Genomic DNA, 288358 nt, shown 5'->3' with positions numbered 1-288358 from the left:
ATGCAGGCTGAAATATTTTAGAAATTACGAGTAATGGCTTCAGCAGTGGAGGACCCAAACAGAGGACACAGGAGACCAATCAGACAGCCAGTCAGTGGTCAGTCAGTCAGCAGACAATGCAGGCAGGGGCAGACAAAAGGCAAAGTCTATAAAAAGGCACAAGGTCATTCATGAGGAGCACTAACAAGGAAACTAACAAAAATGCATGAGGAGAAATTAAAATAGAAACATAAGAGCAAAGTCAAAATGCAGACTATAGAAAGTAACAAGACCTTATAGAATAAAAAAAGAAAAAAATGATCAATAAAATTAATCTAGAGCTATGACATTATGCTTGGTGTTTATGCTGTAAGTCAAATAGAAATCTAAATTTCCAGTGTCCCTTATATAAACGTCCCTTATACAATATGTTAGACAGTTAAGGTGCAGAATACTGATAACACTCACGTGGTTTAAATGTCTAAAAACTTCACTGCTCTGTTTTTGTTTAGAGCTTGCTACTGACTTCTCGTTTTAAAGGCAAACATTATATTTGTAAGTATAATGAAGTACACTGAAACCTATACTGAAGCAGCATTCATAGAGTCACCAACAAACCTCTCAAAAGATCTTTTCTCTTGAAAAGGAAAAAGAAAATGTATCACTTTCTTCTTAAAATGTTCAGGGTGAGGAAAAACATGTCAGTGGTACTGCTCCTTGAGTTGTTTGTAGTGAATGATAAAATATCAATAGAGCGAATGCATGTGTTTTAATAATAAAAGATAGCAGGTACCTCTGCTCTTCTGCATCTTATCATCCGGGTCTCTGCTTATGAACCAACATAACATTTCCTTTTGTCCTCAATAAAAAACAAATGGAAGCTCATAAAACATGAGAAAACTCATAACCCAGAGAAAATAACACTAGACAAATTGTTTTCGTCAGCAAAAGGGGGTACATCCACAGTCTCCAAAAAAACTTGATCGTCCTGACAAGTCAAGAGAACAGTTACAGTGAACAACAAACAAATGAAATACTTCACAACATTTTTAGTTTAATATCCAACATGTAGCGAGACAAAACAATGGGCTCTGACATCTTCCAGCTTTAATAGTCAGTCATTGAAAGTACTCTTGTTATTAAGAGGAATCTACTACTGCTACATAAATGTCTATTTGTCAGGTACCTCTATGACTACCACATAAACATGAATTTCTGCATTAAGGAAGATAAACAGAAAGAAACTCTTTGAAACATGCAGTACAGTTTTGTTAGTATAAACATATAAACTTTGTAGTGCTAGCCTGTAAATACACTGACATTAATAAAACTTCAGACTACACATTTATTTCTATAGTGTCTGCATAGAAAATGAAGTAGAGGATAACACCTAGTCAATGTGTACGTCTCTGCAACAGAGAAATTCTTTCTGTGAAAATTGTTGACTATGTGGGCTCATAAAGCATAGCTATTCCAGTAAAGATAAGGAAGATGTTGTAGAAGACTAACTTGTCAAAGTGTTGCCTTGACTGCATTGATTTACACATATTTCTTGAATCTAAGCATTGTAGGAGCCGTCATTGAAAATAATAACTTGCGAGCAAGATATAAAAGGATTGACATTATCAAGATAAGAAGGGACTGACCACAACAACAAAAACCAAAAAAACAACAGATAAGAGGAAGACACAGAAATATTACTTTCATCTCACCTTCTTCTGTATTTGTGAAGACTATATATCAGTATTGCTATGTTTGCATGGGATATATTACTGCACTATGAAAAATAAATTCCTGTTTCATATTTCTTCAGGCTAAATACTAACTGATGAATACCATGATCGCAACTATTTTTTTCCATCTGTTTTTCTGCATTTGTTGCATTTCTATATCGATCACACTGTGTTAACAAGCAGATAGTTGGGTGTGCCCAGTTGCTGGGACAACAGAATATGTGTATGTCAGCATGTTGCTTGAATAGAACTGGACTCTGACTGTTGTGTCTCGGGCTTTGTGATTAAGTTGTGTACAACTAGCAAAGCCTTCTGTTGGAGGTCACATAAAAGAGCTTGTCACATCTAATGTTGCTACACTGTGTTTATTGGAATGGTTTTGCTGATTGAAGAAACTCAAACTCTGACAGAGGTTGTTGTATTGAGTCTGGGACAGCTTGCCTCTTAATGTAACAGAGAGGGAGTGAGATAGACGGTGGAATCACAGGAATATCTAAGAAGTGAAAAAAAAGCTGCTTAAATGTATAAAAAGTTCATGATGGTAAACTGTACAGTTATGAAATTGCCAGGAATTCTGCTTATAAAAGCAAAAATGAAAAGGTTTAGGCACTCAGTAGTTTTCCTTTACCGATAACTTAATCGGTTTCAGAAAATACCTAAAACCAGTCGATGTTTGTGTATGAATACCATTTGCCTTCAATAGCAGTGCCAGTTTGGACTTTGGACTAAATTTTGTCTGTATTTGGTGCATTGCTTCAAACATCTTGGAGATGTTGTATTGAAAAAAATTGAGACTGTCTCACTTGCTTTGCAGACTGACTTAATGACTCTGAGAAAAGGTTTTTGTATGGATTTTAGTTTGGGCCACATCATATGTTGCAGAACCTTTTCTTCTTCTCACTGCTGAAGATACTGTTCTTCGTTTTTCTGGCAACTGACTATGGACTAGTCAGACACCATTGGTTGGTTATCTTCAGTAATGCAACTTCCAGATTTTAATGCCCATTTTGGAAGTGGAACTGAAAATTTTTGTGAATTTATGGTCCAGCCAAATATTGAAGGCCCGTTTTCACACCCTTGAGTGGAAAATTGTTTCATCATAGTGTTTTAGTTGTCTTAACTCTCACATTTTTTGTGTTAAAAGCACAACTCCGAGACTCTCACAACACATTCAAGCAAGTGGGAAAACACAACTAAACTCCTAAGATAAATTAGCAAGTAAGACAAGAGGATACTTAACTAATTGAGCTAAAAATGAGATACCCTTGCCTCACTGCTCAAGTGAAGAGTAACTTTATACAGCTATTTTTATGTATGCTTGTTGTATTGGTAATGACTCATGATGATATAAGAAATATGCCTGTATGGACTTTGGGCTGTCTGTGCTCTTTCACCAGATTTTGCTGTGGTAGCTGTCAGTCTTGTGGTTGCTCTGCACCTATTGATTTTATTTCTGTATGTGGTGGTTCTCAAGCCCTTCTGTTGTAAAGTTGTTCCAAAAGGTCATACCCTCTTCAAGATATATAGAATCTGAACACATCACCCAGTCAGAAAACAAACCATTTCACTTTCAATACGGCTGGAAAGTTACAGACTTTTCACCCAAGCCTCTTTTTACCAGACATGCATAGATTTTACATTGTTTTGATGTGTATTTATCTCCACTATTTATTTGCACTTGTATTTGTTATGGTACTGACAGTCCCTCTAGCAACCTCGTCACTCTATTAATTGCTTGGCTGTTTATGTACAGTATGTTGCCTGCACTGACTCATCACTCTTTTGCAGACTTTATAGGTCAGAAAGAATTACATCAGGAGAAATGAGCCATGCATTTCTGTGCCATCTGCAGTACGGAATGACAAAGTTTGGGAGGGGTGATGGTAGTGCAAACAAGCATTATTTGATGCGAGACTCCAGAGGAAAATCAATATGCTCACTGGAACCCATGATTGACTTAATAGCACATGCAAACCAGAGAGCAAATGTCTGCGCAGTTTGTTATAGATGTTCTGTGCTGATATGATGTTGGTGCCCTGCTTTTTAGTTTAGCACATTGCCTGCTCATAGAATACTCACTCAACTCTCTCCCATTTGGGTTGGAATAATATTTTTGAGGTGAGATACTCCCCTATTCTTTTATACCTGTCAAGCTACAATAGGTGTCAAAGTAATAATTTTTACTGTATTTAATATTATTTTGTGTGTAACTGAATGTGGTTTCTTTTATACTGCATATGTTTTGTTTAGTCTGGAGAGAGGCATCGCAGTTTATATGATATGTATTTGTGTTTGTCCTTACTTAACCAAACATAAAGAAATGTCACACACTTAAATTTTGGCTTTATTCAACGGTTTTATAGCGTAATGAAGTTCTGCATTTTATTGCAGTTCCACTTAGTAAAGATTTTAATGTTTATGAGTAAATGTTTGGGTAAAATAAAATAAAATGTGCTGCACTTTCATTTAGACTCTTTAGTTAAACAAAAAGCAAGTGCTGAGAGAGAAGACCAAAATCTGCACACAGGTCACAACACCGACAAAACCTGTCTGTAGGGGGAAGTTTCCTCAGATGTTCTGTCTCTGCAGTGCAGTTAAATCACTCCCCAAATTAATATATTTTTAAATTTTCTTTTGGTAAAAATAATTAACTGACATTAGATTATCTGACATTTGAAAAAATAAAAAAGTAAAGCTGAAATAGGTCAACTGAAATAATAACAATTAAAAGATGTGGGTTACTGTTTTCCTTCCGTGAAAAATACAGAGTTCATTTTTCAAAGCGCTTCAGTTTGTGTTAAAAGCGAATATATTTAACTATAAACTCTGCAATGAGAAGGACCTGTCATTCTGCCCTTAACTGACAGCACTATGGGCATTCTGCTTCTATCTTTACAGAAATTAAAACCATGCCCAGACAAAGCAGCTTTACACCAAATGTGTGCTATAATTGCTTTTTAGGGATAAAATGAATGCAACTCTTTTTAATAAAATGAATCTCCTTAGTTATGGCTGCACTTTAGAAAATTTTAATGGATAATACAACCCTCCTGGGATGTTAACTCCAGGCAAGCAATTCAGCAAACCCACAAAGTCAGAGGAGAACAGACTTCAAGTGCATTTAAAGGTAAATTTAGGGGTCATTTCCTGCTCTGTATGGCCCTCTGTATGTGAAACTTGAGGCACAGAGGATGTTATGGCAAGTGATATATCCAATGGCAATTCTAGAGACTGCTGGGGCCCTAGGCAAAAGTTCATGGGAGGGCCTTCAACCATAGTTCATTCCTGTTATGTTATGAATAATAAAGTAAATAAATCATAATTTAAGTAATTTTTTTGTTATTGTTGGGTCAACTGAAACAATAAAAAGAAATATTTTAAAAGGAATATGTCGAGTGCAATACAAACCGGATTCCAAAAAAGTTGGGACACTAAACAAATTGTGAATAAAAACTGAATGCAGTGATGCGGAGATGGCAAATGTCAATATTCCATTCAGAATAGAACGTAGATGACAGATCAAAAGTTTAATCCGAGAAAATGTATCATTTTAAAGGAAAAATATGTTGATTCAAAATTTCACGGTGTCAACAAATCCCAAAAAAGTTGGGACAAGTAGCAATAAGAGGCTGGAAAAAGTAAATTTGAGCATAACGAAGAGCTGGAAGACCAATTAACACTAATTAGGTTAATTGGCAACATGATTGGGTATAAAAAGAGCTTCTCAGAGTGGCAGTGTCTCTCAGAAGCCAAGATGGGTAGAGGATCACCAATTCCCACAATGTTGCGCAGAAAGATAGTGGAGCAATATCAGAAAGGTGTTACCCAGCGAAAAATTGCAAAGACTTTGCAGTTATCATCATCAACTGTGCATAACATCATCCGAAGATTCAGAGAATCTGGAACAATCTCTGTGCGTAAGGGTCAAGGGCGTAAACCCATACTGGACGCCCGTGATCTCCGGGCCCTTAAATGACACTGCACCACAAACAGGAATGCTACTGTAAAGGAAATCACAGAATGGGCTCAGGAATACTTCCAGAAACCATTGTCAGTGAACACAATCCACCGTGCCATCCGCCGTTGCCAGCTGAAACTCTACAGTGCAAAGAAGAAGCCATTTCTAAGCATATCCACTAGCTTAGGCGTTTTCACTGGGCCAGGGATCATGTAAAATGGAGTGTGGCAAAATGGAAGACTGTTCTGTGGTCAGACGAGTCATGATTCGAAGTTCTTTTTGGAAATGTGGGACGCCATGTCATCCGGACCAAAGAGGACAAGGACAACCCAAGTTGTTATCAACGCTCAGTTCAGAAGCCTGCGTCTCTGATGGTATGGGGTTGCATGAGTGCGTGTGGCATGGGCAGCTTGCATGTCTGGAAAGGCACCATCAATGCAGAAAAATATATTCAGGTTCTAGAACAACATATGCTCCCATCCAGACGTCATCTCTTTCAGGGAAGACCCAGCATTTTTCAACAAGATAATGCCAGACCACATTCTGCATCAATCACAACATCATGGCTGAGTAGGAGAAGGATCCGGGTACTGAAATGGCCAGTCTGCAGTCCAGATCTTTCACCTATAGAGAACATTTGGCGCATCATAAAGAGGAAGGTGCGACAAAGAAGGCCCAAGACGATTGAACAGTTAGAGGCCTGTATTAGACACGAATGGGAGAGCATTCCTATTGCTAAACTTGAGAAACTGGTCTCTTCGGTCCCCAGACGTCTGTTGAGTGTTGTAAGAAGAAGGGGAGATGCCACACAGTGGTGAAAATGGCCTTGTCCCAACTTTTTTGGGATTTGTTGACACCATGACATTTTGAATCACCATATTTTTCCCTTCAGATGATAAATTTTCTCAGTTTCAACTTTTGTTCCGTGATTTATGTTCTATTCTGAATAAAATGTTGACATTTGCCATCTCCACATCATTGCATTCAGTTTTTATTCACAATTTGTTTAGTGTCCCAACTTTTTTGGAATCTGGTTTGTAGATATGCGTGTAATAAATTAAAAGTGTAATTCTCAACTTATAGTTAGCATTATTGGCATTTGGAGGATTTTCTACCATTTACCTGATGCCAGTTTGCAGGGGCACCATACTCAGCAGAGAAGTCAAGACCTCACTCTCCCCAGCTGTGAGCAGCTTTAGTGTGAGCTGGAGGACACCATCTGATGAAACCAAAGAATAACATAATGTGCAAACAGACGAGATCCACCAGCCACTTTGACACTTAGGTCCGCCTAGAATTCTGTCTTAAAAATTATGAACAGAATTAGGAAATGAAGGCAACTCACCAGGAATGAGTCCAAATTATTGCTGGTAATGCAGAATAAGCTCTTGCTGCAGTTGGTGCAGTGACCAAATGGCTCATTACAACAAGTCAGACCTTCTTGGGAAGGATGTGGAGTGTAATTGGAGTCCAGTTCCCCTTCTTAAAGATGAAAACCACTACCCCAGTCTGCCAGGCAAAAGCATTACCTTCATTATTGCAGAGATGTTTCAACTAAGACAGCTCAAAACATTCAGGAACTTCATCTTATCAACTCCAGGGGCCCTGCCACCAAGAACTTGTTTAGCTACCTCAGTGACTTCACCTTCACTGATGGATGAGATCCTCACAGTATTCTTTCCATCACTCTATTGAACTGACAGTGCCCCACTCACACTATACACAATGTGAGTCAAGCACCACTTTCCCCTCCAGAGTCTCTTGATGGGTTTTACAAGTTTTTACCTCAGCTACTGCCAGAATATGTGGTCTGCCGGTACCTGTCAGCTGCTCCTGCAGTGCCACAAGCTAACCAAGCCCAATAGAACTCCTCCTTTGGTTGACGACTTCCTTCACCTCTGGTGTCCATCATCTGGTTCGGGGATTAACACAAGGACAGGCACCAACCATCTTACAGCCGCAGCTTTGTGCAGCTCAACAATGGAGGCGTGGAACATGGTCCAACCTCCCTCGGAATGGTGTGAAAGATTTCCAGGGGACAACTTCAACAAACTCCCGCAAACTGGATTTCACCCTCCAAATCATTCCGTTACTGGTATCCTACTTATGTACTGGCATCAATAATTAAGTTAGTTTAAACAAAATTACAAATATTATTTACAATGCGAGTGAGTGGAGTGCAGTGGAGCCCCTTTAGGGAGGACAGGTTTCTCTGTCTGTCAATGCAAAAACTGTCAATCAAAAAGTAAAACTTAGACAAAAGTTTAATTAACTAAAAATTGAAAAATAAAATTGAAAAATAATAAAATATTACTGAATTTATCTAAACATTAACAATTTGATACCCTAAAAGACTGGCTGCTATTCTTTCATGTTGAATCTTTTTTTGTGTATAAGGGCAGGAACTACTGCACATGTGGATTTGTGTACGTTTGCAGGGTTATTTTTTTGTCTCTTTGGTCAGAATTTGTCAAAAAAAAAAAATCATGTTACAATCATGCAAGTTCCTGTGAATACTGAGTACTCATTTAAGAGTAATGCACACCCAATGCACAAAATGCCAGTGTGACTTTTGTTGTAGTTGGCAATAGTCTACAGAAATAGGTCAACTATCAATAATTAAAACAAACTAATTCATGTAATTTTTCAACCATTCTAAGCTGTACAGTAAGAGTTTAAACCTGACTACAATGTCAACATGACAATAAAGAATTTTTTTTTTTCAAATGCCATTCACATACAGTGCAGATTTAAGGCCATTATGTCATTGGCGGCATCTCCATTATTGCAAAAGGAAGAAAAGCAATTTGTTATCTATGATAAGATTTTTATCTAACACTGGTGTGACACTGAAGTGCAAATAAGATCTCTAACCACTAACCTGTAGTTGGTACAATCATTTAAACATCAGAGAAAGTGGCCATAAAACCAAAGAAATGAGCTGTATTCTTTTCTTACTGCACTTATGAGCTTTCATCTGCTTTCAGAGCGCATAGTTTGCACACTAGGTTCTCTTGTATCATGGAGAGGCTACCTCCACTTCCCCCTCATTACTACACTATTTGAGCAAATACTCAACTTTCTAAATTTAAGCAATCATTATGTTTTATAACGCAAAAAACAGCCCATCAACCGTTTTGCAGAAAATAGAATCCCCTGAGCTGTAGCTACATTTACTAATTGCTTAAGATTTAAGGCTAATGATGGGGATTTTTGCTCTGGAGCCCTGTCAGATCTATTTTCTTCACTTGCCGGTGGATTTTCTTTTTCTTGTGCTTGCAGTTAGTGTCGCACTGCACACAAAAAAAACAGGAGAAATACAACTCTGGGAAACTAGGCTACAAAACTGTTCACACAGCTGTTAAATGAATATATGTCTACTTTCCATCACACTTTTTTATTTATCTGTGGAACAAAAGACACAATATTATCTCCTTTGAATTTCATGACTAGGAAAGTTCTGCCTACATCTACCGTATTTAATTCAACAGCACAAGGTGTAACTCTAAACTGAACTGTTCTTTCCTTGAAATCGTTTGCTTCTCTCTATTTAGTTCTGCTCCCTAGCAAAACATTGCAAGTTAAAGCATGAATTCTTTTTCATCTTATCAGTATATGTGGAGATGCAGAGACAAACAAATAATAAAAAAAACCCACAAGATGTTTTATTTATGTGTGTAGTGTGTGTGAATGCAATTTATGCATTCTTGTAATAAAATCTGTTTAAGAATCTATTTTTAACTCTAGGCATTAACCTACCAAAAAACAAAACAAAAAACAGGGTAAAACAATATCTGCACACGCTGTCATGTAATTCTAGTGTGGAAAATCAAGCACTGAATATTGAAGTCTAATCAAGTAATTTCCATATTAAATGGAAATATTTACACTGAGCTGTTTAGGGTTCACTGGCTTCTGCTCTTCCCTTCTCTTAGCCACTTATCTGCTGCCAGCGAGTAAATGTGCTTCTGCCATCTGCCTCACTTCATGCCAGCAAACCTTACCTCAAATAACCAGTTTGCTGTGAACTAGTGAGAGGCAGCAAAGTAGCAGTGGTCTAAAAGAGCAAGATGAAGCACTCACTTTGATTTCTTGATAGGTCTGAGACAAGTAAGGGAAAGCATTTCTTTCTTCCTCCTCTATTCAATTTTTTGTTCAATTTAAGAAGGGTTCAGATATTGTTTTTTTTATTGGTAATAATTGGTAGTATTTTCCTTTCCTTTGTTTTTTTGTATTTTTAACATTTATTTTTTTCTGGCTTGTCAATTATTTTGGTAAAACAGCATTTATATAGCTAGCATATTTTAGAGGTTTCATGTTGTAATGGGAGATCAGAGTTTAACTCATGAACAAACAATGCTAAACAAAGCACTGTTTTGTTATACTATGACTTGTACGGAGATCTAAAACATATGTTTAAAGAAGTTACTCAAAAAGAAGGCGTTAGCACAGACTTTAAAACAGGCCTTGGAGTCAGACTGGTAGAATTATTTAAATATGTTTGGACCAGTTTGGACAATTAATGTTCTACCAATTAAAAAAAAAACATACATGGTATTTTTAAAATTAAATGTACACATGCTTTGCAATGTGCTTCGGATGCAGATGCTTGTAGAGAAAGAATCTAATTTTCCTGAGGTGTTAAACTTCAGTTTTGGATCATTTGCCTTCGATGTGCATTTTTCTGAAGCAACATTATCCATTGCCCATCTGTCCTGCATAACATAATCCTAATTTCTAAGAGGTTCATTTGGTTATAAATAGAACAAGTGTTTTACTGCAACAATGTATTTCCTTTATACCATCTGTTTCAGGTTGATTTTCTGTTTGTCTATACATGATTAGTCATTGAATGGCTGGATAAGTGTTTGATCACAGTGCCAAATGTTTGTCTGTATGAATGTTTGTTGCAGGCTTTGTTGTTTGCTAGCAGAGAAACAAAGAAAGAAAAACCGTCAAAGAGCAAAGAAAATATTTTCTTGCCACATGCATTCATAGCCACTGGATAAACGGTACAAATAAAATGCTGATTTGAGTTTTTGGTGTCTTTTTAGTTTCAGTCAGAGCCTCCAGCTTTTCTAACTGGACCTGGAAAGATTTAACAACCTTGTTGTAAACACAGCTTATTCTATCAAAAGTCTTTATTGTTTTCCAACTTGCAGATTTATTAAAATTTACATAGTTTGTGCTGAACAGACTTGTCTCAAAAAAGAAAAAAATAATCACATTTAGTTTTGGACTGACAATGTATTGTGCAGTATATGTGAAGTGTGGTTTAAAATCCATGCTTTGAGGGGAATAGACATAAATACTAATTTTGATGATATGGGATTCATCTTGGAAAATATATTTACACACATGGTATTGTCAGTTCATGCAGTCCTCAGTTAGTTTCTTAAACAATCAAACTCAAGATAGAAAACATTAAACAAACACCCAAACATTAAATGGACATTTACTTTATGAACATGTGCTTTTGAGCTTGCAACCATATCCCTGAAAAAAAAAGAAAAAAAGAAAAAAAAGAACACAGCCTTCTCCCATACCAGAGTGTCCACAAAGCCACCCTTTGGAAAGTGTTCATATATTGGCATATTGGATCTTCTCCTCCAGTTACTAGGCTAAAAATAACACATACCTGAATTGGACTGAGTTTTACTATTTAATTGTGTTATAAGTGAAGGAGAGCTATAATCCCTGTTATATGAAATGAGTGGAATGTGTGGAAGCAAAAAGCAGACTTGGAGTTGAATAAACAGAAAAACTTTATCAATCTTTATTACAATGAATGAAATGTCCAGCAAGTAAATGGACTGGTTCTTATATAGTGCTTTTCTACTCTCCTGGAGTACTCAAAGTTCTCTATACAACACGCCGCATTCACCCCATACACACCCATTCACACACGCACTATTATCTATACGGTGAGTGCTTTCTAACTATCATTCATACGCATTCATGCTCCGATGGATGCATCAGAGAGCAAGTCGGGGTTAGTATCTTGCCCAAGGATATTTGGCATGCAAACTGGGGGAGCCAGGGATTGAACCACCAACCTTCCAATCAGCAGCTGGCCTGCTCTACCTCCTGAGCTACAGCCACCTGTTATGTAGCAGAAACCACATATATATGAGGGACACGGAGGGAAAAGATAGATGAAGACTAAACTACACGGAGCCCAAGAAAAAAGGAAAACCCGAAACTCATGGAATAAACTATAAATAACAACCATCGGAAACTCAAAACACCATCAAATAAGTAAACAAGCTAAAATGTAAGAAAAAAATATTTAACAATACTTCAAGTCCAAAACTCAGAACACTGGGTCCAAGACCCGGACCCATGACACTACCTGGATCATTATTGGTGGTATGTGTCCAGAAAACACATCCCAAACTCTAAGGATACAAGAATTTAGCAAGTTCTTTGTTAATTTTAGATCCTTTTTGAAATGAAAGCCATTGTGGCTTGTCCATGCCCCACTTTTCACTGCTGATTGTGAAGTGCCCTCAATAATCTTTTCTTAATCATGTTAATCATTGAAAATTGCATAATAAATTGATTTTTTTTAAGGTCAGCAATTAGTAGTGATTAAATTCAACTTGGCATAACTACAATTTGCTCTTCATTCTTTCAGATTAAGTAGAGTAATTTCTGGGCAAGAACTTCAAAGGATGGCTTAAATTTAGATTTTTATGAAATGGATAAATAGAATGTGTTAGTTACTTTTGAATATATTAAAAAAAAGTCACCATAGTGAATTAGGAGTCTCAATTATACTTTCCATTAGTTGTCAGCAAATAAGTAAATAAAGAAATATGATTTTCAAAATGTCTTTTGTTCCTCAGCAAAATCAGCAGTCTTAAAACTCTTGTATAAATTGGCAGAATCAGTTTTAACTGTAAGACAACATGGCGCTGCAAAAAGACTTTTCTCTGCTAATAGTTCAGATTAATTTGAGACTAAATTGGTGATGTCAACCTCCTTCAATGATTTCACTCCATATATCTAATTCAGATACTTCTTTTCCCAGCCAAATGGTTTCCAAACCAACTCTAGTATGTAGCCCAACAAAGAGGACCAGGAGGTTGTTTTTTTCATATAGTTGACAAGCAGAGAAAGTTTCATTTGTTTTTAATAAAAAAGAAAATAGTTTCAACCCAAACAGGATTTTGGAAATGAGATCTGACTGGGTGAGTATTATGTTGACAGCTGTTAAAATGTCTCTCCTAACATTAAAACACTCAGGTTCCTTCAGCAAAAAAAGACGCACTGCTGGGCCTCTCACTATACTCAGAAAAAGCACAGGATTTTAGCAGTGACAGGCAAACAACCCATTAGAAACTGAGGGACAGCATTCAATATGACAGCGTGCTTGGCAAAATGTTGTGTGTTATTTGACAATCTGACTGTGACCGCTAATAGCCTCCAACCAAACAATGCAAAACAAAGCAATGCAATTTTAACATTTCTAAAGACTGACAGTCAAGTCAAAATTTTAAAGGTACAATAACAATAATCTAATTTACACCAGACTGGAAATAAATACATTAAAAATGCAATAAAATTAGACCAGCGTTTTGCGACATGTATATGCAAATATACCTTGGAATCGGCATCACAATTCAAAATCAGTCAGTTGAAGCCATGCAATGAGATTTGAATGTTCCATTAACTTCCTTCCCTTATTCATGTCACAACATCAGCTGTGGCTATTACATCTGTCAGGACATTACCAGTAAGGTGAGGTGGGGAGAAAAATAGATTTCATATGTGACAGGTCTTATCTGTCCTTCACTAAACACATTTGCAGCTAGGGAAGGGTACGCTAGATTAGTCAGTGCATCATGTGGAAGATGAGCGACAAGGGCAGGTGCCAATACCCCAATGCTAGATTGAAAATTGAGAATTTTTCTGCAAATGCAGTGAAGCCACACTGACCTGCAAACACACTATCCCCAACTGTAGGGGACCTTGGATGGTAAACAAAATAAAATTAATTGAAGGAAACCTAGTTGCATAGTTTCTCATCTTGTTTTACATTTTACTTTTGTTTGGTGTAGTTAATGTAATTTTTAAAGAGTTTTACTTGGATTTCAGTCACATTTAGTGCCACTCCTCTGTCCGACAATGCTGATGTCAACTGCCTCAAACTAGTACAAAAACTAACAAGGGCCTCAAATGAACTATTTGCGCATATTTCCACACACAGTAAATTTATTGCACTTTGTATTTTATCTGGCAAGCCCTTTAAGGAATATTCTTTGTCTTTCACATCAATAAAGGATAAATATATTTGATATAAATAAAAATTCAAAACTTTGTGCATTAAAGCAGAAAACCACATTATTAGGCTCTTAAAATGTGCAAATTAAAAGTTTAATTAAATTAACTCTGCAGGAAGTTTCTAATCTGAGCCCCATTTCCTACAGTGCCACATTTAGAGCTGGACTTTTAACACTGTAACCATAGGATTTATTCTACACTACACCTTCAGACCTTTCAGCCTGAAGGTGAAATTGCCTTATTTTAAACATGTAGTAATCATTTTTCATGGCCTTAATTGTTGTACAGCATATTCTTAATCATTTTTTATTCACCACCTGTACACAAGCAGACAAAGTGCTATTAGCAAAAATCCCACATTTCAATCATATTGTTCATATGACCTTTCCAACCAAATGTTTGACCTCGTGAGCTGCAATCATTTTTTTATTTCGTTTTTGCAAGGAGACATTAGAATACATGCTTAAGGCCTAAGATGGCAATAATGCACTGTGAGTTTATGTCACATGTGTTTTAAATTTAGTCTGTTTAATTAAAGCAATAAGCATTTCAAGACAAATTTATGCAGTAATTTGATATCAGGCAGTAATGATTTCAGCACTATTTTTGTGCATTATTAAACACACAGCAGTTAATTATCTCAATTACAAGCGTACTTCAGACAGAGTGGGCTATTATATGGTCAACTGTTTGGGATGCATCAGAAATTGACAAACAAAACTGGAGCGTGACCCCAGTTAGTTTTCTCGGTTTTCAATTGCACTGCTGCAACACTAACTAAATACCAAAGAAGCAAGATGATGTGCAGAGTTTGTTGTTTATGCTGGGCACCCATGCTGAGAGCACAAGAGGCACTTGGCTTCCTTCTCTAATTCTCTCCTGGACACAAACATTAGACTATCAGTGGGATACACATTACACTGCTTTTATAAATATTAATTCAACATGCAGATGAGTTTGTTTGGTGTTTTATGTGTACTCGCATAACATGTGTACTTGTGATTCACAAGGGGATAAATTCATATCTCACTGTGTTAATATCTCCAGCGTGTTTTGTTACTCAATCTGCTTGATTTACAATACTAAGATGTACATTAATATTTTACGAAATCATGATGTGCATGCTATTTTTATCAGTAAAAAGAAATGGTCATTACTGTATTTGACAGTAGCAGCATTCAAATTGAATGTGCAGGCACATTAGAGAGAAGAAGAACCAGACTTCACTAGAATGCCTGAGACTATTCTTGTATTCTATTCTTCTATTCCAGCTATTAGAATGAGTTTACCTGCCAGACAGAGACTGAGGCCGTAGGTCCGCCGTATCAAATATCCAGAGCCATCCTGCCTCCCTGGCATCTAATTACTGATACAAATCATCCACAGATAATGTATTCCCGTTTGTGATTTGCATATAATTAATGATAATGCTGTATATATTGTGGGCTGTTGGTGCTTTAAAACAATGTCTGCATTTGGCAATAATGATCTGAGGAGATTATAAACATAAATCAGGAGGGTGTCAGAAGCAAGGAACTGTTTGGCAGTGTATCAATTCAAAACATTCGTGACAGTTTTTTTTTTTTATTTATTTCTGATTCATGCGTTGTTTCAATGTGTTATATTAAAATTTTATTGAAAATTCATTATAAAAACTAACAGGTAACAGACTGTCTCAGAGATTCCTTGGCACATTTAACATGCATCAACCACATTTGAACTATTTGACCCTCATTCAGCCAGTATTGTTATAAACAGTGGCATGCAAAACATGGAATTCCATGAAGTAAGATAATGAACAAAATTATGAGCAATTTGCATTTATTAATAATTGAGGCACAGCTAATATTTAAATTGTGCTCTCAAACTTTTACAGAATAAGCATTTGCAACCTTAATGCAGTAGTTTTGCTAAAAATGGCTTTAATAGCTAAAATTTTATCAGGAGGCCTCAAGTTACTTCAGTTTTTCATTTTGAATGAAAAACAAAATGAAAAGTTCACCAGGTACAAACTCATATTTAGCTGAACAGTGTGTGTATCTGCTGAACAAGACAATTAACTGATAGTATGTGATCTCAACAGGGATTATGGATCCAGAAGGGTCTTTTTTTTCTTTTCTGGTAGCTGCAGATGCTACAGGATGCCAAAACTTCTTTTAGGATTAGGATCAGGGAGATGCACATTCATCATTGAGTCATTTTAGGTTCATATGTTGAGGGAAACTATGATAACCCCAACTTCTTCATCTTCATTTTACAATGGAAGTATTATTATTATTATTTTGGGAAAAACGGGATGTCAATAAAAATAGGATATTTAAGTGTAACAGTAGTAATAAATATAATGTCTAATAATAGGGTGACAAAGAAACTGCATTAATATATATTTGAAGTATTTGCCAGAACAGTACATGGCCACTTCTTTGCCAGAAAGTGCAATGCAGACTTCTAACTGTCATGATTTAGTACTGAAGCCTCTACCCAGCCATCTGGACCATTAAATTAAACACGATCTTCAGTCTGTATCTATTGCCGGTGTTACCATGGTGTTATAGTGTTTTATTCAGTTTGTGTTATCTTCTCAGAGCTTGGGAAAAATGTCGGGCAAACAGAGAGTAAGTAAGAACAGGTCAATTGCCATGCTCCAATTATTTAACAAGTTGCATTTATTTGTTTGCATGCTTTAGAAAACTCCAGAGATGAAAGATATACACCAAAAGAAAAAGAAATGAAACAATATTGAAGACAAAGAAAGGTACCTGTGTTGTTGCACAAGGACATTATGGGATAATAGGATCAGTATAAATTCGTACAGATTTAGAGATGATAGTGGTGTTTAATTTAGAATTCACAGTATGATTGGCACAATCGGTCCTGCTCTTTTGTTGTGCTGATTAGCAATTTTGTGTTCCACAATGAACTGGTATTGATCTTTTTTCAGGAGAGAAAAGGCAAACATAACTGATCTGCTTTAAAAACTTTAAAAATAAATGCAGAATTTCTTTTTCCATTTCATGGAACCCACAAGTCTTTTTTCCAACTTGAATGTCTTGGCAAATTATCCTTTTTTCAACCTTTGTCTTGGTTTTCTTGACAAAAACTTTCTAATTCCTTAGTGAATAATGCAAAATGGCTTGAAGTAGTCAGAATCAATACAGTAATTAGAAATCATAAAATTTAAACAAACAACTTCGCCTTCCAGGTTCTTCTTGATACACTGGCTTTTTAATGCTCGCTACAAACTGTTGTTTAAAAAAAATCTTTTGATTCTTTTTATTTATAACATGGACAGTAAAACCATTACACTTTATAGATTAGACAATAAAAGAACTGTCATTCAGTACATAAAAGAAAACTCTTCTTGAAACTAATGACATTTTAACTTAGTATCATCGCTACGTGCTATCTTATGGACATGTGCTTATTAGCAATTTAATTGGTAAACAAGCTCCAAACAGAGCTGTTGTACTGAGGTGCACATCTGACAAACACACATATACAACCACTGCTGTATACAACCACTTTGCCATCTTTAAAATGGTCATTAACTTCCAAATAATGAAGTTCAGCAAAGCTTAACAACACAAAATTATTATACTTATGTCCATGCTCTGATTCCACCTCAGCACAAGCAATGCCAGGTTGGCTCCCAGAAGGTGATGTTTCTCTCAATATGGGTGTTTCTGTTTTACAGCCCAATCCCATTTTATACACATCTATAAAAATCCTAAAATATTTTTTAGGATGTCCATGTGGACTATTCCCTCCCCCATATTCATCTTTACCAGCAATGTTTCCAGTCACTAGAAAGGCGGTAAACGAATTGATGAAAGCTCCTTGTTCTCTACACAAAGTGTGTTTAAAGTCCCTAATTTGAGCCAGTTTTATCTTATCTAATAACCCATTTTAGGGACGGTGAGAATGGAGTGAAGTTGCCACCTGAAAGGATGTTTTTACTCCATTGCAGCATAGTGAACCTCTTAATATAAATTAGGTCAAAAGCCTGGTCTTTACTCTGTTATATCATTCAACTACATTATTCAGGTTTGATTTATAAGCTTTGCTTTTATTTTTTTTGTTCAAACCAAAGAAAATTTTTTTGGGGGAAAAATCTCTCTTTGGAGGAGTTGTGTCATATATGTATGAGTCGCACAGCACACTCTGGAGAATTTTATAATTTGAAATGTGACTTTGTTTGACAAATTGGAAAGGTTAATTGATCCAGTGCCATTATTAACACACATAATCAGCTAATTCATGCTGAAATTCTATTTGCAGGAGAGTGTTGACCCTTAAACGCATAACATGAGATGCTGACTAAAATAGCAGAATAGCATTGTCTAAATGGTTTTGTACATTCACACAAAAAATCTATTTAAAGTGGTTTTGAAGTTTTGCACATGTTTTGCTCCAATGTGTTTACAAAAAGTGAAACAAAACAATAATTCTACTTTTTACTGTATAAAGTACTGATGAGTTATACAGTGGTACTGAAGGTGTTAGCCACCAGGTACTGACCCAGCAACAATAAGCAGCACAGCCAATTAACAGTGACATGTATGATCAGCACAGAATGTGAGATATCACATCTTAAAAATGTCACTGTCTTGTCGTGTCTACAAGTTCTCTAGCATCTTTCCACAGAACTTACACTGCTGAATTGATGGACTGATCATTACAGGAGCTAGGAAAAACTTGTATAAAAGGCAGAGAAAGTCACTAATGAGCTTTCATATCTAAGGCTGTCGTTTTTAAAGGGCAGGCTGTTTAACAAGAAACTGTTGTTTGTCTGACAAATATTGCTCTTTTGCAATCACTCCGGGGAACATATTGTAGATGGTTTATTCCAAGTGAGTGATTGTGCAAAGAGACTTGACTCGATCTTGGAAACATGTGCGTAAGCTGTGCCACAATATTGTATAGTAACCACAGAGTTAAGACACTTGTTAACCAGATAGCAGAAGCAGAGATTTTTGTGTCAGGTTGGCAGCGAAAGCCAAAAATCTTCCCAGAAGAACAATACGTTTCGAGAGAACTCAGTGGAGAGGGGGAAAAATGAAGAAAGGGAGTCATTAAAATCAGGAGTAAGATTAGCTATGTGCTGAGACGTGAAAAACTGCTGGTGTTCTTACACTTCTATTTGCAATTGAGCAATTCAAGCTGCAGCAGGATGTGAAATCTAAATTAAAATGGCAATTTTGAATGAAAATATGCTTCACCAAGAAAACTGCAGTTTTTGTGTGTTTTGTATTTGTGTTTTTAAGGCTAGTATAGTGCCTGGCCAACATTTACAATCTATCCATCCATCTATTCATTTTCTGTGGCTTACAGTTTGCACACCTGGTTTAACCAAAGATGTCCAGACCTCTTTGGTTCCTCTCCCCAGCCACATCCTTCTGCTCTTCTGGTAAGACATCAAGGTGTTCTCAAGCCTGAGAGATATCACATGCACCATATCTTGGGTCTGTGCTGGGGACTACTCACAGATGGGCATGCCCTAAAATATGGCTTCCTAGTGTAATACCTGAACCACCTTTACTAGCTTCTTTATGTGTAGCTGCTCTAATCTGAGCTCCTCCCTAATAACTGAGATACTAACAAGATTTCTAAGAGACAGTCCAGGCACCCTTCAGAGAAAGCTCATTTCCACCGCTTATATCCCTGAATTTATCCTTTTATTCATTATGCACAGCTTGTGGCCATAAGTGGGAATGTAGATCCACAGATAAATCAATAGCCTTGATTTGTCCATAAAAATTATGAACAGAATCAGTAACAAAGGGCAGCCGTGGCAGAATCCAGCACTTATTGGGAAAGAAACTGACTTATTGCCAGAAAACAAACCAAGCTCTCACTATAGTCGTACAGGGACCAAATGGACTGTAACAGCAGGCCTGATACCACAACATCCAACATGCCTTCTCCAGGCCCACAAAACACACACCCTAGAATATCTTCGGGAGGATAAAGAGCTGGTGCAGTGTTCCATGACCAGGACAGAAACAGCACAATTTCTCCAGATTTTTATATTAGAATTATATTATAATAATTCTTGATGGCTGCCTATTTTTAAAAAACATTTGACAGACAGTTATTTGGCATGAAACCTTTCAGCTTAGACCAGCTTATTTATTTTTAAAGCTCACTAATGAGAAAAAAAATGTCAGCACCCTCACTGACAATGTGTCAAACATCAGTGACAGGCTGCTTTAGGAGAACAATGTGTGTCAAGGGTCAGTGGCTCCTTGACATTTACAGTAACTGTTTAATTACAAGCTTCACCACAATCTAATTTCCTGGGTGGGCATTCTTTATGTTGAACTAAAACTATAAGCTCAGTCAGACCTGGGTAATTACTGCCTAAGGCAAGTATATCCCACCACTCTCCCACTGTACCATCACAAGAATGATTGGAGAAGTGAGGGGTTGGAGTGGGTTTGGGGAGGGGGGATCACAAATGTAACAGGCCATTACTCATAAAGGTCTGGACTGGCAATATAGAGTCAAACCTCTACAGAGTGGAAAAAAGCTCTTGCTTCAATAAAAGAACATGGATTGCTTATCTGAGATAGTGGCAAGCCCATGGATCATTGTGCTGTAGACTTCTTCAAGTAGTTTTAACTCATCAGTAGGTGGAAGGACTTCTTTGTCTGTAACCAGAAAACCCAACGTGGTTCATGGGAACTAAAACATTACTGTATAACATAAGCAGTTACATCTGGGCAACAAAACAAAACCCCTTGTATATCATTAACGAAAGCCTTAGGTTGAAACAAAATATGTACTATTTTTAGTGTAGAAGGACATTTTTATGTATGTATTTATTTGTATTTTATGGCAGCCAGCATGGTTATAAAAGTAATAGATTTCAGTTAAAAATTTGCTGTCATCTTTTTTAAACCCTGCACCTAAGTAATGTTGTTGCACACCAAATAGTATAGGCAATGAAAAGGTGAAAAATTGCAAAAACAGTAGTTATTGGCAATGAAACTGAGGTCTCTTAAATTAATTACAATGTTTCTGTCTTTTTGTTACCGTTTCATGGACTACCATAAGATTTTTATGGGCATTAATTATAAAATTTTGTTCAATGTTGATTAGTACTAGAAATAGCTAGCTGGAAAAAGCAACAAAGTTCAGTCTGTCTCTCTTGAAACGGACATGTAAAGTACAATATAATCTTACATGTGTATGGGCCTTTGAATTCTATATATAGGTATTTCCACCAACATATCAGCTATGATGGTACTTCAGAGGTTACTCAAGATGGCTTATGACCAAATAAAGAGCTAATGAAATGAGGAAATCCATCTGGAAATGGATAGATTGCACTGGATCCTGGCAGAAAGCATTAACATCTGGCAAAGCCATGTTGCAGTCCTATATCTGAGCCAAAGATATTTGGCATGAAGTGTCAATGCTCCACGAGTAAAAATAAGTGACATATAAAAACTATGTGTTAACACACCCACACCCTCCCTGTCCCTTGTTTAGTTTCAAGATGAAGGCAATACATGACTGTAACTTTGTAAAAGCTATACATGCAGTATAGACAATGCCTTTTTAGGAAACCATGTCTTATTGGTCTAACACTAGGGTGTCAAATATAAGGCCCTGGAGCCAGTGTTGGCCTGCAAAGACTTCAATCCAGCCTACTGGATGATTTTTGAAAATGTGAAGGAGAACAGCAATTTTGGACTTTTAATTGTAGTTTAATATGTTTTACAGTTTTTCCTGCTGATAACGACCTCCCCTGTGGTCATTCGTGCTACACCAAAGTAATTAAGTTAGATTTCAGTCATTTTAAACATTTACTACTTAAAATTTAAGGCTGCAGAGTCCCGTTGATGGATTGTTTTTCTGTTAAAATAGCACTTTATTTATTTTTTTTATATAAAATAGGTCAGGTATTAAATTTGTAGTTAAACCTCTGTACACTAGCAGAAAAGGCAGTTTTATTGGTCTGGTCCACACAAGATCAAAATGGGCTGGTATCGCCTGTGACGTAAAATGAGTTTGACATTCCTGCCGTAACGTGTTACATTTATTAGTTTTCAAAACTGATGAGCACTTTCAGCAATGCAAAGAAATAGTGGGACTTCAGTAAACATTCCATATCTCAAAAGCTCTTTCCCTCTTTTTAATCTCAGAAGTTAGAATTTAGAGCAAATTTGCTTTATTATCAATAAAGTCCAGCATAATAAGAAGGCTATTGTACAGTTGTCACAATGACTACCTCATTATTATTCATTGTGCTTAGTCTGCCCCTTTGTCCCTGTCTCCATCCACATCTCATTTCTCTCCAACCTTCAGGAACTTTCCAGATCTGCCACTCACAACCTGTCTACCATGACCTGTCCTACTTTTTCTGTTAACTAAGCTACACCTGCCAACAGATTCACTATTCATTTCCATCAAATAACAGCCTAATAATTAACACTGGCCCTTACTCCAATCAAATGCCACACTGCCACATGTTCAAGACACTGCTGCAGGTCCTTACAACAGAAAGTTCGCCTGCCTTCAAATTTTTCCCTTTAATCAGTTACAGGTTCACCCTGAAACTAGCTTTGTTCAGATTTGCTGTCTTTGCCTGTAACGCAGGTCTTGTCATCTTGTTAGTTTTTATTTGGGTTGTTTTCCTTCCTACACCACCCATGACAGTAATTATTAGCATATTTGTTGTTTCAAAGATCTTATAAACACTTTTTCCACATCATAAAGTGACATATTCCATTTTTTGGAGGGTTTTTTACATAAACTTTTTACATTCAGGTATTAAAATATTCTGCTGTGTTACTTTAAATGTAAAGCAATGTGATCTTCTCCCATACAAATAACGGTTTACAAATTAAAATGTATGATCGCAAAAGCCTCCACATAACATATTTATATAATGAAAATCTCTAATGTAAAAAGACAGAAGAAATGAAATAAACAAATCTAATTATGAGTTACCCTGTTAAAATATTTGTATTGTCTTGTGTCATAAATTAATCATATTACCTGTCACATTGTATCAAGGCATGAAGTCACACAGTCCATCAGCCATCTAGGTTATACACTGAACCTCCATCTGGATGATGATGAAAATGCTTGCAACCGTAACACGTGTAATTCATTTGCAAGATGTTCATTTTACACAATGTCATAACCCTTTGAAATTTTTTTATAGCACAATGGCTTTGAGATTCATAGCATTTTTCTATTTAATAACAAATTATATTATAAATAATATGAATATGTTGCATCCTCTCCTGTTATAGATTGGCACCCTGCACTTTGTGGTGTAATATTGGCCAAGCTTGTGTTTATGTGGTATGCACACTAGCATATACAGTGATCCTGCCGCCAAAAGACTGCTCTGACCTGCAGAACACTGACTTCTGGGGAACACCTGCAACAACTCCTTTGGGTTCTGTGAGTTATGGGGTGGGAGTTCCATTTATCAGACTAGTTCCAGGTCATTCTGTAGATGCTCCACTGCTCTGGGATCAGGGAACTTTGGCAGTGGGGTCAACAGCTTTTTGTTGTATTCTTCAAGCAACTCCTGAATAGTGTTTACATGATAATGATGCATACTTTTTGCTTGGGAAAACTAACAGGCAATGATGTCACGATGGGATAGGTGTTCTTCATCTGTTATTAGCCTGCCAAAGGGAGGATCAAAGTCAATAAATAATAAAAATAAAGTCACAGACAATGATAAAAAACTTGGATTACCATTTATAACTGGCTTTTGCTCAATGCAGACATAAAATTCAGTCAAGTATCGTCATTCAATTACTGTTATTGCCAGAAGGGGGAGACACTGCAGATCTTCCCCTTCTGCACTCTGTCTATCAATCTATCTATAACTGTGTGTGTGTTTATGTCTGTATATTCATACACACCAGTCAAAAGTTTGGACACACCTTCTCATTTGATGGTTTTTCTTTATTTTCATGATATATTGTAGATTCTCACTGAAGGCATCAAAACTATGAACGAACACATATGGAATCATGTTGTAAACAAAAAAGTGTGAAATAACTCAAAATATGTTTTATATTTTGGATTCTTCAAAGTACCCACCCGATGCGTTTATTACTTCTTTGCACACTCTTGGCATGAGCTTTGTGAGGTTGTTACCTGAAATGGTTTTCCAACAGTCTTGAAGGACTTCCCAGAGATGCTGAGCACTTGTTGGCTCTTTTGCCTTCATTCTGTGGTCCATCTCATCCCAAACCATCTTGATTGGGTTTAGGTCAGGTGACTGTGGAGGCCAGACCATCTGGGGCAGCACTCCATCACTCTACGTCTTGGTCAGACAGCCTTTACACAGCCCCGAGGTGTGTTTGGGGTCATTGTCCCTTTGAAAAATAAAAGATGGTCCAATGAAACGCAACCGAATGGGATGGCATGTTGCTGTAGGATGCTGTGGTAGCCATGCTGGTTCAGTGTGACTTTAATTTTGAATAAATCCCCAACAGTGTCACCAGCAAAGCACCCCAACATCATTACCTCCTCCGCCATGCTTCATGGTGGGAACCATGCATGTAGAAACCATCCCTGTACCTTTTCTGTGTCACACAAAGACTCAGCGGGTGGAACCAAAGATATTAAATTCAGGCAGGGCTCTAGACTAACTTTTTGACATGGGCGCACCGGTGCGCCTAACTTTAAAAATTTAGGTGCATCGGCACAAAAGTTAGGCGCACTCAAATTTTTCAACCGCATCGCTTAACACCGCAGTTTTACATGTGCACTTTTTTGGGGGGGAAGTTGCAGTCCATACAGACAATATTCATTTCTAAATTATTAACTAACAATCTTGTGCTTAAAGTGCTTTGTCAGTATTGTAGAAAATGTTAAACTTAATCATCATCTTGGCCTCCTCTGACAACCTGTTTGCTGTTGCATGCTGCTGAAAGGCAGTGGGGAGAGGGGACACTTGGGCAGTGCATTTATTGCAGCATATAAATGTTTTCTGGATACACTGTGCTTTTTCAGCATTCAAAGATTGATGGCACTGTGTCAGAGCACTGGAAATGAATTTCAGACGGATCAGGCCTTAACTTAACAAAAAAGTTATCAATAGTTCTTTCATCTTTTCTTATTACCCACAGCTACATCCACTTCTGTCGGGCCTAGGCTGCTCACTAGGGCTGGGTATCATTACTGATTTCTATAATCCATTCGATTCTGGTTCTCAAAGTCCCGATTCGATTCAATTTAGCCTCAGACAGTCAGAAATATTATAATTCTGATCATTTATCAGTACTGATACATGTGAGACTTCATCAGAATTGTGAACATCACAGCAGATGCCTTTGTGTGAAAGTAACTGAGAATAAAACACAGAAAAACATGAAGGAGATTTTCCTGGCCTGGCTTTTTATAGTAGATAACCTTAAAAATATTCTGCAATATTCTGTAATTTTGCACAATTTTAAAAAGTTTAAATTTCTTCAGTATTGAACAGCAGAAATTAGGCTTTCTTGTCCGAGGTCATTTAAGTGAAAAAAAAGAAAAAGAAAAGAAAAAGACAGCGGCCGACACCGCTGTAAACAACGGTAGACTGGTGGGTAATAAGCGAATCAATAATGCAGAAAACAGAAATTTGAGACGGGAAACTGTTCTTGAAGTACAGAGAGAGAGCTGTGCATGAAGTGTGATTTTTATCGTGGTGGAAGCAAAACAGCAAAACTCAGAGGGAATTCATGACGATGTTTATCAAATGTGAAGCGTAGTTTGCTGCTTCTTTTGCTGCTGGCTCGGCGAATTTTGGTTGGAGAGAGACAAAACCTGCAGCTCAGAATCAGCGCAAAAAGACATAAACACAGAGCGGACCCGACGCATCAGAATCGGTGAGCTCCGACAGCGTGTCCGTCTACGTGCCATCGGGTGAGAAAGCCGAGAAAGAGAAAGCTGATTCTGATGCGTCGGGTCTGTGTTTACGTCTTTGTGTGGAATCCGTGTACCTGCTCTCATTTGCTGTTTGGTGGTTGTTGAAATAGTTTTGTGAGCTTTAATCTGAGAATCTGGCGTTTCTGGCAAAACACAGTTATATTTAAAAGTCAATTCAGGATTTAATGAATCGATATCGCTTGCTTCAAGCTACTCACCTCCCTCTTCCTTTTTTTTTTTTTTTTTTTTTTGCCTGTCCCGTCTGGTTCTTTTGCCATCAGAATTGTTGTCTAAAGGCGAAGAAAGATGCCCAACGGATTTACTTTACCAAATTGACCATCCCAGCCTTGCCGTAATGGTCCATTTGATTCACCTTTTATTATTTATTTTATTTTCATTTGCTGAATCCGGGACAGACTTGATTGGGGGAAAGAAAGGGGAGAAAGAAAGAGGGAAAGAAAAACAACTGAGTAGAGGGAGGGGGAAAATGGGCAAAAAAACCAAAAACCAACAAAATAAGCAGACAAAAAATACATATATCGATCACCTGGATCACCTGTTGAGAAAGAAAAAAGAAAACAAGCAGAAGAAAAAAAAGAGCAACATAATAAACAACATCACAATGATATATGGGAATATGACAGTAAATACTAAATATTAAACATTATTGTGCAGCACGTAAGATCGACAGCGCACAGTGTGCTTTGAGGTAGGAGCCAAAAAGGGTGTAGTTTGTGTGTGTGAGCACCCGTGTGTACACCTGTGAGCATGGACGCGCTTGTTTTTTTAAAAGGTTCCTTCATGTAATGATCTGCTAGAGGATGTGGGGGGCCACTGCCCCGTCCTCCAGGGCATGAAGCAGGTATGGAGGAGATCAGAACTCCAGACATCCAGAGGCCCCCAGAACACAAGAGACCAAGGAAGACCAACAGAGGGGCAGCCGCGCCACTATCCCAAAAAGAGCTGAGGAGAGTCCCAGATGAGGGGTCACTCAGCAGCCGCGGAGCAGAAGCCAGGGGGGTTGCAGTGATGTGCCCGTGAGCTCCGCCGGCAGCCAGCTGTGCCTGAGTGACCGAGCTCCAGGCCGAGAGGCCGAGGGCACCCCCCCTCCGAAGTGGCCCGAGCGAGCCCCAGGCTCCAGGCCCCGATAAGCAGCCGCCAAGGAGTGAGCCGGTGTGTACCTGGGCGCCCATCCCCGGACACAAAGAACCGCCAACGCACCGATGTCCGAGGGCGTCCGCCACCGGCAGGGGAAGTGGTGGGGGGAGATAGGCCTTCAAACCTTGGAGGGCCTGAGATGTCCCCAGAGAGGTGGCGTCTGATACCCAACCTGACATATAGACACAGACATACAGGCACACACAGATACAAACATCCATTCCCACCCTCATGCTCTCATAAACAATTACTCCACACTCAACCAACGTGAAGACAGACATAAAGAGACGCTGTACACACAATCACACTCCCCAAGCGTACTCTAAGAACCGGGTCTAGGTACCCTTGCCCCTGGAGGGGGAAACTGCACCCAGACCCAGGTGGTGTTACCCTTTTCCCTGCGGTGGGGAGAAGCAGACCGCCCCGACTCCGCAGCAGCAGGGAGGCCCCACATTCCAGACCCCAGTCGGACGGCCAGCTCCTCCTCCTCCCTCTTCCAACTGCACTTTCAACTGGACCACGGCCAATCAGAGAGGTCCCGCCCCTGACTATCTCTGATTGGTTTAGTCCACGATAGGGGCGTAATGTGTGCCTGTTGTTGACCACACGGAGAGTTGCAGAGATTTATTTATTTATTTTGTGCCCGAACAGTTGGTCGCACCAGTGCGACCAAATATTTTTTTTTAGTTGCACCACTGAAAAATTTGGTCGCATTTGTGACCAAATTGGTCGCACTCTAGAGCCCTGTCAGGACTCATCAGACCAAAGCATTTCCACTGGTGTAATGTCCATTCCTTGTGTTTCTTGCCCCAAACAAATCTATTCTGCTTCTTGTTTTTGTTAGTGGTTTCTTAGCAGCTATTTGACCATAAAGGCATGATTCACGCAGTCTCCTCTGAACAGCTGATGTAGAGATGTGTTTGCTACTGGAACTCTGTGTGGCATTTATCTGGGCTCTAATCTGAGCTGCTGTTAACTTCCGATTTCTGATCCAAATACAAGAAGTAGAATCCTTCATTGCTCACATCAACTCAGTGGATAAAAGTCCACTAGAGAAGACACAAAGGAAAACAGTTTGCCATTTCTGGACTGTGCTGTGCATATTGAGGAGAATGGAAACTTCAACATCAGACCCTCAAATCAGGACCCTACAACACCATCCATCCATCCATCTTCTTCCGCTTTATCTGGGGTCAGGTCGCAGGGGCAGCAGCCTAAGCAGAGAAGCCCAGACCTCCCTCTCCCCAGCCACCTCCTCTAGCTTATCCGGGGGAACACCAAGGCGTTCCTAGGCCAGCCAAGAGATATAATCTCTCCAGCGTGTCCTGGGTCTGCCCCGGGGCCTCCTCCTTGTGGGACATGCCCGGAACACCTCACCCAGGAGGCGCCCAGGAGGCATCCTTGTCAGATGCCCGAACTACCTCAGCTGGCTCCTTTCGATGTGGAGGAGCAGCGGCTCTACTCTGAGCCCCTCCCGGATGGCTGAACTTCTCACCCTATCTCTAAGGGAGAGGCCAGCCACCCTTTGGAGGAAGCTCATTTCCGCCGCTTGTATCCGCGATCTCGTTCTTTCGGTCACTACCCACAGCTCGTGGCCATAGGTGAGGGTAGGGACGTAGATTGACCGGTAAATTGAGAGCTTCACTTTTACACTCAGCTCTCTCTTCACCACGACGGACCGGTGCAGCGTCCGCATCACTGCAGCCACAGCACCAATCCGTCTGTCGATCTCCGGCTCCCTTCTCACTCGCGAACAAGACCCCGAGATACTTGAACTCCTCCACTTGGGGCAGGAACTCATCCCCGACCCCGAGTGGGCACTCCACCCTTTTCCGGCTGAGAACCATGGCCTCAGATTTGGAGGTGCTGATCCTCCACCCTACAACACCAGGCAGAAAATGTTCCCTCTAAGCTAGAAGGGAAAAAGAGGGAACACACACAAAATAAAGCCCTTAAAACGTGTTTGTCCTAACTGGGCCTTCATCAAATCAGAGAAGAAAGTCAGACACCAACTAGGAAGAATCAGAAGGACAAACAGAACAATATTGTCATCCCTTATGTAGCAGGTTTTTTAGAGAAACTCAGGAGAGTCTTCTCCAAGCATGACATCCCAGTGTACTTCAGACCCAGCCACACACTCAGACAAAAACTGGTTTATCCCAACAACAAAACTTCCAAACACAAACTTATAAATGTAGTGTATCTTGTACAGCGCAGCGAGGAATGCTCAGACCTCTACATTGGAGAGACCAAACAGCCACTTCATAAACGCATGGCACAACATAGAAGAGCCACCTCCATGGGACAAGACTCGGCGGTCCATCTGCATCTAAAGGACAAGGGTCAGTCTTTCGAGGATGCCAATGTTCACATTTTGGACAGAGAAGACAGATGATTTGAAAGAGGAGTGAAAGAAGCCATCTATAGCCACTGTGAACGACCATCTTTGAACAGAGGCGATAGTTTATGACACCAACTGTCTGTCATCTATAATCCAGTTTTGAAATTCCTTCCCATACGCCTTAACGCCCACTCACATCTGATCATTTGTTCTCAGTAAATCACATAATAGGGTGGGGCAAGGTCTCACAATGGGTTCACCCAAAACCTTGGCTGATTGTGACCCACACCCATTTTCACACCTTGGCTCGTGTGATTAGGTAGAGGATCAATAGGGGGTCAATGACCCTCTTGGAGCCACTCCAATATGGTTTAAAATCTGGGACTCTCCACCAATTGCTCTTAAAACTGAAGTTTCTCAGGTGAGAGATGAAATGTCTTCAAGAAACTTAAAGAAGTCCAGATGCTTTTTTCTTTTCAAGCTCCTTAAAACAAACCTCAGATAATGTTGATGTTATTGAGGTTACAATTAGCATTCTAACCTCAATAATTTAGTTATATTGTCACTAATTATAACTATGTAGTTAAGAAACTGAGGGCAACAATAATTAAAAGTCACTAAGAGACAATGACTGTCTACAGTCGACAGGTTCTCAATAAATGATGTTACTTTGTCAAGTCTTGCCTGTTTGCGCTTTCATATAAAAGTGATCTTCATTCATTATTTTTAGTTGACATTTAAGAGTCATATATTGTTCCCATATCCCTATTAAATTGCCATGCAAACTGCTATTTTGACACTAAATTTAGCTTTAATTTAACTGTCAATGGACTTATTTAATGTTTTCTTTTATGGTTACATTACAAGCTTTAAAAAATCGCTCTGTAAAGGATCAGAGGACTATCAAAGTCTATTTATATCACAAGTGCACAATTTTATATTTTCAAAGGCGAACCTCTAGTAACTAATGAGAATGTTTAGGTAAATACTCTTTCCATTTTTTAAATTAAAATGTCCCTTTAACTGTTCACTGTATATCATAGTAACTCAGCTCCATTTTATATTAGTCTTCTTATTATTATTTGGAAACTTTTTGAGCAGTTTCTTTAAGCAGACCAGTTATGTTTGTTTCCTAGATATAAAAGGAAACATACAAAGGAAACATACAAATTTTTTATACAGATAGCAGATATACAGAGAGAGAGAGAGAGAGAGAGAGAGAGAGAGAGATGATGTGGGCAAATTGTGATCCATGCATTAGGTCACATACGAAGAAACTAACTTATAGCATAGAAGGTAATTAAGGAGGTGTTTTGTAAATGCTTGAAGTCAGATCTGATTCCAATTTGCCAGCAAGAACTAATAAATGTGTCACTTGTACTCTTTGAATGCGGCTTGGCTTCACTAATGACAGTTGCTACCGATTTAACCTCAGCTAGATCTATAATTAACTGGTTGATTTTCAGGTGCTCTGTAGCTGCATCAATGCAAAGACTGGGACTATCTTAATATGTGAGAGTGCAATAAAGCCGTGTCTCTTCAGTCAGCATGAGCACTAAAAGTGCTTGTTACGCACAAATTATAAGCTAGTTGTGTGGTCATTAACGACTCTTAATATGCACGTGTCTTGTTTATGATGCTGACTGCAATTAGCTCTAATTTAAGGGGTTTGATGTATGAGTAATGGTGAGTCACTGGGACCAGCAGTAGGGATAATGATAAAGGTTGCTTAATATGAGGCCATGTTTTGAGTTATGATGCATTTAGGAGGCTGTAACAATGTTATTTAACATTTACAAGTCTACCACTCCTAATAATCCATGAGGATGTCTTAAATTTATATGACTAAAGTATTATAATGGGATTTAAAAAAGCTCTCACCCCGTGCTTACTCAAAGCTTGTAATGACACAAGCTGAAAACTTCTTGACTTCATGTTAAGAGATTCACAGAAAGCTAAGGGTGAGCCACAGACAATCAACCGTCCTTTGTTACACTCAGGGAGGTTAAATACAGAATATCCTGGTTTTCTGTTGACAGGATGCTGTACCTTCTCCTCTAAGTGCTGTACACAGAGCGGCGCTGTTCAAGCTCATAAACAGCAGTTCCATTTAGCCAAGCACTGATGCCATGTTGTCCCACTTTCATGGATGGCCTTAATCTCTGCCCTTAGCTGAGGCAGATTAATCTCTACAGTGCTGACATTATCTCCTGTTCAACACTGTGACACTGGACACAGGAGGAACTCCTCACATCCTCACTTCTCTAAGCTGAAGCATCATGTCTAATGCCCCTGGATGTTGATCAGAAGCTAAAGTATAACTGTAACTGTGATTCATACTGTTCACATCTTAGATGCATTCCAGTAACACCATTTTATAAAAGTGTTAAAATACCAAGTCATAAAATATGCATAATAGCTTTCTGATACAAATGGATGAGATTTTTTGCCCTACACTATTTCTTTTATAGTGGGCTCATAGGTGATTAAAGACTGTAACCTCTAATTTTAACTTAAAAAATGTCATTCAGTTACTACTATAAACCTCATAGGATGTATTCAGTAAATGGAATGGAATGTGCTTTTTTGTGAGTTTTCTGCTCAGTACCTTGACATGTACACCTGGTATTTAAATCCCAAAGTACATGCCAAGCTGACTAATGAAAGGTACAGTATAGGGTGGCAAATACATACAACCCTGTGTGACTTCTGATGTTGGTAGATTGGCTAAATAACCATCAGGATCCTGCTGCTGCAGTCTGGCAAATATTTTCCATGCATAACCTTATTTATAGAAAATAGATATATCATAAAAGATTATCATAATAATGACGGAAGACAGTGAATGTTTGTTCCATTGGAAAACATGTTTTCTCATATGATGAAGGTTCTTTGTCTTTGTATATCCCATTGTTGCAGTCTTCACACTCTCCTATTCAAATGGATAAACAGTGACACGGCATTGTCTTCAGGCTTTGAACTGTGTTCATTTGAAGAAGGAGGAAATGGCACGAATTTGTGACAGGTGCTTGCTCCAGCACTCTTTGGCACTTCTTTCCAAGCTCCTCCATTACATTTAATCATTTCAATAAAAGATTCCTTTTTCATTTCAAAAACGGTCTCTTTAAAATGTAATTATTGCAAAAGATGTAATTTATAGAGAACGTAAAACATTAAATAATAATACAGCATCAAGTCTATTGTGGCGAGCTCAGACAAGGAGGAGACAGAGGTATCGTTTGGTCTTGCTTCCCGCAGAGTCAGCCAGGGAGCACAGTCGTTTATTAGCATTCAACAGACGAACACACAACGCTAACACAACCGCTCGGCGCAGCTCTAGCGTAACAACAAAAAAAGGCGCTCTCTCCACCCAGAAACACACAGTAGCAGAGAGAGAGCGTCACCTGTAACCATGGCAACATAACGCTGCCGCCTGGAACAACAGAACATATCTGTCAAAACAAAACCCCAAACAGCCCTGACCCACTACATAGCCCCCACCTAAGGGGTCAGTCATCCCCGACAACCCCATTACCCAACACAAAGTCCTGCAAATGTCCATGTGTCACCGACAGATCTTGACCGGCGGGGGAAGAGTCACTCGGATCAGAACATGGGGTGCCACCAGCATCCCCTGCCCCAGCGGCTGCTGGAGCGAGCGGTCGGTACGGTGAGAGTTTGTCCTGGTGCAACACCACCATGAGCCCCAGGCCCGACATGCGGACCCAGTACACCACTTCTGTTAGCCACTCCACAACCTCCGCCGGCCCTTGCCAGTGACTGCAGAGCTTGGGGGACATTCCTCTCTTGCGAACCGGGCAGTACACCCAAACCTTGTCGCCAGGCACGAAAGCTCCCCCTCGGCACCTGGTGTCGCAGGCTCCTTCCAGTCGAACTCCGGCGCTGGCCTGGGCCTGGTGGGTGTAGTCATGAACCACCCGTGGCCACTCCCTCCACCTCCTGTAGCAGTCCATGGCCACCAACACGCGCCGGTTCCCTGCCTCTGTGACGGGGAAAGGCCCTAGGACGTCTACTCCCACTCTCTCCATCGGGGCCCCCACCCGATGCTGTTGCAGGGGGGCAGTGGAGCGTTGAGTGGGGCCCTTCCGTGCCGTGCATGTGTCACAGCAGTGCACATGAAGTTCCACATCTCATCGACAACCAGGCCAGTAGAACCATCCCCTGAGACGGCGGAGAGTTTTGGCATTCCCATAGTGGCTGGCCCCCACCGAGCCGTGGACAAGCTCAAGCACCTGCGACCGAGGCACCAACAGCTGCAGGAGACCCTTGCCCTGACCGGGGGCCCGCCATCTCCGGTATAGGAGGCCGTCGTGGGTCTCCAGATTGTTGTACTGGGAGTAGTAGGCCTTCACTTCAGGCCCCTGTCCTGACACCCCTGTCCAGCCTGGGCGTCGTGCCACCTCCAGCCAGGCCCCCACCTGAACCAACGTCGCATCAGCCTCCTGCTTCTGCTTCAGCTGCTGCATGGTCAGCGAGAGCCATCCCCCTCCGCTAGCTGTGGCCCGAGCAGTAGCCACGCCCAGTGCCTCCCGGGCCAGCTCCCCCTGTCGTTTCGAGAAGGGCAGCTGGTGTGGGCGCAGACAGATGGGTTGAGCAGAGCCGGTGTCGATGGTGTGCTGAACCAGCCGCGTCTGCCTGCAGTCTCTGTCACTAGCGGCAATGATGTCCACATTCTCGTCCAGGAGGCACCTCAACCGCTGGCGCTGCCACAGGTCATCAACAGCTTGGGTTGTCTCGGTCGAGGGAGGTTTGTCAGGCCTGGAGACTGGGGATGAGGCGAGTAGAGATGGTCCAGAGCCACCGGTGTCCGAAGTCTGTTGAGCGGCAGTTGCCTGAAGCCCGGCTTGTCTGTTTCTGGTCCCCTCCGTTGCCTGCTTTTGACCGCACTGGAGGGCCAGAGCCTCTGTACCAAGAGTGATAGCCAGCTTCGCGGTGTCAGTGCAGCAGATCAAGGCCGATGATGCACTGGTCTTGGATGTCAGCAAGCCAGAAGTCGTGCACCAGCTCCAGATCCTTCACTCGGATCCGCAACGGTTTCTTCCCCCGCATGTCAGTTCTCTCCTCCATCACTGTCATCAGCTGGGTGTCGGTGGGCGACCAACCCATCACAAGTGGCCCGGACGTTCCAGGGAGCACACCAGGTCGTATTAGGGAAATGGTAGACCCCGTGTCCACCAGTGCCCGGCAGGGCTGGTCCTCAACACAGCAGCTCAGGTAGAGTCCCTTGAGGTGCCCGACTAGGCCCACCACCGTGCATCGTTCTTGCAGGGGGCAGGAAGCTGGAGCGATGGTCCCCTTGCTACACCGCTCCCCCTCTCGTTTCCCTGAGGCCACATAGTTGTGGTCTTTGGGGCGGGCGCCAGGCAGTCGCGTGCCACTTGGCCAGGCTCATCGCACCCGTAGCAGCAGTCGGTCGGTCGACAGGGACGCCTCCAGGGCACCGAGGGCTGCAGCTGGCATATCTCCGCGGCCTCCCCCTCCCTGTTGCAGTCTGCGGCTCTGATTTGGGGGTAGTTTGGGAGGGGTCACCTGCTGGTTAGGTCGCGAGGCGAGCACCAGCTCGGCCCTTTCAGACTCAAGGAGCGCCTCACGAAGAGTTCGAGGCATGGCCAGCCGGACGTGTTGGCGCAGTCGCTCTGGAAAGAGTCCTCGCAGAAAAGCATGCAGGCTAAGCTCCTCACGGGCTGCTGCTGGGAACTCCAGATAGCCACAATGAGCATATTGCAACACATCAGCTGCAAAGGTGCCCAGGCTCTCCCCTGCCCGACGGCTCCGGTTGGTCAACTGCTCCCTGCTCTGATCAGTGGAGTGCTGCTGCCCAAATCGCCTCTCGAGTGCCATGGTGAGGGCCTGGAGCTCATGCTGCTCTGCCGGGGCTAGGTCAAGCAGTACCTGCAGTGCATCTCCTTCCAATGCTAGCGCTAGGTGCGTAGCAGCCTCTTCGTCGCTCCAGCCACTATGCCTCGCTGCTAGCCATACTTGTGAGAGGTAGGGCTCTAGCGGGGTTAGCCCGTTGTATTTCGGTACCTTAGCTGGCGTTGTAGGCATCACTGCTCGCTGTCGGGGGCTCGGCGTATCGGTCGACAGAGGCAGCCCACGAAGCATTGTCCTAGCGTCTGTCACGACGGGCCGCTGCTCCTCGCCTCTGAATATCTCTCTCCGAATATCTCTCCCCATTCCGGCGAGGGTGAGCTATCCCACTTCTGACACCAATGTGGCAAACTCAGATAAGGAGGAGATAAAGGTATTGTTTGGTCTTGCTTCCCGCAGAGTCAGCCAGGGAGCACAGCCATTTATTAGCATTCAACAGACGAACACACCACGCTAACACAACCGCTCGGCGCAGCTCTAGCGTAACAACAAAAAAAGGTGCTCTCTCCACCCAGAAACACACAGTCGCAGAGAGAGAGCGTCACCTGTAACCATGGCAACATAACGCTGCCACCTGGAACAACAGAACATAGCTGTCAAAACAAAACCCCAAACAGCCCTGACCCACTACACTATGATCCATTCTGAGAAACAAAGACACCTATCTATCAAGTGAGACTATGAGCTGTTTTTGTGGCTCAAAATTCACTAAAGTAATATGTGGGAAATCATCATTACACAAAGGAGCAAACTTTGCTGAGAGTGGATAAGTTGTAATTAGTTAGAGAACCCTGGAAGTTATGAAGGTGGTGAATTGTTTTGGAATCAAAATGGTCAAATAAACATCTAATTAAAGTTTCAACTTCACAAACACTTGCCAAGTGTTTAAGGGTGCTTATTTAATGGCATAGCACTTTTCTTGTCTTTTTGACCACTCAAAGCACTTTGGATTACAAACTACATATAGCCAAGTTTTGTTTTTGGAAACATGCATTGTAAACGTATCAGTCTTTAAAGGACTTTGGGTCAGCTTCTGTTGTTTAAACGTGCTCAGGTTATAAACAAAATGGACGTGACAGTCAACACAAGAAGATTCAGACATTTTTCATGTTGCATGTTTGAGGTATTTTTTTTCCCACTTACAACACATGCAACACAGTTCAGTGGGCTACATATTACACTTAGAGGATAGAAACAAAGTATCAATCCTATCACACTAATATCACTCCAACATCAAGAATACCAGCATTGGCATCAATACTACCGATATTTGGCTACATCCCCCCACCGCTAACCACTGCACCAACATGCTGCCAATATCTGCGTTTAATGTGGAAAGTAGTAATAATAATATCATTAAGAATATTCTTCTTCATCATCATCATCATCATAATATTATAATAGACAACATATTTCCTCTAAAATATTATTTTCAGAATAAAAGTAATTTTTTAACTGCCTTGTTGTACAATAAATTCAAAGTTGTATCATATATATATTTTAAGTTTTACTAAAGAAAGTTATGTTTAAAAATGTAATTGCGGTACTCTTAGATCAATGGTCTAATTTAAAATACCCATAACTAGTTTGTTATTTATTCAGACTCAACTTATATCCTTCTTTGTTTTCAGAAACCTGGTAATAAAGATTTTCTGCTTTTTCCTGCTTTATTGTGAGTACCATTGTGAGTACCTAGGAACAGAAGCATTTGCCAATTACTGTCAAATTACTGCCATGCCTGTCATATCTTTTTGAGTAGTATTCATCGGTGTGTTTATTTTACCCAGACAGTTTTCATGGATTTCACAATTAAAAAAAAAAAAAGATTTATATACAAATATTTTACATTAAACTGACCACCAATGAAATAGACCTTTTCCACCTGGAGTAATGCTTTAAGTCTGAAAACCAGTGTGTCTGAATCTAGTAAACTGACACTGAGAATCAATTCAACAGCCGTGACTGCCTCAAGTTAATGAACACAAAATGATTAGAGAGGTAGACACTTTATTTCTTTGACTATGGTGTTCATCAAGTCTGCAGCATTCCCTCTCCAACTGATTTGAAGAAAACATTGTTAGATAGTGCTAAAGGAGTGGCCTGTTCTGTGTCAGTTTTGTGGGAATTGTGGTCTAAGTAACCCCCCCACCCCCCACCCCCATAAAAAAAAATAACAGTCAGTGAATGGACTGTCATAGACATTCACACTTTTTATGATATTTTGACTTTTTGTCTGCCACTTAATCTAACTTTAGAACTATAATTTGCCCAGTAGTTAATGACCAAGTACCAGAAAAAATTGTGAAATTTCCATCAGCTATATTTGTGATTTATGACTGATTATCTGAAAAACTGCATCTTTAGTTAGTATTTAAGTTTTTAATATTTGAGTTTTAACACCATTGTTAATAATGTGTTCATTTTATATGTTGTTTTTATAATGTGTGCTTTTTCATATCAGCTGTGGAAATATTTTAATTTTTAGTTGTAAGCAACCTTTACAGGGTTACATTGTGTATGAGTACAAATCTCTTGCAGTGCTTTTGACAACAATATTAATTGTTGCATTTAAATGTAGGTTTGAAATGCAAAAATACTACTGCATGTTTATTATATAGTGTGTCGTGATTTGTGTTATAATCATAAACGGTTTCATGTGTTCTATAAAATAGACCTGTGTTGAGTCAAAAAAACTTTTGTTTGTTTTAACGGAACAACTTTATTTTTTCTATTACATCAGACGCTACAAATATAACAATGGTTTTATTTTGTATTTTTTTTAAACTTGTCTGTTAGTACAAGCTGAAAATCTAAATAATATTTTATAAACACAATAAAAATTGAGTTGTAAAACCTTTATTTTACAACTCAGCTTTTCCAGAGTACCCCCCCCCCCTCCCCCTTGTGAGTCTGATATGGATATGTGGAGGACAATGGATAATTAAAACAATTTGATTTCTCTGAAAAATGTTGAATTTCAACATTAGCGAAGGAATGGGAAGCATTTGTTTTCAAAGGTGATGCAAATATTCCAATAACAGGGTGTCATATTCATTGCAGAGATATAAAGTCAGATTATTACAGTGAGCCACGCTTAACAATTTGTATTTACTGATAGTCATGTGGATAAACATTTTTCTGTGACTAGATGACCATTTCTTGACCATTTTGCATTTGCATCACTGTTACTCAATCAGGATTTTGTAAGTAACAGGATCATTTGCTCTAAAAAGCCTATTTTCACGACACAGAATGGTCTGCAGCATTTGAATTGACTACAATTGCTTTCACAGCTTCCCACGCTGTAGCATTTGCATCATTTTTAGATGAGGCACAAGCAAAGTATTTTTTTCACTGCTCTGTTCATGATTATGCATGCAGTGCCTAAAAAGCTTAAAAATTGAATGTGATCCTCAAGATGTTCCAAACGTTTTTGCATCTATATAAATTCAACTTTCTTAGTGAACAGCGTAAAGGTTACAATATAGAATTCATAGATGATGGATGTCAGTGTGTGACTGTAGAGCATTATATCAACTGTTATTTAAGAAGTTCTGAAGGAACATGGTACAGCTTAGAGTAAAACATATTTTTGGCAACTTTGATTAACGCAAATAAAAAAGGAGACTTTTTAAACTGCTGCCTGATTCCATTCATACCGCCTACATAATCTCTTTGGTGGTGGACCTTTTGGTGCCCATGTCAGGTATTTACATCTCCACACATTACAATTATTTCAAGAAATGTAAGTAGACAGGAGGGGAAAATCAAATTCCTCACTTAAAACAAAAGTGAGGCAAAAATGCTAACTACTGTAGGCCTTTCCACCCTAAGCACAACTGATATTTACTAATATACCATGACATGGAAGTGATTCACATTATGGCACTGCCGAAGTGTTACTGAAGCCTATAGGTTGCTTTGATAGCTGTCTGTCCTCTTTGTACTTGTTGGCACTAGTTTTGCCACAGTCAGCAGATGCCAAGCCCTCCTGAAAAATAGACTCAACGTCTCCACAACATTTATCAGCAGATGGAAGCATGAAATGCTCCAGTCTCTTGGTAATTTAGATGGTTGTGTTGATTTTGGATTTGATAAAACAAGTGGATCAGTCACCACTAACACCAACCACCAGTATTTAGGAGGCATGGGTCACTTTATCTCCAATCTGTGAGAACCAATTTACGGACCCAGAACACAGGTCTGCACTCTTTAATATTCAGAAAATCATTTCCTGTTGAGTTTGCTGCTCCTCCATTTAAAGATTCTTCATATGAATGTAACCTGTTCTCTTCATAATGATGTTAGTTAACATAAATGTCAATGAAATCTTGCTTATTGTTTTTCTTGATTTGAAGGGAACCACCATATGACATCCCATTATTTTTGTAATAAGTTGGTGCAAAAGCAATTTGGATATGGCAAACTGTCACCTTCTCTTCAAGTGCAGAAACAAAACACAAGCTTATAGTTTTTCTACAGTAAACTTATTTTCTCTCCACTAAACTCCTACTTTGAGGATTAGAATTTACACAAACAGCCTTCATCCAATAACTCTAGATGGGGAAAGATCCCCCACCCACAGTCTCATTACTTGGTAATGCCTTTAGTCATATTTGATTGCTTGCCTCCATCTCAGATCCTCATTGCAGATGGGCCTCTTTGTCTTAGCCTGTGCTAGGCACTAAGCGATGGCATTTCAGACCACAGTTCAGAATATTTCTTATTGTAAAAAACATATGTAGATACCAAAATGTGTTTTTACTGTTCCAGATAAATAAATAAATTTCAAAGTAAGCGAGATAATATTAGGCCATACACAATTAGCATAAACCTCATTTCCATGTTAAATGGGTACATACTGTGCTCATGCTGTGGCAAAATACATGCTAATTTGATCAAAACATAAATGAAACATAAATGAACCACATTAATGCAATCATTGTAGCTTAATAGCACAAAATCAAATTGGATTGCTCATAGTTGATACAGGTGGAAGATCCCTATGCATTTGAAAAAAACAACAGCGACAACAATAGCAAAAGCAATGTTTGTAGTCACTTTGGATTCTAACAAAATAACTAATTGGATTAGGTTTTAGATCTGTCTTTGCCTGACAGTTCTCTCATCTGTATGCTGCATGGTTATAATTCTCTCTGCAATTCTGTCTTTGCCTACCTTTGACAATGTATGTTAAAATACATGCAACAGTAAATACATGCTGATCATAATGCACTACTATCAATTAAGTGCCCAAAGTCAAACACATTAACGGTTTTATTTTGTGGCACTGTGGCAACATTATCATGCAGTGGTTAGAGCTGTCACTTCACAACAAACTCAAACTCTGACTGGGGCCAACTTAGGTGATGTTTACATTGACCTGGCCTACAGTAAATTCAATTATCTCACATGAAGCTATGTACCATTATTAATAACACTATTCAAAATTTAATATAAAATCTGGTAAGAGAAGAGAACAGCCCCTGAGCAGGTGAGACTTTTATTAATCAGCCGAGTTCCTTTGAGCAGATTCAAGCCTGCTGGTTCTTCTTTTCTGTCATTTTTTTAAACTTAATTTGAGTTCTTTATTTTCAGTTAGAGGAGCCGTAGTTTGTTTGGAAAACCTGAAAAATATCGAATAATAAATCTTGAACCTAATTAGAATTTTGACAATTTTGCAGCCAGTCATTTTCTCTTTAAACACTGCAACACTGTTAGGGGAGCATATGTTTTTGATGAAGCATGTTAAAAAAAATCCCTGTAGTTTACTTCTGTTTTATTCTACGTTACTCTCTGCCTCCTGAGTTTGAGACATTTTAATTTAAAGAGCACTGACCACAGATGGGAAGTGAAAACATCACTTCCTAAGGAAGATGGATAGCTCCTTCCTTAGGAACTAATTAGCCAGTGTCTTCCAGGGCTCATGTTCAAATGCCAAGTCCTGAAGTTCCATAACTGTAGGGGACAGCCAAATAAGGATCCACAGAACAGACAGATAAACAGATGATACTAATTGTCTATTATGAAAGCTCTGTAGAGATCATCTGACTATTTTGAGGCCATTAGTGCAAATCAACTTAATTTGGATTTTTTTTTTAACCAAAAAGTATGAAGCATTGGTCCAATTTTGCACTGCTAATACACTTTATGATGTGGTAGTGAAATTATAGGAATTCACAGTGTGTAACAGACTTTAGGTAAGCTTTTAAGAGAAAATTCCATGATGTAATCCGGTGAAATTTTTAATGATCAAATTCAGGTCAGAGTGAAAGGATGCTCACATCACCTATACTTTCACCCTTCATTTTGTTTCTTCATATAAATGTCTAAAATTTTACATTTACCCTCCACTTTGCCTTCCCTCATCATGCAGTGTGAGTATGCCTGATGATCCATGCACTGTAAGTGGATTTGCTGCTTTGCAGAATAGTGAGGTAGGCTGCAGCAATAAATGATAGTGTTTTCTGACACACTCCATTTTGATTTCACTCTAGCGAATTTGAATAGCACGCTGTGAGATACAATGGCTAATTGGCTGATCCATCTCAACATTAAAGGCAGTTTAAAGCACACTTAGTGTCTTTTCAATGGCGTTCAATGTTTCATTACAAGAATTCAATTCAAGGTAGAAAAAGTAATGGAAACGCAGAGAAATGAATAGTCATCAAGTACTGAAAATCATTCATATGCACTCTTTGACAACTGTCAGTGCAACAATAAGCATAATTTGTGTCTAAATTATCCACTTCTTATTGTGGAAAGCGTGTAATGATGCTCTTGTGTAAAATCCACATTTTTTTGCATAAATAGCTTGAAGTAAGCAGTTGGTGATCAAAGAGTAAATGTATACAAGTATACACATGCACACATGCACACACGCCAACACATGCATACACCCACACATATATGTAGTACATTTGTATGAATAAAGCATGGCAGTTATGTGAGTTAATATTTTACTGGTGCGTAACACATTACTTTAGTAGTGGTCATAGGAAGACTTTCATCAGCATCGACTCCATAGACAGACAAAATGTATGTTTAAGGAGGGAGATGAAACCTAACCTTGAGTATTTACCAGGTGCCTCTTTGCTTCCTTTGCACTCCTCTAGTCTGCAGCTCTCATTCATTTTGCCCTGAGGCCGTGTTGATACTGAAGGTGTATAGAGCCCCAGAGACAGTCACGGTACTTTTTCATTCATTTGTGGTCTGTGTACAGATTTTTATCCCCGAAGCTCTGACTTACAGAACAGACATCTAAAACTTGGCTGCTGAATATTCAGGAGGTTAAAATAAAAAATGGACAGAATGAATCTTTGTTGATATTTCTTAATGTTAAAATGTCCAGCAGAAGACTGTGTTTGCAAGCATGGCACAAGGAGTCTTTAAAAGTTCATTATTATTATTAGAGTGTCAGTATGGTAGATGATGATGATGACCATGGACTAAGAGGTGATCCCAATTTCTTTCTTGCAGATAAACAGAAATAGCTGTTATTTAGCGGCAGTTTTTGGATCTTGGTAACATATGATGTTTATGTGTGTTCTTCTGCAAAAGTTTATATGGTATGACAGCATGAATGGATGCCTGTATTTGCAAACATGCACACAAGCTTATGTATGCACAACGATGTGGGTGTGAGATGGATTAGTTTGAGTGAATACTGCTGTGCACGGTGTAGCTAAACCCTTAAATTGGATTAATTCAAGGTGGGCTCTTAAAATAAAAGACGGCATTACCTTAGGTTGGTGTTTCCACCCAACTTTGCTGCCTTCAACAAGCCCCTTTGTTAAAAGTGATCTATTTATATATTAAACAGTATGTATTTTCTTTTTACATACTAACCTTACTGTATTGTACACAATAGCCAAATTACAGTGGGGCAAATAATTATTTGGCCCCCTGCTGAATTTGTAAGTTTGCCCACTTACAAAGAAATTCTCAGTCTATCATTTTTGATAGTTTCATTTTAATGGAGAGAAACAGAATATCAACCAAAAATACCAAAAATACCAAAAAAAAACCCACATTACATAAAAATGATAAATTGATTTGCATGTGATTATGTAAAATACGTATTTGATCCCCAAACAAAATAGTACTTGGTACTTGGTGAAGAAATCCTTGATGACAAGCATTTCTTTTTAAACTTGTAGCTTTCCCCTATGGTTTCGTTTGTTTCCAAATCCAAGTGAACCAAAATGTGTCACTATAAACCACACGAGAAAGGGTCTCATTGTGATTGTTTTGGTCCGCACCAGAGTGCGCTTACGGTTTTGACACCTGCACAAAAGAACTGCAACCAGAGGGGAAAACGAATGAGAGTTTGATTTAAAAGGGATTAAACACCACAGGTGTGAAAACACCTTTCTTGTGCTTCTTAGTAAGCCATTTCTTTGTTGCCTTGGTAGTGTGTTTTGGGTCATTGTCATGCTGGAAGACCTATCCACGACTCATCTTCAGTCCTCTGGCTGAGAAAAAGAGGTTCCTTTCCAAGATTTTACGGTACATGACTCTGTCCTTTGTCCCCTCAATGCGGTGAAGTTGTTCTGTACCCTTATCAGAAAAGCAGCATTTGTTTCCACCTCTGTGTTTGACTGGGGAGATGGTGTAGATGTGTGGTGGTCTAATGGTTTCTTCTGACCACAGCACTGTCTCTCAGGCCTTCTCTAAATTATTTAGATGTTTGATTGGCAAACCTGTACATGCGCCGTCTTGAGCAGAGAGACCTTACAGGCACTGCAAGATTTCAATCGATTAGGCCATAGTTTGGTGTTAATAGTGTTCTTGGTGTATGTTGTCAATTTATATTTCTTCCATTTTCTTATAATTACACTAACAGCTGTCATCCTCACACTAAGCTTCTTTCTGATAGTCTTGTGCAGGTCTACATTTGTTTCCATGGTGTCATTTGACAGCTCTTTGTGGTGGAGAGGTTGGAATGGCAGAAATTGATTCTATGTACAGGTGTTTTTTATAAGTTCAGATCAGGAGTATCTGTAATTGATCGATTGATTGCCACATGGTCGCACAGCCAATCTGTGGGAGACAAAATTGAGGCAGAGTTGTAAGGGATCAAATAGTTATTTTACTCAGTGACATGCAAATCAATGTATAATTTTTATGTAATGTGTTTTTTCTTGATTTGTTTGGCTGTTTCTCTCCATTAAAATGAGATTACCACAAAAATTAGCAGTACGGGATCAAATAATTATTTTCCCCCACTGTATCTGTGTTTATGGTCTGATACTGCACCATACTGTGTGAACAAAAATCTCTATAAATAGCGGGGAAAAAAGTAAACTACAGTAAGCATTTAGTAGCATGTATTGCTTAGACAGTGCAAGGCAATAAACACTCTCAGTTTGATGTTTAAACACTGTCACACTGAATATAAATTCACACATACCTTAGAAATGACCTTCAGGGCCTGTTTTAAAATATTTATTGCCAGACAGAGGGGTCGGCTAGAGGCAGAGGTTTTAACAGCCCCACTTACCATGAATAAACTCTACCCCTTCAGAATGACTAATGTTATTATAATATTTGTGTCTCTTCTGCTCTCTTACTTGACCAGCTCCTTTAAACCTAGGGATGCCCTCAAAACTGACGAAATGACTGTGAGAACTGAAACCCAAGCCAAAGCTCAACCAATACTCGGATGATGTAAACCAGCTGCAGTGAAGTGTGAGTGCTCCCATTTACATCACCATTAATCCCCACGGCATGTTGTGAGCATGAATACAGATATTGGTATGGCCTGTGGACATGGATGTAGTTTTTTTTTTCCACTTGATTGAATGTTACTCATCTGTGATGTTCACAGTGGAATCCTTTCTCACAATATGGCTAAGTTAGCTTTTATATAAGCGCATTCAAGGGAATCAGAATGTGATTTTTGTCATTAGCTCTGTTATTCTTTTCCTTTCGTGAAGAAATATGGACAGCATATGGATAAACACGGACACTTTTGGTGGGAAGCTGCAGATTATATTTTATCAGAGTCAGTCTCTGCATGATTCCACTACAGGGAGTAATAGTTGTGCTACATCTGCAGTATACTGTAGCTTTTGATTACAGTGACAATGGAATTTCTTTCCACAAAAATGTGCATATCACCGAACTGTCTGATTAAGTATGACAGACTAACTTCTGGTGATGTGAGCTTGATGTATGCAATAAGTCATTTCCCCATGTAATTTATTGGCAGCTGATTGTGTAGAGGTTAAGCGATTAATTTCATCTACTGAAGTTTGACTTCATCTCTGGTGAGTGACTTGGCTGCACAAGGGAATGTAGATGAGGATGATACATACAGTGTCACTGCTCACAGAGCAATCTGAGTCAACATCAGCAACCTAATCTTAACATGAGAGGAGCTGTGAATATTAACAGGAATAAATGTAACTATTATAACTGCGAATGTAAGGCGAAACCTACAACTTAGATTTTGCAAAGTAAGGCATCTGCTTTTTTCTCCTGCTATATATAGCTTGTAAGATGAGTGAGGTAAGGAATATCATCACCACCTTTTCTGAAGCAGTTCTTCACTGAGAGAATGTTGGTTGTAGACTACAGTGCCTCATGTTGGTGCGCTGTGGCCCTTGCATGGACACTTTGACATTCACATAAAGGACACTCTAGGTAAAAAAGCTATTGCTTTGCCTTTGCCAGCAATGGTTGCATTGCTGGGATGGAGGATGTGTCCTTCAGCTGTGTTTGCGACTCACTTATACTGTAGACAGAACAAAGAAGTCTCCTCAGGGGATAGGTCTCTTCATAGAGTCTGCGACAGGTGAGGGATGGTTTAAAATCCACTCAATATGTCTAAACAGATAGATATGACAGATGAGCATATGTATCCTTCCCACTTTTTATGATGTCTAAATATAATGAATGTCAGACATTGCTTAGGTATTTGACCCTGACTGCTCTTTAAAACAGTAGTTGACTGTCTAGAAGATGCGGACATGAGTCAAATATACTGAGACCATACTAGAAAGAATTCATGTCTATAATTTTACTAGTACACAGTAAAAGTAGTTGGTGGTCTCCTGCTTATACTGCCCATGAAGTCATTCTTTTATAATGCATATGTCACCTGAAATTCATAATCCTTGATCTGTTCAGAAATAACTTTTAGTTTAGGAGAGTTTATATATAAGCTTAATCGACCCTGGAGACAACCTGTTCCAGCATGTCCGCCAGTGCAGTGCTGTTAGTTCGTAGTTTATAGACCATTGTCAGACACCTACTGACACGATGCATCTCACAAGCCTTCATGTTTTTTTAAAGATGACTGTCATTTCTCCTACAACCACACTAAATACAATGTTCAGCTGTTCTCTTGGAGTCTAAAATAGCCCAGACCTTTACATGTGCTTTTATTATTTGAAATTTGCTTCCTCCATAAGTAGCTATAATGTTTTGGCTCAAAGGTACAAAAAGTTCTTCAAGTTCCAGAGTGAACGCAGGAAGGAAAAAAAAAGTATTACCTACTTTACATTGTTTTAATGGTAAGTGTATTAATTACAACTACTGAATGCAACAGAGGACTTTTTTCCTAACTAGAACTAATATTTACATCATTGCAACTACTACAATTTGTACAATGTCTTTTTAAAATTCTTTTTATTTTAATATATCAAGATGTAAAGTCGTTTACTTTACATCCTTAACATTACAATCATTTTTCAAGAATGAAATATGTTCTGAAAGGAAACTTAATTGAATTGTAATTTATTATTGTCTTGTAATAAATAGCAATATATACTGGCATATGCGTAATATGAACAGGCTATAAGCGCTAATGCTTTCCTGTGCAAATGATGAAAAGAGTGCTTTTGTTGTCCAAGCCCTTGGCTTATGAGCCTGTGTACTGGATGACCGCTCAGAAAAGAAAAGAAAAGAAAAAAGAAAAGAGAGCAGACATTTTGCTATATATCTTCAAAGAAAAGGAAAGCTTGAAGTTTTGAAATGAATTCTGGGGAATTGAGAGACATTGCTGCAATGTTTTAAGGGAACTTAACTTCTCCTTTTAGTAGTACTGTAGTTTTCCTTGTGCGTGTGTGTTTAATATGTGTGAAAAAATGAGAAAGAAGCAAAGAGGAACAGAGGGAGAGATGGGGTGGGAGCATAATTACATGCTTTCAGGCATAAGCAAGCAAAGTACTTACAGTATGGCTTTGGTGGAACTGAATTAAAAATTCTCTCTTTATCCTCCATCAGCAACTTGACACACACAAAATGATTTCTTTTAAGATGTGAAGTGACCCAGATGTTGTGGCAGTAAGCAAAATCATTTAGACACTTGGAATGGAAGGCTGTCAGGCTGTACGATAAGTCTAAAATACTGAGATAAAATATTTGCCTCAATCAACAAATGTGGTTATATTTTCACTCATCTGTTTTGTGACTGCTAGCAAGATAACCCAGAAGTTAATCAGTGGATTTGGATGAAATGTGGTGACAGATGGCCAAATGCCCAAGGTTCAGTTGATCAGATTTTGGTGATTTCTGGGTTTGGGATGACTGCCACAGGGAAATGATCGTTTTTAACTCACACGTATTACAGCAAGTTAACCTGTTAGTTGACATAGTTTAAATCAAAGAGCTTTTGAAATGAATTTGATTTATACACTACAAGTATGTTCATATACAAATGCAAATTGATGACAAAATGACATTATTGGATAAAACTCAACCTTGCTTGGAACAGTTGAAATTATTTTTGATCAAAGTATGCCTACCAACAGGAGAAAACATGCAAGTCCTGTAAGTGATGTCACATGCATAGTAATTACAAAACATAAACATATGGAACATAAAACAGTATAAAACAGTGTGCAGAAGCAACTAGTGGCTTTTTAGAGGGAATAAGGTTTTAACCTGTGATTCACAGTAATACGTAATCAACTGATTAAGGAAAAAAAAAACACCACTTAATAATACATAGTTGTGATCAAACATTTACATACACTCATTATGGGTATGTATGTCATGCTAATTTTGGACTTTTAATTATTTCTTTTTCCTGGGTGTAATGATTGTACATTATACATCCTTAATAACTTTACAAAACAAGCATTTGGTGCGAATGTTTGAATCTATTTCAGATTTTCTCTAATCCAAAGAGGAACAAAAGTATACACATAGGCTCAAAAGTATACACTGATAAAAATAAATAAATAAATAATTAAACGAACACTTTGAAAATACATCTCAATGGAAAAACTCATGCTGACAAAAGTGGCTGACAAAAGTGGCTGACAACAAAAATCCCAACATTGTAAATGAAATGATGGAGCTGAAAAGGTAAAGGAGAAAAATAAAAAGAAACTAGAAATAGATGCAGCAAAATGTGTCAAATTTATCAACGTTTTTGCTGTCGGGGTTGCAGCAGTTTGCGCCATCAACAGTAGTACCAGCCACAACTAGTAATTATTGCTAGCACTAGGTTTGCAGTGCATTGCAGGAGGAGGGACAGCAGTCCAAAAACAGAGTAAGGAAGAGACGAAGGATTTCAATTCAGCTCAATGATATCAGAATCAGAATCAGAGAAACTTTATTGATCCCAGAGGGAAGCTGAGTTGTCATAGCAGCGTATGCTTTGTACATACAACAGAAAACAAAGCAATTGTATAAAATAAAGTGTAGAAATAGAGATTTAAATATTAACATAAATATATACATAAATATAAAAGCAACAAGTATTAACACTGATTCTGGGATACTACAGATATTATATTGTGTTATCACATAGTTGACTAGTATTTGGCCATATAAACATGAACTTTAAACTTTATTTCAGTTATCTCTCAATAATGGCTTGACATTTACACTATGGGAAAAAGGGATAAAGCAAAGTTTAGTTAAGCCATTTTGAGGGCATTTCTGCATATAGTTTTAATATGCAGATTTAATAATCTGCAAATACAGCACAAAACAAATCAAACCAAAATCCCACCTAACTAATCAGATGGGCCTCATAAGAAGTAATGTTATATTTTGCATATTCATAAATGCAAAAATAAATTAATAAAATTAAGCTAAAAATATAATATAATATAATAATAAAATTACAATTGATCTATTTAGGAATCGTCCTTCTGATTTACTTCAAACCTAAAGGGTGCACTCCTATAAAGTTGGATGACTTGTGATCTAGCTTTTGGGACCTTGTAAAGTCACAGACCTGTGTGACACCATGACTTTGATAGAGGATACGGCAGTAGTAAAACTGAAAATCCATATAACCATTAGCCCAAAGGAAAGTCAAAGCAGTCATTCCCTGAGATCCTAGAAAGAAAGAAAAAATACACGTGAAGTTCTGTGTATAGTTCTTTTGTAGAACCTTGCTTAGGAAGCAGGTGAGTAACAATAGTATTACAGTACATCAATATTTCCAGGGAATTAGCAGTACTTCTGATTAGACCGGTAGCAAGACTATGTGTGGTACATACCTTGCTAGTAAATAGCAAAGGCATATTTATACCTTTTATTTTAAATGGTAAACGAACTGATTCTTATATAGCGCTTTTCTACTCTCCCAGAGTACTCAAAGCGCTCTTTACAACACGCTGCTTTCAACCATTCACACAAGCACTGTTTTCCATGCTTTTCAGTGCTTTCTAACTAACTAACATGCTCTGATGGATGTATTGGAGAGCAAGTCGGGGTTAGTATCTTGCCCCAGGATATTTGGCATACAGACTGGGGGAGCCAGGGATCGAACCACCAACCTTCTAATCAGCAGATGACCTGCTCTAACTCTTGAGCTACAGCCACCCCACAATGACAGTAACTTTATTGTCCCATGTCATTAATCTGAGTTGCATAATATGATACTATATATATATATATATATATATATATATATATATACACACACTTATATATATATTGTGTTATATTATAACTGTGTGTAACTGAGTAGTTAGAGGACTAACTTCAGTCCAGACCACAATGGCTCTGGTTTGCATGAGAGCATTTTGATTTTGAATTCAAGATGTAGATAGAAATTTGAGGGTCTCACGCCCCATCGCGCAAGTGACTTTGTAGAAGCAAAATTGTAGTGTTTTATGCTATAATTTCCCAGTCAAGCAGACTTTTTCATTTGGCTTTCAAACTTTTTTTTCTTCTTGTAACTCATTTTCAGAAAGAGTGGCCTCTGTATGACTTGTTTCTCTTCTTCATCAGTCTACTAAAAGATTGGTGCTAAAAATAGATATTTTATTAAACTTTTTTTTAATTAGAACTTAAAAAATTGACATATTGTACTTTTTCCCCATACTTCTGTTCCTTTTATAGAAAGGACAGTCCCACCTGTTCTTTACTCCAAACATTTAAACTTCCGCTCAGGGCAAACTTATGTTGAAATGGTACATTTGCAACTTTGTGGATGTATGCTCCATAATAACCAGGCAATGCTCTAATGCAGTCTTGGTTGAAGAGGGTTTTTGTGCTGTCCACATCAGAAATGATCAAATAAAGACGAAAAAATTTCAAATCAAGAGCTACAAATCATGTTTCTTTTAAATGCCTCCACATAGCAGGTGGTGCTAACAAGCACCAGGTGCTGAAGCCAAGCAAAAGGAAAACAATCAGGAAAAAAGAGGCTTTTAGGGAAGATAGTGTTAAGGAAACAGGATATAAGACAGCTTGTTTCATACAGAGGATAAACAGAATGACCAGTAGAAACTAAATAAGAACTTTTTTACACTGTTAATCATGCAAATCTACTCTGTTAGAGTCCAGGAATAAAAACTTTGAGCTCAAAATGATCAAAACAGGCCCACTTCAAATAATTAAATTGAGATACTATAGCATAATCTTTCTCTTTTTTTGTTGTTGCTATATTTGAAAAGCTATGATAAGTGTCCTTTCTCCCTGGTCTTCTTTTAAGTGTATACTCTGATTTGTGTTTGTGTGTGGCATTACTGTATTAATAGCCACATGTAAAGCCACTGCAGGGTATCACTCTTTTCAGTGAGTCATGTGAGCCCAATTGCTTCAGGAAATACTTGTAGCTGACAAAGACGTTTTATTTCTGCCTTTCTACGTGTGCTGCAAATAAAGTGAAATTGTGCAGCTAAAGCACGTCTACAGCTGGTTCTAACCTGGTCAACCCCGCAAGCCTGGTCTTGTCCCATTTTAAGAAGTCACCCCTAATCTCTGTTGATGGTTCAGGCACACTGCAATGTGTTCCCCACTGGCAGACTTCTGAGTTGTCCCCCATGCATAATATCCATGCAATTCTGCTTCTGACAGATATGTGTTGTAATCTCTTTGAAAATGAGCATTTGCAACATGTAAGAGCCTCAAAGCTGCGGGTCTGAGGAGTGTGAGGGAGAAAATGACATAGAGAAACTGCGGTGTAATAAAATCCCTGCCTTGAGTCTGGCCTTTTATCTATGCTTGGTGAAGAGTTAGTAGCAATTTCTTTGAAAACAGTTAGCCTAGTGATTTTTTTAATAGATTTATTTTATTCAGGATAATGAATGTTGTGTTGGCATGCCATTAATGTGTGTTGGTAATATAACAGTTTATTTTCCTCATTTATTTTAACACAGCTGGTGAGCTGGTCGTAGCCAGTCTGCTTTGTTAAGACATTATTTCAAATATGCACGCCTCGACATAGATGTGCTATGACATCTGAAAACGTGGGAAGTCTTGTTTTATATTAATTTTCATATGACTATGCAGTTAATGTTTAAATATATTTTAAAGATAACTTGTTTTTTTTATGTTTCCAAAAGACTCAACCCTACATTTAGAAGATATTGACTTAATACCTTGTGAAATAATGTAAATTTGCTTTCTCAGTATTGAATTTCTTCCCATGTTTTCACTAGGGCGTGAAGCACAGTAATCAAAAAGAGTGACTTCTGGTTTTGGTAATGGTCAGAAAAGCAATATTGATGATGATACTCTGCCTTCGCTAGTACTTTGCACTGGCGAGACTGTCACATTTTGCTAATGGAAGTCTAAAAGCTTCCTCAGATGTGATTGTCTTATTAAAAAATTCTTCACATAAGACTCTAAACATGAACGCAATTTGGACTGAGTAATGGAGATAATTAAAATCAATGTTGGTGTACCTAAGTAATTAAACTGGTCAAAATTGCAAGATGGTTAATAGCTGACTGGTCATTTACTTTGACGACAAGTTTACATTCAGGTCAAGGTTTCAGAAGATGAAAGGCAATTCCATTACTACACATTTGGATAGTAATTTAGCCTAATTAATGATTTAAGAAATACATACAGACTATTGAAAGAGATGGCATCATTAAGCTGTGCTATCTGATGTTCCTCTAGGCTCTGTCCTCCCTCCAAAAACCTAATGACTAAGACACCCTTTGAGAGAGTTTATCATAGATGAGCAAGTCCGTGGCCTTGAAATTAAGCTGTCAGGGCCTTTGCACACAAAACTCAAAATCAGCCACTGGACATTGCTGGATTGTGAGTGTGCTTTACTCTTGTCTATTTTGTTAGTGTAACCAATAATGTCATATATTGACACTATTGACTGCATAGCCAGTCAGGAAGTTGAGCAGGCAGTCAGAGAAAGCATGCATCTAAAACTTCATGTAACTTTAAAGGTATAATATACTGTATTTGGCAATTTAGAAAAGATTCAGTCACACCACAATTGTCTTTCCTTTCCTTTCTTGTGAGGGTATTTTCTGGTTCCTTTTGGCAGCTTAATGCTTAAAAGCTAGGCAGTCTTTTCTACTATCAGTCCTCAGATGAATTCCCACATGACTGCACCACTACTGTTTGCAGGTGTCTGACAGAAAACAAACACAAAGGTCGCATCACTGGTTTGTGAAACCAGCTTGCACAATTGATTCATGTCATCTTGTTAGATGGTCCTAGTGACAGACCTGTTTAAACCTTTTGTGAGGTTTCATACAACCAACCTAATGCTATATGAAAAGGTGGAAGCAAGTGAGGCAGGCTTGTTTTTAGCTCTTAGATATGTATCGAGCAACATACCTTGAAAACAATGCGATAGTTTCTACTCATGAGAAGGCAATGCCATAATTACGACGTCACCTTAGTTTCTGTCTGACGTTGTTTTCTGTGTATATATATATATAAATACACACTTCTCAAAAAGGAAAAAAAGGAAGGGAACATTTAAATCAAGCATCAGATTTTGATGAATTAAACATCAAGGTTGAAAATCACAAGATTGATAACAAAATAATAACAATGGCCACCAATAACCAAAATCATCAGTTCTTTTGGGGCTAGATTCAAAATTACACCAAAATTCAAAATAACAAATTATTCGAGTTATTTTAAACGGTATATTTTGAGGGCATTTAGAGGTGGTGTGGGTGATTTGGCAACAAAATGGTGAAGAGGGTGCAGACATGTCCTGAACTTGAAAGTACAGCTAAACTATTGCAGTGTCCAATAGGTTATCTGAAACACTAACTCAATTTTTAGACAGCCAGGCTGTAAATGCAGCTATGCTATTCTATGCTATTCTATGCTATTCTTCGTTGGCCTGTTTTGTCGGGAGGACAAATTGGACAAAGATACCTGAATAAAGGTAAGGCATTTATTTTTTCCCTGAAATTTTTAAAAAAAAATTTCTTCTTTCATCAGCACTGAAATAAGCCAAACAGAAAGGTCATTCTCCTCCAAGGTCAATGCCACTGCCCTATTCTGCAATTTTAATGAAAAATATCAAGATCTGCACCACAATTTAATGTGTCCTTTCTTTGTCCATCCACCCTCTCCAACTTTTCTGAAATTTGACTGAGTAGTTCTTATGTAATCTTTCTGTAAAGATGATAATCACATACATCCAGTTGAGCTTAGTTGGAAAATAAAAGAGGTGACAGGAAAACAAGCACATTTACTTAATGAGCCACCACCCTGAGTCACTCAGAAAGAGTACTTGATTCAACAGGACTGGACTGGTTTTCCCCCCACTTGGAAAATTGGCAATACTGAGGAGGGGGAATTTAAATTCCCCAGTGTTGTCCTAAAACAAGAGTAGATTTCCCAGATATTGCATCAGCTGGATACATTCTACATACCACAATGATGTGCAATGAGAGGATTTCACAATTACACTGACAGCTGCTCTTTCTTAATTCTCTTGAACAGGGGGATCAGGTGTGGAAGAGGAACGCTTTCTTAGATCATGACGCATATGGTTCTCCTACATTTGATATTTGCATCTCTATTTGATACATCAGCATTGTGTACTCTGTCTTGTTTGACTGTAGTTTTTGTTCATGTTTGAGGAGAAACACATTAGGACAACTGTAAATCTGACTTAGACTTATGCCTATAGTTCTTTTGTTAATCATATATATTCATTATGGAAAAAATAACAGTTGTGGTGCACAATTAGGGTACTACATTTGTAGCGGTTCAAATCCACCTGCATTTTCACTGCGTTTTTTTGTGGATAATGCTGACAGCTTTGTAGCCCTGTAAAAACATGATTATGTCTTTTCTCACATTATAACTGTGCTTACTATTAATGTTGAAATCATTTTTCTGTTTCACATCATTACAAATAAATATGTTAGTGTACTGTTGGACCAACAAATAATAATACTAATCGTATACTCCTGTATACTTAACATCTGTTAATTTTATAACTCATCATTCAGAAAATAAGTTAGAAATAATAAAAATGTTTTATTAGAGTTTCGGACTGTAATGATGCTGGTTGAGTTTAGGAAGAAGACCATAAATGAGTAACTCCAAGATGGTTTGATATGTTTATTTCACGGGTGGGTCCTTCCTTCACATGCAACAAAGTCAGACATTCATTCGCACCATCCATACTTATATTCACAGTGGTCTCACACATATATTTGCACTTAAAGGGGCTTCTCTACACAAGGTCTCATGGTGTCAGCTACCCCCCCCCCCCCGGAAACCATATGATGAGCCCTAGATTTGCATGAGTTTGGAGGTATGTATGTCAGTGTGTCATATGACTGTGGATTGTATAGGTGGGGGTGTCTGTGTGCATATGCATGTGTCTGCGATTATATATACATGTGTGTGTGTGTGTGTGTGTGTGTGTGTGTGAGAGAGAGAGAGAGTGCAGTGGGGGTGCATGTCCCTGTGTTTGTGTCAGTTTGCATATCTGTGTATGTTTGTGGATCTATAGAACTTCAAATTCTGAGAAATAACTCATCATTTTATATTAAGGATTGTGGTGAAGACTCATTGATGACATATTAATTTTTTAATTAGAGGAAATGCTTTGATTCCTGCAATCTCAAAAATGTAGGAATAAAACTGATTTGTTTAAATGTTTTTTTTAATTAATTTTATCTTTCATTTATGGTAATGTATTTATGTTTTTGTACTTTTTTTTCTTTATAAAGACGCTCCATATGGGTATAAGTCTTGTGTGCTCATCACTGCATTTGGTAGCTGTGTGTTTCACTGGGTTGGCTGAACTTAATTTGAACTTTATTTACATAAGAACATGCAATTAGACAAGGTCCTACTAAGCAAACTATTGTCAATGCAAGAGCATGATTAGAAAAGATGTATCCTCACAGAACCTACATTATGTATTAGTTGTAGTTAAATAAAAAAAATAAGTTAGTACTGGACAGCATTATATTGAAAATATGTGTGTGATTATAGCTGTTTAGAATTTTCTTCTCTGGACATGTGCAGAGAAAGGAGGGGATGGATGAGGAGAATTAATCTAATCCCTTGTGTTTGGAAATAGTGAAAATCATAAAAATGTTATACTATAGGTCAATTGAACAGTGTCACTCAAAACTGAATATTATTTCTTTAATTTATTTGAATTAGCAGATTTCAACTGTAATAATGTGTATTCAATAAGCAGCTGCTGACTGTTTGACACACCCTTTGGCAGTCAACAGACAGAATTGTTAATGTTTAATTTGGGGTGAACAAGTTCTAAACGATAACTGGAAAGGCAAGAGGATTCAGGATAATCGTCATTAATGAAGTCAAGTCTATCTGTGTCGGGTTTCCTCTTCCTCTCAATTTCTCAGATCCCAAATAAAAGACTAAAGACCAGTTTAAGAGTCATTGACTGAACAAAGCACATGTGGACAGAATTTGGACTCTTTAAACCCTACATACAGAGAGTAAAGACCTCTCTTTGTATGTAGGGTTAGATGCCATATGGACAGCAACACGTTCAGCTCTGTTACCCCAATAAATTGTTGTTGACACTGCCCTCTAGAGATGTGTGATAGTGCATTTGTGCTGCAGACCTTAACCAAGAAACCCTCCAGCCTCCTCTCTATCCTATGAGCAGTGAGGGGTAGCACTGTGGGACGGTGCCTAGCTCTTCATTTGCATGTTCATAGGTGTTTGAATATACTGGTGCAGTGTCCGCTGTAACAGGCATGTTAACATCAGTGAAGTTAAACAAAAGAGTCATTTAACGTTTTTTTGTTTTTTTAAAAAACTATTTTAACCACTAGGATTATTATGAAGTTAAATTGATAAAAACGAGACCACCACACATCTCAAAAACCACAAACTCAGCACCGCATTGATTGTATTACTAGTCTCCAGCCATACACCCACCACATTTATAGCAGATCAGAGATGTAAGGACAGGTGAAGAACAGACCTAATCAACCAGTCACATGAGAGCAGCTCAGTGCATATAATCATGTAGACATGGTCAAGATGAACTGCTAAAGTTCAAACCAAGCACCAGAATGGGGACGAAAGATGATCTAAGTAACTTTAAATGTGCTAAGGTTGTTGGGTAGTCTGAATGTTTGAGAAACTGCTGATATACTGGAATTTTCACACACAGTCTCCAGATTTTAGTCCAATAGAGAAACTTGGAGATGTGGTGCAACAGGAGATTTCCATGGCTGATGTCAAGCTGACAAATCTGCAGTCACCATGTGATGCTATCATTTCAATGTGGACCAAAACAAAATTGAATCTATGCCACAAGGAATTAAGGTAGTTCTGAAAACAGGACAGAGTCCAACCCAGTACTAGCAAGGTGTATCTAATAAAGTGGCCATTGAGTGTACATGCATAAGTTAGTATTCCTACCTAGTGCTTTGTAGGTTGTAATAATAAGAGTGTATCTACCACTAAGCCTATGCCTTCTAGAACACACCTTTCCTGGGGTTCCTGCGTTGGTAAAGGTCTTACTGTTTCGCTGCTGCACAGATCAATAAAAATATATTGTCTTGATATATTGAGTCGGCTTTGCAGAAAATGGGAAACCAATGACTTTATTCAACTGCATTCATATCTTTTGAAGAATGGAACTGCCATGATGGTGGCTGTCTTCCCTAATAACTTGTTGCCTGCGCTTTGAATGAAAACCCAGAGGACCATTTCACAAAAGGGTTATATTGTCAGAAACATCATTTCAGAGTAAAACATATAGCAAACCAAAACTGACCATGCTAAGGTGATGCTGATAAGAATGGCACAGCCTGAGGCACTCGTCAAACTTTGGCAAATCTTGGAGTATGTACAATACTTGCAGTGAACTCACTCTTGAGCATGTCTAATGATTTTTGGAAATTATCACAATCTTAGAAAATACCAGATTCTTCAGTCTTCATCTTATTTTCAAAATTAGCCGTAAAACTGATCCAGCTCTATGACAGGAAGGAAATGCTAATCAAGGTTTCATTGTTATAGTTTGTACCATACCAAAGCATGCAGTTTTGGTAAAAGCGATATGCTTTTTGATGTCGGTAATGTCAAAGTATTAAAAAAAAAAAATAGCACAGGAACTGCTGCTTGCATGATAGATGTTCCCTAATGATACAAATGATTGCAGGCAATTTGAGAGAGAAGGGCAACTTTTACCAGTCAGACCAGTTCAATAAAACAGGCACTTATTAAACTCAAATACATCTTTATGGATTTGCTCCAGCAAAATACTCTTAATATGTACACTTAATATCTTCTCCAGTAAGTGGGATTTTGAGCACTAATCGTGAGCACCCACATAGTAAGAGTGTATGACAATAACAAGATTTAATACATCATGTAATGGTCCTTTCACTTGATTAACGGTTTACTTTTTGATGCATAACACTGGGTAGAAAAGAAACACGTTTTCCTGATAATTAACTCATCAACTAGATGACTAGGAAGTGCATTATTTATATGTAACCTATGCATATTCTTGTACGCTATATACTATACGGAGCACAAGGATCTCTACAAATGGTTTTTTATAAAGAGAAAAATCCAACGGAAATAAATCGGCTTAATGGGCAGAATTAGAGGGGTCTGAATCCAGGGTAGGATTAAGGAAAATTGTGTGAAATAAAAGAGCGAGTGATCAGGAATGACTGTGCGTCTGTCTGAAGGGGGAGGGCGGGAGGAGAGAGAGGGAGAGAGAGAAAGAGAGAGAGAGAGAGAGAGAAAGAGAGAGAGACATTTTCATCCAAACCGCTCCGTTTTTTCCACAGCCTATCTCTGCTGCGCGGCTAAGCGCAGCTCCCTATTGTTTAAACTGTGAGGGGGGGGAAAACATTCCGCTTGTTCTATAAGCGCACCCAGTGAGTCATTTTTTGATGTGATGCTCGTTTTCACTGCTCTGAATGCTGCATTCATTTTCAACTTCTCCGATTTCTCCACTTAGACTTGAGCTGCATCATGAATAGTTTGGGGGCACCTTTGAATCGCATACCTCTGGAATGGTGGGGATTACACAGCCGAAACCTGGAGAGCATGTAAACGCAGATGGAGTTTGGGATTTATTGCAAAATAAGGGAAAGATGACCGTCTTCTCATTGTGCTTGCTCTTGTGCGCAGATCTACTGGATTTAGCCGTCGGTAAGTCTGACCCTTTCATGCCATTTTCACGCAGTGGGAACCTCTCACAGCTTTACGATCCATGCGTGGGGTCTAACAATATCCGAACTGTCAGTGAGTTGAGGCATTCATTATGTGACAGCGAATCAGGACTACTAACTGACCATTAACAGGACAGCCGGGTGGAGGCGATCGGTACCATTCTTGCCACATGCCAACTTTCACCCTACTCACTAACCAAGTCGTGGAAGAGTGAAAGCAACGAATAATGGTCGGATTCAGTTCAGGCTGCAAGATGTGCGGTGTGCGTGTCTATGTACTAAATGGAAACGGAAGAAGAACGGTAGCAGTAGGCCTAGTTATGTAGTTAGTCTTAATTCATCTGCATCGACTATCACGACCAGCTTGCATGACAGCACCTACTTCTGAGTACCGCACAAGTATAGCTCCAATGCTGAAGCGCACTCCAAGGCGTTTGTTGATCGTGGGTTTTGCACACCAGATAGCGCCTGAGCTCAACAGATATTAAAGTTGATGCGCTGAAAAACATTAAAGTGCGTCTTTTAATGCAGATTTCCGCCTTCAGCGCGGTCTGCACGGCACAGCGGTGGCATCATTGTCGCGTTTTTATCCTCCGTTGATGTGTTTCGATGTTGGGGGATGAGAACACAGCACTGATGATATTTTACGCGAATCCCGAATGTTAACCAATATATATAAGCTATGTTTTACAGAATGCTCAAGCTGTGAGCTATAGGATTGTCTTTTTAGGACAGAGAGTGGAGTGGTGATGGGACTAGGATGTTGCGCTGCAATTTAGGAAAAACCACATTCAAATATGTGCAGCAGATAAGAATCTGCCCTGACATTTAAACATGTCCCTTTATTGTTTTGATATTGCTTGTCACACCTATGGACCCAGTGGCATTTGTCAAAGGCTTTTTTGCCTTCTGCATTGATATTTATCATGGAGAGCTTGTACTAAAAACAGAACTATAAGCACTCTTTTTTTCCTTACTGAAGAAGCAAAGTATAACCCTGCTCATTTGGCTGGAGTTATAGGCTTAGAGTCAGTGCTAGCACGGTGATGTTTGAAGGGCTTCAGAGGAGAGTTCACCCTTGGCTACAACATCACAGCAGCAGCATGCTGTACAAACCAAGATGTTAACCTTTCTTGCATAGCTGAGGATTTTGTTATTTTAAAGTGTTCTGACCTTTGCAGACATGTATAGGAAATCATTATGAGCCATTTGGGCTTAACATATTGTTAGATGTTTAAAAGCCTCAGGTGTTTGCTCAGATGAGGGTGAACTGCACACAGGTTCTGCGCTGCAAGTAGGGTACTTCAGCAATGGAATCATACTTATTTGAAATGGGTTCTTTTGGGGTTTTATTATATCGCTTAGCAGAAATGTTCCATGAAGGTGTTAATATTGTTAACCGTGTCAACAGCAAAAGAAAGAATTTAATTTTAAAAAATAGCAAGAATATGGTTGTACTGACTTATGGTCATGCTAGTTTTCTGGTTTTTATTTGCACTGTTGAAACTAAATTGATTGATACACACACATACACAACACACACACACACAGACACGCACGCACGCACACACACACACACACACACACACCTCTGTCTCTCTGTCTCTCTTTCTCTATTTATATACATTTTTCACTGATATTTAGTCAAAAAGTGCTGCAAAACAAAGTCAGTTAATCATAATACAGTTAATAGTATTTCAAAACGAAGTTAAAATGTAGAATTAAATTAAACAAGAATAAAATAAAACAGACAGTAAAAAAATCAAATAATAAGAATCTCAATAGAAAGCCTGGTTAAACAAAAAACACACAAACAAACAAAACAAAATGTCTTCTATTCTAAGTGCTTTTTTTTTTTTTTTAAAGATGACAGAGAGACAACTAAACAAGGCTGGAATGGGAAGCAAAGTGTAATTGCCACAGATTGAAAGGCTCTGTCCTCTCCAGTCTTCAGTCTCATACGACTAACAAATAAAAACAATATTGGTCATTTAGTCCATTCACCATTCCTGTCTGTTACACGTGTTTCAGAGTCTGCTACAGTTCTATTGTTAATGCAGGTGTACCTATTACACCTATCTTTCACCTACAAGCTAACCTTAGTAAAATTTAATAGTTCAAGCATTTGTTTGTTTTTTTTAACCATGTTGCAAATTCACGATATGAAGGGCAGGCTACATAGTCTATGTCTGGATTCTTATTTCTGAAGGAGTTACTTTGTAATGCATATTTTATGCAGTCATAGAGCTATGGAATAGAGTGCACTGTGTGAAGTGTGATATCCCAGCATACATTGCTTTATCACATATGCTGCTGTATTGCATAACATATTTTTCCTTGTGTTATGAACTATAGCCTTAAAGCAAGGCTACCCTGACTGTCAAGGCTTACAAACAACAATTAGACTATTGTCAATAGCTAATAATAGTTTGCTGCTACCATCCCAAGGATTGTTTTTTTTAAAGTCAGATATAAAACAGCTAAGCAAAGACAACCAATTACTTTATGTATAAAAAAGTACCTTTTCAACCTCAGAACTTTATAAGATGCTACCTGCCTTGACCTGATACCCTCTCCAATGAGAAAGGATTTTCAATAGTATCTTGAAATCTGTCCAGAAAATCATTAGCATATTCCTTGAAACGGGAATTTGCCCCATAGCATTCAAAACCACTGTTGTGAAATCTCTGTTGAAGAAGCCAAATCTAGACTTTGGAATCCTAAATGATTACAGGCCGATGCCAAAAATTCTATTACTGAGAAATATATATTATAAAAACCTATTTCGAGCAGATTTCTACATTATAAAGACAAAAGTTCAATCAAGTTTCAGAGCTAATTGTAGCACAGTGACTGCACTCATAAAGACTTTCAGTAACCTGAGGTATAGTGCTGGAAAGGGCTTGGTTCAGGTTCTCTTAGATTTAAGTGCAGCATTTGACACAGGGGATGTGTGTGCATTTGTCTGACTGCACAAACTTTTCTGCTCAGCCACTTCACTACAAGGTTACAATCTGTGCATGTGTCCTCAAAGTGGACTAGAAAAACTGTATAATAAGATAACCTATGCCTCTGTGGTGTCTACAGCTGTCCATATGTGTGTCTGCAAGAGAGTATAATCCTAGCCTTAAGCTCCCTCATTGACTGCCTGTCGGCAATAAATAAATGGATGAGTAATAACTTTCTGAAACTAAATGAGTACAGGAGAGAAATTCTTTAAGTAGGCCCAAAAGCCAAAATGATGCAATATCTCAAAAAACTCTTGCCTTTTGGAACAAACCAGAAGTCACAAATCTTGTGGGTATTTTTTGACTCTGTCCTAGGTTTTCCGCCCTGTATAAGTAAAATATGTGGTATTTGTACAGCTGCGAAAAATGATCAAAGTGTGTGCATTCCAGACTAAGCAAGATATTGAAATTCAAAATCATGCTTTCATCAATGAAATGAATTTTTGACTAGTCTTTCTTAAAAGTCCACTGAAAAAAAAGTAACTCATTGAGGATTCTATGGTTAGACTTTAAATGATAAAAAAAAAAAAGAGTGAACCCGTATTCTACTCTTCCCAACATTGTAAAACCTGCCTACCTCAAAGATGCATGATGTCCTTTTACAAGCTAGTAGATCCCGTAGCTTTCAAGCTACCCAAAATCCAACAAAATAAGACCGGAGACATAATTTTTCATTTATGTCTGGAAACTGTGGCATTGCCTCTCCAAAGATATAAGAGAGCTGGGCTCTGCTTTAATCCTTAAATAGCACTTAAACTATCCTACTCTTAGCCACCGACACCAGTTAAAGTATCCAAGAGATACTTCTTTCTTTACGATTTTTTCTTCTTTAATATAATTCACATTTACTGTTTCTATTAGTGTTTATTTTATTACTTATTCTGTTAATTTGTTTAGATATTTCCTTCTTATTAGTCTTGAGGAACTTTTCATGGGCAAAAAAATGATTTGTTGATTATGTTGAATGAATGGCATCTTCTGTACTGAGAAAACCTTTGCATCAAGAAAAATGTACTTCTCTTTAAAATTCCTTGTCACAGGCCACATTTCCAATGATTCCAATGATACTCGCAGAATCTACTCCACTTCATAAGCTGCAGCAAGCTTCTTCCCTTTCTTCAAAGTTGAGGTTGTAGCAAAACTAAAAGCTGCCTCAGTGGTTTACTGTAGCAACAAAATAATTCCCCCTGCCTGTTGTGGGGCTGCTGTGCCAAGTTTGGAGGTATCCTTGATCAAATTTGAAGTACAGCTGTTGTCATTCCTGTCCTTTCCATCTAGAAAAGCCTTCAAAATGATGAAAATACTTTCACCACAAAAAAAAAACTACTACTCTACTGTTTTTTTTTTTTTGTTTGTTTTTTTTACCTAAGCTACCTAGATGTAATCAGACTTTGAGTAAGTTACACACCATGGAGTAGATAGAACGGATTACACTGGGAATTTCCTGTTTTATATTGTGACAGCTAAAGAAACAGCAAAGAGAGGCAAAATGTTAACAGTAACATGTTGCTTTTTTTAAAAGTAATTTAAAAATTGACTAGTTTGCTTGAATTGCAAAACTAACATGTTAGGTAAGTCATTATAATAAAAATCTGGCAGTAGTCTAATAAATAATATAAATCTGCTTGTTTCTTGTTAACATGTAAAATCGTACTTGTTAGAGTACTAAGTATAACAAAGCTAAAGCATGTCAGTGAGTTTCATTTTGAGGTGTTAACATCACTACTCTTAGCGCTAGCATGTTTGGTTGCTTGTGTCCTTCAACTCCAAAGTGTTGCCAAACAGCTGTTTTATTTTTCTGGTCTTGGTGGTACTGACTTTTTCATCTTTCTAAAACCTGAGCAAGAAGCAATCATGGTGCAGAAGAGTGAGTGAATTACTGACAGGAAGTCTGGCTCTTAGGGCTCTGTGATGCATAAGCGTACTGTATGTATCTACATGTTTTTCTGTTGTGTCTCATGTAGTAAAGGTACAAAAATGTTCCCAGTTCTTTGTTTTATTAAAAACACAACATTGAAGAACCAGGTGTTAGCCAGTTTGTTATAACATTGTTAAACTATATAACTAGACGGTTTAACCATTCAGAAACCTTACAGAAACCTGATAGTCGAGACCAGCTGTCACTGAGATGAACATTGGTCAACTTTTCTTTTTAGGAACAGCTGATATTGCCAGTGCTTTAGAATCAAGTTGGGCAAACAGTGAGATTGCTTTGTTAGAAAGGATGGTTTGGTTTTTCACCATGGTGCTACTTGGGATTTAAATAGATAATAGATTTAAGGGGTGCATGTTTTCACAACAACATGCTTCGTAGGGTAGCTGTGTGTATTTTATTCATTTATTTATTTTGCCCTTAAGCTACTGACCTCACCTATGACACCATCTAAAAATGAAAGAACTTTCAAATAGGTTGGTACAACATGGTATTACTGTCTGTATTACAGTGCCATTTAGGAAAGAACAAAATACTTCACAGAGCCTCAGAAATTTCATTCAGAGATTAAGAACTCGAGATAACAGTGTTCAAAAAATGAATTGAAATTATATCAAACTGCAGCCTTTTGAAGTTTTTTTTTTCAGGCAAAAAGAGTTGGCTTAGTATTCATTTCTGACCTAGACCATTTCCTAATAGAAATTAGATTGTCTCTAATGCTTTAACACATTCCTGTTTTAACTTTTTAGATCAAACTAAGGATGAAGTTTGTTACTAAACAAATCATAAATATCATTTTAATCCATACTGATGTGAGGGCTTTTTTGAAAGCTACATCTTGCGCAGTCTCACAGTTTGTGACATTTTTCTGTCCGATGAATTTTACGTCTTCCTTCTGAGTTTTATATAGACTGTTAGAAGTGTATAAAAGAAACATTTGATATGTGCATTACTTGTGTGCCCTTGGCTGAATACAGATTTGTTGTAAAATGTTTTAGGCTGATGTCTGAACAGCTGCTTTTAGGTTCACAGGTTTTCCTGTAAAGTACTAGATGTTCTGATTTTATGTAGATCCAGAAATAGGGCAGGGAGGCTCAAGTGATTTGTTACCAGAAGACTCAGTCAGGAAAATTACAGGGATAAAAGAGCAGAATAATTAATGTTCATGTGTTACAGGTCAAAGGGATTCTGTGCAATATAAAAAAAATAGGCTAAAACAGCACTATCAAACATACGGATTCGGTTGATAGAGTCGCTGTCAATGAAAATAAAGAAACTCAGTCAATATAAAATTGTGTCAGTGCAGCAGGCTGTCTGTGAAGTGGCAATTATGACATGACCTGTAGGCTATGTTTTAAAATCTGAGGGAAGGTCATCAGTTTTTGATGTAATGTTTTAAAGCCTTCTGTTAAAGCATCAAGGAGAATGTTTTGTCTCAGACCACAGTGGTGAAGGTTGGTTTGCAGATTGTGTATCATAGCAGTGTTAACAGATTTAACAAGCACTGGATCTCAGATAGGTTTCCGGCGCACTGTGACTGTCTGCTACTGATGGCTGGTCTTGACTCACAGGAAGTGAAGAGAGATTTGGCCTGGAAAATGGGTTGTTGTCATGCAACTATCTGACAATCACCAAGCTTTCCATCACACTGCAGCTCTCAGCAGTTATATAAAATGATTATCCCCAGATTAGAAGCCATTTTCATTGTTTCATTTCATTTGCTATTGTTTGCTTGACTAGTCAGTGTGACTGTGTAAATCATTTTATATACATTATATATACTGCTAATAGTGTATGGGCCTTTTAGCAGAGATACACTTAAACCAGATTGCTGTGGAAATACAAAATAGCTCATTTGATTCTATTTATTGCTGTAAAGTAGCAGCTTGAAGAAAAAAATATGAGTGCATGTCATTTTGACCCAGTAGCATGCAGCACTATCTGGTTTGATTCCCTTGGTGAGCTCATGCTGAACATACTTACTGAAGTACTTCAATGAGTTTAATTTAATCAAAAGGTGGCAGATTCCATCTAATAGCTGTACTGAAAAAAAACCAAACTTTGGAACCTATGAACACAAATGCCATGTGTAAAACTAATAGTAGCAAGAACAAAACGCATATTTTGTTGGAAACTTGGGTGAGTTTTTATTTCACTACCTTCTATCTCTAATTGGTGAGTTCAATCAATTACAAAAATGGAAAATGTATAAAATATTTCAGTTCAGTTAAAGTCTGTTTTATTAATATAGCGCCAGTTCACCTTAACATTCATTTCAGGGCTGTTTACTTTGTAAGCACAATGCCTAACAATTGTTTAGAGAGAAGTCCAACAATTCCCTTTGAGCACTTGGCAACAGTGGTTAGGAAAAAAAGCTCCCTTTCAACAGGAAGAAACCTCAGACAAAACTGGGCTCGGGGAAGGTGGCCATCTGCCTTCAACGGTTGGGGTGGGGGGAAGGTGAAAAGAGAAAAGAGGAGCACAGATAAACAACAAACAACGTCAATACAGTAATAACCATTCAGCAGGTGTATCGGGTCAGTAACCACAGAAAAACATGTGGCACCGGAGAAATATAGAAAAAGTAGACATATAAGAGCACAGAGACAAAAAAAAGATAAAACTACAGCATGCACTATAAAATAATAACAGAGCGAATGTGCTAAGTGCGCCATTTAAGGTTGTCTGGGCATATAGCAGCATAACTAAGGGATTGCTTGGGTTAGATTGAGTTGTACCTAACTATAACTTAATCAACTATAAACTTTATTTTGAATTTATATCTATAAAAGAAGACCTGTTTTTTTTGCCTTCCACCTCAAGTGTGTTTCAGCATTAGGTATCTTTTGTCTCATGAAATTTCAAAAGCTCTGTTCCTAAAATTTATGATGAAATATCCGTGCACTGAAAGAAAGAAAACTCAAAAACCTGCACACAGCAAGGTATGATTATCTAGAGTAACTCCTGCATTGTTTTTTGACACTGCTTTTGAGATTTTCAGACATAACTGTAAAACTCTTAGAGCACACAAAATTCCCCTATTGTTGTGTTGATAAAAGTCTGAGAACAATGTGCTATTTCACAGATGGATTCTGCAAACTTTTGCTTTTATCTAACAAGGCTCAAACACTTATATGCTTCAGGTTTTCCAGCAGCATGGCTGAAGAGGTTTTCCAGTTTTCTATGACGCTTGCATTTGTGTTTCACACTGAAGTGCAGGTGTTCTTGAAAAAAAATGCTGGCCTTGAGTTTTTTCAAAGAAATCTATGCCAATATCACAATTCCCTAGAATGGCTGAAACAGTGGCACGAGAGTAAGAACAACACATTTTGAGAATTAGCATACACACCAGCTATCTGCTTTTGGGGTGAAACCAAATCATCTGTCTGACATTTTGGACAAGCTAAAGTGTGGTTTTTGCAGTAGACCAGTCACTGGGAAGCCATTACCATATTTTATTTACAGCTAGAATCTTAGCTATGGGGTTTGCATCCAAGATGACTTGTTGCCTAGTAGCCTCGGGCCCTAGGAGTGGACCACAGTTTTTATGAATGTCTACCACAATTCAAATAATGCAACAGAATCTGCAACCATCATGACAAATTTGTCCTCCCCCACCGCCACCACGACAGCCTCTGGCGTGGAAAGTGGTAAGAGGCAGAATCGAGGAAAAATGAACCTTCCTTTGCCTGTATAGCTGAAATACGTTTGTGTTTTCAAGCAGTGATGTTAAAATGATCAAATGAAAATGGCTCTGATTAGTGGAGACAAGTAAAGGCTTGGGGCAAGAAGTTCAAAGAGCACAGTAACTTTCTTTACTACCCTTGTGGACCTTCATACACAGATGTAGGCTGGCTTGCTGATGTCTTTGGCTTGTGTGGGAGTTTGAAGTAACTCGGATTCCCTCAGCAGCTGGTGGTTTGCAGAGATAGAGAAAATACAGAAGCAAAGTGTCTGTATTTTCTCCCAATGTTCTCCCAATGATCTCCCAAATGGTTACATAGAAAGGGAGTATATCGTTCCCGTTCGTGATCTTTAGTAAGCAGTAAAGTTTTGTCAAATAGTATAATATGTCCTTTTTTTTTCTTTTTTTTTTTTTTTGTCTGTCCCATTTGGATCTTTAGCCGTCAGAATTGTTGTGTAATAATATGTCCTTTTACCAGAACTTTTAAAAATCCCATTTTATTATAGAAACTTGTGTTTCTCAATTTAGCAGCCAGCATAACAAGGGATTTCTTGGCAAGCTTTATCAGCACTTTTACAATATCCTCCTCCCACCGTTTCCTACATGCTAATATGAATTATGTGGTTTTGCTTATCGTGTTCAAACATAGGTGCTGAGTAATATCAATTGGTCCGTCACTGTGTCCCAACATCAGTCTATTTATTTAGGGCTGTGAAACTGCATTGTATATGATACATGAAACATATCTGCATCCAAGCTCTATTGCAGCTGAAATTTACACTGCTGTGCACAGTCTTTTGTATACAAACATTCTGTTTCTTTCTGCTAGTGATCTGACACAAATGGAATTATTCAAAGTCATGGTGACCTCAAAAACCAAGCTCGCGTTTTTGTTACAGTATGTACAGTATATCAGGATTATCTTAATAAGAAGAAACAGTTGTATTGCATTAGCAATAAATTATATTGACTCAAAGATAAAATGCAATATAGAGGAAAATTTAAATTAAATTATATTGTGAGAAACATTTTACTTTTAAATTGGCTCAAATATACATGACAGTGCTTTAAAAGGAAAAAGCCCTTTTTATGCTTTCATATACTCACATTGTGTAGTAACTGTAAATATTCTAAATCACTGCTTTGCTTTCTCAGTTTGATTCTTCTGTTTTTTTTTTTTTAATGTTTACAGCTATTCAAAGCCATCTTCAAGCCAGTGAATACAGCATTGCAGAGGTTTCATGAAAAGTTCAGATTAGGCATGGAAAAAGGAAGAGATGGCAGAGGAGGGGGAAAAACAGCTCTAATCGACGTACTGACGTCACTCTGGAGCTGTGCAGATTGGAGTAAAGAAGGATTGTGTGGGCTATGAATCTTGTGCATATTGACTTCCTCCATATAAGCCACCAAAATAAATAAATAAATAAATCATAAAGACATCAATCTGCACTCACAGGAGTAGGTATTAGTGAAGTTTCACAGACAGTCAGAATATGATAGGACAAGGCTGTGTTCAGCCTATAACATCTGTCATTTCTGATAACATTTATCAGCAAACCTTTGATCTGCTGTAGAACTTGTCATGCAAGTTCAGAGAATTAATCTTCTGAATATGCGACATGAATTATACAATAATAGAAATGGTGGTTGCATATGGATTATAACTTGCTTTAAATATGATTATTTTACTTCATTTTTTTCTCTAAAGATTATGGTTAAAATTGCAAGGAAGCTTTATCTTTTAGGATGCTTACATGTAACTTTGGCGCTCGCTTCTGAATTTTTATATAAAGGAGGAATTGTAATGATTAAATCTATTCTTTCCCAACAAAACTGCCAGCATTAATTTCACTCTTGATGACTGTGGCATATGCCTGGTACCAGGTAACTCCGATACTATAAAAAAAAAGTCTTAGGAAAGTGGAAATAATAATGTGAGGGAGCTTGTGTAGTGACTCATCACTGTTAGTTTCTTGTACTGCTGTTCTTCCTGGAGGAAATAATATGTAAAAAGAAGGTACATGTGTCAGGTCCTGGTGTGAGTCTATCCTTTTCTGACTGTGATCTCTTAAGGCAGGCAAGCAAGATGTTCCAGTCTGTTCAAATTAAAAACGCTTCTGCTTAATCTTTATATGGTAATCTTCCTATTGTATTGTTTTAGTGTCATAACAACTTGTGGATTACTCGTCTATTCTTGTGTTGTTATAAACACGTTTTATCAACAGGGAAGTTGCCCTCTGGTGGACAAAATATAGAACATCAAGACTCATTACATGGTTGACGGGTGTTTCTCTGATTTTAATTTATCGCCCATCATAAATGCCGATACAGATACATCAGCAAATAGATAACATTGACCAATATTTTGGAAATGTGAAGCAAGAAAGTCTTTAGTGTGGCTGTTGGTAAAGAAATAAAATCTTGGATTATCACCTAATGTTTCACAGTTTGGCATAGTGGTTTACCAAAAAAAGAGAGACCCAGAAAAAAAAGGTCTTTCTGCACATGTACAACAGGACTCCATTCTGTACTATGGACTCAAATACTTCAGTTAGATACCTACCTGACATTGCAGAGGTACACATAAGGTATCCCAAAGTTTCAATGCCTTGATAAAGAGCCTTGAGCAATATTAGATGCAAAGTAGAAAGTAGGATGGACAGTATTATAAGTTTGTCAGATTGTAGTTAATGTTCCATTTCGAAGATTTTTGTGCTTTGTTTTCATTTATTTTGTTGTTTGCTATTCACGTTTGCTCCCCCCCCCCCCCCCCCTTTTTTTTTTACACTAGTTTTTTTTTTTGTTTTTAGGAAAGAAAGCACTTTATTGGATTTAGGAAAAGCTCCTGGCTGGCATGCGTTTTTGTAGATATGGTCAATGTCTGATTGCAGTCTATCTACTGTTTTTATTGTATCACTTTTGTATATTTTACGCCAAACAGAAGTTTGCAGGCAGTGTCAAAGCTCACAAATTGTAATTACATTTAATTAAAAGTCATCTTTCTTTTTTTTTTTAACTAAAAGAAGAGCGCCAGAGATGAATAGTAACTGCTAATTGGTATGCTTTCAAATGATACTGCCTAAGGGAGGTGCGTATAATGTAAATAGAATTTATCCTAGCACGAAACCTTGTGGCACTCCATAATTAACCTTAGTGTGTGAAGAGGACTCCCCATTTACATGAACAAATTTGAGTATGTTAGGTAGATATGATCCAAAATACTGCAGTGCAGCTCCAGCGCGTGCTCTAACCTCTGTAATAAAATATTATGGTCAACAGTATATCGAGCGCTAGCAAGACAAGCACAGGGTTGCTCTTGCTATTGATACCATTACACCAATTAGTCACAGTATTGTGTTGGTCCTTCTCTACTAAACTCTTAAGGCGTGCTGTGATATCTGCCACCAAGATGTGAGCAACAGATCCTTTAAGTCCTGTAAGTCCTTTAAGTTTAGAGGTGGGCCCTCCATGGATTGAATGTGTTTGTCCAGCACATCGCATAGATGCTCAGTTGGACTGAGATCTGGGGATTTTGGAGGCTAAGTCAACACCTCAAACTTGTTGTGCTCCTGATACTATTCTTGAATCATTTTTGTTTTGTGGCAGGGTGCATTATTTGGGGCACATCATTAAGAGGCCACAGGCAGCCACAGTGACTACTATTTTCATGACAAGATGTACATGATCTGCAATAGTGCTTGGGTAGATGGTACACATCAAAGTAGCTTCAGCATGGATGCTGGAATCCCAGTTTCTCAGCAGAACATTTCCCCAAACACCACACAGACCAGGGAACCTTCTTTCATTCCTCCATGGTCCAGTGCCATGCTCATTGTTGGTACTTTCTGTATATTGCTGGTTTATCACTGTTTGCTCCTTTGAGCACTTTTGATAGGTACTGACCGCTGCAGACTGAGAACACCCAATTAAAGTTGCAGTTTTGGAGATACTCTGCCCTAGTTGTCTAGCCATCACAATTTGGCCCTTGTCAAGCTTAAATTTTGACAATTGCCCATTTTTCCTGCTTTTAACATATCAACTCTTTCAAAATATTCACTTCCCCTCTTATATATCCCACCCACTAACAGGTGCCATGATGAAGAGATAATTAGTGTTATTCACTTCACCTGTCAGTGATCATAATGTTGTGCCAGATTGGTGCATTTTTACAGTCACAGATGATGTGTTGTTAACAGCATGAATACTCTTACTATGAACCTTCTTACAATGACACTGTCAAATTCCTATTGCATATATTGTTTGTTGTTTCTAAAAATGCACTCTTTATCTACATTCAGTGTGTAATACAAATCATCTCTTTGTTGCTAAAAGACAAATATCTAAAAGGGAATTATGCTATTGTTTGTTTTTATCTTGTGGATTACAACCCCCCCCCCCCCCCCCCAAAAAAAAAAAAAACATGTAGTCAAACTGTAATGAAAGTGATGACTATCAGGTGGGAATAGGGAAAAAGGAAACCTTCTGCAAAATCATTTTGCTCTGATGCGGCAGCGTGAAGTTAGCCCTCGGCCATGGATAAAGTTTGTGCCGAAACACCCCTGATGGATTGTGATTAATCAATCTTAGAGAGCGGTATGAGGAAGTGATGGTAAGAGGGAAAAGGAGTAGGTGGAAAAGTGCCTGGGGGGTTGTGCACTTTTAAGTGGGAAATAAGTAGATCAGCAGACAAAAAACCTCTTCATGAGGTTTCATCATGAGTCTGAATTAACTGTTGAATCAAAGATGCTGATGAAAAATTGAGATGTTCCATCTGCTCTCTGGGTTCTGCTGTCAAACCCACTTCTCCAGAGTACAAATAGTATGCTGTCACGTAAAGGCGAAAAGGCCATAGAAGTCCCAACCTTGTTTAAACCCCTTTAAAAGTAGCTTGTACATAATAAAGATATGATATTAAATATAAATTGACAGCATGACTGTTGTATTGTGTTAAAACAATGATTTTCATCCATTAATGAGTTGATTAACAGGAGTATAAATCCATCCCTTTTGAACCTAAAAAAAGGGTCAAAGTTTACTGACTCAAACTGACACTTGAGGTTGGCTGAATGGAACAAAATACGCCACAGGAAATTGTTTTGGCTTACAGCCGTGTTATGCAAGACAGTTACTGATTTTGTATGTATGGAGTTAACTGCATATTGGCAGATGCTTTACATTAAAGGATTTAGGTGTGATTGAAGAAATTATAGGGAAATTAGTGTACTAATAGTGTTGGCTACGGAAATTTATAGCAATTCTGTTTTTGATCTAGTTTCTAACACTTCAAAGTAAAGATACGTTTACATTCATGACATTTAACTATTTATTCTGTCTAGCATGCATTAGTTTAGTACCTGTTTGGGAAAAATGGGAACAAAGTGGTATTGAATTCCTTTCCTGTCATTTCACCAGTCAGATTTTTCGTACCCAGTCAGCTGTTCAGATTCCTCATGTGGCTGCCTTTTCCAAGGGGAGTCGAATGTAAGAGAAAGCTCACATTAGTTCTCGTCACAGCTGACTGAACATTTGGATACATTCTGCTGCATACTGAGACCTTCATCATTGCAGAATAGCACAAGATAGAATATGGCAGGTTTAGGATGCAGTTAGTAATAAATTCAATAGAGTGTATTATCAGTTTTGTTTGCCAGTTTATCCAATCCATTTTTATTTGCAAACTCAACAAATATGTATGTCTACCTTCAATTTCTGTGCTGTAGAAGAACAAAAAGTGAGGAAAAACTCAAAGTACTTAAACCTGATTGAAATTCAGCGAATTGTCCTTGTTATCAGATGCTACAAAAGCAAAACAGATGTCATGTAATTAAAAGTAACCCTGTGGTGCTTTTCCATTTTGAGGGCAGAGCTGTATATGACAGTTGCAGATCAAAATGACACCCCTCAGTTTTTGTGTGTTTTCTTTCTTTCTTTCTTTTTTACGTGAAAGCTAAGGTCATCACTTTAGATTTCTTCACTAATATCTTCATCATAGCACACATAAATATGAAATAATTGTCACTAGTGATTTCACTGTAGTATATAAGTTACTGTAGTTATGAGTTAGACTGACTATTCACTCTTTTAATATATTGTGACATCTGTCACCCTCACCGTACTGCTAGGTTCCACTCTATCCACCCATCTTCCTGATGGGACAAACCCTAAAGTTATCAATATTCAGGATAATAGTCTCAGAGGAAGAGTAATATGAATGTGTCAGTAGGATTGGAGTATTCATAACTCCACTTCCTTATAATTCCATCCTAGGCTACACAGCACTGAATATTAATCCTATCATTTTAGCCCCACCTATGAGGAAACACATCAGATGACAAATGGATTAAATTGTACTGAATCAAGAACAGGTCTGTCTGAAACAAAAAAAATTGTATTTTATCTTGAAATACAAAGTTAAAAGAACCTGTGTTTGATAATGATACATTCATAAGTCATTAGGTCTATTGTTAATCTGAGTTTAAAAGACAAACCTTTGTTGCCTTTGTTGTTGCCTTGGAAAAATCACTTCCTGCAGTGCTACAAACACCTTATAGACAAATGACATTCAGTAGTGGAGAGTCAAAGGAAGCAACCTTGTGATCTGCTAGTTATTAGACATCGCATACTGTACATGCTGACAAAATAGAAAAAGAACAATGAAAAACATAGACTAACAATTTCAATTTAAAGATACAATGTCTCTCTTTTTAAATTTGGCTTATCCAGCCTATGGGGGAATTTTGCTAGAATAGTTTATGTCCACTTTTCTTCTTCATGAAATTAAGGGTCTTTTCAAATCAATACAAAGATGTTTTGAGGGATCACCTTTATCCCATGGTGAAACTTTCTGCCCTAATATGAGTGGTCTGTTCCTAGCTGACAAAACTCCATCTACCCATCCAGTAAAGATTTAGAGGTTTGCAGAATCTATGCATTGAAGCTCTAATGACATAAGGGTCACCTATCACCTTGCAACGACACTTCTGGTGTTTTTCAGTTAATTCCATCAAGACATCCATTCGTCAATCTGTGGTTAGCAGTTCACAAGAATCACTAGTCCTACAGTACTGAGTTTAACCGAATGTGAACACAAAAATCACACAATGCGTGGTCACCCAAATGTATCATGAGCTGAATGTCCTACTGTTGCTTTTGTTTTTTTTATTTTATGTGTCCCATTTGCCATTTTACATTCTCATTCATATGATTAAAACATGCTATATTCTCAGGTTTTCCAGAAAAAATGTTTTAGATGTTCTGTATATTTTTTTCAGGAGTATCAGGGAGGTTATTATCATTCTCCCATTACAGTAATGTTAATGATTACACTATATAATTAAAAAAGTTGAAAATGACTGACAAGAGATAGAGGGGTAAATAATTTTAACAAAGTGCAAATTCACAGCAATAAAGAAGGTTAAATCTTACAGTACATTTAAAATTTAGAGGTTGTCAGGGACATAAGCAATGACATGAACAAAAAAGTGTTTTTAATTATGAGAAGTGAAGGCTGTTCTGGGTTTCAGTTTTTTAATGAATTTGAATCTGTAACATTGCTAAATTGCAGTTGTTGAACAAAGATTCTTCACAGTTGTTAATATGGTGTTGAATTGTCCCAATAACCAAGGCCAAAAGCACTGTGAATATTTTTCCACTTCTAGCAAAGAACAAAATAATAAATTTGTAATATTTGTATTTTTATGTATTGTATAAATGTATAATTGTATAAACATGAATGTCTCTGTATTGTAAGTATGCTTTGACATTTACAGTTGTATCTGTGTATTTGCTTTTTGCTCATTCAGTCAAATACTGCACATTCAATAGAGTTTTAAAAGCATCCATTATGCTATATAAATACATACATGGATACTAATGTTTGGAATGTATAATATTACTGAATGTTTAACTAATGATATGACATTTTTAAATGTTAAGGTCATGCAGATGTTGAGATTGGAAAGTGTTCTAAAGTGTGCACATCATTAACTGTCAGAAATCATTACAATTTCTAAACACAATTTCTCAACAAAATCTCTTCTGTCATTTTCTTTGTGTTGACTGTGCCAAAGCAGGCATTGCACATTCATTACATTACAACAGCACATAATTATGACAGCAATTACAACAAATGTTGGGGCTGGATTCATTATGGAAAAGAAGTGTGTGTGTGTGTGTGTGTGTGTGTGTGTGTGTGTGTGTGTGTGTGTGTGTGTGTGTGTGTGTGAGTGTGTGTGTGTTTGTGTGTGTGTGTTTTGTTGTTGTTAATGTTTCTCTGTGCTTCAAAGGTTTTGGGGAATGAGATGGTCCAGTCACAGAGGAAATGGAGTGGAGAAACATTAAACCAGCTTTATCCAATAAAAATGTCTCTTTAACAAAACAAAGCAAAAAATACATAAATAAAAAATAAAAAATATGCTTGTGTTGTTTACTGGGATATTTAGTAATGCTGATTATTTTTAGTTAAGATTCTAGTGTTTGTCCATTCATATAGTCCTTTGAAGGGACTTTCAGTTGCAAAGAAGATTAGAAATACACCAATTGCAATTTTCTTGGCTGATTTTGAATTCTGATTTTTTTTTTGTTTTTTTTATCAAAGTATGACCTATCAAGACCACTTTTGCTAATTATGATTTTCTTTTCTAAGAACTTTGTTGATGGTGTATACAAGTACAAATCAAGCTTTATTCATAAAAAAATGTAATTTTCATAATAAAATATTTTACACATCTCCCAGCATCTGGCCAATCCACCACCTTTCATTGTTTATACCGTTATGAAAAAAGAAAAAGAAAAAACCCATCGGCCCAAAACAAAGAAAAATCACCATCGCCAGTCCAGCTATGCGAGCAACACATCTCAAAAACCGCTGGGACAGAGCCGCGTTTATTAGTATCATCTCTTTTATTAATCTCTTTTATTAATGATAATCAACATAAGCATTTGCAGACTGAATTGATATTTGTTGGATTTTTTGGGATTCTATCTGCTCAACAGTCGTGGGTCTTCTTTGACATATTGTTTGTTACATTTCAGTGGGTGAAGTGTATGGACTGCAGGGAGTCCATAGTTCAGCAATTCTCTACTTGTGCTGTTGTACTACATGCATTATGCAGTTTATCATTGTCTTGCTGAAATAAGCAAAGCCTTCCCTGAAAAACACATCCCCTGGATTGAAGCATACATTGCTCTAAAACCTTTGCATACATTTTAGTATGGATAGTGCGTTTCCATCATCCACTTTATGCTGCAATTTCCAATGCACTCTGGACCGTTAGAGTTGCAGGTTTTGCAGAGAGCCCTAATGATAAACCAAATGGTCCCTCTCCTCCTTAGTTTAGAGAATGTAGTGTCAATGTTTTCCAAAAAGAATTTCAAATTTTGTCTGACCACAAAACAGTTTTCCAATTTGTCTCAGAGGATTTTAAATGCGCTTTGGCCCAGAGAAGATGGTGTTTCTGGATTATGTTCACATATGGCTTCTTTGCATGATAAAGCTTTAATATGTGTTTGCGGATGCCACAGTCAAGTGTGTTCACAGACTGTGATTTCTGGAAGTATTCCTGAGCCCATGCAATAATTTCCATGACAGAGTCATGCCTGTTTTTAATGCAGCGCTGCCTCAGAGCCAGAAGATTGTGAACATACAGCACTGATTTTCAGCCTTGTCCCTTGTACACAGAGGTTTCTTCAGATTCTCTGAATTGTTTGGTGACATGATGCACTATAGATAGTGAGATATTCAAAGTCTTTTCAAGTTTTTATCCAGGAACATAATTCTGAAATTGTTCAATAAATTGTAGACAGAGTTTTTTTGCAGATTGGGTAACCTTTCCCCCCTCAGATGCTCTTTTTATACTCAGTTTACTGCCCTGGAAAAAAAAGAAAAAAAGGATACTGCCCTGTTGCACATTACCCTAATTAGCTGAGAGATGTTCCTCAAGTTATATCTTTTTACTAAAACTTACTTTTCAGCCTGTTATCACCCTGCCCAATCTTTTGTGAAACATGTTGCTTCCATAAAATTAAAATCAGTTCAGTGTTTATTATATGACTGATTAACATCAGCTGAATAACTGCTATTTATAGTCGCCGCAGTGTGTGGAGTCATAATAAACACTTTTTCCTTTCAACATCTGTGTCATCCTTTTCCTTTTTTAAGTGTGCAGTTACTTCCACTGCATTGATTTTATAATCATTAGGTGCCTACATTTTCACAGGTAATGCGTTCCATTAAACAGTTGTATCTTGTTCCTTCACTCAGTATACTATTTCAGTATAACTAAACAGATTCTGTTTTGTTTTCTGGGATTAGTAATGACTCCATTTTTAGTAGATTCTACCACTGTGTGGCATATTTGAGCTCTACTTTAGTTTGCCCAGAAGGCAGCCTTTTTTGCATAATTAGCTACTGTCTTGGTAAATTAGATACTAATTTTACACAAACTATGAGCATAAATTCCGTGAAAACTACAGTAGCTTCCTCTAAAGAGATAATACTGACCTTTATTTTATATTCTCAGCAATAGCTTTACAACAACTTCAGTAGTTAAACATTTTCTTTTGTACAGAGAGATTGCCTTTGCGTCTAGAATTGTTATTGTAACTTTTGGCACATGCCACAAATAAGTAAAGCAAACTAGATCAAACTAAACACAATAAAAATGGAAAGGATGCAAATTTATTGCTCTGGTTCTCCAGTAAACAAGCAGCAATCATACAAAAATAAACATTTTTAAAAGAATGCAGAGTTCTCCAAAGGAACATTTGGGTCTAGTTAAGTGGCTCAGGATCATTGAAAAATAAAATCTCATTTATAGCCTCTCTTGATCTGTCACCTGTTCTAGATATGCACACTACTTCTTAAATTAAGGAATGTGGTTGTCACACAGCTAGACTTTGGGCAAGTGCTGTGGTCATGATGAGTTATCCTTATCAAGTAAGCAGAAATAATTAGTTCAAAACCCACTGCTCTTTCATCTTAGCCTCTTCTGAAGCTACTCACACAGTTCACTCAGCATGATGCAAGCTACAAAGTAGTTAATTTACTGTAAGGCTTACATAGTGAACTGGCAGTGCTGAAGCATTCCTGATAAATGGCCCTATTAAGGGAATAGAGTGGGATCTAATTATTATTATTATTATTATTGGTTATGGTGTTATGCTGCTGCAAGATACTATGCCAGGAGAGAAAAAAAAAAGCTGTCACCTGTATTTGAGTCTCATCAGTGGTCAACTGTGCTGACAGCAGAGAGACTGTAGAACTGTAATCTCATATAAATTCCATGTTCCAAGGGTGTGCTCAGACAACACTGTGATGTATGAAGTCACTGGTAGAGAAAAGGGCAGATGACGAAGCTGCAGACTGTTTGATATTCAGGGTATACTTCCTTAGGCTGACCTGAGTAGTAATGCCCTTGCACTAAGGAGACAATATACAATGAAAAAAGTCTCTTTTTTATTAATGTATGAAATATCTAATGATTTATTAACGGAGTTTATAGTATATAATATAATAGTTGTTACTTCCCTTCCTCACTGCATTATATTTTTTAACCTAAAAATCTTCACACCACTGACACTACTTGAAAGTTGTGTTTATGCTTTAGGATTTTTTTTTTTTTTTTTTGTATTTCATGTGGTTTTATTTATTGGATAGTCACAGACCTTGGTATTGATCTCTTAACGTCAAAAAATCGTGCTGACTTATTGAATGCCAGCCAGGGCAGAACGGATTTTTTAAAAAGAACAATAATAAGAATTTTAAAGCAGGCTGAAATCAGTGCACAATCTCACTGTTGGGTTCTCTTTCAAAAAGGGAACAAGTGTTACTTGGAATGATGTGCTACAGGGAACACATTGGTCTATAGCCAGAGCTACCCTGTTTGGCTTTGCAGGCTGTTCTCACTCCAAAATACCATCTTAGGTCTGCCCCCCCTAAAATGCTCCTCTATCATCAGATGTATTTCTGCTTTGAACAGCACCCAGACAAAATCAACCTCTTGCCAAGTGCTCTGCAGCTGAGAGCCAGCAATAGGTAATCAATAGAGATTTACAGGAGAACTTTTCCAAGTCATCAGTGCATGACATCTTCACTGTCACTTGACTACAAACATCAAAGTTCAGCATTAAGGGAGGGTTGTAATTTCTGTCTCTTGTGTTTAGACATCTTAACTGAGCTGGATTATGAAGCAGCTCTCAACCTCTAACTATCCATATTTGGTTAGTTAAAGCAAATGTGTGTACAAGGAATATAAATTACTCCCTCTTTAGCACTGTATTAGGAGTTGTTAATGTACTTCATCTAGGGGCCAATGGAAATAAATTATGGTGCTATATTTTGTTGTTCTTGTTAATATGATGTTCTTTGTTTAGTCTTGATTTATATACTTAGAAGGGATTTCATTAACCATCATTATATTGCTAAGTGGCTAACCAGATGCATTTACATGTATAAATGAATTTTGAAGCTCCCTTAAACACTTCTGTATTAGCAAATGCTGAATTATGCTGCAGGTCTTATTCCTTGGGAAGGCTATAAGATAAGAACATTGTGGTAAATTAAATAAAGAGTTCGACACATCTGTTTGTGGGATATTCATCAAATTATTGATTAAAGTTTAGGTAGAGTCTGGTAGTTGACTTCAATGGCATATTCAAATCTTGTTTCCTGGTTTGCTGTCTTTTATGGACCCTTTCAAATACATATACACCAATGACCAATAGTATGGAGTATTCATTCACAAAAACAGTGAACTTTAAGATTACATGAATTCACATAAATTACATAAATCAAGTCATGAACATTCTGGCATATACATTTGGATATGGATTGAACCGATTTTGTTTCAAGCCACTATGGCAAGGAATACATTTAAGAGAAATTGGGAAGCACTAATATTATCCACAGAGTATACCACAGCAGTGCTTTTGCAACAGGCCAGAATATTTTGTTGAGAATTACAGTTTTTGGAATTTCAGTAAGTACACTGCCTCGGGCATTGTGTCCTAAACCCTTTTTTTTGCACTTTTTATGTAAATAAATAAATAAATAAATAACAAGGCACATCGTAATCCCATTATTCACTAACATGTTAAAAAATACTGCATAAAAAGTCATGACCCACAGGTTCGGTTCTGCCTTTCTCAAAGCTCGAAGCATTTTGACAAGTGACAAAGAACATTAAAAATACTGAATAACAGGTATTTCTAATAAAACTCTGAGAAACTATCAGCATTTATTTCTCCACGTATGTTATAATTGCATTTATTTAAATGTCCAAGCCTATGAAAAATCACATTGGGTCTTTGATGGAAAAACTTTACTTCTCATCAGTGCTTCACAACAGTAGCATAACAAAGCAAATTAAAACTTTGTACCATTTAATGTTTTTTAAAGGAACATAATTGAGTAGTTCTGTACTGCAATAAAATGTGAAACAGTACAAAAAGCTTTCATAATTCATAAGTAACGATTCCTCACACAGTGTCACGTTCACATTTCTCATTATCCAAGCTTGAATCCATTTGGAAAAATCACTTTGATATACAGTAAATGGGCATGGATTTTAATATCAGTGTTTGATTTCCATTCTTCCTTTTTTCCACAGTGTTCTGATGTGCTGATTACTATCAGTGCTCCATGTTCCTTTTAAATTTTGCTTCAAGCAGCAAGCTGTAATGATGCCAGTTGGAGCCATACAGCATCACTCTTATGGAGAAGCTTTGGAATATCATTAGCTGTCCTTTTGCTATCTCAAGCAATTGCATGTGAGGGACATGGAAGTCTCAGCTTTCCCTTATGCAGCTAAACCAATGGGAAATCCTTTCATTAACTAAATTAATAAGCACCCATGTTCTTTAGTCACATGTATCACTTTTATATAAGCAGCTTAATCATTTATAGTGAGTTTTCTTAATGACTTGTTTCTAGATCTCCACCCACAGTTTACATAATATTGATACTTTGAATTAACTCTGGTTAAGTGTGACGTCTACTATCATTTTGTAATTGCTATCATATTCTCTTGGAACATCAATTTATAGAGTTAGGAATACATGTAAAACATTTGTTTGTTTTATATATATGCAACATGTACACAAAGTAATAGTTAAGTTATTGTTATGTCATAGTTTAACAACGGCAGTGACATAACACACCTAAACTAGATACCTTTTGTCCAACTTTTGTGACCTTAGCTGTCAAAATAAAAAGGTCAAGAATGGTCACAAAGGTGAAGTTTTAATGATATGTGAGCTACAATGTAGGGTAGGAAGTAGGGTTTGGGATGTCTGTGAAGGTTCTCAGTCATCCAGGTCATCGTAGTCTAAGGAGCTTGGAAAGGAAAGCGTCTGGACTTCTATAGGTTTCTTGAAGATGTTTCACATCTCATCCTAGAAGCTTCTTCAGTTCTAAGAGCAATTGGTGGTGAGTCCCAGATTTTAAACGATGAGAGGTGAAACATCTTCAAGAAACTTAAAGAAGTCCAGACGCTTTTCTTTCCAAGCTCCTTAGACTAGGGTTTGAGATGTTTTTTGTTTTATTACTTCAAACTTATCATTGTATAATATAAGAAGCTTTGTAAATAAGTTCCAGCACAGAAGCAACTCAGCTCCTGCTCCAAAACTGCATGTTTTTAGTCAAGAAAGAAATGAATAATAAAGGCTGTCAAGATGGAGAGAAGGCATCAGTCTCTAAAGCGAAGATGAATTTATTTTTTAGACTACGTTTTTTGCAGAAATTCATCCGCAACCATGGAATTTGATTGCCTTTTGAGTTGAGTTATTTTTTCTTTAAAGGAAACTAATTCAAAGAAAAAGATTCTGTAAGACGGTAATCTTAAAAAAATAATGTGTTTCTTTCAGATATCGCTATTGGCAACAATGACCAAACTGATATATCTGACTTTGGTGTATTTCTTTCTTAATATAATAATATAATATACTCTAATATTATAACAATATAATTAATAATATGACAGTGAAAGATTTTACCCCATGTATTTTTTTTTTAATTCACCAAAAAAATCACCAAAAAATCCACCAGTGGCTCTTGCTCAAACTGCCCAGGGACCCATCTGTGGCATTCTCGCCTCCATACAGAGACTTGACCTGCTGGAAGTCTCCAGCAGGATGCTCCCTCTGTTTAACCCAGTCAGAGAGCAACATTTTTGATTGGTGAGTAGCAGAGGAAGCGATTGTTCATCAGGAAGACCCAATCATTCGAGAAACACCTTAAAAATCTAATACCACCAAAATTTTATCTTAAATACCTATTTTGTTATAAGTATAGTTAGGAAAAAGTAGATGAAAATTAACAACTTTTTTAACCTTTGTCATTACTGCAGCTGTTGAAGGATCGGATAAAATACATCTGTAAATCCTGCTGTAGAAGCTACGAGAAGCCTTATTTACATCAGTGTGAAGGCGACTGCTCTTTGTGTAGTGACCCTGTCTGTACCCAGCAGGACCTCGCACCCGTTTTCTATAATGACTGCCATAGATCATGTCCCGCATTCTGGTGTTTTACCTAACAGAAAGAGACCAAATAAAGGTGTCTTGCCAAAATGCACATCAGCAGCTGTGATAAGAATAATGATTCCCAAAATGTTGTGAAACGTATCATGTGGCTGTAAGTAAAAGCGGGAAACCCTACAAATGTCAGCTGTTAAAATGCAACATCATTGGCAAGGAATTACCTCCTGAATCTGACCTTCAAGATCATCTGCGATACATACAGCCTCTTCCTGTAAAGACTGACCACACAGAGAAACAGATATTCTGTGATTTCAAAACATTTGTCATTGAGAATTCCACACATCACTGTTTTAGTGTGCATCAAAACTCTGAAAGGGGAAGAATGGTCAGCCTACAAGCTGGACTGTGTCCAAACCTTCCTATTCATTTCAGGTAGCCTCTTTTCCAAGAGAGCATTTTAATAGCGAACAATTCAAGAGGGTTTGATAGATACTCGATCATCATAGGTATGGTAGAGCTGGGATTAAAGCCCTCTCTTATTTTACAGGGGAGCAAAATGCTGTTGTATAGACCCGGACTATAATCTAAAATGTACTCCCTCTCATTCCTAATAATGCATTTCAGCGTAATGCTCAAAGCACTACACTTCTGCGATCAAAGCAAGGGATATTTCCCTCACACTTTTAGCTCAGAGGAACATTTAAACCATATCTGGCCCTACCCCCCACCCATCAAATATAGCACGAAGTGCATGACCCGACTGACCAGGAAGAGCTTCTTGTATGGTACAGTCAAGCAAGTCAGGGGACTTTTACCTTTGAAAGGGAGGCTTTGAGATATTTCAAAAACGGCGATATTCTCACAGAAGGTTGCATCAGATTCTGAAGGAATTTTCTTTCAGATGCACATGTCAATCCATTTAACTCAGTCACAACAGTGCCCTCATGACTATGTTAGCAACAAGTTGCCCTCTGTCTAAAACCCCAGCAATACTTTATCAGACACCAGCAAAAAACATATTTAAATGCATATGTTCAGTAGATAGAATGAATAGCTCAGAGTCAAAGTGTTTTATCAGGCACACTTTGATTTTATTAGGTTTTTATCAACCACTGAGTTTTATGTTTATATATATTGTCCACTGAATTACCTGTGCAACTCCTTGAATCCCATACTACACTGCTCATCTGTGTATAGCATCAAGTCAGTTAAACTTCTGGAAAGTTTTCAAACCTCTATATCACTAAGACACATGAACCTCCTCCTCTTCTTTATCTGTAGACTGATTAACCTATCCATGAGGTAAGGCATATTTCAACACTCCCCAGTCATTAGGAGTCTGCTTCACCACAAAATACCTTCAGCGTATTCTTTTCTTTCAGCTGGTACAGGCAGAGCTCCCTGTAGCATACTTAACAATGTAGCTCCATCTTCCACTCGTTCGACGGGACTCCAAGGACCACTCATCCTGATGAGACTAGGGTTGTGGCAACTGGGTACGACATCACACTCCTTGTAGCAACAGGTGAAGTTTCTTGGCAGATTGCTTCAGGCGTCTCACTAATCAGCAAGTTGAAAAGCGTCATGTTGAGTTTTACGCTCCCCTCTTCATTGTCAGCTGGTTCACACTCGCTTGGAGATGGTGAGATGGTGATCAAAGTTTTTTTTTTTCCCTTTTGCTTCTTTCTTTTTTTTTTTCAACCTTATCATACTCATAGGTTGCATATGCTTTATTTTGTCACCCATTGGTAAATGGGCAGGACTCATGGTTACACTGAGTTTTTTTTTTCAACCCTAATTTTCTAAGTTGGCTCTTTTGATCTTTCATGAAATTTTGTTGCCTTAGCTGTCAAAACAAATTTTGAAAAAAGGGTGTATAATTTAGGTGTGTGAATAAAGGACAAATACTTTATTACAGCATACAGTGACACGAAGGCCGACATATAGATAATTTGATGTTTAAAGTCATAGCATACAGCAATAGATACACAGACAAGAGCGTTGTCACAAGGGGTCAGATAAAGGTTATTAAAAAATGTGTGTGGTAATTTCTTTTTCCAAAACATTAATTCAAACAGGAAATGTCTCTCAAAGATCGTGTGCATGTAAATACAGCCAATGTCATAGGAGAGGACAACAAATGTCATTGAAACTGGCATTAAATAAGCTAGGGACAGTCCTTCCACCACACTGACTTGGCACGGTATAAAAAATATGTCCTCTGTAGGTGATGATTCAATAAGCTTAAGAGGCTGAGGATGAATACTTACCTCCTGATTAACCTTTTAAAACATTTCTTTTTTGATTTATTTAATCTATGCCGATCATTCTTAGCAGATTTCTTTCATATTTGATCTGATCCAGTATTTTTTGGTGGAGAAGAAGAGATAATATGAATAATCTCAGAATATCTTTGGGCCAAGATGGAGATGGATTTCTCTGAAACACAATGTTTAATGACTCATTATTGCGGTCAGCCACTGAAAATAGATGAGATAGACATTTTATCCTGATTAACGCAGCTAATGGGTTTGCCCATAAAGCCAAACTGTTTCTTCAGTGATGCATGCTGAGACTGTCTCTCTCACATATTTTCAGGTCGATAATGCATACACCAATCCATCAAGATTGACAGCGATCATTAGAATAATAAGGAGAGCAGATATTTGATATGAACTCTCTTGGTGGCTGTTGCCAGTTGAATAAAATTGTCTGAGACAAACTTGCAACACTGACAGCAGTAGCCCAAAAAAAAATTGCGAAATTCATCATCCATTCCCTAAAAGTTCATTCCTAAGATAAACTTTTCCATTTGCAAATAAATGTAGATGTTTTTCTGTAACTCTGGCACACAAGTGCAAGACTTTGTTTTTGGTCCCTGCCCTCGTGTCTCCACAGATACATAGACACAGCTGAGACTCTGTAATATACTACCTATGAACAATCTATATTTACAGAAGTGTTATCAACCCAGTGCTGAAGGCATAAACATAATTTATTATGCAAGCAGCAAAGGTAACGTGTGCTCGAATGTGTGTATGTACTACTTATTTTTATGACTGCCAGGTTTCAGTATTCGTAAACAAACGTGCCTGGCTTAGAATAATGTGCCAAAGACACCTAACAATTATTTACATACGCAAAAAATCATTATTTCATTATTTTAACAAATGTTAGTTGAGCATGTCTGTTTGTTTGCAACTCTGCCACAACTCTTAGAACTTTATTCTGCAAAATACAAACTGCTTCATCTAAGTGTGTAATGAGAATGTGTTCTAAAGAAATCACACAAACCTATTTGTTGAGAAGTTATACTGAGACTCATACTAAATGATTCAGTAGCCAGAAAGCATGGGCCATCTTTTCATGAGTAAGTTCAGCAGGAGAGCTATATTGGTAGTATAATGGAACTAATGGAACCAGCTGCTATCCATCTCTCACGTACTTGTACTTGGATCAGCAAATGAAGCTTATCATGATACAGATATATTAATGAGCTGTGCTTGAGCACAATGGAGTGTTGCAAATGGAGAGGTTAAAAATCCACTTTACCCCAGTTGGAGACGGAATATTTTCTGAACTATGGTATTTCATTCTTCAAAAGAAAAACATACAATTCGCTGCTGTCTCTGGGCTTCCCCTAATGACCATGTAAAAAAAAACATGGTTGTTTTAGGGCCCAGATGGCTTGGGGATAGAAGCTCCTCTTGAGTCTCGCTGTCCTTGCCCAGATGATGTGGAACCTTCTACCAGATTGCAGAAGTTGGAACAGTTTGTTGCCAGGATGGGACGGGTCCTTCAGTATCTGCGCTGCTCTAGTCCGGCATCTCCTGGTGTAGGTGTCCTGAAGCGGGGGGAGAGCAATCCTGCAGCAGCGTTCTGCTGTACGGATCACTCTCTGAAGAGCTTTTTGGTCCTTAACACAGCTGTTCCCAAACCAGGATGTGATGTCCTGATCCCCCTGTGACTGAATTAAAGAAAAACAGAAGCTGGAAGATCTTAGACTGAGGTAGATGTGGGAAAACCCCAGAAGTATATTCAGTAGGTTATCACAGCAGTTTTACAAGATCCATATGTAAATATAAACACTAATAGTTAGCCGTTAATAAATACTGAAATAAGAATTCACTTCTACACTTCACATTACTTTGCTATTGTTAAATTAGTTCATTTAAGCAGCTGCAGCTGCTTGTTAACTTTTTGATTTGTGTTTATGCAACATGCTTGACATCAAAACGTCGTTTTGTGAATCATTCTTCAGCTGAGTACCATATCTAGTGGAGGTCATTAAATTTCAGGCCACACACACTGATTAATTTAGGTCTGTTGGCATTATGTAATTGAAAAACTCATTTGTAAAATACTGCATATTCTTATTAAAATTAGGTTCTAATATGTAGTAATTAATAGAAACTCCTAGCTAGTTTAGAAACCCTAAAGAAATATTTAGTTGCACTTTTGCAGGTGAATTAAGGTAATAGAGCAGTTGTAACTCAAGTCAATAACAAGTCAATAAATCTTTTCTACAAAAACGTTTTTTTTAATCTATTTTTAAAGCACATCAGGACATAGCTTCATTATGTATCCCTACCTTGTCTTTATCTGTTCAGTTCATTAATTTTAAAACAACAAACATGAATGCTTTTGTGTATGCTGCATATCCACTTGGTTCTGAGTTGGTTCCACAATACTTCTGGTTAAGATCCACCTACCTATCTACCAGTTTATCAGTCTAGCTATCTATCTGATTTATGTAATGAATATAGACTATGTGGATATTGAATTATGATATTTTTTCACATTTTTAGTAATGCTGCTACGTGGCAGCCTATATATTGTCTTTGGTTCTTAATTACTAATTTTTCTTGCTTTGTGGTTGCAAATTGTCTGATATTCTATCAATGTAGTATTTGAGATGTTTGTATAATGCTGTATGTTTAAACTTACATTATTGCATTTATTATGGATTTTGTTTAATCTTCTGTTAAAAATACATAGATAGTTTTAATCAGCCAAGTTTCTGTAGTTAAAAAAAATGTCATAGTTTTACTGATAAAATGAACATGGCTCGAAACCATACTGCAATTTATTAACACACACCCTTCCAAAAGTCAGTGACAAAAATGTCAAGCTCCCAAAAATGCCAGAAAAGGCCATGCATTTCACTGTGCTCACTTTTTCAGCAAGTGTCACATGCTGGTGTTGAGTCTCCTTATTAGGCCATATAAGTAGAGTAGCTGTCATGGCTGTCATAGGTATGAAGAGCCCACGAAGGCAGAAATTCTGCTTGTTCTACCGTCCTGTCTTCAGTCACTGTCACCCAATCAGGTTTCTCGTTGGGTGGAGTGGTAATGTGAATGAGTGTGGTACTAATCGTTAGGAATGATCACATCTTCACAGAGGCCTGTCAGTCACATCAAGATATGTCAATGTCTTTATATACCATAAACAATGCCTAGGTAGGACACGGCGCCTTCAAGAGGATACCATCTGATTGATTGGCAGATGTTTAAATGTGGACTCGCACCACTAACTCCCAAAGTGTTCCAGCCTATTAACTTTAGTTAAGAGTGATTTCCTTGGAGATGCAGCAAAAAAGCTGTTTTTTGGCAAGTGAGCAGACATGTCAAATGACTCAATTAATCAATTCCAGTGGCAAATTGACAGCATTTAGTGTATGTTGTTTTATCATAGTTCTCCTGCCGTTTCTCATTACATTTACTTCCACACCTTGAAATGCAACTTGAATCCCAATTGTAAGAGGTTTGCATGCACTAAGAGTCCATTAGGCTCTGCCAGTAGTAGGCCAGTGTTATCAGAATCCTTGCTTCATGTTGTGTGCTATCTAAAACAGGTTATTATAATAGACCTCTGTGTATGCCTTGAAAAAGCCATTGGTTTTTCAGGGAGTCCTGAGTGGCCAGTAATGTAATGCATCATCATTTCCGGCTCACTGCTCTGCAAACATGGCATCTGGAGATGCTATTTTGGATAGTGGCTAATAGTGAGTGGAGCTTCAATTATCTGTTATCCGTTCATTACATTCATTTGTCCGTTCAGTGTAAACTTTGCTTACACTAGGGCAAACCCGATGGCATTTTGAACATACCGAAAAGTAAACTGTGGCCATTTTAACAATTCTAAATCGTACATCCATGCAAACATTCTGACATTTTGAGCATAACACTTCAGTAATGCTTTGTTTTTCCCCCTTTTAAAGCATTTAAACAAGTCATCATATCATATCAGCATATCAGTGACATCAGCATAGCACCTCAACTGCTTACCTATTTGAAATCCTGTATACAAATATTCTGCACAGCCACAAACTAAGATGGTTACAGATAAATTCAATAATCTTCTGCCCAAGTGGCTTACTGTATAAGTATTTTCTCAGCATGGAATTGTAATGCACTATAGACTCTTGGTCTAAACGATGATTATTCTATATGAGTCATGAGCAGCGTCAGACAGCTTAATCCATCACTGAGTTCAAGCAACCTCTCTCTTCCTCTAGTTTTTTGCTGGCCTTGATGAATACACGCCACCTTTTCTGGCTAGGAGCCCCATAACTTAGTGGCTGTAATGTTAAATTCTCCCTTCACAGGCCTTGTTTTTTTTATTTCTTCTTTTTTTTTTACATGGCAGTTGGTTTAAAGAATGTACTCTTAACCACAGAGCATTCAACAACAATAAGTCAGCATCAGCTAGTGTGGAAGCTCGGGCTATTCAGCACAGAGCAGATTCATCAAAAAAAAAAAAGAAGTCATTGCTCATGCAAAACAATTACTTTTACCACTCTGCCACATTTCATGCCACAATCCAACTGTTATGCAATCTTTAAACTTTTATAATAATCTTCTTGTATAATAATCATTGTCACACACTGTTCCTTTCAAACACTATCTAGATGGTTTGATAATCTGAATCTGCAAGGTTTAAAGCTGTATCACTGTAAGTCTAAATATTAGTTTATAATTCACTGATTTACAGACAAATTATTAAAAGAAAGCAAATGGAACCTAACCCATTTCATTGAGTTAAGCCTAGTGTAGCTTTGCAAATGAAACATCAGAATGTAAGGCTAAAATTTGTTGGAATTTTCTACATGTCTAATCAACTTAGACTTATACAAACATTTTAAATCGTCCAAGAGTAGGAAATGTTGTTGATGACACAATATGGGCCTCTTTTATGCTTGACAAAATCCAGCTAATACACAAAACCAATAAGTAGCATACACATTAATACATATACAGCCTGACTAGTCAGAAGTTTCACCAGCTAATGTCCTGAGGACCACCAACAGGGTATTTTGAATTTATAAATTATGATGCTTAATACTGCCTGGACATGTGTCTGCCCTGTTTTTCTAATGTCGGAAAAATCTAACTTTAGAATTATATTTACACAGATGTTAGCATTAGACAACAAGAAGATTCTTGATCAGATCAACAGATTTCTATATTTTTCATGAAGAAAAGAAGAGAACATTTCAGTTGAAAAAACATGTATCCCCAAATATACAAGTACCAAGGAGCCAGCACAGACTTTATATAAAATGAACTAATGCATAACCTGTTTCTGAAAAACTGCTTTGAATCTGCTTTCTTTCTACTGATAAAGAAATCATGATCATTCCTTTGCTTGAATAAATATCTCACATTTTGTAGAAGGCCATAAGAAAATGACCCTACTGCTAACTTGAATTGTGACTTAAGTAAGGGAAGTAATGGGTTTGTGGTCAAAATCAAATAAAACATTTGGATTTTGGAAATTTGCAGACCCCATTGATTAATAATAATAATAATAAAAAGTCATTCAGTACAAATGATTTGTTGGCTATGGAGCGAGTGTTTAGGAGAGCGATCTGAAGCAGAGGTGACAGGCTGACGTCATCAACAACTGATTGACGGGGAATTGACAGCAGACACCTGAAGTGAGGACGTAGTCTCCCGGTACCCCTAGCTGTGGAACTGTGGTCTTGTGACAGGCCAAGGTGCAAAAATCTCCAGACATGATGCCGATCCAGGTAATCGTTCTGTTCGCCCGTGATGAAAAGCCGGGTAGGCGGTAACCGATCGGCATTATCCACGTCCTGGAGGGGAACCGGTACCAAACACCGGAGACGTCCTCTACCATGGAGCTGAAAAAATCCCCTCTGTTGGGCGCGTTTCCTTTTAGCCTGGACACCAGACCTACAGCCCCTTCTAGACGATCTCCTTAACCTTGTTTTTGCTCCTGGGTTTTTGCTTGGAGCTAAGAACAGGTACCGGTAGTCGGGAGAGGGAGGAGGGCAGACAAACGGCGGAGGGAAAGCCTGGTGGCTCCAATTCATTGGAGTTCAACAAAAAAAATCAGTAAAGAAGAAAATGTTTGAGGCTAACCTACACTGTGTGTTTCTCAGTCAAACTATTCGTTTGTTAAGTTTCAAAACATGAAGATGGTGGCCAAAATGCTAAACTTTAACCTTTACTAACCAGTGGGTGTTGTTAATATTGCCATTTCCATCTTTTATAGTTAGCTCCATATGTGTTTTGTTTGTTTTTTTGTTTTACTGTTATGTTGAATCTGCAAACCAGTACAGTTCAGCTTAAATTCAAGTCCTCTATTTCAGGCTGTCGCTGCTCAAAAATGTATCAACCTATTTGTATATACACATATGTCTACAGGATTATTAAAACCATGTTTTTCATAGAAAGGAAAGCTATAAGTGTTTCTTCTATTTGGTTTTCTTCATGAAATATAATTAAAATGAATAAAACTTAATAATTCAGTAATTATATTTTGGAGTGAATGCTGCTCTCGTAGATTCAGTTCAGTCTCTGATGTGTTTTGGGATCGATTATGCAGGCTTTTACTTAGAAAGCACTAGCAACTCAGGGAAAAGGATTCTGCAATCTTACATAGGTATGTGTGTAGGCTTGTTTAATACAGATATTTTCCACATACATTCTTCAGTGTACTTCCAAAGTTCAAACACAATGTTTTCTTTCCCCTATTTTTTTTTTTAGCTTGTTCCATTTGTAGGCAGCAGATCCAGTTTTTAAAGGTTCAGTTTGAATGAGAGGTGCAGCTAATGTTAAAAAGTCCTGTGACCTGACATTGTAAGCAGTGTGTTTAAATTTAATCCAAGAACAGAGGTAGGGAGGCAGTCTTTCTTTACAGTAGGATCTTGTAAATAAACATCATACAATGCTGCTCTCCTCTGTTACATAAGGAAGACCGTCTCACTTTTTCATAAAAGATACAGTGGCGAGTAAGAAAATAATCACCTGTGATAAATCACAAAACAGTAGCTGTAATTATTCTGTCATTCACCCTGCGGATTGGTGAATTGTACTTTTGCTCAGTGCTTCGAAAGATAGGCCTGTCCCCTGTCCTGTCCCTAAATTTAAAAAGGAGTTTTACAGAGAAGATGAAGGTATGAACAGCAGAAAGATTCACTCCCTGTCAGGAGAAATGCTGAACCACTTGAAAATACTGTCAAAAGAATTGTATAAGAAAGGCTGTCCCACATTTATCCTGACACTTAACTGAATTATGTAAAACCACTAGAACCCCCTGCTATGGTCATGCGCCCTTTTATTATGCTAACACAAGAGGAAAACCTGCCTGATATCTTAAGCGTGCTATTGCATAGAGACACATTTAAATATAACATTGTGCCAGGGACTTTAAGGTCTCTTAATATGATATGCCGTTCACACATCATATTTTGTAGATGAACAGCATTGCTCATTTGAACTCCCTTTGGCAAAATATGTTATAAACAAAGGAGTGTAACCGTTTCCGTAAGCATAATCTGTTTGTGTAGTAGGTGCCACAAAAAAAAAAAAAAATCTTGTCAAAGGCTTTCATTCTAGTGGCAGATACCTTTCTTTAAAGTTGCTTCTTTGTTGCTATTGAGGCTTTCACCCAAACTAAATGGCTATCCATGACAACAGCTTTGTAGATAATTAGTTGAATGATATAATTAGGGCCTCTTAGGCCCCTTTGGTCCCGAAGGACTCAACAGAATGCTCGCTTCTGTGGAGCAGAGAGATAGACACTGCCCTAGCATCGGGCTGTGCAAAGTAGCCTCTTGCATCTATTCATCTTGCCCACTACACAGAAGCTTTTTCCTGCTCATTAGAGGTTTACTTATGCTCCAGTGAGGAAGCAGGAGGGGTGTTGGCCATGGGGTGGAGACACGCAGCGGTCGTTTTATTTTTGTTTGAAGGTGACCACGGTATTTAATGGAGGAGTACAACTCACTGCATGTGATCTCTCTCCCTTGAGTTGTTAATCTCTTCATCACTTTGTCTCTCTTTGTCTACACATCTCTGGTCGTTGGCTCTGTCTTGGCTTCCTTCTCGTTCTGCCGTCCACCTTTTGTCTGCCACTCACTCACTCATGCTCCCTTTAGGTCCTCTGTCTCCTTCACCAGAATTGAGGTGCACGTTGGAGCTCTTCCTGTCGTGAATAACGCACATCAACCGCAGAGGTCAAATGGAATGGGTTTTGCAAGATAATGGCTGGAGTGATGGTACCTGGGCGCCACCAGATTGTGGAGTGTCTGAGCTTGTCATAAAACGACAGGGGAGGAGGACGCTGGATGCTCACTGTGTCCTTTAAGCATTATGAATGTCAGAAATAGCAATGTCAGAATGGCCCTGTTTTTATACCACCCTCATCATCTAACACCAGCAATCCCTATATCATTTTCTTCTTCATTCAAGCATAAAAAATACCTCCTCAGTTCATCCATAGTTCACACATCCATGTACAACATTTACAAACTAAACGTGTGGCTGAGTGACGGGTATATTGGACAGCTCCTTGTCATCATCTCCTCAAAGCTAGTATTTATTGCATCTGTCTTCTTGTCATTGAATGACTTTGACGGCTCTCTCCTGCATTGCATAGTTGAGTTTGCTACATCTTTGCGTTACCTTCCTCATCATCGTGAGGATTTACAGCTCCACTGAAAGTTTCCCTTTTTCACCTCCTACCACCATGTTTAAAAGCCAAGGAAACATCACAAGTTAAGGGAATCGATGGCCCTCACTCTGCTGTCATCTTCCACGTTGCTGCTTTAAACACTGAGTTTCGGCTCAAATTGCATCCCATTAAAAGTCAATGAGCCGCTGTCACATTATTACAGACCCTGGACTTGACAGCTCACAAGATAATATATTAAAGCCCAGGAGTCACTGTGATGTGTTTGTAGCTGGTGAGCGACATTAAAATTGATATTTGGGACACAGGATATCACCTGTCATTGGGGGTGTGGGGCCATCATTGAATAATAATTAGATGAAAAATCAAATGAATACGTTTACTAACAGGAGGCTTGAAAATGCAGAACATTTTTCATTCAGACAGCTGTATGTGAAGAGTGTCATTGTAGACGGGGGAATGAAACAGACTGACAAGAGAAAAGATGTGTAACAGGATCCGTTGGTAACCGTCAGCAACGTCACACAGCTGCATAGTTTTCCAAACATCACTGTATTATTGCAATAATGCGCTAACACTCGAGAATGAGCAGATTTTGAAGAACTTTCCAGTTGGAAGCAAATTTAAATTTTTTTCATCATGTCTTCCTTTAGGTAAAGTCAAGGCCATGAAGGAGAAATGTGCACATTAGGGTGTTTTTGGTTTTAGGAGGGCACCCTCTACTTTTGTGTGATTTACATGAAAATTTATATATTGAGGGCAGCAAAATCATGTCCAAGCATTGTGTCATTGGAATGGCCTATAGATGTACTGATTCCACATGGGCTGATGCACAGCAGCAAGGAACTTTAAAAAACAAACTCCATTAGCTTTCCTGTTTGTCTCCTTTCTGACAAACATAAAAAGCCTGGTCATGCACCTTAAGCTTTGTGAATAAATGACCAAACAAACATTCACAGGGGATAAGCACACTGCTACAGTTGTTTTGCACGCTAGACAGCTAAGTAGATGCTCAACAACACCACATTATACAGCACATAAACATGCCTGCAGATCTCATATGAGTCTTGGCTGAAGCTACTGCTGTGAATCTTTGTCTTTTCTTTAGTAACACTAACAGTGCTCTAGCAGAAGTGTGTTTACTCATATCTCATTTTCTATAGTTTAACACAGCACTTAGGAACCCTGTCACTTGCTGTCAATAAAACACACACTCTGACATGCTCATCCAGCCAGCTGAGACACAAAGGAACACTTGAGATCATGTCATAACTTTTTCCATCCTTACAAAAACATAAAAATAAATGCAAGTAATACATTAAATACTACACTTAGAACATGAACAAAATGTGAATTCCATATCACTTCATGTTAACATTTGGTGCTAGTGTCCTTTCCTTCTTGTCATGAGCTAGATTTTTTAAAGTCTAAATGAAGTGCAATAATCTCAGTCTCTGTCAAACTACTTGAATTACAAGATGCTGAAATTTTGTAATGGATCTTTGTTCAAATGTTAAAAAATGTTGGCCCACGCTTTAAACCTACATCAGTCAGATTTCCATCCTGCTGTTTCTCTGTAGGATACCCTTGTAGATCCTCTGAAACTGTTGCAATTTCAACTCAGTTGTACATAGAGTTGAATTAGGCTTTATTTGTGCAGATGTAATGATTGTCTTTATTCTTGTGCCATCCTTGTCCTGTAGCCTACACATAAAAATTATGCTTCTTCTGTCTTTATAGGTTAAACCCCTTTACTTAAATAATGTGTATAGATTAAAGGCATGGTTTGACAGAAACGGCCAATGCTGTTTTCTCAGAAATGTGTTAGGAATTTCTCTATTGCCTTGTCAAAATTTTGTCAAAAAGAGACAGAGTCCTGTCAAGCCTCGGTCTAGTTCTCACTACCTCTAGTGCAAGTGCCTTACAGAAGTGGAGGCTCCCTAAGTGCAGATGTTCACACCTGACTGCGCCAGACCCCCATGATAGTAACACAGAGCCCGGGGGGGATAGCCGACCTTGTGGACAAGTTCAGGGTTTTGCCAAGGATGTTTTTCGTGTTCCTTATTTAGACAGCTTTGCTAAGGTGTGAGGATAACACAGATGAGCATCCTTTGTGAACATGCTGCAGGGACAGTGGGTGACAGCAGGGATTTCCATCATTTAGCTTTATACCTTCATTACTCTGGCCCTCAAACAGTCATCATCCCCTCCCCTGCTGGTTTGTGATTAAACAATCATGCTTACTCCTAGCATAAGATTGAAAAATGAAAAGTGACAAAAAAAAGACCCATGATATGAAAACACTTACAGCTTAGGCACGATGTGTAAAACGGGCACTGACTGATCTTTCACAGCAACAAGTTGTCACACAGTTAACAGTTATGAGTGGACATGCAAAAAACATCATTTGTATTGTCCAGTCATGTGTACAGGAGTGTTTTGTAGATGAATTTATGTAAATAACGAATAGAAAATATTGTGAGTGTTGGTGTAAGTGGAGATGGTATCCGTCTGTCACAGTGCTGAGTGACGAGCACAGATGATTCTGGAACACAGCAATCCTGAGAAAATTTACCACCCTGACCTTTCTGGCAATTAGCATCACTGCTTGTCTTCTCACCAATAGCAAAAGAAGTGTTTTTTTTCCTGATATATATAGGTATATATATATATATATATATATATATATATATATATATGGATCACACATATATATATATTAGGGGTGCAACGATACTCGTATCGATATTGAACCGTTCGATACAGTGCTTTCGGTTCGGTAAGCATGTGTATCGATCAATACAAGATTTTTAATTTATTTTATCAACTTTTCTTCTGACGATGCTGTCTGTGTTGAGAGCTCAGTGGATCTGCGTTCGACTACTCCGCCTAGGCTGCACTGTCGAGCGCAGATCCACTGAGCACAGCGCAAGCTAGCAAGACAGAAGCTTAGCTCGTTGCAACATGGTAAATTGAACCTCCCCCTCCCTCATTCAGATCTGGCCTTTGGAACTATTTTGGTCTTCATGTGAAGTATGACCCTGAAGGTAAGCGCATCATGGACAAAAGTACAACAGTATGTCGGATGTGCCACGCAGTGTTCAATTACATGGGTGGGAACTACTGCGTTAGTGCAGTTTGCTCGTTAACGTGTTGACGCTGTCCAGCCCCACGCACGGGGCGATCCGCGGTAGCTCGTTAACGGAGATTTGCCGTGTTGTGGCGTTAATGTCATTTCAGATTAACGCTGACAGCACTAGTGGGAACACAATGAATATGACTGCACATTTACACCGACATCATCCTAGTGCAAAGACAAGTGGAAGCAGACAAAAACAACAAGCACGCATGCTACAAACTTTACCCGTGTCATTTAGACAGCCGTTAGCACATGATTCTCCTTATGGGGACCTGATATGTTTAATATGCTGCTGAGAGTATACCCCAGAAGAAGCGTATAGTATAGCTTTTATTTTGGAAAGAGCCATTTCTCTGTAATAAACTCTCTTTTCCAAAGATGAGGGATTTCTCCATCAGATATTTATTTTTTTATTACTTTGTCATTTCAGCAACATTAAATTTAAAAACTGTACTTTTGAGTTAAAATATATATTTATAATTTTAATAAATGACAAATTAAAAAGGCATGAACATTTTTTTGTATCGAAAAAATATCGAACCGTGACACCAAAGTATTGAACCGAACCGAACCGTGAATTTTGTGTATCGTTGCACCCCTAATATATATATATATATATATATATATATATATATACACATGCAACATCTGAAAGAAATTCAATTATTTTTGATACGGCTGAAAAAAGTTACATAATTGATGCACAAACACAAGTAACAAAAAAAACAAAACAAAACTGAGACAGTAACCAGAAAAAAGTATCCAAGCGTTTAGCAGCCTCTATCTGTGTGACACATGTACCTGTCTTCTGTGGCTGAAATTCTCTCATCGCACTCGCTACACACAATTATTGCCTTCTCGGAGGCGTGAAAGGAGCTGTCAGAAATAATATTGCCTTTTGAAGTTGTTGTAAAGAAAACTTTTAAGCTATTTTCTATTGACCAGTTTACAGCTATACTCACCCAAGTATGGGACAGTTGCAGTCTGAGCTGTCCAGATTGTGATGATTTTCATTTTTATCACACCATCACACAATTATTGGATCCAAATTGAATTGGCTGAGTCTTGTAGCCACGAAGTCCCTTTCTGTTTTTTGTGCTTTTAAGTTATAATAAAACAAATGTACTTGATACAGTGATTGTGAATGACCAAATCCAGTACCCAATTTAGTAAATATATGCTGAGGCAAAATTCGATACAGATGAGGTTTGTTTTTGTAGATGATTACATAGCTATGATTTGGACCACACCAATTGTTTCATCAGGATTCACAGTGATACAGTTTCACAGTCCCAACACACATTTGCTCATCATTTCTACTTAACTCCAAAATAATTTACATTTCTCATTGAGATTTTTGCACCAGAGTGCCCCTGCCTCTTTCAATTTGGATCAAAATTCCTTGGTTAGGTACAATAAAGCAGTTATTAAGCAGGTCTATTTCAACAGAATAGACCCATTAATTAATTAATCAAGTCCAAGTTATTACTGACTGAACAGGTTGAGGTTTAACGCCATATGCTGCTAAACATGTCGAAGAATTGTCGGGACTGATTGGCTTCATGATGCCATCTGTAAGTTAAAAAGAGCCTTAAAAGGGAGTTAAAATAAACATTCATTTGATTTTTTTTTTTTACATGTATTTATTTATTTTTACCAATATGGATCCCTACGTGTGCGAATGTTTGTGTGGACACATGTAGTGAGATGGAGCAGAGCAACAAATAAAAGTACTGTAATATAGCAGCTGGGACTGATGGTTGTGTAGCTAGAGGGTAAGTAAAGATATTTTGATGGCTTTCATATGACTTATTGATCCAGCTTCTCTTGTGGTTAACAGAGGACTTTACCTTGACTTTTCTGAGGCTCAGTTATCTCTTAGGCAAAAAAGAAATCTATAAAAATAGATAATGTTGGCTTAGGCTTCTGATGCAGATGTAAATGTGGTCTTTTAAACAAATAATGCATTGCTACTATATCAAAATATTTTAATATTTGATTGAAGCCCCTGCTGATGAGTTTTATTGCAGGTTACCATTAATTACATTTTTTGCCAAATCATTTAACAAGGTCACTCAAATCCCTCCACTTAGCCTTAATCTTTATATTAAAAACAAACAAACCATCAGGCCACATAGACTTTAAGTAGACAACAAAAACACCGTTAGCGTAAGTAGTACATATACTAGTATAGTGTGATATGCAGAGCTTGTTGCCCAGTTTAGCAGATGTGCACAAGAAATAAAATAGTGCATACACATGCACTGCACCTATCCTTTGATCAAATTAACCTGACAGATGTGATTCATCTATGCCCGTTTACAGCCATGCATTAATTTCCCCTCCCTAGCACAGTTTATCCCAATTAACACAGTAGCTCTTTCACGAACACTGTGAGGGGGAGATGTGCATGTGTCAGAGCTGCAGTTGGCTGCAGCCAAGTACTAAATGTGATCCAGAATGGAGGGACAGCTATGAATACCAATGCTTGGTACTTCCCTTCACTCATAGGTTGTGCTCTCTAACCTTGTGCTTCTCTAACTTTCATTTCTTTATACTCTTTCATTTCACTACAGAAGTGCATCAGCTCAAAGCAGGAAATTGTAAAAAGCAACCCAATAAAGCATGCAGGAGTGCACCATTAGAAGAATAACTGAGAATCATAATGGATGTTGTTAGATTAGATGAATTTGTGAAATTCGGGAAAATCCTTTAAATCTACTTTTAGTCTTGTGCACTTTCAGAGAAACTATAAATGTAATTCTCTATCATTTTCTTCCATTCAGCCTTCCTGCTAAAGCACTTAAAAAAGAGCAGGTGACCTAAGGGATAGTTGAGTCATTCCAGTTTATGACAGTGTTTTCTCTGAATAAGCCACAACTTGAGGCATGAGAACTTTAAAATGTTTGACACTGGGGCATCAGCAGTGTATCAATAATCAGAGATGTATGAACGTATCTGCTCATCATTTTAATGAACGGTTTCACATAGATCTGGTGTACTGTTCTTTCATTTATTTTTCATCATAAATATCCACGATATGTTTAGTCTGATTTGTGGAGCCTGGCATTCATCTTACTGCCAGTGGCCCCTAGCTGATTTAATGACTCAATTTTTCCAGTGAAATTTGAATATGTATGACCAAAGGGAACTAGCCGCAGGATAGACACTGTGACTTCTTTGACTGCCCTATCTACCACTAGCTGGCAGTGGGAATGGACATATAGGCGGGTAAAATGACAGCACAATTATACACGATACCAGAATTAATGAAGCGATTAATGCTTGGTGTAACTGAAACCACAGGGGGAAAATATTGACAGATGATCAAAAACAGTGCCTGTTCAATCAGCAACAATGCCCTTGGTTCAGGTACTGACGCTAACCTATGCACCTCCCAACTTCAAGTGCACCAAAGTGCTTCTGAGGGTAAAGTAGTAATTCGGTACAGGATAAAGGGAGTAAGAAAAAAAATTCTAAAGTAATTCAGTGAGCCCTATTGAGTTGTGGCTGTTTTCTGCCATGTCTTTGCAGTCTGTGTTTGGATTATATAACAATAGTTTTCAAGCTGATACAGCAATGAAGAGCAGATATGCCAGTCTCTGTCTTGGTATACAGTCACAAGGATGTTAAAATGCAGATCTTTAGCTGAGATATTATTAATAGTTTTACAGGTTTTAGTGCGCAAACCGTACCACTGAACAGGAGATAAAGCTGAGGTTAGTGAGAAACTCATTAGTTTTGGTCATAATTTCAAGCATTAGCACTGAGACAGGATATGAAGTCCTGAACATCTGTTGTGTTTAATGCCAGTACTTGTTCAAGTAACAAGTAAAATGACCTAACCTCGACACAACAGACCGACTATTTCAATGTGCAGTTACCACACCGCATGTAGAAATATACTAAAAGCTTTGTATGATGATGGCTGCAATGTAGGACTGACAGAGCATTAGGGATAATCCTACAATTCCTACAGCACTCATCTAATGTGGATGTGGAGACTCAGCACCTCACAGTGATTGTTTAATTTCAAATGCAGGGTGAAGGGATACAAGACCACCACAGCAAAACACAAAAAATACTTTTTTGCGCTGTGATTTTTAAACAGATTAACTTTTTGAAATTTTAACACATTTATATTACAGACCATGCAATCCTTTTTGACCCTTCTAACATCTAAGCATACAGTGACCTTTTTGCTGACGGCATATCACAAACTTAATGTTTGCTGTGGAGCACCTGTACACAGGACAGGAAGTCAGTGTGAAGGTCACCATTTTGGCCAGCAGGACACTCTATTCCCCAGAACGGAGAGGAGACGAGCTGCAGTGGCAGCCTCTAATCCTCTTTAATTTGTTTTCAGATGAGGCTTTGGAATACCAGCCTGCTCCCTAAGCAGAGATCACATAAGAACGTGGGCTGGGACAGCTGTCTCCTCTTCTGGCAGTTTTAATACAGGTCTAGTTGCCACCCCACCCTGCAATGAATTTTTCTGATGGTGAGCTGAGTATTTACTTTATATGGCTTTTAGTGTGACAACGGGGATGCAATTCCACATAGTACAAAAGCACAGTAGTGCTAAAATGGCTGTTTAAAAGAAGAGAAAAAAAACAACAGAAAATGAAGGTGGGGGTGAAGAGTGCTGCTTTGTTTTTTTCTTCATCAGCAGTCAAGCAGTGGTCTCCTCCTTCTCAGCCGTCTAAACAACACAAACCTTGTAATTGGGTTTGGGCGTGTCCCCTTTCTCCTTTGTTTGACAGTAAAGGTTGAACTGGGAAAAAAAGAGGGAAAAAATGTTCACAGATGTGCGCCTCACCATTTCATCTACACCGATGGTGAGTAAGATCACTGCGTAAAGGCTTGTGCATCTTGTCGCGGCACAGTTTTACAGCAACGTGATCAGATGATGGCTTGATTCTACTAAAGTGATGATGCACGTCTTGGGAGACAGTGGGGGTTTAAAAGCTGCTGAAACAAAGCATGCAGGCAGTAGGTCGGTGATACAGGCAGGGGACTGGCAGTCCTTTAATCCTAACCACTGTGCTGATAAATCAGCATGTGAGTTTCATTTTTATCCCTCTTTCCAGTTTGCTTGGTTCTTGAGTGATGAACAAACCCCCACTCACCTTTAAGGCCTTTTGATGTAATAACCACCTATAGATTACACTGTCTGCAACGGCCAGATTGGTGCTGATGCACTGGGCTAACAGGTGGATGGTCTCAGAGTCCAGGTAGCTTTCGGGCAGACGGCAGCAGTAGTGAAATCCCTGGGGACATCACAGCAGTCTAGTCAGAAAGCTTCACTTGATATTATGTATCTAAGTAATTCTCTGCTAGTAATTGAACTATGCTGGATGAAAAAAAGCATTTAGTATATTGAACTTGAGCTGATATTTCTGAGAAAAAAAAGAATAGGAGCTACATGACCCAGCAGATTTCTTTCAATTATCACTTTGATCATTCTCTGTCCATGAACACAGCACTTTACAGTGAATCTTATAAAACCTTTGGAACCTCTTGTGATAGAGAGAAGGATTTATGTAGCCTCTCTAGTGTACTTCCTTTAAAGTTTGCCACACTATAATGTTTTGTAACAGTTACACCTTGTACATTACAACTTTATTTTTCAAAGGATAGGATCCATTCTGACTTCCATTTATCTCTCTGTATGATAATTGTATGAGAATAGATTGAAGATTATGCACTGTAGTTTTTCATTTCATCATACTCACCATGACTCCTCCACCCTTAAATGAAGCTAGAAAGATGACAGAATATCTATTTTCTGCCTCGCACACAATTGTTTGATTTTTATGAAGTACAACATACAATACACACTGCCATAAGCAAAAAAAGAAAAAAAAAGATGATGATACAAAGTAGAAAGACTCATTTTGAGGGCCACTAGAGTTAATAGAAATGTATAATACAATACCAGAAAGCTGGGCTGAGGCACCAGTACAACCCTGCAGGTTATGTTTTTCAGGCAAACTCAATAGTAGATGTCTTAATTGAGGTCACTATGGCAATAGTTTTTCTTCCTCCTATTTTTACCTTTTGGGACATCAAGAAAATCTCTTCTTTTTGGCCTCAACATTAAAATGGTTTGAGTAAAGAAATAATAATAAAAAAAAACATCACTGCCTGTGGAAGATTGCGTTTCTAGAGTGGTTGAGTGAGGCTTCAAAGTGGATAGAACAAGAGCAAACCATTGCAGAGGTGTTGTGAATAGTCACTGAAAAAAAACTGCCTCCTTGTAACAGTAGCAATTCCACTATGATAATCTGAGTCTGCAGTTTATGTTCCCTGCATGTGGGATACAATCCTCAAATCTGGCCATTTGACATTCAGAATGGTCATTTTTCCACATTCTCCTCCCTCATTTCCTGCCATTGCTCACGACCCTAGGTGATGCAGAAGTCTACAGATTGAATGCACAAACAGTTACTGATACCCTAGCGAGTCTGTCTCTGGGTTACCAGGACAACTTGCTTCCTTGGTAACAACACCATGACTTCTTTGAGGCCTTTCATTAATTTCGAACCCATTTACCATATTAAAGACACACTGGAATATCTATTTTCTAGGCTCTGTGCTATTTTTTTTTCTTAGCTGTGTGCTTGTTTGTTGTATTTATTATAAACAAATGGGGAAAATCCAAACTAACAAAAAAACCAGGTAACGTTTTATGAATATTATTTTGCAGAGGGTACAAAAAGCCATGTCTTTCTCACAGTTCCATATCTTGTTAATTTGCCTTTTTTGTAAGAGAACATAAAAACGAAACAAGTATTCAAACTCTCTCGTTTATTCATCTTTTATATAGCCAGCCATTATCATGTGTTTGTTTGCCTGTTTGTTTGTCACAAAAATTGAACTGTGATTCCTGCCCCGTCAGTGATGAGTTTACTTACATGTAAAACACCCACACTTTTTGTACCAGAGGCTTTTATGAATATTGGAGTAAAAAATAGTGAATAGAATCATAAATGCTATTTGATAAATTGCTTTTTTTGAGGGTGAGGTGGTATTTGGGAACACATTTGGTCTGTAATGTGGATGTCCACTTAATTTTCAGGCAAAATAAACACTTCTAAGCTGAGTAGACACTTAGGCCACTATCTGCTTCAGTGCACGTCTGCAGCTGATTCACTTACTGCAGATACCGCCAATAGAATATTACATTTTGTTATACTTCTTTATGGTCAAGTGTCAATAAGACCATTTTCTACATGGTTGCTTATATGTTCCCTAACCGACCGTTGAGTCAGTACCATGGAAGAGCTGAAAATTACAGCATTACTTCAAAATCCAACCTCATTGTGAAACAATGCACTTTCAGCTCTTTACCTCACCCTAAAGTAGAGGTTTTTGCTTGACATTATGTGCATCTTTCAGTTTTTCTTTCACATAAATATTTAGGAGATGGTTGAGTTGCAGCTCTGATCAGAAACTCCTGGTCCTCCTACATGAGTGTATTATTTGGATTTCTAATACAGTGAGGCGGCACATAAGTTTAGGGGAGAAACATGTTACAAAAGCATCTTATTGTTTCCTAACACACATTTCAGTCTTTATAGATGTGTGTCTTTTTGATTGCAGCTGGCTTCAGAAAGCTGAGACGCTACCCCTGCCAACCCCCACCAACTCAACCAAGAAAAGAAATTGGTTCACTTCTCCCAAAACAAAATTATTTCAATTGGCAGCCACAACAATAACAACTAATTTACACAGCTGCAATAATGATGCTAGAAGGCAGATGAATCTATATATCTGGGATGATGCAGTGTAATATCCTTTCAAAAACTAAAAAAGGCATTTTATCCTACTGGTGTGTCTAAGGATGGCTTTATCTTCATAAAATTTGCCAGATATTCCAATATAATGAATCACTTTAGTTAGGAGGAGGAAGATCTTTCTTTAAGTGCATTTTTCTACATGAGTGCATTTTGTGTGTAATAATTTAAAAGCACATATAAACAGAAAGACATATTTCTGTCCTTAAAAACTATATATAGTAATATAGTAGTATAATCTTATGGGTCTTTTTTTTCTTTGTTTTATGTATGTTGTGATGGCCCGGCCTCTGTGCACCCTGCTTCTTCCTTTTTTTTTTAGGCAGCAGCAGCTTGGAGATGTGGAGTGATTAAGAGTATAAAGGCTGCTCTCTCAGTCCTTTCTTTCTCTCTTTCTCAGAAGCTTCCACTTCCATCATTCTTACTTGTTCGGTTATTTTTGGTTTTTACATCCTTATCTAATACTTTGTATACATTTACCATCATCCATCCACACCATCCACTAGTGACACCTGACACTTTCATACCTCAGTAGATTTTAAATTAAATAAACTGGGTATTTGGATTTTGCCTTTGTTTCTTGAGCCAAACAGCTAAAGGTACTTCCACTTTGCTGTCAAGCCCAAACTATCATCGCATTTTCTCATTCTCAAGTTTTCCTTTCTCATCAGTTTCAGTCAAATAATCTTATCTGTAAACTATCAAATTTTATGTTTTGGCATATTTGGTAAAACATGTAACATAAGCACTATGCAGACTGCAGACCCCTCCTGTCAAGTGCTTTCCACTGTTGAAAGGACTGTGCAGGGTTTTTTTTGTTTGTTTTTTAGTTACCCATTTTCCAGTTTTTCAGGCAGTGCTCTTCAGACATACAAATTATCAAATCATGTAAACTCCTGAGGCATTGGAAATCTCCAGTGAAAACACACAAGCTAATGGCACATTTTTCCCTGCACATACAAGTTCCCAGCTGGATAATCTACACCAGACATGGCTGTATGAGCCATTTTTCCTGATGGCATGGGCATTGAAAATCTGGTACTACTACAACTCCCTGGGGTCTACTTGCATGCTTCAGCAGTGGTCATCCTCTGTCTCTATCATGCAAGCCTTCTGTGAAAGCTATACAATTTAAACCTTGTATCTCTCAAGAGTGTTTTTTTTTCCTTAATGGTTTGAGAGAGGACAACATGTTTATGTGTTGGCATTTATTTTCTAAAAGTTTAAAATGAATGTAACTCAAAGTCCTTTACTGTAATAACTTCACAGCAAATAATGAGAAATACATGTACTCGGTGGCTAATGTACACCAATACAAATATAGATGAGAAAAAACTAGGTATAGAGGGATCTAAGATTTAAAGTTTTTAGTTGAATGGCTAGGAGTGGTACATACTACAGCATCTAACTAACTCTTCTGGGAAGACTGGCTATATATTTCCTCTCTAGCTTCAACTCTGCTTACCAATGACATAATAATTCCACAGGCCTGAGGCCATTCAGAATGAGGACCCACTGACATGGCTCATTGTGAGCAATATGGGCTTTGTGTGTGTGTGTGTGTGTGTGTGTGCACGTGCGCGTGTGGATGGGTGTAGAAGAGCATGGGGAGGTGGGATTACAACTGCCAGGTGCTGACACTCTTGAAGCTTAGGCATGTCATTAAACAGTAAATCACTCTGACTGAAAAAATCAACTCCCAGATTTCTGTTAGCAAAAGAAGACCTTCCGCATGGTCACAGATTGTGTTCTTGGCAAGAATAAATCAACATCCAGTCACCGAGATTCTCCCGCTACGCAATGCTTCCTGAGCTCAGCTTGCATGTACAGTTACAAATCACCACCTGAGGTGTGTTGAACATTCTTCACTGCAGCATTCATTCATCCATGCTGACTATCAGCCTCGTAAATATGTTAAATTTAAAGATGGAGTTTAAAAAAAATAAAATATTTTTGAGTATTTTCTAATGAATTGGACAAACTCTATTGTTTATTGTTAATCTATTGCACTCAATAGGATAAGCTTCAGTAATGTAGGGTAAAATAGCTTATTTTTCTGTCTTAAATCTACTGCATGGGTATCTGTGAATGTTGAAAAATAAGTGTAGTTAAAAGCCAATTTCTCGCAACCTTGTTTTGGTAGTTGGGGCCATCATGTTTGGTTTTGACACCATGACATTTGTGAAATCTGAGGGATGCAGCAACCAAGGTAGATACAGCTTAACAACAGAGAATAATAAGGCACCACAAGCTGTCAGACAAATCGCTTGGCTGCCCGGTGCATTCTGCTTGAAATGTTTTGATTACCAGAGATGTACATAAAAAAACAAAACAAAAAAAAAACAAACTACTCTAAGATTAAGGTACGGATACACATTTATTTGCATACAAATTCATATAAAAATATAATTTAGATGTTTAGCATTTCTCATGATACGAGTCACTTGTAAGGAAACACAGACGTTACATACGTTTAAGGTTACTGGAGTAAGGAGAGTGCAGTTAAGAAAGTGGAGCAAGCAGACACAAGAATGCTGTTGGTGTTTGAACAAGCTGACACAGGTAGCTAATAAGGGGTTGTAAGATGGGAGCGTTGAAAGCTTGTACACTGGCAGACAGGTGACCAAGGGGTTTGGTGTGGTTGACAGGTGGAGAGCGGGTCAGGCTAGTGAATTGAGCCGTAGGCAAGAAGAGGAGTGAAACAGAGTTGGTTTGACAGGTAATGAGGTGGTGGATCTAAGCACAGGAGAATAATATTACAAAACAAAAACATGGGGAGTTAACTACATAGCACAAGGAGGCAAGGAGACCTAAAAGTAACCTGTCTTATGCAGAACAATCTAGCAGAGAGTGACCGGAGAGCTGGTATAGATTTGCTGCTGAAGATGGGTTGATGATCTACAACTAAGCATGCTAATGGTATGAGCAGGAAAGGAAGGAGAAGGAAGTGACTTAGACATAGAGGAACAACCAGGGAAACAAAATGAGAGACAAAAAGAGAAAAAAAAAATATAACCAGAGCCATAACGTTTTTGTGTGTTGTTTGAAAAGTTCAAAAATGACTGTAAGAAACCATCTTCTTAAAATAAAAAAAAAGTATTATTGTATAATTTGTATGTTTTATTATTATATTAGTATATTAGCTTGTCTGTGTTATAAAAAGGATGTGGGCAAAGGGTATTTGTTTCTGATATTTATCTGCGTTTTTAATCTTTAATGAAAGTACACTCCTTTTTGGACAAACCTACAAGAACAGTGATTAAACACAGATATTACAAATATATTTGTTGCTAGCAATACATTGTAAAACACATATCAGTCATGACATTTTCTAAGGAGCCTCCTGTCCTATTAAAAACACATCACTGCCCACAAGCTTTGAACCACTGCCTTCAAATCCAGCGCATAATTTTAGAAATGCAGTTAGCAGATGAATTGACCGATTACCAGATGGGTCCACATTTGTAGACATTTATAGCTGACTCTCTTACACGGCATATTTTATGTGTTTAATTACACATGAATGTGTGTGTGATGGTGTAAAATATTTTGTTGTTCCAATACAGTCTGTTAAATCAATCCCCAATCCTTGCTAAAATCCCACTAAAATTGCCATATTATATCCCACATATTCATTTTCTTTTCTGGAAGTGATCATCTCAAACATGCTTTCGACACCACAGATCAGTTCTGTTTGTTTACATTGCTTGGAGGCACAGATGAGGAGACGCTCTGAGAAACTCAGTCATCCATTTTTCTCATACATTAAGTCGCACTGACATCTAAGCAAAGGTAGGCCATAGCCATAAATCACAGAGCACAATAACAGGCACATTTTGGGCCGGTTCATCATTGGCTGTGTTTTGTTTTCTCATTGCATCTTGGCAAATTGCTGTTATTAATGGGAGAAAGCATAGTTTGCAGCCCTCATTAGATGTTGTTCCAACAGCGCCTCTGATGGATTAAGACAAGCCGGAGGCCTTGTCTGCCTCCACAACCAGCTAATATGAGCCAATTAAATGCCATGCACTCTTTGGCCACTCCACACTTGCCTATGTGCTCTTACAGGGATCTGCTAGTATTCTTCTTCATTGGCAAACAGTTTTTAGTTTCAACCGGTAATTTCAAGGATTTTCTGGATGTTCTTTTTGTAGAACAATGGGCTTAACCTCACGTTCAGTGATAATAAATTATCTCCCCTTAAAGCAGTTAGTTTCTCCAACGGTGCTGAACATTTTTCTTTGATCAAGTGTGTTTTAAATGTCCGTTCACATTTCTTCAGTCTCTCCTCTCACTAATTGGAACTATTTGCAACACAAGCTCTGTTGGTTCTAGCCACCATGTGAGAGTCACTGCTGTGGTTTGGGAGTATTAGATTTCAGGCCTAGCGGTGTGTCAGATTCATGCAGATAAAGCTTATGGATAGGTGGCTGTGAGCACCGTTAGCAATATATCTGAGACTTCCTTTAGAGGCAGGGCCAAATATCGCTGAAAGGTTCAATATCGTGCAGCATAAAAACGCAGAAACGCACAAAAAAAAAAATCCTACGTGAAAAAGAGTCTCCCTACCTTTGAATGTAAACACAGCTAAAGTGAGGATGTTCATAATGCATGGCACAACTTCTAATATATATATATGTATATACACACCAGTAGTCACCTGATAGATGGATCAAGTGATGTGACATCCATGTAAGGTTAAAAATTTTCAAAGCAGCGAAATAACTCTGGATCAATAACTGTTTAATACAGCAAAACATTGCATTATTAAACACGTTTGACTTATGTGAGGTCTCATGTATTAAAATATTCAAAAGAGAATTTAAATAAATGAACTGAATAAATGGTATCGACTGTATAGTAGTAACTCTATGCAGTCACAACCATGTAGTGGATTAAATACTGGGATTTATGGGTATGGGAATTAATCCGTGCACAGTTTCAGTAACTATTCAAAATGGCATCTGATATTTTGAATGCTGACTTTAAAAAAATACACAAATAAAATATCATCAGCATTAATATTCAGCTCCAAATGAATTCTAATTGAATGCCCAGCCTCTTTTAGATGGATATCTAAATATCCAGATAGCATGCCTTCTCCGTAATAGTAAAACTCAACCCCTAGGTAGCGCTGAAAAATTTAACAAGGAAAGGGAAGGAGGCCATACTATGTCTTATATAGGTGAAGCAGGCTGTAAATTGACAATCACTATCCAGTCATCAAACCACACTTTTTAATGTTAATGCTTTTACCAACACATTCAAGGCCACATTCCAATTTATCATATATAAAATGTGAACATATAGTGTAGTGATGGGATTTCCGGCTCTTTTTAGAGAGCCGGCTCTTTCGGCTCCGAACCGGCTCTTCAGGTTGTTTTGTTGCTTTAATTAATTTATTATTATCAATAATATAAAATTATGCACAAAAGGAATTACTAATGTAAAAAAAAAGTGGTTTTACTTATATATGTTTATATATAAATATATGTGGTGGACCCTGGAGACAAAGCACGTACAAACTCCAAAACACGTACAAACTCCAAAACACATTCCTAGAGTTAACTGAACTTCCAAAACAGAGCTACCTAGATCACTTAAATTACACAATTGAAAGCATATGTGTATTGTTTGTGTATTTATACACAAGCACTCATATGTATTCAAATAATTAAAAAAACAATGTTCATTTACCTGTTACTACCACACACCAAATCAGGTCGTTGGTACTTGCTGGCTTGTGTAGCCACTAGGTAACAAAAGCTAAACACTGCGCCTAGCATTCTGGAGCACTTCTGTTGTGTTTTGTACGTGTTTTGGAGTTTTTACATGCTTCTGAGTTTTTACGTGTTTTGGAGTTTTTACGTGTTTTGAAGTTTGTACGTGCTTTGTCTCTAGGGGCCACTGTAAATATTGTAACGGACTGGGTTACAAGTTAATTGACTTTTGTGTTATCGGTGTTTTGTGTTAAGAATTACCAGTTACTTATGGCATAGTTGGACCACACCCGCAGCATGGTGATTTACTGAGTGTCCTTGAATGTGCAGTAGTCTAGAGGCCGGTTGGCCTGTCAATCAGATCAGCTACCAATGACAGAGAGTCTGGAGGAGAGCATGTGTGTGGTTGGCTGAGAGTGTTCGGGGGGCGGGGGTTAGAGAAGTGTGTGTGTGGTGGCGGAGAAAGGAGGGGAGAGGGGGATTGTTTTTGTTGCTGGAGAGCGCGCTTTTTCCCCTGTTGTTTTGGCGTTGGCTACGGCCCACAGTAGCCCGTGTTACTAATCTGAATAAACACCAGTAACCGGAACGCTGATCGTCTGTGTCTTCTGTCGGAGGGACGCTACACTGGTGTCAGAAGTGAAAGTGAAGCTTCGCCTCCGGAGTTATCTGCGCTCGTGCCGCCCCGACTCACGGCATCGGCTGTGGACGCTGGAGATTTTTGCGGGACTTTGCGGAATGCTTCCGATGGATTACTCCAAAGTCAAGCGAAAACCTACGGCAGAAGCTCACGGACACGACTACTCCGCCGGGGACCGGAGGTTCGCGGAACACAGAGAGCGGGTGAGACAAACGACCGCGGATATGGCGAGAGAAGCTGGCTTTGCATCCTCTCACTGTTCGGGTGGCCGACGGAGCTCTTTGGGGACTTCTACAGCGGCTGAGAGTGTGGAGAGAGACAGGCCGACGCATAGAGGCACTTTCCACGCTTCCATAAAGACCCCCAGGTATGATGGCAAGGCTGACTGGGAAGCTTTTCATGCACAATTTGAACTGTTGGCCAGGGCTGGTGGGTGGTCTGCTGAAGAGAAATCCCTGCAGCTAGCTATGTTACTTACTGGCGATGCCCTGTCTAGCTTGCTGCTTTTGAGCCCAGAGGGCAGGGGGGATTATGATGCTTTGGTCGGGGCTCTGAAGAGGCGGTTTGGTTCTTGCTCTGCTCCGAGCCTGCTGCGCTCCGAACTGTGCAGCCACCGCCGCCGACCAGGAGAATCCATTAGGGACCTAGCTAATGACATTGAGGGGCTGGTCCACCGCACCTATGCCCACATGCCCCCCACCATCCAGGGCGAATTAGCTTGTGACCACTTCCTCCAGGCCCTGCTTCCTGATGGGCTGCGGATCCAGACACTGTTAGCTCACCCTAAATCCCTTCAGGAGGCCCTGGAGCTGGCTACGGAGAGAGAGTTACTGTGCGCTGGGGCTGCTAAACCCCTGACTGAGCTGACCAGGCCACCGCAGATGGGGGCTACAGGAGGGACTGCACCGGGCGCCGCAGAACCCGCATGGGCGGAGGGATTGACCCAATTGGTGAGAGCTGTCACGTTACGTGGGGAACAAAGGCCGAGAAGAGGGCCGAGGGTCTGCTGGGGATGTGGACGGCCGGGTCACCTAGCCCGAGACTGTCCCCACGCCCACCCGGATCAGGGAAACGACATGGGGTCTGCATAACCGGGATGATGCAGGGGCTGTGTCCCGACCTCCTGTTCCGGGAGGAACAACCCAGCTCAGGGCACACAGGGGTGCACAGCGGCCCTGCGGAGCTGTGGATGGACAGATGGAGCGGCTTGTTTTGTTGGGCAGGACTTGGGTTGGCAGCTGCTGGTATGCCCCATTAGTTGTGAATGGACTATGCTGCTCAGCCCTGGTGGATACCGGGTCTTCAGCGACAGTTTTAAGACCTGATGTGGTGGGAAGGGGGGATCGCATCCTCCCTACCATGGTGAAGCTGCAGACTGTGACGGGAGAGCGGGCCCCCATGCTAGGGGAAGCACTGCTCACCCTGAGTGTGGGGAGGAAGTCAGTCCGCTGCTCTGTATGGGTTGCAGACCTGGAAGACTGTATACTGGGGCTGGATGTACTCAGGGCACTGGACTGCGTTATTGACACGAGGGGGGGGATGCTCTCGTTCCCTGACGGTGGTGTTGTTCGGATGTTGAGGCGGCCACCCCAACCTGATCACCCTGCAGCCCATGCCCTTTCTGAGTGGGCAGCCGACTCCTCCCCAGACCTGACTGGTAGTCCGGCCGCCCCCAAGGACCCACTTACACTGACCTCAACTGCACCCCATGCTGCTTCATGCCCTCCCCTTCTCCCTAAGGAACCGCCGGACAAGGGTGGAAGAGTTTCAGCTGTGAGGAGGGTGTGGGAGGAGAACTGCGATGGACTGACTGCTAGCGAGCAGGGCCTGCTCTGGCAGCTGCTGCTGGACTTCAAGGACTGCTTCTCCTTCTCAGAGGATGATATGGGCCGCACTGACCTCATTCAACATGACATCGATACTGGAGATGCACAGCCCATTCGGATGAGGCCTAGACGCCTCCCCCTGGCCAGACAGGCTGCAGCGGAGAGGGCTCTGCGAGAGATGCAGCGTGCTGGACTCATTGAACCATCCACCAGCCCCTGGGCCTCCCCGGTTGTTATGGTTCCAAAGAAGGTGAAGGATGAATGGCGGTTCTGCGTAGATTTCCGGCCTCTGAATAAGGTGACAAAGAAGGACCCATACCCTTTACCGCGTATAGATGAGACCCTTGACACTGTGGCAGGATCCTCATGGTTCTCCTCCCTAGACCTACGCAGCGGGTACTGGCAGGTACCCCTTGCACCAGATGCCAGACCAAAGACTGCATTTATTACCAGCGGAGGCTTATGGCAATTTAAAGTTCTTCCTTTCGGCCTCTGCAATGCCCCTGCCACATTTGAGAGACTCATGGATAAAGTGCTCACTGGAATTCCCCGCGGAGAATGCGTGGTGTACCTGGACGACATCTTGGTCCATGGTGCTTCTTTCCACGCTGCCCTTGGGGCCCTCAGACGGGTCCTGGAGAGGGTATTGGCTGCAGGGTTAAAACTCAACCCAAGGAAATGCTGCTTAATGCGACGTGAGGTTACGTTCTTGGGCCACCGACTGGGGGCCGGGGGGGTCGGCACCATGGATGACAAGATCCAAGCTGTGAAGGACTGGCCCACCCCAAGATCTGTGCAGGAGTTAAAGAGCTTCCTGGGCTTGGCGTCGTACTACAGACGGTTTGTAAGGGGTTTCTCCTGCATAGCCGCACCACTGTTCCACCTGCTCCAAAAGGGTGTGACCTTCCAGTGGACAGCAGGCTGCCAGGTAGCTTTCACCTCACTACAGGAAGCCCTAGTTGGGGCCCCAGTGCTCTCTCCGCCTGACCCCACTCTGCCCTTTGTCCTTGACACAGATGCCAGCAGTGCCGGATCTGGTGCAGTGCTAGCCCAGGTGACACCCGGCGGGGAGAAAGTGGTGGCATACCATAGTCGGGCCTTCAACAAAGCTGAACGCTGCTATTGTGTCACAAGGCGGGAGCTGCTCGCAGTGGTATGTGCCATACGCCACTTCAAGTACTACCTCGGGGGCCTCCACTTTACGGTCAGAACGGACCATGCTGCCTTGCAGTGGCTCATGTCTTTTAAGGAGCCAGAGGGGCAGCTAGCACGCTGGATTGAGGAGCTGCAGGCTTATGATTTCGAGGTTGTGCACAGACCTGGGGCCCAGCACAGGAACGCAGATGCGCTTTCCCGCAGACCCTGTGCCCAGGACGGATGCCACTACTGTGAGAGGAAGGAAGCTCAGGAGGAGGACCAATTGGTGCCCGATGTAAAGTGTGCTGTGACGGGGGTGGAGGAACGGCCATCCTGTCAGAGGCTGGTTGCTGTGGATGCAACGGAGTGGAGACATCAACAGGAGGAGGATGCTGACATCAAGCCAGTGCTTGGGTGGATTGAGGAACAACGACAACCCCAATGGGAGGAAATTGCCATGTTGTCACGGGCCACAAAGGGACTCTGGTCCATGTTTAATGCCTTGCGGCGGCACGATGGAGTGCTGCAAAGGGGCTGGAAGGAACCGGCTACGGGCGAGATGAGGTGGCAGTTGGTTGTCCCGCGGGCCCTGCAGGAGATGGTGCTTCGCGCAGTGCATGGGGCCCCAGGGTCTGGCCACTTTGGTGTCACCAAAACACTCCGCCGCCTCCGGCAGGGGTTCTATTAGGCCCGACATAGACGGGACGTAGAGGACTTTTGCCGCCGCTGTGACAGCTGTACAGCACGGAAGGGACCCACAGCCAAATCCCATGCCCAACTGCAACAGTTTCCGGCAGGGTACCCTATGGAGAGGGTGGGGATGGACATCCTGGGTCCTTTTCCCCGCACAGAAAGGGGAAACCGCTATATCCTCACAGCTATGGATTATTTCACAAAGTGGCCAGAGGCATACAGTTTACCTGACCAAGAGGCGGAGACAATTGTGGATGCTCTGGTGGAGGGGATGTTCAGCAGATTTGGGGTGCCTGAAGTAATCCACACGGACCAGGGCAGGAACTTTGAGTCTCATGTGTTCGCGGCCATGTGTGAGAAACTAGGCTCCCATAAGACCCGTACAACACCCCTCCACCCACAGAGTGATGGACTCGTTGAGAGATTTAACCGTACACTGGCAGAGCAACTGGCGCTAGTGACGGCTAAACACCAACGTGACTGGGACAGTCATGTTCCCCTGGTCCTCATGGCATATCGTTCGGTGGTCCAAGACTCCACTTCGTGCTCCCCTGCTCTCTTGATGTTGGCCAGGGAGATCAGGACTCCAGCGGAGATGATGATGGGCCGACCTCCCGATGCTGATGGGGACCAACCAGGTCCTGACTATGCGAGGAAGCTCCAGGATCGCATGGAGTCTGCTCATGACTTTGCTAGGAGAAAACTGACAAGTGCGGGGGCGCGGCAGAAGAGGAACTACGACGTCCATTCCAGAGGCCGACATTTTAACGTGGGGGAACTGGTCTGGGTGTACAACCCCCAGAGGAAAAAGGGCAGATGCCCTAAGCTGAGCAGTGACTGGGTTGGACCCTGTAAGGTTCTGGAACGTCTGGGGGAAGTGGTGTATAGGGTACAACTGCCCCCAAGGGGACGGAGGGTCGCCCTGCACCGGGACAGACTGGCCCCCTATCGGGGTGCGGCCACTGCACTGACACAACAGGGTGGGCCGCAGACAGACCTGGACTCCACCCCTCCACCACCATTGTGACAGCCCCTACTGTGAGCCCCGTGAGCCCTGGGCCCACAGCCACTTCGGACGTGGCCCCTCCCCCACCTCCATCCGGGCGCCTTCGCCCAAGGAGGCAGCATAGACCACCAGGCCATCTGAGAGACTTTATCCGCCCTCGTGGGCGAGGGACTTTGAGGGGTCGGGGTAGTGTAACGGACTGGGTTACAAGTTAGTTGACTTTTGTGTTATCAGTGTTTTGTGTTAAGAATTACCAGTTACTTATGGCATAGTTGGACCACACCCGCAGCATGGTGATTTACTGAGTGTCCTTGAATGTGCAGTAGTCTAGAGGCCGGTTGGCCTGTCAATCAGATCAGCTACCAATGACAGAGAGTCTGGAGGAGAGCATGTGTGTGGTTGGCTGAGAGTGTTCGGGGTGCGGGGGTTAGAGAAGTGTGTGTGTGGTGGCGGAGAAAGGAGGGGAGAGGGGGATTGTTTTTGTTGCTGGAGAGCACGCTTTTTCCCCTGTTGTTTTGGCGTTGGCTACGGCCCACAGTAGCCCGTGTTACTAATCTGAATAAACACCAGTAACCGGAACGCTGATCGTCTGTGTCTTCTGTCGGAGGGACGCTACACTATATTTTTATTTATTCACTCCACATAAAATGTAATAAATAAATCATATAATACAAAAACCAACTATTTACATTTCAACTTTTAACTATTTAAATTTTCAGCTTTTTCCTTTTAAACAAATTTAAAATGAAACAACACAAAACACTGCAAACTGCAACACAATTAAATATAAATTAAAATATGAAAACAAAAAGAAGATGCACATTCTCTGTCATATGGGCCTGCATGAATAAACTGAAAATAGTTGTGGATGATTACTATACCTTTCTAATGTGACGTTGTTGTCCCTGGTTCTTTCTCTCTCTCTCCCTCCCGCTCTGTTCCTGTGCTACTGCGAGTGTAACTACCGCCCCTCCCCCCTCTGCTCAGCGCAAAGCACAAGGCTCGCATGCGGAGTGAGGAGGAAAAAAAGTGCGAGAGAGAGGGTGAGAGAAAGAAAAAAAAAAACCCCCACGGCTCGCGATAAGGAGCCGGCTCGCGTCGTTCACTCCAAAGATCTGGCTCTAAGAGCCATTTCGTTCGCGACATCACTAATATAGTGCAGTGGGTCCTCACAACAGGTGATCACATACCTAATTGTTAAGAGAAATGTTGGTATGAAGGTTTTTTTATGAAGAAAATCAGCATAGAACTAATGCTCTCCTAGATTTTTTCCCCCCAATTTTTTCAAAAATACATCTTTTATCGCCACACTGAAGGAATAAAGTAGCTACACATGTACTTTAACTGCTTACTTAGATTTAGAAAAAAAAATCATGGTTTGCTTTAAATACCACATTATATGATAACGGTACCCACAGCGTTAAAAAGAACATCTTGTGGGAATGTCTGAGATGCTATTGGCTTTCACTAAACAGCAGTGTTTGACACTGTGGGAATGAAAATAGACTCATGTTCTCATTCCCACAGTATCATCAGTCTGATTGTGAGAACAGACTCATAATTGGTAAGTTAGGTTAGAGTGAGGCATATGTTTTGCTTCAATAACAGCAATAGCAGTGGAAACTGAAATATGGTGGAATCATGAAAGCACGAAAAACTGCAAAGAAATTGTGCTGTAGATTTTATATTAAGTGTTTCTTTGTATGGACAACGGCTGATTGGAGACTTGTATGCCCACTCAGAGCAGATATGGTTTTGCAGACAGCTGTCTAAACAATCACAAAATTGAAGTGTTTTGTGAATTTATCTCATGGGTGGTTAAGAAAAAAACTAAAACAAAAACAACTTGCCATTGTGGGTTTGTATTCTCAAAGTGAATTAGCACTCTAGAGTTTTCGCTATGTGAATTTTCCTCATAGTCTGCGTTTTAACTACAGCATCAATCACAACAAGGGATGTAGCTTTGCTGGAACACTTTCAAGTGAGAATGGGTAAATAAAATGTGTTTAATTGATGAAGTCATTTGGATGGCACTCAGCGCTTATTTAATTGCATGGGAATTGTGCCCTCGTGTCTTGGTGTGTTCAGACTGAAACTGCTCCAGTTTCTCATAGGGATTATATGAAATGTGAACTTCTCCGGTACAAGTGCATAACCCATGTAATGTGCTCTTTTAAAATTTTTTCATCCTTCTCCATATGCTTTGCAGCATTTTTTGTCCGTGGCTATGCTAGGTTTTTTTTTCTGTGCCACATAGTCAGTGAATTGTTCACAATTAATCCCTGCAACCACAAAAGAGAACCACCATTTACCACTTGCAACTAAATATGTCCATTACTGAAGGCAAGACACACACTTGTCTCCTGTCGAATGACTAACACTACATTCCACAGAATTATTATTATTATTTTTTATTTTTTTGAATATGCATTTACGCCACCTCACTGAAAAACTCGCACAGAGACATTTACAAGGCTAGCCTGCTCCTCTTGTGGGTTCACAGTAAGTGGTGAGGATTTTCTGTAAGAGCATCAGCTCTGTGTTAATGACATGCAGTCCCAGAAAAGGTTTATCCATTCAATTTGACTCTGGAGAGAAGGTCTCTTCAGCCTGCTGATTAAATTAAGATTCCTTAATAAGCATATCTAGGTGCACTGACATGCGAGACAAGCTGAGTCTACCAGTGACGATACATCTTACATTTCTTTATTGTACTATACGTATGTCAGTTTTATGTACTTTTACCTATTACATATTACTTATTTATAGAAATTCCTGTTTTCCAATGTTTGAGATAGTGTTTTAGAGCAAATATCCTTTTTGGAGAAGTAGTGAGATGCAGTGTAGTTTTATCAAAGAAATACTCGAAAGATTATCATGTTGTCATCTAAACTGTGGCAAACAAGCTGAGGTGAATCATGGTGAACAAGATAGCAACTACAGTCACATGAAACAAACATAAAAAGAAAACAGGACTCTATGTAGTCCTGTGAATAACTAAGGACACCGCATGTTTGAATATCCTGTAGCACATCTAGCAGAAACAACTTGAAATAATTGTTTTCTGTGTGACCTTATCAGTCTCACCTCACTCTGCAGGAATTTTGATTCACTCTTCTTTACTCCTTTTCAGTCTATTCAAGTTCGCGGGTATTTGTTTATGCACAGCTCTCTTAAAGACTTACCACAGGCTTTGAATTGGCACCTGGCTGCTACTTTCCCTCTTAACTCCTGTGAAAGCAGTAAGTTTGTTCTTTCTTTTTCACATGACTCTATATCAGAGGAGAACACAAGTATGCCACCAAGAACCAAGGATTTCTTGTAAAGTTTTGCACAGAATTACTGAAACACATGGCTCACCTATAATGTCCCCGTGTTCGTCCTATCATGTTGGTTGTGTCATGTTGGAACACAACAAAAAGCTGGGAAGGTAACTGGTACTAAAAAGAAATATTTTGAAGCTAATTGGTTTAACTGGCAACAGGTCAGTAACATGATTGGTTAATCAGCCTGCGAAAACGGCATCTGCCAACTGCAAACTATTTCAGAATAATGTTGCTCATTGTGAAATTGTAAAAATTGTGAAGAAATATCTAATCAAGTACAGTACATACAGTAGCGGTTTTTGATACGGGTGACACGGGCGGTTGCCCGGGGCGGCATCGTAGTGGGGGGCGGCATCACGTGCATCGGCCAAAAAAAAAAAAAAAAAAAATTGCTCGTACCCATGCTGCCCCGATGTCATGCCAGCGCATATAGGGAATGGCATAGGCACCAATCGGTTTTCTGCCGCCCATTTGCTGGGAGTAAGGGCGCCCTCTGTTTGCGAGGTGCGCCTGCTGCTTGCGGCACAGGGAGGAGAGGGCGGGGCGGCAGGGGGATTCTGTGGCTGGCTGGAGCAGCATCTAATAACCAACCAAAATAAAACTAAATAAAAACAAACTAACAAACACGAAAACACCAGACATTATGATACAGACTTACAATTTGCACCGATGTTTTTTCGAAATTCTATATGCGAAAAGTGAGTGCGAGAGCCCTCGGTGCGCCTGCTTGCTGCTGAAATCAAAGTAAACTTTATTGTCATCTCCGCTACATACAGTCCAGTATATAAAGAGACGAGACGACGAGGCTCCAGTTACAGCAGTGCAAGTAAACAAACAATATATATAAGAAGAGTAAGAAAATAAATATACACTTTAGGACTAGGGGTAAAGGGATCAATAGAGGGAGTCAGAGGGAGTGTTCGCCCAGGGCGCCAAACAGGCTAGGACCGCCACTGAGTACATAATATCAAAAGTATGCAAGAATCTGGAGCAATCTCCATCCTCAAGGGTCAAGGCCAAAAATCAGAAATTACTGCCTGTGAATGCAGTTCACTGTGCCATTCACAAATGCAGGTTAAAGCTCTATCATGCAGAGAAGAAGACATACATGAACATCCAGAAATGCTGCTGTCTTCTCTGGAACATAGCCCATTTAAAATGGACTGAGACAAAGTGATAAGCTGTTCTGTGGTCAGAAAAATCAAAAATTTAAATGCTGTTTTTAAAAAATGGACACCAGGTCCTCCAGACTAAAAAGGAAAGGGACCATCTGGCTTGTTATCAGTTGTTCTGAAAAGTAGCTAAAGGTTTTAGAGCAACATATGCTACCATGTATGCTGTCTTATTCAGGGAAGGCCTCTCAGGAAGGGAATGGTAAACTGTGTATTGCATCTATTACAACGGCAGGATTTCATAGTAGATGAGTTTTTGAACTGGCCTAAAAACCTCTGCAATCCAGAGTTTTGGCAAATTGAAAACATTTGGTTCATCATGAAATAAAAAAAAAGTCAGACAGTGTACTATAGAAAATGAAATACTCCTCTGTGTGTGTTGTAGTCAGAGCTTCTCTGTTCAGTATCTTGCTCTTCTGGTATTTACAAAAGGTTGCAAAAAATAGTGAAAATAGCAGGGAGATGGTAGAGTTTGTACTAGAGTGTTCAGTCAGCACACCCAAAAAATCAAAATATTAAAAAGGAAATTTATTTATTTTAATTTATCCATATTTGTTTAATTTCAGCTCAGTGTGAACTGCTCTCCCTTGTTTTCTTCATTGTGTATAAACCAGAGGAGAGCAGCAGAACAGCAGTAAAGACTCTCATCACAATGGTGGGCCTAAAATCAGTTGGCTTATTGTATTGTGTTATGGCCATTCAGTGTATGATATTTTATAATGCTAGTGTGGGCTAATGGTTGTGATGGTTGTGGCAGGAGATTTCTTTTTTCTTTTCTTTGGCTGTAGTGTCCCTAAGCTTTCTGGCAGATGATATACCAAAAGCAAGTGGAGGCATGGCTGACATGTCCATTTGTTTTGGTTTTAGTTTGCTATGCTTTATGGCAGGGGTAGGCAACCTTTCTGATGGCGAGTGCCATTTAAAATTTCCTCAGAAGTCAGTGTGCCATATGATTGCATTAGCAATAAATTTAATAACGCTCTATATGAACAGTTACACACTATATAGAACCACTTTATAGAATTATATTTGTTTGCAGATGTTGGCAACTATCAGCGAATAGTTATCAGCTATTTTGAAACAAAAAAAGACACCTTTTATCCATAACAAGAACTCCATAACAGTAAATGAACTGTACAACAGAAAAAACAAATGCTAATTTATGGTCTCCTCACAACAATGATAAGAAAAATAAACTAAGCCAATATGGCATGTCTGTTAATACAGAGACACACATGTTAATGTGATCTCTGGTCTCCCACTCAGAGACACAGGTCTCCGAGTGTCCAGGATTCAGACGGCTACCTGAGGACACTCATGTGAGAGAAAATCTGCTCACACAGATATGTAGAGCCAAATACTGTCAATAAGGCCTCTGCAATGTTCTGAAGACAGTTAAACTTGTCAGGTAGTGATGTCCAGCAGGTGAAAATGCAAGCTCCATGAACACGCACATCTATGGATTCCAGCTGCTTCGATGTTGCATTAACTGGCATTAACTCAGCCAGTTAATGTGAGACAAATCTAGCTGCTCATTAAAGATTTCTGGTTTGATCAGAAAATAAAACATTGGTCCATACACCTGAAAGTCCCAAAAATGCATTGTGTCTCGAGTCTACGGATGTATCCGTGTATTTCCGTGGTGCTGATGCTGTGCTGAGCGTAAAGCTCCTGAAGCTTTTGAAGTGTCGGAATGTGGAAAGCTAACAACATCCCTCTCACCAGTAGGCTAAGTTATTTTTAGCCAATTACAAGTTAAATCTGGTAGTTGGGGTTGTTAGCTAAGATACCGTCATTAAGAAGCAGCACAACTAATGTGTCTATGCGAGCTGATTTGCGATGTGCACCGCTGGCGTGGCCATTTATTTTTTGATGCACCTTCTCAGATTAATTCACTGCGTGTCGTGCCCAGGGCTGGACTGGGACAAAAAAACAGCCCGGGCATTTTGACTAAAGACCGGCCCACCAGGTATTAAAGCCATAAAGCCTTTGAACGAAAACAAATGCTGTTGTGACAGTGATGTACAATCTTGTTGGTATATGTATGATTTCTATACATTTTATGTCAGATAAAAACTTTGGTTGTAAGCTTCAGATAATTATTTAATAACAGTCAGACATTTTAAATGAGAATAAGAAAGTACTTCTTTGTGCCCCCCTTTCCCTGTTAATGCCCCACCTGGCCCCCTGGCAAAACTTTGCTAGACCCGCCCCTGCACAGTTACCAGCTGTCAGCTACTTAGAAAAGGATCCTGGTGTTATTTGTCTCTCAGAAACAGTTCATAACTTCCCTTCAACTCATTCATGTCACCTAAAAGGTAAACCTGTTTCTCCATCACCTGTTCAGCTCTGATGATTCAGTAAGGACATCTCCTGGTTTCATCTTCATGTTTCCCTCTCACCAGATATCCAAACCGATATCATGACCAGCAGGTTTTACAGCTGTAGCTCCAGCAAACCTCAGCTGATATTAGAAATTAATATTAAATAAATTCTAACAACAGCCAGTCAAGCTTAAACGTGCTGCTGTTGTTTAGCGCGACATCCCGCGGTTTCCTCTTTCTGGCGCAAAGTGGGCGATAAACAAACAAGAGAGAAAAGCCGATCAGCTGATCATTGATCAGTTTCATGATTAAAGTAGCAACAGGAGAGAGAGGGGAGAGAATGAGAGGAGAAGAAGAGGCAGCTGTGCAGCGTAAAGACAGAATAAATCCACCTTTGTGTCTTTTTCCATCCTAGACAAACTGCGTCCCTTCTCAGCTCAACACGAAACGCATAATAATTTCTCTGAATGCGGGACGATTCCGTCTTTTTACGGGACGGTTGGCAACTCTACTAACTAACCTTATGAATAAAATAAAGTTCACTATCAGTAACATCAAAGCACCGACCCAGCTGTATAGAAACTCTGTCATGCTAGCTAGTACGCAGTACGAGTTATTGTAACTGACTGTAAAAAGTCATCACAACGAAAATAAACTACACCTAAACTTGGTTTATATCTGACCCAGATAGACTGCAGGTCATAACTTCTTACCTGAAGTTCAGTTCACCTGACACTTGGACCGGCGGCTGCCTCGGGTCTCTCCTCCTCCTGCCTCCCCTCTCCCTCATCCACCAGCTGGCCTCCACCACTTGTTAATTTTACTGAATCTGTGGAAGCTCCACCATAGCCACCACCAAACAACTAAGTTATTTTTACACACCGGCCAGCATCTGGCCAATCCACCACCTTTCACTGTTTATACCGTTACAAAAAAAAAAAAAAATCATCGGGCCACCGAGCACGATGGCCAGTCCAGCTATGGTCGTGCCATCAGTTAACCCTTCGCGTGCCAACTGTGGCACGCGTGCCTAGAGTTGCCGATCCCTGCTTTATGGTCTAATGCAATATCTGGTGTTTGTGAATTTCACTTATATTTGTGAATGTCATTTACTTACCACCTTTAACATCCTCGGAGAAACAATCATCATTTTATAAATCAGTTCTAAATATCTAAATTACCATTGTGCATTATATTCAATTCAGTTCAGTTCTGTTTTATTTATATAGCCCCAAATCACAACAGCAGTTCCCTCAAGATGTTTTATATTGTAAGGTAAAGATCCTACAATAATACACAGAGAATAGAAAAAAACCCAACAATCATATGACCCTTTTGAGCAAGCACTTTAGCGACAGTGGGAAGGAAAAACTCCCTTTTAACAGGAAGAAACCTCTCTTAACAGGAAGGTTAAGAGAGGGGCCGCGATCTGTTGTGACTGGTTGAGGTGATAAGACAAAATTACATTCTTTGCACAAGACCGTGAGCATATTTATGTGCTGTCCTCAAAAATGAAAGGGATTTCTGAGATATACTCACAAGTGAGTGAGATGGATACTGAAAAAACATTCTGCCTCTGATCACTATTTTCCCCAGCACGGAAGCAGAAAAAGTGCTTTTTCATCCTAAATTAGGTACCTACGGTGGACTGTTCATGCTACACGTCTCTGCAGTTGTCCATTTCTTACACTGATCACCTGGGGAATTCTGTAAAACACTGATGTCCTTAATATTCTGTTAGTTATGTCAGTGTGTCAATATTATATAGAAATATTGGCCATTGAGTGCCATTTTATTCTGTTTTATATTTTCACTTTCATATCCATCTGTTTTCTGAGATATAATTCCCTCATTAAACACTGAATGTGCTGACGCTGGTGATATGTTGAGCAGAGGGTAGCTTGTCTGTCATTGGAAATGAGCCTACTAACTGCTTCATTTTGCCTTAGCCAGATGTAAAGAGATTATTGCTAATGCATAAACTAAATACTATATCTTTTAGAATTGTATATAAATTCTTTTTGATTCAGTTAACTCTTTTAGTACAAATATCCTTTCCTTCAGTCTTTAGTCTCCCAGCCCCCGACAGATTTTGGATGTATTTATTTTTTCTCAGGTCTTCTCATTATCACCAGGTAATTGCCTTTGTATCACTCCATTTTTATTTGGGCGATATAATCTCACGTATGCTGATGTGCTGTTCTGTTATCACCCCATGTGTGTGCGAGAGTGTTGAATTGTGAAACTGCAGCTCTGTGTGATATTTTTTTTGTGTGTGCAAAGGGCTGATGATCAGGCACAATAAAGCATTCATCTCTGAAGAGTTTGACCTCGTATTTGGCAGTTACTTTTTCTTATTTTTTTCTCGTTTTGCGGTTGTTGTTTTTCTGTGTGTACGTAGTGTTTTTTTGTTGTGTGTTGTTGACTTTTTATCACAGCAGCTTTCATTTAATCTTCAATTACAATAAATTTGGGCAGCTTGAGGTTGAATACTGCATGGAACAAATTAGATAGTATATTTTGTGATTTTGAAGTGTAAGAAAAAAACTTTATTGTATATGGATTATGGTTCAGCCCGCCCTATCAGAAGCAATGGCAGCATTGCCCATTAAGCATATTTTCAACATGTTGTGTCTGACATTTTTCATCATGTTCTTTACTAACGATGAATGTGAAACTATTCATTGTCATGATGCTGCTGAAATGGCTTTGCTTCTATTAGAGGTTGAAGGAGGATGCGTATTCAAGGGCAAACAACTTCAAAAAATAACTGATGAAAAGTTTAAAACACGTTGCACAACCAAATGTGCTGGATAAATCCAATGAAAATAATAATGCAAGAATCAAATAGACAACTTCTTGCCAAACCTGCAGTATGGTAAGTAAGTTAAAAGAAGTTGCACTGTAGTTTGATTTAATCTGTAAACCTGTGACTTATGTAACTATCAATGAAGGCATGCATGGTAACATGTTATTTTCTCTGTATAGGATAAAACATGACTTTTTCCCCCAGAGTGAATCTATTAATTCTACACTACTGAGTTCTTTTCTAAAGAAAAAAGAGAAGAAAAGAAATACTACTAAATTATATACTGTTTCAGAAAAGGTGTAGTTATCGTATGTTACTGTACTAAAAGTTTTTGTTTCCATTCTCTTTTTTCAGGATATTTGACAGTTACCATAGAGCCCCTGCCTCCTGTTGTTGTTGGTGAGACTGTTACTCTCAAGTGTAACTTCAAAACTGATGGAAGGCTGCGTGAGATTGTTTGGTATAGGGTGAGTAAACCTTTCTACAGTTTCAAAGCCATTAAGCATGAGTTGCTTTCTAGAGCATTCGTTTGTGTTATTTCTAGCCATTTGTCATTTCAAGGAGGTCAATGCCAATAGTCATATCACAGGTTTATGGCTGTGTTAGAACAACCATGTGCTGTCAAACCGCAGTTGTTAGAAAACAAGCTATGATTTGAGCCAGCTGTATGGGAGGCATCACTGGATGTTGCTCAGAATTTGATTTCTCAATCTGGTGGTCATCACCATCATTTCTTAATAGTTCACAGCTGGTGACTCAACAGTTATTAAAATCCCAGTTGGTGTGATACACTGCCTAAGTGCTGCTTATAATTAGGTAGCTGTTGAAGGAGAAAAAAACAAAAAGCCCTTGTATGTCCAGTATAATGGTTTATATGTTTTAAAGTTCTGTATTGAAGTAAAGCAAATCTGCAAAATGTTACAGTTGAAAGAGACGAAATTTGTCTCACTTCAAGTGAGTCACTGATAAGCACTTAAAATGGAAAGCAGTAGCAGCTGCCGCCATCACATTCTTGCCCGACCATTTTTCTTTAAGCCAAAAACTCTCCAGTAATTCTTGAGAGCTATACAGATTTGCTTTGTGAAAGTGTCCGACTTTTTACATTAATGAGTTTTCTGGTGATCGGATTTTGTATAATGCAGTACAGACAAATTGCAGACCCTGAAATCTTATCAATCTAGCTTGAGGGTCTTCATTAAAATGCATTTTTGCTCTGCATTGTGTCATTTATGGTGTCTTTGATGCACTTTAATGACTGATCTGTTTTCAAAACAAATGCAGGGTGAGTTATCAGATGCCATTATTAGTGTATGAGCATGACTCCCTTCACTTTATTTAAAATAGCTCTTGCTTTAAGGAGGATTCTACTGAATTTACAGTTAAAGATTAGGCCACTCACCATAAGATGCAAATAAACAGCATTTCCAAGAGAAAGCGTTGTATGTACTAGTAGAAAAATGATGGATTCTTGTAAGCTCAACGTCTGAAAATTGAACATGTCAACACTGAAGTTGTTGTACTGACTATAGGAAAATATATGTATATAGCATTTCTTAAGCTTAAGCAATATTTAACTAAATGTCAATATAGTTTGCCCAACTGGGTGCAGCCTTAAGATGTGCCATGGACTCACCCTCCTGTAGGCCCACCAGCTGCAAGAAGCACCATAGGGGCCAGGTGCAATGTGTGTCAGGCAGTAGTCAGGGGTGTATCCCCTGGCAGTCCCATCCCCTGGTATAGAGGTTTGCAATTCTGACACGTCACCTCTCTGCTTGGGAAGGAGCCTGAGGTAGTAATTCAGGTTGAGCGATACAGGCTATTTAGTTGGACTCACCCCAAACTTGGTTTCTGGAACCAGTCCAGAGAGACCTGCTGGTCTCTGATCCAGTCTGGAATTGCCCTTGGTAAAAGGCAATGGGAAGGGGTGGGCACTCTTGTATCCCCTGGGCTTGTGGTGAACAAAAGGGTTGCTTTTCTACACCATCAGGTTGGGGAACAGGTCCTGACTGTTTGCACATATGCACCAAATGATAGTTCAGAGTACCGAGTTTTCTTGGGATCAGTGAGTGGGGTGCTTGAAGGTGCTCCATCCGGTGACTCCCTCGTCCTTCTGTAAGACTTCAGTGGTCACATGGGCAATGACAATGAGACCTGCAGGGGTGTGATTGGGAGGAACAATCCTGCCTGATCTGAACCTGAGTGATGTTTTGTTATTGGACTTCTGTGCAAACCACAGATTGTCCATAATGAACACCATGTTCAAACAAAAGGATGCCCACGTAGCACCAGGTCACTCTCGTTTGGAGGTCGATGATCGATTTTGCAATGGTATCATTGTATCTGCGGCCATATATTCTGGCCACTTGGGTGAAGAGAGGAGCGGAGCTTTCAACTCACCTGGTGGTGAGTTGGATGTGGTCTCTCCAGCATCCTCCACCTAAACGTATAGTGAGAGTACACTGGGAACGTCAGGCAGAGGCAAGATCTTGAACTACCCACACCGTCAAAACTTTGGAAGAATTCCGAGGGAGCCTGGGGACACTGAGTCCAAGTGGGCCGTGTTCTGCACACCATTGCAGAGGAAGCTACAAGGAGTTTTGGCCACAACGTGGCTTGTGCCTGTTGTGCTGGTAATCTCTGAACCAGATGGTGGACAGTGTCAAGCTGAAGAAGGAGTCCTATCAGGCTTGGTTTGCCTGTGGTATTTCGGAGCCAGCTGATGGAACGAGTTTAGGTGGTAGCTGAAGTAACAACTCGGGTGTGGGAAAATTTTGGGTAGGCCATGAAAAAAGCCGTTCGGATTGCCTCATAGCAATTCTGGCAAACACTCAGGAAGGGAAAGCGGTGCTCATTGGAGGTGGAGTGCTACTGACTTAAACTGAGTATATAGTTGAAGTTTGGAAGGAACACTTCGAGAACCTATTAACCCTTGGATGCACAACCTACCAATACCTACACTCTTTCACGAGTGGGGTCAAAAATGACCCCAAATAGAAACAATAGATTTTGCTATAAACTCGGTTGTTATTCTTCAAAATCTTTAAAACAAAGAGTTGTAACATTTTCATATTTCATATTTCATATATTCCTCATAAAACATGTTTGTGACATGAGGCCCTTTGCATTTTTATTTATTTTTTCATTAATTTTAAGAAATTGCAGTTTTGTATCACTTGTATCACTTTTGTATGCTTGCTCCGCATATACTGCAGAAGCTGGGTCTGGGTCCTCATCACTGAGGATAAATTTCTGCCTGCAGTTGACCAGGAACAGGCCCCATATGTAGCAGAAAGCTGCCATGTGTTTTTTTTTCAGTCGGTAGGCTTTGGTCCTCTTGTGATCAAAGTGCAAGAAACGGCGAATATCTTCAAATCTTTGAATTAACATAGTGGCCTGGGACAATGGGTTATGCAGAGGAGTCCCAAAAAACACCCCGACTGGTACATCCCAGTTCTTCTCACTTCCTGCAAGAATGGTCAATCAAATGAAGGCCAGGAGCTTATGTTTGATTACATTTTTCCACTCTTTTCCCCTGTCTGTGGCTACTCTTCGTTCCTCCATCTTTGTGCATGTCAGCACCTCTTCTATTAAATTATCAGACATGAACATCTTTCATGCATTTACTGGGGAGACAGTGCTAAACCCAGGTGCAAGCCCTGGCCAACTTATTCAGAATATTGTGGCTAGAGCAGTAAGAGGGGCTCATTTCCTCATCAGAGGACTCCTCTGTGTCTGACTGGCCTTGCTCAGTGGGGGTGGGGGTGGGGGGGGGGGGGAAACAATAGTCTGGGTCCTCTATATCTTAGATGTCAGATTCTGAGTCAGTGCCTCCGATGGGCTCGTCATCCGATCCGCCCTGGATCATTTGTAGGGCCACAGGGATCCTAGCTGGCCTCATAGCAGCCATGTTACTTTAAATATTAAAAAAAGCATCATAAAGGACAATGTTTGAAATGCACAGGAAACTATAAACAGGGCTGCACATAAATGGTCCGCAGGTGCGCATTCGCTGTCAAAATAAAAGACACGCACCAGATAAGAAGTTTGAACGTGCGTCTGCGTACATTAGATGTTCTGGAGGAGGACAGACATTTGTTCAGAACTCTTAAAGATATTGAAGAAGCAAGCTCCGTGAGCAATTACTTTGGTGTTCCTCCACCACAAAATATTTCCGGGAATACTTTTATTTTGACGGCGAATGCACACCTGTGGACCACTTATGTGCAGCCCTGACTGTAAATCATGTTTGTTATTGTGTAAAAATTAATTCTTGATCCATCAGAAGTGTAAGTGGGTCAGTGAGAGTTGCTAAGAATGAAAGTTTCATAGAAGATTCCATGGGAACTGCTTGGGGTCATTTTTGACCCCACTTGTGGAAGAGTGGGGTAGTGATACAAAAACTGCATTTTTTTTTAAATTAATGAAAAAATAAATAAAAATGCAAATGGCCTCATGTTACAAACATGTTTTATGAGGAATACCTGGAATATGAATATATTACAACTTTGCATTTTAAAGATATTGAAGAAAAACAACCCCTGGGGTCATTTTTGACCCCACGTGTGCATCTAAGGGTTAATCCCACTGACAAGGGGATTGGAAGGAGAGTCCAGGGACAAGGAGGATGGCTCGTCCATCACTGAGGGCAAGCTCACTGAGGTAGTTAAACAGCTCCTTGGTGGCCAGGCCCTAGGGTGGACAAAGCTCACCCTGAGTTCCTAAAGGCTCTGGATGTTGTAGGTCTGTCTTGGTTGACACACCTCTGCAACATTGTGTGGACATCTGGGGCAGTGCCTATGGATTGACAGACTGGGGTGGTGGTTCCCTTTTTTAATAGGGGGGGCAGAGGGTGTGCTCCAAGTACAGGGTATCACACTCCTCACCCTTCCTGGGTGTACGAGGGTGCCGGAATTGAGTTCTTCTGTTAGTTGAACCTCAGTTTTCGTCCTAGTCATGGAACACTGAGCTCTTTATCCTCTCGAGGATAATTGAGGATGCGTGGGAGTTTGCCCAAACAGTCTGTACAGTGGCTTGCAAAAGTATTCGGCCCCCTTGAACTTTTCCACGTTTTGTCACATTACAGCCACAAACATGAATCAGTTTTATTGGAATTCCATGTGAAAGACCAATACAAAGTGGTGTACACTTGAGAAGTGGAACAAAAATCATACATGATTCCAAACATTTTTTAAAAATAAATAACTGCAGTCAGTTGCCCATAGACATTGCCTGATGAGTGCTAATGACTAAATAGAGTGCACCTGTGTGTAATCTAATGTCAGTACAAATACAGCTGCTCTGTGACGGCCTCAGAGGTTGTCTTAAGAGAATATTGGGAGCAACAACACCATGAAGTCCAAAGAACACACCAGACAGGTCAGGGATAAAGTTATTGAGAAATTTAAAGCAGGCTTAGGCTACAAAAAGATTTCCCAAGCCTTGAACATCCCATGGAGCACTGTTCAAGCGATCATTCAGAAATGGAAGGAGTATGGCACAACTGTAAACCTACCAAGACAAGGCCGTCCACCTAAACTCACAGGCCGAACAAGGAGAGCACTGATCAGAAATGCAGCCAAGAGGCCCATGGTGACTCTGGACGAGCTGCAGAGATCTACAGCTCAGGTGGGGGAATCTGTCCATAGGACAACTATTAGTTGTGCACTGCACAAAGTTGGCCTTTATGGAAGAGTGGCAAGAAGAAAGCCATTGTTAACAGAAAACCATAAGAAGTTCCGTTTTCAGTTTGCCACAAGCCATGTGGGGGACACAGCAAACATGTGGAAGAAGGTGCTCTGGTCAGATGAGACCAAAATGGAACTTTTTGGCCAAAATGCAAAACACTATGTGTGGCGGAAAACTAACACTGCACATCACTCTGAACACACCATCCCCACTGTCAAATATGGTGGTGGCAGCATCATGCTCTGGGGGTGCTTCTCTTCAGCAGGGACAGGGAAGCTGGTCAGAGTTGATGGGAAGATGGATGGAGCCAAATACAGGGCAATCTTGGAAGAAAACCTCTTGGAGTCTGCAAAAGACTTGAGACTGGGGCGGAGGTTCACCTTCCAGCAGGACAACGACCCTAAACATAAAGCCAGGGCAACAATGGAATGGTTTAAAACCAAACATATCCATGTGTTAGAATGGCCCAGTCAAAGTCCAGATCTAAATCCAATCGAGAATCTGTGGCAAGATCTGAAAACTGCTGTTCACAAACGCTGTCCATCTAATCTGACTGAGCTGGAGCTGTTTTGCAAAGAAGAATGGGCAAGAATTTCAGTCTCTAGATGTGCAAAGCTGGTAGTCACCCTAAGAGACTGGCAGCTGTAATTGCAGCAAAAGGTGGTTCTACAAAGTATTGACTCAGGGAGCTGAATAATTACGCACACCCCACTTTTCAGTTATTTATTTGTAAAAAATATTTGGAATCATGTATGATTTTCGTTCCACTTCTCACGTGTACACCACTTTGTATTGGTCTTTCACATGGAATTCCAATAAAATTGATTCATGTTTGTGGCTGTAATGTGACAAAATGTGGAAAAGTTCAAGGGGGCCGAATACTTTTGCAAGCCACTGTATGTGTTTTGTGGACTTGGAGAAGGCATTCAACTGCATCCCCCTATGGGGGTGCTTCGGCAGTATAGGGTGTCTGGCCAGTTGCTACGAGCCGTATGGTTCCTGTACGAGTGTTGCAGGAGCTTTGTCCACGTTGCTGGCAGTAAGTCACACACGTTCCAGGTGGGTGTTGGACTGTTGCCAGGACTGCCGTTTCTCATGAATTTCTTCAGAATTTTTATGGAAAGAAAGATTTTGCTATCTGGCTATGCCAGTCTTTTTATGGGCAAAATTTTACTTTGGTGGCCTCAGAATCTAATTTCTTCTTTCGTAGATAATGTGGTTCTGTTGGCTTAATTAGGCAGTGACCTCCAGCTCACACTAGTGCAGTTCACATCTGAGTGGGAAGTTGCAGGAATGAGACGTAACCTCCCTTTGGGTGAGGTGTGCCTTGTATGTCCCACCAGAAGGAGGCCCCAATGGACAGACCCAGGACACACTGGAGAGACCCAGGACACATTCAGCTGTGAAGTGTGGGCTCCTCTGCTTAGGCTGCTGCTCCCACAGGACAGCCTCAAATAAGAGGAAGAAAATAAATGGACAGATGGATGTCAGGATAGTTGAACCTATAATGCATAATTTTTATGGATTTTTTTTCCTTAAATCATGTCTATCCTCCTATCTGTACAAATCTGGACGGAACTGATAAAATGTCCTTCAAATGAAATATTTAAGTGAGCAACTATAATATTAATTATGTGGCATAGGAGATACATTTTCCACACAGTGTGTAAGGGAAAGGTTAAAAATCCTCCTAAATGATACAGTGGGTACTCTGGGTCCACATTTACTATTGTTTATCTGTCAAATAAACTGGTTATTAAAAATGTGAGCTTGAATTTGTACAATTTAAAGTATCCAAAAACCCCACACTGTTACTGAGGTATGCAGTCTCTGTTGGGTCATTCTGAGTGTATTTGAAGTGATATTCACCTTGGTTTCACACACACACACCCCCCCCCCCCCCCCCCCCCCCCCCCCCAACCTAAGCTGCAACACTGTTCATTAATGAGCAAGCAGCAGTTTATTGCTTAGACAGGAAGTGAGTCTTTTGAGCAGTTTCTGCTTTCTCACTTTTATTATTGTGGAATAAGACAGTATCTCTGGGCTCATCTGAGCAAATGCTGACCTTTCAAGGTAGGACAAAGAGATTTATGGCACTTTACACATTCACCTTGCTATCATAGATCACCTTCATTGCTGTGACAATTTAATTTAATCAAGCAGAATTTGGGGAGCATTGCTTACATTCTTTCAGATTTCTGCAGTGTCTATTGATAGCTGTACTTTAAATAACCACTGAGAGAAAAGAGCTGCCCATATTAAGTGTTCTCATGGGGAAACCAAAGAGGTTGTAACAGAAATCAACCTCAGCTCTCCGGAGGCCACTGCTCAGCACAAACGTTGATAAATTATAAATCAATTACCCACTTGGCTGCCAAAGTTTCTTTAATCTCTGCCTTTTATTTGACTAAATACTGTTGACTTCCCATTTTACCTCCTGTTCAAATGAAACTGGGGTTGATACTCACCTTGGGAATACTCGTAATCAAAGCTCAGCCAATCACAGGGAGTCCTGAATAAGCTGAATATTTCACTGATGTTCATTTGCGATGCTAAGTGGCTCCACAGTGAGGTGGTTTACACTTTTCCCTAACAAGTGAAAGCTCACCGTTTTGATCATGGGAGGAAACACAAATCCCTTGGGGTTCGTGTCAAGAACAGCGTCTGTTTTAAAAGTAAATGAAATATGTGGAGCTACCTGCTGTGATGACCCTTTGTGAAGAGGGAACAGCTGAAGGTAGCTTATTTTTATTTATGATATTAGGTCACATCATATTCTGGTTGAGGATTTTTTTTCAGCATAATACCCCCACGCTATAGTCAGAATTAGCATGCCTTATTAGCATGCCTGTGTTAAAGACGAAACTCATTATTTTCGAGGACCTTTCAAGGCATGCTAACTCAAATTCTCAACAGTATATACAGCAAGGTAAAATAAATGTATTTTATATGAATTCCTATGTGTTTCTTTTATATAAAAATATTTTGTATTTGTTTTATCCCCTAATAATGAAGTTTATTCACATGACATCAAATAATTTAAGTTTGATTAAGTAAAATTTCTTTATGGCTAAAATGACAAAACATACAACATTTTTAATATCTTAATTTAACAAGAAAGCAAAACTCTTAAACTTAAGAAAGTCTTCTGCGAGTATCTCGGGCCCTGTCTTGATTTCATGAACAGTGATCTTTTAATGGAAGAGCTTCTTAAAATAACCAACACATTGCCACCCTCCCTAACATAAATTACCTTCTCTGTTTAAATGTGCATTTATCTGCTTCTGCATCAGTGATACTGTTTATTCACATTTATTCATATGTTTTTTTTTCAATTATTATATCTATTAGGCTGACTTCTGGTCTTAGACTATGTCTCAGGACAGTGGTTTAACTGGTTTTACTTAATAAGGCTGGTTAGTGTTATACTTCCCCTTAATCATACCAGTTTTTCAGTGTATCTATTATCACTATTGTTAGTGGTGCCTAATAATTCTAAAAACTCCATATTCCCCACATTGAGGTAATTTCCCTACAGTCTGCAGAGTCTACCTGATTATGCATGTTGCATAGATTTTCCGATGCATCATTAAAAACATGCAGACGGGCAGACATGAAAAAATTAGATGTTGAAAAAAGATTTCAGGCACAAAAACAACTTCAATCATCAAAAAAAAAAAAAAAAGGCTAAATAAAACATTTTCACCCCCTCTTCCTTTTATGCTTCCCACTCGTAATCTTTAATAATGATCGTTTATGGATAGAATCCCTTATAATACTCTCATTTTAGTTTACTCAAGATGACAGACACAAACAGGGTGTTGAATGCAAGAGAGCGAAACCAGTCTTCAGTAATGGATGTGCTATAGCCCTGCAGCTAATGCTTCAAGAGCAAATAAATGAGAGCCTCTCAAGTGTGTATGATAATGCACTACAGGCCACATGAATGTTTTTAGTGAGTAGTGAATGCTGGCAGGCCACAGATTAAAAACTGAGGATATGTAATACCATCAAGCTGTCTTTTATGCTTTAACAGCATACGTAATAGTAATGATGGGTGGGCCCTCTTTGGAGCGCTGACACAATTCTGCGAGTTCATCTAATGCTGCAGTTGCTTTAATTTATGTCATTTTAATGAATACATATGGTACATATGGGACATCTCCCAATGGGTACCATACTAGTGGTTGTGTAACAAGTTGTGCCTGCCTGTTGAATTCCCCCTCTGTACTTTGTTTAATTTTAATAGCAGGATCACTTGTCTCTATCCTTCTGTCCACCCACCCCTCATTCTACCCATTACACAAGCCTCCCCTCTCCTTGGCATAGTTCTTCTGGGATCTTCTCTCTCACCATCACAAGCATCTTCCCTAAAATGCTTCCCTAATTTACCACTGACCTGTCAGCTTGCTGAACTGCTACTCTAATTTCTATCATTAGCTGTGTCCATCTATTGGAATATTTCGATTCAAGATCATTAGTGTATGCAAAGAGATTTCATTTTATTCATGTTAAAAATGTATACATTATTCTATTCTTTTTGACAACAAGCTACACAAAAAACTAGAATCTAATCTCCAAATGTTGAGCTGATTATTTTGCCAAATGCAACTTGTGTTTTTTAAGCCTGGAGGTCAGAAATAAATGCATTTATTTAGATTTCACAAACTCCAGCAAAGTTTAGCTTTTTATAAAATTTGTGGATGCCATTCAAATATTCCTGTTAGGTCAGTCTTGTTAGCGTCTTGGCAGATTACCTATTCATACATTCTTTTCATGTTTTTAAATGCTGTAGGGGTTTTTTGTTTTTTGGGGTTTTTTTGTTTGTTTGTTTGTTTGTTTTTTCAAGGTTTGTGTAGACTTTATCAACTTTTTTGTTTAAAAAAAAGCTGAAACTTTATACTTGCAGTGCTTTGGCTTTTATTATTTTATTGTGCAGAAGAAATTTCTAAACATAAAGGCAGAATTTCACAGAAACGTGGTATACATCTTTTCAGATTGTTAGCAAGCAATCATCAAATTGTCCATAAATGTGCAAAGCTACAAGAAAAATATGAAACGTGATTTTAAGTATAATTAGCTTGTAACACTGGTTTTCTGTAAACTGTTGATTAGCTTAATAACCATTTTTTGAACACTGTGTGTCATGAGCCATAGTGTAACCAAAGGCAGCTGCACAGGAGGTAGGTTGAGCCCAGTCGACATAACTATCTGCATAACTAAGTCTCAATTCTATGTTGCAACTTTATTTATTTTTTGTTATAAAATTAATTTTACCTGCAAATATTTATTCAATATTTTTACACTCCTTTGATCAAAACTGGCTGCCTTTTCTAAAAGGTTTTTGATGGCAGGGGGCATGCTGAGAAGTATATTACTCATACTCGCTGATCTTGCGCTCTGTCATTTGTGGAAAATGTGCGCATACCTGTTGAGTCAACTGTGCAACAATTTGTTTCTTGGCAAGTGTGCTGTACAGTAGTTTGTCAGCACAGCAACAATAAACATTATTTTTAGCAAGCTAGAGGAAAAAGAAAGGAAAGAAAAGTGGTGCTCAAAGTAGAAGCGAGGGAGAGAGCAGGATGACGAAACCACCAGGACTTTGGACATCACTTGGCGTAAAACATATGACAGATATGACAATATTCAGTTCTAGAGAGAAAGTTTTGAAAAAGTTTCCATCTGTATCTTGTAATTTAATTGAAGTTACTTTGGAAGTGGAAAAAAATATGAGGGTGGATTTCCTTTTTTCTAGTGTGTGTGTTTTATTATTTGTGTTGGAGCCCTAGCAGATCACGAAAGGACAATAACCAAAGGCATTCGTAAATTTCAATCATCAGCTAACGACCACTGAATGCTTGTCAAATTTTAATTAAGCCATCTGCCACCACAGATTTGATTCAGACCATCTCAAGTCAGTTGTTTTTTTGCTACAGCACACTACAGCATTGGCATATTGTATGCACATACATAAGGATACAACTGATATCCAAAATGAAGATTGTTGTTAACTACTGCAGCTGTTTCAATTTGTTTGAATACTTAAAATCAACTCTTGTAGACCAGACTGTAGCTCATCATTTCAAAAACATAAGAAAACTTATGACTTTTGTGTAGAACACATAAACAAATCTGTAAGTTCTTTCCAGGCAAAAAGCATTGTAATGATATACCTGGAAGCTTTTTTACTCAACTTATGACTTAGATGTAACTGTAAATAGAATACAATAAAAATCCCTTATTGATCCTGATTGGGGAAATTCACGCATTCCAGCAGCAAATGGAGCATAAAGATTCAAAATGAGCAAGATATTTAACCAAAAACTGTACAAGAGAAGTGAATAGCTATGATTGTGTTTTTAAAGTGCTATATAAATAAATGATGATGATGATGATTGTGTCAACCATTTGTTTGGGGACTGAAGTGAGTTGTTTAGGATATTCTGATCCTTTTTTGTCGGTAAGTGCTCCTGTTAGCCAGCATTAGTAAAACTGTCTTTGAAGTGGATCTAACATTGGTGGACTGCCACAGTGAATAAACACTCATATGATGTCAGAGTGTAATAAAACTGAGGGTATGTGTAATTTTTAGGACACTCAATGCTAACATTAGCTAGCATAATATTAGCCTATATCCATATTATAAGCATCGCATGTGTAATCTTCTGATAATATCAGGAATAAATAAGCAGGTTTATGCACATTTTTATGTGTTAGAGCTTTATGCTTGAGGTGACAGGGTGAAATTTTATTAAGATGCCATTCAAGCTGTCTCTTTCCTTTGTGTTCTCACTTCTTTGATGAAGGGGACCCTTCTCAAATGGGAAAACATAGGTGTGATCCTTAATATCTTGAGTCTGAAGGTGTAGACACAAATTAAAATGTTGTGCAATGCAAAATTAGATTGGTTCTCCTTCGCCTTTGGCACACTGTGTATGTGGCCGATCTCTAGCCATGTACATAAAATGTAATTAGGCAAAATCCAGTTGCTTAGAATTATCTGAGCAACCAGATTCAAGATGGTGGGGTAACATGGCGGACTGCTGTCCATTCTTACATATTTTAATCAATTAATGAATTAATTAGTTTATGAGGAAGCAAAGCAGTAGTTTAAAGTTGAGGTTAGTAGCTCAGGATTAAGAGAAAAGGTTTTGCCATGTCTCATGCTTATATTCCATGTAGAGTCTTTTGTTTGCCAAGCACAGGACTGTCTGAAATCATTTCTGTTTTGCTATGCACCACTTTATTTGACTGAAATATATTCATATTCTAGAGTACTTAATAGATTACATAACAATGACACTATTTTGTTAGATAGGACGATTTGTTGCTATGGTTGCATCAAGTGGTTTCCTTCAGTAAGCCAGTCCACTCTCTCTGAAAGATTTTTAAAAAAGACTGTAAAACATGACTTTTTAAAAAATATTCCCCATTCTACAAATGTGTGCTCATTTTTTAAAAAATGATTTCATTTTTATTTTTTATTGAGAAAGTCATTTATATATACCTACTTAGATTTCCATCTTGACATACTGTCATTATCTTAACAGCACAGAAATGTACAAGTCTACAGTAGTGTTGCCAGCTGTGTTTGGACATAGGCCAGCTGCCTTTGCTTAGTTGCTTAGAGGGGAACATGATGTTTATATTTAGCAATATAGAATTAGATCTGCAGAAAGAAAAGTACTGACCAGGCTACAACTATACAATCTAACTTGTAGCAAGAAATGTGTTCACAATTAATAGCAGAGCACTTCCTGCACTGACTCTGAGCACTTTATTCTAATACCTCCAACTCCTACACTGCTTCTCTTAGTCTTTTCAAGATTTACTCGTGGCCAGCATTTGACAAATCCCATTAAAGCTGCTGACAGTGTTAAAGCACAATACAATAGCAATGCAAATGACTTATCTCTTGTCATGGCCAGGCAAGAAATATAGGTAGCACATTACCTGAGGGCAGTGTGTCAGTTGGTTTACTGTTGGATGTATTTAACCAGATACTTGACTAAAAAAAGAGTGTTTTTCTAGCCAATAATCCTCTTTCTTGACTGAGAAGAGACACAGGAGGCATCATATGTTAAAACTGAGTTTAAAACCTTCAAGACAGGGTTGCCTGGGCAACTGGAATCTCTGAGTTCAGAAGAGAGCTCACAGAGTGTGTAAGCACAGCACACTCCTGTGGGGTTATTGGGTGCCTGACTTCCAACTGTTTAATCCCCAAGTGTAATTGTGTAGGTTCAAAAACTTCCCTTTTCACTCATCCATTGACGTGTATGGTTGTGTGTGTGCTATCTGTATGCCTTTTTGTTAATCTCTCTGTTCATCTGCCTGTCTATCTAAGGTAGAATTTATGAAAATAATTGTAAAAAATTGGTAGTGCAGACAAAAGTGTCTTGAAGAAAATACAAGCAGTATCCAGTGTTTCCTTCAGTAATATATTCTTTTTAGAGATACTGTTCCAGTTTTGGAGCAGTTATTTTTGACTAAAACACAAAATAAAGCAAAACAAAACACAACAAAGAAAAAAAAACATACTTAATCCAAATCCATGCAGTTGAGCCATAATATGTTCATAATATGTCTTTCATGCATTCCACCACAGCACTGAACATATGCTGTATTTTATAATTCATACTTAGCCATGAAAAGTAAGAAGGAAAAACCACATCTACTTGCATTTTTACTACAATATTGAATAGATGTCCCTTTATCTGCCACTACAAAGCTGAAACTATCGTGAACCTCAGCTGTGATCTTCATTAGCGTTAATTTGTTTAGGGGGTTAAGGGCAGTGCAGTCACCATCTTTGGCATGCGGGAAATGGCCTATAGATTTCTATCCAGGGTACTTTGAGTGGCTGGTATCTTGACTTTACGCGATACTTTTCTACATATATTTTAACAGTCTTTTCATCTTTGTATTTAGCCATGCTCCGCTGAACTGAGAAATTCATAAATCTTTGCATGCATTACAAGCTTCATCAACAAAGTAGTACGGATCTCTATCAAAACCTCTGGCCATGGTGCTGCTCTAAGGTTTGTGCCAAAGGGCTTTCCTGGCCACTGTCCATGGTGCTGATTTGGCTCTAGCCTGGAGAGCAAATAACATTGCTTCCATCATCCACTAAATCTCCCCACAGGATAATTCTGCACCTGGGAGAATTAACCTACTTGTTAAACAATAGCAAACTACCTATTTGTCTGATACTGTTTGTAGCCAATATTCAAGTTACTCTGCATCACTTTTGATGGTTATCTTTAAGTCTACCTGTTACATCTGTGCACATAGTATTGTTAGATAGAAGAGATTTATTATTAGTGGCTTTTATGTTAATGGGGCTTATGCCCAAAGTGTTATTTAGTCAGTTATCCCTACCCAGCAGTACTTTATTGTTTTACTTTGTAAACTGCTTGAGTGTATAATAGCATTAAAATGACTGACTGAGCATTACCCTGCCTTCATCTTGCTTATGTGCTTGGGTTCAACCTTTGTCTATCAGAAAGAAGAATTTTACATTTGTTTAGACACTAAAATATAATCTTTTTACGTTGTTGAAAATCAATTTGTGTTTCAAATAGGTCCACTAGAGCCATATGCAGTCTAATAATAAATTTTGCAATCAGTAGTCCAAGTAATTACTTGATACCACATTTACACGCAGTTTAACATTTTCCAAGATGCACATTAGGGCTATTACGTTCCTGATATGTTGATTGTCTTTTCTAATTCTGTATCTTCAGCTCAATGCAGTTGTACCAAGATTAGATGTTAAATGTGAGTTTTTTCAGATACATTATTATTACCAGTATAGTTGAATTTGAATTTTTCTATGTATACTGTTTTGGCTTAGCCAAAGTTTAAGGTTTAAGGTTTCTACAGCAGAGTAACTGACCTATGTTAAAGGACATCAGTTGCATTTTACTTTAAAGATGGTTACACATGCTCCACTGTTGAAAAAAAAAAGATGCACCTCTTTAAACGGTGGTACAAACCTCTGTCATCGTTATTAGCCTGCTGCTCCATGCCGAATGTGGTGCCCCCCAGGGGAATGGGAGATAAGGTGATATGGATCACTGCACAGCAACCTTCCCTTTGAGGATGTCACTAGGGCAAATAAGCAGCCTGTTATACACAGAATGATAATTACACACTTCATGTCAGCAAACTACAGGATGAGTCTCTTTTGTTATCCACAAATGCTAATAGCAACAATAGAGACTGATCATTCTTGTGCCTGTCAGAGAGCCTGTGCTGCTAGTGACAGAGACGACAATAGGAAATTTTGATTCAGCAATGCAATGGAAGCATAATACCTCCTCACTGTTACCATGTCCCAGAGCTCCCCAGGTATCTATAAAAAGCATACTTTGCATCTAATTAATCAGAGAATTCAACAAATGTTTGTATACAAAAAAAACCTTGTGAGGTCATTAATTTTACTGAGGTATTTTCTCCACATGACAGTAGAATTAATGACATCCTGCTGTTACATTATACAGTTCCATTTGAGATATATATTATACAGTGTGTCACGGGCAAATCTATACTATTTGCTTTGGTCTGATATTGGTTGGAAAACAGTATTAACTGTTATAGCAGTGTGCATGATGCTGTAAAATAATAAACATCTTTTTAAAGAAACAACATAATGGTTGATGAGACATTTCAGATGGTTTTCTCATTATATTTTAGTAACAATAGTCATGAATGGTAAGATTTGAATTTAGACTGCAAAACCATGGCTTCTGCTTTGGCGTTTTTTTAAGGCTTACTGAAGCTCTTCAGATTTTCAACATGTCTTGAAAACTCATAATCTCCCAACCAGAATCATACCAGATTTTAGAAATCCACTTTTTTTTTTGCTATCACAGAAGTGTCAAACAAGAAAGTGATTACTTAGTGATTAGGAGTGGATCAGAGCCCAGAGCCTCTTTGTGACATTTGCTTTAGAGGAGGAAGTCGTTTTCATGCCAGTGGAATTTTAGCAGTGGTCTCTACTTTGCTGCAGCACAACTCACTGTGAGGTCCCCTGGGGGCATGAAAGGAATAAAACAATTTAGTGTGTGATTTATTTATTTATTTGTTTACTTGTTTATTTGGGTACAATGTATTTCCAACAGAGGGAAAACAGCCCAAGACAAACAAAAAAATAATAATAATCCTGCACTTCCTCCAGTGTTGTCTGGGTAGCCAGTGCCTGACTGCTCTTTGTACTTTATCCTTATAAGAGCACCACATGTGCTTTATTCCATGTAAGCCTCAACAAATGCACTTAGTCAAGACGTATTGTGAGATCAACAAACACATTTGTGGAATCAAAAACTGACTTTAAAAATTACTATTCTTTAGATAATAACATAAAAACTGTATTTTATCATCTGCTGGTTAACTGAATTCTAAATATAGTAAAAATATTTTTTTAAAGAAGTTTCTCTGTGGTACTGAAAATTATCTGTTATTTGAGAAGCAAAATTAATGTACGAATGTAGTTGATACAGTTTTATCCCACCAACAACTATTGCGCTGGAGGTTATGTAGTGAAAATGTAAATTAACAAAAATATATGAATGGCCCTATTTTAAATTTTAGTATCAGTCTTAGTGTATTATTCTTTTATCTTATGTATCAGAGACAATCTGTCCATGTTAATCAGACTAAAATTAATAATCATTAAAATGTGTTATCAACTGTGTAATGTCACTATTTATTGGTGCTTTTTTTTTCAGTTCAGGTTGATCAGGTTACTATCCCATCACTTCAGCAGGAATTGAGTACCTGGCACAAAAACGGTACTAATTGATCTATTATCCTATATTAAATATATATATATATTCTTTATTAACCTACTATCAACATAAAGTAAAGACCACTGTATGTGGCTACTTAAATTGTGGATAACTTTGATCTTTCTTCAAATACATAAAATTGATCATTTTTATGCTATTGTTAACATTTTCTATATTTTCTTCCTGTATTAGCTTGTACTTCATTTTCCAAAGAGAACAATTCAGTTATGATGTGAACTACAGCAGGCTCTGTTTTACTGTGTTTCCTCAAAATAGGTCATTTTCTAGATCGTAGTTCTTTGTTGATCCCTTAAAAAATGACACCAACCTCATTTAAAAAGGGGCCTAAGGGCACACTGTCCTTCAAAACAATCATTTTCTGGTAACCGTATTCTCTTTAGCAACCAATAGTAAACGTTTAACAATGTGTACTGTTACTGAGGAATACAGCAGTACTACAAACCAGTAGTAGTTGTTCTAATAAGTTAGAACTCACTGGTGACTTTTGTCGGCCTTAATTTGTTCCTTTTTCCAACAGGGTGCTGGAAATATTGCTCAGAGATTTTGGTCCTTTTTGAGATCATAGCATCGCACATTTGCTAAAGATTTTTTGTGGGCACGCCCATAGTGCAAGTCTCCCATTCCAACACATTCCCAAATTTCTCTATTGAAATGAGATGTGGTGACTGTGAAGATCAATTTGAATACAGTAAACTCCTTTTCATGGTTAAACCAGTCTGTGATTATTTGAGCTTTGTGACTTGATTGCATTAACCTGCAACCATTGGAAAATAGGTACACTACAGTCATAAAGTGATGAACACCATCAGTAACAGTACTCGGGTAGGCTGTGGTATTTAAAAAATGCTCAGGTGGTACTAAGGGAGTGTGCAAAGTGTGCAAAGAAAGTATACCATTACATACCATTATGCCACCAGCAACCTGAACTGTTGATACAAAGCAGAATGGATCCATTTAAAGTTGTTTACACTGCATTCTGACCCGATCATCCAAACTTTACAGCAGAAATCAAGACTAATCAGACAAGGCAACGTTTTTCCAATTTTCTATTGTGCAATTTTGGTGAGCTGAGTGAATTATAGCCCCAGTTTCCTGTTTTTAGCTGAAAGGAGTGACACTCAGTGCTTCTGTAACCTATCTGCTTCAAAGTCTAACATGTAATTCATTCAGAGGCACTATTATAGTTTGTAGTTTGTAATGAGTGGTTATTTGAGTTACCGTTGCATTCCTATCAGGTCACAACAGCCTTAGTGTTCTCCTCTGACCTCTGGCAATAAGGCCTTTTTGCTCACTTGCTACCTTCTCTTTTTTCTGACCCTAGACATATGTACCTAACAAATTGGTCAGTAAGTAATTAAGTATAAGTATATGCATATTTGTTAATTTACCAGAAACAAGTATGACTTCAGATTCACACACCTGATAGAACATCTGGCAGTGGTTAAGTAGATTACTCAGCAGATTATTTTTGGTAAACGTTGGTTAAGACTGACTCTCACTGAAATATTTTATTTACCATAAAGCTGGTAAACTCATTTTAAGCCTTACTTTTGGTATCCTGGACAACTTTTACCACTAAAAGAACTTTCCCATGATCTGTGCTCAGAGAGATCATGAGAAAATTTCAAAGATGTATTCTAGGAAAACAAAAGCCCTTTGTATCCTGTACAACTGTTGGTGAAAACATAAAAACATAAAAACATTTTTGATCCTTTTGTTTCATAATGTGCCTAGAACTGTTTGACTAGTAATCCGAGTCTAAAGGATTTCCAAAAAAGCCACAAACAAGAAGACAATGGAGAAAGAGACAAGAGGATAGGGTAAGCATAGGGAAGCTAAATGGAACATGTAGTTAATTGAGCCTGATGTTATTGTGACTACAGCTGAAAGATCTGGGAAAAGTGGAGTGGAAGAGCACGTCCTTAAAAACACAGGTGAGTGGAGGAGATGAATAGCAGATGTCTGTGTGTCAATGAGCTCTGCAACACATGTTGAACACCATGCCTCCAGAGTCCCCAGCAGGGTGGCAACCTGTGAGACGCATGCATACAGAGCAAAAAGAGAATGAGAGAGAGCAAGAGAGAAAAGAGCATAAGCCCTATCAGCACATGTGGGTACATCACATATTATTTTGCATGGCCTTCAGTGTTTACTTTCCAAATGATCCAAATGATTCTTTGATCACTTTTGAGGTTTTTATATTTGTGGGTTTTTTTTAACCAATCCTTTCATCCTTTACACATTTTCGAGGATTAATCCTTTGCTTCAATTCTTTTGGGACATTTCTCATGATGAGCGGAGTGAGGTGCCCTTTGCACTGAGAAAATATAGCATTTCGAGAATAGTGCAATTTACTGCGTGGGAGATAATGTTGTGTGATTGTCTTCCTGCTGAACACTCATGCAGATTCTTTTCACTGGATATTATGCATTATTGAAGAGATATGGTTGACAATTTGAAAACGTACAAAAAAAAAGAAAAAGTATGCATTTATTTAAAGGAAAATGATGACAGTTAAAATGTTGTGAAAAACATGTAATGTCAATACGATTTATTTTTTCTGGTTCAGAGGTCTGTTGCAATTCCAACAGAAAAGAATTCTATGTAAATAAAAGCTCAAAGAAGATGCACCTAAAGATTTCCTAATTTTATTTAGCGTCTTTTAAAAATTTTAAATGCTCCAACCTTATATTCCTGAACTTCAGTCATGTTCAGTCAAGTCAAGCGAAGAGGTCAAGAGGTTTCCCCATTCTTTTTTTTTTTTTATCAGGGAATAATAATAATAATATTAAGATAGATAATAGATTAATAATAATTCCACTATAATCATTCTTCCTCTAATATAATATAAGAGAACCTGTAACTTATTTAGATGATGATGGATAACATAATATTAGATCCAGACTTGATGGCGTTTCAATGTTTTGCTATATCAAAATGCAACTGAGAATGAAATTAAAATTCACATCTGTCCTTCCTGACACAGCGACAAATGTGTTTTTCACAGCCTCTGTTTAGATTGCAGTGTATCAACCAACAGTTGCTATTTAACTCACCTAAAATATTAGTTGTTAAATGTTTGTGAAAATGGCAGATACACTGTTTATCCATATTTCTGTATATTTGTCTCAACTGCAGTTGGTAGTGGAAGGCTAGAGTTCTTTTATTTGTTGTAACACTAAAAATGTTCCATTAATGCAAACTTCAATTTCAGTGCCAAAAGCATGCTGTTTCCAGAATTTAAAAAGAACACTATGAATAATACCACACACTACATAGCAGTGTGTAAATGATGGGCCTGAATGACCCAATCACCAATCAGAGCCTTAATGTGGGCTGGGTTCACTCATAACCAGCCCAGAACTGCAGCCAAGGAAAAACAATTAGAGAAAAGCCTCTCTTCCCCTGTGGGTTTAATGCTAGTGGAGAGAGATAGGTTTTGTAATAGATTTTTGTCCGTGTAAAATGAGATGCTGACCTCTAGGTCCAAGACATTCAAAGACATCCCAACAGTGGTACAGCACACTCCCACTGGGACTAAAGGATATTCATGCAGGACATCATTCTCGCACTTGGTGTGAGTCACACCAGCCATTCTCAAGGCAGTTATCATCAGGGAGCCTCAAAGGGTGTTCAAAGTGGAGATTGCGTCTGTGTAATCAAATCCTTTTTTAATGTCATGAGACCTTAGCAATTGACTCTTGGTTTTTCAGTTTAGTTTTAGCTGTTGAGTTTGTTTTAATCAATTCTTCATCGTGAATGAAGTTAACTTTTTGTTGTTGTTTAGTAATGATGAAGGACTTTTGTGTATTGTAAAGTTTTTATCATCTACAAGGACTTTTTTATTTAACATTGTCTTCAGTTTTCTGTCATAATGTCTCAGATTAACCAGAACGATCATTTATTACATTTCCATCTCTAATAATTTTGATTAATATTTGTCTGTGCTGGCCGTTAGTCATTTAAAGTAAAGATGTAGTTTTATACACAGTTCAGTTTGGTGTTTTTTCTCCTTCTGTTATAATAGGCAGCAGAATTATTAGTTTCTAGATGTTGAACTCCAACAAATAATTTCTTGGTCATATATCCATTTATTTTTATTTAATGAGATTATATATTCAAATAATTTACATGTCATGTTACATTCCGTGTCAGCAGTAATCTGATTATTGGCATTTTCAGTAAGGATGTAAATATTAAAGAGATTTTGTTACATTACATGGATTGTTAGAAAAAAAGGTCATATTTACATCCAACTCATTTACGTCACTCTCTTTAATAAAGTATAACTCATTTAGCAAAGCTGTCCACATATGTGGTTCGAGTTCTAAGTCTTCTCTCTATCTTTCCTAAATAATAAAAAAATGTTTTGTGTTTGTTGTACTTTTGTCATGCTTTAACTGTGAGGAGCTCTAAGGTCTTGAGTAATCAGGCCCAGTCTTATCTTAAGGACTTCGTAGTTCCATATCACCCTAATAGAGTATTTTGCTTTTGTACTGCTGGCTTACTTGTGGTTTCTATTTAAAAGCAGAATGGGAGGCAGAGCCCTCAGATTCAAGGGCCGTATTTTCTGAAACAAGTTTCCAGTTTGGATTCATTAAACTTTCCTTTTTGATCAGGGCTGGATCAGGTATTGCTTTGCAATAGCTCTAAGCTGCTGGAGTTCCTATGATGTACTAAGTGTTTCCTCTTCAGTTACCTATTTTCACTCTCCATGTGTTTATATACTTTTCTTTTCTACCGCCTTTCTTCCTGTTAAAAGGGAGTTTTTACTTCCCACTGTTACCAATTGCTTGCTCAGTGGGGGTTGTCTGATAGTTGGGGTTTTCTCTGTATTATGGAATGGTCTTTACCTTACAATACAAAGTGCCCTGGGAGAACTGTCTAAATTTGATGCTACAGTATACATAATAAAATTGAATTTTAACTGAACATTATCAGCAAGTCATATAAATCTTTGCTATAAAATACAGCAATTATCAATTAAGATATAATGACCTTAAAGTTAGAAACTAACAGAGAAGCAAAAAAAAGAAATGAGAAATGTGTATATTATGCATTAGACCACCACTTTGATGTAGTAATGTGAACTTGACACTGGAGCATTGTAAACTTCTATAATACATGGAGATGTATTTGTCAACAGCATTCTTGGTGCTTTATCAACTGAGGAACGCTCAAGTAACTTGCCAGGCTCAGTCGTCACCCTCTTTCATCCACTTTTTGCTCCACTACCCACTAATTTACAAATTTACACTTTGTTTAATCCCCCTTTATCCTGATGTTATCCAACCATTTAGAATCAAAATCCAACAGAGATATCTGTGTAATTTATGTTTTCAAGCTCTCCCCTGCTGATACAGCACACGTGTGGTGGCCCCTGATCGATTAACCACAGAGACAGAGTGTTTGGTCAGTTGTCCCATTATACAAAATGAAGTATTGACAAATGTATCCACATATTCTGCTTTTAAAAGCCCCCTTTGCCATAGATTGTAACACTGTAGGTAAAGCGATGCTCTGAGTATTTGGATAAATTGATATATAGATAGAGCTAAATATACATTTTTTTCTTTTTGGCTTTTTAAACCTAATGTTAATAGGGCAAGCAGACCTGGGAAAAATCTGCTGTCTGTGCATTCAACCTGCACTGTTTTGCAGCAAAAAGAGATAAAAGCATGACATAGCATCAAACAGGATAGAAGCAATCTGATGGGACTCATTTAGTTGTGATATTTGGGGGTGTCTGATGGTGTCTGACACTGAGACACTGGAATCCTTTGGGTCCTATAGGTAACAAGGGGGGAAGCACTGAAACGAACCGTTTCTCCGGTGCTCAATTGGATTTGAAGTCGGATCAACACTTTGAGCTTTTCTTTGGATTCCTCGAGCTCTTTTAAGCAGTTTTTGTGGTATCACTGCCATCAGGGAGTGCCACTGCACCAGCATCAAAGTAACTTTGATGACAAGGTTTTTCCAGCATTGTAACTACGTGATTATTTCATCTGGCTACTTAAACCTTAAGGGAGAATTACATGTAAAGATATCCATATTTGTTCCAAAAGTGTATACTTGAAAGGCTTTGATATTTAAGGTTAAAAAATGCATTTAAGAGAAGGATGACAGTTGTTAGTAATTAGTATGGGTCACGCTCCATACAGTGAAACTATATTTTGACGTGTTGTAGTTAAGATAAAAGTTTTTTGCTTTGATTTTTAACTCACAGAATTATGGAAGTTTTTCATTTCATATTTTTTTCCAAAACCTGCGTAGTTGCAGTAATAAGGCCAAGCCCTTTAGATTACTACCACTCTAAATACAAGAAAAAAGCTGTTTTTCCCATATCAAGTATAATTAACATAATTTGATATTGAAGACTACAGAGTGAAGTTTGCATTTCAGAAAACACCACGACAACATCTCTTGAGTCTTCCTGACATTAAAGACTGCTAGGCAGAGTTTACTAATTTACCAAAGCAATCAAATGTAAACCATTAAATGCCAATATATCATCTGAACGTTGCTTTCTTTATTTTCATAAGAACATTTGCCAATTGCGTTTTATCATGTTAATGGCCTTGTCAGAGTCATGATTATGTGTATAAAAGAGAAAGGCTCTTATGTGAAATTATAACAAAAAACAAACAAACAAAACAAAAAACAAAACAAAGACAACATTACAGTGCATATTAAAAAAGACAAGTTATGTAAAAAACTGCCTTTACATTTGAAACTAAGATAATGAATTGTGCGTGCAAGCACAAACAATCCTGCATTTTTATTTTACATTCTCTATTTTGGGCATTGTGCCATTGTCACAGATAATCCTTAGCTTTCATATTGTATTTTATTTTAAATTTTGGCAGTATCGCCTTTGAAATATGCTGAAAGTCCAAAAGCTCCCTTTCATCTGTGGTCTTCCTCATAATTATTGAGAAAGGTGTGATACTGGGCTGCATTTGGAGGCTTGCCTCTCAGCTGGGATTTTATATGGTTGAGGTAAACCTTTTTACTCACAAGCTAATGATTGATATATTCTGAAGCAAGCAGCATTATTCAAAATTAAACCCTTCATTTGCCTTTTTATCAAAATCACTCCATGTATATTTTATTTGTATTTTGTTTTAGCATAACCCTAATTTGTTATCAAAAAAGCTTACATAAGATAATCCCTGCTGACATAGTCACAGCAGACTGAACACTGTCAGAAGTACAAAGAGCAGAGAAATCATAGCCAAAATTGCCTGGCAGCGACAACATTTTACTGACCATGTGTGTCTATGTTAGCGGGGGCTCTGTTGCTGTCATGACTTCTGTGGTTGTGCTTCTTAAAACATATGTCCAGTCCTATCATATTATCTGTTAACTTTTGGTCCATGCTTTTTGATGTAAAGTAAGACATACTGCTAAGCATGGCACATCTGATCAGCTGTCAGATTTATGTTACTAAGTATATTCTTATGCTTTAATCTCACTGAGATAATCTAAGCCAGGGGTGTCCATCTCCAGGCCTCAAGGGCCGGTGTCCTGCAGGTTTTAGATGTGTCCTTGATCCAACACAGCTGTTTTAATTGGCTAAATTACCTCCTTATCATGTCTTGAAGTTCTCCACATGCCTGGTATTGAACTAATCATTTGATTCAGGTGTGTTGACCCAGGGTGAGATCTAAAACCTGCAGGACACCGGCCCTCGAGGCCTGGAGTTCGACACCCCTGATTTAGGCATACTGTGAAGTATGAATCAAAGACTAAGTCTAGGAACATACACTCTGTTGCCAAACTTCAAGTGGCCTTCAGATTAGCTGAACAACAGTGCTTAAAGAGCTTTATGGAATGGTGTAAAGTATACCACCACTGGACTCTATAGCAGTGGAGACGTGTTCTCTGTAATGACAATTTTTTTCCGTCAGGCAATCTGATGCATGAGTCTGGGTTTGGTAGTTGCCAACAGTACTTATCTGAATGCTTTGTGCCAAGTGTAAAGTTTGGTGGAGGGGGGATTATGGTATGGGATTGTTTGTTCAGGAATTCGACTCAGCCCCTCATTTCTCTAGTTTGCATACTAGTGCACAAAGCAAGGTCAATAAAGACATGGATGAGCAACTTTGGTGTGGAAGAACTTGACTGACCTGCACAGAGTCCTGACTTCAACCCAATAGAACACCTTTGAGATGAATTAAAGCAGAGTCCGCAGGGCAGGCCTTCTTGTTCAGTTTCAGTGTCTGACCTCACAAACACACTACTAACCATGTGGAAAGCCTTCCAAGAAGAGTTTAAATTGTTATAGCGGCAAAAGGTGGGCTGACATCATATTAAACCCCATGGATTAAGAACGGGATGTCACTTGCTATAGTTTAGCAAGGTGTCTGTGAGAATAGCTTCATAACAGTAGTCTCATTTAAAAGCTCACTTGATGCATCCCTGATATAGATATCTTGACATGTACACTTGAGCTGTAAATCTTTCACAGAGCAGTAAATGTCTTAAAGATAAACTTCCATAGAGTCTTAACTCTGTAAGCCAGGCTCGAGATTACATTGTGTATGCTACTACAAGATAGATCATATACAAAGACTACAGATGGTTTTACTACCGTGACCAAATGGGAAATGCGGTAGCTTTTTAAGCTGTATGTGGAATGAATGAGTTGTGCACTTTTTAAATTACTCTTGTGAAGTTTGTTTTTTTTCATTAACGCAGTGATATAGAGCTAAATTACGGTCATTTCATCCTCAATATCGTTATTGAGTAAAACAAATATGTGCGTGAATGTGTTCAAACATATAAAGTAAATCTCAGCTCTTCTCACTTCAACCAAATAAATACGTCATTTTGATTTAACATTATATAGTGACAACTTGATTCACATGCAGAGTGTCTTGCCATAGCAGTTCAGGTATTTAAGATGTCTTGTTGTTTACTGGTTCAATTACACCGTTCAAATGAGCACATAAAAGGAAGTGATACATAAAAACTAGTTCAAATTTATGACATTAGATAAATCTGTCCCGGGTTTTTTTTTTTTCTATGCATCTTTTCAAAGCAGTTAAGCTATCACTGAGGCAAGCCATTTTCTCCCACTATCAGAAATATGCACTGAATGTGCGGTTCAAACAAATTCTCTGATAAAAATGAGTTGAGAACAGTTACATAAAGATAAACCGGATTGTAAAGCAGCTGTGATGCCTTGATAAAGTGCACTCATGGCAGTTTGCAAACATCTCCATCGGGACAATTTTTAAAAGATTAAGACATCTGATTGGATCCATCAATGTGGCTTAAACATTTTCCTCTATGACTCTCCTTTGAAACATTTGTCAACATGCCAGTTTCAACAATAAAGCCATTCGACATTAAATAAATAAATAAATAGAAAGCAACAAAAAATAGAATAAACTCATTTACAAGCTTAAAGTCATAAACTGACTAGAAAATTTTTTTTTAAAAAAACAACTTGGATATTATTAGAGATCATAAAGTCATACAAATGTAAAGATAAAGAGAAATCTAAATGTGAAAAAAGTTTGTGTCATTTTTTTGACACAAACTTCCATTCCTTCATGGTGCAAGGTTGAATCAACCTTAGCAAGCCACAGCTTCATGTTATTATAACAGTTATTATTAATTATTATACAGTTCTAATTATATTAAATATTATTGCCTTTACTGGATTAACTAATGAAATTATACTTGCAATGAGATTTATTAATAACACATGTGAGTATACTAGCGATAGCTTTATTTCATGTAAATCTATAACTGTACCCTTAGAGAGGATCAGGGGTTTTTTTGGCTCCTGACCATTATCCACTTTCCTAGCTGTCTTTTTAAAATCTATTTTACCTACAATAGCCTTAATATGCCTATGTTGTTCCTCATTCAGTACTGCCAAGAGAACTGACCTTCTCTGCTCAATGAAAGTACATGACTGTAGGGACATTGACATGCAAATATCCCAAAACTCTTTCTTTAACTCATGTTTGCTCATCAGATCTAAACTTTTGCAAGGTTGTAAAAAGATTCGCTATGATGGAAACACGTGGAAAGGGGGGAACTTTATTTTCTGTGCTTTAATTGTTAAGCAGGACACCAAAACATTTCTCCATCTGTTGTCAGATATCTCCTTTGTGAGAAAAAGGTATATCAGAATCAGAATCAAAATCAGAGACTTTATTAATCCCAGAGGGAAACTGAATTGTCATAGCAGCAAATAAAAAAACGTCAAGCGCATATAAAATGAAGTGTAGAAACAAAGACATTGATAAATAAATTCTGTCAGCGTTAATCTCGTTAATATGACGTTAATGCTGTTCATGGACACAGTGTCAGATTTTGTGTGAATGTAGCCAAACCAAAGTGCATACTTGATCCTGTGTACTGTGTGCTGTAGCTCATTTACCTTGACACAGTCAGTGAACAAAGAAGCAAAGATGTAGAAAGCTCATGTAACATAGTCGCTTTTATGAAAAAATAAACACTGTTTTTTTAAAATGTCTGCAGATATTTTTTTCTTTCAGTTGTTTTATTGGACGTGCTTTGTCATTTAGTTCCTTAAAAAATCTTGTGACAAAAATTTCAGAGTAGGCTACTTTGTATAGAAAGGTAGCTATAAATCTAAATATTTCAAATATGCTGCCTTATCTAGTCATTTGTTCATGTCATTTGTTTGCCAGTGTTGCTGAAAAAAGTATATATAACATCACATGAAATAAACACTTTTCCTCCACATAAAAAAAACCAAGTACCAAGGGGTATAAAAAGTACCCCCATCACACAATACTGACCTCCAGAAAAGAAACATACATCCAATGGATCTGAGAGACCTCAACTCCCATCCCTCCATGCTATGAGACAAATTCTTGTCTTTTCACAGCACCAGTCTGTGATGTCACTGCATACTGAAATATTTTCCCAAGGCCTCCCAGTAAGGAAACGGTATCTTTTTTCATACTTGCATTTGACAACCCTTGCTTTCAGCAGACTTGAAGCAATGCGCACAACACAGGGAAACAAACTAATGAGGGGAGATTTGTGGAAGGGGGAGTGGGAAAGAAAGAGAGACAGATTCTTCTCTGCAGCACCCAGCTTCCTCTTTGTCTTGTTATTATTGCCTTTTTCTTCATTAGGCAGCATTGCATCTGCGTTGAAATCCCGCAGCTCTCACCAAATGACCAAAAAACCCTACTTTAAACATGCTTTATATTGCTTTACTCCCCAGATAATAACAAGGCCTCACTGGCACAAGCGTTTTTCCTTTTGTGGGGCTTTGCTGTTTTTTTCCCCCTTTGCTACGAGCAAGTAAACAGTTATGGCTTGACATGCTCACATGGCTTTCTTCCTAAGCTTCTTTACACTAATTGGAAACCATTGTCTTCAGTGACTCTAAAGGTTCCTTTTCTGATGAACTGTGCTAACAAATAAACCTCCTTGGACAGCAAATAGACACAAGTGGGCAGCAAGTACAAAAGCTTGAAGGGATACTCTACCTTATGAAGTGCTTTGTAGAACGCTGCTGAGCTGAGATGTATCTGGTGCTTGTCATTAGGCCAGCTGATGGCTCATTGCAAGGAGAATGTGCCCAGGAGGAAAAGGACAGAGATCAAATGAGCAGCTAGTCTCCTGAGTCATGTCTGATTAGTCACTCAGTCCAGCCACCACACACTAAGGGGCACACAGGGTCTGGTTTCCATGTCCACTTCAGTGCCAAGAATGATGCAAGGCAAAGACATACACTTTTCTGGCACTGAGGGGCATAATTTCCTATGCTCTTATCATTTGCTGAATACCCTGTGTTATGAATCAGGCTATCCCACTTGCTGATCACGCCAATGAAGTGTGTTTGGACACCTGGTCCAGTGGGATGCTGTAAGGTGGACCCGTTTCAGTTGTCTCAGGGTTCTTCATAGGTATTAAAACAAGCTAGAGAAGAGATAACTGTTTATTGATGTTTAACATCAAAGGAAAAATTTAAAACTGTGCCAAATACTACAGGGATATAAGAGAGGAGCCTCAAACCCAATAAATCATCAGCCATGACCAAAGGATAGCAAGACAGAGAAGCTGTGAGAACACAATATTGATAATCAAAAGTACAAATGTTAATTTAAACAGTTTTTAGACATATGCTCCTCTAAAACTTTAAAAAGTGTTCTTTGTTTACGCTATAAGTTTTATAATGTGTGGATTATCATGATGAATTGTCACAATCTCTCTCTCTCTCTCATTGGGGGGGGGGGGGGGGGGGGGGGGGGTTTCAGAGTTGCCATGGATACACATTTATATGCTCATAAGCATATTTCTAAATGCAAAACAGTACTGGGAATGCCTAGCAAAAGTACTATTCGATATTCACTGAGAATTATTCAACTAAATGCTACACATGGGGCGGCCTTTTTAATTAACATATACATTCTACATTAATACAAATATACACAGACATTAATAACATAATATTAATATTTATTGTTAACTTTTGTATTAGGGGAAACATTAAGGCCACTTTGCATTTACTTTGACATTTTTCAGTAACGCAGTAATGTAATGCTTTACTGTACTTTCTTTATTCTTTAGTTATGTATGCCACTGCTGATAAAAATCAAAATAACAATTCTTCCTGCTACAATCAGATAAATTCTGTTCCTATGCTGGAAGTGAAAAAGAGTGGAATGGTACAGCCATACACATTTTGAGGAATGGAGATATGGACATTATTTTTTATTTTGATTGCACAGAAGGACAAGAGCATGACGGTAACGTGGAAATTATTGTACAAACATTCATTATACTGCTAACATAACTTAGTCTCTTTGATAGCATCAGCACAGACAGCATGCTAACGCAAAGCTAGCAAAGAACTAAGAGTGGTTTTAAAGCTGAGTGCATGTCGACCCCAGTCCAGCAACAAGACTCTGGTCTTCAATAGGTAACATAAGCAGAGGTTAGTAGTCAGGCTTATAGCCTCTGTTTCTACCTGTTCATGGATCGACCGTGGTGACAGTGGCTGGTTTTCATGTTTGCTTTGTGTTGTAGGTTTGGTGTTTACACCTAAAAACTAAAAGATCATACTTGTGTACTCATTAGGATATGAATGTGTGTTGGTGTGTGGGACTGTAGCCTATAGGTTCATATTGAACTGGTAATCTTCTTACATCATGTGTTTTCAGGTCATTTTACCAAGTATATATATACTTTGCAGGTGAAATTAATCTACAGCTATTTAACCTAATGGTACACATCAAAATGTGTAAACTAAACTAAAAGTAAAACTAAAATATATACATGTGAAAAGGTTGAACGTCTACCGATGACTTTGAAGAGTTAATATGTGGGGGCTGAGCCCCAGAGAGCCCTGGCCCAATTTGACCTGGCAATAAGTCTTAATTCAAATAGCTTGAGGGAGATTTATCACAGATTCAAGTGCAAGTATGTGCATGTTAGTATAAATGCTTGTCTCTGTGTGTGTGTGTGTGTGTGTGTGTGTGTGTGTGTGTGTGTGTGTGTTAAGTGAGTGGGGTGGGGAGACATGTTGGCGTAGGACACTTTCATTTATAGCACTTAAGAAAATAATTGGTTTCTGCTGTGAGTGCATGGTGTCCCTGCTAATAGACACATTATGTATAATTTCCTGTAGTACTCTCCTCGTTTGACCTTTTGTTTATGTTTAGGTAATGTTTAGACTGCTTGTCTGTCCCTCCATTCAGTGTGATGATGTTTTTCATATGTTTGCCATAGTCTCCTGTGGAACTATATCAAAACAGAGTCGTTATAAAATTTGATTTCAGCATTCAGTAAATGTCTTACAGTAACGAGATAAACAGGTACTGATAACACAACACTACTTAATTGTTCACTTAAGTCACTGTAATGATCAAAATTTTCAATGTGCTCTGGTTTGTTATGTGTGATTCTGAATTTGCTTTGGTTAAGACCAAATCTGCTGGGTCATTGATTTGCTTTTGTGGCTAACATTCACATCCCTCAAACTTAAACTTCAGGAAATGTTAGTGACCTGCTTTTACTTTATATATTTACTTTTATATTTTGAAAACTGTCTTTTAGGGTGGAGTTTAGTTTTAGTCAGGAAATGCAAAACTGGAGACTTTAGGAAGCAATGTGGAAAATATCCTTATCCCTGTTGTGTTATTTCAGTCACTAAAATTAAGCCCATTAAATCGGCTGTGTAATGGCAAACGTATACATTACTTTCAATAAAAGTCCCACCTCATTGTGGGAAGAAACAATCTTGGGCTATATTTTTGTCATATGAGTTGTTATTCTTCTTGTCTAGTTTCCACAAGCAGCCATAATTCTGTCTCCTTTTTGCAGCAACACACATGCACAGTGTGTGTTATTGCTCAAAGTCATGAGTTCACAGAGAAGTACAGTATAGACAAAGTGAACTTGACATTTCTCTGATTGGATATTATTTTTCTTATACTGAAATAAAATAATTATTGAATATGTGTCTATTTCTAGAATGTGTTACTACTGACTTGGTCAGCATTAATTAAATGAAATACTCTTATCTCTAACGCTTGATGTCTCACTAGTGTGGTTGTACTCTCTGGTCTAATTGGAGGGATTAAATGTTATAAATGTATAAGAGGTAAAGCCTATCATTTGATTTTATGTCATTTGAGATGTAAATCAGTGATTGTCTTGAGACAATACAGTGATCTAGAAAGAATTCAGTAAAAGGACTAGATGTTATAGTCCCTGATATTGCATTGCTTTAAATGGAGAGAATCTTGAGGGATGGCTGTTATGAGGAAAGGCAGCCCAGAAACTTTACCAGCAGCACACATCGTTGTGTGCCTCAACTTTCTGTCTTTTACCCAAGATAATCTGCCATTTTTATAGCAGTCACAAAGCAAGTATTTTGGTAATAAATTCTTGCTATAAATGTAAATCTATCGGTCTGTATGTAAATTGGGACTACAATAAAGATATCAGACTCATCAAATCCTATCTGTACTGTAAACACATCAAGACAAAAAGATAAAGCACTAGAACATGAGATTAGCCATGTAGAGTGAATAAGAGAAACAGAAGCTTTTAATATGAAATGAGAATGTTTTTTCTTTGGTACTTAGCTTAGTTTAAAAAAAGACACAAAGTTGCCCTGGAAATAAGCATTAGGAGTAAATAATATCATACAGTGTCTGCTTCTGTAATTTAACTTAAGAGTGCCTTATTAAAAATGGAAGAGCCCATGCCACATTAAGGATTAGAATTTTGTATTTAAGCATGAAATGAGCCTGATGTTTTGCACTATACAGACAGATGTTTCAATCCAGCTCAAAATTCTGGGTATTCATATGTATCCATGTTTAACAATTACAACCTTCCTTACCTAGCTCGGCATACTGCCTTTGCATACTTAAACAATCAAGATGTGATTGAAGTGCAGATTTTCAGCTTTAATTCAGTGGTTTAAAAAAATATTAGGAATTATAGTCATTTGTATAGATATCATGGCTTTTATAGATTCTCAAAAGCAATTGGACAACTGACTGAACAAGTTTCTTTGTCAGGTAAGACCTGTCGTTACATGACGATAAGCAGCTAAATTATTTGGAAGAGATTCCAGGTTTTGAACTTGCATGTGCTATCTTTTTGCTGGAATTCTCAATATGAAATTCAAAGAGATATAGATAAAAGTAAAGGATGCCAATATTAAGCTGAAAAACACATATAAGTTCCCAGAATAAAGCAAACATCTTTAAAGGTGACAAAAAGACAATATGAGTTATGAGGCAAAACACATTGATTTTATTTTCAATGGAATCTAATTCAGCAATAAGGCATCACAGAATTGTACAATCATTGAACAAAGCATAGCAATAACAAAAATAATGAGATTGTGCCCATTCAAAATAGTTCTTTGTTCTTAATTCTAATGGTTTCTCCCTTTGGCATCAGTGATGAGTACCTTTATTTTTCTAGAGGGTAGAGTTGTCCATTCTTCTTGAATAATAAAAAATAAAGCCATTGGATCCTGGAAATTCTTGGGTAGTCTTGCATGAAGTGCACATCTGATATTTCCCCTGAGAAGCTCAATGATATTGAGGTCAGAAGATTGTCGTGCCCACTCCAGAACCTTCACTTTTTTTCTCCTCCTCCTCTGTCCGGTGAATGGTTGATTTGGCCTTGTGTTTTGAATCATTGTCACATTGGAAGGTCCAAGTGCTTCCTGTGCGCAGTTTTCAGACTGATGAGTGCAAATTGTCATCAATTTTTATGAATATCCATTTGCTTTTGTAACTCATGTACCGCCAAAACATTAAAAATCCACCTCCATGTTTCAAAGTACAAGTTGTGCACTTTTCCCCATAGACTTTGTGGACTCCTCTCCAAATATAGCATTTATGGTTTTGACCATAAATTTCACTTTTGGTCTCATCACTTCAAATGACTTACTTTTGACTTACTTTTGACCAAATGACATACTATTCTGTGACCCTGGTTCGGTAATGGCTTTTTCCTATTTTGTGTAAGTGCCTCCTTATTGTGGATCTTGAATCTGTCATGCCACTTTCTTGCTGTTAAACCTGTATTTCAGCTGAAGTAGCACAACAATTTTTCTTTATACCCTGACCAATTTTCCTGACTGCTGAGGCTGAATTTTTTGTTGGTCTACCTGACCGTCACTTGGTATCTCCATTTTTAAATCACACATAGAGCACTAACTGGAATTTTCAAATATTTGGATGGGTTTGGATGGGTCTTTTTTCTTTGGCCTTGGCTCTTTGGCCTTCTCCATGGCTCAATAGCTAACAAAGTCAATGCAGCTCTTTGTGAAATGTCCAGAGGTTGCAAAAAGAACTACAAAACAGGATGACTATAAACAGGCACTGCTTAACCATCAAATACATAACAGGTGTGGGATCAGCCAATTAAACCAGGATATTTGTATGTATATTATAAGCCCAACTATTTATTTATATGCAAACATTTCATCAGGTCCAATTGGTTTTTCAGTTGTCATTCTCTTTTATATAGGGGGCACACAATTATCTGATAAATTACTTCACCTCACTGTCAAATAAGTAAAATTAAATAAAAGAAAGAGTTTCTGCACGATCACATGTAATGATTTTGTCATATTTTCCAAAAACCTCATAAGAAATTATGCCAGGATATGAAAACATGAGCAAAACTGTAAAAGCATCTGTAAGTCCGAAATAGTAATGAAAGACACGACTACAGTACACTGGTCAAACCAAACCACTTAAATAAAAGCTGAAATTAAGAATTTCAGCTACATCTTGACTTGTTTAAAATCCCCTGTAGTGGTTTACACGGGAAAATTACAAAACAGTCTGTTTCTGTCCAAAACCTTATGGACATAGCTCTGTTCTGTGTTTAGTTTTTATTTATTTAATTGTTGAAAATATAGCAATTTCTGTAGATGAAATCTATCATTCAGTAGGATCTTGCTTTAACCTTTTAAATGCGCCCACATCGTAATCCCAATATGAATTTCTGCTTTCAACCAATTTCTGTCAGAGAACAATGCTGGTGATAAATTTTCTTGCAGTTTGAAGGCAGAAGATGCTTTATCATAATAAACTCACTCATAAAATTTATGAAGAAAACAAAAACCTTTGTCTATTTTAGCATTCTGCCAAATTCAGCATTCTGCTCTATGCTCGCGACCTGCTTTGTGATTTATGCATTCAATAACATTCCCCATATATCCATCAACTGGCAGATGCAGATGGTGGCTCCAGTAATCTGGAGGATAGGGAAGAAGAAAAAGGAGAGGAAGAGAACTGTGAAGTTGCAAACATATGCAGACTCGTTATGTCCACAGTGGCCTTGATGTCTTTTAAGACCATCTGTTTTCCAACTTGTGTGCCCTTTTGAGTCAAAACCCATCTGTGATATAAAGTAGAAAATGGCAAAAATGTTGTTGGACATGGGTTTGGTGGATAAAACTGCATCATTAGTCGAATCATGAAGGGAAAAAAAACATCTAGAATTTTCTTTAACAAGTCGGTTGCAAGAACAAGTTGCATGCAGCTGGATTATAGATGACACACATCATACATAGCAAAGCAGTTTTTTTTGTAACCAACTTGTTAACTGATAACTTACTGACGCACATAAATTGCCTGGGGTGGTGTAGTTAAAAATACTCATGCACAAAGAAGTGTGTTGACAGTTATCTTTCAAAGTAAGTAACACAGAGGACACTTTTACTTATTTCACTTCTGCCCTGCACACACGTATTACAGGAAATTATAAATTAGATGGACTTTGACACAATACATTATCAGTGTTAAGCACAGTCATACTAATTTGTTGGAATTATGTCATTTGCATATCAAGCGACACACACATGCAGTTACAGGGACAATTAAGTGGCTCAGGGTGACACAAGGCTGCACTAGCCTGGAGGTCAGACAGACTTAACAGTGATTCAGACTGGAAAAAACAGAAGCTCTGGGAGTGTATTAAAAAATGTGGCATGTAATGAATTGTCAGAATAACATAGAATTTTAAGTTACAGAAAAATATCACATGTAATTAGATTCTAGGCAGTTGTACAAAATTATGAAACTGTCTCATATGATGCAGGTGTATTTAGTTGACAGTCAGTTATGACCACAAAGCAATATATACACCATTATGATGAGAAACAGTTTGTTTTAACTGGGGAAGGAAGTGAATAAATCATAAACTGCATTGTATTATATTATCCATCCATCCTCTTAACTTCTTGTCCAATTCAGGGTTGTGGTAGATGGAGGTGTGGGGAAGGGCTTAAAGACTATTACATCTGTCCTAGGGTGAGACGTGAGGTACACTGTGAACAGGTCGCTAACACACAGAGACAACCATTCACAGTCACATTCACACCCGCAGCCAATTTAGAATTATCAATTAATATGCATGTTTTTGGACTGTGAAAGGAAACCAGAGTACCTGAAGAGAACACAAGCAGGTGTAGGAGAAACATGCAGAAGTCCATGCCTCACTTTTTTTTTGTCTGAATTTGGACAAATGTTCATTTGATGAACTTCACAGATCTTGATCCTAATGTTCAAGGCCACATTTGTCATGTTCATGTGAATATAGTATATTGAGATCATTAGGAGGGCATCCACTCCACAAATTTTTAATTCTTTGAAGAAAAAAAACTTCAACAATTATTAAAGGTTTTTTATTTATTTATTTATTTATTTTTTATTCATCTGTTCTATCGTTGGCACCCATGATACTCTTGAAATGGTCTGCATTTGAGTGCTGCCCGGATCAACCACATTTTTCTATTGTTAGCTAATCCTCTCCACTGAGCAATTTGGTTAGAAGTGCTTTGCTTAAGGGCACCTCAGTTGTAATTGCTGAGAGAGATGAAATGGCATGCATTTTTCTAAATTCTAGCACCACTTCAGTTTGATTCACAAAAAGTCTTTCCACTTTTTGAAAGACCCCTCCAGTGAAAACTTGGAATGTTGTTAACATATCCATATGGTGTGTTTTTTTTATATGCTAGCTTATAAAATAGCTCATTAGCAAAATAAGCAGTCAACGCTTAGGATGAATATTTCCCCCTTAGAAATGCAGTGTACCAATAACTTGTCAAAATTATGTATTAAGAGAGCTTGTGTATATATTTGCATATTCTTCGATCTGCACATACGGTACTAAAGGATGCAAATATGTAGAGTGTATCTAAGCTATTTAAGGCATGAGGGGATTATATTTTCATGGAAAAAATCAATATATGTCATTTTAATTAACATGGATGTCTTTTTTAGATATAATTAATGTCTGGAGAAGAAGTTCAAAAACTGTACTGTAATGATGCCCAGGACATGTTGCACTGCTTTATATAGTGCCTTTACAATAACCAATATACTGTAGATCAGCAGTCACCAACAAGCCTGACCTGCTTTGATCTCATCACCTCCTCACTGTCAGCCCACAGACAGCCTTTCTCCCTCAGAATGACAGCCGTAATAACCATCTCTGGATGGCCTTGTCTCAGATGGCTTTAGATAACACGCTTGCATAACACTCAACTGCCTGAATTTATACCGTCGCTGTGCCTGACCCTCACCCTGCTACCTCTAGGGTGTAGCTGAATGCAGCTGGTCTGTTCCTGTTGGTGGCACAGTTTTCATGAAGCCCAGCTCTTATCCTTCTATGTAATCTGGCAGTTCCAGCAGCAGCCAATCACAACCTGTTTGTAAGCTGTAATGCTGGAATCAAAATGCCTGACAGTAGAGCTGGAACATGTGATACTGATAACATGCTGGAAAATGATTTTACTACAACAGTGCTGTGCTCCTATACTTTGTATGTGCATATAGCCATTAACTGAAAATTTCGTATACTAAAGGCTCACATTTCAGATTTGTAAGCAAAGCCACTGACCGTAAAACACTCACATGAATAGATTTTTTTTAAATCTTTATACTGACAACTGCCTAAGTATGATGATTTATTCCAGTGCAAACTCTGCTTAAAGACCTGATAGCGTCACAAGTTTCCATTATATTTCTAGTATGGAAGTAGCAAAAGGGACTATCACTGTATTTCCATGGCTGCTGGCAAGTGTCTCTCAAATAAATATTCGCAAATTGTATTTGATGAGCTAAAGCATTTTGAATTACTTTTATATGCTTTGAAGCAGTCTTACTGTTAAAGGAATTGTTAGATGAACCGTTCCTTCAAACTCAGGTTTTTTAAAATTTAGTGTGGCACTGTATTATCAACCCTTTTGCGCATCAAAGGTACTGTATATGTTTGCAGCGTTGCAAGCTACCAGCTTGAATTAACTGTGCTTCCCCACAGAGTGTAGTGACAGACAGAGGGAGGAGAGAAGCCTGTCATTTGAAGCATGAAATCCCGTTAACCAAGTCCTCTGTCACTCAGCACCCAGTAGGGAAGCACAGCATGCAGAGCTGTAAACTCACAGGTTAAGAGGCAGGGCCACCAATACTGCATACCGAATCTGCTCACTGAATGAAGATCAACATTATACAGTACTTAGGTTTTGCAGATCCACACTTTGAAATCCGCCTGCATTGTCCTTGTTGTTATACACATAATACTTTCTATTACCCTCATTGATAATGTCGTAGTAGTGGGATAATAAGGTGGAATCAAGAAGGCAATACTATCAAAACAGCAAATTAATACCTTTTAATTACTAAAGTAATATCCAAGCGAGAGTCAAGTAATCAACAGTTTTTATAGCCGAGCAATATTGTATTGAAATTTCTGTAATTTCGTAATAACAAGCCAGAGGCTGGAGTTAATATTGTGGAAACAAATGCAAGATTATGAGACAAAATCAATTAGTAATAGTATAGTTAAATGGGTAAAAATAATAAAACATGGTAATATCTGTGCATTTGATTTTTTTTTTTTTACTTTGCTACCACTTTAAAGGCAGTTATCTCATAATAATAAGGTAATATTAGCTCATGGGATTTCCATATTAGGATACTATTACCATATTAAAAGAGGGCATAGCTGTCCAGTTTTGTACTTTAATCCCCCAGGCTCCTTGGCCGCCAGAGTACAGGAATGGCACACATGTACACTCCATCCGTGGGTGTTGGCAACTGTTGTGAGTGGCTGCAGACTACAGCCTGGAACAAACCCGCCCAGTTTCACTAGAGTGAAATTTCTTCTTTCTTAAGCTGAGGGGCAATAGAATTTGACCAGAGGAGGAAATTAAGAAATTAAGAGGCTTCCATTGCAAATATTTCCTCACTCTGCAAAAGGGTAGACTGATTCTTTTAATTTTCACCTCATAATATACAAATTCAAAATGCAGACATGAAATGTGCTGTTCTGATCTATTTGACAGGGTGACTGGTTCCAATCAGTGGGATATGAGGATGCTTATTTTCACATAAGAATTTAAGTAGAGCACAGAAAATTTATCAGGTACGCTATTCAGGGTGTAGCCAAGGAACACCCTCGTGTTCGGGCTGGCACTCCCCCCTGGGGTTTTCAGTGTATCAAAGAAACCATGGACCCTTGGTAGACAGTGTTCACATATTTGAACAGTTTTCTAATACGTGCTTCCAGCAGAGAGGAAGTGGCAAAAAACACCAGGGTGCTGTTACGCATCTGTCTAATGGCACTTGGCCCCAGAGGCGCTGTTGAGCACATATAAATTACTTTGTGCTCATGGCAGGTTTTCTGACTTTGAGACATTTCTTGCTAATCCTGAAAAATTGTCATGTCTTGGTCAGGACAGACAATACTACAGTGATACACCATCAGGGAGGCACTCGATCTGTGGCACTACATGGGCTGGCTTACAATCTGATGATGTGGAGCAATAAACAAGTCTATGGGGAGTAGGACTGAACCTCGAAATAACACACCAGGTGTGGGACAGACTCTGCCGGGCAACCAAAAATCTGTTCACATTATGTGAAAATGTGTATGGTCCTTTGTTTTTTATACGAAGAAACTAGGGCATGCCATTAAGATAAGACGTACTAGCTCACCCATAGCCAAATGCGCTGGTGACACTAGTTACCTGAAAACTGAGTGAGGCATCCCACAGATTGGGTGTGTGTCTCTGTGGCACGCAGATAACAATCTATCAATTACAGATACTCCTGACTTCAACTTATTATGTGCATAAAGCACATCATTTACTCCATTCCAGCCTCTCTACCACCATGGACATGACCAAAGAGATGTCAAAATACATCATGGAAATTACTGTAGAATTACAAAAGGCTGGAATGGGCTTGAAGACTATTGTCAAGAAACTGTTGCTGCCATTATTTGGAAATGGAAGACATATAACACGACTATTGGTCACCCTCAGTTCAGTGCAAGATCTTGCCTCATTGAGTGAGGTTATCATGATAAAAGTGGTGGACCAACCCAAAACTACATGAGAGGAGCTTGTTAATATCGTCAGTCACATAGAGCGCCATTGGTAACACACTGCGACCTAATGGACTGAAATCATGCAGTACCGCATGGTCCCCTTGCTCAAGGAGGCACATGTGCCACAGAAGATCTAAATGATTTAGAGAAGCTTGGGGAAAGTGCTTTGGACCAAAATCAAACTCTTTGGCATCAACTTGACATGCCATGTTTGGAGGAAAAACATGCTTTGAGAATGACCCAAAGAACACCATCCCCACAGTCAAGCACAGAGGTGGAAAAAACATTGTGCTTTGGGGCTGTTTTACTGCAGAGGATACTGGATAACTTCAGCACATTGTGGAGCCAATGGACAGGGCCATGTATTGTAAAACCTTGGATAAGAACCTCCTTCCCTTAGGAAGAACACTGCAGATGGGTCATGGTTCTTCCAGCATAACAATGGCCCAAAACATACTGCCAAGGCAACAAAATAGTGGGTAAAAAAAAGAAGAACAGTAAGATCATGGAGTGGCCTAGACAGTCTCCAGACAGTCTCCAGACCTCGGTACTTTAGAAAATCTGTGGATGGAGCTGAAGGTTTGAGTTGCCAACCAGCAACCAAAATTTAAAGAGTTTCTGTAAAGAGGAGTGGACCCTAATCCCTTCTGAGATGTGTGCAAACCTGATGACCAACTACAACAAATGTCTTAGAGCTGTGCTTGCCAAGAGTTTCCCAACCAAGTACTAAGTCATATTTCACTTACTTATACATACTTATTTTACTTAATGACATGCAAGTCAATTTAAAACTTTGATGTCATTTTTGTCTGGATTTTTGGTTGATATTCTCTCTATCCAGTAAAATGAGAGTACTATAAAAATTATAGACTGTCCATTTAATTGTTAGCAAACTTACAAGTTTATAGGAGATCAAATAATTGTTTCCTCCACAGCATTGTAGAGGAAACTTATTATTTAAACTTATTTAAGTAACTCAAGTAATTTGACATTCTGGGACATAAGTTCTGTATTTTGCATTATTGTTTCGGTACAGAAATAGCAATTTTACAAGACAGTGTCTCCCAGTTTTTCCAGCCGGTTTCAAAATGACACTTTGTGACATAATAATATTAGGCAAATTAGCATGGAAATGAAGGAAAGTGCCAAGCCAGTTCATGACAATGAACTGATCATCTCTTTTGTTAGTCTTTAAATGAGGGAATGGAAATAAATCTGAATGGGAATAAATCTTATTAAGATATTATTTGAAAGCCATGCTGTTGACCATCTTATGAACGTGTTAGACTTTGCATTCATATCACAAAAAATGCTAATAAGATATGAATAAAAAAAATTTTGAAAGCCATTACCATCTAATTATTATACACCATATGAAGAACATGCTTAGGATAATTTTAATTTCATAGGTCTTCCATGGCTTTGTAAGTAGAGACTAGAAATCCTTTGGAAACTATGACCAGTTACATTTTTTTCTAACTTGTTTCAAAAATGGTGTAAAAAGACTTTCTGTAGTGATTCTCAGACTGCTGCCTGAAATTATAAAGCAGGATTCAGGTTGAATCTCTCACAGTTGGCCTGCAGTGTGTTAGCTGAATTTCCTCCAGTGGCTGCTGATGCAGCTGCAGCCTATAAATAGGCCCACCCTAGACAGGCGGAGGGGAGGAGGGCTTTGGTTAACCCCTGAGACCCAGTCCTAATCTGACCCCAATAATAGCAGACATCATTAGAGAGGCATTTCAGCTGACTGGCCAGGAAGGATACAGGGCAACCTCTGTCTGGAGAGATTTTAGGATTGCAACATCTCAAGAGAAGCACAGGACTCTGGTTTAAGCACTTTCAAACTCACCTCATTGTTACCTCTCTGTCAGCCTACTCTTCTTTTGCCACTATATGACACAATGTAGACAGGAGAGAAGTAGCAAACTTTCTACCACCCATTCTCGCCTTTCATATCTCCAGATGGCAGAGTGTTAGAAAGGTTTGGTGCTTCTGTGCCTCATGTGCATTGCATGGCCTGGATTCAACAAAGCAGTTGTAGCAAAGCTTTGCTTCCCCAACGGTGCTTTTCTGCAATCAAAGAGTATTCATCTCCCTCTTGCCCTCCCTCTTGTAGAGCCATTTTGGCACAGTTTGGATCTCTTTTCACCCTCCCACTCTCTCTCCCTTCTCACTGTGCTGTCCCTTCCATAGTTAGTCTTGGTCCTCTTGAGGGGATAGCAAGACATTCACTGATGTGTAGATTGTATCAGATTTATTACACAGGGGTTTACAGGTTAGTCTTAATTAAGAGGTGAAATCATTAAGGAGAGATAGATAAAGAGAGGGTGCCACTGAGAAGACCTGTCTTAGGCAGAAATCTTCTCTCTGGTCCTTAGGGCTTCTAGACAACCAGAAATCTAACACCTGCATTATCCACCAGATTTTCCAGGAGGAGGACTAAGCAATAGTAATGCTTGCTGGATTACATAGACTGTGAAAGAAGGCAGCAAGGAAATATCCCCAACTCAGCTCAGTACTTCAAGAACAGCTAATCATATTTGCATGAGTTTATTCAGTCTTCGAACTTTAAATTCAGCAGCACTGTGAAAGTAAAGGGAAAGTAAGCCTTCATTTACAGGATTTGTTAATTTCTTAAAGTTGCAAATGAAAATCGGTGTAAATGATTACAGTCATGTCTTCTTTCTTTCCTATGCCAAAGTAGAAAATACTTGGTTAGATTTGAATGTCTCGCACAGCTTTAGGCATGCCTATGCATCTGACATGAACTAATGAAACCCTAAAAATCTGAAGATGTACAACCCCTTTTTGGAGATAATCCACAAGTTTGTTTATCCTTTTTATTGCTTGTGGTTTGCTGTGGTGTTTTTCCAGTGCATTTCCAGGAGACTTGGCAATTAAACACTTTGATGTATTTTTTCTGGATTGTGGTAATGATGTTTGCATTTCTGTAGGTGGAATGCTTTTCTTCTTTAGCTCCACTAGATACGGTTATTGCTTCTCACATTCTACAAGGATTACAAATAAAATGATATATCCTCAAAGCTACCGGGCTCAAATTGGGTACTTATTACCTAAAGTGTCATCTCAAGCTAAGGTCATTAGATTTGCACGATCTGATATCGTCGTGTTGGTGTTGTTCCCAGATCATCATAATAAATGTTGTTCCAGGATCAACATTGCAAGTGACCAATCAGAATGTTGTGACATCATACTTTTGCGACTTCGGGAAAAACTGCCGTAAAACAAAAAACTGTACTTAAGCTGCGAGAAACCGCCTCTGTCAGCCGATCAACGGACCCTGACCCTAACCCTGACCCTAACCCTAACCCTTTAATAAAGGGTAAGCAGAATTGATATTGTCCTTGCAACATTGGAATTTCATAAATGCACGAATGGCTTGGCGCGCAAAAGAATAACGTCACAACAATGTGATTGGTCACTTGCAATGTTGATCCTGGAACAACATTTTCATGATGATCTGGGAACAACACCAACACGACGATATCAGATCATCCGATTAGATTCAGTCAAACCAGCCCTACGAGCACATACAGGAACTTGGTGCAGCTCTTACCAAAACCATTCTTCATTCTTTTAGAAAAGAAGGACTCTTTCTTTTCCAGTGTTTTAGTTTGACCTTCAAATCACACCTGCTCAGTTTCATTTCCATGTATGGCTAAAGATTAAGCTAAGCAGAATATTATCGCTTTTTAAAGTGATTTTATTTTAAATGTTATTTTATTTTGTTATTGTGCTTTAAGAAGACCAAACTAAATATTGCTTTTAGTTGCAAAACTCCTGCATTTTTGTCCATTTTTTTTGCAATATATGCCTAATTAATTAATTAATTTTTTTGGCTCAGTTGATTGTCCAAGGTTAAGACTGTCTTGTATGTTATACTTAATGACTAATACTGCCAAAACTAGTTGAACAGCTAGTTGCATTTTTACAAGGCATAGACCTACAATTCAAAACAAGCAATCAAGGAAATATTAAGGACAAATAAAAATGATTGCTGTCTAACATTAGTTGTTCAAATTATTTTTTGACTGACAGAAACATGCAAATACAAATAACAAAACTCTTTTTGTAGAATTGTATTTGATCTAGTCTCACGTATTTAATCGCTTACTCAGGCACTATTGCTGTGTGAAATTGAGAGGTACAGGCAAATAACTGGAAATGAACCATTCAAATTTCAGTGACAGTTTTGCTGCATAATTCATTGTTATGAATGTGTGCTTCACTCTGCATTAATCTGTAACGTATATTACTTTGTCTCAGTGGCATTTTATTTTTTTTCCATTGGAATGTGCTGTCTCTCTATTTCCAATATGTGTATGGCACCCATGTGAGATACCATTGTACAATATGGAAATAAAGTTAATTGAGGTGTGCTTTTAAAGTCTGAAAAATCTATTTCATGTGTGGTGTTGCACAAGTATGTTAAACAAAAAATACCAGTTTTCCTCCTTAAACCGATCTTTGTAAAATAAGCATTACTGTAGCTACAGTGGTGGGACAAGTCTGACTGGTTTCCAGATGTGCTTTTGCTTTTAGAGGCTGCTCTTAATCTCCCACTCCTCTTCTATAGTGGTCCAAATGAAGTTGCTTTGTGCTATACATGTGAAGTGATATTAAAATAAAACAGACAGGCACAATGCTTTGATTTTGTTCACAACATCAGGAAAACTTCCTCTCAAAAATCTTAAGTTAGAAAGTAGATGAATGCTTTTTACGAGCAAGCATGTTGACCTTTAATATTGAAAATCTGTTAAAAAAAATCCCAGCTCCTGCCAAACCGGTGGGCCTGTAACCAAGAAGAAGTTGTTTGTTACAGGTAAACTGGGGTAATTTATTTTCACACTCCTGCGCTTTTCGTTGTTTCAGCATTGCCAACTCCCTCTGCAGAACCTGTTAGCAAAATAAGCCTAAGGCAGCAAGCTTTCTCTAGAGGCAAGGGGTCATAGGAGTTACCCTACATTCACAGGGAACAATTGTTTGCTGATAGAAGTACAATTTAGCCTTTTCTTTACATGAGACCATGTGTATTTTAATATGGACTAATCATGAAATCCTTTGACATTGTTTATTCAACTGAAATGATTCATTTGGATCAGAACAAATCTTCTCTGGCAAACAGAAGAAGGATCCATGGCTCACCAACAATGTCCTTCTTCAAAGCAGCATTAGGGGCTCCATTAAAATCCTGTCACCTCGTTTTCTTTATGACTGTCTGTGGTTTCTGAAGAGAGGAAAAATCACAGTCATTCAAATGCTAAGTGAGTTTAACACTCCTGTGAATACTGGAAAGGAAAGAACTGCTCGATCATCTACCCAGAAAAAAAATGAAACAAGACCAGTGTTTGAATATCCTCTTCTGTTACCTTTATCTTGTCACATGCCATTACCTCTGCAGAAAGCAGACTACTTGTCACATGCAGAACACTGTACTACGTCAGTCTTCATTAAGATTTATCCATGGCCACAAATGCAGCCGAGAGACTGTCTCTTTGAGGTTATCGTGTCAGCAGATTTTTAATCCCTTTGCCATTAGACCTTATAATGAATAAACTTATCATGAATCAATGAGGTAATTGCAGGCAGGATTACTTTGTGCACTCTCAGGCCATGTGACAACAGTTTATTCATAAGAGAAGCTCTAGGGGTAAGAAGGTTGCTCCTGTCCCATTCATCACTGGAGAATTCACCTTAGTAATGCTCTCTCCTTTTGCTTCACAGGTCACAGATGGAGGTACTATCAAGCAGAAAATCTTCACCTACGATGCTATGTTTAATACAAATTACTCTCACATGGAGGACTACCGCAGGCGTGAAGACCTTGTATACCAATCAACTGTCCGGTAAGCCTAAAAATGAATTCAGTTTTCTTGTTTTTCATAATAGATTTGTTTTGCTGCAGTGGTGAATTGTAAAATATTAAACTCACTGTATAATCAAACAACCTTCTGACACTGTGATGAAATGCACTAAGATGAATTCCTGTTCGGTGCAACCCAACTTCATTCCCAGCCATCTGCTGGTGGTCAGATGAGGCCAGAAGGCCAGACTCAGTGACCGAGCAAAGGGGTTTTATTACATGAGGACAGGAGGCAGTGGCAAACTCTAATCATCAACTCTGCACAGGATAAAGTCTTTAGTGTTAAAGATTTATCTAACATCTGGTCAGGCTGCCCTATTATGTAGTGGTCTTATATACCCCAGGTAGCAAACCCAATCTCTTACACTTGGAGCGATGCAGCACATGGAGTTGAGCATGTGCTTCACCTATATTTGAAGCATCTGTGATCCACAGGATACATAGTACTGCTATGTATGAATTAACAAGTTTTACTAAGTTGCCAAGAAATTGAGAACATCAGAGTAGGAGGAGTCTCGTGGCTTTGGTTGGCTTGATTACATATTTAAGGCATCCCAGGGACGGCCTTCTTTTACCCCAGACCTTAACAATACGGCTGGCAGCTGTCTGCATATCTCCGCATTTCTCTCTCCCTCTGCTTTGGGTCTTCTGCTGTAGATATCATTATTTGAATGCTTAGCAGCACAAAAGGAAACGCTGGCCATTCATTGTCCTTGCAACTTCATTCAAACCCAGAATGCTTCACACTTTGCATCCTTTTTGTAATGATCCCACTTTCATCATTCCTTTTCATCTCATCTTTATCCTGCTGTTTTTTTGATTTGGCTCATGTACATTACCTCGATGTATTTTCTCTCCTTTTTCTTTATATTCTCTTTTCTCCTGTGTGGTGTGGCTACCCAGCTGAAAATGATTTATTTAGACAATCCTACTATCCCTTTGGGAGTGTAGGCGTCATCAAAATGGAATGGCGTACACACTTATATTCACACTAACATGAAAACATGTTTGTACACACCAACAAAAGAAATCACCCACCACACGTGGACACATCCATATATATATATATATATATATATATATATATATATATATATACACAGAAGTGAGAGAAAGTCTTCTACAGCACACTGATCAGTTGGTTGCTACCTGCACCCGTACAAAAATGCTAAGCCTGTGTTAGTCATCCAGAAAGACATGTGGGATTCTGCCACAATCACACCATTTTTCCAGTCAAGAAAGACTCCCTGGTCACACTCCTGCTTTCATGGTGTCTCACAGAAGCTCAGTGCTTCTCATAAATGCAAAAAGCTGAATTTTTACTCACTGTATTCACCCGTTTCCACTTTAGAATTGTAAATCTTCTGTACAAAGCCTTACCACTCTGACGAATGGAGCTTTATGACCAAAAATGATTGCCTCAATATTCTGTAGCCTTTATAAACATGGAACATTGTGCAGGAAACTTCAGAGCGTTTGTATAATCTAAAAGCTATATGTGATTATTGTACTATTATAGTGTAGCAATAATAAAAAATAATCCTTCCTACATCTTGCAATTATTCAACAGCATCGGAAGTCACACTGATATTGGTTCATCTAAGATTTCCCAGTCTTGTTTGGCATCGACAGCTTTTAGTGTAATCTTTCAAAGAATGACAGCAGCTGTGACAGTCTCCATCTTCAAGTGTCAATACATAGATTAGTCCTTGTAAGGGAAACAACAGATCTTGCACATAGCTAGTGACCCTGGAAATTTGATATCTATTCAGGGTCCAATCAAAAGCAGGAGTTTGCTGCTTGTCATAAAAGATCCTTTGATTTGACATCAGTTATTGGTTTAACACATACTGTATAGGCTACACGTAATACTGTTGCTTTTTATACTGAGAACAGTTCGATTTTTATATTATTGTTTGTAGTCACAGCACTTTTTTAACATTACTAATGGTGCACAGTGACTTGAGATACAACGCATTTATCTGCCACTGCACAGCCTTTATTTGACCATTTTTTCCTTACACTTGACCACTGGCTGTTTTGGAAAACCTAACCAAATTGGATGCAGGTTTCATATGTGTTCCTTAATTTTTACACATTAAAATTTGACTGCAGTTGCAAAGTCAGTTCTTCTCTTCCACTTGAGGTTTCTGTAAATTGTGCCTTAGTAGTGCAGATAAAAAAACTAAAATCTTATTTTGAGGCTGATATTGCTAAGTTATAGAAAATAGACATCTGTTACCTTGTCTGTGTGATAGAAACAATGTGTTTAAAAGGAGTAGGAGTTTTAGTATAATGTTCATTGAAAAGTGCAAAGCCTGTATTTTATATTAATATATTTGATATTAATGGAACCCTATTAAGAGAACAAGTTAAAGTATAACTAAACTAAAATTCTCTTTTTACATAGAGTGCTGTTCCCATACTTTTTGTGAGGTGCCAGCAAATTACCCCAGAGTGTATAGTTTTCATTCATACATTCATACATTCAGCCAGCCATACAAACCCCATTTTGTTTGTATGATTAAATATCTTTTTTGCTACATCACTTTTTATACTTAATAATAAAAGTCTCGTAGTCTTGGCTGTGTCACCTTGAAATTTAAGAACAATTGGTGTACAATCATTTTATTCATTGTAACAGTTTTAAAACTATTTAGATTATTTTAACACTACAATAGGCTGATGATCCTATCCAGGATGTACCCCGCCTTTCACTTGGTGACAGCTGGATTGGGCAACACTGAATCAGATAAGCAGAAGAAAGTGGATGAATGGATTATTGTAGCAATTAAAAAGTAAATCGTGCCAGACTATTTTATGTTGAATTATCATTAAACACAATAAGAAAAATCATCTTTTGAATCTGTTCATTTAAATCAGCAGTTGCACCACTTGACATTTGAGTATTACCAAAACATGAAAAAAAAAATATGTTATTTGAATGGATTGAAAATGTATTCAAACTGAAAAAATATAGAATGAACTGCCACAGGTCACATAATAATTGAGTCATTCATACAATCTCTCTTTTATAAAAGCAGAAAGCAGTTAAAGCAGATTCATACTTTTGTCATCACAAAAAAGAGATAAGAATAAATAATAAAAAAAAACATTCCATAAATTGTTTGTGTAAAAGATTTTAATGGTGGCACATGTTTTGTAAAGATGTTTAAGTACCCTGTCACGACTCCTACTTTCAAAGATATGTATTACAGTACACTATTGTAAGAAATAATTGCAGGGTGTGAAGTGAAGCTTTGCATTTGTGATGAAGAATGAGTAATGGCTTCACAAATTAATGCACACTGAATGGGGCTTTAGAGTTATTTTAATCAACAGAAAGTCTGTGTCTATGTGTTCTTTGTGTGTTTCTGTGTGTTTGGTTTCAATTTGGGCGTTTACCCTTCTTTCAGCAATACCTCCATTCTTTCTACCTTTTTGTCACTGTGCTCTGCTTTTTGCATTTGTGTGGATTTCAATCCATAAATCCTAAGTACTTAGGGTAGCAAACAGCAGGACTATAGTGTTGGATAAGGACAGAAAGATGAGCTACATCAGCACTTACTATAATGTAACCACAGAGTAGTGAGTCTGTCACACTCACCGAATCACAGCATTATCCTGATTATTTTGTTTCATGCTCATTCATTAAGTAAACAGATGACTACACACCTCACTTTGCATCCCGTCCTCTGGGCAGTTTATCTCTGCTTTTCACCATCTTACAACTGCCAGTCTTTACCCATTCACCCATAATGCTTCAGGCCAGAAAGAGTATCTGACAATGTGCTAGTTAATTTGATGCAGAGATTGACTGGATGAGCTATCAGACACCACTCTGTCAAGTCTTCTCTTTTTCACTCTCCATCTAGGCAGTTGCATTTTCTTGCATTTGTAGGCAGAAGAAGTTCTAGAGGAAGGCCTGCATTACAGGAAAAAGCTTTCAGATGCAACTCCTAGGGGACAATCGATCTCTCTTTGCGGTGTGCTGTTTTTGCCGCTCCTCCATGGGGGCCCATTGATATCGATCTCCACTGTGTACCTGCTGTTTTGTGTGTGCGTGTTTTAACATGGGACATTTTGTAGTTTTCAGAAATTGTTTTTTTTTTCTTTTTAATTTAATTACCTATATGTTTGGTTTGCTGATAATCATTTTAGTTCTAAGGGCTGAGAAAGACTTTGATTTAACCATCTGCTATGGTTTATGTCATTACCCAAACACCTTTTTACAACTGACTGAGACCCAAATTTTCACAACAAATGAAATAAATAAATAAATAAAAAGAGAAATATAAATAAATAAATGTGAGGGTGCTACATTTTATTTGTTATAAACCTAGCTGATAAATTTTGTGCTGCTGTGGTTTAATTGTAGAACAACTCAAAATAGCCACGTTTGCTTAACAGTGTGTTTAAGTGCTCCTAATAATGCTGTTCACTAAGGTGTAAACACACGCATTTAACTGTGTTGATGGTTCTTGTGATGTATTGGTGTAATCAGAGCAGTAATATGAAAGAAAATAAATCAATACTAAAATGACTTTATTCATTTAAATTGAGATTTATACCAAACAAAAACTTCAAACATTAGCTGACCTTTTAATAGCAAATAAAAAACAGCAATAAAACATTTTTAATAGCGTTGGAGTCACATGTATAATTTCGGGGAGGGGGGGGGGGGGGGGGTGTCTAAGGACCAACACTTCTGCATGGAATCGAGGATTAGAGAGGGTGCTGAAAATTTAATTCCACCACTCTTAATATTTAAAAGAAGTCTCAGTGTTAGGAGTACAACCTTTCCTCTTTCCCAAGTCCAGTTCTGACAGATGTGTCTAGCTGTCAAACTGTAAGAGACTTCAAGCAGGTAGTCAGTAGTCAGTTTCTCTCTTCCACAAATTCTTCCACATCTTATCGTTGTGGTCCTTCTTTTTGGACTTGGTATGTTCCGTCTCTGTCTTGGGTTGAATCCCTATAAGCAGTAGTCAGGACTGTGGATAAGTGAACTATGGCTTTGTTTGCAAAAACAAAGCAATGGACTACATCAGCATTTACCATAATAAAACCAATTACCCAACACCACCACAGAGGGAGAGTCACTGTGCTATTCTCATCCATTTTATTCAGTAGTGTTAAAAAAAGTGTTGCCTATTATATGCTTATTCCTCAAGTGCTATGGGAGAAAACCTCAGTGTGCCTACTCATAGTATCTAGCCATTTTTCATTAGGGTTTACTAAACACTTGAAGAACCAGAGAAACAAAACACATGTAGAGCACTTGTCTAATCAGCAGGTACAAACTTCAAATGTGGTGTTTTATTTCCTATTTCTTAATTATTCATGGATCAAAGATGTGACAAATCATACAGTGGTCAGATAGAAGTCTCAGTAAACATGTCTGAAACAGGTCTCTCTTGTAGATGAGACATTAAGTCTCAATGGGACTACCTGTATAAATAAAAGTTAAATAAAACAAACACACACACAAATACATATATATATATGTATATACATATATATATATATATATATATATATATATATATATATATATATATATATATATATATAAAAACACCCAGCACGCCCCTACGGGCGGTTTATCCTTCAAGTTTGGGTCCTCTACCAGAGGCCTGGGAGCTTGAGGGTCCTGCGCAGTATCTTAGCTGTTCCCAGGACTGCGCTCTTCTGGACAGAGACAGTGTTGCCAACTTAGCGACTTTGTTGCTATATTTAGCGAGTTTTCAGACGTTTGCTTTTACTCTCAACAAGCAGCGGATGCTGTAACGCAGTCAGTTCTTCTTTTACTCTTTTACTCGTATGCTGTTTTGTGGATCACAAGGTTTAAAACTACTTATAAACACACACACACACAAAGTAACTCAACCAGAGTGCCTATTTCGGGTCACTTTTGCCGGTCCAAGCCCGGGTAAAGGAGCAGGGTTGGAATTGTGACATTAAAAAAAACAATAATTGCTAAAAGAAATTTAATTTGTAGTTCTAAATAAACTCTAAATGCATTTAGGATGCATTTACTCACTTTATGTCTCTTCCACGATGTTATTTCTCTCTCCAACAACGTAGGTTACAATTATATTAGCATGACCAATTATGCAAATTAGGTGATGATGTCATTTAGCGACTTCTAGCGACTTTTAGGACAACCAATAGCGATTTTCCTTACTGAGGAGTTGGCAACACTGGACAGAGATCTCCGATGTTGTTCCCGGGATCTGCTGGAGCCACTCGCCTAGCTTGGGAGTCACCGCACCTAGTGCTCCGATTACCACGGGGACCACCGTTACCTTCACCCTCCACATCCTCTCGAGCTCTTCTCTGAGCCCTTGGTATTTCTCCAGCTTCTCGTGTTCCTTCTTCCTGATATTGCTGTCATTCGGAACCGCTACATCGATCACTACGGCCGTCTTCTCCTGTTTGTCTACCACCACTATGTCCGGTTGGTTAGCCACCACCATTTTGTCCGTCTGTATCTGGAGGTCCCACAGGATCTTAGCTCGGTCATTCTCCATCACCCTTGGGGGCATCTCCCATTTTGACCTCGGGACTTCAGGGTTATACTCGGCACAGATGTTCCTGTACACTATGCCGGCCACTTGGTTATGGCGTTCCATGTATGCCTTGCCTGCTAGCATCTTGCACCCTGCTGTTATGTGCTGGATTGTCTCAGGGGCATCTTTACACAGCCTGCACCTGGGGTCTTGCCTGGTGTGATAGACCCCAGCCTCTATGGATCTTGTACTCAGAGCTTGTTCTAGTGCTGCCATGATTAGTGCCTCTGTGCTGTCTTTCAGTCCAGCTTTGTCCAGCCACTGGTAGGATTTCTGGATATCAGCCACCTCCTCTATCTGCCGGTGGTACATACCGTGCAGGGGCCTGTCCTTCCATGATGGTTCCTCGTCTCCCTCCTCTTTCTTGGGTTTCTGCTGCCTGAGGTATTCACTGAGCACTCGGTCAGTTGGGGCCATCTTCCCAATGTATTCTTGGATGTTCGTTGTCTCATCCTGGACTGTGGTGCTGACACTCACCAGTCCTCGGCCCCCTTCCTTCCGCTTAGCGTACAGCCTATATATATATATATATATATATATATATATATGTATAGTTAGTCACACTGATTTGACTGCTCTCCAATAGGGAGCGCTCCTCTCCTCCAGACACACACCTATATGCATACACACACAAACACACAGCTGAACTCATTAAAGCCTGGCTGCTAAGAGCACCCTGCTGCTGTTCTAACAGAGGTCCCCGTCTGAAACACCCGAGCAGCAAGGACAATTGTCCCTGTTTTGTGGGAATAAATCACAGGAGCTAAATGTGACTAGTGGTATCTCACTTTGATTATCACTGTTGACATATTAGCTGAGTACAGAATACAGATTGTGCTCTTGTTCTCTTTCAAAAATGGTCATTTGCTATTGCTGACTGGATAATCGCTGCCTGTTGTGTATCTGCAGAATTACAGATGAAAAACAAGTATAGTGAAAGCTGTTTTCTGAAATATACTTTTAGGGTTTTCTTTTTTGTTTTTTTATAAGAACACTCTACACTTGTCTTTCATAGAAAAAAGTGTCATAAACCAGCAACAGAGTTCTCAAATGTACCAAAGACTTCAGTAATTCAGTCAGTGTATTTTCATTTGAAGGATGCAGACGATAGCAAAAGAGTGATACTTTTTGACTAAAATTTTTGACTTCTGAATTCTGACACTCAACTGATCTGTAATCTGAGTATTTATTCAGTCTATGTGAGACACTGATAAACTTTGTTTTGTGGGCTCTTTTACTCTAACAGACATCATCAATGTCCGATTAATTTCTTAAAAAATGATGGATGAGCAAAAAACTGATACAGATGGACCCTTGGTCATTAATGGGCCTGCAAAAGGGGCTCGCTGTTCAACTTTTAGATTTGTTTGCGTTTGTGTTTGCTGTCATAATCGTTCCTTGTAGTTAACTAGTTAAATCTAGTCAACTACAAGGGACCATTATGTGATGGGATCCCGACACCCTCGAATGCACCTGTAAAGTTTTGTGACTGTAACAAATCCTTTTTTAAAAATCATTTTTTAAATTTGGCCTTGTGCTCACCAGTTTGGAAAATATTAAAGTTTCAGTTTAAGTAAGTCATTCACTATGTAGATAGCTTCTTCATTTTCAACGATATTCTCTACCATTTTCCTGGTTGCTACTACAATAACATATTCCATAACAGAAACACTTCCTGAAGGCCAAACTTTGGTTTTCATGGTTTATGTTGGGTGGAGCACTGTCGCTCTGGGTTTCATTGCTCAAAGGCTGGGCTGCAGTCATCTCTGGACTCTGGATTAATTTTGATAGCAATTATACACGTGCATCATGACTGAACCTTTACAAGGCTATTCTATTGACACTGATTGACACATTCAGTTTTTATGTGAAAGTGTCATGGTTTGCACATTTACCTAACAAGCAAGAGTGCCTTGGTGTAATCCCGAGAGGAGACACAGATCCCTTGGGGATTGTGTCAGGAAGGTGTAAAAATCTCCCAAATTAAACATGTGGTGCTACCTGCTGTAGTGACCCCTAGTGAATGAGGGAGCAGCTGAAAGTAGCATCTGTGAACACAAATAGTTATCTTCCCGTGTATGTACTTGCTAATCTAATTGTTCTGTTGTCAGATGTTAGTACAAAAATTGAAACATGAGTATCAACTCACAGTGTAACCCTTTACTTTGCAGACTCCCAGAGGTCAGGATCTCAGACAACGGGCCTTATGAATGCCATGTGGGCATCTACGACCGGGCAACGAGGGAGAAAGTTGTCCTGGCTTCAGGGAATGTTTTTCTTACGGTTATGTGTGAGTATCATCACTGCACTCTATCTTTATTTTAAAAGCACCAAAAGTCAATGTCTTTTTGGTTAAAATGGGATGCTCGGGTGGGACATGTATTGCATGGCGAGGGACTGTTCAAAGTCTGCAGGTCAGACAGAGAGAAAAGACTGAAAAACTGGTTGTGCTGCTCGCCTGCAGGCAAGGGAGAAGCCTCTTGATCACTCAAAAGACTGAAGCTTCAATATGCGGTGCCATAGGGGGATGTTTAAAAAAATGATACAGAGATACTGTTTTCCTGTATGTCAGAAGAAATCATTTTTACCCCAAAAAGAAACAAAAATATTAAACAAGTGTTTAAAATAATGCAAAATAACTATTGTTTGCAGCTCCATTTAGCTCAAATTTCTAGAAGTTAGATATAATTTTACTGTCTGTATTTTTTAAAAAAAGTATCCATTTCATTTCTTTGATAATACAGTGAGACAATCTTTCTATTTCAATGTTTATTTCCTGAACTAACCTTAATTTGTGTGCAAAAGATATCTGCACATGCCCATCATCTCTGATCTTTCCTTCAATTGCCCTAATTTGAAGGAAAACGTGTAGCATACTGGATAAAAATGAATATTTACATAATCAGATTTTCTTTTCTAACATGTGTGATCAGTTGTTTTGCACTTGGTATAATTTTGAGAATATCTGTTAGCACACTCTGCTGCGTGTCAGGGTTTTGTGGGATTTTTTTTTTTTTAACGACACACTAATCAGATGGATGTTGGCTCAGAGAGAAAACAATGGGAGTAGAGGCGACAAGTGAATTATTTACCCTCACTCAATGAATACCAAAGATATTTTACAAAGAGGTGATTTTTTTTAGGTTGATGCAGTATTATTTTTTCTTGTTTAGGGATGTATTTATTTTTTTCTGTCACTTTGTTGACTACTTTTTTCGTGCTGTTGTGACTATCTTAATGACATCAAGAATAGTTAAACATGTTCCCTGTATTCTTGTGGAGGGATAGGTCCTTGGGCTATGGAGGAATTAATTAAATTTCATTAATGATCTTTATCTTGAATTTCTGTCATCAGACGTTTATTGCTTTCTTCAAATATGAAGTTAAAAGAAATTTGGTTCCTGAGGGTGTGTTAGCAAGGATCGTAAAATTGATCCAACTAACAATTCAAGTTGATAGGAAGACATCTTTCTACTATAAAAGCAACTGTTCAGAAGTCTTACAAATTTTCAATAAAGCACCTATTTTGATTTGATTGATCTTTGATTTTTTATATTTATTTTTATCAAACATATTAAATTAATTCACATGAATATTTGCTTTCTTCCATTTACCTTTTTATATTGTTTCCTCTTTGTTTCAATCCCTATTGCTATTGTTTAGTTGCGGTGATATTTTATTCAATCACTAGAGGAGGTTTTGTGCCTGTAGCCTATTGCTCAGCCTGTGCTGTAATTATTGTATTTAAGTCCCTCTTACAACAGCTGCTTTGCTTGCCTCTGATGTATCAATTCCAGAGCAAAGACATGCTGTTCTCCATGTGGTCCTGTGGCTAATTAGCAATTGTAAATTTTTTCAGTGGAACACCAGAGAGGGACACCATTTGACAACCTTACACCAGTATTAAGATTTTTTTTCTTTTGCCCCCAGGAACTGGTGATGTTTTTTTTTTTTTTTCATTTTAGTTCTTTTAACATATATATTTAAACTAAGCCTGTGACCCTTTTATTTCCTTTTTGATAAGCGATCGGATAATTCTGTGTAGAGCCCTCCCCCACATTCCACATTTACTTAAGAGAAAGACTTTATCAATGAGAGAGGATTTGCTCAGTTAACTGTTTTGTGTTTCACTCTTGGATTGAAAAAAGAAAATGATGTGGTTGTCGGATGGCTGGAGCCCCCTTACTCAGCTGGGTCTTAAATCACCACTCCACTAGAAAGGAAGAAGAATGGCCCCTGGCATTGTGGCTAATTGCCGTCTAAACTGAAACAGAATTATTCATAACCTATTAGTGTGTCAAGTTCAATGGGAAGTAAAGAAAAAAGTAGAGAGGCAAAAGAAAGAAAATGAGAAAGAAAAAAGTCAATTAATAGGAAGCGGTACATGGTGAGTATTTTAATTTTTAAAAGGGCTTCATAAATAAGAATTATCATTTTAATGCATCCGCTGCCAAGAATTCAATCATTGAGTTTTAAAAGGCTAAACCCTGAACTCTTGATACTCACACTGCTGTCCTTCAATTTCTTGCAAGTTTGAGAAGTCTTTTTTCCTGCACTCCTATGCTGTGAGGGATATTGCTTCCAGTAGATATTGGCCATAGTGTTAAAGACCAAATTGACTCAAACTGTAAGCAGTCATGTATTACAGTTAGAGTTGTACCAGTTGCAGTTATTTTGACTGATTCGAGTTTTTAGGAAACTCTGATCAGTTGATTTGGGTTTTAATCAGTCTAGGTGTACACTGCCTCTCATCCCATGACAGCAAGCATAGGCTCCAGCACCCCGTAACCCAGAACTGGAAAAGCAGTTAAGAGAATAGATGAATGGATAGAATCCACATTACGCTGCTTTATGTATACATTCAACAAAATGTAAAGGAAGTAAGTGGAACTTACAGTCTCTTTTGTAAGAAGTGATAGCTAGGCCGCAAAGGTCAATGATTGCAATAAGTAACACCAGTTTCAGCTTCAAATGACAAAAATGATAGTACTGTTGCATATAACTCTGGCCCTGTAACAGGTGAACAGCACTGAATTTATTCAAATGCAAGTACCACTGATGCCTTCATAGTTAAAATACAATGGTCCCTCGTTTATTGCAGGAGTTACGTTCTAAAAATAACCCCCTCACTACACACTTTATACACTTTTCTCAGACAGGCATGAACATTTTCACACTTTTCTCTCTTGTTTAAACACTCTCAAAGTTCAAACCTTCGTAGAAAAATAAGTCCAGTATTATAGAATGAAACCAAAGGCACCCGCAGATGCTTTTGACGGTGCAAAACGTTTTGTCGACATTGTTGTGTTGTGTTGGGGAGAAAACTTACAAACATACAGTACAGCACTTCAGAGTCACACTGCTAGCGATCAAAGATTTATGTAAATTTCGCAAGCTGGACACATTCTGTACTGTACAGGAGACACAGCACGAGATTGACTGACAATGGTCCACAGCCAATCAGGACGCAGAACACAATGCGCTGTTAAAAATAAATAAATGCAAAATTGCACAAAAACAATCCGCGAAACAGCGAAGCCGCGAAAGGTGAACCGCTTTATAGCGAGGGACCACTGTACACATTTTGAACCACCAGTCAAAACAATAAGGCATTTTCTCTTTAATGTTTTATACCTTTGTCATGTCCCGTTCTATGTAGAATAATTTGTCTGGTAGATTTGTATAAAGCAACGACGAAAGCCAGAATGTGAGACATTTTGGTGCATAAATTATAACATGTTATTCACATGTAATGAATTCATTATAGTGTGATTTTAAAACTTCACAGGACAGACTTGTTTCCAGGCAGAAAAATTGATGTTTCATTCTCAAAGCAGTGACATATCCATTGCTGTAAAGCTAAGGTCATAATTTAAGGCTTTGGTGGGTGAAAAAAATCAATATCTCTTTCCCAATGGTAAAAATCCGGTCATTATTTGTTATTACCCAAAGCGATTTCTATGCGACATTCCAAAGATTATGGGGAAAGGGTATTTGTCTCATAATAACACACCCTGACCTTGGAAAGCTCGCTCCTAGTTGATCTGTGCATGTTTTTCAAAGCAATTAGCTTTTTGTGGCGCTGTGTGTTTGAGACAATGGTTTGGTAATGTGTGACTTCTCCACAACATCATGCCATGTAATTTTAGAAGTCTTTTCTATTAATATTTAGGATGAATAAGATACCCTTCATGAGACAGCAGGAATGGTATTTGTAATCCGTGGATACAGGGATGAAGGTGTAGAGGGACTGATTACCTTCTCTTCCCATATAACTGGGATTCGCTTCAGTAATAGACATCTAACTTTAATTAAACATTGTGTATATTTAGGTGCTCATTTATAAATTCATGGGTGGGATTAATGGTGCACAAGCCAAGCCCTTAGACAGCAATGCCTGCAGACACAGCAGTTCAGTGGACGAGTAAGAAGAGTTTAGTGGCTGTGTGTGAATGCTTGCATGCCAGTTTGTGTGTTTATGCTTGGAGAGGCTTGTTTGGGTGGCAGGGTTTGATGGATTGTTAGTGAGCAATTGTTTCCTCTGTGTCCTGGACGTGTTGGGAAAATGAGGCAAACATCTTGGCCAGAATCGACACAGAGTGACAGTGTCCTAATTCTCCTCCCTCAGAAAGAATGCCAATTTTGTCAGACTTATCACTTGCACTCTGAAGTGTTTGCTATGTCGTCTTTTAGCACGCCTCAGGTCATCATAGGGGATTGTTTGAGAGTCCTTGATATGATTCTCCACTACTCTCTCATTTATCCTCTGTGTCACGTTCCTGCTCATCACACTTAATGTTCTACAGAGTGGTGTCAACACCAGAACATATTCAACTGATTCCATACAAAAGTGTTATATGCAAAACACAATATGACCTACTTTGCCTTTTTAGCTACATATTATGTCAACATTATATTCATATTTTTCAGGAATTTTTCGAATTAGAGTTTTCAATCTAAAGATTTTTGTCAATGAAAATAAATTTTCCACCATTTTTTCTGTCACTTTGTGTCAAAAATTGTTCTTTTGCAATAATGGTGCTGCAGAGATACACACAAGATGTCCTTTGGCATTGGTGTCTTGACACTTAGTCCTTGATGCCAAGCAATAATGGTCCTCTTGTAAAGAGCTGCAAAGTATAAATAATGAAGTACGAGGGTTTGCAGCACAGCCAGAATCAAGGTTCATATTTTGTTTTCTAACATAGATTAATGTTGGAGTTTTCTCTCTTTTTGCTTTCACTTGGTGGTTAGGTTAATGCTACTTTATGCTGCTACTTTTTTCAGGCATCAAAAACTAGCTGATTGGGTTTGGTAACTAAACATTACTTGTTTAAGTTTAAGAATGAATATGGTCTTGGTTAAAATAATCCCCTTTACTGTATTAAGCCTGGACATTGATTTGTCCTTATCCAGTAAGTCTCAGCATATTGGCTATAGGTCCTTTATAGGCATTTGTATGTGATGGGTTTGGAGTGAGTCCTGTCTCACTAACTTCCATAAAAGACTTTGTATCACAACATTGATGTTAAACAACACCCTGTCCATGTCAGTGACATGCCAGCAGCTTTGACAAACAGCAAATTCAATTCAGTTTTATTTATGTAGCACCAAATCACAAAAACAGTTACCTCAGAGTCCTTTATATTGTAAGATAAAGACCTTTTAACCCTTGTGTGGTGTTCGTATTTTTGTTACTCAGCCAGTGTTCATGGGTCTGGTGGACCCGTTAGAGTTTTGGCTTTCCAAATTAACACTATCAAACAATTTTATGTTAAATTACTCAACAGATGTTTACTTCATCCCAATTACAAGCCATATGAACAGCAAACATGGTTAATTCTTTCCCTTTACCTTTGTTAGATCACATTTATGAATTAATGTGCTTCTCGTTTTTTTTTTATAAAATGTTATAAAAAAATTAAATCAGTTATAATCAAGTGGAGTGAGTGAAAAGACACAACACATTTACACGTGAAGCAATATGTTTTACAACTAAATGGGATCAGCTGCTCATAAATGGTGACAATAGTGCCCAGGGTTGTAAAACAGGGGGAGGTGGTGCACCCACTTATCCCACACTGTCCTGATGGCTAGCTTGTCTCTCTGCCGTCGAGCTGGTCTGTCGTCTCGGTCATCAAAATGGATAATCCTGGAAATTTTGTGGAAGTTTTCCAGAGACATTGATGCACGGAAAGGTTCTTGCCGGTTTCTGCATCCCACAGGGATTCTGTGGATTCCCCTTTGGACCTGAAAACTCCTGCAAGGATAAGAACCCCAAAGTAGGCCTTTGGGGTTCTTAGATCAATTTGGTCCATCTCCTTCCACCTCTCTCCAAAAACACACCTTCCATCTAGATTACTGCAATCCAGAATAAATTTCTGGATGGAATCTGGGATGAAAAGCTCAAATGAAGACTTGATGTCCTGCACATGAGTAACTGTCAGCCGTGTTGGCCCTGGCTTATCACAGTAGCAGCTCTGCAGGGTGGCTCATTTCTTGGGCTAGAAGACCATTTAATTTCACCATTTATTGACATCCATATTTCTTCACTTGCTGTCTGGTGGACTTGTTCTGGTCCTGGAGCTGGCTGCTGATGGGGTACTCGTCTTCGTTTTGTTACTAAATGGTGCTCAACCTCATCCTCTTCACTGTCAGACTCTGAATTTTCAGAAATGTGAAATATTCTGAAACCACTTTGTCAACATCATCATCCGAAGCTCCTCTCTCTTCCAAAATCAATTGGATGGCCCTCGCAGCAGATAATCTTTTGCCATCTTGATCAGTTGTGATAAAGAACCACACTGGCAAAGACTTATTTATAGTATTATGCCCCTAATTTGCAGGTGGGACAGGGTATGAGAAAATAAAATTTGGATCCCTCAAGAAAGAGGGTAAAATGTGCGGGAATGTAAGAGCAGATGGTGTTGATAGTTGAATTTTCAACAATGTTGCAACTTTGTGTGGGAGCAGGAGGGGAAGAAAACACTATCAGCAGCACCAGAAAGGAGGAAGACAGAGTATGGGAACACAGGACCTACACTTTCAACACTTTTATTAGACCTGGGTCTGGTGGACCCGAACACCTTGTATGTAATGTAAATGTGTGGGGGGAGGTACAGTATGAGGTCATTGAAAATTTGTTCGGATTTATGTTCTTCACAGAAAATAAGCTAAAGCCAATGAATTTCAGGTTGAAAAAATAATTAATTGTTTAATTTTTCTTTTGAAAAAAACTGAAAACGGGTCTCACAGACCCGAACACCATACAAGGGTTAATAATATAGAGAAAACATAGAAAAGCTCAACAATCAGATCCCCTATGAGCAAGCGCTCTGGAGGCAGTGGGCAGGAAAAACTCCCTTTTAACAGGAAGAAACCCCCAGCAGAACCAGGGACAGGGAGGGGCAGCCATTGGTTGGGGGTGAGGAGAAGAAAACATGACAATATGTGAGGATAAACAGACTGTAATTTTAGTTTCCTTTTAAACTGCTGTTTGATTAGACTTAAGCAGCAATGTCACTTGGTTTGGTGTAAGAAAAGATCAAAATTTGATTTAAATGGACTATTTCACAATGCTCACCACAATGTTAAATATTAAAATGCTCTGCTTAATAGGTTGCTAGGATGATATTTCTGATCTGAGGACATGTGGAAAAGATAAATCTATGAAACGTACTTCCACTTGAAATTTACTTCTTTCAAAGTTTTGCTGACTGACAAGATAAAAAGACGCATTAGACTACCCTTTGAGAAGTGTTTTTTCCGCTTCTCGAACTTGAGCAGCTTATAGAGCCAGTATAATATAATGGCTTGGAGCCCACTGTAGTAAAAAAAAAAAAAAAAAAGAAGAATTAAATGAATTCAGTTGAATTATTAAATGTCTGCCTTTGTGCAAACCCTGTGGTAATAAATGAGGCAAAAGTAAACAACCCATGGGCTTCCTCAATGATTCTTTTACCCAACATTGAACTGACAGTCTGTGTATCACTAATTCAAAGTAAAGGAATTTCTCTCTGAATTGTTGTTTTTTTTTTGTTTTTTTGGGGGGGAGGGGCTCCCTTCCGTATTCAGTTTTGTCAGAAAATATCCCCTTTACGCGTTTTTGCTTTTTTCAAAACGCACTCAAACATGAAATCTTTTATTAACAGAGAAGCAGGGTTTTTAACCTTCATTGGTAAAACAGTGAAATATTTTGCTCCAATCTTGCTACTAATTAGCTTCAACTGGGTTGCGGCATAATCTTGAAATCACATTTGGAGCCATACTGTATCTCATTTGAGGCCACATTAACGACAAGCCATTTTTACCCTCTAGCTCATTCAGTGCCTCATTCAGTTGACATTCACCAGGCACTCATCAGCAGGGCGGCCAACGCATGCCAAGGATGAAGCCTCATGAGTAAGCCTGTTTTCATACCAAGAGATTTCACACAGCAAACAAAAAACAAGCATCTGATGCTTGCGTCATATCATCTGCTTATATTCTGTCCACTAAAAGACTTTAGGATGCAATATTTGGCCTGACATAGTCTGCATGAGCTATCATGACACACCGTCTAGCTCTTTTCACAGATGCACTTAGAAGAAACTTGTATAAACGTGGAGAATACAAATGTTTGTTGCATTTGGTTCTAACATTAAACATTCTTTAATCCATGTGCAGTAATAGTCTAGTAAATTCTCACTCAGGGAGTGGGAACTGCACTCTATGCAGGCAACTCCCTCTGCTTTACTAAACATGAACAGAATTGCAAACAAGTCTGAAGCAGGTTATTTCCCGCTATGTGCAGTTAAAAAGGGCAACTTCGTACAATATACCAACACACTTCTCCAACATTTTAAGGAGTTTATGTGTAAAAAGAGCTGATGTAAGCCAGTTATGTGCACTGATTAATTTTCTTTTGCCTTTGTATGCATAAAACTATAAAGCAGCAAAAGTAGAGGTAGCAGTAAAGAATCCTTTGAGATCTGATGGGCAAAAAGTATCTAAAAACTTACATCATAGGAAGTGCTATAATATTTCAAACACTAAGCTCTGCTAAAGACATGGATGGATAAATATGATAATATTTTCCCATTTTATACTGTAATTATTTTCTCAAATACAAAGTCATATGCTTGATGTGGTTACAAATTTTAACAGTAAAAGATGTTATCACAAGAAAGGATTCCAGGATTCAGTTATCTTTTTGGAAGCACTCAGTTTTTTAATCTTTTGCCTCATTCCATCCATCATTAACTGCTAGCTTAGTTTTAGTTGAGTGCAGTGCACTAGGTTCAGTTTGCAGATCATCGGCAAAGACAGGCAGAGTGTCTAGGAAAGGGAAAAAATATTGAGGAAAGTATAATAGCATTATTATCCAGCCAAAGCATTTCTGTGCTGCGCTTCAGTCCTATGTGCCCTATATTAAGTAGTGCTAAAACACAAAAGTGTTTTTTTTTCAACTGCATTATTTTAGGGTATCTATTTTCATCTCCCTTGTACACACTTAATAGCATGAGACCTTTCAGGCAAAAGTTTTGCTTCTCATTTTGAATTTAGCCTGTCCTGAGTAGACCCTGCATGAATGTAGGGTAGCACTGTTAAAGAGCCAAAACTTGGGCTGTGTCGAGTACATTTTGCAGTAAACAAATACCATTTTCCTCCATGTGACATCAAGGGATGTTTATTAAACCCCAGAAGGCACAGCGTCTTCTGCCTGTAAAGCATTAATCATTTCTGCATGCACCTCTCCCGATATATAATCCGAGCCATGGCAGAGCAGCTGTGGAGGACATCATGCAAAGATTGTTCTACTGTGCCGCATATTAACACTATAACACTAAACTTTCTGCTAATTCTTTTGGAGAGTGAAACATCACTTAAAGTAAGTGAGTTGTATAAAATAATGGTCAAGTCAAGGTTGTAGACTTGTCAGTTGCATTGAGACAGTGTTTTTGACAAGAGGAAGCTTTCAGCAAATCAGCATTTTTTTTCAAAGCACCACACCATAATGCAGAAGTATACATCTTCAAATGGCTCCAAAAGTCTTTAAACCATCACTTCAGAATAACCTTGTGAAGTCTTTCATGATGAAGCCCTTTCTTGTTTTCTTGGGTAGCACTCCTACCTTTATCCTAGGACATGTATGCCTGATACTGAACACGGTGCCTCCCCAGTGTCTCCTTGTGGTTCTCTGAATGCTGTGAAGTGTAAGCTTCATTCCTTGTGGTGCGTCTCCCTCATTCCCTTCACTCCCTCTCACTAAGGATGTCTTCATCACTTGCTGCGCTCTGCTCCCCACCAAGGTCCCATCTTTTGAGCATGGATGACAGAGTAGGCGACAGAGGAGAAACAGCTTCGCCTCCCCAGAGACAAACTACTGATTTTACCAAAGGATAAAAAAAGTCCTCTTTGTTGCGCTACCTTTTACCCCAATATCACCTTGCTTGATAATTCTCCTTTTCTGTGGACTTATCTGCCTAAAATAGTTTTTGACTTCACAGTGTTTAATTATTTATTTCCCAAGTTTGCCAAAACTTATCATTGTTATTCTTTTCCTTGTAATTATTAATTTATTCATTTTGAGAAATGATGGTGATTTTGATTTATTTTCCAAGAGACAGCTGACTTAGAAAAAAGAACAACTAAAAAGACTGAGCTCGGTAGTTTGTTATTTAAGTGTGAAATTTGATTCATTTTTAGCCCTAATATGAAGATAATAAATGAAATAAAATAAAATAACTAAAAATGAAAGGAAATAAACAGGTCACTTATCTGTAACCGTGCCTATTTGGTTTTCTAAAAGTTCTCTTCATTTTGTCAGGAATTTTTTGTAAGAATTCAACTCAACTAAAATATTTCAATCCAAAAACCAGAAAATCAGTGAGCTCAGAATAAGAAGGCCTTGAAAGACATAAAAGACATGTTTTCTTTCCATTACATCTTACATTTTTTAGAACATATTGATGAGATGGATAATAGTGAACCGTAGGCTGTGTTCATGCTGTTAGAGGATAATTTTAATACACACTGTGGTGAGAAATTTGAACTCAATACCTGTTTTAATATAGAAAAGAGAAAAAAATGAAAGAAACCCATTCGTTGAATCATACTGTCATGGTCATGGGTTTGGGGACCCAGTGTTTTTGTGTTTCCAGGTTTTTGAATATTCTTTCAATTAGTTTCTGGTTATATTTGTTGGTTCTAGTCCTAGTTTTTGTTACTGTGCCTCCTCTGTCTTTCATGTGTCACGTCAAGTCAGTTATGTTCTCATATCTGTTCATCCCAGAGTCGAGTCTGTGTCTCAACTTGTTTCTCATGTTTCCCGTTGTATTTTTATAGTCCCTCATATTGTTTTTATTGTGTTCAGTGTTCCTTCCCTGTTATGTGTCTCTGATTAGTCCCAGCTGTGTTTTCCTTCTGTTTCACATCTCCTTGTTATCCTTTGTATTTAGTCTTCTCTTCTCCCCTGTTGGTCCATCTGCTTATCTCCCCTCGAGTTTCCAAGTTTCAGGTTTTCCAGCTCTCGGGTTTCGAGATTCAGGTTTTTGTGTTTGTCTCTATGTATCTACTGTTTTGGTGTTTAGCTTTTCCCAGTTTAGTTTTGTTAGTTTATCTCGGTCTTCCCTTGCCTTATGTTTGCAGTTTTGTGCAGCCCTAAATAAAGGCTTTTTTTCTTAATATTCTCTTCCATCTCCGTCATCTGCATTTGGGTCCACACTTTCTCATCCTCACGCTGTGACACATACAATAAGGGTATCCAGCTGCTCTGTTATGCTGTGAGAGGCATGATGCTAGATTGTTTGGGTCTGCTTATCTCTAAGGAGAAAAGCGTGATTTTAAATAAATACAAACTTGTTTTAAGTGCTCACCTGGTGTCTTCCAGAATAGCACTTTCAACAGGCCCCTGAGGGGGTCACTGAATGGTTTGACAAGTATGAAAATTATGCCAATCATATGTTTTGGCCGTCATAGTCACCAGTCACTTGACCCAGCTTGAAAGCTATGGGAAATTTTGGTCAAACATTAGAGAACACTACCCAATACTTTATGAAAACACCAAATAAAGAAATATCCTGAGGAAGAATGGTGTTCCAGAAACTTACATGCCAAGGAAGCTGTTCTATACACATATAGACGCCAAGATTTTACAGAAACACTGTTAGGTTTTCAAAGGAGTTGCAAAGAAAAGCGTCTGGACTTCTTTAAGTTGCTTGAAGACGTTTCACCTCTCATCCGAGAAGCTTCTTCAGTTCTAAGGTCAAATGGCCGAGAGTCCCAGATTTAAACCAAGTGGGAGTATCCCCCCAAAGAGGGACAAAAGACCCTTTAGGTCCCACACCCACTTTCACACCTTGGCTCATGTGATTAGAGGATCACCAGGGGGTCCTTTGTCCCTCTTTGGGGGGATACTCCCACTTGGTTTAAATCTGGGACTCTCGGCCATTTGACCTTAGAACTGAAGAAGCTTCTCGGATGAGAGGTGAAACGTCTTCAAGCAACTTAAAGAAGTCCAGACGCTTTTCTTTGCAACTCCTTTGACTACGATGCCCTGGATGACTGAGAACCTTCACAGACACACTGTTAGGTTTTCCTTACATTTGTCACTAAAAAGCAGATGATTATTAATATAGTGCTGGAAGGACTTTTTGTTCAGCACAGTCTGATGTTTGCTGTCTTTTTTAATGAATGAATCCCTTATTCCTTACAATTACACTTTTCTGCCTTGACGTGGACTTAAATAGCCTATGTGGTTTTGCCTCTTTGTGTTCTGAGAGATTCTACAGTTTTTATATTGTTATGTAAATAGTTTTAATTTTATTTAAATATTACTAAACAATATTTTTGTGTTAGGTATAAGCTATAAACACACGTGAGGTCTCTGAATGTTGTTTAGTTTAGTTAATCTTTCCAGTTTCATACTTGAATGGTGGAATGTGGCACATCCTTCCAAAAATGGTGCCATGTGTCTTTCCCTGTGGTCTCAGCACTTTGAGATTTGACACTCGTCTTTACTGCTGCACAAAGGACTGTGGGACAGGCGATAAATTTGTGGGGAAAGAAGAACTGCAGGTTTAGGCGCCCCTGAAAGCAGCCTCTGGGCATGGATCGAATTGATTTCTTTTGAGTATACCAATTTTTCTAAACTTGAATAGGAATCAGAGCTGGGGAAGGTAAATGGAAAATTTAATAGGGAAACTCATTTTATACTGGGACCCTTATTATGCATGAAATCCATCAATTTAGGGATTGGAAGAGGAAAACCTACATTAATTTTCGAAATGTCTGATCTGAATTAGTCATAGTCAGAATAAAAGGATACAGTCACCATCTTTTGAGAAATGTATATATAAAAAAACACATAAATAAGCCAGAATGGCTTGTGAAAAGTTAGCAAGTTAGCTTTAGGAGGAAGATAATTAGCAGCTGGATGAATCTCTGTCACCCCAGGCTTTTGTAAATCAATTAAAATCGTTCTCTGTTTGATTGTTTAGCTAAACATGGCCCTTTAGTTTGAAGGTTGACCTAGACCTCTGTATATATTATTATCCTGGAACCACAGGGGTTTACTATACATAAATGACAATATGACTTTTTTGAGGTATTGTTGGGTTATTTTCTGATTCCAAACATGGTTTAATTGAGGAACTTCCATATTTCAAAGCAGAACTTGTGTTGATAAATATAGAAATACAAATAAAAGCATATGCAATGTGACAGCTTTGAAAGAGCCAAATACCTCTTTGATGATTCTGGTTTTTTTTTTTAGGAATTAACCACTAATTGGCACCACATTCTAGTAGTTAACTCTGCTCTCTGTCGTCTTCTGTGCTTATCATTTCAGTACCAGTAATTGTACCATGGGGAGCTTTTGCACAAATTCTTGGGTTTTTATAGTAAAAACTATCCGCTAGAGCATTTCATATAGGGATGAATAATATATCCTCATGTTGCAAGTCAACTGACTGAAATCCCACAACAATGAATAAAATTTGTGTGTTTCATACTTTTTAAAGTTACTAAAGTGTAAAATGGTGCTGGGAAAATTCCTCAGAGATGTTGGTCCATATTGACTTGATAGCATTATATAGACGCTGCAGAATAAACTCCTTGCTATGTTTAAGAAACCAGATGGACATAATTTGAGACATGGCTGGAAACAGAAGATGAATACATTGTTTTTATAAAGCGATGGACAGGGTCAGCAGCAATACTCAGCTAGCTGTTTTCTGTGTTATTTGTCAACATTTGGATGTGGCGCCCTGCCTGGGAATACCGTAATGGCCCTACTATCACTGAAAAAGCAAGTTGATGCTTTCAGGAACCGTTAAATTTTTTGTCAATTGCACCAATGGTTCAAGAGTTGCAGTAATGTAATCTAAAAGTTTGACTCAAAACCGACGGGAGCACCCGTTAAACAATGCTCAGTTGGTATTGAGCCACGAACCTCAGCCTGAACTGTTGATACAAAGTAGAATTGATGCATGCTTTCATGCCTTTTACATCCAATTCTGACCCTGCTATCTGAATGTTACAGCAGAAGTCAAGACTTATTAGACCACGCAACCTTTTTCCAGTTTTCTCCGATGTTGGTTTACCCATGCAAGTTGTATTCTTTGGCACCCAAGGTGGTCATCTGCTGCTGTGGAACTCATCTGCTTCTAAGTTTGATGTGTTGTGTACTCAGAGTTGCTATTCTCCATATCTAGATTGTAAGAAGGGGTTATTTGAGTTGTTGTTGCTTTCCTATTAGCTCAAAGCAGTCTAAGCATTCTCCTCTGACCTTTGGCATCAGCAAGGCATTTTTGCCCAAAGAACTGCTGTTCACTGGATATTTTCTCTTTTTGGGACCATTCTTTGTAAATCCTAGAGATGGCTATGCAGGAAAATCCCACTAGATCAGCATTTTCTGAAATACTCAGGCCAGGCCATCTGGCATCATGCCATGTTCTAAGTCATTTAAATTGCCTTTCTTCCCCATTTTGATGCTCGGTTTGAACTTCAGCAGGTCGTCTTGACCATGACTATATGTTTAAATGCACTGAACTGCTGACATTTGATAGTGTGGTTAAATATTTGTATTAATGAGCAGGTAAGCAGGTTTAACTAAGGAAATGTCGAGGTAGTGTATATCATCTGTAAAATAAAAAAAAAATGTAGACTTAGGTATTCTGTATATAAGGCAGCATAGTGTGTTTAGTATACTAGTTTTGAATCACAGGGGCAGCTTTCTTGTGGTTTGTTAGAAAAAGGGTATATTGGTTGTGGAAGTGTTCTTTACACATGCTAAATAATTCCTTTTTCTCTGTAGTATGCTGCCACAGTGTGTTTGGGTACAAGAACCTTTTTTCATGCAGGGGGAAATGGTCGTTGTCATTGTCACACCACACTAGGTAATCGCCAGAAATGATAAGTTTGTAAATATGGACACAAGGCGAAGACAAGGAACCACCTCAGTTAATTCAAACAAATTCAAGATTTTTATTTCATGTCCTGAATGCACAACATTTACCACATGACTCAATGACACAAGCAACATGAGCACATGCTGCATGTGTAAAGAATATGAAATCTTTATTGTAGTTCAAAAATTCAGTGTGCTAAAGAGTAAGAATATAATCCAGTAAAGACTGTAGACTCAATAAAAGAAGGAAATTACTGCACTAAAGAAAAGGAGAGATGAAAAAATATATAAGGACCTTGGTTTGATGTGAAGGTCTTTTAAGCATTAGTTTTCTGAATTTACACTAAATAAATTAATTTTATGCATTACTAATAGAAAGAAATGACAACAAATAGAGTGATTTTTAATTAAAAAGAAAAAAACTATTTGGAAATGCATGGTTCTCACTGATCGTAAGAATGCAAATTGTCATTTGAAAAGTCAAGGAAATATATGTGAGACACAGAACAATTAAAAAGGTACTCAAAATAAACAAATAAATAAACTCAAGTAATGTCCAAGTCCCATCAGTTTAAAAATACCTTACAATTTAGGATTGGTAGATAGAATTCAACCACTCCTTAATCCATCCTTTTTGTATTTATGCATTCACACAAGTCAGCCCTGCAGTAGATCTATAGACTGACCTCAGTGACTGTTCTTAGTGGTCAAAGTTTCAATATTTAGAAGTAAATTATTGATTAGATTTGAGAGAATGATTTTATTCTAATTATACTGGTGCACGCTGATGCTCACCCTAAATTGCTTATGTGGAGATAATCTTGCAAGATCTGGGTTGCTCATGCTTGTACAAAGGTTCAGCAGTCTTAGATGGCTTATGCAGAAACACTTAATGAAGTTCGGCTGAGGAGAATAAAGTTCAGCAATATAGGGTGACACATATAAAGGCACCACCCATTCTAAAGGTAATACTTAAAACAAGGCGTGTTTACATCTGCATGTCTGCATAGCTACACATTCCTATGAAGTTTAACAAAGAGTCGCCAAGTCCAAGGAGGAAGATAATATATTGAAAGCAAGGTTTGGTCTTATGAACAGAATAGATATGAAGTCCTTGATGCCATGGATACCAAAGAAAATGCTGAATTGTGACATTTTTTCATGCCTGCATGCTCGGTATGAATTTTTTTTAAGCTCAAGAAACATGTCAGCTAGTAGAACTAATTTAGTTCTGCAGTTTAATTTCTCCTGGTGGTGTTAGATGCTGTCACTAAGTAATCTGATATTTAACTATGTAGTGATACACCAAGCTAACTTGTTTTGTATTATTTTAAGACAAATATGTTAGATATTGTGAAAGTTTTTTGCCATCAAGGACTGACAGATGCAGCTGTTATTGGCTAAGAAATAAGCAGATTTTGAGTTGGACTTGATTAAAAAAACAAAAACAACAAAAACAACAACAAAAAAACCCCCCTCAAAACTGCCATTCAATCCAAGCAGACAGATATAGGTTGCAGATTTCCCACAGCAGCAGTTGATTTTAAACCTCAGCTAATCCCAAATCATTTCAGGCAAATTCTTGAATAATGCAGGCGAGAGTACAGAATACGGCATTCTTTTATAATTTCACTGAGGGAGCGGTGGTAATATGCGAATACATAAAATTTGTAATGCATATGATCTTTTCAGGAGATGGGTAATTCATATTGCACTGTATTGATAATATTTTTTTTCTGAGCTTGACAAGCAAATACTCTTCAAATCCACAATATTCAACATTTCACGAGGTGCCAGATTGAAAACTTGCAACAGAACTGAAGCCTCACGTAAATCAAATTATGGGATAATGGAAAGTAGGTGCAGACATATCTCAAACCTCATGTGTGCCAAAGTCAATATGTTTGTCAGATTGTCCCTGAACAGAGTAACAGTGCTCCATAAATGACTCCTTGTTCCATATAATGAAGATTCTTTCAGCTGGCTCTTCCTGCTGGCTGTGACTTTGCCCGAGAGCATATTCTCACTTGTTCTATCCTATTGTGACTCAATGGCTGTGGAATAGAAACAGGCTCACAACCTGACTTACAATTATAGCTTGGCTATTTCTGTCTGAACACAAGAGGTTGCTTCTGCTCCAGTGTTTCTGCTCTGCTTATATGAGGACAAACTACGCCAGATTTGTTAAGTCAGTAAGTAATTATTTTTCTAAAAGGATTATGTCCAGTTAACTGGTTTTGTACAACTCGTTATGGGTTAAAAATTACTTTCTAATATCCATCTACATGAAAAGCAGAAAATGCTTGGTTTCAGGAAACTCCCTCACTAAGACAGACAGACAGACAGACAGACAGACAGACAGATAGACAGATAGATAGATAGATGCATCTTGACATCAGCAGCTTTAGAGGGGACAGACATTTGGTCCTTGGAAATGTGAAATATGGATCCATGAATCCATATGTAACTAAATAATATTTTTAAAAGGTTTATATAAAACCATGTCCTTTTCCTAACCAAGGTATTTTTTGCCTAAGCCTAGGCAAACTGAGTAAAAAGCAACTGAAAGTTAATTTCAGTTGTGGTCCCAAACAATACTGTTTCTGTCCCACCATACCTCTTTTCTTTAAAGTTGGAAAAGCCATCCCATGTTAATGTTTGCAAAGTTAGAACAAAAGCCCCAACGAAGCTGTGAGTCAATTATGCTTTATGATTTGGACCTAAGGAGGGCAGTATAGTAGCTTTTTTCTAAGATGAAGAATTTCCCATTTTAATAGTTTGTCTTCATATGAGCAGAGCATTAACACTGGGGCAGAGGCAGCTAACAAATATTTATATACCACATTTCCTTTTAATTTTCCACACTCATTCTAAATCTGTATTATTAACGGCTGACCTAGTAATACCAATAGAACTGTAAGATTGTACTGCAATAACCTTAATAATGTGTATTAAAGTGAAAATGCAAAATGCTTTACTACACAGCAGCTGACCATGTGTAATATTCAAAAAGCCACTCATAATAGTTTAATGGGACAGTCTGTCATATTTTAATCTCTTACTGTTGTAAATGAACTCAGTATTGTACACACTACTATTTGCCTGTTTCAGTAATCCTTATATTGTACTCTTGCTCGCTTGAAAGTAGAGATATAGATGCTTGTGCATCAATTTCGCAGTTCACTGACTTTGTGAAATGTTGTGCATCCTCAGCACTGAGTTGAATTGCAAATAAATCATCTAAATATTATCAAAACACACATATTTTTCAGTGTTATAGACTTCTAGAAATGTGAGGGGTCTGCATATGCACATATGTCAACAAAATGTTGAAGTGAGCTAAGGTTTTTCCAGTGAGATAGCACAGCAATAGTGGCATTAAGGCAGACCCTTGTTGCATTGATTAGAACATCACTGCGAACTCCCTAAGCTTCAGTTTGGTTTGAACAAAAATCCCCACAATCCCTACTAGATGACCAGGAATCTGAGCACTTTCTAAATCCAACTACTTTTAAGGATTTACATGCAAAAACACTATTTTTGAAGTCATAGAAAATATAGGGATTTGTGTATCGGTAGCATTTTTCCTCATATAAGCTTGACTGAAAAATCATACCTCCATTATTTCTTTTTCAAAGCTACCCATCTTCCCCTTAACCCACCCACACCCCACCCCACCCCAAGATCACCATGAGGCCACCATGCATGAAATCTAGCATTTTATCTGATTTCTGGCTCTATTGATATTCACCACCACTGGAATTTATTTATTAAAATATCTCTGTTATGTGACACTGACCTTCTGTAAAAAATATATATATATAAGTATTTGTTATGTGTTTTTTTGGTGTTTTTTTTTTTTCAAAGTTTCCATATATAAAGGCTTGGTTTAGTTCATACAAAACATAAAATTGTGCACTCTATCTGACAGAAGTGAAACTAGTTTAATATATTTAATTAAGTAGAATGAAAAAGAAAGACAACACTACTGATGATGATGATTTTTTTACACTTCCCATTTAAATAAAAACACTGACTAGTGGTCTTCTACTTTCTTCTTCTTTCTTTCTAGAATTTTGAAAACATTTCTGAATTAAACACATAAAATGTTTGGGGTTTTTTATCCCAGAAATTCAGAGCCTGAAATGTCCATTAAATCTCTTTGGTGTATTTTTAATAAAGAACTACAATTTTTAAGAACTGTGCCCGCCTCTCGCTGTTCTGCCATCGTTTTTGTACAGGCTTCTGATTCTGTGATACAAAAAAGCATGTGTAGAAGGCTTTTATCTTTGAAGGGGTTTTTGTCTAAAAAGTACTGTAAAAGCTGTGTCTTTACAGGGACAGATTTTTTTTTTCTTACAACTGGTATCTCTTAAAATATCCATTTCAGCCCTTTTTCTTTGAACTTTTGAAATAGCAAACTAGATGCTAAACAGATGGTCACTGATAGGCATACATATATGTGTAAACATATCACTGTACTTGCATGCACACATTTAGTGAAAATACATCCTCTTACAAATACAAATATTCATAAAAACCAAACTCCAGGCTGAATCACAGCAATTTCCAGGGTGAATCAGAGCAATCTGGTCATCAGCAATTATAGCATTCTACATGGGGAACTGGTGATGTACTCAAGGAAAACTGTAATCAAGGCTTCAGGCAGTAGGGTGCTGTGATGAAGTGGCTCGCTACATGTGCAGTTAATATGAAGGCATAAAACTGCAAATTCATGACCCTTGAATTCAGTGTTCACCAGCCATGAGGTCCATTCTAAAGCCAGATGCATAAAACTTTATAGATTCATGACAAAAAATAGCGTACAGGTATGCATGGTCATGCTGTTTCAATCATAAATAATAAATCTCACTTCACTGTGAAATTTGTCATGATTTCTACTTTCATCTTTAGCATTCCTCCTTTATTTCTCAGTACATACTAATGTTAAGTTTTAAATAGTTTACATTTACATTTCTTTATAAATAGCAGTTTTAAATGTAATATTTTTGCACATAAATGTAGTCTCTTTTTTCTGTCTCCATGCCTTACTGGAGCTGGTGAAGGCTTGCCTTGCCAGGCAATCTCAAAGACTGCATTGTTTTACAAGAACCTGGCATTTGTAGTACTGTATGGCTCATTTCAGAACTTGACTTATGGTCTCTTCTGTTTTTGTCCTTTGCAAATCCAAAACCACACTTTAATTGAGTCTTAACAAGTCTTTCATTTTGTAATTGTCTCAGCCTGATCTTTCAGTATTTCAGCACCATTTAATTCAGTAACTGCCATGTCTCTTGGAATGTCAGTTAAATTTCTAATTGTTTTGGCTATTAAAGACGTCCTTGAAACAAAACCCAAAATGTCTTGAAGGAAAAACTTTAGATTAAATTGAGACTGTTTTTAAATTTGTGTGAAATGTGTGAAATAACCCAAGTAAAGAATGGGAGTTTTGGCTGCAGTAACTTAAGAGAATTAGCTACCATGGGATTTGATGATAAATTGACTGAAATGTCTTGCTCAACGATTCAATTGTCTACATAGAAAAATATGAATTGTAGTGAAAGATGCCTAAAGGTACATACATTGGTGTACATATCCAGCATGGTCTACTGGATAACATTTTTAGAAGCTGTTCGCTGCATTGAATTAATGATCAAAAACTTCAGAAGTGGGAGGCAGAAAACGGCTTTCTTTATGGCACAGAAGGAGGCCAGGATCACCGGGATGTTAGTCATCATTTCTAGTTTAAAACGAGCTGCTTCACCATCACAGTTCAATTTATTTTGAAAATGAAAGCTGTTTTCACCCTCTGCATAAATCTAATATTTTCTATGGCCGAAAATCAGAACCACTGCATTCATGAATATTTAGGAACTGGAGATGTAATATGTCACCATGAAGTAATCAAGTGTCATTTCAGTGCTAATGGTTGATTTACATTTGTATCTCATGTTAAAAAAAAGTGCTGAGTCTTTATGAAGTTTACTATCGATTTAAATATTATTATTTTAATTTTTAAAGTATTTGAAGTAATTATATACATATTTATCCTCTCTCTTTTTCTCTTTTTGTGTCTATATGCTTGTGTGTGTGTATACACACACAAGCATATAGACACACACACACACACACACAAAGATAAAAAAAAAACATTCTTCTCAGCGTATAACACATAGGCTTTATTCACAATGAGCTTCTGATTTGATTCATCATAGCGCTTTATGTAATTGCTTATGAAGCTGACAAACAAAACAACAAGATGAACAAAACAGGTGTATAATAAGACAAAGCAGAGAAAAGTGCTTGGATCAACAGGCCTGGCTTAGTCCTTTGAGAAATTAGATCAACTCTGCCTTGTGGATTTTGTCTTTTCCTGAGGAGGAGTGTAAATGTCACTCATAATGTTTGTTGTGTCCAGTAAATATTGATAGATGCACCACAGAAATGAAGTTGAGAAATTGCAGGTGCACTGAGTAGAGCCATGCCTCTATCAATGGACTCTGGAGAACACAGCAACAGGGTAACATTTCCATCCTTCTTGACTATTTCTCTGTTGATTTTAAAAATCATACAAGTGACAAGTAAAGATAAAAAGATCATTATAATTTTTTGATCTATGGCGCTACTTTTTTTCAGAAATGTTTTGATATGCTCACTTTTAAATATTTCAGATAGCTCATTCCTGAGAGCTTCTTTGGTGATTTGCCTTTAAAATCCAATAAAATACAACAAAGAAAAGACCATGCAAAGCTATATTTAGGATAAAACAAAACAAAACACACAAACAAAAAAACAGAGAATTTCCACTCGTATTATGTAATCTGGTTAATTGAAACTGTGTGCATTTGTTCAGACTGGTGAAATAAGCAGCCTTATATGTGAATTTCGATTTTGAATATTGGTAAAGCTTTACTGGATGGCTATAGCTGGAGCTCAGTAGGTTCAGCAGATCATCTACTAATCAGAAGGTTGGTGGTTCTATCCCAGGCTGCTCCAGTCTGCATGCCAAAGTATCCCTGGGCAAGATATTGCGTTCATCTGAGTGTGAATGTTAGATAGAAAGTACAAAGGTGCAACAAAAAACTTACTTCTATGAATGGACGTGAATGGGTGAAAGAGACATGTTATACAAAGTGCTTTGTGTGCTCAAGTAGAGTAGAAAGGCTCTATATAAGAGCCAGTCCATTTACTGTTCACCATAGTGGTGGAAAAACTGAGCAGCAACTTAATGAGCAGAAATAAACACAAAAATAGATTAATGTAACAGTTAACTGTAGATTTTACCACAGTATAACACTATATGGTTATTGTTTGAATATCCAGATGCAACAGGACTACTGCAATATTTCTATTGTTGAAAAAAAAAGAGTCATGCTCAGCAAAGAGGTTTGAACATTGTTCAAACATGCTAGCATTTATTTATATCCCATTCTTTTCTGAGAATTACTCATCACAAATAACCCATTAGTCAGAAACAACACAGGGAGGACATTCGCATTTGATTAACCAGTTTTATCCCTCTAGTCATGTTAGACACTCTAAACATTCCCTCTTCCCCATCTCCCCGAGGAATTAATTGACTACAGCGAGCACACTGCACTTTGTAGCTACTTTGGGTTTTTCTCTCTTTTTTAACATCTTCAAAAAATGGGGATGCTGGGGAACCAGTTAAAACCATTTTACAACCATTTATGCACGTGTGGCCTGCTACTACCTTTCAGCTGAGGCAAGAACAAGAATTAAATTGTCATGACAAAGTAGTAAATATCTGCTTTTAAATTTGGATTAATCATTTGTATTATGTGAAGTACTTTTATTTCAAGTGCTTTACACTTTTACACTCATTGGCCCATTCTCACCTCCACACTGATACAAGACAGCACTCGCAGTAAATATTTTACTAGTGCCCTGCATCTCAGTTTGATCCTAACATTACAGTTTACTAAATAAACACCTCTTCTCTTCACTCTAGGTCCAAGTAAATTCACACAGGAAATGTATTTTTGTGTAAAAACATTAAAACACACATGAAACTCTGTTAAGCTGGTGCAGGTGTACTTTCAAATATTCTCTTTGTGAAACTAGAATATAGATCAGTGTTTCACCTGCCATTCAAGCCACGATGAATAATTAAAGCCCAGAGAGATTTTTAAACTTTAAATTCTCAGTTTAGATGCTCCCTGCGAGATCTCCTCACAAGATTTAAAAGGTCAAATTTTCATAGGGCGCTTAGGAATGTACATGTCAGAATGCATTTAGGAACTGCATTGTTATATCTAGAAAACATTTACTTTAAAAAGGAAGATCCACATATGTATTGCTCCCCAAATATTTAAAGACAGTAAAATTAGTTCGGTAAAATATATCAACAACTCAGCAATTGCACATGTTATTAATTGCACTGCGGTCAGGATATGCTATGATGATTATGAAATTAGTCTCTTGAGTTGGACGCACAAAGAAGTTTGTTATTTTCACTGATTTAATAGCAGAGATTGTGTGTCTTATAGCAAAGACTATCATTTATTTCTTACTTTCTTAAAGTGAAATATTTAAACTGGCAAAATGACAATTGAATAACTATTCAATTACTGACAATAGCTAAGAGCGAGCTGTTCAAAAGCATTTTTAATTGAGTCTAAAGAAAAGGTTAACTATGCCAAGGTAATAAAAGTCATTCTCTTGTATTTTCTTGCCCATTTTAAAAAGCAAAACTGTTGATGCATTGTTACCCATTTATCTTGGTCATAACTGCCCCATCAACAACCCTTACATGTCAGCTTGAAATATGAATTCTCCTCCCTGTCCCTGAATGTTGTGTATACCATATCGACATTTGCAGAGCTTGTGGCCATCTGGCTGCAGGCATTTGAAGTAGATTTTTTCAAAGACTTTATGGGGGATTGTTTATGGTCTGGGGATTATAATTGAATGATGAATACTTCACTACCTCGCTGTTCGGCTTCATATGACTACAGCCGTATTTTGATATTAAGTGTCTTAAAATTAAAATAAATGACAAATAAAGCAAAATTAAAAAATAATATTGCACCTACACACATCAAGAGAATCCACAAGATGCTGGGAATTTTAAAGGTGTATCCACACTGTAAAATATAACTTGTTGTTTCAACTTAAAAATATGAGGTAAAGGGCTGCCTTAAAATTTTAAGTTAAGTCAAGAAATAGAGTTTGTTCTTATAACACAACCAATTGTTATCTTAATGAAAAATCACATGTTGTCTAAACTTTCATCTTAGTTTAGTTGACTGAGATTTATTAGTCAGTTCAACTCCTTTAATTGTCATCTTTACTTGGGAAAACCCTTTCAGCTAAATTAAAATAATCTATTGTTTAAACTCTTGTCCTAGTTCAGTTGACTTGGGTTTTTTAGTTAATTCAAATACTTTAGTAGTTCTTTTAACTTAGGAATCTATTTTAGCTTAACTAACATAATCTGTTAGCTAAGTTGATTTAAGTTTATTAATTAACTGAGCTCCTTAAGGTAGCTGAGTGAACTTGTAAATCAGTTTCATTTTAATTATCAGAGTTGATTGACTGGATGTAAAGAAAAATGTGTATTAAACATCTTAAGTTTTGTTTTGTTTTTTTTTGGCTTTCTAACATCCATTTCAGCAAAACTACCTGTTAGGTTTATCTTAGATCTCAGGTTTAAATATCTACATTCCTTTAAATTAATTTTCTGTTGTTTACAGAAAAAAAATAAAACCCCACAGATTCCATTAAAGTCTATCTGATCATTTCATACAGAAAGTTTGTTTTAAGAACATGACAAGACAATTACTCATGAGCACCCAACATTCACCATTTATTGTGCCATCTTAGTCATCTGAGAAACAGAAAAATCAGTGACGTAGCTCATCAGGCTCACAATCCATCAAAACTCAAAGGCTGCTCCCTGTGAAACAATAAATTTGAACTTGGTCTTGAGCCCAGTTTGGGTGAAGATGAAATTCTGACCAATACTCTAGGAGCAGTAGTGATTCTTGTGAAGTAACAACATAAAGTCTGCATTAATGTAATGTATCAACGGGACACTTGCTATTTTAGAAAAGTTATTCTTTACATTTACAAAATTTTTAAACTTCATTGTGCTCAGTCACACCTGTTAGCATAAAACTTGAAATATTAAAATAGTACAAAACCTTTGATAAGTGACAGTAAAGATCAGTTTATAACAACTAAGACATCAAACTCTTGTATTTGTCTTCGTTTACAATTGCAACAAATTCCACAGAACCAATATCTCTGAAAATGACTGCATGCTTCTGAAACATTTGATAATATGGATATTTCAGAAACATTAGTTTGAGTCTGCTCAATTGCAAAACAAAGGAAAAACTACTGACTTGCATGAGATAAGCATCTGCAAAGTCCAGCATTATATTGTTGTTCACATAAGTTTCTTAAACCATGAACAAATGAGTAATTGTCTAATCTGGAATGTAAAGTGTAGTCATTTAGTGACATACAAAAGTGAGAATGAGAACTTGCAAGAATAAAAAAACAAACAGTAAAATAAAAACTGTCCTTAACACTAAGGATCATACAATTACAGTTCTGCATGGCTTTCTGCAAGAGTCTGTTTCTTAGACCATGCACTAGTGAGATGCACTGCCTTCCACCAATGTTCATTAGGATGTTCTGAATGACTTCAAAGATGTCCTTAAGTTCCTTTGGATAGTGTATGTTGAGGGCAAAAAGAAGGCCCATCAGCATGGAAATGGCACTTGAGACATCCCTCAGATTAGACAGGATTACTGCTGCCTCAAGGACAACCAACACATCGATGTCTTCTTCTTTCACCATCGCAATGCCAACTTTCATCCTCTTAGAAAACGTGTCTTCAATACCTGTCGGCTATAAAAGGGTTCAAAGACAAAAAAAAAAAAAAAATTACACAATTACAATTACACAATATCCCGTGTGCTTAACAATTCATGTCTTTCCAAAGAAGAGCCATACTGATGCTTTGGATGATGGTGATTGGCTTTGGGTAACACTTATTAGTTGTTAAAGTTTTTTCAGAATGAGATATGCACCCCCATGTTACAAATCCATTTCTTGCTTTAAACAAAGACCATGTTCATAAATAACTGAGCATGTCTTCAATTGCAGAATTCAAACAAAATTTTCAATTTAAATGGTAAATGGCCTGTATTTGTATAGTGCTTTACTAGTCCCCTAAGGACTCCAAAGTGCTTTACACATTCAGTCATTCACACACATGGGTGGATGACTGAATCGTGACTCAAGAGTTGACAGTTCGTCTTATAATCGGAAGGTTGCCGGTTCGAGCCCTGGCTCCGACAGTTTCAGTCGTTGTGTCCTTGGGCAAGACACTTCACCTGTTGCCTACTGGTGGTGGTCAGAGGGCCCGGTGGTGCCAGTGTCCGGCAGCCTCGCCTCTGTCAGTGCGCCCCAGGGTGGCTGTGGCTACAATGTAGCTTGCCATCACCAGTGTGTGAATTTAAATCTACTTATGCTAAATATTGGCTGTGCTCTAAACCAAATCTGGCTGAGAATACATGAAATGTGCAAACTGCAGCTACACTACAGGATCAGATTATGGCTCCATAGACAATGCTTCTTTAATCAGTTTATTGATTAAAGTTTATTTTTTCCCCCTATATTAACAGCATGAAAAAAGAGCATATAGACATGGCTGAACAGGTTGCATAATTGGCACTGAATATCAACATCCACCTTTACCCAGCTGCCCAATGACTCTCGGCCAGTAACCTTTAATTGCTTACCCAGTCTACACAGTCTCTTTTCCAGGGTCCAGGACATTTCACCAAAGTATTGCCCCCCACAGCTGTAGCAGCCACTGCAGCCCCTTAAATATCCTAATATCTCTGCCATTACAATATACAATGTGAGAAATCAAACGTAAAGCTGAAGTGAACAGTACAGCAGCGAAATGTCAAAGACCCTGGTGAAGACATGAATAAACACAAGACACTAATAATATCAATGCTAGCTTGCCAGTTAGTTTCTCTAAAAGCCAGACCAAATCCAGTGTCAAAGATCTTGTAATAATACATTTGGTGAGGAAAAAGTACACATGTACTTTTTAATTTAAAATCCACTGTGGTGCTGTCATTATTAAATTTACTAAAAGAAACAATGCTAACCTTCACAGTCTTGAAAGTGTGTGAGGGATCTTCCTTTAGAAAATGAGGTCCTCTGTCCTCTTCCTTTGTGTAGGGCTCTGGTCAAAGAAGTCAAAAAGAAAACAAAAACACTTTTTAAACAGTGTTTATGAAGCATGTAGACAGCTCCAAATTCACAGCTTTTTGATGCATAATTCCATCAATATATGATTATCATTGGAGATTTTGAATCAGGCTTATCAGGACATTCAAGTAGAATATGATATCCAACCTACCACCAATATACATAGATTCTGTAAAAGTTACCACACTAAATGTCCAGTTGTGAAATATGATGACAGACTTTACTTATCAGCTTTCTTTCAATGAGTTCATCAGTTGAACTGGATAACCTAAAACTTAAACAAAGGATTAGATTTCGCAGTTGAACACTTACATCATCTCCGAAGCATCTTATGAGCCTAGTTAGCCTTTCTATGCCGCTCTTGATTTTGTACAGCTCCACGAACCTCTCCATAATGGTCAAGCACAGCAAAAAGGAACCCTTTCAGGTCAACAGATGTAAGACGGGCAAATTCTGCTTCAACCTGAGCAATAGAAGAAGAGGGGTGGAGAGTACAGGCAGAATTAAAAAAAGATTCTTTGAGACCCAAATTTAAGCAAACAGTCATCTGAGGCCCATTAGAGAAAACACAAACACACAAAAGCAAACAAACAAAAAGATGCACTTTACCTGCCGTTCAGCAAACAAGGAAGTTCAGAGAACAATAAGCTCTGTCTTGAAATCTTTTAAAGTAGAATGATTGTGAAAATGACTTATGTGATGTAAAACTTTAGTAAACGTGCGATTAAAAGAACACTGAGTAAAAGGACAAGTAACAGTTTCCTTATTCCTCAGATGTTTACCTTGATGAGCAATACTGTTTTAGTCCAACTGCCTCATTAAAGTTACACAACAGGCTTTTTACATTAAAGCCAGCAAGTCCATTACATACTCCCTTTTTAGATCTGAAATACTGTGCAGATTCTGTGTATATGTAGTGGACAGCAATTTACCCCAAAGAGCGCAAAGTTTGCAAGTCCACCTCATTTAAATGACAAAGTCAAATGTGATCATCTAGACCTGTGAAAATAAATTAATGACAAACTTGCAGTTATGGATGTTATTACAACCACAAGAACCTAAACAGTCTGCTCCATTGCTTTTGTTAATGAATCATTTGTTGGTAACACGTCTGAATATTTAGTTTATGCCACCTGCATGTGATCATCAATAGTGCCATATTACTTCTTAAGAAGTACCCTGACACTACAATCTTTATATCATTTGTTCTACAGAGCTATTAAATTACAATATAATCTGAGGTGTTTCCAGTATGACAAAATGCACAAATTGTAACTTACCATTTGACTCCACTGACAAAAATAAATCCCCAGCATCAAGTTTGGCTTCACAGACCTAAAATAAGTAAAATAAAAATATATGTTATAATTATATTGTTTTCGCCATTTATTCATGTTTGCTAATTTTCTGACATATAAACAATGTTAGTTTTGTTACAATACAGAGAATGCAGTTTAATTAAAAGGTAAATTATGCAAAAAAAAAAAAAACTTCTGCAGTATACCATGCCAAAAATCAGTGTCTCTGATGCCAATTATTTTATCACTACAGCTCGTTTAGTATGGAAACTCACACAATCTAGTCATACTGATCACAAGAGTTCAAAAATAAGTCAAAATAGTGAACTGTTGTTAAGCATAAAGCATTTCAGGGTAACAAATAACTGCACAATATAATTAAAGCAAAAAATAAGCACACTGGAGGACTATCTGATAAAAACTAATATAATGCTGGTTTGTAGACCATATTTTGTCTCTGTCCTCAGTGCACTCTTGCAGCTTAGCATGCAGCAGTTAATAACACCTTAAGTGATTACATAGGGATAAACAGATGACAACAAGCATCCGAGTCCTGCCAAAAAGGTCTTTTTGAACCCAGCCAGTTATTGGAAATATTGCCAAAATGAACTTCCACCAAAATACAACAGCCTGTGAACTTGAAAGGAATTTACAAGTACAGAGACAATATGAAATAAGCTTTATTAATTAGCTGAGTTAGCTTGCTAATATCGCAACAGTGGTTGAGTGCACAACCTTAAAGCTAGCGGCACAATACTTGTGATTTGCTCAGCGCCACATTAAACCCATAAAAAAGGCCATATGTCAGTTTATTAGGTCAAGTTTGGTCATGACACACAAGCTGGACCTTGTCGGCTAAAGTTACATTAGCTAAAGCAAACATTTCGGTAAAAGAGAAAAACACACGTCATGCCATAAATTCAAAACATGTTCCAACTTTTGTAGCTCTCTTTCCTTATAGTTATAACCAATGTTACTCACCTTGAAAGCATATTCCAAAGAAGACGATTAGAAAACGTCCAAGTAAAGTGAGCATGTCGTTAACCGCCAATTCCCCATGATGCACCTCGGTAGCAGTCACGTGAGGCAGTTTTGAATCCTGCTGTGCTCAACTTACCCGCATTGTCAAGTTCACATAAGTTTCTGATTTAGCTGGACATGAGTTTTCAAGTTAGCTTTTTTTGGTGTAATTGGGACGTTTTTAACTTGTAATTCTATGTTATAACAACAACTTCAGTCATCTATCGTCAAACTGATATAGAATAATATGTTGAAATAACAAACAGCTAGAATTACATTTTACAGTGCATGTGACTTCCTTGTGAATTCCCTCAATCCTGAAAGGTGAGGCTGGATAAGGCAAGAGGTATAGGAGGTAAACTGTAACCAGCTGAAAATCCAAACCTCTGCCCTTAAGCAAAAAATGGACTTTAGGGATGAGGGTGCCAGTCAAGGCATAATTGATGCAGTGCTCGGTACAGGGTAAGTCCCATCTGCCACTGTCTGCTATTTGAGAGCCCAAAAAAGCTTTCCCTTTTGTCTTGTCTCAACCAAGCCTTCAAACTGTGCTTGTAAAATCCTCTCTTCTGTCCCCCTTGTCCTCATTATACGTACAAAGTTGCAAGTCCAAGACTGGTTTACCATCAGACAACAGCAGCCTGGGGAGAGAATGGGGAAAGAGCCATATGCAGCCATGACTTTTCATATCTCTTACCATATGGAAACTGAGCAAGAGGGGAAAAAAGGCACAACTATTCCTACGCTCCACATTATTCTCTTTATCGTACAAAGTGAAATATATTTAGTATATTTAGTAATAATCCTAAACCTTTTTTTGCGTGAGGGTGAGGGTGAGGTGGGGTTCAGACTGTAGACTGCAATTCTATGCCACTTGAGGAACAACTGACATTCCTCAGCAATGCATCACTTAAAAAAAAGTCTTTCAAGTCAAGAATGTGCAAACATATTTCTCACTATCTAAAAACAAGCAGACCAGTCCAAACACACAGGCATGTAATCTATGTGCTTGGTGCATTTTCAACACCACCGGTATGATTAATGGGCTTCGGAACTGGGGGACTTGTTCAATGTGACACAAGCTTTTGTCTCTGTGTGTCATCCCCTTCCTCTTCCTGACAGCCACCAGAGTCTCCTTCTCTTCGCGAGCAGCTACACCACTCAGTGGTTGGCTGGGGCAGGAGGATCCGATATGCACTGACAGCACAATAATAACCTGTGCAAATTAACAGGGTGGAGTGTATATGCAAATACAAAAGCACAATAGAAAAAGTGATTAAAAAAGAACTTCAGTGTCTTTTTGGGAACCCCCCCCCCCCAAAAAAAAAAGACACTGGATACCGAGAACTCATGCCAGCAAACATTTCAAGATATCTTTTTTTATCTTCTCAAAAAGATTTAACTTTTATTTCAGTCTGCCACTGAAATAACCTTTTATTTCCCCACTGCTACATTAATGGTCTATCCAATTGTTAGCCTTTTCAAAATAAAGAATGCAAACACTTTTAAGAGAGTTTTATGTTTTATTCAGCTTAACTCCGTCTGGCATGTGCAAGGTGTGTCTGTTAAATAACGAAAATATAACAATCTGACTTACAAGAGGTCACAATTACACCCACGAGCTTATAAAAATGACTGTTTCACTTGCATGTCTCTACACATGCATATTTTTCCACAGACATCTGTGTTAGGAACAATCTTACCCTTAGAGTAAAAGTAAGGCACCAGAGGGGGATACTGTATGTTTTGTGCAATGCCAGGAGCTGGCAGTGTAAAATTTGTTTTGATTTTTTGGATGCCAAAATCATATCCTCAAGCCAAAGAGTGAAATTGAGATCATAGAAGATGCTCAGGGATGAAGCAATTAACTACTATTTCAGATTCCTCTGGGATGGATATTAGGTGAAAGAGTCAATTAAATTGACATTCTGAGTTTCCAGTCGCTTAATTTGCAGTAATCTGGCACGGGCAATTCTGTTTCCACTTTTCCCAGTTAAACTCTCACTTATGCTTTTGTGTTTGGGGCCAATTATAAACTACATTTAGGAGCAGTTAAGTACTATACTGGCTTACTCTGAAGAATGATGTTTTCATAGTTAATAAAATTATACTAAATGTACATAGCTTTGTCATGGGTGACATGGAAACAAATGCTGGTAACTGAATGAGTTGTGTGAGACGATGAGGAGAAAATATTAGTGCCAGGAACATATAGTGAGGAGACAGAAAATGAAGAAGCTGGGTGGCCAATCTTCACGCGTTTCTGTTGGTTCTGTACAGATACTCTGGCCACAGTCCAAAATCCCCACATTTATTAATGGGGTTAGGTTAACTTGTTAACTGGTGTGAATGTGAGTGTGACTGGTTGTCAGTCTCTCTATGTTCGCCCTGTGATAGACTGGAGACCTCTATGTCATATCAAAGAGTGACTGAAGATAATGTCATTATTCTGAAGCTTGAAGTGGATCTTCCAAAATGACAATCATTTTAAAACGTACTAGCAATTCCACCAAGAAATTAGTCAAAAAAAAAGGATGGCTATGGAATTGCCTAAGTCTGGATTTGAATCCCTTTAAACTTATGCAGAAGGATCTGAAGCGGCTCTATATTCGAGAAACCCCCGGATATCATGCAACTAAAATAATTTTGTTTTGTTGTTGATTTGTTTTTTGCTAAAAGAGGCAATGTTAGCTTCTACGGTCAGACACATACACACATACCTTTTCCACAGAAGATGATGATATACATTTTTGTTCACTTAATGACAATCCATAAATTCTTTTATAGTGTGTTGAGAAATAATAACTTTCTTTTTACAGGCAGTGTTTAAAAGAGAGCTGTATGTTTGAGTGTCCAAATATGTCAAATATCTCCCCAATTTTTATAGGCTGTACCTGACCTCTTTAAAAAGAAAAATCTCACTGAATGGGAATAACAGAAATATTTTGCTGCAAAGCAGTAGAGAAAGTACTACATTGCTAAAGTACATTTAGATGTTTTTTGGGATCAAATGTCTTTCTTTCTGCTTGCATATTTAATTCCACCTTCAACATTTTAAAACGCAGAGAGGAATTTATGTTATTTTGGCAATTTTGTATTTTACTTTTCTGTCCATCGATCTACAGTACTCTGTGTACCAATAAATGCAGTACAGATGTTGGGAGCCTCTTGCGGCATGTGTGAGGCAGTAGTGCACCTTATTGATCATTAGTCTATAAAAGGGCTAACACAAAACCCATACAGGAATTAAGAATGAAGTAAATCCTCTTAGTTTTAATGCTGAGAGGCGAAGTGCCTTCAAGTGAAATTACATTCATTTAGTTTGGCGAACTTGTTCAAAAGTCTCACTTTGATTACTTTGAAACATTTGAACAAGTACAGATTCAGTTAATGTATTAATATCAGTAAGAGTAGAAGTAAAAGCCGTGGACTGGACTGGAGAGTATTTCTTGCAACGCTCATCTTACAACCACAACCACCACACATACAACACACACACAATAAATAAACCCCCAGAGATGTGGACTCAAGGTCAGGGTGCTTAGTACAGGGGGATGTTGGGAGTGTGTCTTGTGAGTCCAGCTGTCTCCAGAGCTCTAAATCCCCTAATTATGAGGCAGGGAAGGCCGTCTCTATGGAGCATTAAATGTTCTTCTGTTTTGCAGATTCACCAATCCCCTTTTGCAGTTTTTTTTCTCCCTTTCTGTTTTTCTTTTTTGTTAGTAAAGATAGCAGAGTAATGGTGTTTGAGGATATAGGACAAAAAGGAGGTGGTAAATAGCGGGAGAGATTGTTATTGATGTGACTAGCAGTAGTACTATTAGGGACAAAAGGAATTAAATGTTGCTTTTAATGCAGTGCTGTGCAAGTGCGGTTTTTGAAACAAAGACGGCAGACTGTGGGACTGCAGACCTCACATTTCATAGGCTTCGGGATCTATATTTTATGATGCAATGAAACACACCCAGCATTTTATACAGTATATATTTTGCAGACTAGGCAAAGGTGTCTCGCCTCTCGTGGTTTTGTCATCCTAAAACAGTAATTGCAAGTTTTCAAAAAGTTTTAATTTTAAGTAACGATTGAAGAAATAAAATGAGCCCCTGAGATTGGAGAAAATGCACCGGCAAAGAAAAGATGAAAAGATCATGAAAACCATTTTTATTTCCAGGGCATTATATACTTTTGTTTAGTCAAAGCTGCTACCATTCCACATAAAATGTCTGAGTGTCATGACACACCAGGCTGCATTAGGGCAATGGGCCCTAACTCATCACATATGGACGCTTGTAAAGGGCCCCTGGAGTCACATTTAAACACACTGGGTAAGCATTATTTTTTAGTGTTGTGGAAGTAGAAACAAAAGTAGTTTTTGTTGTCAAAGGAGCTTGCAAAGAAAAGCGTCTGGACTTCTTTAAGTTGCTTGAAGACGTTTCACCTCTCATCTCATTGACTACGATGACCTGGATGACTGAGAACCTTCACAGACATAGTTTTTGTTGTCCAAATCTAATAAGGTAGGAGAAATGAAAAGTACAAATCTTCTGATCAGGACATCTCCTGACCTCCTACCTGTCAAAGTTTTGACTTTCCCTAATACCACCACCCTATCCTCCAACTTTTTTGTTGCTTTTTTAAAGGCTGGCAGAAACGGGTGTATTGTGGCATCTGCTATTGCCACAGCCAGTATGTTAAAGCACTGACAGGTATATAGAGGAGATATATTTTATGCCCATACAATGTGTGTAGATTTCATAAAGAGGGTTTTGGAATTGTTATATATCTACTTCAGTTGTTTGAGTCTTTAAAGAAAACTCTGGAAGAATGTCACATTTTCATATTGATATTTCTTATTTTTTCTACAAGTTTTTCCTCTTTTGACATTTTTCCCAAGAGGACGCATTGTTTAGCACACTTGACTGTGACATTTTTTGGGGGGGAGTTTCAGTGCAAATATTTTTCTCTCCATGTTTTGTATGAGCACTATATCAGTCCCAAATGTTGCGTTTGGCAGTAACCTTGTCAAGTGAGACATTTTAAATTATTTATATTAAAAATATGTATATATTCTTTTCAAATAAGTGATATGAAGATCTCTGTAAGACAAAGAACTCCATTGCAGGGAAAAACAGAAAAGAAAAATCAGCTCAACCTTTAACAAGTGAGCAAAGAGACAACTTCAATTAAATGAGGTATGAAAGGCTTAGATGCAATCATTACATTCAGCCATCTTAATCCTGTTTAGGGTTGTTGTGTTTGAAAACACTGTGCTGTGCACAGTACGTCTTGGTATTAAACATATCAAATATTTCACCAAGGCTTAAGGCTCGTCTTCGGCTTTGACTTCTATTAGATGCCCTCACACCTACAGGGCGGAAAATAATAGAGTATCATGATCAATGTGAAGCACCTCTGAACCAGATTGAGGAATCATTTTATTTCTGCATTTTTAAGGTTGTACTAGTAATTTTTTGTAACTAAAGAAGGCATCTTTTTTCTATTGTTTTAGCTAACTTTCAGGGGATTATCTGTGTTTATTAGACAAATGGAGACATCCAATTTAACAGTAATTATTTTGATTGTAATTAGATTGGTTTTCATGAGATTAACTTTGTCGAAATTACACGTGTGTTTGTGCTAAAGCTCTCTACAGATTGCTGGAAAAACTCTCTTGATCTCTTTGTGTTCACAGATGTTCATATTGCAAAACTAATTCATATTTTAACTGCACAGCTTAGGAAAAAAGTACCAGGAGTGTCCAGAATACATTTACTGGACTCTACAAAATAGAATATAATTTTGTTTTATAGAATACAGCAATCAATATTGTAGCCCTATAAAGCTGAATTGCGTTTTTTTATTATCATCTTATTATATGGTGTGCATATTAGCGCAGCTTCACTGTACTAGATGCCATTTACATACACTGCTGTGTCAAGTACTTGAGCTTGACTGGTCAGAAGCAGACACCTCTGACAGCTTATCATATGCCAGGTTGAGACAGGCTTGTCAGTAAGCTAATGGAGTGTTCTAAGGTTAATTTACAACCATATGAATTCCATCAATAAGCAATTAAGAGGTGTGGAAACACAGAGGCACCCGAGCCAGCAGCTAAATCCCCCACCAACTCCCACCTGCTTTTAATCAATTAATTGCTGTGGCATGTCTGTTTAAAACTGCTTGATAGATTTACACATAAAACTGGCACATGAAAAAGCCACTGATCTCTGCGTGACCTTTCTTTTTGCCTTATCGGCCTTATCTGTCTCAAAAAGATTCTTCTCTCCATTCACAGAGTTTTTGAGGCATTACAAGAATGTTTCTCATTCTGATAAGAGCTCAGGCCTGTTCATGTGTTACTAAAGCGTCCTGCTGCCAAATTTTGTTGAGCAGCTAACTTTTAAATATGTGTGCACAATGTTTCATAAAATCCCTCACAGAGATAAAAACACAAGTTACACATTTATATGAAAGAAAAATAGAAAATGTTGTGAAAAGTGTTTTTGATGCTCTGCATTCCTGATCAAAATTCAGATAGTCCTTGTGTAGGTAGCCATGACTGTCACCAGGTATCTGTTAATATTTCATTTAAACCATCACACAGTGGTTTGTGAAGTATGTACGTTCATATTTAAGCCGCCATAAAAAGGACCAGAGCACTGCATGTTGAACAGCTGATTTTCTGGGGAACGTGTGAGATTTCCATTCATTACCCCCTTCCCCTCCCTGTGCTCCTCTAAAGTGCTGTGAAGTCTTGCTCACATGTTTTCCCTTTACACTACCATGACATACTTGCTGGAATCCCTAGAGAGATTCAGATAGAGGGTTAGTGATATGATATGTATGAGATTTTCTACCTTATCAGCCTTATCCGACTTGCATGAGCCCTGGGGAGTTTCGAACACATTGTCCCCGCCATTCAGTTTCCATTTAAAGCTGAGATTCTCACAGCAGGTTTTCGCTTTCTTTTGAAAATAGATATAGTAGATAGATAAAGTAGGTCTCTACATTTGTTTTAGTCAGTTTTAAACATCTGGACAGAATTGCAATTCTCTTTATCCGCTTTCCCTTTCTTGCTCTTACTTTGCTGTCAGTTTTGCCAGTAGAGTTTCCACCTACATGTATAACCCTAAGATGACATTTCATCATGAAATAACTCTTGCAATGCACAGAGAAAGTGAAAACTGATGTTTTGTAAGTGTTTATGAATTTCTCAGGTTTCACTTTGTGTCCATCCAGTGTGTTAGGATGCTGTTTCACACATCTTTTCCCTTGTCCTTCACAGCACCTCCAAACAACATATCAGTGGTGGCAGAAAACACTCCAGCCCCTTTCAGTCGATACCAAGCCCAGAATTTGACTCTTGTCTGCACTGCAAAGGGAGGGAAACCAGCCCCATCGGTGAGTTGCTGCTGAAGATGTACCATGCTGCCAGCTCGCTTGGGACTTGCCTTTACAGCACACAGGTCCCTGTTGTTTACAGACAAACAGAAACTCTGTTGCATGTTTTTTTGTTTTTCAGTGCACAGACCAGTACTATTTATATATGCGTCCCACTGAAATTTGCTGTTATTTGCTAAATAATAATATCAGAGTTTAGAAGGCATCTCCCTGCAGTCATTTAAAATATGTGCTGCTATTACTTTCATTTCAGCTTGATCTGTTAGATCGTCTTCTTCTTTTGGCTACTCAATTTAGGGGTCGCCACCGTGAATCATCTTCCTCCATGTAATACTGTCCCTTGCACCCTCTTCTGTCACACAAGCACTCTGCAGATCCTCTCTCAGAAACCTCCTCTGTGGTCTTCCACTTTTTCTTCCTCCTGGCAGCTTCATTTTTTTACTTCCTTTGTCCAGTATATCCACTCTATATCTCTCCCTCTGTTTAAATCATCTCAACATTGCCTCTCTAACTTTGTCTCTAAACTGCTCAACCTGAGCCGTTCTTCTGATGTACTCATTTCTAATCTTGTCCCTCCTGGTCACTCCCACTGAAAATCTTCAGCTCTGCCACCTGCAGCCTCCTGTCTTTTTGCTAGTGCCACATCTCCAAGCCATACATCATAGCAGGTCTCACTAATGTCTTGTGAAACTCTTGCTGCTGACCTTCGGTAACAAATCACACTCGTCTCCACCAATTCTGCCTTTCCTGCACTTTCTTCTTCACGTCTTTTGTACGCTAACTATTGCTTGGTAAGGTTGACCCTAGGTATTTAAAATCCATCTTCACTACTTCTACTCATTGCATCTTCACCTTTCCACCTCTCCCCCTCTCATTCATACACGTGTATTCCTTCTTGCATCTACTGACTTTCATTCTTCTTTTCTCCAGTACATACCACAACCTCTCCAGACTCTCTTTCAGCTTCTCACTACTCTAAATAAAGCTTACAATGTTGTCTCTGAATATAATTGTTCATGGAGACGTCATCTGTCAGCCTGTCCATCTCCACTGCAAAGAAGGGGCTTGGAGCTAGCCTCTGGTGCAATTCCACCCCCAACTTCAACCCATCTGTCAGTCCAACCCCACGCTGTCTCGCTGTCCTCACACTCGTCCTTTACCACCCTCATATACTTCTTTGCCACCCCTGATTTCCTCATACACTTTCACCGTTCCTCTCCTGGTACCCTATCATATGCTTTCTAGATCCACAAAAGACAAACTGACCTGTGACTGAGTATCATAAATATGTTTGTTGTGCAATGTAGCCAATAAAATGAGTAGATCAAATTTACAAGGTTCATGTAATTGCATGTTATGGAGGTTATTTCATTCGCACATAATTATTATAATTAATGTCAAGGTTGTGGATCGTGGACCCAAATGCAGGACTTGAGAAACAGGAATTAAACTCAAAATTCCACTTTAATCCCATAAGCTCAATGGAATACACACAGTCCGAAAGCATTTAACGAACAGAAACAGCAACCCGGATACCAGAAATCTCAGGAAACATAGGGCAAGGTGACACACAGCAACAAGGAGACAGTATATACACACACAAGATAACGAGGGGAGCTATAACAGGTGGGAACACAGACAACATAATAAGACAGGAAGAAAAACTCCACACAAAACCCAGAGAACAACAATAGCCAAAATAAAATAGAAAGAAGAGTAACAACAGACATGGGGGACAAGATTAACTTGACACAAATGACAAACAGGCAAATGAGAAAGATAAAAAGACAAATACAAAGGCAAGACTGAAGGAAAAGGATGGGAACACAAAATAAGTAAATTAATGTAAGTGTATCAGGAACTCAGGCTAAGACCTAAAGGCACGAATAACAAATCCATAAAGAACTTATACAAAGAAGACATGTAAACACAAATAAATAACAGTGTGAATAGAAAGCTAAATTCCATCAATGGAACTCATATCCAAAGACTTTCTTTACATACAAAATACAAAACTAGAAAGAATCCATAGCCCAAACACTCAAAACCCTGGTTCTGCGACCACGCAACCACAACAGTACACCCTTATCCGCACACATTTAGAAACACAGATGCATATAGCTGTATGCATCTGTGTTAGTCACAGTCACATTTTTCTCAATGCTTTGAAGTGCAAAACAAGGTCTTACAATATCTGAAGTATATACTCAGATGTTTGGTGGCATATGAGCTTACGGACACTGTTTGAGAGCAGTCACTTGCTGTTAGTTCCCACTGGGTCATTAATCATTGTCCATGGGTATATGGTAATGGACTCCAGACCCTCAGTGCACCTTTCTCCAGCAATTATGAGCTCAGTGAGAGGTGAATACAAGGTGAACATGATTTCCGTCTCTCAGGTACTTCCTGGTTGATAGTGTGATGTCTGCTGTGGTTCTTGCCTGTTGTGATTTCACAGGGAGCCTAAAGCCATTAAAGCTAAGCACTGCTGGATCCTTTTTTTCTGACGCATACTGGAGAAAAAAAAAAGGATAAGTCACATTGCTTTTAATTAGCTTTGTCAGTGATGGACCAATTGAATGATTAAGTCACTGAATTGAGATTAAACCAACAAAAAAAGCAATGTGATTTTTCATTTCGCTATCGATCACTATTAGGGATGTGTGATATGACGAAATATATTGGAAAAAGATATTAAAACAACTGTCGTTTCATATTATATCATTTATTTCATGCTGTCGCAAAACACACTGTTTACTACAATATTTTTTCATTGCTTTAGATGACTGTTTGCAATAGTCGTCGCACCAATACAGAAGGACCAGCCAGAACAAATCGAGGAGCTCATTTCTAAATTAGGGGCTACCTCTGTAGCATGGAATTTATTAGTTAATGAAAAGTCTGACACAGAGCAGAAAAATGTACTGTGCAAACTGGTCCCCACCACAGACACCGACACAACAAACCTCGTCTACTACCTAATGAAGAATCATGTGAAAGAGTATTGCGAGGGTTTACGAATGTGAAGCAAGAAAGAGCCATCAGGGGCTCGAAATAAAGCTCGGATTCAAATGTTAGAACAGGCTTCTCCCTGCAGCACGCCATATAATAAAAACTCATGAAGGTAATAGCAGCCATTACAACTTATATTTATAAATATAGGGTTTTGTGCATTGACAAAAGCACTTGACTCCAGGTACACAAGGCCCAGCCGAAAACACTTCATGTAAGTCAAGTTCCCTCGTTTATATTGCAATTGTCGATCCAATGTATTAGAGGAAATCTGCTACTTAGTATACTACGCTGCAATAACAGATATGTGGATGAAACAGTGCACCTTATCATAGACTGGACCAAAAAAATTGGGGATCAGTGAGGGAAAAAGCAAGCAGCATTTTCCTAATTAATATTTTGAGGTTTAGAAAGAATGATTGCTGGCATGTCTATAAAAAATAGCATTAATGGACAAAATCATAGGTTTACATAAAAGTAACAAGCTATTTGGTTGAACTTGATTTAGACATGAAAGACCGTAAACACAGAAACCTTTCCAACTGACTATTGATGACCATTATACCTTCCACACTAACATATCATAAAGCATTAATACCTTTAATGGAGCTCCTACATTAATCATATGGGGAAACCTGAATCCAATAGCATCCAAAAGATGACATAATTTTGTTTTCAAAGCACCTTTTTTAAGCAATTCTATTTTACCACTGAGGACCTTTGCCGCAACAAACCCTGAAAAAAATTGTATTAGATTTTATTAGTCCTGCACACCCACACAGGTGTTCTTAGTCATTCTGTTTGAAGCTGAGTAGAGCTACAGTTTGCTGGCAGTTTGTTAAAGTCACCAAACATCATACAGGTTGTTTGTTTTTTTTCCTTAAAAACACAAAGATTAAACTTGTTCCACAAGTGTGTGAAACGGGGGATTTTATTTTAGTCCGGCACAGTTTGTACAAACCCACAGTCCTGAGAAGGGGTTTAATTAGCCAATCTAAGTGAAAACACCTGGATGTGAGTACTATGAGAGTGAAGGGCCTAATGTTCCTAGCGCTCTCATGGCGTGGAATATAAGGCATTCATGAGGTGTCAGAATAACCAGAAAAATGCATTACCACTAAACGTCTTTGAGCTGTGCAACCCTTGGGTAGCAGGTTGCAGAGTTGTTGATATTATCATAAATGAGCAAAGGATGTAAATGTTTTGTTAATATAAAATAAGTTTCAATAAATCATGCACATTTAAATATCATAAAAGTGACTTGACTAAGTTACAAAAAGTATTTCAATTATTTATTAGCAGTAAGCCCCATAGCAAGCCAGGTAAGTGTCTTTAAATTAAAACTTAACAGCACGGGAGGCACAGGGTCCAAAAGCTTCCACACTCAGAATGTCAAACCATCCAAAGAAGGTTAATTCCTTTAAAATGAGATTAGTTTGCTCCAAATAGAAAAACATAGGAATAGATATACCAAATATATTGTACAGACAGTAGTTTCAGTATTGCGAATTAGCTCTGCACCATATATGCGAATATTGTGTTTGGACTAGAGTAAAGTAAGATATAAGGCCACGTCTGCTGATTCAAGGAACATGAGGAGGAAAACACTTTCAATTTGGACGGAAACATTGCCTCAGAGGAGAACTGATCATGACCTGTCAAACTTGCTGTGTACTGGTATAATAAACCAAAAACCTTGCCAATGTTCTCTGACAGGTTTCAAGAATAGACTTTCACACTCTACTCTCACTGAGCCCTTTGAAATTTATATTTAATCCAATTCTAAGTCTTAACTGTGGTGCTTTTAATGGGTAAAAACAAAAAAAGAAGAACTATTTTTTGTTTATTTAATGTCATTTGATAGCTAAAGCTGTAGCACATGCTTAGTTCTGTCGTGTACTATTTTAATATTTGACACTTAAAATGTACCAAATCACATGACAAAACTTGTCATAGTAAGAAGTACTTGTTTTGAAATCAAACTATACTTATAGCTAGTGGATATAAGGTTTGAAAAAGGAAATTTACACTGGAGAAATAGCATTTTGTTGTGGCATTGTTTTTTAACTCATATGTTGCATACACATAAGAAGAAATATGACATTTAAACAGTGTCCATTTGTTCTATTTATGCTATTGTCTACGGTCATGCTGCATAATAAAACCTCATTATTAGGTTTGTAAGTATTTGCTTGAGTGTTCCTGCTTTGGCCCAGTTATGTGGCTGCAACTTCAAACAGCTCCATTTGCTTTTTGATGAAACTCATTTAGTCTTTGTCGGTGCTACTGCCCGGGGCTTGTTGCAAAATGAGCTGTTGTCAGCTCTATTTTCAATGTCATATCATAGCAAGCCTGGTCTCAATAGGGACTCACAACTTACAAAGAAACCAACTGAATTGATTGAGCCAGCAATTAGTAACAGCTAGTAAATATGATCATTCATTGGCATTTTGTACTCTAAAGTATGGTGGTCTGTAACAATGTTTTCCACTTAGTCTTTGAAGGAAAAAAATGTTATTAATACTTTAGTCTTGGAGAATGGGCCGAATAAGATATATTCACATAGACTTGAAATAAAACAAATTTTGTATTAACTGGCTTTTCAGGCTACAACATACACTTGTATTTTGTGTCTTCAACCCAGTCTTTGTCAAAACTGAGTTAACATAGTATCCTTGGTGAACACTGAAAGTACAAAGATGCTAAAAATACCAAATTTTAACAGTTGTCGTTCTACATTTGCTTATTTGCTTGCAGTAGTTATGGAGCTAAGTGTTCCACTGGCATTCATACACAATGAATGTACAGGGAGGTTTTAGACTTGAAACAGCTTCCTTTAGCAGCAGAGACCAACACAGTGAAACTGCTGTGAGTGAACCTTAGCAATGAAGTTGAGGGGCAGAGAACTAAAACAATGATCTCAGCTCCATAAAGCTGAGCAGAACTGCAAACATAGGTTATGATTCTCTGTAAGTGCATCAGCATGAGCGAAAAGCATTTCACATTATCACATTATTTTTACATTCCTCTTATGTCTAAGCAATACTTAGAGATACTATATCAGAGTGAAGACAAAAATGAGAGCTGCTAATTATGCTGCAAAGCAGCTACTGTAGACTTCAATAGCAAACAGTAGACTTTACTAGCTTATTTTAGCCATCAGATTTTCAAATTGTTTCATTTTATTTTGCTAGTTGCATTTTTGAATGGGAGAAAATAAACAACTGATTAAAAAATAATGAACCAACATAAAAAAGAAAGAGAGTAGAATAGCAGGTAAGAGGAAAAATCAGCATATAGTGAAGGATTCACTAATGCATTACATTTCCTTCTAAACCTAAACTTCCAAAAACAGTAAGTGCACCTATATCTTTACTACCAGAACTAAAGATATGTCTAACACCACACAGCTGAAAACCTCAACTGTGTGCTTGCAGTGAATGAACATGATTGGCTTACATGTTTCCTGGCTCAGCTTTTATAAAGCAGATGATTAGCTCTCTCTGTGGCAGGATAACCTCCTTCCTTGATGTTAAAAGTTTCTCTGACATATTTCTGTTCAGTATTCTTTGAATCCCAATTCATTTCATTACCATATCTCTGTTTTACCCTACAATACAGAGTATGCACACATGTAATTATGCCTTTCCACTGTTCAGCGCCAACCACAGGTACAAGCACCATATGTCAGCTCAGCGTGGACTTCTTATCGCTGTGTAGAAGAACCTCATGAGCTTTTATAGACCATTCAATACAAAATGTCTTTTGTCCTAAAAAGGCATGGCTTTGTATTTGCTTTGATAAATTGTTTGGCTCTCTTAAAGAAAAGAAAAAGTCCCTGTTGCTATGCAACATCCTTTTACATCCTTTCAGCATCCAGCATAATGTCTGATACATGATTCTGGCTTAGCATAGAAATTTGAAAGTGCTGAACTTCATCCAATATACTGTTGCAAGTCTTGTTATACTAGGCAGTTTCATAAGGCTCCTACTGTTCCTTCATCTGGCTGACTATGTTCCCTTTTATTGGTTCTTTAATTGTCAAATTAGAACTGAGAAAATATGCAAATGTGGTCAACCAGTAATGTTAAACTTGTTTTTTTCTTTTCTGTAAAAAGTAGACTATGCTAGTTTAAGTGTTTAGGTGATAGAAGCAGTTTACTTGCATGGCTGTATTAAAATATATATTACCCTATCAGACCTATCAGCAATGCTAGGCAAGTGTGCTACAATGTGTAGTGTGTGTTCCGTACTTTATATTTATAAACTAGGTCCACCATATTTTCATATATTGCACACATTTTACTCCTTGAAGTATCTCCAGTGTCTGGAAGTTCATCCTTTTTAAAAACCTGTTTCTTCTCACCACTTTTTGGAGACACCCAACACACCAAATTCCCTACTGCAGCTTTGAGAGGGCTGAATATAATGGACCGCATGAGTTAAAAGTGTCACCCATTATGTTTCAAGATCTGTCTGCATCTGAAGCGCTGAAGCAAGCTGGTGGCATATCAATAATAGCTTCCCAGTGCCACTATTAGAACATCCTCAGAGCACAAGCAAGCACTGATTGAAAAGAAGAAAGATAATGACAGTTAATAAGAAGGAAAGCTGATTAAGCCATGGCCAGGATCTCTCTCGTTGCCTCTGTGCTCTTTCTCTCCCCGTTTCTCTTGCTTCTGCTCTCCCATTGAATCATTCTGTCACTATGAAAATTACTGCCTTGTCCTTTTGACACTGCCATGATTAATTGCAGCAACATGAAGGTGTATATGGACCAATGCATTATTGTTACATTTTTGAAAAGGTTTTGAATTCATGATGTTGGTGAGGTGGGGGCATTTTGGCAGTGAACAGAGTGCAGGTGCTCTCATCATAGTCTATTCACAAGGGAATGCAAAACCCTTCTTATGCCACTCATTACTGTCTTGGCATTGTATATGGGCTTAGAATTGCATATCTCTTTTTTTCTGGGTTAATTCATTTTAGAATGAAGTAAGTGGTTTGTGTCTGGTTTCATTGTTTGCACATATTGAACTATGAAGTATTTTGGGATTTATAACAGAGCCATGATTGATAATCACTTTATTCCGTGCAATAGCACTGTAAGAGAATAATAGAGCCGCAATGCCAAAAGCACTCAAAAATCCTCTTTTACATGAGAGCGAACATTCCAGTCCAGGTCCTAGGGCAGCAAAATGCAAAATGTATGGCATAAGCCACTGTCATGACTACAGACTATATAATGCACCTAATCTCCTACATGATACTACAGATGTACTTTTTATCTTTTCCCACAACAACATGTTTGGAAATCAACCCATCATAAAAGACCAGAAATTGCCTGTTTTGTGATAGTCTACTGATCAATAAGAAAAACAAGTGCATTCATCAGAACGCATAATATCCAAAAAGGTGATTCTTCTAAAGTCGTATCCAACAAAAGTGCCCATGTCACTTTGTGAAGCGTTATCATCTTTTGGAGGCATGCATCACAATTAGAGACATCCTCAGTGTTATTTTGGCTGCTTTATAATCACATGTAGAAAATTAATCAGTGTTTGCTCTCTCATTTGTACAGAATGAAAGAAGTGATGTGCTTTCTATTATCTCTGCCTGTCAAACAAGGAAATGTGGGAAATGGGATTTTTAGCAAATTAGTAGGTAGCTTAAAGAAAAACAGACCAAGACAGCAGCGATGGCAGATGTCTCCTTAATTGTGCATAGATTTTAGGATGAATTAGTTGGTTCAAATTAATATTTACAAGGACACAGGGTCCTGTTAGCTTATTTTGTTGCAGCATGAATCATGCAAGTAACCGTGTCCTATGTCTGTTTCTCCTTGCGTTCAGTACATTCAGAAATGCCATGAAATTGATTTCAGAGAACAGTTTACAAGATGTCAAATATTGGCTTTGGAAAACTTTATTCCACTCTTACAGATTATTTTAATCCTAAATCTAATTTGTTCAGCATATGATGTCTTACAAGTTAGCATTCTGAGCTTGAAATATTCAATAACGTCTCACATATATTGGTATAAGACAGAATGTTATTAAAGCTTACGCATTCTACTAATTTGTATTTAATATCCACAAAGTATGGCTCAGCAAATCAGGCACAAGTAATGCAGAAGTAGTATCAGGTGGAAAAACTGATGATGGTAATACTGTTTAACACTGAAAAAAATATTGTCACAATAAATATGACTAGTCTGTAATCATTTAGACAGCACAACAAATAATCTAAAAAGACTTGTGTCACTCAACTCCTCTTCGAAGACTTTCATATCGAATATGTCTATTTATATCGCTGTCTAAAGTGTTTCCATATCCATGTCCCACTGTACATATGATCTGTTAATGGGAGAGGAAAGGAGCAGAACTGCAGAATAATGAAACAGAAATAGAACTTTAGTTTCTCCCTGCAGCTACATTTGTGTCATTCATTTTATTCATGTCTTTGATGAAACATCCATTTATTCCTTTTCTTTTAACTAAACCAGACAGGTGACAAAAAAAATCTTTAGTCACAGTGAGATTACTATGAATCAGCAAACTTATGCTTGATATTTTGCTGGAAGTAACACCTCAATAATGTATTATTTCCAACATGTTGAGAGCTGACGTAACACAGGGCTCAGTGCACCCTGTTAAGTCATTCAGACATTTAATCAATATTTCTTTTATGCCTATAAATGAACTTGTCTGTTAATGTTTACGGAAACAAATCAGTTATCTAGGCTTACTGAATTAATTCCCTATTATACCAATCTATAGCCAACACAGGTGTTATTGTGTACCCACACCATTTTGTCCAACAAAAGCTCGAGAACAGGTGCATAGATCTTTCTAATCCGCACTGCTCTCCCTCCACCTGCTGTGATAATTAATGAGGTGCTGCAGTACACATTGACAAAAGCTTCTTCTCTACGCAAGTTGTTGAGTAGCTGTAGGAATTAGCAGCAGATGCAATAGGGTCATTGTGGATAAGGTTGATGTTTTCACTTCCCATTGTGCTATTGAATTTTAAGCTGTCACATGAAGTAGACTGGTAGAAAAATTTGGTGGAGGAAAAAGTGCCAATCACTACAACAACCGAAAGTAAGCAAACTTTGGAGAGAAAAATGTGTTGTATCTCTGTACTGTAGGTGTTGTGCAGGTAGATGGGGCCACTAACTAATTCAAGGTTGATTACGTAAAGGGGTGGTTAAAGAATGTTTTTTCTTATCATTATTATTACTTTTTTGAGCAACATCTGCTGTGCATTTGAAAGTTTTATGAGTAAGCTATAAATACCACAAAAATCCCCTGCAGCACAACACAGCTCATAATGATATTGTGTGTCCAGTAGCAGCAGGGCTCACAGAGGCAGCCTTGTCAATCATATTCATATTACAATTAACATTGATGTAACAGTGAATGTGACTCAGAAGGGTAAAGCTGTCCACTAAGTGTAAATATTTCAATATGAAATGCTTTACTTTTGTACTAATTACAAGAAGGCAATAAGATGGGAGTAAATTATTGCCAAAAATCCAAGTAATTGTCTTGTATCAACAGTGGTGCTTTAAAGTTTATTTAATAACAACAGGTAATAATAACAGGTCAGAAACTGGTGGTAATTACGTGGAAATAAAATATGCCTATAAGACTAATGTGTGGTAATAACATGACCCAGGACTGCAAATTGCAACGCTATTTCTTTTTAATTACATATTAATAACCTACTAAAGCAAACTTCAAGAAGTGTGATGATTACCTGGAAACATCTGTGGTAGTTTCACATTGGAATATACTGGTAATTTAGAACTGACCTTTACCCCGATGGTGATGATGTTGTTCTTGTTGTTGGGGATGGAAAACATCCAGTGCTGTGCTGTCACTTTAAATGTAAATCGTTCTTTTTGCTGGAAGAGTCATAAAATGTAAAGTTCCCTATTGCAAATATAGGCTGGTAAATTATAGACAGCATATATCGTCTCTGCACAAAAAAACTTACATACTAAGCAATGAACTGTAGAACTACAAATAATACTTTGAAAAAACTAAATTCAAATGACCAAAGGTTCCCCAAAGAGCTGTGGATTAAAATTTCTGTTCATTAACAGCACAAAAAATACCACAGGCAGTAACTACACAACCTTGTTTCAATGCTAATATCTGGAGGTTATGTGCAGAAATGGGAGTATGAATTCTCTATTGAGAGATAAGGCAGCTGGAGAAATTATGTGATGCATGAAATGCTAAGGAAACACTTGCAATATTCAGGGAAATCCCTGACTGCAGCACTAGCTACTGCAGAATGATATAGGAAATGAGACAATTCTCAAATTAAAACGGCATTATTCTATATGTTTAACAATTAAGAAAGGAAAGAAATAAGAATGTGGGTGGTGCTGTTATGATGATAAAGCACAGAGAACAAAAACTGAATATTTTCACATTCTATACTGAGTGCAATGGCTCTGTGGCAAAACAAAATTTACCGTGTGGGCTCTCTGTTCTTAATCTTTCCTGCCGATCTATTAATCCCACTGTATGCTGCTGTCCCAGCATGGAACAGCCAACAGACAGCGTAAGCAATAGGCTGTAACCATTCAGCTGCATTAAGCAGGTGAAAAGACAGATATTGCCCTCAGTAGCTGTTGACATCAAAATAGAACTAAAATGAGAATCAGTGTTGAAATTAATATGTCAATATTGTGTTTACCGCGCAGCTTGTTGTGATGCCTCCTAATGACCACATATTCTATTAGGGCAAAATTGAAGTCATGCATTTGTGTGTACTCTTCTGGTAAAGATAAAGTATCTAGTTAAATATGTCAATTTATTTTTCTTTTTTGCTCTCCTCTCCATCTGTTTTTCTCTTTCAACGCTTCTGTGCCTACAGGTATACTTTAAGCGAGATGGTGAGCTGATAGAGGTGATCTCCTACACTCTACCATCCGCCAACGACCAGGGGAGCAGCTCAGCAGGGGTGAGAGGAGCCAGGCCACTGATCAGCAGGGACCTTGATGACACTAAGTTACAGCGGTCCCTCTCCCTCTTGGATCCCGAAGGACGGTCGCCCCGCTTGTACACAGAGAGCCCCCAACGTGTCCACACTCATGGACAACAGGCCTACGAACCCAGCCCTGCAACAGAGGTCATTCCAGAGACAGTAGTGAGCCGGGAGTTCCCGCGCTGGGTGCACAGCACAGACCCACTCTACTACTTTAGCCACACTCACATCCCCCAGAGTGATGGCTCTGTGGTGGTGCAGGCCCGACTTACTTGGACCCTCAACCCCCAGTTAGATAATGATGCCCTGTTCAGCTGCGAAGTGAAGCATCCAGCACTGTCCATGCCTATGCAGACAGAGGTCACTCTAGGTGAGTAGGATGCTGTCCAACTCATTGCTTTTGCATGCTGTACTCATTCCCACACAGACCTTTTGCTCATCTGTCCGCTTTTCCACTTCCCAGCCACTCAAAAAAATGCAAGACATATACTCGTTTCTCATTTCTTTTTTCTTTTAATCTCCTGCTGTCTCCTCGTATCCCATTGCCGCACTTGGAGACCGACTGGGCCTCCTTATGTCTTCGTTGCAAATGTACTCAGAACAACACTGATTTTCATTTGATGCTGCTTAATTGTGTTACAGCTGAGCAGATTGCAAGTTTAACACTGAATGCAAAACTCACAGTGAATGACAGGGCAATTCATCGAGCTGTCTGTTGTTAGATTGAGTTAACTCAGGAGCGTTATTGAAAAAGTCAGCCTGAATTAGAGAAGTCAGATGAGAATTTAGACACACTGACCAACGTTATATTATAGGAAAGGCACTCACAGAGATGCTCCACTTCTTCGAACCTCAATGAAAACCTCCTTTAAGCTCTTCAGTAATGTGCTTTAGTGTGTCAGAGACATAGTGTCTTAATTTTGCCATTTCATCAGAAGGAGAAAAACACAGTGGCATTAGGATTATTATTGTTTGTTCATCTGCAAACGATCAAAGGAGATAGAATAAATACAAATACTGATTTCAGAGAACAGGAGTCACACTTTATGGGAAAACTTAGCATTAAGTTTTAATAGCATCTGATCGAAGAGAGAGACACACATACTCTGACTTTAAAAATGTTGTTTTTGGGGGTTTTTTTTATTCCAAAAACAAAGATGGCTTCCAGCATATCCAATTAACACTTCAAAGGCAGTACGTTGGCATCACACTCCTGGATAGAAGCCAGCAGTCGTAACATGATAAACAGAGACAATATCTTCCATGAAAAGTTAGCAGTGTTTGAAAGCAAAAGAGGCTCTGAATGAGGAGGCTGTGGCTGGCTTACCATTGCAATGTCACATCCTCGCCTTTCATTTAATTAAAAGTCCCCATTTTCAGTGCTGGTGAGCAGCAATGGTTACAACTGAGTTCATCTATAGGAAATGTTATTACGTTAAGTACTTAGAGAATGCATTTACAAATTAATTACTAACTTAAAAGTGGAAAATACAATGCATGAAGAAGATGATGTTTTCGTGTCAATATTTTTTTTAGCTTTACAAATACCCTGCCTCAATATTACGTAAATAAATAAATAAAAAAAAACTAATTTATTTATTTATTGCTTAATGGGTTTATCTTTTTTCTTTTAAGTGCTAGACCAAACCTTCCAAAAGCAGAGACAAGAGTGTGAGGTTGTTGATGATGATTATTATGATTAAATCCAGGCTCCATTTTTCTTTCTTTAGTAGAAGAAAGAAAAAGATTATCAGAATTGTTACTGTGAGAATAAAACTTCTACGGGCCAGAATAAAATATAGTTTTGAACAAAATGGTTTCGTAAAATCGATAACTTAGAATTGTAACTCACCTGTTTAAGTACAAGTTTAAAGGAAACAGAAAATTGCTAAAGTTATACTATTAAATGTTGGTATAGGCATTACTTTACTTATTAAATGCCTGTTTTGTTGCTTTTTCCTCTTCATTAAGGTGTTGGAAATCTCACTGTGAACAAGCATAGATTGTTGGCTGCAAACTGGTATGGATACAGAGCAAAGAGATCTGAATAAATGACACTGATTGACTGATTAAAAATACAATTTTCTTAAATATCTGGGACTGAGTGCAATGGGACTGTATGCAGTTCTAAAAAAATCTGATATCTTGTTAGTCAATACAACAGAAAGGTCTAGTATGGAGGGATCGGGCAGCATTGACTGAGGTACCTATAGAACAATTTTTAAATTAAAATTGTTCAAAATGTATTCATTTATAATATCTACATTGTATTTATGAACTAAATGACAGGTCTAACATATGTAAATGGCATGTGTTGTTTGTTTGTTAAAGGGAGGATTTACAGCAACTTTTATAGTTGGTATCATGAGTTTAAAGAACCACATACAAGTAGCATAAGATAATGTTTTAAGGAATAAAGGCTTTATCTTGTTGAATTTAAACCTGAAAAAATCCTATGAAGAAAGTAGTAATGTACTTCTTCGAACTATTCAAGTGTGCTATTAAGGGATATCTGTAAAGACACTTGTCATATATAATAAAAACCATAATAATGAATTTCTAGCTATATACAGCAAATTGATACTTTCAGAGTCACTTTCTCTCACACTCCTCTGACTCCTGTAATGGTTAGGTAGCACATTATTCCTGAGGAAAGAAAGTTTGACAAAAATGTATTGGGGATTTTAGGTTTAGTTTTATTTCCTCACAACTTGTATGCCAAAAAGACCTTATGCCAGATTCCATATGTGTATGTGGGTAAATAGGTTGAATCTGCAGGGCATCAATTAGAGGAGATGGGACACTCCTTTCTGTTGAAGCTTTTGGATCAGTTTTCTGTCCAGATTGACAAGGGAAGTGTTCGTTTTAGGCAAAAATCATGTGCAGAAAAGTTCATGAAACAAGTGCAAAAGAAGTCAAACACTCAAAGTATATGGTGGATTAATAATTAGTTGTGGACTGATTTTTACTGAATTTTTTATTGGTGAGTATTCGTCGCTGCAGCGTATGTATTGTAGTTGTGATTTGCTCATTTTAAGTTATTATAGAGCTATTTTATCTGTTAGCACACTACTGAGGTTCTTTGACATTTGTTTTTGTTGGTTTTTTTTATTGTTTGTTTTTGGATAGCAATAGAGTTCTAACGAAATAATAGAGGTTTCACCTGTCGTTGGCACTGTATTTATATCAATTTGTTGATGGTTTTAAACTTTTAATGGAAATCATTCATATTGAGAAAAATATGAAATATTACCAGCCATATCCCTGAAGAGGATCTACTGTCTAACAAAGCCCTTTGGCCCTTATTTAAAAACCAATTGTTGCGACTGGCATTGTCACTTTTTCAAATGGGAATTTCTAATACCACAAAATCGTCTTTTAAAATGTAATAACTGTCACCCTCATCTCCCAAGTGAATAGAAATATAGTACATCACTTGCTAGAGGGAGACAGGCGGCATCAGTTGAAGGTATAATGGCATGAGCTGTCTTCGCAAGACAAAGTATTGCTGTAAGGATTCTAACAGCTCTTTGCCTTTTTCGCATGTTGATAATACAGATGACACAACCTGGGGGAAATGGGCCCTGTGAAACTCTTGCTAAATGTCAAAAGTGTTAATATTTTGACAAGCCTTTCTGTGCTGTGTTTGAAGTCATTAATTTAGCACTACCTTTGTTCTTTTAAAGAGATGGAAGAAGCATCAGTAGAAAAAATGAGAACAGAAAATGTGCGTTTGTTGATTGTAATTAGAGCGTACTTGAAATTCAAAGCATTCACTGACCTGCTCAGAGCTTGATCCATCTTGGAATGGAATAGTATTTAGGAAAAAAAGGTAATATGGTTGTGATTCACGTACAAAATTGTGTTGAATATTATTGCCAGACTAAATGGCACTACGTTTCTTGAGTATATCAGTAACTCTAATTCAATGTGACTGTGTAAAACAGCTCACCTTAGGATTCTCATCACTTACATACCCAGTTCATTTATTATGCAGTTGTAACTGGATAATTGCACTCATACACACACCCTCTTGGTTCTCTCAGGTGTGTTTGGTCAGGAAATGAAAGGGAGATCTTTTCAGTGCTCAAAAGTAATAAATCTTTCAGAGATTTAATATCGCCACAGGAGACAGAACGACAGTCTGACAATCGACCAATGTTGTATCACACTTCATGAATATTCATGATTGGCTCTGTGCTCACCATACAAATGAAAATGAATCTGGTGCTAGTCTTCACAAGTCTAAAAAAGTGACTCACCTTTATGAGATCATGACCATTTTATTCATGAACATCAGTTCATTCATGAACAGTGTATCCTAAAAATTAAAATAAGTTTTTGGCTTGGATTTATTTGAATATGATTAGACAAGAGATGGAAATGTCACCACACCCTACAGCAGTGAGAAGGGCTCCAGGAATTTAAACAGTCCACAGTCTTTGCTGTGCCAGGTCCTGATCATTAGGTGCACCGTTTCAGGAACACATCTGTGATCTGTGTGTGCGTTTGCATGTCTGAATATTTATGAGGATTATGTGTGCATGTAATGTGTTGCAGTATGTCGCTATGTTGTGACTTTGTTCAACTGCAACATAATTCCATGGTCATCGGTCTGTCTTATTTTAGTGTTTTTGGCCACCTAGTGTGTAAGGTAAATCTAAGAAACACATAGCATGGGGCCTGATTCATCATGATGGTACAATCTGGCAGTCAGTCAGGCCTCTAAATTCAGCTGCAAGCCTCTTCACCTTCTCTTTCTAAACCGAACCAGTCACCCGGCTAATACGGTAGGTTCCCTTCAATGGTTTAAGTCTGGTGTACAGCTGGGCAGACCTGTTGATTCCTTCTCTTGATATTAAAGCACACCTGATGCATGGTGTGCAGTTGTTTTTCTGGGGGGCATGTTTATTCTCTGACCTCTCTTAAAGTCATAACAGTTCTTTCTTTAAGAAGTTGGGCCTTAGGTGACATTAGGTCTCATGGGACCGTGGCTCATTTCTCCTGTGATGCCCTCACCTCAAAGAAGCTGTATCATGTCCATCACGCTGCATGCTGCCATAATCAAAGATGGTGACGTAGGACGCCAACTGTCACTGCTGGAGCAAATCCCAGAAATCGGCCATCATCTTCCCAGCCATATGCCTTGCGAGCTCTATGTGACGCCATGACACCAGTATTTAAAAATACCCTTCTGTTAGTGTGTAGGAGGTGGAAAGATAGTGCTTCACACTACCATGCCAAAACTAGCCTGTTAAATGCCATCCGTCTTCAGCATGAGATGGAACACTCATGTCAAATTGCTCACATGATGTCTCCGGTTTGGATGCCAGGGCTAAGATGTGATTGTTTTGCCTGATTTTGATTTTTCTTTTTTAAGATTGCTGTTGCCAAAATTTCTTTTTGGAATTTGCACCCGTTTACGCTGCTTGGGGTCTGAACAGATACATCAGCTTGTAGAGAATAACAAGTTTTGCTAATAACAACAATAAAAATAATGATGATGACGATGATGATATTAATAATATCGCGTTTCAGTCGCTTCTTTTGCAAATTTTCATGGAATTAAATTACTTTTGTTTCTGCTTTATATAACATTCCCTAGGAGAGGATGTTATACTGTGGACAGTGCCACACGCACAAACCACAGTGTAATTTCTGAATCCATTAGTCTGATACAGGCTGGTAATCATTGACTGCCTAAGAAAAGTCTGTGATTCATTAGTAACAGTGGACAGTTTGTTTCCAGATTAATAGCCAAAAAGTATAGGTCATTTGTCTGTTTATTTATTTATGCTTTAGTTGAGTTCATCAATGAAAGCAAACACCCTGTGTCATTTATATTAAGAGTTGGAACCAAATTAAACAGAAGAACTCCTGGGTTGCATTGTACAGGCATTACTGATAGGATGTCCTTAGCCTGAGTCTCATTGCATGTGATGCTCAGTCCATTTGTTTAACATATGGAACTGTGCAGCATCTGGAGCAGTTATCTTTAGGGGAGCTGTTAATCATCACAAATCGTGCAGAACCTGCTTATATTGTCCTAATGCAGCGTACTGTGCAGTTTAGCTGCAATGAAATTACTTACCTTCATTTTTTTTAATAGCATTATGCAAATCACTCATTTTATCTCAACACTACATGCGCAGGACAATCGCTGGCCTCTCACAATTCCATGATATTAGAATCTGGCTACTCCCTCTCCTACTTGCGCCCCATTGTTTTAGATGGTCCAAATGAAAGCCATCTGGGGGCTGCTGTCCGCACCAAGACAAGGGAATTAGCTCTGTGAGTGTCCCTTATCTCACTGCCTCCACACTCCACCCGTTGCACTCCCATTCTCCTCTAGTAATGAGTATCTACCCAATTTAGTTCCTTTTCTCTCCAAAGGGGAATAAATCCAGCACAGTTCTTTGGATGAAAGAACCTGAAGGTCCCTCGCCTCTCGGCCTGTGACCTTAATAGACAGGAAATTGTATTTGTATCCCTCCCTCTGCGACCAAACAGGTATCCAGCAGGATTTGCTCCCCATACTCAGTACAATGACCTTTGTCTCTCTGTCTTTTTTTCTTTTCAGCTGCTCCAAAGGGTCCTAAACTTTTGATGTCCCCCAGCAGGGCAAAGGTAGGGGACACAGTGCGCATCACTGTGCAAGGATTCCAGGTAGGATCGCCAGGGGTAAGTGCATGGGGTTTCAAGAAAATGAAAGACTAATTAAGTCTGCAATAGGAGGAGATTGGTGCACATGTGCAGTGAAGCCTGTTTAGTTTTCCCTCTTTAGTAACCACTTTGCTGGGCACAGGCATATTTTCTTTAACCTATTTATTCAAGCATGTACAATATTTATTTGGAAAAAAAGTATTTATATTTCAACATTTTGGTTAAAGTTAGTAAAGTTAGTACACCCGAAATGCCAAACATTGCAGCTCTTCAGACTGTTTGTTTTCAATAAATCCTCAAATGTAAAACTAAAACTAAAGAATTAAAATGAATAAATTCAAATGTACATGCTTATGTTAGGTTGGAAACTATGCTATCAGCTGTGATGCTGCTTTCAGACTTCCTGCTTTCTTTTCCAAAATAGGGGCAGGTGTCTTTTGTGTGAATGGTCTCTGGGTGGTCCTGATATCTTTGACAGAAATGACACATTGAAGCCAGGCCTCTAAAGTCGGTCAGGTGAAGCGAATATGGCTAATCCTGATATAAAACAGCCTAATGGTGCACAGCACATGTGCCCTTTGTTACTTTGTAGTCTATAGGAATCATACTTCAAATTTCAAATTTAATTTAATGAAATGAAATTTATGAAATTTTATAGAACGAAGTTAAAATTCTGCATTGTTGTTGTTCTCGGTTTAGTACACTGAGTTATTGACTTCAGAGATTTAAACATGCATGTCTGCCTAGTGACCTTAAGATTATTTTTGAACAGGGTTAAGATTGGTTATTATAAACAGGCTTGACTGTGGTACGCAGCCAGTTGGGCCCTTCGGCAGCGTAGGCATCAGTGCGTACAGATTGATCAGAAAGCAAATTTCCCTTATCCTTCCCCGGACCCTAGCCTTTAGGGTTTCACAATAGATACGATTCTGTGCCAAGACTAATAATTTTGCTGCCCGCCTTTCTGATGAAATAAGATGTTCCCCTGTGGAATTTGTTATTGATGCTTCTTTTACAGAGGATTTTTTTTCTGTTCCTTCTCATTGATGTGTTGTTTGTCAGTCTTGAATATGTTTTTAATTATATTCTTATTATTATACAGCAGTATTCATTACATCATTGTCTTAAAAACAAGTGCAACAAGTTCACGTTTAAGATTGTACTGTCTTAAAACACAGTAGACTTGCTCACATCTATAGTACAGTATACACTGTGCTTGAAAAACTGTGGAAGAAGAGCAAACTGCAGTAGCTGAAAATGTTGTTTGTTTTGCTTCACTCTACTTATGTGTATTTGCCAAATAAGCTAGCTCTTTCTGAGTTCATTGACCTCTGTAGTAAACACTACTCTTGAGCAGAAACAGCCACACTGACAGTTACTTTTTCAGCACAGTTAGTGATAGCACATACAGTAATAAAATGGGAATGGTTGGTGATATTAAAGTCCTGTTTGTGGCACATTAGTATATGTGAGGGGGCAAACTCCTCAAGATGGGTGGTGACCATGGTGGCCATTTAGAAGTCGGCCATCTTGGATACAACTTTTGTTTTTTCAATAGGAAGAGGGCCATGTGACACATCAAACTTATTGGTAATGTCACAAGAAAAACAATGGTGTGCTTGGTTTCAATGTAACTTTATTCTTTCATGAGTTATTTACAAGTTTCTGACCACTTATAAAATGTGTTCAATGTGCTGCCCATTGTGTTGGATTGTCAATGCAACCCTCTTCTCCCACTCTTCACACACTGATAGCAACACCGCAGGAGAAATGCCAGCACAGGCATCCAGTATCCGTAGTTTCAGGTGCTGCACATCTCGTATCTTCACACCACAGACAATTGCCTTCAGATGACCCCAAAGATAAAAGTCTAAGGGGGTCAGATCGGGAGACCTTGGGGGCCATTCAACTGGCCCACGACGACCAGTCCACTTTCCAGGAAACTGTTCATCTAGGAATGCTCGGACCTGGCACCCATAATGTGGTGGTGCACCATCTTGCTGGAAAAACTCAGGGAACGTGCCAGCGCACAAAGAGGGAAACACATCATCATGTAGCAATTTCAAATGTCCAGTGGTTTCCAAATATCTTGAGGTTTCCATTGATGAAGAATGGACCCACTATCGTTGTACCCCATATACCACACCAAACCATCACTTTTGTTGTTCCAACAGTCTTGGAGGGATCCATCCAATGTGGGTTAGTGTCAGACCAATAGCGGTGGTTTTGTTTGTTAACTTCACCATTCACATAAAAGTTTGCCTCATCACTGAACAAAATCTTCAGCTTGAACTGAGGGTCCTGTTCCAATTTTTGTTTTGCCCATTCTGCAAATTCTGTGCGCTGATCTGGGTCATCCTCGTTGAGATGCTGCAGTAGCTGGAGTTTGTAAGGGTGCCATTTGTGAGTAGCTAATATCCGCCGAAGGGATGTTCGACTAATGCCACTCTCCAGTGACATGCGGCGAGTGCTGCGCTGTGGGCTCTTGCTGAATGAAGCTAGGACAGTCACTGATGTTTCTTCATTAGTGACAGTTTTCTTGCGTCCACATTTTGGCAAATCCAACACAGAACCAGTTTCACGAAATTTAGCAAGCAGTTTGCTAACTGTAGCATGGGAGATGGGTGGTCTCGTAGGGTGTCTTGCATTGAAATCTGCTGCAATGACCCGGTTACTGCGTTCACCAGATATCAACACAATTTCGATCCGCTCCTCACGTGTTAACCTCTTCGACATGTCAATGGCTGTGAACAAAGAGAAACTTGTAAATAACTCATGAAAGAATAAAGTTACGTTGAAACCAAGCACACCATTGTTTTTCTTGTGACGTTACCAATAAGTTTGATGTGTCACATGGCCCTCTTCCTATTGAAAAAACAAAAGTTGTATCCAAGATGGCCGACTTCTAAATGGCCACCATGGTCACCACCCATCTTGAGGAGTTTGCCCCCTCACATATACTAATGTGCCACAAACAGGACTTTAATATCACCAACCATTCCCATTTTATTACGGTGTATCCATATAAATGGCCCACCCTGTACACTAACTTCATGCGATATGTTTTTCTCAAAATGTGAGGTTATGGTGCTGACATTTCAAGACATCCCTAAGACCGGGGCTCTGGTCCTCTGGAGCCCTGGAGACTGGAGCGTGTTCTTTAGAAATCTTTCAAATTTGTCTTTTTTTGTCATGTAATTTTTCCTTTGAGGATGCAGACTTAGAGTGATACAAACGCCTATCTGTGAAAACTGTTGTAAAGTGAAGCATGATTATTAATGCATGTTGTTAACTTGCCTTTGCATTAGGGGGAAATTGGAGCTTGTATTATTCATGTATACTTTGCTGTTAATCTCTTGGCTGACACTCACAGACTTTCTCTGTTCTGCCCTTTCAACACCATTCATCTGCATTTTTTTTCTTTTCTTTCCTATTTTTCTTTCCATCCCATTTGGGTGTTGATAGAATGAGGTTTTCCCTGAGCCGCTCTTCACCTGGACGAGGGTGGGGGGCCGCCTGCTGGATGGGAGCACTCAGCGAGAGGGGAGGGAGCTGATTCTGGAGAGAGTGCCAGCTGAGCTTAACGGCTCCATGTATCGTTGCACAGCCCAGAATCCTCTGGGTTCCACAGATACGCACACTCGCCTCATAGTCTTCGGTATGTACGCTGAACTCTGCAACATACTCTGGTCCCATTCTGAAGCAGCTGCTACGCTAGCAGTTAAACTGAAATCACATTTAATTTTGATGAATTATTTAGGGGACAATAAATATGAAATAATGTTTGTCACAGTTTCATAGGCACACATTTTGCACAATTAAATGTCAAAGAAAATTGCGTAATTCTACAAAATTCATTTTAATGTATCTATAATATCTTTGAAGAATACTTAAGAGATTTATGTGACCGCTTTTAGGTATAAATCATTAATGCTGCTGAGTGAGTGATTAATAAGAGATTGTAATTGCTTCCACAATGCATTCTTTTAAGGGCAGCACTTTTGAGAATAACTATTCTCTAGCAAGGGATTTAGTGACTGTTCCACTAATGGCATGTCCTCAGCTGTTCTCACTTAAACACCAAAACACAACTATGGTATCAAAGGCTCGTGCTAAAATCAAAAGACTTTGTTGTTGGCAGTGTTAGAAAAGCACTTTGTTCAATGGCAAAGCCAAAGTAAAATGTTCATCAAAAACTAGAAGTACTTCATTTGCTGGTGTTGATGTGGGAGCTGGAATGCTTACAGGTTCTGTTATGTCTGTGTGCCCTGCTCCTCTGGCTCTGTTTGCACTGGACACTCATGGAAGAACTGGGATCTGCCTTTCTGAGAGTTCCAATGAAATGACTTCTGTTACAGCTAAATGTCACTTTGCACAAGTGCGTTGACAATTTAATCTGTTGGTCCCGTGTTGAAACATACCCCCTGACTCACTTTTCCCTGAAGAGTCATATTGTAAATGATATCCAGAAATTAAATTGGTTTATTTGAATGACCTCATGGCTAAAAAGGCTACAGCAGAGTTGCAGCCAAAAGTAGGCAGACATTATTTGTCTTTAAGTCAGCTAAAATAATACCTTTTTAAATGTATGTTCAATGCTACCTGTAAAAACTAAGCACATCTTTCTTGATGACTGTCTATAATTTCTCTGTGGCAGCAATGCTGCCAAGCCTGCATGCATACCAGGTGCAAAAAGATGCTGGGTCATCTTTGAGTGGAGCTATTGTGAAGCATTCATGTAACAGAGACCTGTATTTGGAAGTGCAATGACTATAGATAGATACAGCCACTCCTCTTACGCAGTCCTTGTGTAAAGAGAATTTTTGACACTTGTGCTATACAGATGTCAAGTTAAGCAAGAAACACTGGAAGATTTTTTGGGGAAGTTCAGAAATGTGTAGTATGCACATGCATGGGTTTCAGTCCTGCAGTGCCCCTATTAACATATATCAGCTTGACACCATTTTTGTACTTGAGCAACTCTGAAACAAAGAACATGTTATCCTCATTTCTTTCTATCTCTGCGCCTGAAACACTCCTTTGAACAGGGTTTAAGTGTGTCACAAATGTACAAATTACTGGGCAGGTCTAATAAGAAGCCACTTTAAGGGAAAAGTGCCACTTTAGGCGGGCGTTACCTTGAGAAGCGTTTTGCTAGGAAGTGCACTAATGTCTATTTAACACCCTGATGCATCCTCAGGTGTCATGGGCTATGTGCCTAGTATGGCCCATCTGTCTGCCTTCTCCTTGTAGATTGCCTTCACTCACTCTAAGGGGAAGTAAATGGTGATTAAGTGACCTTGGCACCATCCCCCATGGCCTTGAGATGAGACACCTGCCGGGGTAGGGGGGATGAAGAGATAGAAGTACTTGGGGGCTCTGCTCACTTCACTAAATGTTCAGTATACATCATCAAGAATAATAGAGTATAATGATAGCTTGCTATAGAGACGCTCCGCCAATGACAAGCAGCGTTCACGTCTTGATGATGTACATTTCTAGCCACCCTCAGTGATAATATCCAGTCAGATTACTGTGAAGTGAGTCAGCAGAAATGAGAAACCCGGTAGGGACAAACACACAGGCAGACAACTGTACTTCACACACATGCAGAGACACGCAAATATGTATGCCTATGCAAATTTGCAGGGCAGGCAAACACAAGCATGCATATGGAGAGTGCACACACTAATTTCTCTGGGCCTCTCAGAGGAGCTGCTATCTTAATGTGGTTGCAATGAAACAAGTAAAGTTTCACACTGTGCTTTATATGTGGCTTCCACCTGCTCATATACAATATCTAACGTCCAAAAATAGCTCACAAAGTGGAATTAAAGGTTGTTGTCAATGCTCTGAAAACCCACTGCTCCCTTTTTTGTAATTACTTTATCCCTATGAGGTCTTTGAAACTACATGGTCAGAGAGGATTGTGCAGGGTAGACACCAATGCTGCTTATTAAAGGTGCAGTAGGTTTCTCCAAACGTCTTTCTAAGACTGCCTTGCCACAGCTTTAGTTCACGTATCTCAGTGCTGCTAAAAATTTGTCTAGGTTGTTGTTTTGCAGTGCTGTGTGTTCCCAGGTCCATTTGCAGCCCCAGCCTTTCCGACTGGGGACCTGCCATTTAGCATGCGCTACAGGAACTTCATAGTTCAGTGTCACTAAAAGCTACAGCTTTTGTCAGATATTACTGTGTTTTTCTCTTTTTTTAAGTTGTTTTCCTTCTTTGTTTGCATATAATTCAGTTCTATACATAAACTGTGTCTACATTAATGGTTGATTGTTTCCCTGATCTTTCTTTTTTTTTTGTCCTTTCAACAGAAAATCCAAGCATGATGAAAAACACACAGAATCTGAACAGTAAGTATTTCAACCACAGAGCCGACAAGCATTCAGTGTGTGTGTTTTTCAATATAATGCATCTCATAATTCTGGCTGTATTGTTTGATCATCACATTTTCAGACATGCTGTATGTAATATGAGAACAAACTGTGACACTGCAGTCGGTTCAGTGAGAAAATGTGTGCAGAAATGTAGCACTGATCAAAGTACCAAATTCTTTAGCTGTCTGCGGTTTCGACGTTCAGCGTATTGACAGGTGGATGTTTTTTGATTCTGTCCTGAATACTTTGCCCCAGATACACTGCATGAGAGTGATTCATTCAGGATTAATCTTTGCTGATGTTCAGTACCAGCAAGCAACAAACCCTTCCACTGACTAACCGTGCCTGTCACTTATGGCTAAGTGTAAGATTATCGGTGTTTCATATATGCATTGGTGCCTCATTTGCGGCTTCTGAGATTATCATATGTAAAGATGAGGGATTGTCAGGAGAAGCCGCAGGGCTGTGACAACAACCTTTCCATCTTTCCTGTTTTCTTGCCCCTCCCTCTCTCTTTTAGCTCTAATTTTTTTTCTGTTTGTCTTTCAGTTCTATCTCCCTGGCTTTTGTACTCACTTTCTGTCTCCCAGTGCCAGTTTCTCTTAGTGCTTCATCCATTTTTGGTAGCTCTTTTCCTTTTGTCACCACCTTATTTCCCTCTCTCTGCTTATTCTATTTTCCCTCCTCCATCATATTTATTTTTCCTGTTTTTTTCTCTTGAGCCTAGCTCACAATCTCTGTTTTTGATGCAGATTTTCCATCACATCGGCCTCATGTGGAGTGCAGATTATGCTGTAGTATAAGAAAACATTCAGAGCTGGTTAAAAGCCAGACTCTGGATTCTTGACTGGTGGGTTTCTGAATCATGACTCACCAAGAGTCAAATAAGAACATAATCATACAGAGACAGAAATCAGGGTTTAGATACAGCAATAGGGATAACTCAGTTAAACATATGGAGACTCTTTCTAGTCTAATTTCCCCCCATGCTCCAAAAAGTGATGAAGTACAGCATGACACTATTTGTGGATTAGTTCACATAGGAGTGTATTTATTAGCTGTTGTAAATTGTAACGTCTCTTACTTTTAGATGCAAAAGGAATAAAGAACCTATATTATACCTTACATATATTTTTTTTTGCAAGGATTTGCTTTTGCTTAACTGGAAAACACATCTGAATGATATATTTGCCCGAAGTATAATCCTCAGTGCATGTGTGCACTGCCTATGTTTGTCCCAATAAACAGTGGGAACAGCTTCCCAAGCAGATGGCATGCAGAGCTGTCTTTAAGCTTAAAGTCAGGCAAAATTTGAACAGCCTTGTAGTCCAGCAGCACTTTACTATTTTTTTCCTGTTTCCTATAAACCTTTCTCCCACTATCCATTTTTTTTTTTACTCTTCATTTTGCCATTTGTTTTTCCCCCGTCTTCCTCTCCTGTTCCCTTCCTATCTTAGGGATGCAAATCTAGGAATGCAAATGCTATGGTAAGCACAGGAGCAGGTGTGTCACAGCAAGGACAGAATCAGGTCAGCATGGACGCGCAGACATGCCTTGCATGCAAGTCAAATTGGTACAACATAGCCCCAAGAGGTCACTACACACGTGCCGCAGCTTAATGCCTGAATGCTGGACTCTTCATCTGGTGCAAGTAGGAAGCGCCACATCTGCCAGTCAGTCAAGTCTGTCATAGACAAGAATACTAGTCTCTGAAACAAATTGTCAAGCTGCATGATGTTGCAATGAACGGAATTTAATAGATGAGTGAATTTTGAATAAAAATGTGACATGTTTCCTGTCACATAAAACTGTACCAGTCAGCCAAGGGTGGTAGAAGCATCACAAGTTTGGAATTGTCACCCTATGGTGCAAAATGCATCCGCTTTGCTGAGACACAGCTGTTTAACCATAAGGCAAGATTCAATACAAGTCATAGCTGACGGACTTTGCATTCACTGAGTCAAAAATAGCAATATTGCAAGAGCCATGTGTAGTAATCACATAATATACATTTTCCAAAAACCTTTATTAGAACACAAGTCAGATCAGAAAGGATCCAGACTGGTGGGCATACAAACGGATACGTCAAAGCCACTGTCAGAAATGTCGAGCCGATTTGTAAAGCCAGCTAACTTAACTTAAACCTTCTCTGGAGTCAAAGTATTCGTGTGAAAAGAAAGCATTATGATTCCAGCTGACATTTTAGAGCCAGTACATCTGAGGTAAAGTCATCCTTCTTTTTTAAAAAACATGTTGCCACAGAAATCAGTCCCAGTTGTCTAAAGAAATATCAGGTTGGCAGAAATGCATTGAGGTCTGAGCCAAAAACTGAAGGTAAACAGATGGCTGGGTGACTTGCATCCATGACTGTAGACTGGAATAGAACCTCAGATGATGATCTTATGGTTGGGTGAGCTCATTACCAAATGAGATGAGGTATTTATTGAAAAGATCCAGTTGTTATTGTCTGATGTTATGTGACTTGCATAAATAGAGTGGAATTTAATGTATGTAAAATGTCAGATGGCACTCTAGAGTTCTACTGAAATTAACCTTCAGAAGTGATTTATCATGGAATCCTGATTAATTTGTGAAACTCTTTTTGATTTAACTCTTACTAATTAACATTTGTCAGTTGGTGGAGCGGGTGGATCCTTCAGAATCGCTTGGCTGTGTTATCTAACAGGCCTAACCAGATTAAATTTTGAACCTAAATCTTGCCACACACAGTGTGGTCATCCTCTCATAGTGAGAGTGATTGTAGCCACAGTCTTGGCACTACTGGGACAAATTGCCGGTTATATCAGCAAAGACACACCCACGGTCGTTCACAACTTTCCTCCCTCAGCAGCCACAAGGGAGGTTCAGAAAGCATTAGCTGCACAAAGCATGTTTCTTTCATGACTTCTCTTCTGTAATATAGTACAATGCTGTTAAATGAAAAGCACAAACACTGTAAATAGAAGTATTGTTCACTATATCCAGGCATTTAATTTTTCAAGAATGAGAAATAAAAAACAATGTTTATATTCAGCTTAACTGTTAGCGAGATCAAACAGGGATTTTTGGATTTTGATTGAGTGATATGTCATTGCTGTATTATATTATTTTGCACTTCAAAAGCAGGGAAAAACAGGCATTTACTATTACTCAGCTGCAATAGGAAATCATTTAACCCTCTTAAGCAGCAAGAAGTTGGAGTAATGTGTCAAAATATAATGAATACATGTGTCAAATAAAGTTTTCAACAGTCAAAGAAGGACTAATACATTAATCTATATTTCTATGAATCTTGAAACATAATGTTGACCTTGCTAATAGTGCTAAATATAAATTTAAATTTCTCTTTAAAGATCCAATAGCAGGCAGCTTTTAATAGGATCCCTCGACTTTAGATCTCCAATAAGTGTTTCTGTGTAGTTTCTCACAGGCTTCTGGTACCTCTCTTTTTTTGACTGCTAGTCCATTCTTCCTGTGCTTTTGTTAAATCCCAAACTAGTGATTTTCAAGATGATTCATATCTGGGGACTGAGATGACCACCAGGCATGTGCTTGGGCTAAATCGCCTGGTATTTCACCAAATCCGTAATGTCAGTCACAGTCGATTTTTCCCTTTTCTGCAACAGCTAAAGGCAACCACATCCATGCGTGCTTGTCTTGTTGGTGATGTCTTCTTGTCTGGGCCTTTCATGTCTTTAACTATTACACTTTGGTGAAATAACTGTTACCCTTTAAAACAGTAACTTTTAGGTTGCCAAGTTGATTACACAGCTGGAGCACGTGCTGAGACAAGATTTTGGTATATCTTTATCACAGCTGAAGCAAATTCGGGTGCTGTTATTGCGTTTTAGTTCCCAATAGTTTAATTAAATTCTGACATGTAGTAAGTTTAACAGTAAGTTATTTAAAAACAACAGTTTTATAAAAGAATTTAAACATTCTCATCTACATTTCTATATTTCACTCTGAATTGAACACACAGTTACGGAAATTAATGAATGGATGTATTTCAAAAATGTCATCCACCTACATAGGATGTTAAACATTTTAAACATGTTATTTTGATCATATCTCTCGACTGAAATGTGATTTATAAAAATTTATAAACATCTTTGGAAGGTTTAATAGATAAACCCTTAACAGCTCAGCAGGGCTAAATAATTTTGATTGCAGCTGTACCTCAAGTGATTTCAAACCCCCTGAGCTGGGACATTTAGAGAAGAAATGCTTTTCTGATGAAGCAAAGTCTCAGTCTATAAGCAACAATCAGGTTAAAATAGTTTATGTGTGTGCCATAAACAATTTTATAAGCTACAGCAGCATGGCCACAATTGTTTTCACCTTGTAAGTATGTCTAACTGTCTGTGTGTCATGGCAAAATGTGGTCCTGGGGATGCCTACTATAGGTGGAACTGTCAAATAAGTGGTTTGAAGTACTTTCAGATGGGTATGTGGACAGCCGTGCAAGATACAGTCCCAAAATTTTACAGGTGTATAGTTGGGATCGGTTGTGAAGATTGGTGTCATGTCACCCGTGAGTACTGGGTAAAGGGCACCTGGAGTAGGCCTTGAGCCGCTTTAAGCTCTGATAACACAGTCTTTTGCATTCCTAATGTATTTGTAAGTCTCATAGGTGTCTTTATCTGGTTTATAAACATAAAAATATTTTCCACAATAGGCCTGGTGGGAGAACTCACTGGCAGCTGTTATGATCCCATCACAATATGGTCTTGTTTATTTAATTGTTTTCAGTTGAGTGAAAACATAGAACAGTTCAATGCCCTTAAAAATCCCTTTTTAATGAAATTCCTATTTTACTGTAAATAACATATTTAGCCACTTCAAGCGCGAGTATAATTCAGAAGAATTGCTCAGTGGGATGAACAATTGCTTTGTTTTTTAAAATTTATTATTAATGCACTACAATACATCAAAACGATGAATGAAACAGTCTGATTGTCGTTTTCTTTGGTTTTGTAGATGAAGCCCCCCGCATGGATATGCTCGGATTAACGTGGATGGCACTTGTCCTCACAGTGACAGTGGAACTGACGTGAAACCTCTCATCCAAGACGTTCTCGCTCACACATATACACGCATACTTGCCCTTCTTATGTAACATCAACACCTGCACACAGTAACACACACACACACACACAATCACACAGAACACAATTCCCACAGTCCCACAAGCCTTCTCCAGTCATCAACAGACCCTGCATACGTCAGTCGATCAGGAAACAGTGCCACCACATGATGGCTCTACACTGTTTTTGTAACAAAAATAATAACCAAGATAATGATATGAAAAGAACATGATGAACATGACAGTAACCACCTCCTATATAGCCCCGCCCAGTTACACCTTTTTTTTGTTTCTTGTCCCACGTCTGCCTGTTGACCAATAAAATCAGTTGATTTGAAATGGAAAAGAAAAAAAGCATTTGGATTTTATTTTATTGACTCACAATATTATTGGTACTGAAATTGGTACTGAGATGTGAAAAATGGAACTGATTTTAGACTGCGACACCACATCAACCACACCTGCTACATATCCTGGGATGTACCTGACTAAGAGCAAGCTGATAAACCATGGGAGAATAAATACAGATGCTCTAAGTGGAGACGCTTTTTTATTAATATACAAATTTCTTTTTTTCTTTTCTTTTGTTTTCTTTCTGATGGCTCAGAATGTACAAGAGGATTTAAATGCAGAAACTAGAAAAAAAAATCTCATTTTGAGTGTATTTTGTGTACATCAGTGTAAATACTGAAAAATAATTAAAAGAGGTTATATGGGTTATGGTGAGGGATGGTTGCTGAAATAATTGGAGTTTACACTCCTCCACCCTTGTTTGTACTTCATTCAACTCTGTTTTCAGAGATAATTCTTGGCTGAAAAGGATGGAAACATTAACAGCCTTTTTGTTTCTCATTTGGGCTTTTTATATCTATATGGCAGGTCTCCAAGGACAGAGTAAAAAGTATCTAACATATGTCTGCTGTTTTGGGGTTGTGGTGCATGTGACGTTTGAAGATTCTTTCTCCTTTTGGTGTGTTGCAAATGACAGCGCTGCAACTCATTGTCACTGGCCTGTAATCCAGTTATTTACTTGTGACATACTATCTTAAGTGACCTACATTGTGTACAATACGTAACTCTTACCCAGACATTTACAGTACTAGTAGGATCATTTTAGCCGCCATCCCAGGGAGGAGTTCACCTGAGGCAGCTTGTGTAAACAGGGTTGTTGCATTTGTTTCATTTCACCTCTATTAAAATGGAGAGATGACAAAACTCAAAAGCCTTGACTTTGCTTAAAACAGTGTTCAACCGTGTTTTACAAATGATTTTTATTGTCCTGCCTTTTAATGCTGTATACAGGCAATATGCAGCATTATTACTCATACCGAAGACACATGCTAGTCAAGATGGTTGAAAGAACTGTTGAAATTATTTAAATAAAATCCCACCATAATGTATAAGAATGTGTGTTGATCGACTCTGTAGAGAAAAAGACGTCTTTTTGATTTTTTCTGATGATACGGACTTCAGCGTGGTTTTTGAAGGAGATTCTGACATTGCCATTAACTCTTTGCGGTTTCTGGCCTTTCAGTGAAAGATAGCTTAATGCAACGTAATCCTGCATTTTTTGGACTTCACAAGAATTGCAATTTAAGCTATTCTAAGGACCCAACATGTATTAAGGGATTAAGGTTTAAACCAGGTGGGAGGTAAGAGGAGAGATTTTAAAGCTTAGTTGAACCGAAAGGATAGACCTATCTGTTTGGGATATCAGCTCACCTTGCCAAAGTACTATCCATATTGCATAGTGCATACGGGAGATGAGAGCTGCAGAGCACAAACATTATTAACAAACAGTCATATGTGCTTTGAATGAATTTTTATCTGGCAAGGGAATCAAAGGGCACAAATCCTTGTCCACCCACTGTATAGTATTCTAACTCGGCTATCATTGTAATTTTTATTCAAGAGGCACTTCTGTGCTTTTTGCTTTCACTCACTCATTTTACATTCAAGTGAGAAAAAAGGGTCCATTTCTGAGTGCAATACAATGTGCCAATTGGCTTTATATGATTTAATCATCATGCCAGAAGAAGTCTGTCCTAAATAGTTTGTGGATAAGGCTGTGTTACTGTTGTCCACATCTTAGTAGTAGCTATGAGTACTAAATTCATAACCATATTATCGTGGACCAGAAATATGCAATAGATAAGAAATAAATCTTATTTAGCCTTTAAATGCACTGCTTTGTCACATTTTCTTTAATCCAAAAGAAAAAAATTGTGCATAAGCAAGAATCTATTAAAAAAAAAGGTTTTAGTTTCACTTACTATGCTTTGTTTATTTTCAGTCACATGTTGTCGTTGTATAAGAAAGAAGTGAAAGCACATGACTACAATGCACATGACAATCATCTTCTGAACGCTCCACCTGAAGCTAGAAGCAGTGGTGAGGATAAGAGGTTGCCTCTATAGAGCATTTGTGAATTATTCAGGAGGCAACTGTGCTTGCAGAATCCAGTTTCCTTTTTGTTGTCTGCAGGCTGGCCTATCAGATGACCAAACATTGCCAGTGTGGGCTCGGAAATCTGACACACCCTCTGCACGAGTCCCCACGTGATGCATCTTTACAATGCTTCTAAACACGCTGTTAAGATGAATACTATTTTGTTGTTGACCACAGCCTCGCTGCTGTGTTATCAACAATACAAATGGCAGCTTGGCAGCAGCAACTGAGCAACAAATCTCCCATGAGGCAGAAATACATGTTTGAATCTAGTATAGTGTAGAGAAATAAATGACACTCCCAAGGTTATGTGTACAAAGACTTCCCATTTTATTTGCATTACACATGCTTTTATTGTTCAGATGGTGCTCTGTACACTTTATTGTGTTTATAATAGCATGTGACTGCCATTTAAGTCTCTGATACTAATCTTCAGATCATCTTAACAGAGACTAACTTAAGCATCTGCGCTGGCAGGGAAAGGACCTTTAATATGGAGCATGGCTGTGCAAACAGATGTATCCTGGTTAATAAGTATTTGATAAATGTCAGTTATCATTACTCCCCACCCTTTATTCAAATCATGATTTCCTTCTGGAGCGCTAGAAGTATGTTTGAGCAAGTGAAGAAGAGTTATCTCATAATATTTTGGGGAATGTTTTTAGAAATGTACATAATACATTCTATGCATGAAAACAGCAAGAAAAGATGCTGAAACTGAAACTTAACCCTCTAAAGTAAGGCTTTATATTGCGGTAACTTTAACTCTTACATTACACAACATAACATTTGGATAGTTGTGGGAAAAGGCTTTGTTGAGTCAACAAATTGCATAACCAAATATTGATCTATGGCGTATTTACATATTCCGTGTATGGATACTGAAGCTGCATGTGACTTGCCACAGGTGGTGCATGAAAGGGCCCCGCCTCTGCAGAGCCAGTGATGCAAATTGTGCCTCAAGAGCTATCATTTTACACTTGATCCTTTGGGCACAGAGGCACAGTCATCAGATCACAGCAGCTCTCTTACAATGACAACCAGACAGTTACTATCAGCTGAGGTGCACTGACAATAACACTCAATAGGATCAGCCAACCAACTATCGCCACCAACATTGCTACAGCTATGCCCATTGCGGAGCTTTTGGGAGTCCAGTTCGAAATGCAGCTGCTGTGGAAACTTAGTGTCTCTGTGGCTGCAGTGCTGCTGGTTTCTTGGGCCTACAGGTTCTACAGCTCCAGGCATCCAAGAAGAATCCAGCTCTATGTCAAAGACAAAGAGCCAGGAAATGCAACCTGCCAAAACTGCGAGACAACACTTCAACATCAAAGCTCAACAAAACATGAGACAGATGATGCGGGCCAGCAATCCAGATCGTTGCTAGCAGATTCAGGTGATGACCTGACATCTGACAGCACCAAGGAGACACCAGCTGAGACTCTTCCACATCAGGTTAAAACAAGTGAGGATGTGTTTGCAACAAATGATGACCATGATACCAGCATGGATGAAGAGATAATCACTTATGAGAAGCAGGGACAGGTTGCCACCAGTAATGTTATGTTTGGATCTGCTTTGAAACTCCCTGATCCAACAGAGAGTGGGATGGTCAGTACAACGGGGCGGCGCTCCCCTTGCATTTTGCAGAAGCTGGAGAGAAGTGTGGGTGTGGGCAGAGAGTTAAGACAGGACCTGGAGAGCAAAGGGTCCTACTCCAGCTTCCTCTCCAAGGCAGAGGTTAAAGTGGAAGATGCAAACATAGTGCTAGAAGGGACAGGAGACCAGGTTGTGCGTGGAAAGATATATGATTACTATGTTGAGTCATCTTCTCACTCCATTACAGATATTAATAAGGTACTTTCTCAGTATGAGAGGGACTTTGAATCAAAGCCAGGGGAGTTTGGAAGCCATGGCAGCAGTTTCAGAGAGTCTCCATCGTCTTTAAATCCCATCACTATTCGTGATCTGGTTTCACCACAAAGCACTGTTAAAGATGCCTCCTCACCAGGGTGCCTCAAGCTGAGAAACCCCCCAAGGCCTGTACTCTTACGCAAAGAGAGCTATCTGTCTGCAGCACAGGAGTCGGAGCTTTCGATCCCCTTTCTAACTTCAAGAGCCTCAACTCCAGTGACTCACTCTCGGGCTATAGCTGGCGATGAGTCTGTCTCTGTTCACCCAATTATCAGTCCTGCTACTGACAGCAAAATCCTTAATGTGAAGGAGGGGATAGATAGAGAGACTGCAGAAGGGGCTCCATTTTTAGACTTTCAAGCAAAAATTCTTGATGACACAGATTTAGAAGTCTTAAAGAGTAAGCTTGATCTGGGTAATTGTTTGGAGACACTGTGCCTTGCTAAGAAACATGGCCAGACATCTTTGCAGAAAGCAGCCCTGGGGGTCATGTCTGATAACTACCTCCATGTGCTCAGGGATCCCAGCCTTTATGGGCGGCTAATGGCTGGTGAGCGGGAACAAATCCAGAGGCAAAGAATGAGGGGGAAGAGGTTTGTCATGGTTGCAGACATGGATCCTCAAGATTGGGTCAGCAACACTGAAGGGCGCAGAGCAACATCAGAGCAGAGGAGGACATCAAGTGCAGTGTACTATTATGATGACTACAAAGACACTTGGCATACACTCTGCCTAATCCCACAGGAGGTCATCTCTAAAGCCTGTGCCATGTGCACAATGGATAACTACTTATTCGTGGCAGTGGGCTGCCAAGGCACTGACAGAGAAATGACACCCTCAAAGCGAGTGTTCTGCTACAATCCTTTGACATCCATTTGGAAAGAGATCAGTCCTATGAATGAAGCCAGGCCCCGCTGCAAACTGGCAGCACTGGAGGGCTACATATATGCAATTGGAGGAGAGTGCCTCTCCACTGTGGAGCGCTACGACCCACGATTGGACAGATGGACATTTGTGGCTCCTCTGCCTAATGATACATTCGCTGTGGCACACCATGTGACAGTGTGCGATGGAGAGCTTTTTGTTTCTGGGGGAACTCTTAAATACATGCTACTACGCTACAACCCCAAAACTGACACTTGGAGGCCAAGTCTCATAGTAGGCAGCAAAGACAAGACTGTAGATATTGTGGCTGTGGGGAGATTTTTGTATCGGTTTGATGTTAACCCAGTCCTGGGTGTCAGTGCGTACCGCTACCATACGGTGGCCCGACTGTGGTATGAGTGCAGCTCCAAACGGATTCTGCATTGCCCTGCATTTCAGTGTGTCGCGATGAATGACACAATATATTGTGTCAGCCGCCAGTTCACCATGAAGTTCGAGGCTGATGAGATCTCTCCTGCTTTCATAGATGAGGATTTGAGCATACTCTCTGCAGCCAAGGGCATACTTTTCCCCTTTATTCTATCACTACCTGATAAGAAGCCTCAGCAGACTAGTGTGTAACGAGGATTCAATTTTCCATTGATGGTAAGATTAGATTGTGATTGAGTATCCTTACAAGAGCATGCTTTACATCAAGTTTATTGTTGCCTGGGTGAGTTTTGCTTTGGTCAGGTTTATGTTCAACTCAGCCCAGCCCCAAATTTCATTGCAAAATTGCAACCACTTTTCTATCATTTTTGAAGTGTTATTAAGATTCCCTTTCCACAAAGCAAGAAAGCATCTGTTTCTAAAAGTACTTTATTTTCAGTGGATTGCATATTACAGAAAGAATTGTGTTTTCCTCATGTCTCATTCTTGGCAATAGATGTAAATTATAAGACTCTTAATGGTAGTCAAACTACTGTTTACCTAGATTTACACAGGATGTGCTGCCATTGAAACTGTTTGCTACTTTGATTTGCAACTTCTTCCTGCTATTATGTTAGTTTTATATCATCCCAGATGCTTAATCTCTTTAATGCAAAGATAATTCATAAAAAAGCATCAGAGTAAACGAAATCATTCAGCGCTAACTGAACAAGAATTTAACAATATAATTTTAATCTATTACTGTGTCCCTTTGTGTAGGGCACAGATATATTTTACACAGTGGCCTGAATACAACGTCATTACTTACAGTTGCTCTTTAGATATGACATGATGTAAATGGGTATGCCATACAATATAAATAGGTAAGCTTCGAAAGCATTTGTCACAGCACTGAAACACTCAGACTTGTAGTTATTTCTGTCATTTCAGTCACCTTCTATGGTGGCAAGAAAGATGTGTATTTGTTTTCAATGTGAATAAGAATAAGAACATCCTCAGCTCATTGTACCAAATGATATCTTCACTTTGTTATCTATTGTTTTATAAACATCAGAGGAATTTAGAAATTTGTCATTCAGTGAATATTAATCCACACTTAGTGACTAATTCTATTAACCAAGATGTCTATTCTGCTGTTTGTGTGACTTATAAACAGTAATAGAATAATACAAGCGCAATCTAAACATGTGTGGTTTATTTTACTGTGTTGATTACATTAACAACTGAATATGAATAAGAATGATGCAAATATTAAATCCCTTATTGTTTCTTCATTTACAATTAAGTCCCTCACTGTACAGACTGTAAAGGCAAGGACTTAAAAGACAGCGAGAGTGACGTGCTGCTATAGCACCATCATGTGGCTCAGAGGCAAATACAGCAGTTCTTTGGTAAGACGTGTTGTGTTGAAGATTTCCCATAACCCAAGGGTGTCATGTGACACATGGGCATCAGCAGCACAGTAGAGAGACTAACTAGCTAACAGTGGGTGAAACAGAGCTACACTGGAAGGCAGCAGGCAAGTGGGAAAAAGGGAGGCAGACGCAGATGGTTGACCATCAAACATAAGCATCTTTGATTCTTCCTAATTAAACACTTTGATTCTCTGTAATTAAACACCTAATGGAATGGGAGTTAGACACATCCCTTCAGACATTGCCTTGGATGACTCATTGCTTCTATTTTACCTAAATACCCAGGTCAGTTCTGGCATCAACAGTATTTTTATTTATTTATTTCTCCCGCAGAGTATCTAGAGTAATACTAACAGCCCATTTCCAGTTTCACATACACACTGCGCAGAGAAAGAATTTGCATGTAATTATGCTCTGAAAGGGTGGAGATAATTTATAGTCCCATCCCTTTCTCCCTCCCACACATATAAATGCTAAAGCAACTCACCAGCATAAATCTACAGTAGTCCTCACAAGACAATGAGAATCGTCTTTAATTTTTTAAAATCCATTTGATTTCCCCAAATGGTCTGTTGAGTTAGGGTTTTACTTGTTGCCAACTACGGATAAAAGGAATTCACAAACACAGCTTCTAAATTAACCAGTATCGGAGGCAGTTTCATAGCTACAATACTGAAATTAAGCCTGTTGTGATGGTGGACATAGGCTGAAATAATGATCCGGGACTTGTAGGATCAAGTGCTGTCTCAGATCCAGATCCTTGTTGTTATGATTGGCTTCATAGAGGTGGCTGGAGAGCATGTGTGAAGCCTTGGCAAAGCGGCTCTGGCAGAAGGCACTAAGTGGTTGCCTCTGGTATGCTGACCTGTACTCAGTCAGAGATGGAAGGTGTGACTGCCGTATTTCAAAATGGTGATTTGTGGTCTGCAGCGGGCCAAAGTTGTTTGGAAGTGCTGTAAAAGAAGAACACATTAACTGCCATGTTACCGCAGCCATTAATTACATCGGTGGCTGATTTGGAACTATAAAAGGCATCTGGGCCCACCCCAGGTTAATTGTTCATGAGCTCAACTGCTGATGTATTTTGTTCATACAAGATTTAATGCACTTATGTTTGCACTGCACTCATACTCCTTGTAATGGCTTAATGTACAAAATCATTTCCCATGTATAATCTCTGCCTTCTGGCAGTGTTGGCATGGAACTTACCAGAAGTCAGCTGGTCAGACCTCTCGGGCTTTTGTGTCAAGTTGTCTGCATGTCTGTGTCGCAGAGTGGGCAAAGCATTGATGAGGTTACGCCTGTAGCTTTCCGCATAATGTGTGACCAGATAATGTGAGGATGGCGGGTCATGGTGCCCAAAAATCATCTTAGATGGAAGCCCCTGGATAACAATATAGAGAGATCTTGACGTAGCCTTCACACAGTGGCCTTCTCTGGATTAAGATATAGAGGGCATGACCTGTTCTTTTTCAATAATCTTCAAGAGGCTCACCATGTGACAGCGGCAAATTGCTCCAACTAACCCTATAGTATGTCCCCAGTAGGATTGATGATTTTACACATTTTTCATTGCTGCTGAGTCTGAACAGAAACTTGCTTTCATAAAGAGTTTTATCACAGGCCTTTATCTTGGCCATCAGTATTATGCAGAAGTGTTCACACTCTAGCGGAAAAAAAAACCCTGACTTGCAGGCTTTTGACAGGCATTCAATTGGTGATAATACCATGAATGAGCAGTTAAAGGCTGACCTCAGCTCTCAGCAGGGCAGATCTTCTCTCAGAGATGTCTGGCTTGAAATCCCAGTGGGGTCGGTAGTCTACACAACTGGTGCTGTAGGCTATCTTTGGCTTGCGAGTGAACTGTGTCGGACAGAATAAACAGACATCACAAAGTGGACTGAGCAAGGGGGGATATACAGGGACTTGAGCAATGATCCCAGCATAAGGATCAGCAGAGCTCACATTTCACAATTGACCTGCACTGCTGTACAGTATTCCTTAAGTCATTTCTCCTCACAAATCCTGAACCAGCAGCCTATGGCCAAAACTCACATCAATGCAATTAGTCTCCAGCTCTCGCCCACCAGGAGGCTGTGCTGATGTAGCTGAACTGAGGCTGCCTAATCACTTTGTTATAGATCTGACTACCAACTGAGGTTCTAAAAAAATGTTGGCGGGCTGCCATTAATGTAGTATTATGTTTTAGACACAGCACGAAAAGACATAGAAAGTCTGTGTTCTCAGGCTGAGGTGAAATTGTATGTTTAGATTGGAAAAACATGTTTTCATACTGTGATATAGAGTTGGAAAGCCTGAATCGAAATGCTGCATTATCACACTGTAGAGTAAAGCATGTTGTAAACAGACAATATGCCTACCTGAAGTCTTTCTTCAGCCCAGTTGCCTAACAACACTTTGTTTGCATACTTCTGCTCTATTCTCCATCCGGTTTGGGCCCATTTATCCTGTGCATTGGCTTTCTGGTTCATACTTTGCACCAGTATCAAACACACCTGGGAAATCTAAAGCCCTGCTGGAGCTAGTTTAACTAGTCAAATGGATAGCATGTAGGTGTATTCACCTGACCACATAATCGCTTCAGCAGTGGAGGGGAAAAAGAGCTCTGTTGCCATGGGTACAGCAAACACTGTGGGTAAAGCAAGCAGAGTGTCCTGGAAGCAAATAGAAGATGTCTTACATCTTTGTTAAAAGGAAATACGTTTCCTAAAGCTAAGGAATGGCATTTACCTTTTAGTTGCCTGCTCTGTATTGTTAAAAAGGTGCCAGAATATTGTATGCAGACTTGGTTTCCTTGGGCTACTTTTCATTTTTGGAATAAGACTGGTTTTTATTTATTGAATTGGCGGGGGGCCTTCTGTGAACAGTATAATGGTAATGACAAACACTGGAGGCACATTTGTTTATTAAAATGTAAGACAAGATGGGAAGTAGAATAAAGTTTATTGCAGGATCTTATTTATTAGCCTCACAGTGTTTTTATATAGTGAACAGCACCATCCACAACTTGCACTGCAGAGGGAAATGTGAGCCAGCCCTGGTTAAAAAAGTTAATCATGCCATGAAAGCCATCTAGCACATGCTGCCAGGTGACATCCTTTCCCAGGTCCAGAAGTCGCTTCCTGTAAAGAATCCCATCATCCCTCAGGACATCATATTCACAGGTAAGGATGAAGGTTTGGGGGGTTTTCTGAATGAGAGCATCGTCTGCCAGTAAAGGGGAAACCTCAGGTTCCAAACCATCTTTAATTGCGTGATACACCTCCCCATCATATTCTGGGCTTGGGTACTTATAGAAACCGCGTGTGAGGCACTCAGGAGGTAAGTTGGAAGGGGATAACCATAGTTCGTAGCGTGGCCTGAGCTCAGTGGGGACATGGTTACCTTCCAGCACTTCTTGGCACAGAGAAACATCTCCATTGAGATATTGCAGGAAGTAGAATGCCATCCGGCCACGAAACAATATGGGCACAGCATGATTTTGCTGGTAGGAAGGCAAGTTGAAATCTGCCATCTGCAGGGCTGGGTAAATGAGGACCTGAGCGCAAGGGAATGGCAGATGTCGGTCCTCACTGCACGCCAGCCTTTGGCACAGTGCTGCTGCCAGGTTAGCCCCAGTGCTGTCCCCTCCAACTGCCACTCTGTGAGAGTCCACCCCGAACTCTGTCTCAGCCACAGACAGGAAGTGGCACGTTGCTTTCTCACAATCATCCAGCTGGGCAGGATACCTGTGCTCAGGGGCTAATCGGTATCTAAGAGGGGTGAAAAGAAAAGGAGCAGTATGTTAAGTTGTAGTTTCATGGTGGTTAAAATAGATTTAATATTTGTATGTGGAGTGGGGAAAAAAAGTGTAAATACCCAACAGATATCACAGTGGTGTCAGATTCAATGGCAATATGCCGACACACTTCATCAACAGAATCTGTTCAGGATTAGTAGGATAGAGTTATTAAAAGATCTTTGTCGCAAAAAAGAAGCCATAAACAACCACAAACAGAAGGTGACACGTCTTTGTCCTTTCTGTACCTGTGCTGAAAAATATTACACTTGGGTGCAATTTTGTAGTATTTCGGAATTTTGAAACTTTCTTATGCTCCATACCTCTCAATTGAAAATAGTTTTTACTTATAGTTCAAGCTGCTTAAAATTCATTTCCACTGTCATAAAATTACTGACCGTAACTGTGGGGAAGTCAGGTTTTACTTTTATTTGAGCATTTTTATTTTAGTTAAGCAAGTGACTGTAACATCATATACCTATACTTCCCAATATCCATCCGCCTCCATGGAAATACATTAGACCTCTCCTCAAGCCATCACACACAGAGGTAGGTTCATATACTCGCACTGGCACCTCTGAGAATGTCATGTCCTTCACTCGCAGACCTGCGGGAACTTGTTTCAGGTGAGAGAGAAAACAGGCCACGAACCATCGGGTAAAGCTAACCTGATGACAAATGCCCAGTCGATGTAGGATCCGAGCCTGGCAGGAGAGAAACAAAAGACTTACAACAAATAGGAGACAAAAATATATACAGCCCTGATAGGTAAAGTCAAAGTGAAGGTTATTTGGTTGAAAAAAACCCATTTATGACAACATCAAAGAAGCGGAACACATGACTTTGTCTTTGCACCTTTGTTGGTTATGATTTCTTATCTAAAATTTCTCTGATGTAAGCTTTATCAGGTGTTGGAGGACGAAGGAAGGATATCCACATATGACCTAAAAGAGTACATTTTTATTCTCCAAAAGAGGCATTTACTCTAAAGGATAAGTTGAATATTTTAAAAAGTTAACAAAAACAGATATGATTCCACACAGGCAACATGCAAAACTAAGCACTAACACTTTTGCAGATACTGATACTCACCACTACTGCAATACCAACAAACAATCCATGAACCATGTGCAGTTTCCCTCTATTTGCAACCCCACAAGGAATGTCTGAATTCATCAGCTCAGCGTACACAAGTCCAATTACCAGAAGAAGGAAGGCTGCAACAAGAGCAGCGAAGCCAATTATTAAAATTGCCGAGCCAATGTCCATGGTGTTGCTGGTCTGCTCTGCTGAAGGTAAGTCATTAGGAGTAAATGTTTTATGTACCTGCTTTCAGCCTCTTTTCACCCCTCCCACAACCGCCTGCAATGCATTCTGACCTTGCTCTCACTTAATGACATTTTTAGCTGCCTGCTGCCCAGGAAAATAATTATATCCTTCAACATATTTTATGACTGTGTAGTCAAACTAATTACATGTTTCCCAAGGAAACCATATTGTTCCTCTATGGATATTGCAAAAAATATTTTATGTTAATAGAGCAGCTTTTTAATTACTTTCATTTCCATAGTTCCCATTAAAATACCTTCCAACACCTACTAACATTTTCACATTTTTCTGAAGGTTCTAATTTGTGTGTGTGTGTGTGTGTGTGTGTGTGCGTGTGTGTGTGTGTGTGTGTGTGTGGTTTTCAGGTTTATTTGAACATATTGGCTTCTACAAAAGCTCTGTTGCTCATGCCTGTGCGTGGCAATGAGAAGCGAATTTATTGTCTAGCGTCTAAGGGAAGAAAATACTCAAAGATGCATGAAGGCTGACTGAAAACACCCTTATCTGAACTTTCACTGTTGATCTGTAGATGGCAGTGATAGCATGAGTATAAATAAACAGGATACTCTGAAATAAAGTCTGTTTACACTGTGGCATTCTGTGGGCAGCTTAAACATATTTGCCAGTGACTGCAATGTGTACTATGATGTTTTAGCAAATTCACTGACCTGTATTCGACATCTCTTCAGTGGAATATGCTTTGGCATAAGCTCCAGTGGGATCTCACTTTGAATCTGCATTTTGTAAACCTCAGAAATTTCCAAAATAAAGACAGCATCTGGAGTCGTGTTGTCTTGAAGTTTTTAGCAGCCCCCGAGAGCCTCTCTGTCTTCCCTAAGTAACTGAGCCTTGCACAAAGCAACCATTGTGAGGCTAAACCCATCCCAGTTGCTGAAAAAGTCTTGTATTCAGCATTGCCCAGTAAAAATCACAGTGCCAGGGCCAAACATCACAGACTGGAATCTTGTCTGAGGCTCGTGAATTCACAAGATTTGTTTAGGAGGTATTCATGCGGTTTTCTTGTTGTCATCCTTCCAAGCTTCTGAGACCGGGCTGACCTATTTCCCAAACTGCATTGTCACATGCAGAAAAAATATAGCGTGCTTCAAAAATACTGTTACCACAACAGACTGGGTTCAAACAACTAGTGGCGCTTTATACCAACAGTTGGAAACCATTACAAATGTACAAACACACTGTCCAATCAAATAACATGTTCACTTTTTTTAAATAAACCTAGCACATTAAAGTGGAGGAAATACATGACTTTAGGTTTTGACACAATCCAGACCTGATTGTTTTTTATTGAGATTACAAATGTGTTGGGGGCTTTATCAGCTATGTGTTTGTTTGGTGCTCAGCTGATTCTTTGTTTCCTCTCTTATTTGTTTCATTTAATTAATTTAATAGAACTGGCATTAGGCATTGTTGACGATGGCAGTCATTCATCTGGCGCTATTATATAAGAATATTTTGTACTGACTCGCAACAGTCAGTGAGACCTGTGATTGCAACATCATTGTTCTTCTGTGGCCAGCGTTATGTAACGAGGTGAAGTTCGGATCAGTGAAACTGTGAAGTGAGAGTTTGGGGTCCCAGCTGGGACCCTCGCTGCTCGGCGACCACTGTGAGGACCTAGACCACATGTTGAGAAACGCTGTTGTAGCCACATGAAGGGGTGTGGAAGAGGCAAGTGCGCAGCCACTCAGGGCAGACGGGCACTGGAGCAAAATCCATCCCTACTTAACATGTCAATCAGGATTAATGCCCTTACAAACCTCCCATTTAGGTTCATCCAGGTCCTTTCACTAGTGGAAGTTCCGAGCCAGGGCAGAGGCGGTAATATATAAGGCAGGACAGGACAGAACAGGAACACAACACCAAAGCACAGAGGTAGCGCGCACTACGGAGCGTCGCCTGGACTTGTGTTTCACGTTTGTACTCCTCGACGGTAGTTGACAGGCGCAATGACTGATCACTCACTGATTTCGAGAGCGTGATGCATGTAGACTGTCAGAGCTCTTCAAGTCACACTGTTCTGTTTTTCAAAAATATCTCTCGCCTGTGGATTAGTTATGCAACGGTGCAGATGATATTGTTTGCATGCGGGTAAAGTTGCAGGAGCTCAGAAGTCGCTGTCTGTGCACTCAGTTCACTGTTGGCGGATATCTGCGGTGCACATAAACTTGCAGCGTAAACATACTTACAGACTATCCGTGAGCACGTTCCGAAATGGAGCTGAAGAGCGTGTGTCGTATGCTTCTTTTCCCGGTTCAAATCCTCTACTGTATAGTAAGAGCAAGTTTGATGTTGCTGTTGCCAAGCAGACGGAAAGACCTCACCAAGGAGGTGGTATTGATCACTGGTGGAGGACGAGGCATCGGTCGACACCTGGCCAAAGAGTTTGCCAAGCATGGGGCCAGAAAGGTAAGTCGATAACTTGTTGCACATACCTTTCCTCCTTCCACTCCTTTCAGATCAGCACATTATTAACAACTAGATTAAATTACTTTCTGAGCAATTTGTTTTGATCATATATTAAGTTATATTTTCAGCTTTTATCAAAACCACCCCCCTCATCCCTCACCAGGTAGCCTGGTCAGTCTGGTCTCCCCTGCCCCACGTGTATTGCTGTTTCAATGTTCTATAAAAGCAGGGATCACGACCTCCAAGTAACCTAGTTGGTCCAGTGAGACCGGTGACAATGCCCTCAATTTTTGTTCAGGTATTGCACAACAGCTTGGGTCAACCAGAGGGCAGGTCTGGACAGCATTTATGGCTGCTTGATATGATTGAGTGTGGTACTGAGCTGACATTCATTCTGCTTGGGTCCAGGGTGATTTTTGCATTTTGCCTTACACAGAAAGTGCATCATCCAAAGATTTAGCTGTAAAAACTATACACTAACCGTGACTTTACGTATGTGGCTGTTTGTTTATTTTAGAGTGCATACAATTTAACTGAAACTGCTTCAAATCAATGCAGCTCTGATATTTCTCTATTGTAGCTTCTTGCCATTTTTGAGCAGTCTCCATAAGACTGTAATGTCTACTAGCATGCCACAACAAAAGACTTCATAATGTTCTTAATAAATAACAGATAAGTTGTTGTTTTCAAGGATAGCATGAGTTCACGAGATATTGTTTTGTGGGGTGTGTTTGCAAAACAATAACAAGGAACACATTCTGTTATCTTTTTTTTGTTTCTTTTAACCAGTTACAGTAACTAAAATGCATACTTATGATGTAATATATGTGGGTCAAATCTTCCATACTCAAGACACATAATGCAATGTAAACAGAAAAAAAAGATTCGTCATTGTTTTATACAGCTGGAAATGAATATTAATGTATAGCAAAATATGTAGGTTACCTGAAAACAACAAGTTTATATTGATGACATGAGTTGGAATAGTCTATATCATAACGCTTAAAGTTGCTTGGTTTACTCCTAAATAAATCACCAAGATAAAATAAATTATAAATTCAAATTTTCATTGGAAATCACCTCATCCATCACAACAATTAACCTTCCATGTCCCACCTCCCTCACTATCCCTCATCCCCTTAACAAGGAGCTTCCTCTTGTTCCTAAAATGCTCTGGTGACTACACACACACACACACACACACACACGCACACACAGCTTGTCTTCATTGCAGGTCAGGGTAACCTCAGTTCAAAAGTTCCAGCTGTGGTTTGTCTACCAATCCACTGAGTGAACATTACACAGCTGAGTGCCAGATGAGTCGCTGGTGGCCCTGTAGCAGCAATGTATCAATACAGAGTAGCTCTATTTTTGATCACCTGAGATGGGAGTCATCATTACACGTGGAAGAAAATTGTGGTAATTTCTACCCACGTTGAGCAGCCCAGCTGATAGCTTTGGGTTGCAATTATACATACGAGTGACACAGGCGCCACATCTCAGATGATCTCTTAAGGTGCAATTTTAGCAGCTTGAAAACATTGCTAAAAGCTCAATGAAACACTAACTGCCTCCTTCTGTCTTTCAATGCCATCTCCTTGGGGAACGAGCTAGAAGAAACCAGTGGGTTTTAAAAGCTTCACTTTGCAGCTGCGTAACAATGGATGTCACCATGCTTTTCAGCACCCTTTTGTTGGGCATTATCAAGGTGTGAAGGCTTTGAAAACAACACCTGTGGTAATGTGTATGACAATTACTCCCTGCCTAAAGAGATGCTAAAAGGATAATTGTGAATAGGGCTGACCTCTGCGAACTTACGCTAACTCTTGTTTGAGCCTCTTTGTCAGTAGTAGCCAGAATTACCTTCGCCTCTGCTTAGGTTTTAGTTTTTTCACATTGTAAGGAAGACTAACTTCAATGTCAATGGAGGAAATTAGTCAAGATGAAAAGCTGGAGACCCAGGAGGGGAGCCATGTCTTATTCTGTACTATTAGGGGAGAGCAGCGCCAGCGTGAGGCTTTGACACAAAAAAATAGAAAAAGGCAACCAATAACACAGTGAGGGGTCTTTCATAACAATCCCAGTAAATACTCAGAAAATTAAAATGGTATATTTCTTCAGAGCTCGTTTAATTATTTTGCAGCGTCCCTAAAAGAACCACCAGCTCGGGAGGAAAATGTTTACATTTTTTTCTTTCCTTTTATATGTGGTTGTTAACATTACTCGGAGATCTCTGCAAAGAAGATGAACCGAAGCAAGTCACTGACAACAGGTTTGTGTGGGCGTGCTTGTGTTGCGCTGGAGGCGGGAAGCACACCACTCCCAGCTGGGTATTGCCCTGCAACTGACCTTGCTGTCTCCGCAGTAATTAGACAGCAGCAGGCGACTGCCTCCTGAACTCCTGCTGCCCCCTCTATGTGCTGCCTCTCTGCTTGCCCATACAATGGGTGTGAAAAGGAGGGCTCATACCCACCCATATATTCAGGCCCGAGTGATAGAGTATCACTGTAATATAGCTGGAGCTAGTTGGGGACATCTTAGGCTGTATAGAGTGACATCTGCTGTCTACCTTTCAAAGTCTTGTTTTAAGCTTTGCAACATAGATTTGTTTCATTAAAGGGCTTTTACTTACAGCATGTGTTGACATTAGGTCTTGTTAGGCATGCCAAGTAAGAACAATCACCAGTTTATCAACAATGGCAAAGAGGGCTTGTGCAAGGTCAATTAAAAACTGTTTTCTTAACGTTTCTGTCCAGATAGCAATTTGGCCAGTGCTTGTTTGCTCTGAGGATCCTGCATGTTGTGACGGGTGATAAACTTAATGAATTAAATAACATTTTAACAGGAGAGCACAATGTAAGTGCTGACTTTTAATGAGAACTGTCAGCTTTGTTTGCCTGACTCCTATTAAAAGCTTTCAGTTATTTATCAAGACCTGTCTGCCTTCACTGATTACTCAAATGGGCTTGCAAATGAAGCAAACAGAAAACCTAATCAAAAGCAATTCAAACCAGGGCCACTCACAGAGGGAGGCAAACCCAGAGTGCTCCAGATCTGATAAAGAAATGAAACACATAAAGAGCACATTCTAGACTGCAGTCTTTTATGTTTCTAAAAATTTTAGTGTGTTTGGTCTGCTTTACCTGCTGTTAGCCTTGGACAGTTATTGACACATGAATACTTGGGAGAACAGAGCAACATAGCAATTTGGGATTTTTTTTTATTTCCAGATTGTGAATATGAAAGTTATTTTACTGTATTTGTTAGTGTGTTATGTTTGGCTCTCAACCAGTGTTGAGTGAATTTTAAATTGGCACAGTGTGAAATTACGCTGTTGCTGCAAGATGACAGGTTTAATTTGTGCAGGAGTTGCACTGTGCAACATGCTTGTATACTTTTGCACTTTTTTTTTTTAAACTAAGTCTTAAAATATCTTTTGTCATGTTTATTAATTAGATCTCTTAGACTAATCCATCCTACTAACTAAATGGATGTTTACGCATATTCATCGGTGTAAAACAATGAGAATGACAGGCTGAACCATGAGCTAGCAAACAGACATGCTGTCTTGCGCTCACGCGCAGTCTCTGACTCTGAGATACACAAGATCACTTTCCAGAGGACTTTTTACTCAAATATTAACCTTGGTCATGGGCGACTAGCCAAATCCCACACTGGCGTCTTCAGCACTTCACACACGCACTGTTTTCAGACTCCCTGACCAGAAATGACAGGGCTCATCTGCCCAACAGGCCATGTAATCTCTTTGAGAATTTGTGTTTGAGAGATGAGGAGGGCTCACCCCCTGATTTCATTACCTTTCCCTGACCCCAAAGACTGACAGATCTAATTGCCCAATCACTAGTCCCCCACCTCTACCCAACCTCATGTTCCCTGCTCAAATGACCAGCCTTCATTTAGTCTCCGGGTGGATGAAGAGACAGTTCATTCACCCACCAACCCCCAAGCCTTTAATCTTGCTTGAAAACTATTTGTTGGAGTGAAATTGCCCTCTCTATTCTCTGAACAAAAAGAACATTGCTATTCAAAAAACTCATTTTCACTATACTGCCAAAAAAACCAAATTGATTGAGTGATTACTATATTAAAAAAAAAAAAAGCCTATTTATTGCACTCGATGCTGAATTTTCTACTGATTATGCCTGTGTTTGTTTAGAAAATTAACATCTTGTTATTTACCAGGTGATCCTGTGGGGCAGAACAGAAAAGTGCCTCAAAGAGACAGCTGAAGAAATCACCCTCTCTGGAATTGAGTGCCATTACTTCCTGTGTGACGTGGCCAATCGGGAGGAAGTTTACAAACAAGCCAAAGTGGTTAGAGAAAAGGTATGGCAGCTTAGTGTTTCTGAAAAGATAAATCTGGAGAAATATAATTTGCACACAACAGATCGTAAAATATTTCCCTGAGATGCCTCTCTGTCTAGTCTGTATGTATATTTGCTTTGAGCTGCTCTGTCTCCCATCTGGTGTGTATAGATTACACTTCATCTCAAATCTCTAAATATGAGCTTGGAATGTTGACAGCTCTTGTGGAGTACAACTATATCATTTCAGGAAAGCAGACAGCAAATGCTTGACATTTTTGACAGGGTTTTCTTTTCCTATTCTTGCACTTTTTAATCTCAGGTGGGAGATGTTACGATATTGGTGAACAACGCAGCAGTAGTCCATGGCAAGAGTCTGATGGACAGCGATGATGATGCTCTTCTGAAATCCCAACACATCAACACCATGGGGCAGTTCTGGGTAAGATTTGATTACATTATAGCAGAGCCAGTTTTCCTGCAAATACAGGGAAATATGGGGAAATTCCTCTGAGCTGATTATCCTTATCATTTTTATATTTTGATTATAGCATGGCACCATATGCAGTAGGCAGCCACAGCCTTGTCAATCATGACTCTTATTATGGCAGGTTAAGTGGGGTATTTCCAAATTGCCTCTCAGCCCCTGAAACATCAGAAGGGTTGTGAAACTCATGGCATTTTTATTTTGAATGGAGATCAAAAGACTATGTCATATGCAGACAGAAATGCAATTATCAACTAAATGGAAATGGAAATTTAATCTGTCGTTACAGTGTGGGCTTGCTTCTCTTGTCTGTTCTTCTTTCTACTCTGAATATATTTCACCTTCTATTTCCACACCCCTCACCGCTTTTTTTTCTACATTCTACCTTTCACAGTCTCTTTTTCTTCTTTTTGTCTTAGACAACAAAAGCCTTCCTGCCTCGAATGCTGGAGCTGCAGCACGGCCATGTCGTATGCATTAATTCGATCCTGTCCCAGTCTCCGATCCCTGGGGCCATAGACTACTGCACCTCCAAGGCCTCATCGCTGGCCTTCATGGAGAGCCTGACACTGGGCCTGCTGGACTGTCCTGGTGTCAGCTGTACCACAGTGCTTCCCTTTCACACGAATACAGAGATGTTCCAGGGCATGAGAGTCAGGTGAGAAGACACAACAAAAGGAAGCGAGGGTGGACCATTCTTACCTCATATCGTGGTTCAGAAATATGGGTTATCTAGGGTTATCTATCACAAAAATTATGTATTACAATTGGGAAAAATTAATGCCCTAATGCTTTGTTGGATGAGCAAGCCATAGGGAGCTGGTTTAATAGTGGCTAAACAAGCTACCCCTTTAATGTAATTGGTAAAAACAAAGCAGTGAGTTACAAAAAATATTTTATTTCTTAAATCAGTTACATTTTAAAGTACACAAAAAGCTATCCAAATCTCCTGACAACATTGCAGGAAGGTGCAACATTGCCAGACTTATTATGAATACCACTGGAGAAAACGAGCATCACTTTTCCATACATTAGCCCACTAATTTGTCTTTTGTCCATTTGTGTCTTTGGACAACAGTAGATCTGAAGTATCCTAGTCCCTTGAACAAAATCTTATGGGAATTTTAAGTGGAAATACATCAAGTAAATCCACCACTTAAATTCAGACTGAAATATCTCAATAACCTTTGGAGGCACTGCAAACTCTGAACATTATTATTCCCCTACAGGGTTAATCCTACTGACTTTAGAGATTCCCTGCCTCTCCCTGTATCACTGGTGTGAGGTTGACATTTGTGGCTCAGAAGGAAATATCTTGACAGCTGTTGGATGGATAACTTTGAAAACTATTATTCAAAGTCCAGAAAGGGAAAAATCGAATGAGTTTGGTAATCTTCTGACTTTTTGTCTAGAGCCTACCAGCTGGTCAGTTTTCACTTGCCCTGTATTTGATCAATGGGCATGGAGTTTTGTACAGATGCTTGTGGTTGCTATAAAATCTATCATATAGGCTATCAACCTTTTCCCCTGTAATGATCTACGCCGTCATAGATCATGGTAAAAAATTCACACTACTGGATAAATCTAAAGCGAGTGTTAAGATACTCTCCTAATCCACCTGATTCATGATTCTTGTGACTGACGGTACCAGAAATGATAGTTTAACATTTTAAAAGGAATTTGTATACTTTGAGTCATTAGCTGATTTAGTCAATATTTAACAGACAACTAGTAATTATCTTTAGGATTTTAGAGATGACATAAAAACATAGCTGCTTTAACCTTTTTTTTTTTTTTTAAATGGTGCTGCGTTGCTTCGCATATTTGACATTGAATGTACATCCTGGGTGCATGATTACATCAGACCTTTCACACTGTTTTGTAATAGTTATTGGGTATGTCAAAAATCCAAAATGTACAGTTTGGCGAGATAAAGTATGGCAGCATAATTTCAAATTCAGCTGCGCTCTGGCATTTGTTATGAACAGCAGTTGCACAGATAAAACTTGAAGCAGATAGAAAATATAATCAAAATTTTCCCAGAGTGTCCCAGAAACAACATCACTTTATCTCAAACTGTCTTTTTTTTTTTTTTTTCAGGTTTCCCCAGCTCTTTCCACCCCTCAAACCTGAAGTAGTTGCCCAGAGGACTGTTGATGCAGTCAGAACTGACAAGGCTTTCCTCTACCTGCCATGGACCATGCACGCTCTTGTCATTCTCAAAAGGTGAGATTTCATGTGCTATCTTGTTTTTATTGCTGTATTTTCTACTTCACGATTAACATGCTGACACTGGTGTTTTTCATCTGTCTTTAGCTTCATGCCACAAGTTGCACTTGAAGAAATCCACAAGTTTTCTGGGACTTACACCTGCATGAACACATTCAAAGGGAGGACATGAACCTGGACTGTGCGCAATATGAGAGCAACCTCAACAGTTCTCGGGTGTGATGAAGGGAATATGGACCTTTACACATGTGAAAGTGGAGCAGGTCCCATGATAGAGTGAAGACAAACACATGCAAGGGTGTCGCTTCTACAGTTACAAGTAATTGATAAACTGCGCGATACACCCTGGTCCTATGTATATGTATATAGTATGGAGGACTCACTTTGATCTGAAGCCATGCATAGTTCTATACCAGTAGTTATTCTGGGAGTTTATTGACACATATTTTGTCGCCTGTTTTTACTGTTTAAAAAAAAAAAAAATTCTTCTTTTTAATATGTCTTTGAATCAAAACAAGGTAATAAAATCGAGTTTTAGAATTGCACTTTCTCCATTTATACATGATGAAAATAGAAAAAGTGAACACTTGGGAGGTAGACATTGTTTTCTATCAGGGTTTTGACTCCCATGGCAGTGCGATAACAGCTTTGATTTATTCCAAGCATGAGATCAGTGACTGTGACAGACGATGTTGTCAAAACATAAAATGCACTCATGGGGGCCATGTGGGGCATATTCTTGTTTGTTCTCTGCTGTCAGAAAATGGTACAGGGGGATAGTGTAAATCTCAATAAACACAATGAACTCAAAACAAGTCAGTCAGACCCTTCTAATGCCTGCACAATGGTTTTAATTGCATTCAATGAATGTGAACAGCCAGAAAAAACTTTATTGTACATATTGCAGACATTCATTCATCAAGACTTTAATTATTAAAACAAAATTAAAATAAAGTGGGGGTTTTTCTGTTGCTAAGATAACATCAGGTTTGATTTCATTAGCTTGGCTTATAATCAAGCAATCTTAAGATGTCTGCAGTTGCTGCACATTTGTGTTAGATTATATAAATGTGATTTGAATTACTAAAACCTGAGAGGCTTATATTCCAGGACAAAAATGATGTGACAGTATGGGGGCTCTTTTGTTTTACTGCATTAAACCTCAAAATGTCCCGGTGCTTTAGCACAAAAGAAAGAATTGGAGCTGTGGAAAATTATAATGGATGAGATTCGTCATTGCCAGTGTCTTACAATTACCTTTTGATTGAGGATATTATTTAAGTAGTAAAAACGCATTTCATAAAACTGGAAGGCGCTTACACTGGTGGATGAATTGCTAAACCTTACTCGCTTTGGAACTGAAAATGAACAGCATCCACCGTAAAACCGCAGCTCCCAATTTAACATTTCTGCCAAATAGGGAAGAATTACCTGTTATTCCATCATTGCTAATATAATGTGAATAAAAGCCTGCAGCAGTTTCAAAGGTGAGGAGAGGCCTTAGATTATACATCCCATTTCTGTACTGATACATTTCTTTCAGCTCTTTTTAGCATTTCAGATTTTTCATGTTGAATAAAACCGTATTTATTCAGAGGACACAGACGTACTTCAAAAGATATCCCAGTTCACAATAAGTGCATTAATCAGGTTATTTGATGTAATAAACTGGCTATTAGCTACTTAGAGATTATTTCTGTAGTGGGTAAAGATCATTTATGAGACCAATAGAGAGAATCAAACCTAAAGAGAAACAAAAATCAGGTTAAATACTTTACATGAAAAAAAGAGTTTCTAATCTCTTTCACATCTCAGATGGCACAGTATATCAGACCTTGTTATTTTTTAATGAAATGAGGCAAAGATCTGACCTCACCTAGGCTGATTCACTGAAAGGGATGTAATAAAATTGAAAATACCATACACTACTGCATCTTTAACCTCAGGTGTTGAGCTTTCTTTAAAAGGATAAACTGCTTTAAGATGTCTGAACTGTTCACATTTGACTCAGACTCATCTAAACATGAAAACTACTCATCAAGATGAAGGACAGATTTTATACCTCACTCCCCACTGCAACACAAACACAAAAAAAGACAATTAGTTTTAACTGACAAAAAGGTGTTTTTCCTTTTATACATTAAGTAAACAGTTTGGCCAGTGTTATCATAAAACACGCACACCTACATATAGTCTTATCTCTGGATAAGGCCCTGCTGCTTTTATTCCTTTTGTTTGTTACTTGTGGACCATAACTAATCTTCTTAGATCAGAGCAAAGAGCAATGTTCAGTGAAAATCCAACAGAGCGCAAGCTCTTTCATAGGCTGTGCTATTTCCTTCCTTGCTGTGAGGTTAATCATGAAGCCAATGCTTTTTACATAGGACAGAGCATGTGCAGCATGATGAATTCAAATGTGGTGGTTATGAAAGCAGCTAACACTAAAGGGACTTACAAGTAAAATTGTGAAACAGAGAATCCTTGCACAAATAACTTTACCATTGCTCCTTTCAAAGCAGAGCGCTAAGCCCTAGCAATGAAAGCATGAAGGGTTACCGACACAAACTCAGAGAAAGAAACCCATATCTGTTAGAGCGCAAGTCAAAGCAAGCTCAAAGAACCAAAGGCGACCCCATGAGAGAGGCTGTAAAAGTTGGGATAGTGCCTGGCCTTTTGCTGCTAGACAAGGCTCATAAACATTCATTTGGATCCCAGCGAACCATAAAGGCCCTCCTGAGCACTCACGATAGGGCCGCACATTGTGATCAGTAGGTGACCCACAGTGGGGTTGGGAGGGGGACGGGCACTGCTGAGAGTGAACCCGAGCCTCCTTCAAGGGCCTGTTTCTCATTCTCTTAGTGGGCTGTTGCGAAAGCAGAGGGAGAAGAAGAAGCATGTTGGGATGGAACTAGGTCGAGGAGGCATGCAGTGCGTGTATGCTGAAAAAGGAGGACTAAAATGGTTGGAAATCTCTTGGGGCAGGTTCAGAGCAAGGTTAGCCAAATACTGAATAAATCAAATAGGGGCTTGGAAAGCCTTTTCCCTGCTGAAGGCACTCAGCCCCAGGGTGACTGACCAAGCGCAGGTGGAGGCAGAAGTTTGGTCACATGGGAAGAAACCCGAAACTGTAGCTGTCCCAGCTGTGACCACATTCCCAGGTGTCTTTTCTGGACATTTTATTTGAATTGAGATTGTACTGTAGTCACTTTTTTCTTTGTTCTTCAAGTGTGTTCAATTTGAATACTGTGCAGTGAACTGAATCATCACCTTTTATGCTGACCGCAATTAGGTTTATGCAAGGCTATCCTGTTATAACCTCACAGAAACTTCACTTTTGAACGCCCCTAAATTTCCCTCTTCCATACTTTTAAAGTAAGCAACAAACCTGAGAATCTTTTCCTTTACTCAGTCCAAGCATTTGTAATCCCAACACAGGGGCTTGGAGAGCCAGCCTCCAATGATCCATTAAATATATTATAGGCGCCCGGATCTGGAGTCCATTTGGCTTGTTGTGCAGTGATGCTGAACGCATGTAAAACCTCAGCCAGTGTAGGATTGTGTCGTTATTCACATCACATACACTTATGGATTCTGTGACTCTGAGTTTCCTGGCAGAGGGTTCACTGTGACTTTGAGGCTTAATATGACTCTGCTGCATTTGATAAATGTGTTTCCAAAACACATCAGATCCATTCTTGCTTCACATTTATTTGATATCTCTAAAATATAGAAAATGTTTGTGTAGTGCCATGCCTCAAACAAATCACAATTTCTGTCATTTTAAAGCCAACTTATCCATAAAAGCTAGAAATATCTCCCAAGTTTGTAGTAACATACTCAACACAAGTGTTATCAGACATGAGCACAGTGGACTATTACCTGTAATAAACTCCATAAGACTGTGTACTTTGTGGGCACAGCCCAAAGTGAAGCCAAATGAGGCTGGAGCCAGGGGCAGCAAAACGGAAGTGGAGTTCAGCGAGGCGTTATTTGTTACAACACCTTATCCCTTTCTCTGAACAACGCTGTTAGTCCTCTCGCCAGTTTGTTGCGAGGTTCATCCATCACAGGGTAGGTAGTATGATAAAAAGGCTCAGCCCTAACCCACAGCAAGGGGCCAGCCGCGACGCCTCAGTTGACCTGTCAGACTGTAAGAGTTATTATACACTGTGGTGTTAAAGGTTAAAGGGAGCAGCAACCTCAGAGGGTGTCAGTCCTTAAAAACACAGAGAGACAAACAGAGCGCTGAAGATAAATGTAGGAAATTAGTGGCAATCCATGAGCAAATAAATATAATGTGCATGACATTAAACTCAGGGGGACTTGTTAAGTTCCAACAGTGCTTGAGTGTTTCTGTCCATTTGATTCATATAGGAAGTCACAGGCAGCAATAAAAACACAGACAATGATAGATACTTTTGAAGCAAATAACTTTTATAAACAAAATTACCAGCTTGATTAATGCTGCCCTGAAATATTCAATCACTTTGGCGACAGCGGGCTATTTAAAGAATGTGGTTTTTACAAGTATATGGCTCATATGAATTAGAGGGTGTGGTTCTACAACACAAGGTCAAACTCTTGGTAGTTGGGGCATAACTCACAATAAGTTGTATTCATCACTGGCTGCCAGCCATATCTACACAGCCGTTTCTCTACAGCCTGCAGAGAAAGAGATTATCTGCATGAGGATCTTTTTTAGGAAAATGTTTTGGAGCTACACAGAAAGCTTTGTCTCTGCTATCACCTGTATTTGGGGGCAAAGCAGCAAAGTTGTGTAGTCATTCTACCATTTCTACCTTTTTTTTTTATCCTGCTTTCTTCATCTTTCTGCTGTCAGTAAAGTCTGTGTGAAACCCTAAACAGAAATTTCTGAAATTTAGTACACTGACCAGGCCCAGTAACCATATTCTTTTCATCAAATTTCATGTCTGTGCATTGAAAACCCAAGTCCCACCTGTAAGTTTTTAAGAAAAAGCGAAAAGCTTATTAAAAGGTCACAATTTTCTGTCATGTCTTTGCAAAACGTTGCACAAATAATCTTCAGACCAAGCCCCATAAAAGATGTCTTGTGCATTTTGACTCATTTATACAGTAAATCTTTCACAAAAAAGAAAGTAATATTTCTGCAATAAAGTTGATGCTTGAATTGGGAGCTGATTTTGAGGAAGGGGAAATAAAACAGTTCAACAAGATAAGCAGAGGTTATATGAGCTATATACATAGTGCATCACCATAAACGTCACACAGCACAGTTAGCTTTAAATCTCCAGTGTATCAAGTGTCAGTGAGCAGTCGGTACCTTTTAAAATAATCTCTCTTGTTTTCCTCTTGTCCTGTCTTTCCCCGTCACTGATTGAAGTTGTCTTCCATTCTCTTCTGAAGCTGTACCTTTAGCTAACACAGATACTCTATATGAAAAACTGCACAGAAACACTTTGTGGTTTACGAGCTGTTAGAAATGTCGCATTTGAAATTACCTGCTACTTAAAAACCCAACCTTTTTACCCTCTATGCTCTCTCTACTCTACTAGACAGGTGCTGAAGTACCACAATTACAACTTATGGATGGACAATCTGTACAATCTGGATTGCTCGGTACTGTAAATGCTGCAAAAATGATACATTTTTGCCAATTTTATCTCATTATGTGCAATAACCACTTGTGATGGATAAGCCAATGAGACTATCTTTGTTTTTGTTCCTTTGATTAATGGTCAGATCTGTTTGATAATAATAACTCTGCCTGACAGGATCAGATCAAGTTGCCATGGCAACTGTGTCCAGGTGATCTAATAACCTCCTCTTTGGCTATATTTATTTAAGGTTTCTTTCTGTTACTTTAAATTTCATATTATGTATAAAACCAGCTGACAGTGGCACAGCCTTAGTCAGGTTAGCAGCGCCACCAACATGCCCCATCGTTTTTTCTGGTTTTACTATGGCAGTTTGCAATTTTTAAACTTGCATATGGTGTGTGGAAATTTTCTTGTTAAGCCTACCAAAGATTTCCGAAAGCAAACAAGTGTCAGTTTAAGTTCAGATCTTCCTGCGACATTAAGAAAAAGAAATCCCTCTAGGTCATTCACCTACACTGTGAAACCAGGAGCACTGTGTTTCACATGTGGTTTCCAGTGTTCTGCTTTTGAACGCTGACAGTTAACAGGGAGAAAGTGGGAGGTAAGAGTTGAGGGACAAACAAAGCAAAGTAAAGCCTCCTTTTCACTGCGAGCAGAAGGCAAACACTCACAGGGGAAGGGTGTGGGAGGGTGAAACACAGTTCACATTGCACGGATGGGCTCAGGATATTTATAAAGCCCACTAGGCATCACATCAGGAGAGCTCTGCTGAAAAATGTTGTTCCCAGATGGACCACTTCAGCCAGATTTATTTATTACAGAGCAGCTTCCTCATGGATTACGCAACAGTGTCGCACAAGAGTAAACTCTCTGGCTTGATGTCTGTTGCCTGCCTTGCTCAAGGTGACTCAAATGTGGGTCATATGGAGGACACCATTCTCTCAGTGCCCTCATCTGAAGAATGAAGCAGATATCAAAAGGGTGTGCAAACGTTTAAACACGCTCATGACAAAGTAAGACATGAAATATGCTGGCCCCAGACTTTTACGTAAAGAGACATCCATAAAACTGACAGGAACAAAACAAAAGATTATATTTTGAAGCATATTTCCTGGATTATGTAAAATAACTAATAGTTTAGATGCTCTTTTTGATTTCTTTTGGCACAGAAGCTCTTGATTCATCATCACAGGGCTGTATTACACAAACAAAAGCCTCCCAAGCCCACAGCCTGCATGTAAGTCATGTGACCAGAGTTGGCGGCCTCTGTGAACTACACCTGAACTTAGTTAAATGAAAACAGACCAAACACATAGTGTGCGTCAGGATGAAAGCATCCCTCTGGAGAGCTCTTAGTGAGGGTTTTGAGTAAAGGATGTGGGTTATCGAGCAACACAGGAGAGCTGAAAAACACTTTTCTAAGTGATTGAGCAAACATCTCGCTCTAAAACCTCACATCTCAGGACACCAATTTTCACCTCATTCTTAGTTTATTAAAGAGGAGCCTTCATGTTGCTACAGAGGTCAATGGTACATGGAACACTCATTATACTGATTTTTATAGGTTACTTGCATGTGTACAGCTTTTATGTCTGTATCTCAGGCTAACATCAAACAGAGGATAAAAGTAAAACATTTAGTGTGACTGTATTATTTCTCTTAAAGTTAACCATAAGAAAACAAAGCTGCTTTGAAAAAGCACTAAAAACACAATTGAAACAGAGCTCACAACATATTCATACAAAAGTCTTCTGAAAGAGTGCATAGAGAGGGTGTGTGAAGCAAAACCACAACAACCATCGTCCTACACATGACCTGCTACTGAACCATAAAGATAGGTGTGTGTGTGTTTATACTGCACTTGTATGTTGTACTCTGGAGAGTTGGCGAAAGAGAAAATGAGCAATGGAGATGTAAGGGAATAGCCAGTTTGTGTTTGTGCCTCTCACACAGAAGCCAAGAAGAGTAATTGCCTGCTCAACACCTCAGAGGTGAAAGGTTGACTAGGAATGTGGGGGGTGGTTGCATAGCCTGCTGTAATTAGCCTGCTAAAGGACAAATGAGGCTTCCACCAAATAACTGCAACCATGTCAGATTTGGAGCCTTACAAAATATTGAATTATGGCTGAAGATCCTGCAGGAAACAAAGTGCTATGCAAGATCTATGCAAAGCTTTGACTGTTATGTCTGTGGTGCTTGTTTTTCATAATACATACAGCTTCAAGTGGCACATCAGTTTGAGAGACTGTAATACACTCTTAACTCATTCCATAAAGTATAGCTAATTGAGAAAAGGGCATCTGGGAGTAGCTTGCTTTAAAGAGGATTCATACATAGAACAATGTGCAGCACAGCTGACCTCATGACTGGATTTAGTGTATCGTGAATCATTTCATCAAAATAATGAAAACTGCAAAGTGACCTGTTTTCAATTGTCTCAAAGCCTCGAGGAAAACAGCGATTTTGCACAATTTCTCAATCCGACAGGCCTACCATATATGGCATCTGGACAGAGTGAAATGTACTTCTCCTGTTTGATTAGACCAGGTTTCACATAACAGTACGTTTAGAGCAACACACCCCCTTTCTGCCACTGCTCTGCTGCTGGGCTTGGATGAGCCAGACTGGACTGAGATTGAACTGAGCCGAGGAATTCCAACATCTGGCTTGTATCTACAGCTTACGGTCATTTGGATGCAGTTGATAGTTTCCAGTAGATCCACAAAGACTGAATTGTTCTGGGTTTGGGCCTCGTCTGCCTTGGACTCAGAGGGCGTGGTGCTCTGGCGCCTGACTGCCACAGCTGGGCCTGTCTGTCAAATCCTCATGTGACACAAGACTGACTTATCCCCAGCGTGAGAATTGGGAGAAGGATTGGGGTGGTCACCGCATTACTGCAGGGACTTTGATGAAATGTGAGAATGTGTATTTGAGCTTTAAATCACCACATTAGTTATATAAAAAAAAAGAGGCTTTGACGAGAAATTTCATTTTTCACAGCTTTTAACTACATTAGCTGAGGCAAAGGAAATCATTACGCAGAACTCTTTCACAGACCAAGAGATGACAAACACTTGCAGTCAGCTAAATCACACTCCGGTGCCTCTCCTCCCCCACCAAGGTCCCACACTACACTGCAAGTTTGACAATTGGGTTCAACACCAGGTCAAGCTCTGGGTTTGACAATGGGCCAACCAGTCTTCAATTGGAGTAAAGCAGACAGCTTTCCCACAAAGAGCTCAGTCACACAGAGGGGATTCTGGCTTCATGGCCTCTCCTATTTAAACCACGCTGAGTGGAATTAAAGAAAACGTTGTAGGAGAGTGAAAATCTCCTATAATGTTAGGTCTGTAAGTGTCAGCGTTACTGTTGCCACTCTTACTGTTGTTGCTAGCTATGGACACTATCAGTTACAATGTTGGAAGTTTACTAAAACTGTTCATTCCAAGAGGCGAGCCAATTGACCTTTATTTCCTTTTGATAACTTTGTTTTTGTCCCCCTTAGACTAAACTTGGCTCGACTGATATGGAATGAATATGTCACGGAGCATGTGCAGATAGTGTGTGAAACTCTTAATGTTTACCTGGTTGTGCTGATTCACATCCTGTCCCCCTTAAAAGACGCATTACTTTGTTAAACATATTGTATGTTTTACAAGTGCATACATGCTTTTCAGGTGCATGCATATGTGCAATGATACATGTGAACTTTTCAGTGTTTTTGTGTATACTCCGGTACATAGCTGGCGAGTGCTGACTGAGGGACATGGATCTTGCACACTGAGTGTGTGAACTCTGGCTGAACCCCTGGGTGTACTGTTTCAGGCACGCTCTGACAACCTCGCCCCAATGACCCGGCTCGCGACTGCACAGTTCACAGGGAGGTCCTCTACTCACGCACAGCCACCCCCTCCTCCCACTACCTCTCTCCCTCCTGTTCTCCCCTGATCCCCTATCTGCTCCCCCTGCACCCTCATTTACTCCCCCATCCCACTCCACTTCCCATTTCTCTCAACTTCCCTCAATCTCTCCCTGCTGTGTTTTTTTTTTTTCTTTTACAACCCCTCCTGCTTTCCCTTCTCTCTGCGTTCCTATCACACTGTTGTCCACAGAATCGAAACTGCATGCTGGCATCTTGCAGAAACAGGTCCTGCAGTCCTACCAATGGAGACAATATGTCTTTAATTACTACACACTAATATCCTCATCAAGGTTGTGGAAATCCTGTTGACACACAGCAAATCAGCAGCTTTGAGCACAACAAAATTCATTTTTAATGAAGGACAAATATAAAGGAACTTTAATAATGCTGAAAAAACTATAGTACACCTTTAGCTGTTTGAATTCACAGGGAGAAACAGTACAGAGTACACACACCTTTTCAAGGTTTGTGTACTTTCCTATTTTGATGTTAGGTTATTGTACCTGCACTCTGATGCCTGTATGTATTAAACCTTAGACTACACTTCATTTATCCATTTTATTTACATCTGTAGTTACTAGTTCCTTTTCATATTGCAGTTTTACGTACAAAATGAATGCTCAGATGATATGTGTTTCGCATTGTACTACCCAAATGCTGAAGGTTTAAGTCTTTGTGGCGTAAACAACAAAGACTGCAACACTGGAATCGTTCTCACTCTATCACAGTGTAGCTGATGCTGTGGCTGGTGTTGCTTTTTGTAGACTTTATCAGCTACCAATTCAATAATTTTGTTTGCTCCTCCTCATCAACCTGCAGTATTAAATAACTGCTTTTGTTAACGTGTTGATGGGTCAAAGACAATAATACAGTAATAAAATTGCAATACTGACAAGAATCAATACACAGGACTACTTATACTCATAGTACAGTAGTAAACTAGTTCACTGAAACTTGTAACAGAGTAATTCAACAGTTATTTAAGGAGGTGATTTAAATACTAGGGTAGGTTCCAACCTTGATATAAGTATTGTTGTATTTTTATGTAACTAAATTGTAAAACAAACAAAACTGAGTTACAATTCAAATGATTTTCTGTTGACTTTGAAATGATCTTGTTATGCTGTGGATCACAATATATACACGGCACAAGTTGCAGCCTCGGACAAGATTCCGAATATTGTGGAACTGGGACAAAAAGTACTCTGAGCTATTTCTTTTTAAGAACAATGCAGGTGTGATACATTATTAACAAGCACTGCCATCTGAGGTGCAAATTTTCAACACATCTGAAAAATTTCAAAGCCATGCAATACATCTGGGTATAAGGTGAGAAATGATTCTGGCACTACTGTTAATAAAAGCGTTATTTATTTATTTTATTTTTCTAACAACAATGTAAAAGATTTTTCATTAGTCACTGGGAGTGAATTGCAGTGGTTGTTTTTCATCTCCAAGGAAAGAACCGAAGTCTTCATGTTGACTAGCTCTTCTCTGGATAACATTACGGTGTTTTTCCTCAGTCAGTGAGTCATTGGCAGTTTCAACATAGCCCTCAGTTATTTTGGTCATGCAGCACAGGAAATATGATGATTCAGGATGTATTTCAGTATTATGCACATGGTGACCTATGATTTACTATTCCAGGTTTGTAGTTTTAGGTGGCAGTAACAGTGGAGATAAGAGGGAGTAATGTGTCCTTAGAATGGCTCCAAAACAAAACTTGAGCAAACAGGTTAACTGCTGCTGCAGGCTGCAGTTTAACTTGTATGTCTTTGTGGCCACCTGATGTGATAGACAATAAACAAACACTTCATAAATCTGGAAACTATTCCATCTCTATCAATGCCTGTCTTGTGTCGTGTCATAGGTCTGCAAACTTCTCTTTGCTGATCACCCCACCAGTCATCTCATTAACTCCCTGCCAACCTTTCCCTAACCCCTGGTACAAGCTTTACTCTTGACATTATGGGAGGGACCACTTATCCACTCAAAGGGCCCATGCTGTGCTGCCTGTGCAAACTGCCTGATTAGTTGGCCACCCCTGACTTGCAGTTTGGTCTGTTAGTGTCAAATGATAGATTGTCTGTCATTTGTCTTTTTCAAAAGCCTTTATATGCATCTACTCCCTTTCCAAGTTTATCACATCCACCTGGTTTTTGTGTTATTTGAAGTTTGCCCACGGGCAGTCGTTTCTGAAGTCAAGAAGGCTGAATGAATCACAAGTGTTTTTATGGTGCATTTATGGAAGACGAAACAGCTTTCAGTTTCTCTTGCATTGCTTGATTTCACTTTATCAAGAGATTACTTTTCCTGCCTTACTCCAGAGTTTGCTTTTCACATTGCAGAGCTTTTACTGTGTCCAGTGAGAATAGTAACACGAGCCCTTACAAAGACACACAGGGATGAGAGCGTCATCTGAATGTCAGAAAAATATTTATTGGAGAAGGTGGCTCTGCTTACCCTCCCATCCTCAGAATGACCTCCGTTTACGCAGGGCATGCCCCCATTCCCCACACAACCCACAGAACTCCTGCTGGAAATGGGTTTGTGTTACAGGGCCCCTGGGGGGCTCACAGCAGGGGCTGGAGGCCGTCAAGAGCAGGCCCCTTCAGCCATGGACAGCTCCTCCACTCTCGCAGAGTCAGCAAGGGAAAGACCTGAACTTGGAATGACCCCACCAAGCAAAGTCCCCGATGGGTTCATCTACAGGCCACAGCTCCGGTTCCCTCACCCCTAAATTTTCCTGCTTTTCTATTTTTTCGAAACCTGTTTTTCCAACTGGACCAATACATTTTCCAGAGAAGTATCACTCCCCAGCACCCCCACCTCTTCCTGCTTCCCATCCTCCTTTCCTCCCCCTTCAACACCAGCAACCCCTCCCTTACAGAGTCACCTAGTTAACTCCTTTTACCCTTTTCACTAAAAGGAAAGGCCTTTGAAGTTTACAGCCTTTCTTCTTCTTTACACCTGCATTTCTAATGTGCAGCCAGTGTTAACAGTGGCTAGATTCTTTTACAGATTTTCCACATTAAACATAGCACCAACATATGATGAACATATAATAAAGTATTAGGCAGTTCTAACGATTAGACTGCTGAATAATACATAAATGAAGTAGTGTAGTACCAGTTCCTCTTCAACTTGCTATAAAAATTAATATGCAGCAGATTTCTGGCCTCATAGTAACCACGATTCCACATTTCCATTTCATTCCATTCATGTTCTGCTTTCCACCAACTTTTAAAGAGAAAATATGTGGGTAATGTTATGTATCCACAGCTTTTGAGGTTTGAAAATATTACAATCACAGAAAGGTAAAACAGAAATACAGCAACATTACGACTACAAAATGAATGCATCTTTCCTCCTAGACAATATTTTGTAATTAGATTTCTGTTTCTACTTCTGTGGAACTGTGGAACTCCGATTCGTCTATAATCCCCCCCCCCCCCCCCCCCCCACACACACACACACACACACACAAATATGACTCACGAGCCACCGAGTCTGGGTCAATGTCACAAAGAACTGAAGTTCTTTGCATCTGACTCTGAACTCTTAACTGCTGCTCAGGCACTTAAAGTAGTGGACTTTTCCACTCAGCCTGAGCCTCTGTGAGCTCAGGCCAGAGAGGCTGGCAGAGAACCAGACATTAGCACTGGTACTATAAAGGCTTAAAGACAGACAGGGCTCCAGAGGCACTGGCAAGCCTCCCCCCATGAATTTTGCCTAATAAAGTCCATTACACTCAATATCCTCACCTTAGTTGTCCACCATTTATAATACCAGTGAGGGAGCCTGAGGGATTTATAGGTATTAAAATGTCCCCCTGAAAATTGGATTTCTATTAAATGCTATGGTAAGGAATTTTAACAAGGAAAGCTAATTTGTTGGCAGGGTATTTTTCTGTTTTCCACTTGCAAAAGTGAGAACTTGTAGGTATAAAACACAGGATGTCTGCAGCTTAGAGTCAGTACTTTACAAATAATTCTGTAAGATTAATTTCTCATCCAAATTATCATGGATTTTACAATCCAGACAGGAGAAAAATTATGTAAACAAATGCATTTGAACGACCGGCATCAAATTACACACTGGCTGCCACTACCCTAGAAACATGATGACTTTGCACCCCCATGTGGTGAAAGTATATCATTACACATTTACAGACTAGCACAAGGAGGATCTTGAGTGTTTCTTCGAGGGCTGTTCTGTTTTATGATTTAACGTTGTAGATTTTAATCTACTTTTAAAACATTTTGATTCATTTTTTTAAGCATTTTTTTAAAGCATTTTCACTTTAAATTTATTTGATTCTCCCCAGCTACCAGGAGAGATACTAAGGGAGAAAAAAACTGAGTATATGAAGATCCATCATGCTGGGTTTCAAAAACATTTCATTTGTGAAAAGGAGTGATTCGTATTTAAAGACAGAACCAAAGAACTAAAAGACTTGAGCCTGTGATTGAGCTGTCACCAAGATGTAAAATATAGCACCACTCTATTAAAAGTGGCTGGGAGACAGTTTTTTTTATGGACTCAAAGCGTACTTGAGCTTTTATATCAAAATGAATTTCACTCTACAATTGTTTGCACCAGTGAACAGGAAAATGTATCCTTATATGCTGTCTTTAAAGCCTTTTACAGTAGTTATGTGCGCTCAGCAATGCTTTTATCATCACCTTTCCAATTTATTCTCTGTAGAGGAGCTCAGATATTTAGTTATTATCACGTACATTTACAGAATGACTCAGATATGGGTAACTCATGTATAATTTATTTTATTATTTTTAAAATGAATGATCCTTTTTTTCTTTATTGTAGAAAACAGTCAATCAAAGAAACAGAAAGAAACTCAGTGTGTTCTAAGAACTAAAAGATGGTAAGGAAAAATAGAAATACCACAATTTATAACCACAATGGTGAGAATCAAATTAAAACCAAATGCAAAGATTTGCAAATCTCATAAAGTTATATTTTATTTGAAACGAAACATAGAAAACATACCAAATGAATTAAGTGAGAAAATGTAATTTTAAGAAAGAGTTCAGCTCATTTTGAATTTGATGGCAGTAACACATCTCAAAAAGGTTCGGATAAGAGCAACAAAAGGCTGGAAAACTAAGCGGTACTACTGAACAGCTGTAGGTGTAGGCTTTATCAGTGCTTGCAGGCGCTGATTGTAAATTAACAATGTCAGACATGCCTATCTAGTGATGCTATAAAAAAGGAGTCAAGACAGGGAGGACAAAGTGGTCCAGTGCTTCACAAAGAAAGTTTATAACGGTACTAGTTCTAATGTCTGTAACATGTTTTTTTCAAGTGTGAAGGAAAAACTAGCAACATACTGACACATCTTTCTACATAACATCTATATTCACTTCCTGGAGTGCCTTATATATGTATGTGCAACTCATGTGCTACTGCTACTGTTTCCCAACCAAGCAGCTCATCTCTACAGATGCTTAATGCAATTTTATTTGAGTAAGAAGGCCTGAATGAAAATGAATGCCAGACAACTATTCTCTCATTTCCTCCAATTTAAATGTTGACTGAGAGACTGCATTAGGCAGTAGTCTCTTTGCGGTTTTAGATAATAAGCAGTTGTATTGATGTAAAAATTTCTGTAGGTGTACTTGTTTCCTGGGTCAAGAATCAATAAGGGAACTGATAAAGAACCAGATCGATTAGTAGATTTAATAACGGCATTGGTAACTCTATCAGTTCTCAGGCCTACATGTGAACATGATGGAGAAACACCACTGTCATGGAACAAAGCTCATTTAAAATGGACTGAGCCAAAGCGGAAAACGGTTCTCTGGTCAAATGAATCTCCAGAAGTTGATTGTGTTCATCTGGACGCAGCGTTTTCAGTGGGAGAAACGTTTCGTCACTCATCCAAGTGACTTCTTCCGTCTCAGCTGACTGCAGGTTTCTCCAATCTTATTATAAAATTATAAGACATTTAAACACTGCTGTTACAAAAGAGGGGATGCACAGTGGTAAATATGGCCCCATAGCAACATGTCCCAGTTAATGTTTTTACTTGTATTATTAAGAAAAATTTCAGTTCAACTATCTGGTACTACTGTGAATAAAATATGACAACTTATTTTGGAATTGGGGTTGGGTTTACTTCAGGCTAATTTATTTATTAATATATTTTGCTCAAGCTGGTATTTGATGAAGAAAACACCCATTCAAATTGTCATCAGAACTTCATCAAGAAAATTAATGATGAATACTAAGATGAGTGTAATTGCCCATATTCATTTAATGATCATTTTGTAACTATTTCACACAACAAGTATAACACCATTTGGAGAGCAGAGAGAGAAAAGTTGTGTGTAACCTTTCCAAACCTGCTTATCCCAAGGTTGTCCCGGCACCAGGAAGGGTAGATCACAGATCTAAAGTGAGCTGATAGAAAGGGATAATACTCTAATCTCAGTTGAATCTCAGCAAAGTTAAAGGGCACATTGAAGAAAGAAAAGGATTACAATCTATTCTGACAGCTGACTTCATGATTTCGTTAATGTTCTGATGAAAAATGCAGACGAGAGAGAAGGAGAAAACTTCTTAGAGCAGAATATATACAACCCCTTATCAGGGAAGAACTGGCTTCATGATTTATCTCCCACAGGTTTCAGCAGTCATTCTCATTTTCTCTTTTCTAATCTTACACAATACAATTAGGATGAAAAATAAACCGGAAACAGAATATTGAAAAAGTGTGAAAAATGCTTAAGAATCAGAATCTCAACATATATTGAAAAATACTTACAGGATGTTCCTGACTTTTAAAGGTTTTGCGCCCATCCTGACAATAATGATCTTGTTCTTTTATGGTTAAAATACACAAAGGACCCTTTGGGTTTGCCTTGCTATGATTTGCATCGCTAGTACAAAGGAACAGAACATGGTGGCCAACTAGATGCAGTGACACTGAATTATCACTAGATGGCGATGCTGACCCACGCCGTTAATAAGGGTGAAGCAACATTAATTAAACCCTTTAATATTAGGATTGCTAAGATGCACGTAATTAGAGAGAAAATGTACTGTTGAGTTTACCGTATCGTTGAGGTACTAAAGTCAGCTTCATGTCGGGTTATCCACCACTAATAAATTACCAATTTCAAAATAAAAGCCCTCATTCAAGTCATGCAGTCGGTTTTTGTTTGTGTGTGTTTGTAATATAATATATATAATACAAATATACATAATTCATCAAAAACTCAAATATTTGCTGGGTTATATGCAAAAGTAATTAATTATGGAATACAGTATCTTCAAAGTGTGCTATGCAAATAGACCCAATTTTCTTTTTACCTGATGATGCAAAAATTAATTTATGAGCATTATCTTCATTTTCATGATACAATCAATATAATGAGCATAGTGGGAAGGTGAAGTGAAGGTCCTGGGTTTGAGTTCTCCAGCCAGCCTCTCTGTGTTTTTGCATGTTCTCTCTGTGCCTCTCTCTGGGTTTTAAAATTTCCTCCCGAAGTCCAAAAGCCTTGCATGTTAGGATAATTGGTGAACCTAAATTAGCTGTAGGTTTGAACAGTTGCCTGTATATATGTTTTGGCCCTGTGGTTGATCGGCAAACTGTGGGATAGGCTCCAGCCTCCCCATGACCCTGATTTTGACAAGGATAGATGGATAAAAATCTACATAATAGAGTAATACAGAATGTAAATGGTCTGTTATGAAGATGCTTGGCAGCTCATCACAAAATATCAGTAGCTGTTTTCTGCTTAATTTGAGGTTTGCAGTGATGAGTGAGCTTAACCTTTTAAGAACATTATCTGCTATTGGACAACGGATAAACAAGCCAGCCTGTAACCTTTTAGTAGGACAATTTTCCAACAACAAAAAGCTCGGCAAATCCGACTGAGTGGAGGATGCCCTGTTTTCAATACAATGTTATGTCTTGAAGATGACTCACCTTTAAACACAGTTTTTATCACAGTCATTGGAGATTTGTGCACTTAGTGGTTATATGTGTTTGGACCTATACAAAGAGGCTGCTATTAGTTTTAATGATTTATACAATTGCAGTCATTTTTAAAGAACAAAACAGTGTCATTCAAACCGCTTTTCTGTTAGTTGTGACTGTAGTTTTATAGTTTGTCAGATCATAATTATGATGTGTTTTGACAACCGCTTCAGTCTAGTCAGCGGCTGGGCACAATTTTGCACACAGCGCAGCACACAGACTTTAACAACTTTTGACAAAGAGTCCTCCCTCTTTATCAAACCCTTTAAAAGTCATCGCTCCCAAAAATCTCTCACTCAAGCTCCAAAACACAACATGTATGTGTGTAGCACTGTTTTACTGACACATCGTCTGATTTGTTTTGTTTGTCAAGGTCAAGCGTGTGCATTTCATCAGAGTCTAAGTAACTGAGCAGTTACAAAGCATCATACTGGCAGGATTCTCTGTTACAGCATGCATATCGGTTTCTCTGCAAGATGGAATCATTAGAGTATCATCTCAGGTTGCTATTGTTTTTTGAACATTGCTTCATTATTTAAGTCACATTTTAATGTTAATACTCCAGCCACCCGAAGGGATGGCTTGTCTTTCCCATTATGGCCGCTCTATACTGGCATCGTTAGGTCTCTGCCTCTTTTTGCACAGAAGAATATCTCTTGTGTGGATGAAACTTGTTTATTCTCAGACCATCATTGCCTTCTAATAAAGTCCATGAGTTCACAAGGGAAATTGCACTCAGATTTATTCTCTAATTAGGAGATGTGAGTTGGGATTAAAGGCAAGAAGTGCCTGGGGCTGGGGTTCTGCTGCTCACTTAGGCATGTATGTCTCACAATACACAAATAAATGACGGAAGAAGTATGTACAACATCATCAGTACATCAGTGAAGTACATCATCAGTGTGTATAATGAAATTAGAGAATGCTTTTTAACACATGACTTGGGAGCAGTATTTTCAGAGAGATAGAGATAGCAGTCCAAGAAGATGCCTATAAGGACAGTCAGAGATATAAACATGGTAATATTGTATAATAATTTACATTCACTACTTTAAAAATGCTAATCTTCTCATGTCTTGCATTTCAAGGCTACTGACAGTAACCGACTTCACACATTTTCTCATTACAACAGC

General features: G+C 38.7%; 5 protein-coding genes across 7 annotated transcripts; 3 read left to right on the top strand and 2 right to left on the bottom strand.

Annotated features, from left to right (window-relative positions):
• The first annotated feature begins 58665 nt into the window (after window positions 1–58665).
• igsf21a (immunoglobin superfamily, member 21a) lies at window positions 58666–249417 on the top strand. Of its 2 annotated transcripts, XM_063473621.1 has the most exons (11): window positions 58666–58770; window positions 58854–59047; window positions 126051–126163; window positions 171812–171933; window positions 180691–180809; window positions 217770–217885; window positions 229790–230270; window positions 236481–236581; window positions 240029–240221; window positions 242884–242922; window positions 247927–249417. In XM_063473621.1, exons 2-11 carry the CDS (start codon window positions 58909–58911, stop codon window positions 248001–248003), a joined length of 1500 nt encoding a protein of 499 aa, XP_063329691.1. In that variant the 5' UTR covers window positions 58666–58770; window positions 58854–58908; the 3' UTR covers window positions 248004–249417. The 2 variants fall into 2 exon arrangements, with proteins under 2 accessions (XP_063329691.1, XP_063329692.1); XM_063473622.1 differs by having other exon boundaries at window positions 58672–59047; window positions 236481–236566.
• Window positions 249418–251608: 2191 nt separating this feature from the next.
• On the top strand, window positions 251609–253900 carry klhdc7a (kelch domain containing 7A). The gene has a single exon (XM_063472877.1). The coding sequence runs from the start codon at window positions 251609–251611 to the stop codon at window positions 253898–253900; it is 2292 nt and encodes a 763-aa protein (XP_063328947.1).
• A 1901-nt stretch (window positions 253901–255801) lies between these two features.
• Window positions 255802–257615, bottom strand: cfap107 (cilia and flagella associated protein 107). The gene is made up of 4 exons (XM_063474037.1): window positions 257505–257615; window positions 256876–256986; window positions 256333–256507; window positions 255802–256076 (listed from the first exon to the last, which is right to left on the bottom strand). The coding sequence occupies exons 1-4, from the start codon at window positions 257613–257615 to the stop codon at window positions 255802–255804; spliced, it is 672 nt and encodes a 223-aa protein (XP_063330107.1).
• A 483-nt stretch (window positions 257616–258098) lies between these two features.
• On the bottom strand, window positions 258099–261050 carry aadacl4 (arylacetamide deacetylase-like 4). 2 transcript variants are annotated; one of them, XM_063472875.1, is made up of 4 exons: window positions 260920–261050; window positions 259401–259626; window positions 259003–259066; window positions 258099–258896 (listed from the first exon to the last, which is right to left on the bottom strand). In XM_063472875.1, exons 1-4 carry the CDS (start codon window positions 260989–260991, stop codon window positions 258113–258115), a joined length of 1146 nt encoding a protein of 381 aa, XP_063328945.1. In that variant the 5' UTR covers window positions 260992–261050; the 3' UTR covers window positions 258099–258112. The 2 variants fall into 2 exon arrangements, with proteins under 2 accessions (XP_063328945.1, XP_063328944.1); XM_063472874.1 differs by lacking the exon at window positions 260920–261050 and adding an exon at window positions 260015–260232.
• Window positions 261051–261992: 942 nt separating this feature from the next.
• dhrs3b (dehydrogenase/reductase (SDR family) member 3b) lies at window positions 261993–270638 on the top strand. The gene is made up of 6 exons (XM_063472873.1): window positions 261993–262678; window positions 266882–267025; window positions 267326–267445; window positions 267910–268148; window positions 269591–269716; window positions 269807–270638. Exons 1-6 carry the CDS (start codon window positions 262484–262486, stop codon window positions 269889–269891), a joined length of 909 nt encoding a protein of 302 aa, XP_063328943.1. The 5' UTR covers window positions 261993–262483; the 3' UTR covers window positions 269892–270638.
• Window positions 270639–288358: the final 17720 nt, after the last annotated feature.

This window comes from Pelmatolapia mariae, linkage group LG5 (assembly GCF_036321145.2).
Source record: "Pelmatolapia mariae isolate MD_Pm_ZW linkage group LG5, Pm_UMD_F_2, whole genome shotgun sequence".
Taxonomy (NCBI): Eukaryota; Metazoa; Chordata; class Actinopteri; order Cichliformes; family Cichlidae; genus Pelmatolapia; species Pelmatolapia mariae.
The sequence above is the reverse complement of the archived record's forward strand: the minus strand, read 5'-3'. Positions and strand labels throughout refer to the sequence as shown.

What these genes read in the sequence shown, in the direction of transcription:
- igsf21a (XM_063473621.1), top strand. Translation starts at nt 58,909, where the DNA reads ATGGTGGGGATTACACAGCCGAAACCTGGAGAGCATGTAAACGCAGAT. An exon ending in GAGGGAAACCAGCCCCATCG is followed by an intron (nt 217,886 to 229,789) that starts GTGAGTTGCTGC and finishes CTGTGCCTACAG; the next exon opens with GTATACTTTAAGCGAGATGG. An exon ending in CACTCGCCTCATAGTCTTCG is followed by an intron (nt 240,222 to 242,883) that starts GTATGTACGCTG and finishes TCCTTTCAACAG; the next exon opens with AAAATCCAAGCATGATGAAA.
- klhdc7a (XM_063472877.1), top strand. Translation starts at nt 251,609, where the DNA reads ATGCCCATTGCGGAGCTTTTGGGAGTCCAGTTCGAAATGCAGCTGCTG.
- dhrs3b (XM_063472873.1), top strand. Translation starts at nt 262,484, where the DNA reads ATGGAGCTGAAGAGCGTGTGTCGTATGCTTCTTTTCCCGGTTCAAATC. An exon ending in CCAAAGTGGTTAGAGAAAAG is followed by an intron (nt 267,026 to 267,325) that starts GTATGGCAGCTT and finishes TTTTAATCTCAG; the next exon opens with GTGGGAGATGTTACGATATT. An exon ending in TTCCAGGGCATGAGAGTCAG is followed by an intron (nt 268,149 to 269,590) that starts GTGAGAAGACAC and finishes TTTTTTTTTCAG; the next exon opens with GTTTCCCCAGCTCTTTCCAC.
- cfap107 (XM_063474037.1), bottom strand. Translation starts at nt 257,615, where the DNA reads ATGAACCAGAAAGCCAATGCACAGGATAAATGGGCCCAAACCGGATGG. An exon ending in GGGCTGAAGAAAGACTTCAG is followed by an intron (nt 256,987 to 257,504) that starts GTAGGCATATTG and finishes TGTCCGACACAG; the next exon opens with TTCACTCGCAAGCCAAAGAT. An exon ending in CTGCCCTGCTGAGAGCTGAG is followed by an intron (nt 256,508 to 256,875) that starts GTCAGCCTTTAA and finishes ATTGTTATCCAG; the next exon opens with GGGCTTCCATCTAAGATGAT.
- aadacl4 (XM_063472874.1), bottom strand. Translation starts at nt 260,191, where the DNA reads ATGGACATTGGCTCGGCAATTTTAATAATTGGCTTCGCTGCTCTTGTT. An exon ending in ATGGATATTGGGAAGTATAG is followed by an intron (nt 259,067 to 259,400) that starts GTATATGATGTT and finishes AATCCTGAACAG; the next exon opens with ATTCTGTTGATGAAGTGTGT. An exon ending in ACCACTGTGATATCTGTTGG is followed by an intron (nt 258,897 to 259,002) that starts GTATTTACACTT and finishes CACCCCTCTTAG; the next exon opens with ATACCGATTAGCCCCTGAGC.